The sequence below is a fragment of the Cryptomeria japonica genome, chromosome 7, assembly GCF_030272615.1.
Source record: "Cryptomeria japonica chromosome 7, Sugi_1.0, whole genome shotgun sequence".
Classification (NCBI taxonomy): Eukaryota; Viridiplantae; Streptophyta; class Pinopsida; order Cupressales; family Cupressaceae; genus Cryptomeria; species Cryptomeria japonica.
This window is the reverse complement of record NC_081411.1, coordinates 613,297,391-613,526,899: the sequence shown is the minus strand read 5'-3', so window position 1 is coordinate 613,526,899 and position 229,509 is coordinate 613,297,391. Positions and strand designations below refer to the sequence as shown.

The 229,509-nt window shown below is 38.6% G+C and overlaps 2 protein-coding genes across 6 annotated transcripts; both read right to left on the bottom strand.

The window, feature by feature from the left end:
- Positions 1-5,721: 5,721 nt before the first annotated feature.
- LOC131045037 (shewanella-like protein phosphatase 1) lies at positions 5,722-179,884 on the bottom strand. Of its 5 annotated transcripts, none has more exons than XM_057978544.2 (10): positions 179,367-179,884; positions 173,312-173,412; positions 163,861-163,986; positions 114,607-114,819; positions 74,461-74,596; positions 23,164-23,342; positions 22,934-23,022; positions 22,688-22,757; positions 6,374-6,489; positions 5,722-6,262 (listed from the first exon to the last, which is right to left on the bottom strand). In XM_057978544.2, exons 1-9 carry the CDS (start codon positions 179,779-179,781, stop codon positions 6,397-6,399), a joined length of 1,422 nt encoding a protein of 473 aa, XP_057834527.1. In that variant the 5' UTR covers positions 179,782-179,884; the 3' UTR covers positions 5,722-6,262; positions 6,374-6,396. The 5 variants fall into 5 exon arrangements, with proteins under 5 accessions (XP_057834527.1, XP_057834529.1, XP_057834528.1 ...); XM_057978546.2 differs by having other exon boundaries at positions 5,722-6,166; XM_057978545.2 differs by having other exon boundaries at positions 5,722-6,095.
- Positions 179,885-201,208: 21,324 nt separating this feature from the next.
- LOC131045046 (uncharacterized) lies at positions 201,209-201,667 on the bottom strand. The gene has a single exon (XM_057978557.2). It carries the CDS (start codon positions 201,665-201,667, stop codon positions 201,209-201,211), a length of 459 nt encoding a protein of 152 aa, XP_057834540.2.
- Between the last annotated feature and the right edge of the window lie 27,842 nt (positions 201,668-229,509).

Sequence of the window (229,509 nt, the reverse complement as noted above, 5' to 3'; positions counted from 1 at the left end):
TTAATAGCTGTTGCAATAAATTAAAACTGCCAAATCGTATTCTCACACTTAATAGTTTTCAAATTATCAACAATTTACCAATATTATCTATTCTATAACAATAATCTTATATTCAATGCAAAAATTACAACTTCAAAAAAAAATTAATTTGTTTGGCTGAAATAGTTGCAAGCTTGCCATTAATTTCCACATAATATATTAACCTCTATATTATCTGGAATTAAACTTTGTTACCGGATTGCCCAAGGAATGCCCCGGGTCCCGCTTCAATTTGAAGCCGATTCAAGGTCTGGGTCCAATCCCTTGTGGGTTTGGACAAGGTCCAACCCACAACATGTGGGTTTGACCTGGATGAACCTGAGCTGAATTTAGATTCCAGCCACGCCAATCCACCAAATTTGGCCATTTTTTTAATTTATTTTTGACTTTTTTTTTAAATTCCAAAAAGTCAGAGCACTTGGTGTTTGTGCATTAAATCTTGCAACTCCTTAGACAAAAAGAAAGTGGCTACAAAAAAGGGGAGACAAGAAAGTGAAATATCAAGTAAAGCGTATTGAGTTGGATGCTTCCACTTCCCCCACATTGTTGCACTTAATTTTGATGACTATGAGGCACCTAATGAGCATGAGAGTGCTAGTGCTAGTGCTAGTTCTAGTGCCAGTGCCAACCAATGACACTATTTGTGGTTCTTCTAATTAACCACAACATAGATCATCTTATATGATGATGATGATGATGATGATGAAGAAGAAGTAATCATTCAACTTCTATTTGCAACACCAAATAACCTCAACATGACAAGAGAGAAGCAACACCAAAAAATGTTATTCCACAAGACCAAGAATAGAATATGATACAAGATGCAAGAGAATGCTTATATAGGCAAGGAGAGGGCATAAGATTAGACAAGAACATGACATATGTCTTAACCAGAGAAACAAGAATCGTCCGGACTCGAGTCCGGGTCCAAGTCATGCCTCCTGAGTCTGCAAAGCTCGGACTCGGACTCGGAGTCTGAGTCAGAAATTGCCAGACTTGCCGAGTTAGTGAGTTTGGCCTAAAATCGCCAAACTCAGGGAGTCCCGTGCCTAAAACTCGGTCATCGGTTGGGTTAAACAAAATGACAAAAAAAAACATTTAAAAAAGTTTTTTTAACTTCTTTTTTTTTGTTATTTATCCTTAGCTCCTAAAAGTGAACTTCATTTCATTCACTTGCAAAAATAGGTGTAAAGTGAGTTGTGAAGAAAAACAAGGGTGCATTGAAGAAAAACCAACAAGAAGGAAGCTCAAGATTTCTTCCATTTATCACATTGGAGCTGCATTGTGTTTGGATTTGGTGCATCAAGAGTTGGATGGGAAGAGTTTGCAACTCATTTCAAGCTTGTTGTAAGAGGTAAGATTGTTTTTTTTTAGGTTTTTTTGTTTCTTGTATACAAAAATTCCATTTTCTATTCATTTATTTTGAAAGTTTTACATTTTCTTCCAAAATCTTTTGTATTTTACTATGTAGGGTTGTATGTAGGGTTTGTAAAAAAAAAAATTAAAAGTAGGGTTTGACAAACCCTTACAATTTTTTTTTAAAAAATTACAAACCCTACCTTAGTTTTCTTGAAAAAAATGTTCAATCAAAATGAATGTATTAATTTATTTTTGTATTTGTAATGTTTTATTGCAGCAACCTTCACTTTCTTATTTGCCTCAAATTTCACAAAACTATCATACAATGTCTTCTAGTTCTTCTAGACACCCCATTAGAAAGGACCCTGCTTGAAAATTTCATGAGGATTTTCCAAGGCAAAAAAGGGGTAGACAATGTTTTTTTTGCAAAACAATATTCCATGGAGGCATATATATATATTGAAATACTATATTGCTGGTGTGCGTAGGCATGATGCCGACTGATGCATTGAAGCAACGACTGAGGCTATACGCGAGTGCTATGTAATGGTTGAAACAATTGAGAACAAAAAGAAGCAAAAGGATGATCTTGCGGCCATTGGAAGTGGGACAGCTTTAGGTTGTGTTGGAGGGCCTTCTTCCATGCCTCCATATCGTCCCACTCACCATACTACTGCTAGTGCTAGTGCTTCTGCTTCTACAGATGCCACTACTCATGTTCCTAGCACTGCCAGTGGTAGTGGGAGTGTTAGCATTGGACCTAGAATTCGTAAATCTAGGTTGGATACCTTCTTTGTGCCTCGCACTACTCCTGGGTCCCAACAGTCACTTGAGAGCATGGGTTGGAACAAGGAGGTCCATGATGCCGCTAAAATGGCAGTTGACAAGTTTTGGGTCTACGACAGTGTTCCATTCTTTACAACCAGATGAATGTTTTATGTTTGATTATTTTAATTTTTATACTTTGATTCTTCATTTTATTTTTTCCCGTACATACTACATAGTACATATTTAACTTATCTCATTTAATTTATTTGTGACAGGTCTCCTTATTGGCAAGAAATGGTTGATGCCTTTACCATATGCGTGGCGGGGTTCAAAGCCCCTTCTGAGTCTGATTTGAGGGGACCCATTTTAACTCAATTGGTGAATTATGTGAAGAAGGAATTAGGTGAACAACGCCATATATGGAGCACTAAAGGTTGCAACATCATGACTGATGGTTGGACGGATAGGAGAATTAAAACTCTTCTTAATTTTCTTGTTTCTTCCGTAGGTGATTGATTAATTTTAGTTTCATTTAGTCATTAATTTTTTATTTTTCATTTAATGATTTATTGAATGATCATTGATCTTGCTTTATTTTTTTATTTCAGGGGGCACCGTTTTCATCAAGTCCATTGATGCCTCTACCCATTGCAAGAATGCCACCTACCTATGTGAGTAGATAGAGGAGGTGATTGATGAGGTGGGGGAGGAGAACGTGGTACAGGTGGTGACCGACAATGCAGCAAATTATGTTGTTGCAGGTAAACTTTTGATTAAAAACTAATTTTGTTTGCAAATTAATTACTATTTTGTAACTTCATTAGTTACAATGCAACAAATTATGTTGCTGCAGGTAGGCTATTGATGGAGAGGCCCCCATCTATAGTTTGGACTCCATGTGTCGCCCATTGCATTGACCTCATGTTGGAGGATATTGGAAAACTCTCATGGGTCAAGAGATGTGTAGAAAGGGCGAGATATGTGTGCAAATTTGTATATAATCATTCATGGGTGTTGGTTCTTATGAGACCATACATAGAGCAGAAGGAGTTAGCTCGTCCAGGAATCACAAGATTTGTCACAAACTTCATCACATTGCAGTCCATGCTTCACTGTAAGTCAGCCTTGAGATGTATGATTGTTGGTGAGGAGTGGTCTTTCTCATCCTATGCTGCCACCCCTGCAAGGAAAAATATGGCAGACTGCATTTTTTATGAGCAAGACTTTTGGATCCCTTGTGATGAGATAGTGAAGGTAAATTTTTTATAAATTCTACAATTTAACTTTTTGTTTTATAACTTATTCATCATATTCTCTTATTTGCTCATTTTTCTAAATTACACAATATTTTCAATTTTGCAATTTGTTAAGCCCTTGGTGGTCCTTAATGGGCTATACTCAATCATGGAGAAGATGACACCTGTTGGTTCTACTCAGACATAGCTTATTCAAGAGCTACAATTGTTCTCAAATGCACAAGGGGAGACCTTCTCTCGTCCTATCACCAAAGAAAGTAGGACAACTATGATGCCAGGTAAAAATAAATTGTAAGGCTTAATTTTAGTTTTATTGTATATTGTTAAATGAGTTTATGAGTGAGACTGATTTTATTTGTTTTTTTCATTTTAAACTCAGATAATTGGTGGAGCTTTTTTGGCCGAATGACACCAAATCTTCAAAAGTTGGCCATTCGCATCTTGAACCAACCATGTAGCGCATTTGGTTGTGAGCTCAATTGGAGTATGTTTGAGCACATACACTCCAAGAGGTGCAATAGATTATCTGTGGAGAAGATGAATGATCTCGCCTAAGAATGAGAAAGAACGCATTGGCTGACATCTCTCCTATCATTCTTTGATGAGGTTGATCCTGATGCAGAGTGGGCCACTAAGACAGATCATGTGGTTGTCTTTAGTGATGATGACACTGATTGGATCAACCGGGTAGATATAGAGGCTAAGGTTGTAGCCAAGGCAGAGGAGCAAAGAGCACGAGCAGAGACAGGAGATTCAAAGGCAGATAATGACACAAATGTTCCTGATGTTGGTGAGCATGGCATGGTGTCATAGGGAGCGGCTATGGTTGCTGAATCATCCAGGACCTACCTTAGATGCCTTCGCAGGGGGTCGGGGCCAGAGGGTGCACGCTCCTCTGAGCCATAGGCTTGTAGTTGTATTTATCTTTGGTATTTGTATGGAACATTTGATGATGATCATATGATGACATGGATTTTTTATTCCATGAGTTTTGTAATATTGTATACATTTGACAATATTTATATATCTATGTTTGTTATTTCCTTCAGCTACAATTTGTGTTTATGCTTATGTGATTGATGTATACTTGTGTATGTAATCAAATGAGCCGAGTTTGATGATGTTATTGTGTCTTTAAGGTGTATTCAATAAAGGGTGCATGAAACAAGTTTTAAATCTTTAAAAATCTCTAAATTTCTTGAGTTTTTCACTTTCCCGAGTCCAGCCGAGTTTGACTCCGAGTCCACAGTCCGAGTCCGAGTCCCGTTTCTTTGGTCTTAACCTTATGACATGAGCCAACTAACTAAACAAACATTAAATTCCTAGGTGACTAAAAGCAAATAAAGATAAGATATGATAAGACCTTACCTAAACAACTAAGAGTTCTCGAATGAGATCTAGGACCTAAGTAAACTTAAGTCATATGAATAAGTCCCCACTAGGATCTACCTAGGTACAAGACCTTTACTAGGTAGAAAACCTTATTCACACCAACAAACCATAAGAGGTTTGATCAATGATGGCTTACTGTTGACAATTGACATTATTATTTTTTAACTTTATTATATATCATGATATTCAAGTTTGACTAATATTTGACTATTAATATGATGGTGTATTTTGAACTTAATTACTAATGCAAATATGGATATATTTCTGATTTTTATATGTTTTTGTATCAATGAACCCAAGGCAAACCCAAACCCCAAAAAAACTTTAACCAAGCCTGCAAACTGAACCGTGCAACCCAAACCCAAGCCAGAACCTAAACCTGTAACTTAGGAATTAAATACTAGTTAAGTAGCCAATTCTTTTAAGATTCTTTGACTTGAATTAAAATACTTCCACTCACCATATCAAATGAGCAAACATCTTTAAAGCCAGATTGCCTCATTATTGCTAGTAAGATAAATTAGCCAACATGACTGCATGTATAATTGGAATATACAAAGTGCATTAAGTGTAACAGTTTCAAGCATTCTTACACCAGGAGCCAGCATTTAAGATATTTATGGTGCAGGGCAAGGATTCCCATATAAATGAAGAAATATTAATTGCAATACATTCAAGACTAGCCTTGAAAAAAATCGACAGCTGTGTCTTGAAAATCAGATGCTCAAAGTAAATATTTATGTGTATGGTTTTGCTCTGTTCATGAAACCCAATGATTATAGATACAATAATGGATCATAAAATAATGATGGTAGTCTCCTCTAGATCAAAACAACCCACTTCAGACTCTAGTTCTAAGAACAGTGTCCAGTTTTGTCAATTAAGCCAGAGAAGCAAAGTTCACGAGTACTCCAACAACACCTCAGCACAACTTTTAATATATCAATTCAATGAAAGTTAACATCAGCGAATTTAAAAGAATAGAAATGAGACCTGACCAGTGGCATTTGCATTCAGTCTCCCAACTATTTTCCTTTCTTTGGGTTCATATATCTTCTTTTAGTATAAGCCAGGAAAGTGACGGCATGGCAGTTACTTTATCAATGAATATGAAGTTCTTTTTCCATCAAATTGCAGCCCAAATTCCTGAATACTTTCCCTGTTGCTTATTCATTACAAATATTTCTAAAAACAAAAGGCAAGATGTATCTTTTTATGATATCATAGCCGAAATCCTTGAGTATTTTCCCTGTTATTCATTCCATTATGCATACTGCCCAACTGAAGAAGCAAGATGATGTCCTATTATGATATGTATTCCAATACAAGCATGTACTCTTGTTGATAACTACCTAAAAGTACAAAATATTATCCAGGACTCCAATGGCATGCTTATGATACTTCTTTTTGCTAAAAAAGTTATGACGTGAAGAATCTTAATTGTGAAGCTACATGAAAAAGTAAGATACTTTAGGTCTATTAAAATTACCACAAACAAATTATGTACATTCAGCTAATCTATACAATGAAAATGTTGCAAGGGTAGGTTTGTCCCATACCTTGGTGAACTAATTTGGAATGCTCAAATACTATAGTAGTCCACTGTTTCTTCTCTGAGCATTTTGTCTGTACTAGCTCTTATCACTCTTACTTGGTCATCTATAATTTCTAGCACCTGTTAAAAGAAAAATAGATTTGGAGAGCTTGTAAGTACATATTTTAATTGCAAGGGGAGCAATTTGGGAAATATAGAGTGGTCTAGGTATAGATTTAGTTAGGTAACATCAAAATATTGGAGGCTACATGGTGAGCATTTGCAGCTTCAACACACAACTTTTATATTGTATGGTCTCAAATTCCCATTCAATGCCATCAACGATAGACTCAACAGAAGCTTCATCAGTATCAAACAGTTAATAAGAAAATTAAGACCTGTTTTAATGAATTCGTTATTCTTCTCTTCCCAAACAAAAGGCTCTACCTCCATGAGCTAGATTCTTTATCCTTCTTGATTATGCCAAGAAAGCCATACTCCACATCATATTGCAAAATTAGAGAATACTAAACTTGGTATACATTAGGGGAAAAAACATCCCCAGAGATTTTGAAATGATGATGACAACCTGGGGTTTTCTTTGGTTTCGACTATTTTACCTTTTAGTCTTGTAAATCTCTTGGTTCATTCTGCTGACATAGCTGGGCCTGATATAGATTTGTTATACAAGAAATAGATAAAGATTACTAGTTTTATAAGTTGATGATCCTCTAAACTCCCTCAGAGGTACAAGTAAAATTAGACATTATCTTGTTTTGACATTAAAGATAAAGACTTTTTGTTATAAAATGGATAGTGCTAAAAAACACGTGTCTCAAATAGAAAGTCTGCTGTGAACTAACCTTGCCTGGAATCTAGTGGGGACAACATTTCAGAAAGACCAAAAAAAGATTTGATACAGGAATTATGCATTTATGATGTATGCTAAAGGGCATGCTTCTAATAACAAGATTACATAAAGATAAAAAGAGTTCATCAAAACATATAAACAATACATCACAAACTGTTAAATAAGAATTTAGCATGGAGATGTATTACAGGAAAAGAACCACATCCATTGGATTAATATTTTTTCTGATTGTTCACAGGCATAGGTAAACTGTAAAGATAAAATTTCTGACCATTATTTTAGTAGAAAAATAAGTTATTCAAGGTAAAGAAATACAAATAGTCAAGATTAGCAAGCACATAAACAATCTGGTCAGAGGAAATGAAAATTTTCTGAACCAGTCTACAGGCTTAAACTGATCTATGCTAAATAGCAATTTTTAGTATACAGAATAGTGTTTCATGAGTTTTGCTGCATATTTTAGTTGATGTTTTTGTTTCCAATCATGTTCAAGTGGTGGGTGTTGTTTGAAACTTTGATCTCTCTTACATAGAATGGATTTCATCTTTCATATTTATCTTCTTGGAGAATAGTATGTGGCCTATTAAAAGGAACAGAGAAAACCTATATTACCTTAATGTTCTGTTGCCTCCAGATCATGCAGTTGATAAAATTATAGCATAATACTAAGAAAAAGAATCAATGCATTGTAGGGAATCCAAAGTTACGGAAATTTCCCCTTGCAAAGGTCTATTACAAAAGCTTTTGCTCCTTCCTCGTTGCTGCAGTTGCCATTCAATATACCTGAGAGAATGTTTTTGGGCCCACTGTCAAGGGACTTTTGTTCTTCCAAATAATGATATGCTAATTGAGTTGCAGTTTGCTAATGGTACCTCCTTATTCCCTGTTCTAGATGATTTTATTTTTAAATATGGAAAATAGGCTATCTTTGTATTGTCTTGCATTTGGGTCTAAAATCTCTATTAAAAAATATAATATCCTACACTAGTCTACTTCTCCTAGGTGGCTAATGGATAAGGAGCCATCATGGAGTGGCCCTAATAAAGTAATTAGATATATGAGAATATCATTTGTGTTGAGCCCATTCTTCAAAGACGTGTGAAGTTGTGTTATAAGAATTTAGGTAAAATATATAATGCCAATGCGAGCTCCTATCTCTTGTAGGAAGGTTTCAAGTATGTCAGAAAATTATATCTTTTCATTAGGCATATTCCTCTTCTTGCTGGTTGGTTAGTTCTTCACATATTAACCAACTTGAAACATTGATAAGAAGCTTTCTTTGGTCTAATGGAAGAGGATCTAGGAAGAGACATGTTATCTCTTGGGATTTGTAAAACAGGCCTAGGAAGATTAGTAACACAGCAGCAAAAATCTTTTAGGGCAAAAATCAGAAAACCAAAAGTATAACAGTTTTTCAAAAAATTGAGATTAAAACAGGAAAAAAGAATCAGATTTAAGAAAAACATTAAAAAAATGTAGAAAAAAAGAATAAAAACTCATTGTTTTTGAAATTTAAAGGCATTTCAATAGCATAGAGATATAGAGAGAGAAAATAAAATTGAGTTTGGTACATGAATTGTGTAATATAACTTTTTGTTGTTTATGTTCATATCACTCACTACATTGCGTTGCACAATGCATACTTCATATTAAATGTAATTGTTTCTTTTGAGTAAGCAATAGAGATAAATGTCCTGGTCACACAGAAAGGATAGACAAATGGAATGATTATCTGAATATTTAAAAAAAATAATGTAAAGCCTTTAATTATATATATGTTGTTTTTAACAATTGTTGTGGACACCTTGTTAATGAAAATCTAGGACTACCTAATGCATTCACTGTATTTTCAAGTATATTTTTCACAGCACGCTGAAAGTAATATTAAAAGAAACCTCAAGAAGTCAAGATAGTCTTCAAATGTTATATTGTACAATCATTTCAAAACAAAATGGCATACTAGTTTGTCTCTATTTCCTACTGACTGTGTATTAACTCGTATTCAGAAGTATAATGACTATAGCATGCCAACTTTGTTTGTGGCAATCCTTGTATATAGAAAAAGCTGTCCAATGAATGAAACAAGATAATCCTTGACTGTAAAGATGCAGAGATATACAATAGGGGGTATATATTTTGTAGATCTTGCAATCACAGTTATCATTGATCTATTACTTGGTTAGACTTAAAAGTTTGTCAGGGTTTAGAGGCAGTGCTCTCAATGGGGTTGAGGGGCAGCTTCAATAGCACACAGACTTTCATGGCCCGCCCATCCCTTCTTTTTAATCAAAATTGTGTTTTTTTAAAGCACCAAAATGATGCCTGGGACATAGCGGACAACTATCTGTTCCTAGGATGGTTTAGATGTCCCAACTGTCTTGACAACGGCTAGTTGCCCCTACATCCCTCAAGCAACCCAATTTCTTTTTGGATGTCCCGTAAACATTTCGTACTTTTTTATTATATCCTGAATTCATTTAAAAGTCCCACCACATAAAAGTATTCATTGTAACATGATTCATTATAATATAATGGCAATGAGTTCAGTAATTTATGAGCAAATAATTGAAGAAAATGATATACAATTTCCAGAATGAGGTTGTTAACTAAGACTGTCCAAGAAATATTTGTATTAGTCATACGTCAACTCACAGAGTCAAAATTAATGTGAAAATCATTGGTGTAAACTGTATCGAACATGCATAGGTGAAATCCGGCATCTAAAACTCCAAAAAATTGTGATTAAAGTCAGAAAAATCCACAAAATGAGTGGAGACCAATCAAAAAAGTTGTCACTCTTTATTTTCAAGATGGTTTTTTTTATAAGGAAAAAATTTAAAACCGCATTTTCAAAACAGCACCACAAAACAAAATACATTTTCAGTTTTCAATACATCAACCAACAAAGTCAAATAACATGAAAATCGTTGGTATAATCCCTATCGACCGCTGTAGGTGAAATCCAGCATCTAAAAACCTCCAAAAAGTCATGATTACAGTCAGGAAAATCCAAAAATTGGGTGAAAACCAGTCAAAAATTCTGGTCCATGTTTTTTTTTGGGGGGAGAGGACCATGAATTTTAGTGTTCCACAAGTTTTAGAGATTTATGCTGCTTTGATTGGTAGCATGGGGCTCAGAAACCTTATTATTTTCTCCATTGGGTTTTTTTAACTTACTCTATGGTTGGTGATGAGCCACGAATAATTCTCCTAAACAATAGCGTGTTCCTTTTTCTCTTAAAAAATCTGAATAATCTTACTTGCCTATTATGTATATTTGGTATGCTCCTAAGAGGATCAAGCCTATATGTTCCCCTATCTTTGGGTATATTTGGAAGGCATGAGAGCTCGTCAAAAGTTATATCAAAGGGACTAAAGGTATTTCTTGTTCAGAAAAAGTTGCATATGAAGGTAGATCTATATGTTGGAATCTTTTGTACACGAACAAGCTTCTTGCATTGACTCATAACTCCTCTATTAAAAAGTGGTCTTCTAGGGAAATTCTTAATTTTGAGAACATTTTGAACAAGGATGGTCTCCTTTCCAAAGACCAGCTAATGGTCATGTACAATCTGTATGGGATTCATAATTATCAGTTTGAAGGTCAACGATGAGTTGGACAGGTGGAACAAAGTTCACTGGTTGGGGGAGCTGCAAGTTCCTAGCAACTTGTACCAAATATGTATTCTTTTCTATTTCATATAAGAGGGTCTGATGGACAAGCTTAAATTCCTATGGAGCTTACAGATTCTATTGGTTGTTGGGCAAGACAATTAAAAAAGAAGTGGGCTCCCTATTTGGAACCCAAGAAAACATTCTTTAGATGGTTAATGTTTTCTGAAGCTAGTTATTTTGCTACTATAAATAAATGTTTGTTTTGCATTATGGGTGAATCTATCAGTCATTTTTTATAATCTGTATGCCAAGTTTGTGGAATTGTTTCCTTCTTGTCTGGGTTAGTTTGTCCATAAAAGATAGAATTGAATGATCTGATATTCTTTGGAGTTCTGTCTTGCAAGGTTAAATTCTTCAAATTTTGATCTAGATTTTTGTTAATACTGTTTACTGAGGTCTTATGATTTCTTTAGAATGCAAGGTATACAGATTCTTTTTTTCAAAGATAAACAAGTCACCAATGAGTTCTCAAGATAAGTCACTCTCCATTTGGTGGCCTTTCAAGTTTTTGGACAGGTTAATAAGACTCCTAGAGAAGTTAAAGACTTTACTCAGATTGGCTTTGATAAAATTAATGTCACACTTGGGGATAGGTTGATAATAACAGGGTGCAATACAATATTGATGGGTGGCTGATCAAACAAGATGTAGTTTAGGTTCCTTCCAAGAATTCTGCATTGTTCAAGGCAAGTGAATGTGTTGCTGGTCTCTCTCATGCCTCTCAGCAGTGTGAGGCTGCTTCTTGATCTGGTAAACACTCTAATTGAGGTGGCTAGTTGTCCTTTCCATAGTTTGCAGACTTGGACTTCGAGAGTACTAGGCAAGCCCAAAATTTTTTGACTCGGCAAAAGCTCAGCAACTTAAAAAGCACTTTTTTGGCAAAATTCAATTACAAAATGTATCAAATGAGTCTAAAATTTAAATATACATCATCCTATTGAACTCATAACAAACGTCATTCAATTAGGGAAATCGTAAGCCTATCCTAGAACTTTTGTTTCAAAATGTGGATGTGTCCATTTGTTTCTTGGAATATAACTTAAGTTGTGGACTATTGTTCATTTGACATTGTAATATTTTAGGATATTTATATAAATGTTTAGAAATAAAGAATGACAAATGTTTAAAAATTAGAGCATTAATTATGAGTTAATTATTTCTATTTTTAAAATTTATTTTAATTTTTAACTAAAGAAAAATTCTTAATTAGAATAATTAAGAATAAAGTGTAAACTATCTATGACTATAATACTACTATATTACTAGCATTTTCTCAATTTAAAGATCTACAATTCAGAAGTTAGAAATATTTCCTTTCCAAATGGCAGCTTCTAACAAACTGCTGATCCTACAAACAATCAGTGCCCTAAATCATTTGAAATTTGCCCTTTTTCTTCAAACATTTTAAATGTAATCTACTTGCGAGGCTTTTTGTTGTGTTTGACCTGCATTTGACCTGGTTTTCACCCGCATCCTAGCTTTAATGCAATTTTTGTGAGTTTCCTGGCAATTTAGGCAAGTTTATTAAAGTAATATTGTAATATTTATCTTATAATGGTCATTTAAGTCATTTAGTTAGTTTTTAGTAACTTTCTATTTTGTAAGTCAGTCAGTTAGTATTTAGAATCTTTCTATTCTATCTTCAATTCTCAATTGTTTATGTTATGGAAAGATCTTTTGTAATTGCTTTGCTTATACAAGGAGTATTCCTCTCCTTTGTTAATATAACAATCATTATTATTTCATGGTATCAGAGCATAGGTTCTTTTTTTGGCGAATTTTTTAAATAAAAAAATTTGTGATCCATTTATCTAGAAATTTTGAGGAAATTTCAATAAGTTTTTTAATCGGTTTTTTTAAAACAAAAATCATGAGGTTTTTTCTTTGGCAGATTTTTATAGAATAAAATTCATGGTTTTTTTTGCTAGAGATAGAGGGTTTTTACCACAAAAGTTTTTGAACGATTTTTTGATCAAAATCGCGGTTTTTTGTTTCGCATTTTTTGGTTGAGGGGTTTTCAGCTGCTTTTGGGCTGTTTTTGCTGCTTTCAAGCTCACACGACCTAAGTTTCCTGCTCCCGCAAACTTATTCAATGTTTTTGCATGATTTTTTACAAAATCGTGGTTGTTTTGCTTTTGAGCACCATAGGACTTTGTGTTTCTTCTGCAAAATGTGAGTTTCAGGGCCACGTGTTCTTATTTCTGGTTTCTTAAAAAAAATCATGGTTTCACAGCTGCGATCTGTGAAGGGTTTTGGGACTGGTTCTTTTTTTTACATACTTTTTTAAGACAAAAATCATGGTTTTCTAGGCATTTTCTCAACAATCTGCTTGACTAGTGTCCTACTTGCAACTAGGTGTTTATGCCTAGGACTGAGTTTTTTTGCACAATTTTTTCATCAAAATCGTGGGTATCAATTTTTTGCAGTGTTTTTTGGGTCACGCCTAGGGTTTCTAGGGCAAACAATGTTTCTGCAAAAACACTAAGTTTTTGCATGTTTTTCTCCAAAACAATGAAGGGTTTTTGATGATTTTTTCACAAAATTGTGTTTTGTGCGCCTAGAGTTTCTAGGGCATGTAGGAGTATTTGCAAATTTTCTATTTTTTTTATTAGCCCTAGGTTTTCTTCATCAAGTGTTTTTGCACGATTTAAAAAAAAAACAAATCGTGGGTTTCAGTTTTTTTCTAATTTTTTATCAACAAAAATTGAAGGTATTTGAAAAGGTGATTTATCTCGTTTTCCATCTCGTCACCCAATGTCATGTTGGAAGGCACTCAGAGGTTCAACGAGAAGAATTACAATACCTAGAAATGGACGATGCTCACCATTTTTTAGTAACAATGCCTAGATCAGATTGTTTTGGGTAATTTTGCTCATCCCACAGTGGTAGGCAAAGACCTGGACAAGTTTGATGAGCATACTTGTGAAGCAGTTATGCTGCTCAAGTTATTAGTCACTGATGAGAAGCTTCCAGAAGTGTCATCTGGCAAGATTGTTGCACAAATTTGGACTCACTTTAAGGATCCACTCAAGATGTCAAAGAAAGGTAAAGCTTTCTTCCTTAAAAATATGTTGTTCTCCCTTATGATGGATGGCAAGATGTCTTTGCAGAATCATTTAATGAAGATCAAAGACATTTACGATCAACTGGAGACCATTGATTGCAAGATGGAAGAAGAGGATATGATGGCTATCATGCTAAAAAGCTTACCACGATCCTATGAGCACTTCATCGAAACTCTAAACATTACATCAACCAATGTTGACTTGAAGTTTGATGAACTATGCAACAAGCTCTTGCAACAAGACAAGTGGAAGAAGCAGTTTGGGAGCAACAACGAGTCAGCTAGTAATGGAGCAAACTTTTACTACCAAGGACAAAGGCAAAGGTGAGTCCATTCAACAGAAAGGGTAAGGCAAACCTGATGATTCTTCAAAGAATCCAAAATCTATCACATGTCACTATTGTAGTAAACTTGGTCATATGAAGAAGTTCTATAGAAAGTGGTTGGCTGATCAAAAATCCAACCAAGGAGGGTCTCAACAATAGGCTCATGTCGTAGAGCATTCAGAGGAGAAGGGCCTTCTATGCATTCATGGCCAAAAGACTAGTAGATCGTGACAAGTCTTCTGCATGGTACTTAGTCGAATGACCATTAAGAGAGGGTAATAAAATAATATTGTAATATTTTGCTTATAAAGGTCATTTAAGTAGTTTAGTTAGTTTTTAGTAACTTTCTATTCTGTAAGTCAGTTAATTAGTATTTAGAGTCTTTCTATTCTGTCTTTAGTTCTCAATCGTTTCCGTAATGGAAATATCTTTTGTAATTGCTTTGCTTATATAAAGAGTACTCCTCTCCTTTGTTAATTTAACAATCAATTATTATTACAAAGTTTTCCTACGATTTTGGTGAGTTAATTTTCTATTTACCAGCAAGTTTAGTTTTTGTAGGGTCGACAAGTAAACTTGCAAGTTACTCTCACATGGTTTCAAAACTCGCGATTACTTGGGTAGGCCAACAAGCACTCACCATATCTCCAATCCATGGTCCTTTCCCTAAGGAGGGTACTGTTGTGACCTTTTTCACACATCGCCCCATTGCAAATGGAGACCCTCTCTTTTCTTGCTTTCTAGGATTTTGTTAGTATCCTGTGACCTTTTGTTGCAGTTTCACCAAGCCTTGTCCAGTTCAGAACATTTCAGGCCCTGACGATTGAAAGTTAGTTTTTGCAAGTTATGTGATTCCGAAGTGTGAACACCACCAGAGTGCTTAGAGAGGTCAAAGGACAAAGATCGCAATTGATTTGGACGAATTTGGACAACTTTCTATTTTTAGAAAGTTTGCTTTTTTGCTTTTTCCTATTTTTTAGGAAGTTTCGTTTTTGGCATTTTTAGCCCGATCCTCGATATGGCTATTTTTAGAAAGTTTTCCCTATTTTTTAGGGAAGTTTGCTTTTTGCTTTTTCGGGATGCAAACCTAGGGTTTACACTTGTGCCACTGACCTGCTTCGACCGGAACTCGAAAATTCCAAGTTTTGACCTAAAAAAGCTAAATCCCTAGATTTTAGGATTTTTGCTTTTTCGGGATGCAAACCTAGGGTTTACACTTGTGCCACTGACCTGCTTCGACCGGAACTCGAAAATTCCAAGTTTTGACCTAAAAAAGCTAAACCCCTAGATTTTAGGCTTTTTGCTTTTTCGGGATGCAAACCTAGGGTTTACACTTGTGCCACTGACCTGCTTTGACCGAAACTCGAAAATTCCAAGTTTTGACCTAAAAAAGCTGAATCCCTAGATTTTAGGCTTTTTGCTTTTTCCGGGATGCAAACCTAGGGTTTACACTATTACTACTGACCAGCGTCGACCGAAACTCAAAAATTCCAAGTTTTGACCTAAAAAAGCTGAATCCCTAGATTTTAGGCTTTTTGTTGCTTCAGATGATCCACCTAAGCATGGATTTCAAATTTCAAGTTAATCCGATTAAATTAGATTAAGCTGTGAAATTTTGAAATTTCTTTGAAAATTCTTCTTAGTCTGGCTAACAAGGGTTTTGAAGTGTTTCCGCAGGTTCAAACCCCATCACGAAGGTTGAAGAGGCCATGAAGGAGCCTTGCATGAAGTCCGCCATGCCTTAGGAGGCTGTGTGGGTGCTCTCATCAAAGTCTGCCATGCCTTAGGGAGGCCATGTGGATGCCTTGCCTAAAGTCCGCCATGAGTTTGGAGGTCACATGGGTGCCCACTCTAAAGTCCGCCCCACCTAAAGAGACCATGGAGGAGTAAGGTTTAAAGTCCGCCATGAGTTTGGAGGTCACATGGGTGCCCACTCTAAAGTCCGCCCCACCTAAAGAGACCATGGAGGAGCAAGGGTTGAAGTCCGCCTAAGGTTGAAGAGGCTATGTGGGTGCCAAGCTCCAAGTCCGCCCTGCATAATGGAGGTCATGTGGGTGCCAAGCTCCAAGTCCGCCCTGCATAATGGAGGTCATGTTGGTGCTAAGGTTAAAGTCCGCCATGCCAATGGAGGTCACATGTGTGCCTACTCCAAAGTCCGCCATGGGTTGAAGGGGCCATGAAGAGGCCAAGCCAAAGTCCGCCAAAGCTTAAGAAGACATAAAGGGGCTAAGGTTGAAGTCCGCCCAAGGTTGGAGAGGTCACATGGGTGCTAAGGTTGAAGTCCGCCCAAGGAGGAAGGAGACCATGAAGATGCTAAGGCTAAAGTCCGCCCCACCTTGATGGAGGTCATGTGGGAGCAAGGGTCAAAACCCGCCCCAATGCCTTAGCCAAATTTTCACTTTAATGGAGGCCATGTGGGAGCAAAGGTTGAAGTCCGCCCAAGGAGGAAGGAGACCATGAAGGTGCTAAGGCTAAAGTCTGCCCCACCTTGATGGAGGTCATGTGGGAGCAAGGGTCAAAGTCCGCCCCAATGCCTTAGCCAAATTTTCACTTTAATGGAGGCCGTGTGGGAGCAAGGGTCAAAGTCCGCCCCAATGCCTTAGTCAAATTTTCACGTTAATAGAGGCCATGAAGGAGTTCTAGCCAAAGTCCGCCATACCCTGGAGATGTGTTGAAAGTCCACCAAAATTTGAAAAAGATGGAGATAAAATTTGAAAAAAATCAACCTACACATGGAAGGTCAAACAAAGTCAACATGATGTCACAAAATCCACAAAGATTTCAAAATTAAATCCAAAATGAAGAAATATCTAAATAAAAAAAAATACTCAAAATTAATCCAAAATGGAAAGTTTTTTTTGAGAATATTGAGAGAATATTAAAAAGTTATTGAGATATTAATTCAAAACGGAAAGTTTTTTTGAAAGGGAATATTGGAGGATTAATGAATATCTTCAAACTTAAATCAAAATGGAAAGTTTTTTTAGAATTAGAAGTATGAGTTGGATGATTTTAGGGGTTTTTGCTTAAACCTTGTCTACAAATACTTCATTATCAAATTCATTATTGCACCAAGAAATTCAAAATTACTAAGGAGAGCTTAGTAAAGTATGTCAGTTTGAAGATCATCTGGAGGAAATTCTAGATATTGCTGGAAGTGGGATAATATTTTTGGCAGAAGGCTTACAGATTTCTGGAGAAAGGCATCTTTTCTGAATTTTCTCAATATTTTGGAGAAAAGTCTAGCCTTACTCCTATCCAAGTCAGAGGTGAAATTAAAATTGTGAATTTTCTGAATATTTTCCAGAATTTAATAAATGATTTTTTCGAAAATTTTGGAGAAAGAAAATCATTTTTTTTGGCTAAGTATGAAATTTTTTTTGAAAGTTTTAACACTTGATGGTGACTTCAACCGACCTCAAGGCTGAGGGTCTGGAGGTGAAAATTTAATTTTTGTGGCTAAGTATGAGAGTAAAAAATGGAAAATTTTCCAACACTTTGCCATTTTGCTGCTCCGTAGTTTTTTTTCAAAATTTTGCAGAAATTTTCTGACTTAAAGTTTTCATCATTCATCTGCAGGTCTTAAGCACCATGAAGTTCCAGGTAGATAAAGATGCTCCTCCAGAGTCGAGGATGACTTCCAAGTGGAAGAACATCAGCAACACCAACCTCGGACACATCAATCTGAGGGAGTTTAAGAAGCGAATGTTTGGTCTGGACAACCTTGTGCCTACCACCATTGCGCAAAAAATGATGAAGAGTGGTATCGTGCACGTTGTCGGCTTCCTCCCCACCATGCAGTGCAATGAACTAGTAATTGAATGTGCCAAACACTACAACCCCATCAGTTGGATATTGTTGCACCTAATGGAAGAGTGTTGGCGAATGTCAACGATGAGGCCATCAGAGAGGCCTTCAAGATCCCTGAGTACCACAACGCAGTATATATGACCAAGGACGAAGCTGACAGTCTATACCACGATCACCTGGAAGAATATGATGCCATAGTTAATCATTCCTGGCTAGACAAGCCGAGGAAGGGCGCCTCCAAACTCCAGAGAAAGAGCCTAGTGCGAGAATACTTCAAGGAGGACATTGGGGACATGATTGTCTTGCTCAATAGAATAATAGGAAATCCTCAGGGAGCTCCATTCGAACCCTGGATGTATTATTTCATTAATGAAATAATCAATGGAGTAAAAATGATAGACTGGGCCCGTATGATCAGCGACAACCTAGACAGCCAACTAAGGAATTTGGAGGCGAATAGGACTTTCTTCATGAGTTCTTACTTGTTCTATTCTTTAGCCAGGACCTACAGGTACAGAGGTCTCACTTGTAGAGGAGAAGTTGGAAACAAGGAGAACCAATTTCCGATATATGATTGCTATCCCTAGCTCCATATGGAGGAGAAGTTCCATTTCAAAAGGGTGAATGATGTCTTCCTGATGCACATTACCCAGACCCTTCAAGGTGGCCTGCACCAGAGGCTCTCTCAAGAGTCTATGGACTTCATCGGTCCGTTCGGGTGTTGGTACATCCAATATCCAAAGTTCACTTACCTCCGAATTCAGGGATTCTCTGGTCCTCCATACAAGCTTCCAGCTTACCCTACCAACCAAGTAGTGTTGCTCGAGGTTGTGAGACAATTGGAGGAGTATATAGTGATTCAAAGGGACAAGTAGAAGAAGGTAGGGACATCCTCACTTACAATTGGTAATGGGCTGGAAACATGTCCATCATCACAGGCTGCAGCTACCGCTGAGAAAGAACTGGCCTGGTATCCCTTCTACCAATACAAGGCAAGAAAAGATTTCGATGCATTCCATAGGATAAAGAAGATCGAAGAGACAATGTTTGAGCACAAACTGGATCTGGAAGACTATTGGGCTAATGCAGCCGATAGTTTCGAGATCCGGAAGAGGTTCTGGTCAAGAATTCCTTTAAGTATGGTTAGAGCAACGGAAGTATTCAAAGTTGCCAATCAAGTAGAAGAAAGCCTAGAACTTCAATAGCCAAGTTTTGAGAAGATGAAGAATGAACCTTTAGTCTTGATAGATTGGACAAAGGGAGAAAAATCAGATCTAGCAGACCTCATGAGGTCGGTGGTTGAGTACTCAAGGTGGTGGGCGTCTGAGAAGACAAAACAATTGAAGGCCAGAGGTGTGGTTCTAACTTATGAATTAATGGGAGTAGATGATATTCTGTCTGTCCATCCTTGTACCTCCGCCGGTGATACTCGGAATCCAGAAAGTGTTGGATTTCAAAAGAGAAAGGAGTTGGGTGGAAGCTCCACTAAGGTCACAGGGAAAAGGGCTGTAGGTGAGAGAAGAGAATCCAGCGAAAGTCACTCCATCCTAAGTGTTGCTTCCATTGCGCCTGATCAAAGTACAATTGGGGAGCAAGAGATGAACATCTAAGTGATTGATGATGAAGTAAGAGTGCTTTCCCAGCCAGTTGAGGAAGTGGTGGAGAAGGTCTTCCGAACTCCAGACAGGGGGCAGATTGAAGCCCCTACAACCTTCTTGGATAGCATGCCAACGAACCCAGGAGAAGCAGACGATGAGTTTGATCGGAACACTGTAGAACAATCAACCATTCCTGATTGGCTGAGAGCAAGGATAAAGGCCAAGGTTCCCAAGGATGCCCACTCAACCGAGGAGGTTACCGCAGCATTCTTGGAGAAGGTGAATGAACCCACTATAGCTAAACCGCCCAAACCAGCCAAGAAGTTTTCCCTGATTCAGAGAGACAGTGCCGGATTCAGGACAGTCCAGATAGCAGTGCCCAAAGAAGGGAAGACTAGGGACAATGTCACCGCAGATGACTACAAGATTACCACCATAGAGATGGGTAAGCCTACCCAGGACCAGGAGATCCAATATTTTGATGACTCCTGCAACGTTCTAAAGACGAGGCTGGCTCATGAAAAAGAAAAGAGGAAGAAAGTGGAAGAAGAGAACCAGCAGTGGAAGAAGTATGTTCTCCATCTTACCAGCCCGCTCAACCATGAAGTCCCGGCTACTCCACCACAACCTCTTCAACAGGGATCAATGAAGGACTATGATGATATGAAGGGATCATACACTCAAGAAAAGGAGTGGATTTCAGACGCTGTGATACGTGCTGACACCCTGGTACAAAACTTAGTATCAGCTCATGAGGCAACTTCTTTGTTGATTGATCGTATCCAGGATCTAGCATCCAATTGGGAAGAAGTGGATGAAATTCAGAATGAAATACTCCCTCACCTGAAGGTTATCTGAGGCATGTCAAAGAAGAGCTTAGTGGATGCAGGCATCATACAGATAGGAGATAGGTATGACTTCGGCACGTGGTACTATGCTCTGGTCACTTGGATTGAGGTTATGAAGAAATCTGAGACCAAGTGTTTTGAGACAGAGGCAAGGGTTAGAGAGATCCTGGGCAAGGTATTCCGTGTGGCGTCAGAGATCTGGAAGAAGGAAAGCCTAAGGGAGAAGCATTTACAAGCAGAGAACCTGAGAGCCAGGATTCAGGCAAGCTTCTTCTGAGATTCAGGGATGATTAACAAAGGCGATCTTTCAAAGATTGCAAACTTCCTCTCCATCGATGACAACTTCCTCACCCAAGCAGTGGAGTGGGAAGGCATCCTTGCCACATGCGCCGACGATGTGGATCTCATCGACTTCCAGATTGGTGGTTTGCCAAGTGTCACCATGTAGGAGGTCAAGCTCGTGGTGTCCAGATACGTTGAATCTCTGAAAGAGGAAAGTGGCCACTCACCTCAGTAAAATTAGCAGCAGCACGCCACTTGTCACTCTTTCATTTGCTTGAACTGATAGTATTTCGGGAAACCCTAATTAGGGTTTAGGACTTTCAATCTTGGCCCTTGATCGCAGTTTGATCTCGGCCATTCATTTATTTTTGAGAAACTATATAAGGTTGCCTCCTCTCATTTGAAAAGGGTGTGAGGTTTTTGATGTATTGTTGCTTAAGGTCATTTCTAGATAATATATTGCATGTGCGCTGCTTTGTTATCTCTATTATTTGAATGATTTGCATGGTTTCAATTGCCTCAACACTTAGTTAGAATTAATTTAGATTTGCTTTCATTGTTGTTAATTTGAATGAAGGATTTGATAAGTGTCAATTGATGGTGTATCTCCGCTCACACTTTTGGTGTATGGATGATTTCCATCTCACCATGCAAAGTTAGTCTGAGCCCATCTCCTATGCATCCCAACATCTTGATCATAAGCACAACCCATTGAAGATTGCACCGGCCTTGTGTAGTTGTCCCTAGTGTGGCGAAGCAAGGTTTGGTTTCTCGAGAGCACCTAGTTGATACCATCTCCAGAATTCGTAGGATTAGATTAGCCTCCCTGAACCCTATCTCTTTTCCCCTTTCTTTTGAAAGTCTAAATCCCAGAAAATTCCCCAAAAAAAGAAGAGCCTAAAATTGCTAAATCCATCTAAGTCCAGCAGTTCAAGATACTTGTCAAAAGTAAGTCCCCCTTGAAATTTCAGCATACACTACCCAAGAAGCTATTCCACTAAAGTCGCTTGTTCGCACATATAGACCTTGGAATCAGTAGTGATTTTTCAGGAGAGGATAGAATACCTTCGGGTATCCTATCCTAATGTTTGGTAGATGATAAAACAGATACCAACAGGTACTAACCAAGAAGATCGTGTTAGTTGTTGACTTCAAAGGCCCATGGTGTTCATGGTATTGGAATCAAAGTATATTATGACTTTGCTGAGAGAAGTTTGCCAATGAGCCTTACACCTGCATATTTGGTCACTCATGCAGACCCTCCCTCCCACAATGATTCAGAATTTAACTCCCTCATGCCTACCAGACCTGATTAACTTCTATTCTATGTTCATCATCATGAATTAGGTCTTTTGGCTGTGCTAGTTGGTATTCTACTATGGTTTTATATTAAAATTCTTCAGATTTTACTTTGCCATTTGATACTAGTATTGTATAAAAACTTTATGCACATGCTCTCAACTTGTGCCTTGATTGTTAATTGGTCCCCTACCCTCCCCTCCTCTACCAACTTTTTGGTCTATTTAAGGTTTGGCATTTTGCTGCCCCAGGGGGATAGATAGTTTTTGTCTTTTGGTGACTAAACTTCTAAGGCGACTTAATATCTCTGTTGCTCAGCAGAGCTATATTTGTAACCTCTTCTCAATATTTTATGATTGCAAAATAAAAAGGGAAGAAGTTGTAACCCATGCCAGGAACAAAAAGTACCATACAGCAATATTCTAATGCTCAAATATAAAACGATATTCTAATACTAGAATAATCATCAGTTCATAATATAATAATCAAAATGCTCAGGACATATATAGAGATGGCTGTTTCCACATATAGCTTATTCTCAAAGTGAAATAGAATGGAGTTATTACCTCTGGAACTGCACCTAGAACTCCACTTGACATCCCAACATCAATGCGCCATATTCTGCTGTTACATTTACTGTATTTACATTTACAAATTTCAGTACCATGCTATAACCTGTCATTGTCCCAAAATCTAGCTCGCATAGCATATGGTATATGTTTCAATATTAGCAATGTTAACATTGTGACACCTAATCAACAAGGCATTTCCAAACACTTGATTCTTTTAATCCTTCACTAATTAAAGCATACCAGTTTGCACCAGTTGTTTGGGGAGTATGACCGACTACCATGCCTTTGGCATTAATTAAGTCTAAAGTTGCTGCTAAGATTCCACAAATCTGCAATAAAATGGAAAACTCCAACTTTTATTTAACTTTATATGTGAATAATTATTCTAAATAGTCCCACAACTAAAATTATGGTTTACATTAGTACAATTCTAATGCATTTTCACTTTTGAAAGCAAAAGGAAAACTGACCTGAAAATTTCTCCTGTCCGTGCCAAGTGTTTCTTGTGAATATAAACGACTCCAGACAACACTATCATAGCCCCGGGTTGCTATAAATGGGATTTTTTCTTGTATTCCTTTATTATTATTATTCTCCGCTCGCATCCAGTGAGCGACTTCCTTGTTCATTTTCTGAACCCCATATTTGACTGAGAATAATCAAATGCATCAATGTCACACTTAATTGGCATAATGAAAAGAAGAAGGTTAAACATAAGATGATAAACAACATAGATGAATTTCAAATAATTCTGTCTTTCAAAATCTTATAACACATTGTAATGCATATTATTCTTAACCTTCAGCATATCCATAACATTCCCTACAAATCTCCAGAGGAACAGTGGCTGCAAGGCTATTGTCATATCTCAACAATCTTAATATCCATCTCTCATCTGAAAATACTTTACATTCACTTTTTATGCCATTAATATTTACAGCTCTGGAAAGTATTCTTCAAAGAGAACACAATGGCAAGAAAAAACATAAAAATTGTATATAGGCTTATATTTAAACTAACAACCAGATAGCAGTGAACTCCAAACACTACATTGCATCAAAAAGTAAAGGTGTAATGTTTGGGGTCAAGATAACAATTCAAATTCAATTCTCAAACATCCATAAACACTATTTTATTAAAAATGCTACCAGCCCTAGCTTTCAATAGATTTTAGATAACTCAGATATAAAACTATTGTTTATGCATCAACAATGTCATTACACTTTGAACAGCAAATGACAGAAATGACTCGCAATTCTTCTTATTATGATGAACAGAAAATAACAGATGAAATCCCTATCTTTCTCTCATTACCTTAATGACTTTAAAACATTCAAATAATTCTGCAACATCAGTACTATAATAGAAAATTCATACCAACAGCAATGGTAAATCGGATCAATGCAATGCAACTAGAGTCTGAATCCAATGAAGCCCAGGTATGACCCTTGTATGAGATTGCCCTCCAAAATCACTAGGGTTTTGATCCCAGGATTCCCACACTTGAACACAAATGCTCAAAACAGATTTATAAAAGAACTGATTAAGTGTAGATGATGATCAGCCACCAAGAACACCCACAACTTCAAATTTGGACAATGATCATAGGCGAGAAAGATGCTACAAATAATGGCACCAGAAACAAACTACTACAGATAATACAACACAGGCAGAGAAGTTTTGGAGGGAAACATTGTAAGTTTGTAACAACCTCTCTGATAATCACTAGATAAAATGTGCTAATTAATGAGTACAATAACATTTTCTAGTGTCAAAGAGTCAAAGGTTTGAATTTATTTTTATTTTTTTCCTTTCTAACATATAAAGTGAATCAACAATCATTAGAACTAATCCAATTTTTTCTACCATATCTGGCATAGCCATAAAACTCAATCATTATATGCTACTGAATTAGGTATACACACCTTGATATCAGTTTCATGACATATAGAACCATGTTCTTCATAACAATTTAAAGTTATAATATTGTAAACAACAAATAAAGGCAAACAAGTAAGAGATTCCTCCACACATCTCAATCCGTGAGACATATGATAATTAGTATATCATCATTTGTATTACAAAACCTGGTCAAATCATTTTCTGTAACTTGTTGCCAAAGAGAGACAATCATCAAGGTGATATCCACCCTACCTCGAAGCATAAAGCTTCCCCATGCCACTCCATTAGAAGAGCCCGACCCATCACAAAGGGTTAAGCAATATGTGGCAATGTGCATGATGGAATCAAGTTCGCTACGTTACAATTATGCTCATGCAACACCTATCTAAAGCATTCATCCATTGAACATATTTCTATGGAGGATAATCTAAATCAATCTAAGTAATGCACTCCTTGGTGCGAGTCACTAATAATCAATATTTGCAGCACGAAAGGTCCCCATCATCTCACTATGATATCTGGACATTCAATAGGATAGGGAAAACAACACCACAAGACAAGCTTGTAACTAATTTTCAGTTCCTATGATGGTTAACTAGTAGAGAAGAATAATTAACAAGTAGTTAGTCCATAAAGGAATTTAATCCACGACTATATACACAATTCATAACTCCATTCAATAACCAAGGGTACAAAGGATCTTAGATCCTCATGACTAAATTAATTGTCAGTAAGATCATAACCTATTTATTAATCTTTTTCCCATGTATAACTGATAGCAATAACTATCATTTGAACCCATATGATTGTAGTTCCGAAAATCAACTATGATTTAAAACTTGCAGATTGGAGCAAAAGACAACATTGAAGTAGTCATAACTTTTACATCCCTCAGCCAAATTCAGAACTTCAATATGTTCTGGAAAGGGGAACGAACGAAGGGAAAAACCCATAAATTTGTTTTGCAAAAATCTCAAACACATGTGAGCAGTTTTTTTTGCAATAGAGGTCACTAGATTCTTCCTATAAAAACGATTGGTAAAAAAAAGTGAGTCTTAACTCATCACCAGCCCAATATTTTAATAAGTTTTAAGATAGAGCTACAATATATATATGGAGATGAGCTCATATGTTTTTATTTATCTCCCTAATTTAAGCCATGACAGTACAACTCATAAGTTTTTATCTCCATTAGTTTATGTGAGCAGTTAAAAAAGGGCAATCTGGAACATAAAAAAAAAACCAGTTTTTGATCAAGGGTTTCACCCAGTTTATATTCTCTATGGCAGGGATAAATTAAATAGAGATAAACACGGAGATTGGTATTCTATATTTTATTACCCTCGTGTAGCAAAACCCCACAGCTGCAAAAACTTTTAATCTTCTATACTATGCCATTATAGTTTCTGTTGAATTTTGAGTATGCTTAAAGGACACCATAACAATATATATAAGTGAGCTTATTGCTCATTTACACACTCCAATTCACTTTTTTTTTTTGGCATCAGAAACACAATAATGAGTCTCAATCTATTGCACTTTGGTGTATCAGACAGTAAAGTGTTTCCAACAGGGTAGAAAATCTTAGATTCTAGCTGTCCCAACACAAATAAAATGTATACGTTTAGAAATCATTATGCATTTTAAGAATACTTCTAATAAATATTATTTGAAACTTTTTGTCTCAAAGTGGTACACAGTACTATGTTTGATGACTACATGAAAGAGAAAAAAAGTTTTTGAATTTCACTTGAATTTATAATCTGAATAGAAAAGGCTTGCAGGTAGCTATGAGGAATTTGCATATGATGTCAAACAGGAGTGCATACAAAAGGAAACATTCAACCCCCAATACTCAATGACAGATTTCTAGTAAAACTGTAAAACAATTGAATAAGTATTGCATAATTTCAGCAATTACAATGGAAATAAACTTACAGAGATATGCACAAACCCATACAAGGGAGAAAAGTATACATCTAATTTTCCTAGTGCTGCAAACAAAGTGCAGAAGTCTATTGGATAATCTGAAAACTTAATCATTTTAACTAGTTAATTATTATTTTTCAAAGAAAACACATGAAATTATCTAGAAACCAGAAACCATACCATGAGATCTCTTTGTAGAACGAACCTTAGTGGTAGAGAATAACCATTCCCAAAGCTCTCACAGGGATGATGATAATTGTTCAAAGCAGCAAGATAGCATGATTTATATATAACATTGTCTGGTTGTGCTCTGACAGCCAAGTAGTCATATATTTCTTGTGCAAGGTCTCCCGACAATGGTATGAAAACACGAAGGATATGAAAATAAGAGAACCTCATATTATATTTATCCATTCCAGTGCCTTGTTGCAAGAGAAACTACAACATGATCTTCTGTTTTGACAGATTGGGCACTTTGATTTTCACCAAGCAAACAATGTTTATTTTGTTGAAGAGTTAGACTTACCTATCCACCAGAATACACTTGAACAATGGAAACAATTATTGCAGTTTTTTTTTTCAAGAGTAGTAGGATAGATGGAGAAATATGCTGATTTCCCCCATCCTTATGTTTTTTTTTCAAGAAACAAAGAGCTCCTCTTTCCCCCAACCGTCCTCGCCCTATTTTTCTCTCCCAAGAAGAAATAAAAATATCTGACAGGCATAAAGCCAGCTTTCACCATATTTCCCTAACTTCCTCCGCGATTTTCATGCATGCAGATTGTGAAAGCATGGACAAGGCACGTGAACTTAGTTTATTTATCAATTTTATTTTAATTGTCTTATTTTTTAAAGTATAACAAAGGTGTTATCATGCCTTTAATAAAATTATAAAATAGTAAGAATATTAATATATTTATTTTATCTCATCTTCTCAAATAATCTTTAAATAAAAAAAAATTATAATACATATTAGTATTAATTTTATTTCTTCATTGTAAAAATATCAATATTAAGATATATTGTTTTTTTCTAAACTTAGAGTGAATATATATAAGTTTGAAACAATTTGTACGATGGGATTTGAGCCTCTTTAAGCAATTTATACATACATATATGTATGTACTTATATATGATTGAAATGGTGAAATTGCATTCCAATGCTAATTCACAGTTTAATTTGGACTCATTTTGACAGAACACCAGAATACAATATAAGTCAATAAGTAGCACATTTTGTGCTAAGTTATGCACATGACCCAATGTTGACCTGAGTTCTCCAAGTTACTTAATTAGCCAAGATTTATAAAAAGATATTTCATTTTCATACAAGTATATTTATGCATCATTCATAATGATATACTTATTCACATATTGAACCTTGAATACATAGTCATATACACACACATGCAACCTAACTATTAACTACATGAGTATAGGTAAATGTACGTTGATTCTATCATGACAAGTTCCCTCCATTGGCTAAAACCTTCTCCTCGATGATGCTCTCTCTTCAATCTAAGAGAGTTTCACTAGTTCTCGTCAAACTAACATAATAAAACATAATTATCATATTAATTCATCGAGAAACTTAACATAATCAATTTAACTTGTTCATTTCTTTCTTTTAAACAACAAATACGTAATAGTTCAGTAATTAAGCTAGGCTAGTTAAACGGGATGTGACAAACATAGGTGGAAATGTTGAGGATCGAGGGTTGGCCATACACAAGACTCGACTAAAGGATTAGGTGTCAAGGTTGAGCAATGAGCATGAATGGATGGATACATCCAACAAATACAATGATGAGGCGAGCGACAAGGAAAAGGCATGACACGATGGAGAAATTTAAAACTCCAACAACAAGGGAAGAGCAAAGTTGGCAAAAAGACATATTGAAGAAGGAAACAAAACACAGCAGAAAAAAATAGAGAAGGCACATGTACAGACCTAATGATGAATACTAAGAGGGGGGGGTGAATTAGTATACCAACAAGTCTTGCACTTAAACACTTACACAGTCTAAAGATAAACCGGTAAAACAGTTTAACAAACAGACCGGTTATCACACATGCAAACCAAAATGCAAATAACGCATTCATCCACAAAAGCAATACAACCATAACACAAGATATTTGACGTGGAAACCCAAATGGGAAAAACCACGGTGAGATGGAACTCACAAGTCACTATCTGCAAAATAGAAACCAAACCGGTTAAGGTCAGACCGGTTAAGGTCTTACAATGTTCTTCACCAGAACAGATCCTGTTAGGAATCTCAATCTCTGTTAGGAGATAAGTCCGATCAAGGACTACCTTGCTAGAGGATTTTAGATTCACAGAGGTGAACCACCTTGTTAGAGGATTTTAGAAAAGGCTTTTGGGCCTTCCCGGTTAAGGGCTACAGACTTGTCAAAGATGTGAGTAATCAACAAGTGTTTGATCTATCTAATAGTACGGACTGCTTAGTTAGATCCTTGATAGCTCGTTCTTAATGCACTCCTGCATTACTTCAGTCTTCTACACATTCATATTCTTTTCAACTCCTCAACCACCTTAAACCCTAGTCACAACATAAACCCTTTCAGCAACAACCTAAAACCCTAGACATGATGTCCTTTTAAAGGAATCTAATTTCATGTCAGTCCAATAGGATTACATTTCAATTTCCTAGGTTCAATGAATCTAGACATACTCAGTAACACGACACAAGAAGCACTGCCAGTGTGTCGGCACCGTCAAACAATCGGTGGATTGATAATTTATCACAAAATGCCGGTTGGTAACTCATCACAGAGTATTACCAGTTCATGCAAAATACCGGTTGCCGGTTTGACAAAAATGAAGACTGGTCGAAATGTGTTATGCTGCTTTAATCCCTCATACTGCTTGAGGTCAACATGCCGCTTTAGATCGGTAAACACATTCTGCAAAACATCAATAGTCTAATGACTATAATACAACATACTTGCAACATACCGGTTGAAACAAATACCGGTTGTGCTCTAACTCATACATATAAAGAGGATCTTAATGCAAGTGTGTGTCCATCAATGACAATCACAACATAAACATCAAAAATGCCAACACCTAATAGGTACAAAGTACAAACTTCGATTGACTAGAAATGGGACATGATGAGTCGACCTTGCTCAAAATTTCTTGTCCTCAAGCAATTGCAGGTTTGGTTGCTCCAATATTTGTGGTCCTTCCCATGTTGCATACTACACCAAAATATCTTTCCACCGAATCAAGTACTCCTTGTTGCTTTTGTTTCTTACCTTCCTCTCCCTTACATCTGTGATTGCTTCAAGAACCATAATTAGTTTGTCGTCTTCATCAATCAAAGGCAACTCATATGAGTTTCTATTTGTTTGTCTAACACCTTTATGAGGCAAGCCACGTGAAAAACATGGTGTATATTGCTTCCCTTCGATAGCTACAACTTGTAGGCCACATAACCAATCCTCAAAATTTTGCAAGGCTCATAAAAATGCAGTTTGAGCTTTTGTACCTATAAATATCCTCACCAAGCCACAGATGAACAAACTGTAAATATCCTCACCAAGCCTCTTTCTAGGATAAAGTTTGCATACTTTCGAGGTAAGATTGTTATGGTTGAAAATGTAGCCCTAGCTAAGATTGAGTCTATAATATCCCAGTTATTTTTTTTTTGTTTTTAGGCCAATAATCATCCACAAACAGATAACCCGTTAAGGTTAGAAAGCATAAACTGAAAACTTGCTGAAAAATGCAACCCTTCCACTTTCTGATCACCAAGTGCCCAATGTGGGAAGTGTTGTGACCTAATCACACATCACCCCATCCCAGATAGGGACCCCCGTAGCTTTTAGGCCCTTTTGGTCATTTGGCCTTGGTTTTTGTGTCTGTTGGTCGCAATCTCTTCAAATCTCTCCATGTTGCGGATGTTCGGGAATCAGTTGGGGTTAATCTGCTTCTCTGTCAAGCAAATTTTATGAAGTCTAGGGCCTGTTTTCTCCTTTTTTAGGGTTTTGCCTTTTGTCCTAGATTTTAGGGGTTCCTGTTATGGTTTCGGGAAAACTAAGCATATGACTGGAATCAGGACCATTCAAAGGACCTCCCAGTGAAATTTGAGCCCAAACGGAGCAACTTTCTATTTTTAGAAAGTCCCTATTTTTTAGGGATTTTTCCGGGTCCCGGAATGTCGCCATTTTGCCAAAAATCAAACTTACTATTTTTATTAATTTCTATTTTTAATAAGTTTCTATTTATAGTAAGTCATTACTGCACCCTGTCTAGGGATCTAACGCTGACACCTGGAAAGTTTCTATTTTTGGAAAGTCAGTACTGGCAGGGTCAGTCAAACAAGGTGACAAGGATCAGGCGTTCGCAGACATTTCTAATTCCGGAAAGTCAGACAATAGACAAAGATAGCCAGAAATAGGTCAACTGCTGGAAATCCATGCCTAAAATGGAAAGCTCAGGAAAAAACTTCAAAATCACAAGAGGTCAAAATATTCTAAGTCTGGGAGATTAAATGGTGGAAAAATCCATGAATCCATGGACATGGTGAAAATGCGCCCAAGTCTAGAATGGCGCACCAAAATGGAAAAGCCATTCACAAGAGGAAAAATCCATGAATCCATGGACATAGCCAAAACGCGCCCAAGTCTGGACTGGGGCGCCAAAATCGAAAAGCCATTCACAGGAGGAAAAATCCATGAATCCATGGACAGAGCCAAAATGCGCCCAAGTCTGGACTGGGGCGCCAAAATGGAAAAGGCATTCACAGGAGGAAAAATCCATGAGTCCACGGACAGAGCCAAAATGCGCCCAAGTCTGGAGCTAGGCTCTGAATTGAAGATGCCAAGGAGAGGTGGAAAATCCATGAATCCATGGACATGGTGAAAATGCGCCCAAGACTGGACTGGGGCGCCAAATTGAGGATGCCAAGGAATGGAGGAAAATCCCATGAATCCATGGACATGATGAAAATTCCACCCAAGCTAAAAAATTGAAATTTTGCCTAAGGCATGGAATCCAAAGAGTCAAGGAGGAATAAAGATCAGAATTCCCCTCGGGCGAATTTTCGAATATGCTATTTTTAGACACCAAATCTCGACCAAGTGTGGAAAATTTTATAGATTCGAAATCGGGGTGAAATTCCCCATCCAACAAACCTGACTCCTAAATTTTAGGAAGATCCCTAAAAAATAGGGATGCGGAGAAGAGGCATGAAAGTTCCTTCGAAAGTAGGAGATGACAAGTTGGAGTGGAATCGAGCAAATCCTGAGAAAAATCCTTCGATTTCCCTCCAAAATTGGAAAGAATGAAATCAACGAGTTGGCAGAAGGAATCTTCCAAGTATTACGCATGACTTGAAGCAATTAAGCAAAATTCTAAATTTGAACTCATACGCATGGGAAGCTGCCTTTGCATGGAGTAGTAATTGAGGAAAGTATGACGCATCATGAATGCAATTACTAAATTAATGCCTCTTGAGAATTCTATATAAGTTGAGAAAGGCATTTCATTTCTCACGTGCAAGATTCAAGAAAGAAGTAGAGAAGTGAAGAATATTCATACTTAGTCTCTATTTTCATCATTTCGAAGTGCTTCCAAGATGGCGGAACCAAGCAAGGCAGCTACTATCTCCAAGCAGGCATTGATCAAAGCGGAGATGATGGGTTTTCTTCCTCATTCTCGGTTCAATTCAAGATGGGATGAAATCAGCAATACTAACCTTGGCACATTCAACTTGGCTGCATTCAAGATCCGAATGTTCGGAACAACAAGGCATAGTCCATCCCCGACAGCTGTCAGAATTGTGAGAAGTGGAATAGTTGCAGCAGCTGGTTTTCCTCTCGCTATTCAATGCCTAGAACTGGTCTTGGAATGTGCAGCACATTACAATCTGGTGCGGAAAACAATCTCAACGCCAAATGGCAAGTTACTGGCGACATTGACTCCAGAGTCAATTGGTGAAGCTTTCGGAATCCCTTCACATTATTCCAAGACATACAGGACCAGCAGCGGAGCTCGGGCAGTATATGAAGCAAGCCCTGCCAGGTGTGCTGATTTGATCAATAAGCAGTGGTTGCTGAAGCCTAGAGTGCACGCTTCCAAGATGCCCAAAACTCTCACAATCTTCGAGTTCAAGCAAGAGTATGTGGACCTGATAAAGATGCTGAGCAGAGTAATGGGATGCCCACATTCGGTGAACTTCGAGGCTTGGATGTTCTTCTACATAGGCGAGATCATGAATTCAAATACACTGATCGACTGGGCTAGATTGATCAGTCACTACTTGCATGAACAATTGAAGAACCTGAAAGAGAAAAGGTCTCAGTCCTTTTTCATGAGCTCCTACCTGTTCTATATGCTTGCACGAAGGGGAGGATTCAATGGGCTGCCAGCAAGAGGAATCATGGGCTGCGGACCAGCTTAGTTAAAAGTGCATGAGTGTTATCCTCAGCTACATCTCTCCAATGTTAGCTCTTACAAGTTGGCGAATGACACCTTCACCATGTACCTGACACAACTTATGCAAAATAAGTTTCACATGAGGTTGTCTCCACAAGCAAGTGCCTTAGTCCAGAGGTATGGCGCTGCGTTCCTGCAATTCCCCAAATTCACCTACATTAGGACGCAAGGGTTCTCCTTCCAATCTTACAAATTGCTCAGATATCCGTTAGACAAGCTTATATTGCTCGAGCTCATGAGGCAGTTAACTGCCTATGATCAGCTTTAAAAGAAGAAGAAGAAGCAATCTATTGAATTTCCAATTGTCTTGGGGGATTTCATGGAGATATGCCCAAGTTTGGAGGCCGCTGAAAGTGCAGCAGGGGAATTGGCATTCTATCGCCTACCATTTTACACATCCAGGGCCCAATATGATCCTTACAGCCAGATTAGGAAGGTTGTGTTGTGACCATTTCACACATCGCCCCATCGCAAATGGGGACCCCCTTTTTTTGCTTGTTTTTCGCTCGTTTTCGCTTTCGTTTTTAGGGTTTTGTTAGTTAGTTAGTTGTCTGGATTTAGGGCCAAGCCTTAGGGTTTTAAATTTTGCCTCTTCAAGCCAGAATCCAGTCATTTTTTGAGAGCTTTTGAGCTTCTTTTCTAGAATGCAAATTTTGAATGCAATGATTTCGCCAAAATGGTCTAATTTTCAATTGGAATGTTCATGCAGAGCTTAAATTTGTCTAAGTGTTGACCGTCAATGTGAATTTTTGTCTGATTGGATATTTTGACCAAATTTTGACTTTTTTGAATTTTGATCCTGGGCATTGGAATTAATTTGTTTTCGCCTCGTGAAGTGTTAAAATGTGAAAAATCTTGTTATTTTGGCCTGTAGGAGCAAAATCGCTCCTGTCCCTCAGTGAAGGACGGGAGCTCAATTTCAAATATCTCATCATCCTTGCAGAGTCCAGACAAATTTTACGTTTGAAGTGATGGAGAACGGCGAGATCTTTCCATTGAATATAAATTGAAGATTTTCATGAGCACAGAAATGCCTCCAGGAGGAAAATCGCTCCTGTCCCTCAGTGAAGGACCGGAGCTACAATTCAAATTTCGCCTTGTCCTTGCAAGATTTCGAGAGCTTAATGATTTGAGGACGTCCGAAGGAAGATACTTTGCCAAATGAATATAATTTGATATGCAAAAACGAAGGAAAATGACCTATATTGACTAAATCGCTCCTGTCCCTCTCCAAGGGACCAGGGCGAGGTACCTTGTAGCTCTCGTCCCTCTCCCAGGGACCAGAGCGATTCCCTTCATTTTGCAAAATCCAGACAAAGGTCAAGGCAAGTTTACGTTCAAAAACAAAGGAGAATATGAGATGAACGCATTGAATATAAATTGAAGATTTTTGGGACGTCCATACCAGTGTTAAATGCCTAGTTCACTCCTGTCCCTCAGGAAGGGACCAGAGCGATTTTTGATATAATTGCTTTTCTTGCAAAGTTACAAATGATGTCAAGGCATGGACGAATAGAGTGAAGAAGGACGAGTCCGTTGAATATAAACTTGGAACCTGGCAAAGTGAGATGAAGGCCACAGGGGGAGGATCGCTCCTGTCCCTCTCCAAGGGACCAGGGCGATACTATGATGATAATACTCCCTACGCAAGTTCAAGGGCATTCCTCCAAAGTTCAAGGTCGATCCAAGTCAAGACGAAGGGTGGCGAAGACATTTTAGGGCATTTCCATCAAGCGCAAGGTTGTAAAGGTCATCACATGGAAGGAATGTGCACTCTAAGACCCAGATCGCTCCTGTCCCTCTCCAAGGGACCAGAGCGATACTTCCATTAAGGCATCGATTTCAAAGGACAAGCAAATATTAAGTTACCAAGAGGACTTAAAGGACGTCATCTCACGCAATGAAGATAATTGCAAGTTGGTAAAAACAAGAACAAGCTCGCAATGATGAACTTCGCTCCTGTCCCTCAGGAAGGGACCAGGGCGATGTTAGATGTATTGATCATTTTGAGCAAGATTTACGTAAGGACAAGATTTCGCAAAGTCTTAGAGGGTCCACGGAAAGGTAGAAAGGTGATGCATGAAGATTTCAAACGTTAAATAATCACCAAAATGGATCTAGGAACCATATCGCTCCTGTCCCTCTCCAAGGGACCAGGGCGATTGGCTTTGGATTCCTTGTTTTGCTTCAAGATCAAGCTAAGTCAAGACGCCCTAAGATAACATATGCTCCAAGACATCGTTTGAAGATAATTTGCAAGGGTTTGAACGTATAAACATCGCCAAATAGTGTAAAAGCCCCATATCGCTCCTGTCCTTTGGACAAGGACCAAGGCGATACTATCAAAACACTCACGTTCCTTCAAAGAGCAAAGCGAAGCGAGGTTAGGAAGTGTGAGGGACGACGTTTGAAGGACATCGCAAAGGAGATCAAAGTGTAAAGTTGCCAAGGTCAAGGAGAAAACGTGGATCGCTCCTGTCCCTCTCCAAGGGACAAGGGCGATGGTCCCTTTAATACGTCCAAACACATAATGAAGACAAATGGAATAAGCGCGAAAGGAATGAGCATAGGTGTTGTTCGCCCTACAATAGAAGTTCGAAGGTCAAAGATACAAGATGAACGTGAAGACATGGAGATCGCTCCTGTCCCTCTCCAAGGGACAAGGGCGATGTTAGGCAAAACACATGATATTCTTTGAAAATCACGTTAAGACAAGGACGCACAAGGTTTTAAATGGCATCTGGAAGATGATACAAGGAAAGGATCGTACCAAAATGGAGAATTTCAAGCAAAAACCTTAGGATCGCTCCTGTCCCTCTCCAAGGGACCAGGGCGATAATGGTCATAAGATGCATTTGCTCGCACAAGAAAGAAATTCAAATTCGAAGGACCACCAGATGATCGATTTGGGACGTGGAAATGAAGGAGTTGAACGTTGAAAACACAAGAATCAAGACCAAAATCATGGATCGCTCCTGTCCCTCTCCAAGGGACCAGAGCGATGAGGTACGTCCCTTTATTTTCATATTTTTGGCGCCAAATTAAACAATTCAAATTTCCTTAAATGCTAAATCGATTTAAAAATTGAAAATCCTATTTAAATTGGCATTTAATATGGCGTTAAACATTTATTAATTATTTCGCCTTTATTAAAATCGAAATTTGCAAATTAAAAAAAAAAAAACGCAAGGCATTAATAGTTAATTAATTAATAAAAAATCGAATTGGAGCGCTCATATATGGAGGTCGGCCTTGTTATTTAATTTAAAAATCATTTAAAAATCGTTTGAAATTGTTATATTTTATCAAGTCGGCCTAAGGGGTAAAGGATGAACGCGCTATATATAAGGGGTGAGAGATTTCATTTTCTACATCATTATTTTACCTTCCTTCATGCGAATTGAGAAGAGGCGAATATAGTGCGAGTTTCATTCATCCAAGGGTGGCGCGCTAAGTTATCAAAAGGTGGTGCGATTTCAAACCAAAGGTGGCGCTAGTATCATCTTATGTGGAGTGTGAAGTATGTTTGAAGAGGTGCGAATTCCATCCAAGGTGGCGTAAGCAATCAAAAGGTGGTGCGAATTTGGAGACCACGCCAAAGTGCGAATTTGAAGATCCATTTGAGACCACGTCAAAGGCGATAATTGAAGATCACGTTCTCTCCAGAGGTGGCGAAGTCAATTTTGAGGAGATCATATTGAAGATTACTTTATATCTCAAATTTTGCCTGGGCAAATTTTGTTTTTGCATTCTAGAGTTAGCTCTCTATCGAGGTATGGCGATTTAATTGTTATTGTTTTATTCATTCATCGTCATATTTCAAATTTTGAAATTTTGAGTTGTGATATCTCTTAGCTCAATCGTTGTTTTAGGAAATGATAACTCTAGAGACTTATCATGAGGTTTCCTAAAATTTATCTCTCTTATTTACGTTATTTATTGCAAAATCTATTTCTTATAGTGAAATGTTGTGTAGGTATGGCGACCCCAAAGGCGGGAGCATCCACCAGTCGCTCGGCTCTCATGAAAGAAGATCAGAAGACCGAAGAAGTGGAGACCAAGATCGTGTCCAAGTGGAGCAACATTGGAGATACCAACTTGGGGAACTTTAGCACGAAGAAGTTCCGGGAGGTCCCTTACATCGGCAAGCCATCACCTGTCGCCCGGAGAATAATAGAGAGTGGCATCATCAAGGCGGCCGGTTTTCCTCCAGCAATTCAGTGCCACGAGTTGATGATCGAGTGTGCCCGTCATTACAATCCACAGTCCAGGACAATTGTGTCCAATGAGGGAAACACTTTGGCGTACCTTTCAGAGGAAGCCATAAGTGAAACCTTCCATCTTCCAGAGCACAGGGACATGATATACAAGAGCATTGAAGGAGCCAGATCAGTGTATGATGATGATCCAGATGCTTGCCTAAGCATAATCAACATGAACTGGCTACTTAAGAGTCGTCCCCGTCTGAGCAAAGTACCGAACACACCACACAGGATTGATTTCCAGGAGGAGTACAGAGATTTGATTACCATGCTCAACAGAGTTATAGGAGCACCTCATGCCTTCTATTTTGAGAAATGGATGTTTTACTTCATCCAGGTGATTGTTCAAGGAAAAGGTACAATACATTGGGCTAGGATAATTAGCCATTGCTTGGACGTACAGTTGAGAAGACTCAGGGCTACTAAGTCCTTCCACATGAGTTCATATGTCATCTATGCCTTAATCAGAAGCGTTGAGTATGCAGGACTACCTCACAGAGGAGTGACTGGAAGAGGACCTGGCGAGGTCAGAGTTTGTGAATCCTATACCTACTTGCATCATCCACCAGGGAAAAACTACAAGTTAGTCAATGATACTTTCACGATGAACATCACAAGGACGTTGCAAGGTGGAATTCACAACAGATTATCTCAAGATGCCCAGGAATTCATCAAGAGGTACGGTGCTTGGTTCATTCAGTTTCCCAAGTTCACTTACATTAGAGTGTATGGATGTCCTTTACCTCCATACATGTTGCCGAGATACCCGACAGATAGAATTGTGTTACTTGAAGTAACAAGGCAGTTGGCAGCATATGTGAAGGCATTCAGACACAGACATCAGAATGGAGTTCAAGTACCTATTATTTTGGGTAATTCAGTTGAGGTATGTCCTAATGTCTTAGCCATGGATGACGCAGAGAAGGAGTTAGCCTTGTATCCTTTTTCATCTTTTGCTTGGAGGAATAGTTTTGATCCACATGGACATTTAGAGGAGACGGTCGGTAGAAGATTTAGACATGAGTACCAGATTGAAGATTTTATGATGAATCTCCTAGATGATCTCGAAGTGAAACGAAAAATACATTCTAGATTGCCTTTGGATTTCATCAGGAAATGTAAGATTTACAGAGTAGCCGACCAAGCTCAGGACAACGGCAGGCACATCCAATCTTCATATGATAGAGAAAGCAAGACAATAAGTTTGAATTGGAATGAGCCCGAGGCCGTGGATTTAGATGATTTGATGGCACCAGTCTTGTCTTGTACTCGTAGATGGGTAGACGTTCAGCATCAGAAGTTGAGAGAACAGGGCATAGCCATGTCTTTTACTTTGGAAGAAAAGCCAGCCGAAGGTGGAGCCAGTGTTAGTGAAGGCAATCCTAATCCTAGGAATTCAGGTGAAGGTAACCTTCGATGTGCCAGTGAGGGCAATCTCCATTCGAGAGGTTCAAAGAGAAAGGAAAGATCAGAAAAGAAAGAGCCTTCCAAGAAAAAGCAAGGTGCCAACAAAGATCAAACACCAGGTACTTCTTCCAGGCTAGAGGATAGAACAGTTCGAGTGGAAGAGTCCATGGAATCGATGGTACAGAATGATAGACAGGAGGAAGAACAGGCACAGCATGTTTCATCCGATGGATCTCTCCAAGACTATGATTTAGATAATGATAATGAAGTAACATCTCCTCCCAGACAAGAAGAAATAGTACATAAAGAGATTCAAGTTCAAGAGACAAGATCAAATATCCCAGATTGGTTGAAGGAAAGATTGACTAAGGTGATCGTAATTGAGGACGAGGACAGTGCAATTGATTTAGAGAGCCTCGTGGGACGTTCACATATGACAACAGAGAAGAAGAAGGCTACAAAGATGTCCAAGATGATTCGAGATGAGACTGGATCTAGAAAACTGCAGATAGCTACACCGGCAGCAGACAAATATGAGGGTGAGATCCTAGCAGAGGGCTATCATATACAGACTATTGAGTTAGGACCTTCCACAGCAGAGCAGACTTTAGATGATGCCACCGACACATTTGAGGCATTGAAAGACAAGCTTAGAGAAGAAGTGGAAAAGAATAGAAAGCTTGAGAGAGAGGTCGGTGCATGGAGGACATATTTCAGTCACATCAATGAACCTTTGGGACGTCAGGACCCAGTTAGATCACCATTGCAGGCATTACCCCTTCAATCAATCAATGAAGCAGAAAGATTCAGGAACCTGGTCCAGCGTACATGTGGTTGGATGGATAGATCTCACACGGTCGCCATTGAGTTTGTTACAAGGATGTCGAAGATCACCCATCAGGCTATCCAAGTTCTTGAGATTATTCACAGATTGATGGCAACAGTAGCTGCATTTGCCCATACCAAGGACGTTGTCATCCCTGTCTTGAAAGTTATAAGACACACATCCAAAAGAATTTTAGCACAAGAGAGGATCTTAGAAGGTGATTCTCATAGTTTGTTTCAGTGGTCAACCTTACTCCATATAAAGAGTGTTCTCTTTGAGGACATCAGTGTTAGATGTGGTCAAGTTGAGGAGGTGATCAATCCGATCCAGGACAGAGTATTTGAGGTACTTCGTACCATTCTTGGCAGAAGGATCGAGGTCGAGACAGATGTGGATTTACAAGAATTTGAGGATAGAATCAAGATCATCTTTCGCAAGGACGCAGATGTTACAGATGAGCAGTATGATCAGATGTATGCCACCATGCTCCTGATTGATAGAACAAAGGAACTTGAACCTACTTGGGACACAGCTCTTCTAGATGCATTTGATCAGGTTATCCACTTAGAAGAGAGTATCAAGAATCTTCCCGAGATTCCAAGCACAGAAATCGAAGGAATCGTGACAAAATTCATTGCATATGCTAAGAAAGAGAATTGGAAAGGGAATAAGATTCTAGATGAAAGGTTGTTACAGATGACATGACACCTTATTTCTCATTGGTTGATACCTCCTAGATTTTTGTGCCAAATTTAATATTTGGCTATGTATTTAATGTTGTTCAGTAAAAAGGAGGTCATTTGTAACAAACCCTAATTAGGGTTTAGGTGTCATGATCTTGTCCATTGATTTATTTTCAATCTGGACCTTTCATTGTAATTGGGGATGCTATTTATACCCCCATTTTTCATTTCATTTGATAATAGTTAATAGTGAATAAGTGTGAGAGATAATAGTTGATGTAATAGAGAGATTAGAGTTAGAAGCAAATTTTATTTTGTAGCAAGATTGAGTCTTGAAGAGAGAAATTCAAGCAATTGTTGTATATGATGACTTGGAAATCAATAAAATATTGAAGTTATGGTGTTTTGTTGCAAATTTCTTAAGTTATCTTCATGGTTGTTGGATGTACTTGAATCACGCTCAATCAAAGTAGTTTGTTAATTTGAAAGGCTAAGTGTGAGATTTGATATTTGGTAGGATTCGCAATCCAAACCACTAGCTTCTTGCTGATTGTAGGAACGCCTTGCGTGGTCGACTGGAAAACATTTTGAGTCCTTAACCTTCAAGCATTTTCGCATCTAGGATATGTACCTTCGTAGTAGTGTCCTTGGTCTTTGATGCATTGAACACCATTATTACCTTAGAAGATCGCACTAATTTCAATTGAGTTGTTATCTTATGGCAAAATTGAAGTTGGTTGAGTCTTGCCAAATCTCATTCATGCTAAGTCGTTCATAGGGTTAGGCTAGATTAGACTTCCTTAAACCCTGTTCTTTTTCCATTTTTTTGAAAGTTCCTTTTAGTTTAGTAAAATCTTCGAGCTTTTGAATCCGTAAGACGCCTTGAAGGAAACAGCAAATCACATCATACCACTAAAAAGCTTGTCCACACGTGGAGACCCCACTAAAAGAACCTTGGAGTCCATCTAACTGATCCTTTTTGCAGATCTTCAGCAGTTAGAGACTATTTTCTCAAGAGAGGATAAGATGCCTGTCGGTATTTTATTCTGTGTATGATTGTGTACAAAATACACGTCAACAGGTTGCCGGTGTCAAATTCATACACAGATTTCACTTGGAGAATTACTAGGCAAGTGTCGAGGATGACCTTGAGGTCCAGAGAAGAATGCATTCCAGACTGGCCCTCGACACCATCAGAATAAGTGAAATTCATCAGGTACCAGATCAGGTGAAGGAAGATTCAGATTTGATGCAACCCGAATTCGAGAAAGTAAAGGATCAACCCATCCAGTTGCCAGATTGGTCAGCGCCCGAGGTCGATGATCTGAACATCTTAGCTAGACCAATGCTAAAATTCACTAAGCACTGGATTGACAAGCAGACAAGAAAGTTGATGGAAGACAATGTCCATCTGACATACCAGCTAATGAGAAATCTGGATTCCCACAGTGAGGCAACTGAAAGCTCTTCACAGGTTCAGGCAGGAAGGGAAGCCCGGATGGACAAAAGAAAAAATGCCCCAAAGAGGCCAAGGGCAACAAAGATGAAGGATATCCAGCAGGAAATCCCACACGAGGTTCAACGGGAAGCCCAGCAAGAGGAACCTCCAAAAAAGAGAGCAAGGACAGGAAGGGAGCATTCACCAATTAGCTCCTCGAGCGTACCGGAAGTGGAGATGTTTCCACATCCCACAGGCCCACTTCTAGGGAACATTCTAGCGCCTGATATACTCAGCATCAATGCTTCACAGGGCCATCATCAGCCAAGAAGTCAAAGGCAAGAAAGTTCCCCGCACCAGGAAGAAGTTCACCAGGATAGCTTCGTGGAGACTATCCTTGGTGAAATGGAAGAGGAATCTCAGGAACAGATACATGCAGACGATCATAGCCATTTCATCCGCGCCAGATTGGTTGATAGGCAGATTAAGTAATGAAGCAGAAGGAGGAACCAATCCTGCTCAGGAGTTACAAGAATTATTGAAGAGGATGGATCGACCACCGGAAAGAAAGGCCCCCTGGAAGTTTTCCAAGGTGGTCAGGGAAGAATCTGGATCCCGGACTTTGCACATTGCTGAACCTCCGGTGGATAAGGATAGGGGTGAGATTAGACAGGATAGACTATCGTCGGAGATTGTTGCTAAGAGTTTTTGAAGCAAACACTTAATACATTGTTCAATTGTTGGTGTGTTCTTGTGTTGTTTTGGAGCTCGCATGGTCTCATTCTCTTCATAGATTAGATTTGCTTTCATGCTGTTAGACGAACTGGATCTGATAGGATCGCTTGTTGCAAAATTTGTGCTCATGCTTTTGGTGTGCAGTTGATTGTTGCATACCATGCAAAGTTAGACTGAGCCTCCGTTATATGTGTATGTTTAACTTCGATTATCAGGAGAGATTGTTCAACTTGATGGCTTCTCTTGATGATTTGAAAATCTTTAACACACCCTCTGAAGATTGCACCGCCTTCATGTAGTTGTGCATTGCTGGCAAAGCGAAGCGTAGTTGGATTTTGCGCAAGATATCCCGTCTCCTTGTTCATAGGATTAGATTACTTTTAGTCTAGTTTCCTCTGCCCTATTCCTATTTACTTTCCGCATAATTTCAAAATCCAAAAGATCCAAAACTAGAGCTTTTATTGCAGATCATCCGTATAAAAAAGTCCTTGAGCTTGCATAAGTTTCCTCAACATACGTAAGGCCCCTTGGGTTATCAGCAAACCCAGCAAACAACTGAGTCACATCCACGCACTGAAGGAACCTTGGGAATTAGCCGTTTGAACTTTAAGTAATCCTAGCATACGGAATAATCTTAATCAAGAAAGGATAAGGTGACCGTTGGTGACTTTATTCTGTGTTAGACGCGGTCATAAAAAACACGTCAAGAGAATTGACGATAGAAGGAGGGCAATTTCATTTTGAAGAAGTTTTATTGCTCAAAGAAGAAGTTATGACTCAAGATGGTGCTACCCGGCACTAGAAGTTCACCTCCTGTTTTGCAGCCTGGTTTGGGATTTCACGATCATTAGGAAGATATCATTGATGACTTAGCTAATTTTGCTTAGAAGATAAGTAGAAGCGAAGAACAGTGCAACGAAATTCGGCTGGTATTGCAAGGAGAACAAGAGAAGGCTATTGAGATCGCTGTTGAGATTGAAAGAGATTTGCTCAACCAAAGGTTTCCACTTGCTCCACGTGCTCCCCGCCTCCGGTGATCCAAGAAGCTGGAGCGTATTAATTCATTCTCACCAGAAAGACATCAAAGGATTCCGCGATCTACCCCAAGAGCAAAGTAATTCCAAAAGCTTACATTCAAGCCAAGACGTGGGAAGAAGGAAACCGCATCCTCAAGTCAAGGTTCACCAAGTGTTGAAGATCTTACCCGTTTGTTCCAGACCCCACCATCACAGCGGACAATAATAAGAGTAGCTGGTGCGGGTATTCAGCAAGGATTCATTCAAGCACCAGCACCACCAGTTGTTCAGCAGAAGCTAATACCTGCAATGGCACACCAACAGCAGCAGCAGCAACAACAAGTCCCGGGACTGAATTGGCGCCCTGTGAATGCTTCACCGCTCGCTTCTTTTGCCGCATATCATGACATGCTAAAGAATCCGGAGCATTTCTGCACCAAGTTCTACATTAATGATGTCAATCGTACTGCTGAAGAACATATTAAAGTATTTGAAGATACTCTCCAGAATAGAGATATCTAGCACGAGGATGTCGCCTACCGACTATTTCCATATTCCTTGGGCGAAGAGGCGTTCTATTGGTACATCAACCTGCCGGTGGATTCTGTTGGAACTTGGCAACAAATGAAAGACACATTCTTGGCGAAGTTCAGATTGCCTGTCTCCCCAGCAGAAGTGTATCGGCAATTTATCGAAGTAAGGAGACAAGAACGGGAGTCAATTGGCGCCTTTAACAACAGATTCCAGAGAGCCTACTCCAAGCTATGCTCCCCTTACAATGCGAATGATGAAGCAGCCAGAAATATATACTATGTTGCGCTGGACTGTTTCACCTCTATGTTTGTCCAGCAAACCAACCCCGCTGATTTGAAGGCGGCCTATGATGAAGCTTTCAAGATTAGCCTACAATCACCGGCAACTGTTGCAGGAACGATGCCTTATAATCCACAAGTTGGTGTGGCAAATTATCTCCCTGCTATTAATCCAGTTCCCGCACCATCGAACCAGTTAGTGCCTCACCCAGGAGCCCCAATGTCACAGGCCCTGCCATCGCAACCAGTCTATCTGCAGAACACAACCACTCCATCCAGAACTCAAGAAGAAAGGGATGATATGAAAGAACTGATAGAGCAAGTGAAAAAGCTGTCTACTGAAGTGACTTACCTTAGGAATCAGAATAACCAGATGCAAAGCATGCAGAGAAATTATCAGCCATACCAAGGAGGCAATAGAGGGTATCATAATAACCCTCCAAACCATCATGAAAACCATCAAGGACATAATACCGGGCATCAAAACAACAATCATGGTTTTCAAAATAACAATAATAATCAAGGATTCCATAAGAAAGCATGGAACACAGCACCAAATAATGGGGGTGTGCCTTCACCGCTGGACAATCCGCCACCCTCCGACAATAGGCCGGCAGATAAAATATTCCTTGCAGAAGCTGCCCTATCAACTTGGTGTAGGCTGCACAATACCAGTCAGCATTCTGAGTTGCAGTGTCATGAATTTCAAGTAGCTTTTGATATTTTCCGGCAAGAAATGAAGAATTCTGAAGGTCCTGAAAATCCTCGAACAACGGGATATGAGATAGTCCCGACGCAAAGATATGGCCAAGCCCTCATTCTAGAGGATTTCAGATTTCCACTTGAATTTGAAGACTATACGCCACCACAGGGATCTTACAAATTCCCACCAGCATCAGCAAATGGCCCTGTGGAGACCCCAGGATATCAAGGATTATCAAAAGCCTCGCCTGACAAACCTCAGGTTAAAGATGGATACATTTTCCCTCCATTGAATAATAGTGTTTTGGTGGAAGCAGTTAGTGAGGTTCAAGCATTTCAACAAACAAATGGAAATGTCGCTCCAAGAGCATACAGAGAAATTATCGAAACCATGAGCCGCTCACGTCTTCTATCTCTCCAAATAATTTCTCAACTCCTCCCAATCCCAACGCTAGCAATGTTCCTAGTCCGCTGAGGGATTCGCCAGAGTACAGACAAGCGGTTGCTTCTCAGAGTGAACGAGTCCAGCCATCCGCTCAACCTGCAGAAAAGAGACAACAAGATAATCCTCCTAGGGAAGAATTAAAAAGACTGAGCTCTTACGTTCTGGACGAGTTCAAGAAGATTAAGATAAGCTTGCCTTTGTTCGAATTAATGAAAATCCCTAAGGTGAGAGATTCGTTGTTGGGCAGCCTGAGGGATGCTCCAGTACCTAGGAGCGTCCCGCAAGCCATGACGAATGTTCAAAGGAATACTCCCAACAATTCAAACCTGGCATCAAACACAAATGTTGTTCAGGATGTACCACAAGCTTTTCCCGATGCATTCGACGCCCCCCAGCAGCTCCCAAGCTTTATCGAAATGGTGCAAAATTCTCCTTATGATCCACAAGAGAAGAATCCTGCGACGACTCAACCAGCCCTGCAAAATACCCCTGTAACAAGGGAAGAAGAAACAACTCAGAAGGATAGTGAACCTGTAAAGCCAACCTTTACAAAGATCATCCAAGCACTAGCTACAGGACAAGACTCACAGCAAGAGGCAAGGAACCAAGAAATTATCAATGACGGTGAATAGAGAAGGAAGCCCACAATTTGTTACACTGGAAGGGATGAGCTTGCTCCTTTCCTGGTCTCTGTCAGGATTTTTGGCAAACTCTTACACAATTGCCTGATAGACTCTGGTGCTTCAAGCAACGTAATGCCATTGGCAGTGTGTCAGAAGCTGGGGTTAATGCCTTTACATACAAACAAGAAGGTGACACAGCTGAACAAGACTGAAGTACCCGTTGTTGGGGAGCTCAACAACATCCACATGCAATTGGCCGCCGACCCTAGGGTGCAGAGTTGTATTGACATTTCAGTGGTGGACATCCTGGACGGATATGGCATGTTGCTAAGTAGAGATTGGTCCAGGAAGTTAAATGGATATATCTCTACCGACTTTTCCCACATGTGGCTTCCATGGAAGGGCATTCCCAGCCAGATCAGAATTGATAGCACGCCCAAATTGCGCCTGACAATCACTGAATATGGAGAAGGCAATGAGATCCTATTTCTGGAGACCGACTTGGGTACTTACAGGCCCAAGGTTGAGGAGATTTTGATGTTGTACGGCTCAACAGAGATAGAACGGAGGGAAGAAATGCTTGATTCCACAGAGATTCTTATTGAAGATGATCCTGAAGAACAGCCAGGTGGAGGTAAGGATATGTTTGATAGTTTCAGAGAGTTTGTCATGAGAAGTGTAGAGAAAGAAACCCAGTTGGGCAAAGGCATTGGCACCCGTGATCTATTGCTACCCAATTGGTGCAGAATCCATAATGCCTTCCATTCAGAGCTTACCTGCGAAAGGTGTAAACTTGCTATTGAGTAAGTAGTAAAGGTGGTCCCCTCAGATCCAGCAATAGCAAATATTGCAGAAACTAGTAATCCTGGAGCCCGTTCCAGGGTAGTTCCGGATCACAAGGATCCTCAAAAGGAAGAAAAGAAGAAACAAGCCATCCAACCACCCCAAACTCAAAATGCTAATCAAATGTGGACCTTAAGGTTTGATGGATCCAAATCCAAGAATGGGAGTGGCGCTGGAATTGAATTAATTAGTCCAGCCGGAGAAGCTTACCTAGCGACATACAGGCTACAATTCCCCTGCACTAACAATGTAACTGAATACGAATCATTGGTCCATGGATTGCTCCTTGCAATCCAAAAGGGTGCAAAGACCTTGCACGTGCTAGGAGATTCACAAATTGTGGTGCGGCAAGTAAGGAAATTATATGATTGTCATGACAGAAGGTTGTGCCACTACCGTAACAGAGTATGGGACCTGATTGAGAGTCTTGATGCATTCAACATCAAGACGATATACAGAGATGACAATGAGGCTGCAAATGCACTGGCTCAAGCAGCCAATTCCTTGGAGCCTCTCGCCATGGAAGGTTTGAAGAAATTTACAGTTGAATTAACTTCAGTTCCCTCCGTGCCAGATGATGTTACAAATTTCCAAGTCTTCGAAGATGATAAGCACATCTTGGATTTTCTTACAAACTCAGAGGTGTTTACGGCACAGATAATTGATGAAGAGGAACTTGAAGAAGCAGAATTTGATGCCGACGGGATAATGAACTTGAAAACAAATACTGTCCCCCGTGGAATGATTGAGATGGAAAGACTCTTTGATCCTGATAGGTTAAGCAGGAATCAAACTACAGAAGGTAGTGAATGTGAAGCAGTGAACCTAGGGAAAGAGGGACAAACAAAAGGAAGGAGTTTTAAAGAACCTGAAAGAATTCTCCAATGTTATCGCATGGGGATACGAGGATTTGAAAACCTATGATACTTCCCTTTTCACCCACACAATTCCATTGAAGCCAAGAAGCAAACCCTTCCGGCAGAGACAGAGGCTTGTGAATCCATTGCTAGAACCACTGATCTATCAAGAAGTTAAGAAATTGCTCTTGGCAAGGATAATATTTCCAGTCAGGCACTCGACGTGGGTCGCCAATCTGGTTCCGGTGAGGAAGAAAAATGGAGAAATAAGGTTATGTATAGACTTCTGGAATCTCAATAGGGCTTTTGAGAAGGATAATTACCCCCTGCCATCTTTGGACGAGGTGTTGCAAATCATCAATGGATCTCAAATGATGTCGTTCCTGGATGGGTACTCTGGATATAACCAAGTTTTGGTAGAGGAAGAGGACAGACTGAAGACAACTTTTACCACCAAGTGGGGCACCTTTGCCTACAAAAGAATGCCATTTGGTTTGATCAACGCAGGAGCCACCTTCCAGAGGGCAATGGACATAGCATTCCATGATTTAGTGGGAAAGTGCATAATAATTTACATGGATGACCTCACAGTATTTTCCAAAAGAAGGGAAGATCATGTTGATGATCTGAGGAAAATCTTCCAACGCTGTAGAAGGTACGGGATATCCTTGAATCCCAAGAAATGTATGTTCGGCGTTACCGAGGGGAAACTTCTTGGACATGTCATTTCCGAGGAAGGGATTTCTATTGATTCGGAGCGCATTGAGGCCATTTCAAGGATCAGCCTGCCCGCCAATCAAAGAGAATTGAAGTCATTCTTTGGTAAGATTAACTTCGTTAGGAAGTTTATTACTGGATTTGCTAAATCATAAAGCCACTAAATGACATGCTGAAGAAAGGAGCAACGATCGAGTGGACAACTCCAACAAAGCGAGCATTCGAAGAAATAAAGCAAGCAATTGTCAATGCCCCAGTCCTGGTCAGCCCCGATTATACCAAATCTTTCTATTTGTATTCCTTTGCCTCAGAACATACCTGCGCGGCAGTCCTCACCCAGAGGAATGAAGAGAAAGATGAACATCCAATTGCTTTTATGAGTTCTCCATTAAAAGACACGGAGTTGAGGTACCCAAACGTGGAGAAACAGGCCTATGCATTGGTCAAGAGTATTAAGAAGTTTAGACATTATTTATTGAGGAGCAAGGTGTTTGCCATTGTTCCTGATGCAGCTGTAAAGACTTTATTGATGCAAAATGAATTGGGTGAGAGAAGAGGCAAGTGGGTCGCCACGATCCAAGAATATGATATTGAGATACAACCAATGAAGATAGTCTGAGGTCAAGCATTAGCACAGACAATTGCCACGACTGGGCCTGGACTTATACAACAGACTTATATTCTAGAAGAGGTATCTCCTAGAGAATGGTACGATGCAGTTGTTTTCTATCTACTGAACCACAAATGCCCTCTACAGTTGAACCCTGTCCAGAAGAGGGCATTGAGAATAAAGAGCCGGAAATACATGTTGCAAGGAGCTGTCCTATACAGGAAGAATCATGAAGGAATATACTTGAGATGTGTAGGCAGGGAAGAGGCCAAACAAATTATGGAACAATTTCATGGTAGATTTGGAACCAGTCACGGAGGTAGTTTGGCTACAGCACATCAGATTGCTCGGGCAGGCTATTATTGGCTCACACTGTTTAAGAATGCATACCAACATGTGAAGGCATGTCATACATGTCAGACGACCGCTGTTCGAGAAAAGAATCCTGCTATGCCACTTCAGTCAGTTATTGAAGTAAGGCCATTTGCTCAATGGGGATTGGACTTTATTGGAACAATAAACCCCCCTTCTTCAGCTCAGCACAAATACATCCTTGCTACCACAGACTATTGCACCAGGTGGTCCGAAGCCCAAGCCCTGAAACTATGTACCTCTGATGTAGTAATCAAATTCCTCGAAGAGAACGTTATTACAAGATTTGGATGTCCGCACGCCTTGGTGTGCGACAATGGCCCTGCATTCTCATCATTTAAGTTTTCTAACTGGGCCTACGAGTACAGAATCACATTGAAATTCTCTTTGAATTACTATCCCCAGGGAAATGGGCTGGCCGAATCAACAAATAAGAATCTGTTGAGTGCTATCAAGAAGCTATTGGACAAAAATCCCAAGGACTGGCATACGCAGCTAAGGTTTGCTCTTTGGGCAGATCGGACACGAGTGAAGATTTCCTTGGGAACATCTCCCTATCACCTAGTCTACGGACAAGATCCAATATTTCCCGTCCAGCTGAGAATCACGAATTTGCAGTTCTTGCAAGAATACTTGGATGGTGAAGATGCGGTTCAGACACATCTCACACAGTTACTACACCTTGAGAAGAAGAGGGACCAAGCATTAGACAACTTTGCAAAACATCAGGGAGTGGTCAAACGATGGTTTGATAAACAGGCCAAGGTCAAATGTTTCCGAATTTCCGACTTGGTTTTGTACTAGGATAATGCCCATGAAAGATGAGGTGATCATGACAAATTCGACAAGCTGTGGATGGGTCCTTATCAGATTTCTAAGATCCTCGAGGATAATGCATTCAGATTAAAGGCTTTGACCGGAGAGGACGTCCCATTGCCTGTCAATGGGCAGTTCCTTAAGCATTATTTCCAATCATAGGCCTTCCTATGAGGCCTTCTTTGTACCATATTAGTTTAGGGTTTTGGGTTCTTTCTTTTGGTGTGTTTTGCTCACTTTCCCTTTGGTTTTGGTTTTCAGCCTTCGGTGTCGGTTTCCCTCGAGCTTGTCCGCTCGTGTGTTTTTGCTTGGGTCTGGGGTTTTTGGGTGGCCTTAAAGTATTTGGAGTCTCTGTCTGTCAATGGGGTGGCGATGTTATTTGGCCTATCTTTTCCATGGTACCTGGACCTCTGTCCTGAGTCATTCAGATCTTTTAGGAAAAGTTATGGTTGGTGAAAACTTTACATCTTGCTTCAGCGCCACTGGAATCTCCAAACCCGTAGTAGGCTTCACCGCCTACGAGCCAAAGGAATTGACGGGAATGAAATGAAATACCAAAAGCGAAAAAGAAAAAAATAAAAAATAAAAGAAATATCAAAGTATTGGCTTTGGGAATATGCGGATAACTCCACCGGGGCTATGGACGCCCAGCCAACAATGGAGCTATGTTCGTGGAATTCCAGAGACAACCTCGTCGGGGCTATGGACGCCTAACTAGCAGCGAGGCAATGTCCAGGATGCTTTTGAAGTACAGATACCACTAGCCTGCCCTAACAAATTCTAAGAGTTTTTGATGATCTCCTGGAAAAAGGTTGATATCCACGAACTTGAAGTTTACACTAGGTTCAAACCCTGAAGCGTTTCTCAACACTCGAAGTGTTTTTCAACACTTCACCCGTGGAGTCGCCAGATGTTGTGACCTAATCACACATCACCCCATCCCAGATAGGGACCCCCCCTAGCTCAGATAGGGACCCCCCTAGCTTTTAGGCCCTTTTGGTCGTTTGGCCTTGCTTTTTGTGTGTTGGTAGCAATCTCTTCAAATCTCGCCGCGTTGCGGATGTTTGGGGATCAGTTAGGGTTAATCTGCTTCCCTGTCAAGCAAATTCTATGAGGTCTAGGGCCTGTTTTGTCCTTTTTTAAGGGTTTTGCCTTTTGTCCTAGATTTTAAGGGTTCCTGTTAGGGTTTCGGAAAAACTAAGCATACGACTAGAATCAGGACCCTTCAAGGGACCTCCCAGTGAAATTTGAGCCCAAACGGAGCAACTCTCTATTTTTAGAAAGTCCCTATTTTTCAGTATTTTTTAGGGATTTTTCCAGGTCCCGGAATGTCGCCATTTTGCCAAAAATCAAACTTACTATTTTTAGTAAGTCATTACTGCACCCTGTCTACGGATCTAACGCTGACACCTGGAAAGTTTCTATTTTTGGGAAGTCAGTACTGGCAGGGTCAGTCAGACAAGGTGACAAGGATCAGGCGTTCGCAGACATTTCTAATTCCGGATAGTCAGACAGCAAACAAAGATAGCCAGAAATGGGTCAAGTGCTGGAAATCCATGCCTAAAATGGAAAGCTCAGGAAAACACTTCAAAATCACAGGAGGTCAAAATATTCCAAGTCTGGGAGATTAAATGGTGGAAAAATCCATGAATCCATGGACATGGTGAAAATGCACCCAAGTCTGGACTGGGGCGCCAAAATGGAAAAGCCATTCACAGGAGGAAAAATCCATGAATCCATGGACAAGGCGAAAATGCGCCCAAGTCTGGACTGGGGCGCCAAAATGGAAAAGCCATTCACAGGAGGAAAAATCCATGAATCCATGGACATGGCGAAAATGCGCCCAAGTCTGGACTGGGGCGCCAAAATGGAAAAGCCATTCACATGAGGAAAAATCCATGAATCCATGGACAGAGCCAAAATGCGCCCAAGTCTGGACTGGGGAGCCAAAATGGAAAAGGCATTCATAGGAGGAAAAATCCATGAGTCCACGGACAGAGCCAAAATGCGCCCAAGTCTGGAGTCAAGTGCTGAATTGAAGATGCCAAGGAGAGGTGGAAAATCCAGGAATCCATGGACATGGTGAAAATGCGACCAAGACTGGATTGGGGCGCCAAATTGAGGATGCCAAGGAATGGAGGAAAAATCCATGAATCCATGGACATGATGAAAATTCCACCCAAGCTAAAAAATTGAAATTTTGCCTAAGGCATGGAATCCAAAGAATCAAGGAGGAATAAAGAGCAGAATTCCCCTCGAGCGAATTTTCGAATATGCTATTTTTAGACACCAAATCTCGACCAAGTGTGGAAAATTTTATAGATTCGGAATCGGGGTGAAATTCCCCATCCAACGAACCTGACTCCTAAATTTTAGGAAGATCCCTAAAAAATAGGGATGCGGAGAAGAGGCATGAAAGTTCCTACGAAAGCAGGAGATGACAAGTTGAAGTGGAATCGAGCAAATCCTGAGAAAAATCCTTCGATTTCCCTCCAAAATTGGAAAGAATGAAATCAACGAGTTGGCAGAAGGAATCTTCCAAGTATGACGCATGACTTGGAGCATTTAAGGAAAATTCTAAATTTGAACTCATACGCATGGGAAGCTGCCTTTGCATGGAGTAGTAATTGAGGAAAGTATGACACATCATGAATGCAATTACTAAATTAATGCCTCTTGAGAATTCTATATAAGTTGAGAAAGGCATTTCATTTCTCACGTGCAAGATTCAAGAAAGAAGAAGTGGAGAAGTGAAGAATATTCATACTTAGTCTCTATTTTCATCATTTTGAAGTGCTTCCAAGATGGCGGAACCAAGCAAGGCAGCTACTATCTCCAGGAAGGCATTGATCAAAGCGGAGATGAGGGGTTTTCTTCCTCATTCTCGGTTGAATTCAAGATGGGATGAAATCAGCGATACTAACCTTGGCACATTCAACTTGGCTGGATTCAAGATCCGAATGTTCGGAACAACAGGGCATAATCCATCCCCGACAGCTGTCAGAATTGTGAGAAGTGGAATAGTTGCAACAGCTGGTTTTCCTCTCGCTATTCAATGCCCAGAACAGATCTTGGAATGTGCAGCACATTACAATCTGGAGCGGAAAACAATCTCAATGCCAAATGGCAAGTTACTGGCGATATTGTGAAAGATCCCTGATGGATCTCTTTTGTTGATCTGCTGTAATTTTTATGATTTTAAATTGATTTTTCCCGTTTATTAATATTTTCTTTCAGAAATAGACAGAAGTTGCAGAAGGGTTGGATTCTTTTTGTGTTTTGATGATTTTTCAACCAATAATAAATGAAGTACAAGTACATGAACAAAGTACTGAAAATGAAGTTCATATACAGCCAAAACAAATTCGATTCAAGGCAGATTTCTGAATATAAAATCAAATATTTTAGCAGATGAAGATTTCCAATATTTTCCAAGAAGATTACAATCAAGAATGAACCCAACCGGGATGCTGAAAGAGTAATATAATCAGGAATGAAGCTGCGGCAAGATTCCAGCCCTCCAAGTGCTACACGTGGGAAGGAAAGTGGCTGCCAGGTACAGTTGTACGACTGCCAAGTACACCCAACTAGATAGAAACCCCCAAACCCCACGCTGAACTCTGTCAGAATCACTGAAACCTCTAGAAAGTGTGTTGTACAATCTCCAAGATGCTAATAACTGCAAGCAAATCCAAACCACTATATTGGGGGCTACGTTTTGTTGTGCGTTGCACACGCTCCCTGTCACCGACAAGGTCCCCCTTCCTGTTTTGAGTTTTCCATCTTTGCCCTGCTGAGTTTCGCGCAGAGTTTCTCGCATCTCTTCGAGCGAGTCCGCAACTGATTCGTAAAGTGATGATGTCGAGGAAATGAGCCGATGAATCCTCCCGACTAGTCTAGCTCTCGGGCGTGAGCGCCAAGAGTTTGTTCGAAGTTTTGAAAATCGCCTTGGGTAGGTGTAAGGTGGTAGGAATTGGCGAAGCCCGCCAAGCAAGAGCAGTGCGCCTAAAGGTCGCACGAAGACCAAAGTCGCCGTTTTTCGCACAAGAGCTATGAAGCAGACTACATAAGGTTTGTCGCCGCAATGTTTATAAGATTTGAATAAGAGATGATTTTCGCCTGCTGATGAACGATCGAATTGCCTGGCCAAAATGCCTTTAGAATTCTGAAGCCTCTGAAATCCAAATTTGTGGAATCTGGCAAAAGGCTAGTCTGAGGTCCGACGTTTCGCGCAAGTTTTCAAAATTGCCTAAGGGGCAAATTTCGAACCCAGAGGCCCAAAGGGGTTAGAATTTCACTAAGTTAAACTTGCCAAAATCGCCCAGGGGGCCGAATTTCGGACCCTGGGGCAAAAATTTCAAAGTCTGATGTTTCCCATTTGATCCGAAAATAATGTAAAAGGCCTCTAAGTGTTGCAAAAGATGGTTCTAGGTCCAAAAATCGCTAAAAAATGTCCAAATTCGGACCCTGGGACGAAGGCTGGAGGGTGTAAAATGCAAAGTATTCCCAAGCGGCCTCCAAGCCCCGAAAACGCCTTAAAACCCCTATTTTCGGACCCTAGCTCCGAAATTTGAAAAATGGCAAATGTAAAAGGTTGCACGAGTATAGCATCCAGGTCCGAAGTTCGACAAAAGTGCTTCCACCTCCAAAATTCGCCTTTAGTCTTCATTTTTGGACCCTGGGGGACAAATGGAGAGTGTAAAATTTGAAAGGGGACGCACTTGGTCTGAAGTTCGCCAAATGTGTTTCCAACTCCGAAAAGCACTTGGGCGTCCATTTTCGGACCCCAGGGCGAAAAGTGTAGGTGCAAGATGTCGCAGGGGGTAGCTCAAAGTCCGAAATCACTTAATACGCCCATTTTCGGACCTTGGAGCGAATATTAAAAATAAAGATAAAGTGCGAAGTATTCCAAAAACGCTAAAAGCCCCGAAAATCACTTAAGTTCTTATTTTCAGACCCTAACGCGAAAATGTAAAGCGATGAAATCGCAAAATACTCCAAAGTGCTTCCAGCTCCGAAAATCACTTAATACGCCCATTTTCGAACCATGGAGCGAAATTGAAAGTTTTACATAAAGCGCCGAAAGTTGCATAATGCGTCTCCAGGTCCGAAGTTCGTTTTATGCCCCCATTTTCGGACCCTTGCTCCCAAAGTTTAAAAGTGCATCGATTTTACATGAGGCGTCTTTTGGTCCGAAATCATTTTAGATGTCCATTTTCGGAACCTAGCCCCGAAATTATAAAACGCGAAAACTGCGAGAATTGCGTTGAGGTCCGAAAGTTGCGAAGGGCATTTAGGTCCGAAAAACCCTTCCTTTGGGTAGCGAAAGCATCTAATGAAAAGCTGCATATGGCGTTAAGGTGCGAAGATGGTGCGGACGGTTACATAGTGCTTGGGATCCGAAGTTTTCCATAGCGTCGAGCTCCGAAGTTGGTTTAAGTTCGCGAAATACCCTTCATAGCGCCCAAACCCCCAACAAGGTAAGATCGTAAACTCTCCAAACCGCAGAAGGTGCTGAAGCTCCGAAGTTCGAAGGGGCGAAAAGCTGCGAGTATAGCGCCCAGGTCCGAAGTTTTCCTCAAGCTCCTAGCTCCGAAATTCGCCAAAAACTTGCAAATTGCGAAATATAAAACGCGAAATTTGCGAAACTCGCAAAGAAGAAAACGTAGCTTAAAATTCGCAAACTCTCCAAGGCCCGAAAATAAGAAGGTAAAACGCTACATCCACTCCTCTCGATCATTTGAATTCAGATTGCCAAATACCCAAGGTAAAACCATTTAAAAATGATAAATTCTCTTTTGTCCGACAACCGCGAAAATTTAAACAAAAGAGATAACCGTTGGAATTCAAAACTTTGCAGGATCGTCCGTTCATTTCACACGGCAAGGTCGGGTAATCTCTCGCCATCCACTCCCATCAGGTAAGTACACTTTGTCACGTATGATCATTTGAAAAATTCTTAATCAAATAGACAAATGCGTATAATTTGATCAAAATGCTTGAATTCTTGAAATCTGCATCTCTTTTTCGTAAACGCTGTCCAAAGCACTCGAAATTTAGAATTCACTCCTAAGGCTTCTCCAGAAATTGTATCTCTTTCCAAACTTCAGAAAATTTCCATGCTTTGCCTCTATTGAAAATTAATCCAAAAATCCAGAAACGATAAGTATAAATGTGCAATCAAAAATCTTCATGAATGCTGTGGTTAAAATTGATCAAGCCCTTTTTTAGCTAGAAACGTCGCCCCATGTCCAATCTAAATTTTAAATTAATCCCGGCATGTTGGAGCATTTTGCTATCTAACCCGCATTACTCTTCTTGTATCACCTCGTAATCCACGTCCAGCTATGCAGGATAAATGCCTAAATCGGCGGTGGAATCATCAAAAACGCCCGCTACAGCCGAGACCTCACGAGCATCCAAATCAGATATCCCGCGTAAGGTTGAAAGGATGAAGTATCAAAATCAGAGGGGAGGATTGAGGGAGTCAAAGGTTCAGAGCGTCTAGGACAACATTGGTGATACTGACCTTGGCCATATCGATATTCAGGACTTCAGGAATCGAGTCTTCTCACCCAACGCATATGGCAGGCCTAGGCAGATGGTGGAAAGTGGCATCGCCCAAGTGGCGGGTTTTCCTCCAGCAATACAGAACTATGAATTAGTAGTGGAGGCTGCCTGGCATTATGAACCAAATTCCAGACTAGTGCTCCTGGAGAATATGACTATCGCCGACTTCTCCCCTAGGGCTATTGGTGATGCATTTGACATCCCCTTTCCAAACAATCCCACAGCTACAACCATAGACGAAGCACAAGGGGCATATGATATGAATCCGGCCCGATGCAAGGCACTGATCAACGAAGAATGGTTCAAAGAGAAAAGGCCTTCAAGCGCCAGAATTGTGAAAAAGACCCCCAAGAGTGATTTTCATAATGAACATGGGGATATGGTCACCTTACTCAGCCGAGTCATGGGACTTCCTAAGTCCAGCTACTTTGAAGAGTGGATGTTCTACTTTACAGAGCAGGTCTTCGCCGGAAAGTCTAAGTTTGACTGGGCCCAGATCATAAGCGATAACATCCACACTCAGCTGATTGAGCTCGAAACGAAGAAGTACTTCACCATGACCTCTTATTTGGTCTATATGTTCGCCAAGAACCAGCCACTGCCAGGATTGATAATGAAAGGTGAAATCAGGAATGGGCCCGGTCAGGTGAAAGTCTATGATTGTTACTCGCAGCTGCACTACCAAGATATAGCTCAGAGGGAAAAGAACAGCCCGGCTTATGCGGTTGGTCAGTATGAACGCGTCAATGACGCCTTCACAATGCGCCTGGTCAGGCTAATGCAGGGAGGGTTACACATAAGGCTCTCGGAGCAAGCTACTACTTTAGTACAGAGGTATGGAGCCTGGTTCATTCAGTTCCCAAGGTTTTCCTACATCCGAATAGCTGGCTTTGATGGTGCTCCCCTACGACTTCCACGGTATCCAACCGACAAAGTGATTCTAATGGAGGTTGCAAGGCAGTCACGCCCGGCCGGCATCTTACTCCGAGAAAGCAAGCAGGCTGGATTCACATTTCCTATGATCATAGGCAACCATGATGTCCACTTGAAGACCCCTACCCTAGCAGAGGAGTCCCTTGCAAAGCTGGCCTCTTATGGCCTACAGGACCATTTTCCAAGAAAATACTTCGATCATGATAATCTGGCAAAAAGAGCCTATGGTCGAAGGTACAGAGCAAAGGAGTCAATTGAAAACTATTGGAAGAATTGCTCTGATGACTATGAGGTCAGGCGACGGGAATATTCTAGGCTGAGTGTGCAGCAGATGCGACTCTTTGAATACCATCGAGTCCCAGATCAGCTCACAGACTCAGGGAATTGCCTCCAAGTCCGAGAATTTGAAACAGTAAGGCATCTCTTGCCAGGTGTTGATTGGTCCCAAGACCCAATCACAGATTTCGAGGCAGTCATGGCAGCCTGTTGTGACGTTTTCACACATCGCCCCATTGCAAATGGGGACCCTTGCTTTTTTGCTTTTTAGGGTTTGTTTTTGGGTTTTTTTTAGGGTTTTGTTAGTTAGCCTTTGCATTTTGAGTGTCGCCCAGGTGATCACATGGATAAGCAAGTCCGGCTTGAGTGATGTCCTGATCCTGAAATTTGGCTAAGTCTGGAATGTCCTGATCCTGAAATTTGACTAAGTCTGGAAACTGAAAAACCTCAAAAAACTAGATTTTGCAATATAACTCCTGGAGGTCTGAAACCACTCTCAAACATCCTGAAAGTATATATGGAATATAACTTAAAGTATAAGAAAGAAGAAACATAGAAGGAAATGTCACTTATACTTAAATGTTATATTCCATTCAAATTGTCCTGATTGAGAGTGCGAAAAGTCAAATTTCGCTCGTCTCCTTCTCCAAGGGTCCAGAGCGAAAAGCGCTCCTGTCCCTCTCCAAGGGACCAAGGCGAATCGCTCGTGTCCCTCACCAAGGGACCAGAGCGAAAATGCTTAGTTGAGCCATTCCTGACCTTGTTTGGACGAATCGAGACATCAAAGGCATGGTGAAGGACGAAATGAGCATGATAGAGCATCCAGACTTGATCAAAAACAACGAAATGATGAAGTTTTTGCCTAGAGGGTCAAATTCGCTCCTGTCCCTCACTGAAGGACCAGAGCGAAATTCTTCATAAGGTACGTCCTGAACAAAGGTCAAGCAAATTTTACGTTTGAAGGCAAGAAACAAGATGAATTGAACCCGTTGAAGACAAATTGAAGATTATCAAACGTCAACAAAGGACCAAAATGCTTAAGTTCGCTCCTGTCCCTCAGGAAGGGACCAGAGCGATTTTTGTCTTAGACAAATTTCTGGCTAAGTTACAATCAAACCCAAGGCATGGATGAATGGAATGGAATGTTACGAATCCGTTGAAGATAATTTTAGAGGTTAGCAATATGATGTGGAGCCTACAAGAGCAAGATCGCTCCTGTCCCTCTCCAAGGGACCAGGGCGATATGATGATTATATTGCCGTTCCTCCAAATTCAAGACACTCCAAGACAAAGAACAAGGTGGCAAGGACATTTCGAAGCGTCCCAATCAAGCGCAAAGCATCAAAGATCAACAACATTGAAGGATTTACATCAAGACTCCTAGTTCGCTCCTGTCCCTCAGGAAGGGACCAGAGCGAAATTCTCATAAAGGCCTAGATTTTTAAAGTTGATCATGTTTCAAGCGACCAAGGAGAATCAAGGGGACTTCATTTTACTCGTTGATAGCAATTACAAGTTGAAGAAGGCAAAGACAAGCTCAAAACGTTGAAGTTCGCTCCTGTCCCTCAGGAAGGGACCAGAGCGATATACACCATATTTGCCAATTCATGCATAAATCACGTTAAGTCAAGGTTTTGCAAAGTGGTAAAAGGTCTAAGGTGTCTTTTGAAGACGATATACAAGAGTTTTGAACGTCAAAATGCTATCAATTGAGCTAAGGAACTTATATCGCTCCTGTCCTTTGGACAAGGACCAAAGCGATTTCTATTAAAACACTCATGCTCCTTCAAAATCAAGACAATGCAAGGGTGGGCAAGATCGAGGACGCCATTTGAAAGATAATGAACGAGGAACAAAGGTTGAAAGGTGGCAAATTCTAGCTAGAACACATGGATCGCTCCTGTCCCTCTCCAAGGGACCAGGGCAATATCACATCTTAAAGACATTCCTTCGCACAAACAAGTCAATCAAACTTGAAGGACCCAGCTAAAATGCCGATTTGAACGTAAGGATCAAGATTTTGGACGTCAAAATGCAAGGATCAAGACCAAATTGATGGATCGCTCCTGTCCCTCAGTCAGGGACCAGGGCGATGAGGTACGTATTATTTCATTTTCAAAAATTTGGCGCTCAAACACATTTCTTTAAATTTATTTTAAATGCTAAAATCGATGGATTGCAAATTTAATTAAGAATGGCATTTAAAATTTGCGCTTGATATCTATTAATTATTTTTGCCTTTATAAAAATCGAAATTTATTAATTTAAATAATAAAGGCATTTAATAATTAATTATTAATTAATAAAAAATCAAATGGGGCGCTTGATTTAAAATTTGTTTCATTTTACAAGGGTCGGCCTTTTAAGTTTATTTTAAATTTGTCTTATTTACCAAAGTCGGCCTAAGATCAATATGAAGGTAAGCGCCTATAAAGGGAAGGTGGTTTATTCATTTCAAATCATCATTTAACATCCTTCATTAGCATGCGATTTGGAGAATACAAAGGAGGTGCGAAATTGTCATTCAAGAGGAGGGCGCAGACATCATCAAAGGAGTGCGAGCTTAGTCTCAAGTTGGGCGAACTTGCCAAAGACCACGTCAAAGATATCCTCAAGGGTGATGAATTGATAAAGGGATCGTTCATTTAAAGGAGATCACGTTGAAGCCATCTAATTTTGATTTTGCCTAGGCGATTTCCTTGTTTTTGCATTCTAGAGTTAGCTCTCAGGAGAGGTATGACGATACGGATTTATTGTTCTTGAACGTTGATCGTCATAGCTTAAATTTTGAATTTTGAAATTTTGAATTCATAGCTCAATAGTCGTTTTTAGGAAATGATTAATAAAGGACTAATCATGAAGTTTCCTAAAATTAATTTGATCTATGCTATTCATTGCAAAATCATGGTACTAATTTTGAAACGTTGTGTAGGCATCAAATGGAGATCTCATCAAAGAAAAAATCAAACCGGATCAAGGACGGTCTTCGCCGGGACGATCAAGCCAGGACAAGGGCGATGTTGACGTGTGTTTTGTACACAATCATACACAGAATAAAATACCTAAAGGCATCTTATCCTCTCTTGAGAAAATAGTCTCTAACTGCTGAAGATCTGCAAAAAGGATCAGTTAGATGGACTCCAAGGTTCTTTTAGTGGGGTCTCCACGTGTGGACAAGCTCCAGTGGTATGATGTGATTTGCTGGAATCACAAGGGGACTTACATTGAACTTCCGATCTGCTTTGCTGGACACAGGCTCTTACTAACTTAGATTTGAAAAAATGAAAAAGGAAGGGCGAAGAGAGGATCTAATCCTAATACTAAGAATGTAGGAGCAATGATTTGATTTTTGACAAAATTCTAACTAGATCTTGTTTTGACATCAATGGAACATCTACACAAGACTAGTGCGATCTTCTAAGGGAGCTTTATGATGTTCAAATCATCACCGCAGGCATAGATACCATCCAAGTTGATGCATATCAATGAAGAGGCGACAAATTGAAATTGAGCTTAAGCTGAATGATTCCAGTTGACTACGCAAGGCAAGTCTGCAATCAACAAACTGCTAGTAGTATGGATGTACGAATTCCACCATCAATCAATCACATTTCCTCCATTCATCTAATTATCTACCATCTAAGATTGAAGACTTCAACAAGAAACCATGCAAATTGCAAGAAAACGACATATTTCACCATTACTTCAATGAAAATGGAGTTTGTTTACAATCAATGGCAACAATTTCTTGCCTTGTCCTCCTATTCTACTCTAATTGCTATTCTATCAACTATATTCTAACTCTTCCAACTATTTACAACTCTCTCTAATCATCTAAAAATTCCCTTTTACAAAATGAAATGCCTGGGCTTATATAGTGCCCACAATACAATTTGATGGCTTAGATCAATTCAAGATCAATGGCCAAGATTTTACAATGAAAACCCTAATTAGGGTTTGTTACAACTATTACATAACATTTAATGTTTGACCAATGATAAAATTGTATTGCTTGGACACATGTCCCTTCTAGAAAAATCGACCAATGGATAGCCGGGGTAGGTACATCGAAGTTTGTGCCACCTTCCATGAGTTAAGTACATTGAATCTGGACATGCTGAGGTGGACTTCACTGACTGGAGGAGTGATGACTGGGATGCCACCTCATCTGACACTTGAAGCTTGCTAGATATTCAATTTGATGTCGTTGAGAGGCTATCTTTAATTAACTCTTGTTCTAACTCCTTTTGTCCTTGATGTGTAGGATGATGTACCTCGCCTTGGAACGCTGGATTGCCCTTGATGATGTTAGTCCAAAGAAGGTTGTCCATGTCCTGGCTTGATCGTCCTGGCGAAGACCGTCCTTGATCCGGCTTGATTTTCCTTGATGAGACCTCCATTTGATGCCTACACAACATTTCAAAATTAGTAACATGATTTTGCAATACATAACATAAATTAGAGAGCAATTTCTTAGGAAACTTAATGATAAGTCCTTTATTAATCATTTCCTAAAAAACAACTGAGCTAAGGCAAAACAAAATTTTCAAAACCCAAAATTAAGGAAATGACGATCAACGTTCGAAATTAAAACAATAAATCCATATCGTCATACCTCTTTGAGAGCTTAACTCTAAAATGCAAAATAAAGGAATTCGCCTAGGCAAAATTTGAAATTCGATAGTCTTGATGTGATCTTCAAAAGAACGTTCCTCTTATCAACTTCGCCACCCTTCAAGTCTTGGACGTGATTTCCTCTTCAAGTTAGCAATTTCGCCATCTTTGATATGTCTTTGACGTCCTAGGCAACTTCGCTCAAATGGAAACTTCAAGTTCGCCTCTCCTTTGGATAGTAGTTTCGCACCACCTTTGATTGAATTCGCTCCTCTTCTTGAATGATAATTTCGCCCTTCCTTTGTATGAAATTCGCTCCTCTTTTGCCTTCTCCAAGTTGCATATGAGAGATGATAAATGATGATGTGAAAATGAAATAAACACCTTCCTTTATAGGCGCTCACCTTCATATTGACCTTAGGCCGACTTTTTGCAAAATATAGCAATTAAAACGATTTTTAAATAAATAATAAAGGCCGACCTTGACAAAATAAACCCAAGCGCTCCCTTTTGATTTTTATTAAATTAATAATTAATTATTAAATGCCTTTATTTTTAATTAATAAATTTCGATTTTTTACAAAGGCAAAAAATAATTAATAAATACATACCATGCGCTATTTAAATGCTTTTAATTAAATATCGATTTTTTTCCAGCATTTAAATAAATTTAAAAAATGTTTGTTTAGCGCCCAAAAATGAAAAAGTGGGAAGATACGTACCTCATCGCCCTGGTCCCTGACTGAGGGACAGGAGCGATTTTGCTCTTGTGGGCCTCATTTCACTTCATCACCTTCGAAAATTATATTCAACGGATTCGCAATGCCTCCTTTCATTCATTCATGCCTTGAGATCGGTTGAAATTTGGCGAGAAAATCATCTACAACAAAAATCGCTCTGGTCCCTTCCTGAGGGACAGGAGCGAACTTAAGCATTTTGGTCCTTTGTTGACGTTTGATAATCTTCAATTTGTCTTCAACGGGTTCGATTGACCTCCTTTCTTGCCTTCGAACATAAAATTTGCTTGATCTTTGCCCAGATCGTACCTTATGAAGAACTTCGCTCTGGTCCTTCAGTGAGGGACAGGAGCGAATTTGACCCTCTAGGCAAAACTTCATCATTTCATTGTTTTTTGATCAAGTCTGGATGCTCTATCATGCTCATTTCGTCCTTCACCATGCCTTTGATGTCTCGATTCGTCCAAACAAGGTCAGGAATGGCTCAACTAAGCATTTTCGCTCTGGTCCCTTGGTGAGGGACACGAGCGATTCGCCTTGGTCCCTTGGAGAGGGACATGAGCGAAATTTGACTTTTCGCACTCTCAATCAGGACAATTTTAATGGAATATAACATTTAAGTATAAGTGACATTTCCTTCTATGTTTCTTCTTTCTTATACTTTAAGTTATATTCCATATATACTTTCAGGATGTTTGAGAGTGGTTTCAGACCTCCAGGAGTTATATTGCAAAATCTAGTTTTTGGAGGTTTTTCAGTTTCCAGACTTAGTCAAATTTCAGGATCAGGACATTCCAGACTTAGCCAAATTTCAGGATCAGGACCTCACTCAAGCCGGACTTGCTACCCTGTTGATCTCCCCGACAGCACTTCAAGTTATATTCATTTGATAAAATGTACCTCTTTGGACCTTCTCACATCGTCAAGACGTTAAAATCTTGCAAGGACAAAGCAAAATTGGATTTGTAGCTCCGGTCCTTCACTGAGGGACAGGAGCGATTTAGGCAATTAGCACTGTTATGGACGTCCCAAAAATCTTCAATTTATATTCAACGCATTTATCTCATGTTTTTCCTTGTTTTTGAACGTAAACTTGCCTTGACCTTTGTCTGGATTTTGCATAATGAAGGAAATCGCTCTGGTCCCTGGGAGGGGGACGAGAGCTACAAGGTACCTCGCCCTGGTCCCTTGGAGAGGGACAGGAGCAATTTGGTCAATATAGGTCATTCTCCTTCGTTTTTGCACCTCAAATTATATTCATTTGGCAAAGCATCTTCCTTTGGACGTCCTCAAATCATTAAGTCATCAAAATCTTGCAAGGACAAGGCGAAATTGAATTTGTAACTCCGGTCCTTCACTGAGGGACAGGAGCGATTTTGCTCCTACAGGCCCAAAATAACAAGATTTTTCACATTTTAACACTTCACAAGGCGAAAACAAATCATTTGAAATGCTTAGGATCAAAATTCAAAAAAGTCAAAATTTGGTCAAAAATATTCAATTGGACAAAAATTCACATTTCATCTTCAACACTTAGACAAATTTAAGCTCTGCATCAACATTCCAATTGAAAATTAGACCATTCTGGCGAATTCATTTCATTCAAAATTTGCATTCTAGAAAAGGAAATTCAAAAGCCCTCAAAAACCTGACTGGATTTTGGTCCGAAAAGACGGTAATTAAAACCCTATGGCTTGACCCTAAATCCAGACAATTAACAAACTAACAAAACCCTAAAAAAAAGCAAAGCGAAAACGAGCAAAACAAGCAAAAAACATGGGTCCCCATTTGCAATGGGGCGATGTGTGAAAACGTCACAACAGGCGACCTCTTTCAATCCAGCGTTCCAAGGCGAGGTACATCATCCTGCACATCAAGGACACAGGGAGTTAGAACAAGTGCTCGTTGAAGAAGTAAATAGTTCCAGATGAATTAATTGAAGCAAGCTTCTTAACAACATCAAGTTGAATATCTACCAAGTTACAAGTGTCAAATGAGGTGGCGTCCTAGTCATCATTTCTCCATTCAATGAGGTCCACCTCAGCATGTCCAGATTCAATGTACTTAACTCATGGAAGGTGGCACAAACTCCGATGTACCTACCCCGACTATCCATTGGTCGATTTTTCTAGAAGGGACATGTGTCCAAGCAATACAATTTTATCATTGGTCAAGCATTAAATGTTATGTAATGGTTGTAACAAACCCTAATTAGGGTTTTCATTGTAAAATCTTGGCCATTGATCTTGAATTGATCTAAGCCATCAAATTGTATTGTGGGCACTATATAAGCCCAGGCATTTCATTTGTAAAGGTTAATTAGCAATAAGTTAGAGATAGCATGTAAATAGTTGGAAGAGTTAGAATATAGTTGATAGAATAGCAATTAGAGTAGAATAGGAGGACAAGGCAAGAAATTGTTGCCATTGATTGTAAACAAACTCCATTTTCATTGAAGTAATGGTGAAGTGTGTCGTTTCTTGCAATTTGCATGGTTTCTTGTTGAGTCTTCAATCTTAGATGGTAGATGATTAGATGAATGGAGGAAATGTGATTGATTAATGGTGGAAATTCGTATATCCATACTACTAGCAGTTTGTTGATTGCAGACTTGCCTTGTGTAGTCAACTGGAATCGTTCAGCTTAAGCTCAATTTCAATTTGTTGCCTCTTCATTGATATGCATCAACTTGGATGGTATCTATGCCTGCGGTGATGATTTGAACATCATAAAGCTTCCCTTAGAGGATCGCACTAGTCTTGTGTAGATGTTCCATTGATGTCAAAACAAGATCTAGTTAGAGTTTCATCAAAAATCAAGTCATTGCTCCTACATTCTTAGTATTAGGATTAGATCCTCTCTTCGCCCTTATCTTTTTTTCATTTTTCAAATCCAAGTTAGTAAGAGCCTGTGTCCAGCAAAGCAGATCGGAAGTTCAATCATCACATGTAAGGCCCCTTGGAGGAAACAGCAAATCACATCATACCACGGCGAGCTTATCCACATGTAGAGACCCTACTAAAAGGAACCTTGGAGTCATCCTAACTGATCCTTTATGCGAATCTTCAGCAGTTAGAGACTATTTTCTCAAGAGAGGATAAGATGCCTTTAGGTATTTTATTCTGTGTATGATGGTGTACAAAATACACGTCAACACAGCCCCAACAAGGTACACAGATCAGTGGTTACATTAGCAGATTGAGAGGCTAATCCATGAGGGAGTCCAGTTCACTTACCATTTAATGGGCAGCCTCGATTCTCAGTCTTCAGAAGATGAAGGAACATCAAGTGCACCCCGGGAAGGAACTGAGAAACCAGAGAAAAGAAAGAAGGCTAAGGCTTGCAGAGGGACTCGGACGTCCAAAAGAACAAGAAGGGAAAAGATTCCTATAAAGAGGCCGGAGGTCACTTCATCTTCAAAAGATCCCAATTCGTCCGACGATGCTGTAGAATTGGATTGTATACCTGCTCCGCCTTCCCAGAGCGACATCGATGCATTTGAAGCCAATGATCCTCCTACGCCTGATGTGCTAGACACTGAGCTAAGAGCCCTCGAGTTGACCGAACTGGGTAACCAAATAGAAGGAGAAATTCCATCCACCCAGGGAGTCAAAGTGCATGAACCTACTCAACAGAGCCATCACGAGTTGCTACTCCACCATACAACCAAAGATGACTCCACCATCGAAGGAGAACAAAGGGTAGATGAGACTCATGAGCTCGAAAGAGCTGAAAAATGACCTTCACATGAAGATGTCAGGCAGTTGTTCAGCGAAATAGGGGAAAATTCAGCTCCAAGCAAAGAGCTTCACACCTCTTTCACTCCTCCAGTGGCAAGGCAGCTGCGAACCTGTGGTCAGTCGGTTGAGAACGTTAGAGAACAGAATGCTGACTTGACCTTATCATCAACCCAAACAGTGCCTCAAGAATGGCTGATTGTCAGAGCCCAGCGCAAGGCCGCCACCAAACCACCCATTGACCTAGAGGATATCTTCTCGCGTATAGATCAAGCAAAAGCTAAAGGGAAGAAGAAGCCCAGGGCATATTCTAGAGTGACTAAAGACGAACAAAGGAACCGCACTCTTATATTGCCACCCCGCCCGTAGACAAGCCAGTAGATCAGATAACACTGGCAGATTATAGCATCACAACTATCCCCATCGGACGAGCTACTAAAGAGCAAGAAAAGGAAGAATTTAAGGATTCAGTGCAGAATATACTCAGGCAGCTCGAAGAGATCACAGCGGAAAAGGACATGTATCGGGCCAGTGCTGAGCAAGCCGAAGGATACATCTCAACTCCTAAGGCCATTGCACAATCCCTCTGAATCCCATATTCCCCCAACAGCATTGGCGCAAAGGACCACAACTGAATTTGAAGGAGTACGGGACACCGCAAAGGCCATCAAGGAATGGATGCATGGCATCAAGAAAAAGGGAGAGCAGATCCTTAAGGAAGTAAAAGAAATGGCCCTCCATCAGGAGCTCACTCTAGTCAAGTTATTAGAGGTAAAGAAGGAATCCCTTCACATGCACGAAGTGGCAGCCACTACCCTTCCCCTCATGAGAGCTCTTTTCTGGACACACGCAAATTCCCACATTGTCCGCCGTCAAGGAATGGATGCAGGACATCAAGAAAAAGGGAGAGCAGATCCTTAAGGAAGTAAAAGAAATGGCCCTCCATCGGGAGCTCACTCTAGTCAAGTTATTAGAGGTAAAGAAGGAATCCCTTCACATGCACGAAGTGGCAGCCACTACCCTTCCCCTCATGAGAGCTCTTTTCTGGACACGCGCAAATTCCCACATTGTCCACCATCCTAGATCCTCACAGCGTTAGTGTTCTTAAGGAGTGGTACTGGACCATCACCATGAAGAACGACACCAAAGAAATTATTGACAAAGAAAGTGACGCATGTGAGGTGATTCTGGGAAACATGCAAGAACTAGGTAAGACCATCCTCCGATCAATGGTTTCAGGAAGGATAAACGACTTGTCCGATAATGCAATCCAACCAGACTGGGAAGAAAGATTGGGGACGGATAAGATTTCCTATTCCACTAAGGACTTGAGTTTTGCTGGTCAGTTCCATTCAAACATATTATGCTTTGAGCGTAATCGCTCCAGCTGGAAGGATGGTTTAAAGCACGTGGACCAGTATCTCGAGGGCATGCAATACAAAATTCGCCATCCTCCCATGCCTCCATTCAGTCTGCTCTTCCAATTGTGTATAAAGTTCCAGGAATACATTCGCGAGGAATGGGCAGCAGGTCGTGATTTATGGTGGGAATACCTGCATGGCGAGGATCAATTTCTAGAAAAGGAATGTGAGACCGAAATAGAGAAAGTAATTTCTCAAAAGTGCTTTTTTCCCTCCAAATCTTAAAAGTGCACTTTTGCACAAAAAGGTGACAGTTGACTTTTGGTCAACAAATGTAAAGCTTTATTTGATACATCTTTTTGGATTATTTCAAATTGTTGTAATTATCTTTTTTTGGGTAGTTATTGCCCATTTTAGGGTGGTTGTTGATATTTGCCTCCCATTTATGGGTATGGACAGCCATGCTTTATGGATGAATCTGGGCCACTTGTTTAGATTAAATCTAGGCCATTCATCCTTTTTGAGGCCTATTTAAGGGACTAGTTTTCCCTCTTTTTGTAAGAAGTTCTTGGATTGTTGCGAAAGCTTTGGAGAAATTTACAGGAATTAATGCAAAGAATTAAGACTGTTTTCAAGTTTCCTTGTGAGTGCATGGTCTCCTTCTTCACTTAACTTAGAAATCTTTCAATTATGTCTATTTATTTTACATAGCATTTTTAATCAAGCATCTGATAGAATCCTTGCAGTCCACACCATTAGGGAACGACTGATTGCCTTTCTCTCCGCATGGTTAATCTCGACCTTTTCATGCTTAGTTCGGTTATCAAATACATACTATGAATGTAGAAGTTCTAATATCGTACTTGATAATATGAAAATCTAGTTTCTCCTTTGAAGATTGCACTGGATTTATGCAAACATTGTGTCTAAGTAGCTGGTGATGTTTAATCTAGTTTCTTGGAGGTGTATGTCTGCTTGACTGAATTTGCTATCTTAGTTAGAATTTACAGTTCATGTCTCTCTCTCCCTCTCTATCATTCCCTCCTTTTTCTCTTTTTTTAGTTCAGAAAATCTTCAGTCCTATCAAAATAGTATCAAATTAACCGAAATCATCCGATAGAAAGATCGGAAAAGTTCCAAGGAACTTATCTATAAATTGCCAGTTAAACGTAAGTCCCCCTTGTGTTTCCAGCATAAACACATCAAGCCACTGAAAAAGCTCGCAGTCAAGACCTGACAAAAGAAACCTTGAGGTAGTCTCCTTTGATCACACTTAGAAAACAGCATTAGAGACTCCCTTATTTCAAGAGAGAGTAGGATAATCAGTTGGCTATTCTATTCTGCGTTGGCCGTATGGAGTTTGCAACAATGCGATTCCAGACACGTCAACACGTCCCAAACAAACAAGGCATTGGGGTTGGCGTCCCAGATGCTGAAAAGCTCTTCCAGAGCCAAAATCTCAAATCCAAGATGTAAAACGTGTAGAAGATGGATGATAATTAGGTTACCATCTCCTTATAACTCCTCCCCTCTAGCTCGAACCCTAAAAGTGTATGAAAAGTGCGCTTAGGCTTATAAAGTCTTATTTCTCATTTTTAGTCACCAAGTATAAAGAAAACGCCACTTTTTAAATATAAAAGAATTTCGTTCATCAAAAGGGTCCCTGACAAATGGGAAACATTTAGAAAAGTTCAAGACTTCCAACGAGCTATAACACATGGGCATATGCATCCAGATGAAGCCAAAAACCCCTTATTACTCCAAAATGGCTATAAACATAGCCTTATTTAATTAATTAAACGCTAACTTAGGAAATATTTAAATATATTAAAAATATAACCCAAATAGCTGCAGAAGGATCAAATGACTCCAAAAGCCTGAAACGGAACCTGCCACCTGTCTGTGACTGAAGTCGGAAATCATGGATCCACTGGCAATCTTATCCCTAAAATCTAGGGATGCTCCTAGAAACTAGGAAACACACCCAAATCTCCTGAAATTGAAACCAAGGAATGGTCTCATGGAACCCCAACCCTAGACGCTGTCACAACCTCCTAAAAAGTAGGAACTGCCTCCTAAAATGTAGGAACTACCTCCTAAAATCAAGGAACTGCTCCAAACTGGTCTACTACAGCCAGAAACACCAAATCCAAACACTGAATATCCTGACTGAGTCTCTATCCACCATTGCCAGCCTACAAGACTCCATAATAGGCTAACTCACATGTCTCTACTAGACAGAGCTAAAGAGGGGACATGACACATTGACTCCAGAGTCAATTGGTGAAGCTTTCGAAATCCCTTCACATTATTCCATGACGTACAGAACCAGCAGCGGAGCTCAGGCAGTATATGAAGCAAGCCCTGCCAGGTGTGCTGATTTGATCAATAAGCAATGGTTGCTGAAGCCTAGAGTGCACGCTTCCAAGATGCCCAAAACTCTCACAATCTTCGAGTTCAAGCAGGAATATGTGGACCTGATAAAGATGTTGAGCAGAGTAATGGGATGCCCACATTCGGTGAACTTCGAGGCTTGGATGTTCTTCTACATAGGTGAGATCATGAATTCAAATACACTGATCGACCGGGCTAGATTGATCAGTCACTACTTGCATGAACAATTGAAGAACCTGAAAGAGAAAAGGTCTCAGTCCTTTTTTATGAGCTCCTACCTGTTCTATATGCTTGCACGAAGGGGAGGATTCGATGGGTTGCCAGCAAGAGGAATCATGGGCTGTGGACCAGCTCAGTTAAAAGTGCATGAGTGTTATCCTTAGCTACATCTCTCCAATGTTAGCTCTTACAGGTTGGCGAATGACACCTTCACCATGTACCTGACACGACTTATGCAAAATAAGTTTCACATGAGGTTGTCTCCACAAGCAAGTGCCTTAGTCCAGAGGTATGGCGTTGCGTTCCTGCAATTCCCCAAATTCACCTACATCAGGACGCAAGGGTTCTCCTTCCAGTCTTACAAATTGCCCAGATATTCGTCAAACAAGCTTATATTGTTCGAGCTCATGAGGCAGTTAACTGCCTATGATCAGTTGCAGAAGAAGAAAAAGAAGCAATCTGTTGAATTTCCAATTGTCTTGGGGGATTTCATGGAGATATGCCCAGATTTGGAGGCCGCTGAAAGTGCAGCACGACGGAGTAAGCACAATAAAGAATACTCAAACCTCACAAATCATCCAACCGTGCCCCATCAACCTCTTATAGGAGAAGTGATGAATCTACAATTATCAGAACTAAAGATTCCATTAAGGTCCATAGTTGATCATTATCTTTGGTATTACAAAACCAAACAAAAAAAGGTTTGCACTAAAACATCAAGAGCAAAAGGGATCTTTAATACACTTCTAAAACAACAAGGAGCCACACATAACTTCTTCATAAAACATTTATAGTAGATCTCATTCTTCACATCAATGGTCAGATTTGAAAGTTGAGAACATCTCAAAGCTATGTTCTGAAACACATGATTACTAGAACAACTTATAACATTGGTGTAACAATAAACGAAAGTAATAGTTCACTCAAATCAGAAGAAAGAACATAGAAAAGACCAAAGACTGAATGCAGCCATAATATCCATTAGTTCATCTATTTGCAATTCAGTCCAGAGGAAGTAATCAGAAGTAAATCAAAACAAATGAGCATTGATAACAACAACATCATTCTGCAAAATGATATTAATAAAATACTCATTAGTTATACTCTTTGTTAACCACCAAGCACAATTTATACTTGATCAAAACCAAACAGATCTCAAGGTAGTTTATGATAGTAGAAGAATCCCATACGTCAAAAAGCACATGAAGAAGATCTATATTATATGAACTACAAGGCTATGAAATAGACAGGAGAAATAAGTTTCTTCGTCTAGCATTAACCCTTGCATACTACGAACATGATTGCAAATCATCTTTCAACTAAACTTTTCTATCAGGAACACCTATTAGTAAAATTACACACAGACCAAAATATTAAGTCAAGGTGATCTCGATTTGTTCATTAAGAGTTCATCTCCATAATTAATAGAACATAAAATTCCTACACCTCAGTCGGTATACTTATATCAATGATGCCAAGGCAAACAATCATTAGCTCCTCATGGCTGTACACATCTCCATAAGTCGTTCAAGTCAAGTAGAATTCAAGTCAACAAAAAAATGTCATTAATGAAGATCATTAAAAAAACATAACTCAACCAAGCATAGCTACTCACTTAGAATGCATACAAGTATTCATCACAAGAATACTTAGAACTTTTAGATCAAAAGTCAATAATAAAACTAGTCCATATTATTTAACATAATAACAATATCTAAATTACATATGTAGAGAACATAACAAGTATTTAGATCATAGTTATATAGATGACAACTGTGGATGATGAGTCCAAGACATTCCTGATTCCAATCAAAACATTAACGAAGAATCGATCTATAATACCTTGCAACACTCAAATAGAAATTTAGAATACCTTCTAAGTTCTAACAAAAAGAGTATGCAAATCGAAGATCATGATGATATCTAAATAATATTCTATATTAGATAAGTCTACCAACTAAGGCAATTAGAATCATAAAATCAATATGACCTAGAACTAGGTCAGCCAAACGATAATACTTCAATCTTTTAAATAAGCTGAGTATAATATATCTTGCAATCAAGAATGCAATGACTCAAAAATACTTAGCTTGAATGACGCTGAAGAGTCAGATCTTCAAGCGTACAGGACCAAGATGTGACCATGCTAAACCTTTGATCACAAAACCTTTTCAATCTCTCCTCAATCCTGGAACCTGTCATCAATTTTACAAGAGCAAGAAAGTGCAAGATCTAGGCTACAGGATGCTAGATCTGATTACGGTTAGTACACCCTGGCTTTGATACCATGTTGAATTTTATACTTCCAGATTAAAGTAAAACTTAGAAATCAAAATTTAGTTTCTAATTAAATTGTTTGTTGTAAAACTTAAAAATTTCTAGATCTAGGCATAGCATAGAAATGAACAAATAAGAACAAAACACAATTACCCTAGGAAAACCTCCTAGGAGGAAAAACCCAGACAGAAAAGATCCTCAGATCTGATTATGGATTATATTCATATAATGATTACAACACTTATCTCAAGTACTTGAAGATGTCTGAAATGTTTGCTCTTAGGGCTAATGAAATCAACAACAGGTTTGCACTTTCATGAGCATCAGGTCTCCACCTTAAACACACCAACCAGCACTCAGGCTCATACCCTAGATCTGCACTTTTAGTGCATCTTAAGTCTGCACTTTTGCTTGAGACTGGACTGCAACTTTAGCGCCTTGGACCTAGATCAATTCGCCCTCCTTATGATGGTATTTGCACTTGAAATTCGCACCTTTAAGGACAGATATAATTCGCTAATATTGCTTCTTCAAACTTCGCATTTAGCAGATGTATATTTCGCATGGAGAGATCTGTGAGAGAATAATAATGTGAGGTTGACATTTATTTATATGTGGAGCGAAGTCTTAATTAGGTCGGTTTTACTTAATAATTAGCATTTTATTTATTATTTTCCCTTTTAGCGAATTGCCTTGATTGAATAGGGTCGGCCCTATTTAGGAACACGTTGAGTGTGTGACATGAGGTTTAAGTAGTACCGTGAGGTATAGGGCCCAGCCCTACACGTTGAAGAAAGGGGCCAGCCCTTTGGGCGGATTCCAATGTTGCCCAAGGCAATTGGAATCCGCCATTCCCTAATTACAATCAACAAAATTCCTCTTCAAAGCTCTTTGGAGAGGTTTGGATTCAAACAGCCTTGACTATTTGTTTGGTTGTCCCTCTACTATAGTTTTGATGTTTGTTTCTCAAGGTCTTTTCTTGTTTTAGGCTTGTTCCTTTGTTGGTCCTTGATCCATCATGTTGTTCGTGTAAAAAAGGTTTTGGGGTCCTTTCAAAACCCATTTTTGATTCATAGCTCCAATTAAAACCATTTACCTCAATCAAAACATTTACAAAAAATATTTGAAATGCTTTTTGAAATTAATTGCATAAAATCCAAATTTTCATTAAATTATAACATTACTCACCATGATGTGGGAGGAGACCACCATGGCAGAATACCCAGTCATTCACCTTTAGCACTACTCCATGGCGTGCCAATTCACACGCCAGACGACCACCAGGTTTGAAAAGAAAGCTCCTTTCCTGAATTCCTTTCGGTATCTATTCATCCAAATTGACATAAGCACGTCAAGGCATAACCAAAAGTGTGGATTCAATATTCATAGTATTTAAAATACCCAAAACCATTAAAAATATAGATAGGGTCTTGCAATTGCAGAATATTAATTCTGTTAGAATAATGGTATATTCAATACCCTTAATTTATGTGGAATTCCAATTCAACTAAATATTTTTGCAAAAGCACTCTAGCATTGGGATCATCATTTCAATATGAAGATTTGAGTTCCAAAGTTAGTTTGAAAGAATGGAGCTTTAAGATATTGAACTGTTGAAAAAGGATTCAACAAATAAATCACTCTTCATAAGGATCATTCAATTACAAACTATTCCTTTTTAAACAAAAGATTCTGGAACTCAAACTTCAAATGCTCAAAATTATTCATAAAAAATACCTCTGGAGTCAAATATAAAAACGTGTGTTGAGAGAGGGGGGGAGGGATATTGCAAGTATTGACCCTCTTATAATGTGTCCTTAATCAATTATTTCAACACTTTCATGCTGATCAAATTTGTTTTATATTTCCTTCTTTAAAGAATTTGTTTTTAAAAAAAAATACATGATAGTGATACACCTGTTTGTCAATCAACCCCATTCCAAATATTTGCACTCACTGGAAGAAGAGACTTGGAAAGCATTAGCAAGAACCAAAGAAAGACAACATAAAGGTCTCCTGTGTAGTATGGCATGTTGAAATCTTCCTGATGCCAGACAATCCTCCAAATTCATCACCATAGAGGCATAAATTTGAAACATCGACTAGTCAATCTTATTGACTATCCTCAAATAAAGATGGTTCATTTAATATCAAAATAACTAGCATGGATTAATAACAGAGCTAGTCTCCAAGGAGAAAAGGAGCTCAATACAAATATTGGCCGTGAAGGACAAATTGAAATAAATTATAATGCTCAATACCAAAAACTTGTTCCCCAAAAGAATTAAGGCTAGATAGCCAACTAAGGAGATCGATAAGTTCAACTCATTAAGTACAGAAGAAATCACAAAAATCAACTAATTAGAATTTCAGTAGTGACACATTCTATGTCAAAGAACACATATAACAGTCAAATTTTAGACCACTAATAAAACCCAAGTCTACCTCATTGGCATCTCAACTGATGTCGCTGATGTCAGTGGTCAAGAGATAATAATTCAAAAGTCAACTTAAGTTTTTATCTTAGTTCACATCACTGTTTGCATCTCTATTACTGCACAAATTTTTCATGCCCCGCCAAACTAGAGTTGGCAGAAAGTAATCACAGCCTTTATGAGATCAGACTGTGGTCTTTATATCAGCTAATCCTAGGCAATGTAATGAAAAGGATAACAACAATTTATTTGGAGATTGACCTAGGTTAGTTTAATTATGGAGATTAAACTTAATATTATGGAGGCCGACCTACATTAAGTTTAATATAAACTCATTATGGGGGCCAACCTAGGTCAGAATTAATATAAATATATGATAATGACCCAAAAACAGGGGAGCAGCTATAAAATAAATGAAAAAGAAGCAATCAATATGTGAAGAGGTGCAATTTGGAAATAGGAAAAGGTGTGATCTGCAAGTATGCAGCAGTTGATTCTGAAAGGTTATATCCCTTGCAAGGGCAATGAACGAAAGGATGTGACTCTCCCATCATGAAGACATAAATAGGATAAAGAGCCACTTGTTGAAAGCATCAAACCAAGGAGCACAAGCACTCATCCAAAAAAATGCAGATCAGTCATAATGTATCAAGGGATCAAGCAATGGTTCCCAGCAACCTCAATCAATCAAGGAATAAAATAATATAGCAGATTGGTACTCATAAAAAAAGATCAGTTTGCAAATCAAAGGAAAGTGATCTAATAAGCATATGTGCTAATAAGAGCAGATCAACACATTATATCAGCAATCAGGATCAGATCAGAAATTGCTATTGATTGCAGGCAGTAGCATTCTTGTTCATTGTGGTATGCATGAATGTGTTTAATATGTATGCTTGATAAATGCAGCAAGATAATGTGTAAATGCACAATTCCTTGCATATTAACATAGGCAAAAATTCAAATGATATATTTGATAACTGACATCATATATATTAGATATAAGCAATAACGTGGATTTCCAATCTATTCATTAAATGGCAGAAATCAATCATGGCAAGGTGAGGGAGGAAATACAAGGAGGAAGAACTGATACAGTTTTCCTCACTAGGTACAACACCTCATGAAGGATGGATGGAAAAAGGCCACGAGGCCAAGAGGGATGGTATATCCGCTCTTAGGCCTAGGGTAGAGGATCGCTTTGGGTACCCTGTTGTAGTTTCCCCTCCAACCTCTACATGGGTTGATTGTTGAGATGGATTCAAGGAGTCTCAATCATAAGGGTGGATAAGGCAGCATGGATTGAGAGGGCAGGCACAAGTTTACCCACTAAGCATACCACCTCATATGGATGGCAGATTGCCACATGGGACCAAGAGGGATGATATATCTCCTCTTGGGCTTAGCGTGGGGACAGCTTTGAGCGCCCTATCATGTTTCTCATCCAAGCTCTATTATGGTTGAACTCCAATTATGCATTATAGATATTATGTAGTTTACCTAAATTTGAATTAGTTATGAATATATGCTATCTAACCCGAGTTAAAATGATTGCTTATGAATTATGCTTTCAATACTTGTCTAACATGATTGCAGTTTTATCTTGTTGAAGACATTTTATTGGTAAGAATACGATTCTAACTATGTTAAGTTTTATTATTTTATTAAACTTGTGATTCTAGGGCAAAATTTAGGGAAATCCCAAAAGCGGACGTTACAATTGGTAGCAGAGCTGTAATCCCACTAGCTTGTGGGACAAACCTACTTTGACCACCATCTAATTAGGGTTAACCATTCAGCCCTTTTCTTAAGTAATTAAAAATAAAATTGAGTAGGTCAACATTTGTCATGCCCCGCCTAAGGTTAGGGCTTTATAAGTACAAATCCCAGCATTAAATAAAATAAACATCTGAGGGTTAGGACAGAATCAGAAATAAGAAATAAATATTAAAACCAGAAAAAAATCTATAAGAAGCATGGCCGACCTATTTTTAGAAAACGGATTAATTAAACTACTTTTGAGAGGATCGGCCCATGTGTTCTTCATGCTGGCTGACCCTAGGGAAAATAAATGACAGAATAAATAAATAAAATATTTTCAAGGCCTCCCAAAGAAGGCCGACCTCCTAGGATGTGCGCACATCTTTGGGCAATGTATTAAATAAATAAAAACAAAGTTGTTCATTATAACCTTTATTTATACACCATAAAAGATGTCTTTTCACTCTCCATTAGAGTGAAAAGACACCTTTATGGTGTATAAATAAAGGTTGTTTGAGATCATTAAGGGATCCATCCACATCTATTGCAGAAGTAGAGCAGATCAGCTAAGAGCAGGAACAGCACAAACTCTCGTATGCAGCAGACCTGACCTGAGCAGTGACATTAATTTCTTGGTATGCAGAAATAGTTATTTAACATAAATATATTTCTATATCAATTATATGCAGATGTGAATGTATATATCCATATCAGTTGTATGCAGATATGAATGTATGAATCATTATGTGCTAATATAACATAATGTCTACGAGTTTAATAATATTATGAGCTATTGTATGCTTTTCTATTTGCAATAATCGATCATGGTAGGGTGAGGAAGGGAATGCAAGGAGGGGGAACGGCTATGGGTCCCTCGCTAGGCACACCACCTCATCTAGGTGGCAAAGAGGCCACATGAAGCCAAGGGAGACAAGGTATCCGCTCTTGGACCTAGGGAAGAGGGTCATTTTGGGCACCCTATTGCAATTTCCCCTACGACCCTATTTTGATCAATTGTTGGGATGAACTCAAGGGAATTTCAATCACAAGAGGGTGAGAAGGATGGCATGACGAAGGGGAATGGCTATAGAGGCCTCACTAAATACACCACCTCATAAGGGATGGTGAAAGGCCACATGGGGTTAAGGGGGGCAAGGTATCTACTCTTGGGCCTAGGGTGTGTTGTGACCTTTTCCCACATCGCCCCATTGCAAACGGGGATCTCCTCTTTCTTGCTTTCCACGTCTTGTTAGTTTAGGGTTTTGGCAGTTAGACGGCAATTTTGAGCTTTCAAATGCCCGAGTCTCAGTTTTGAAATGATCTTGCCCGTGTGCTAGTTAGGGTTTTGATTTTTGAGGTCAATAGGATCATATGTTTTAAACGTCCAAATGTTTTCGTGATCCTGAATTTTTCCTAAGTCTGAGGTCGAAACAGTTTTTAAATGTGAATAAATTTGTCGAAGTGTTGCAAATCGGGGTTATTTTTGTGTTAGAGCGTCTAGAGACCCTATAGGAGTGATTTTCTTGCTCCTAGGAGGCAAAAATTGGGTCAATTTGCACATAGTCCCCGATGGACCCTTAATTTCCCCCACTCAAAATGATGAAGTCTTGATGGAGAATGATAAAATTTGACAAGTTTTGACTTTTAGAATGCGAAAAACACCATTGTCCCAATGGGAAACATTTCTGCCCATGAAATTAAGGTCTTAAAATCAAGTTGTCCAGATGGGAGATATTTTTCCGCCAGGTTTTGATCACAAATTGGACTTTTTCCCAATGGAGGGCGTTTTTCCACCAAGTTGCAGGAGTTTTGGGGAAAATCTCAATGCATCCATATTCTCCCCTACAATTGTCCAGATGGACCACATTTTTCCCCTGGAGGCCGAAATGACTAAGTCAAGTGTTATGTTTTGTTCGGATGAGGTTCAATTTTCCACCAAGCTGGAAAATGAGTGTGACGGAGTTAAGTGTGGACAAATTTTCATTGTCCCAATGAGGTGCATTTTCCACTGTATTCTCCCCTACAGTTGTCCAAATGGACCACATTTTTCCCCTAGAGGCCGAAATGACTAAGTCAAGTGTTATGTTTTGTTCGGATAAGGTTCAATTTTCCACTAGGCTGGAAAATAAGTGCGACGGAGTTAAGTGTGGACAAATTTACATTGTCCCAATGAGGTGCGTTTTTCCATTGGACATATTGGTGAATGTTGATGAATTTTTATGAGTTCAGATGAAGATCAAATTTCCCCTGGAAACGTCATTGATGAGTTTTGACATGTTTTGATGAGATTTTGGAGTCTAGATGGACCACGTTTTTCCCCCAGAGGCAGATTTGTGGATGAAGTGAACAAATTAATGGACTTTTGTTGTCCAGAAGGGCATTGATTTTCCCCAAGGAGATATTTTTGGACAAGTTAAGTGAAATGATGATAATTTTTTAGTCCAGATGAGAGTCGATTTTCCCCTCAAGGCCTCAACGTGCAAGTTAAGTGGAATTTAATGAGAATTATTTGTCTAGATGGGAATCGATTTTCCCCAAGTGGCTAGAATTAAATGCAAATGAAAATTTTAAATGACAAGTGTGCCCAAATTAATTATTTTTGTCTTGTTACAATTGTTTAATTATCAAATGGATTACATTTAGTGCAAAGTGTGTTATCCCAATGAGAATCAATTTTCCACGAGGCTGATATAAGGCAAGTTTTTTATCCCACATTGCTTGTGTGGTGAGCTTTCAAGGTAAAAACAAGAATAAAAGAACACCCAGCCAGCATTATTTGCCTTGATGTGACAGTTTGCAGGCTGATTGGAGGTGTGATTGTTGGGTGATTTTTGTCTAAGTGTGATTGGGCACCACTTTTTAGAGAAGAACTCCAAGTTTATACAGATTTGTTTTGTGGCGCCATTGCCAATTGAAGCGATTTTTATGTTTGGTGCCACCATAGACAAGGGCAGCGATTTTTGTGTGTGGCTAATCACCCCACATTTGGGCGATTTTAAATGCATTTTGTGGCGCCATTGCTGGTAACGGGGGGGGCGATTTCATTCAAACCTGAGTTGGATGCCATTGTTGGGGGATTTTGACACCATTCCAGGGGGCGCCATTGCTGGTCTATACTTGAAGCATTAAATTTCCAGATCTTAAGTATCATTTCCAGCCCCTTTGGCATCACAGTGATTTGTTCTTAGCCCATTTTATTGCAGAGTTGAAGGTATTTGGTGAAGACGCCATTGCTGGCCCAGTCTGAAGCATCATTTTCAGAACTATTCTCAGACTGGTATTTCATTCCCAGCCACTTATTTGTGCCCGGGTGTGGCCATTTCAGAGTTTTCAAAGACAAACCACTTTTAAGTGTAAGGATGCGCCATGGCTGTGATCACTTCCAACCACTGATATTGATCATTTTCTGAGTGTCTTCAGACCTTTGGAAGTTATTTTCAGATTCTTGGAGGACACTTTCAGACTTTGTCCTCAGAAAATCAGACTGTGTTATCACTTTACCATAAAAAATCAGTCACTTTTTGGGTGTATTCAGACTTTAATACTAGAAAATCAGACTTCAATACACCATTTTCTGAGTGTATTCAGACCTGGGTATACTTTTTTGAGCTCCAAATTCACTATTTTCTAAGTATACCAGGGTGTCTTCAGACTTATGTTTCATGATCAGACCTTAAATGAGTCTGAAAATTAAGTTTTTTGAGGGTTTTTATACCCTATTTTGATTCAGAATCATGTTGTTTTCAGAATTTATGTTACTAATTGGTGAAATTTCTGATTTTAGACCTTTAAATCTGACAAAATCATTAAAAATCAGAACTTGGGAAATTCTGAAAACAAATTATTCAGATTATTTTTCCATGATATTAATTTTGAGCTTTGTACAGGTACCATGTCTAAGCCGGGGATATAGCAGCAAGGAAAGAACAGTTGAAGATCCTACAAGGGGGCCTCTATCCAGAGTCATTGTTGTCGTCCAGATGGAAGAGGATCACGGATATGAACATGGAGTACTTAGACAAGAAGCAGATGAGACAAAGAATGTTTGGAGTGAAGAATCATCTTCCTTCAACCCTATCGGCTAATATCATGAAGAGTGGAATCTGCCAAGCAGCTGGCTTTCCACCATCCGTACAATGCAATGAACTTGTTGTTGAGAGTGTGAACCACTATGATCCAAGAACCAAAATGATCAAGTCGCCTAAGGGGGCGGTGCTTGCATACTTAGCCGAAGAATCGATTGCGGAAGTGTTTGGAATTCCCAAATGTATAGACATGCAAGAGATGACTAAGGATGATGCCTTAGCAAAATTTGTGAAGAGAGTAGATGCATGCATGACAGTTGTGAACAACGAGTAAGTCATTGAGCCAAGGTGTCACCACTCCAGATTGCTCGAGAGACTTCTATGTTCGGATTTCAAGATGAGTACAACGACTTAGTATTTTTACTCAACCGAGTGATGGGAGCTCCTCAAGGGGCATTGTTCAAAAATTGGATGTACTATTACATTGAAGAAATATCAAAGGGAACGGTGTTCAATTGGGCGAAGATAATCAGTGGTAACCTCGACTTCCAGGTGAGAGGTTTAAAGAAAACGCAAACATTCAGCATGACCTCCTACCTTGTGTACGAACTAGCCAGATTTGTTGTGTACAAAGGATTGATATGCAAAGATGAAGCTAGGAATGGACTAGGACAATACAGAGTATATGAGTGCTATCCACAACTTCATATGCACAAGATTGAACATTACAAGAGGGTGATCAATGCTTTCACCATGCACATCACAAGAATGCTACAAGGCGGGATCCACAAACAGTTGTCCAAGGAGGCAATGAACCTTATTGAGAAGTATGGATCGTGGTATATACAATTTCCTATCTTCACATGTCTATGGATTCAGGGATTTCGATTTGAACCATACAAGCTTCCTAGGTATCCAACAGATAAGGTGATTATACTTGAGGTAGTGAGACAACTTTTGGAGTATGATTTTCTCCAAAAGGAAAAACATAGAACGGGGATAACTCTCCCAATTGCACTTGGGAAGACATTGGAGGTATGCCACACTGCAGCCGCAGCAAATTCAATTATTGAAGAACTAGAGTTCTATCGCGTTGGAACCTACAAGAGTAGGGATCAATTTGATCCATTTAAGAATATTGTGAAGATTAAGGGAGGAAGATTTACACATAGAATTGACATCGATGACTATTCGGCTAATCTCATGGATGAGCACGCAATTAGGAAGAGGATGTGGTCTCGTATGTCAATGGACTTCATAAGGAAGTGTAATCTTTTCTCCATTCCAGATTGGGTTCAGGATGATGGTGACCATGCCCACCCGCAGTACGTAAATGAAAATGACAGGCCTATCTTGTCACCTAATTTGGCACAACTTGAGTTAGTGGATTTGAATGTTTTGATGAGAGAAGTAGATGATTACTCCAGGGAATGGGTTGACAAGTACGTCAATGAATTGAGGAAGTTGAATGTCACCTTTACCTATGAGAAGATGAAAGATGAGTCGTCTCTCAATAATGATGAAAGAACAGTCAGTGATATAAGGACACGTGATGATGAGGAGAGTCAAGCTCCCAAGAGAAGGAAAGGTATGCCTCGAGAATCACAAGCAAGAGGCAAGGAGACTATTAGTCAGAACTCAAGAAAGAAAAAACATAAGTTTGACACTCCATCCACCATGAGTTCCTAATATGTGAGAGAGAATGATATGACAAAGAAGTACAATGAGTCCAGATAGGGTTCCGATATGGAAATCCTACTAGAGAATAATCGGGAATTACATGCTACAGCACAGTCAACACCACATGATGATGATGAAGAACCAAGGTCTCCTACAATCCAATTGGAGGTCAACTTGGGCAACAATGTGGTGGACTTAACCAAAGATAAGGATACAAATGATGAAGTGATTTCAGCCTTGAGAGGACTTGATCAAGACATGAGCCTCGAAGACGGGATGGAATTTCTACTATTCCCAATTGGTTGCTGCAGAGCATAGAGAAGAAGAAAAAGATAGAGGCACGACCCATAGAAGATATTGATGATTTCTTAGCTAGGACAAACAAAGGAAAAGAACAAAAGAAGGCTAAGGTGCTCTCTAGGATTGCTAGAGATGATACACGTGTGCGCATTGCACAATTGGCTGTCCCAATGGGTGATAAGACCCAAGATGCGGTTACTTCTATGGATTATCAAATCACCACGATTGACCTAGGGCCAACTACAAAGAAACAAGAGTTCCAGGAACTTAATGATACAGTCAAGACAATCATGGCATGATTGGATAGGACTATTGAGAAGAAAGATATGCTTGAAAATGAGAACAGGAGACTCAAAGAATACATTGAAGGGATGAACTCTCAAAGGCGTGAGGATCCTACTTTTGTCTCACCTATCTCCATTGATCACGGGTTTCCTTTTGACTTTGAAGCAGCAAGGAATACACATTTAGAGGTTGGAAAATGGATTGAAGATGTATTGAGACAGGCGGATGATTTCCTCGCTCAATTTGTCCAAGCATTTGACAAAACGTCAATGCTCATATTCAAGATACATTATTTGGAGGGAGTTTTGGATGATTTCCAGCCGGTGTAGGAGAAGACCATTCCTTGCCTCAAGGTGTTGAAGCGAACCCCGATGCCTATGTTGATCCAAGAGGGAGTTGTGCATGCAAGTGATGTTTATGATTTTCAGGGATGGTATTGTTCTTTGGCAATGCAGAAGTCCGCTTATGATCATCCAAGACAGGATTGCACATGGATGGAAGGATTGATCCAAGAGATTCAATCCAAGATCCTTACATCTATTGATGAATTGTTGGGAATGGATGTTCATGATTCCAACTTTACACTTAGAAGAATTGAAAGCAAAGATGAAGTTTGTTTACTTCAATCAGTTAGAATATTTCAAGAAGAGTCAGATAGATGATTTGGTTTCTCTCGTGGTTCACATCCACAATTTACAGAAGCTTATGCCGGACTAGGAAAGTGTCTTTGATGCTTTCTCAGATGCCTTGGATGTGATTGATGCACAACAGGAAGCTTTACCCAGCGTCACCATGGAAGAACTCAACTCAATCTTAGCCAAATTTGTGGAGTATGCTGCTGGAGAGAGGGATGCAGGTCGAAATCTTCTAGAAGATTCCTTGCTTGATGACTAGGCGTCATCCTATTGTACCTCATCTTTTTTGTTGCAAACTCTAATTAGGGTTATTTTAGGGCGGTGTTGGCAAGATATTGGCCTTTGATTGTAAATGAATCTTGGCTCTTCATTTCATTTGAGACTATATATAAACCCATTTGCCTCTCATTTGTAAGAGAGAGATTTTTGAGAATTGTCGTCTATATGTTGCAAGTTTGAATATAAATCATTAAATGTGTGGTGGTTTGTTTAGATTTTGTATGCATTTGTGGTTCTCATTGCCTCCAAATTTAGATTAGAATTTCTTTCAAGTATTCTAGATTGGGTGAAAATAGTGTTGAATGCATTTGAATGAGATTCGTATAATCCATACCACTAGCTTCTTGCTGATTGTAAGTTTGCCTTGTGTGGTCAACTGGAAATTGATTGAATTTAACTTCAATTATTGCACATCCATTGGTATGCATTGCTTGGATGGTATTGATGTTGATGGTGATAATTTGAACATTTATAACTTTACCTTAGATGATTGCACTGAGCATGATTGAATCATTCATTACATATTGCATTCTAGGTTTTAGATTAGAACTCCTAAACCCTTATTCCTTTTGCATTTTATTTAAAATCCTTGTTAGATTAGATCAAGAGCTACAATTGCAAAATCATTAAAAGTAATTGGCAACCTATCCTCATTCATGATAAGCTCAACAAAACCGAACAATTACGTAAACCCCAAGTGAAAACAGCAAATCACATCAACCATTGAGTTACCCACATGTCAAGAACTAGCCGTAGAAACCTTGGAATCATCTTAGTTGATCAGATACTTAGCATTTGAGGTGATTTTGTTCAAGAGAGGGTAAAATACTTTGGTATTTTATTCTGTGTTTGATTGTGCTTAAAACACACATCAACAGGTAGGGGATATTTAGGACACCTTATCATGTCTACTTATCTCATCCCCCGTTATAGTTGAGCCCCGCATGATAGTTTAGATTTGTTATATGTTTATATGTTCCCTTTAACCCTAGTAATGGATTTATCTCGTGTTATATCTTCAATGTTTATCTAACTTGATTGCAGGTTTTCAAAACGAACTTATCTTATCCTTGGGTGAGAATTATATCTCTAATTAGATTATATTATTTGTTTCATTTGAATTTGTGAATTTAGGGCAAAATATAAGGTGATCCAGAAAAGGGACATTACAACATTGCATTTCTATATGTGTGTGCCTTTAACTACTCCATGTCTAATATAAGCATGCTTACTCCATGTGTATTTTATATGCATGCTCTTCACATGTATGCCTTGTGTTTGCTTCACGACTAATGGACTTTATGAAAGAAACCACTACAGTTTCTACCGAAAATTTGCAATATCTTGTCAAAACATTCTTTACAAACAATTTACATTAAGTCTAAAATCCATTCATCCAATCTTTTGCAAACAAACTAAGTTGGAAATTAAGAAATCAAGAACAATATGAATCTGATATTAAAATAGCAGTTTCTAACCTTACACCATTTTCACCAGTCCTGAATGCTAGTATTTATACTTGGCATGGAAGTCACCAAGTTAGGAAGTAATCGTTTCTATAGAGGAAGTAACCATTTCTACCAGAGAGTAGAATTCGATAATATCCGTGTTTTTATACCAAAGCTCAATCAATGCTTCCATGCAGATAAGTCTCATAAATATATCCACCAGCTTGCTGTGCATGACCTCCCAAAATAAGGAAAATGTGAATCGTAGTCTTTGTAGGAAAATCATAGCTTCATGTATATCTCCAATATGAATGACAAGAGCTCACCCAGGCAAGAATGAAATAGAACACACCACCTCAGTCCCAGACAATATCAATGCCAATAGGAGAACCTCCAACTATTGTTGATGTCTATCGATTCTTCCCATCGAACTTAGAACATTTTCCGTTGGGAAAGATACGGGCCTCCAAAGAAACTGCCCCGATAAATAGTAGAGACGAACCAACAGGCATGAAACTCTCGCACCAAGTTAAGTATTTTCCGTCGGAAGTTATAGAAGCTTAGTTACTTAGAAACCTTCATTTAAAGCTGCAAAGGATTGACAATTTGGTGTCGTTCTATGCGTCACTTGCTCTCCATCAAAGCTAGTGCTTAGGCACCTCCGGCACAGCCTCAGCAATATCGTGTTTACAATTCAATTGAATAGGCAGACAACCAACTCACCAATATAATAAGTCCCTTAATTGAGATTCAGTATGACTAAGGCTCTAGGAACTGAAAATATGAAAGTAATATCTCTGGAAGTTATTTTTGAACATCAATATCTAGAAAAACCCTTTTTTCTACAATTTTTTCTCCAAAGGAAATTTCACAAATTTGGTTCAGATGTAGACTCCATCACAAATCCACCCCTTTGGAAGAACTAGGGTTTCGTCTAGCCCTTCTCTCAAACTCCCGAAGGTTTTCGTCTCCAGAAAGCATAAGTCGTTTATCAAATTCAAGCATGCCCTTGTTACAACCCCAGGAGCACCTTATAAAGCCCTCTAGGAAACATCTAGAAGATCAAGCCGACTAGAGAACTTTATTAAGTAAAGTGACCTTATAATAATATTTTTATTTTTTTGGGTTGGTAATGGACCAAAGTCGAATTGCTTTGACTAAAGCTATGAACTAGTGAGAACACATTTTTGAGGGGCCTCATCCTCATTTGTTCGGCATTAACACCCTTATATCTCCTTGTGTCCTCTTGTCTTCCACGCCCAGACATCACCTTATCTCTCCATCGCCTGTGTGTGGGACACATGGTGCTTGAGCAGACTCGAACCCAAGACCTCCCATGTAGGAGGCTCATAGCTAACAGCTGTGTTGTGGGGTCATCGCCGGCCTTATAATAATATTTAGTTGTTATTTAATTTAATTAATTAATATTAAGTCATCGTATAAATATTTTATTTATATTTTCATAACAATAAAAATCAATTTATTAAATGTCACCTAAAAAATTGGGGACATTACACTTTAGCATGTTTACTTGTAATGTCCCCACTACGAAATAGAATTTAATAATAAATGATAATAATAAAATTAAAATATTAAAAAATTAAATTAAAATATAAAATAATATAATTAAATATGATTAATTAAAAATTAATAAAGTTAATGAAAAGTCAAAAGACATGAAAGGAAAAGTTGTGACTCCCTCAACAACGAGATATAAAAGGGAATAGAGAACCTCGTTTGAAGGGGGGACAATTTGGAAATCAGAAGTGCAGATCTGATTTAAATAAAAAGAGCAGATCTGATTGTGAAAGGTGGTGTCCCTTTCAAAGGGCAGAAATAATGTAGAGTTGCACTATTTCAAAGGGTGCTAATTGTGAAAGGGGTGTATCTCTTGCCAAAGGGCATACATGATGAAGAGGTGTGACCTCTCCCTCACATTAAGAGATATAAAGGAAAGGAATCAAAATCATCTAGTGAGATCACCATGGATCAGATCAGATCAGAACTATTATTAAGTTACAAGTAGTAACATCCTTGTTCTTGGTGGTATGCATGGGGATGTCTTTAATAAGTATGCTTAATATATGAAGCCCAATAGTGTTCTTATGTGGAATTAATAGTAATATTAATATGGACTGCAATATATATGACAGTCATACTTAATTTCATATATATATTCATAATACATAAGAAATATTTATACTTATAGTCTAAATCATGTTACTACTGTCCGTATTTAAGAAGATGGAAATGAGATGTTCCAAAGAGGAGTAGTCTAAATCCAAGCAATAGGTTAAGTCCCAAGATAGGGTGGGGATCAGCGACCCATAAGCCTTGAGGGTATAGACCAAAGATAGGTAAGGACTTGGATCTATAAACTTTGAGGGAACCTATTGTAGTTGGTCTCTAAGCACTTTGGTAACATACGTAAACCCTTCTACCTTAAAGCTGAAGTAGTAGCAGGTTCTGATATCTATATTAAGAACTATGAATAATGAAATTAATCATCTAATCGAGAAAATAAATAAGCACTTGTTAATAACTAATTGAAGAATATCAATCAATTTTAATATATTGAAATAGATCAGGTAGGGGACATTACAAATGGTATCAGAGCCTTGATCCTGCCATCCTGCAAGGTAAACACAAATCAATAAAACATTCTATTCAATAAGAAGGAATCTAACGATACATGTATTTGTGTGTATGCTCCGTGTTTGTATATATCCATGTGTATGCTACGTGTTTGGTTCATGCCTTATATGTTTCCAGAATTTTTATTGCATGTGTGTTTCCAATACCATTTCATATTGGGAGTCATTTTGAAGACTCCATGATCATTGCTTGAGGAAAAGAAATCTTGGGTGGGGCGGACTGTAATGTCCCCACTTTGAAATAGAATTTAATAATAAATGATAATAATAAAATTTAAATATTAAAAAATTAAATTAAGGCATTTGCAATCAGTCCCTAGTAAGGAATTTTACGACTTATAACTGTTTCTAGATTCATATTCTTTCTTTCAAATTAAAAATGAGGTGCACATGCTCCATTCTTAATACACACAACATTCTAGATGTATGTCATGCGTCTAATCCTCATCTAAATATATGTTAAGTTCTTGTGTTAACCCAAAGACATATCCATAATATCGTGCATACATTGGGTCAAAGCAATCCTTTACATTTTCAAGTGATGAGAAAAGAAAGATGAGAGAAAACTTGTCTTAAAATTAAAAACCTTGCAAATTTCCAAATCATTGGTTGAGATAACTCACACTTAAAATAAAGACAGAGATATATGCCTTGAGTATTAGAGTTGTGCAGCAGGAGCTAATTATATCCCATGGAGTATCTAAAGATGAAAAATCTCCAAGGGTTAGTTTAGAGACCCTCACCTTAAAAGACTTGGATAAAATTGACATTGCTTGAGGGCAAGCAATTTTGGGAAGGGCAGACTGACATGCCCCGCCAAACAAGAGCTGGCAGAAATTAATCACAGCCTTTATGAGATCAGACTGGTCTTTATATCAGCTAACCATAGGCAATGTAATAAAAAGGATAACGACAACTTATTTGCAAGCCAACCTACATTATTTTAATTATGGAGATTAAGCTTAATATTATGGAAGTCGACCTACAATAAGTTTAATAAAAATTCATTATGGAGGCCGACCTAGGTCAGAATTAATATAAATATATGATAATGACCCAAAAACAGGGCGGTAGCAATCAAATAAATGAAAAAGAAGCGATTAATATGTCAAGAGGTGTGATCTGCAAGTATGCAGCGGTTAATTCTGAAAGATTGCCCCTTGCAAGGGCAATGAAGGAAAGGATGCAATGAACGAAAGGATGTGACTCTCCCATCATGAAGATATAAATAGGAGGGAGAGCCATTTGTTGAAAGCATCGAACCAAGGAGCACAAGAACTCATCCAAAAAAAAGCAGATCAGTCATAATATATCAAGTGATCAAGCAATGATTCCCAGCAACCTCAATCAATCAGGAATAAAAGAATATAGCAGATCAGCACTCATAAAAAGAGATCAGTTTGCAAATCAGAATCAAGGAAAGTGATCTAATAAGCATCTATGCTCATAAGAGCAGATCAACACATTATATCAGCAATCAGGATCAGATCAGAAATTGCTATTGATTGCAGGCAGCAGCATTCTTGTTCATCGTGGTATGCATGAATATGTGTTTAATATGTATGCTTGATAAATGCAGCAAGATAAAAAATTTAATGCACAAATCCTTACATATTAACATAGGCAATAATTCAAATAATATATTTGATACATAACATCACATATATTAGATATAAGCAATAATGTGGATTTCCAATCTATTCATCAAATGGCAGCAATCAATCATGGTGAGGTGAGGGAGGAAATACTAAGAGGGAGAACTGATACAGGTTTTCTCACTAGGTACACCACCTCATGAAGGATGGATGGTGGAACGCCACATGAGGCCAAGAGAGATGGTATATCCACTATTGGGCCTAGGGTTGACGATCGCTTTAGGCACCCTATTGTAGTTTCCCCTACAACCTCTACATGGGTTTATTGTTGGGATGGATTCAAGGAGTCTCAATCATAAGGGTGGATAAGGCAACATGAATAGGGAGAATAGGTACTAGTTTACCCACTAAGCACACCACCTCATATGGATGGTGGATTGCCACATGGGAGCAAGGGGGATGCTATATCCGCTCATCAGCTTAGTTTGGGGACAGCTATGGGCAACCTATCATGTTTCTGTGTACAATATTGCCGCCAACATCATCCCCCCCAAAAGAAAAGTCGTTTCTAGGCGACTTACAACAAAATGGAGAATTACAGAACCCAAAATCAGAAAAAACTAAGGGGGTGCAGAAGGCGTCCCTGATGAAGAAGGCGCCGCTGGTGGTGTAGCGGTGGACGCCAAGCTCCCACGGAGCTCATACACTTGCTCCGTCCTCCTTTTTAGATCCCGTTCCGCCACCATCTGCCGCTCCATGGCAGTCTTTGCCTTATAGGCTGCCTCCAGCACCTCCTTATCCTTCGTCCACATTCTCCAGGGCACTGACCAATCGAGTCTCCAACAGCTCTCTGGATGCCCTTTCCTCTTCCAACTGTATCAGCAAGGCAGACTTCTCTACTACTAAAGTGTCCATTGTTGTCTGGGTCTGTGCCATGGTAGCCTCCAACTCCCGAAACCTGATAGTCAGCTCCTCCCGAGCTGTCATTGCTGCTACGCGCAAGGCCTCAACTATGGTTGTCGTCTGTTGTGGCCTCTGAAGCTCAAGATAACCTTCACGGAAGGTCTGCTCCACCTCCCGCAACAACGACTGCATCTAGGTCTCACCAACCCCCTCGGTGAGGCTCCAAGCCTCCAGCATCGCCTGGTTCTCCGTCTCAGGCCACCCGACACACTAAAAACACCTCTCAAACTCCTCTTTGCATCCGGTGCGAGCAAAGGTCAACAGCCCCTCGATCTGCTCAACCATGGCGGCGTCCACCTGGAGTATGGCAGATGACACAAGCCGCTGTTCTCTCAGAGTCATCTCGCCAATGAACTGCTCCAACTCTCCTATACCCTGTTGTACTCCCACAGGCACCTCCTCCTCTTTGTACAGACTGGTGACTACAACTGCAAGGGGTGACGCAACCCTCTGAAGTGCCCTACTGCTCGGGGAACTCCCTTCCTCCAGATCAATGATATCCAAGGAATGCATGGTCTTGCCTAGAGATAGAGTGGCCTCTCCCACTGGTGCCACAGGTGTAAGCTAGTAGCGGCTCAACCAGGCACTCAGGTCATCATGAAAAGCGCCCGCTTCCGTCATTGCCTCCTGCATATAGCCTGGCAACCCTCGCACATCCTGTCCTGTCACATCCAGCACATCGTGCACCATGGATGCCTCTGCACTCGCCAAGGTCTCCACCCACGGTGGTGTCATCGCTATCGTCACCTGAGGCTGCCCAAAGCTAGGAACTGGCACCGTGGTGACTACGCTCACTGTCCCGAATGACCGCGGTACCGCCAACTGACAAGTCTCCGGTAAGCGAGCTGGTGTAAAGTGGACCTGCACCTGCGATGCTAAAACAGACCCTTCTGTACCTGCCGATTCCACTACCTCCTCTTCAGGCCACTAGTCACCTCTTCTTCCAACCAATAGGAAGCTCCCTCCGCTCACCTGGGAGGTGTCTGCGGATTCCTCCCTGCCACTATCGACATCCTCCTCTGCATCGGACTCTTTTGTGTCGGACTCCGTGTCGGACATGGCAGCCTTCTTTCTTTTTGTGCCCAGATGTGTCTCGACGCCATGTGCCAAGACGTCCAAGTGAGACCAATAGAATATGGGTGGCTGGTCTGGTGCAACCCGTCCTTGCGGCTCCAATGGCTGTGAGCTCGGGGTGATCTGCGTGCGGACTGCATCGAGGAATAACCCAATGGCGTGATGCAGCATGTAGAACTTCTTGTATTGCAGCGTCATGAACTCGTCCATCCTATCCGCCAATAATGATACCCAATCATACACCACCCTGTTATGCAACCCATTCATCAACGCTATCTATGCGATGGCTATGTCTGACGCGCGGCTGGCACCTGTGAGGCGACTCTTCACCACGAACAACAGGCATCGCCATACTCCCTTGGCGAAAAATGTTTTCTTTACCCTCCAACTCTTGCCTGCACTCTTGAGGCTATCTTGTTCTCCTTGGGTGAGGTTATCGCGCAACATCAACTGTAGCAATGTGGCACGATTTTCTGGAGATATTTTATGTTAAGTGTCTATTTTTTTCCCTTTCACCCCCGATATGCCAAACACCCTGGTGAACTCGCCTGCCGTGAATGAAACAGTTATCCGCTGGTGTTGATAATCAAATACAGACTGGTGGTGATGTGTGTCATAGCTGCCAATCATGGCACGCAAAACCACCTCAAAGTCCTTTATACAGAAAACTGGCATCTGGACGGCTAGTGTACCTGTGCCTGGCAAAGGCTTTTCTTTATCAGATCATCGTGAGGTGTCTTCGCCCACCAGTTCCTACAGTCTATTCCATTTAGACCTTCGAACACAATATTGTCTATTGTTACCTCATCCCTGTCCTTTGTCGCCAAGGGTTTTGGACGATGCTTCTTGCTTTTTGACTGCTGCTCATCCCGAGGCTACCTGCAATACGCACCCCAGATGGCAAAACTCGTTTGCCTGTGTCTGCACTCGCTTCTGAAGCTTTTTGCCCTCCCTGCAACTTGTCTTCTAATGGCTGCAACCGTTTTCGCCAATCTGCCTTGTTCTTATTTGTGTCCATTAGTCCTAGATTAATTCTTTAATTCTGCTTTTATAGCTTTAAACCCTTGCCACTTCCAACTGCCAGCGTTCCCTTTGCGTCTATTGGTTGGTAGTAAGTGTATGGCGGGTGGGTGTACTTGGCGTGCGGGTGTGCCGGTGCAATCCCCTTCCTCCGTGATATTTTCCTCCTTACGTGGTTGGCTCTGCGTTATAATTTCCTGTGCTGTAATTTTTCCTTTTTGCGTATTGGTGCGGCTGCATGTGTTTTTATGGTTGCATGCAGGGGTTTTATGTTGGAGTGCGTGGTATCCACCGCACCATGGTGGTGTCCACCGCACGGTGGTCCCACTGTACGGTGGTTTCACCGTGGCTTCCTTTTTCTTTTTTTTTCTAATTTCGGTCGTACAGTCAACTGTGTGCGACCGTACGGTTTTTGTTTTTTTTAATTTTGACCATACGGTTAATTGTGTACAACCGTACGGTTTTTTTTTTAATTTATTTATTTAATTATTTCTGCTAGGGGTTCCAGGATCGATCGCCCATTCGTGGTATTGTTTTAATTTCGACCCATTGACGGCGTCTGGTATCTCCTTCCCGTCGAGCGTCCACAACTTAATCGCCCCATTGGTATTGACCTCGCGTACCTTGAAGGGCCCTAGCCATCACACTTTAAATTTTCCTGGTTTGATTTCGTTCCTCCCATTGAATTTCAACACTAACTGCCCAGGAGTAAACTTCATTCGCCGAAGGTGCTTGTCGTGCCAGACCTTCCGTCTTTGCTGGGCTGCCTCTGTGGCCCATTGTGCCATCATTCTTTTTTCGTCCAACTTGCTTAAGGCATACAGTCTCTCCCTCAGGCTCTCCATATCCCCGAGTCTGTTCTCTACTGCAATGCGAAGGCTTGGCACCATGAATTCCGCTGGCACCACAGCTTCCTGCCCGTACATGAGTTGGAACGAAGTCTAACCCATGGTCACCTTGTAAGTCGTTCTGTAGGCCCATAGTATAGAGGGTAACTTCTCTTCCCAATCTTCCTTTTCTACTCCGCAGGACTTGTAAGTTACCGATACCAATATTTTGTTCATGGCCTCGGCCTGGCCATTGGCACGTGGGTAGTACGGGCTCGATAATGAGTGAAAAATCTTAAACTCTGAGGTCAACAGCCGTATGACATGGTTCACGAAGTGGTCCCCCCGGTCACTGGTCAACTGAATAGGTATACCATATCGCGTAATGATTTGTTTGTAGATAAATTTAGCCGTGCTTACTGCGGAGTTATCCAGGAGAGCCCTCGCCTCCACCCACTTAGTCAAGTATTTTGTCGCAACCACAATGTATCGGCACCGTCGTGTGCGGCTAGCCTTAAGAGGCCCTACAAAGTCAAGTCCCCATCGTTCGACAAGTTCCTGTGCGTGCGACGGGTTGAGGGGCATGAAGTCCCGCTTCAGAGGTTTGCCTGCCTGTTGGCAAGTGTCGCACCCCACGACCCACTCCCTGGCATCGTGATGTACGGTTGGCCACCACAGTCTTGCCAGAAGCACCTTGCGAGCTGTAGTGTCTAGGCCCATATGTCCACCTGCAGGTCCTTCGTGTGCCTCCCTTAATACACTCGGGACTTCTTCCTCCATGACACAGCGCCTTAATACATGGTCCGGCCCCATTTTGTAGAGTAAACCGTTGATGAGCAAAAAAGTCCTACTCCTTAATACGAGCTTTCTCCGTTCCCCTGGAGGCATACCCTCTGGAAATCGAGACGTCGATAGGTACTCTCCAATCTTCTTGTACCACGAAGGAAGTACGGCTATTTGGAACAAGTGCGCATCCGGAAAATCATCATTTACTCCCTCTTGAGGTTCCCCCGACTTAATCCGGGATAGTTGATTGGCTACGACATGACTTCGCCCTGGTCTTACCACAATTGAAAATGTGAACTCCTGTAGTAGAAATAGCCAACGGCTTATCCTCCCCTGGATAATAGGCTTGTTTACCAAGTACATGAGTGCCTGGTGGTCTACGTAAAATGTGAATGGTGTAGCCAATAGGTAATGACGGAATTTCTGTACGGCATAGACCATGCCGAGGGCTTCGCGTTCTGTGGTACTGTAGTTCTTTTCAGCCTTCGAGAGCAACCTGTTCGCAAAATAAACAGGGTGGTCCAACCCATGTCCTCCTACCTGGGCTAATGTAGCCCCAATGGCATAATTTGAGGCATCCACGTGAACGTGGAATTCCTTATCCCAATTCAGGTATGCCAGTATGGGTGCTCCCATCAACCTCGTCTTCAGCTCTTCAAAGGCCTTGCTCTGTGGCTCTGTCCAGATGTATGGTTCCCCTTTCCGTGTCAACCTATCCAACGGGTGGGACACCTCAACGAAGTTCTTGATGAACCTCCTGTAGTACCCCACATGACCAAGGAAGGACTTTATCCCAGTGACGTCCGTAGGAGGTTCCATTTCTACTATTACCCGAATCTTGTCCAGGTCCATTTTCAATCCTTCCTTACACACAATGTGTCCAAGCAATCTTCCCTGTGGTACCATGAATCTACATTTCTTCGGATTGAGGGCCAACCGTGCCCTTCGACATCTCTCTAGGCACTCCCTGAGGGTTTTTAGGTGGATGTCCTGTCCGCTGTAAATAGACCAATCATCCAGGAAGGCCTTGAAGTTCCCCACCGACATCTTGTCGAAGATGTGCAAGATGATGCGCTGAAAGGTGGTGGGTGCATTGCATAGACCGAAGGGCATTCGGTTGTATGCATACACACCGTCCTCCACCACGAAGGTTGTTTTCAACTTATCTTCCTCCGCAATGGATATCTGGTTGTACCGAGAGAACCCATCCATGAAGGAATAGATTTCATGTCCAGCTACTTCCTCCAAGATGATGTCGGTGAAGGGTATGGGAAATAGGTCTTTAATAGTGACGGCGTTCAAGCACCGGAAGTCTACACATATCCGGATCTGATTGGCCTCTTTCTTGAGGGAAATCACAATGGGAGACACCCATTCGCTTGTCTGCACTTTGAATATTATGCCCGCTTCCAACATCCACTCAATTTCGTCGTTCACCCGTGCAGCATAATTTTTGTTCATACGGTAAGGCCGCTTCCTTACCGGTTGGGCTCCCGATACCAGTGTTATGCAGTGTACACATAACTCTGGGGGCACGCCCTTCAGGTCTTTGTACGTCCATGCAAAGACATCGTTGTATTCAAGGAAAATTTTGAAGACTGCGGCCTTCAGCACTGGATTCCAGTCATCTCCGACAAGGATGATCTTGGGGTCACTCATCCCCCCAAGATTTGTCTCCTTTAAATTGGCTTCCTGATATTTAATGGGCTCCCCCTTCGGGAATTGGTGTGTCGGCGTCTCATTCACCGAGGCCTCCCCTTCCTTGTACTCGCCATATTCTAGGGGAAATATATCTGGTTCTTCCTCGATGCTCAATACATTGCACGAGGGTGTAAATAATTCATAATCTCCCATTTTCCAATGGAAGAAGCCATTCAAGGAGTCCCTGTCGTCCCCTGAGCATGCCTCCAGTTCTAACACCCCTTCATCGCTAGGCTCCATGCGGCATCCGTCTCCGCCCTCTCCCAACTGGTCTCCCTCAAATTCCAAGTCGAAGGAGGATGCTAACTCCTCACTCACCATCTGCGTACGGAGATCGATCACGTACTCCCTCCCCACGTTTTCCAAGGAAAGAGTATTTCGCTTCCAGTTATGGTTCGCTTTTGTTGCAATGAGCCACCCACGCACAAGAATGGTGTCATACCCTTTCTACTTCAGGGGAATTACTACAAAATCCAGCACGAATGGCTGTGTGCCAATCATCACCTACTGGCCCATGAGGGTACTGTTGACATGTATTTTGTACACTATCAAACACAGAATAAAATACCCAAGGGTACCTTATCCTCTCTTGAGTAAAGCCTCTGAATGCTGAAGATATCACGAAAAGGATCAATCAGGGTGACTTCAAGGTTCTTTGCTGTAGGATCTCTACGTGTGGATAAGCTCTTTGTGGTATGATGTGATTTTCCTGGAATCACAAGGGGACTTACACTTGATGACCTGAACATCTGATTTGCTGGAATCAAAGGATTTTACTAGCTTAGATTTGAAAAGAAAAGGAAAAAGGACGAGGGCGAGGAAAGGATCTAATTTTGATACTAAGAATGTAAGAGCAATGAATGATCTTTGATGAAATTCTAACTAAGTCTTGTTTTGACATCCCAGGACCATCTCCACAAGGTTCGTGCGATCTTCGAAGGAAAGCTTTATGATGTTCAAATCATCACTGCAAGCATAGACACCATCAGGTTGATGCATATCAATGAAGAAGCGACAATTGAAGTTAAGCTTAAGCTGAATGATTCCAGTTGACTACACAAGGCAAGTCTGCAATCAACAAACTGCTAGTAGTATGGATATACGAATTTCACCATCAATCAAGCACATTTCTTGCACTCATCTAATAACATGAAATCAAATATGAGAAGTATAGAGACCATGCAAATTGTTGAATCGACCCATGAATTTCACCATTTCTTCAATGAAGTTTTACAAGTCTTTTACAACAACACCTTGACAACAATCTTTGCCTTCTCTCTCTACTCTACTCTAATTGCTATTCTATCAACTAGCTAATTCACTATTCTAACTATTCACTCCCTACCTTCTAACTGCTTCCAACTGCCTTTACAAAATGAAGAGTCGGGGCTTATATAGTGTCCACAATACAATTCGATGGCTCAGATGAATTTGAGATCAATGGCCAAGATTCAACAATGAAAACCCTAATTAGGGTTTGTTACAACCATTACATAACATTTAATGCTTGACCAATGATAAAATTACATTTTAAGGACACATGTCTTCTCTGGAAAATTCGACCAATGGATAGTTGGGGTAGGTACATCGAAGTTTGTGCCACCTCCCATGAGTTAGGTACATTGAATCTGGACACGCTGAGGTGGACCAATCTAATTGGAGGAGTGATGACTAGGATGCCACCTCGTTTGACACTCGTTGATGCCGGTAGATATCCAATTTGGTGATGCTGAGAAGCTAGCTTTAATTAACTCTTCTGGAATTATCTGCTTCTTCAACGAACCCTTGCTCTGACTTCTCTTGTCTTTGATGTGTAGGATGATTGATGTACCTCGCCTTGGAATGCTGGATTGGAAGAAGTCATTCCTGATGATGTTAGTCCGAAGAAGGCCGTCTTTGCCAATGCTAGACTGGAGGAGGTCGCTCTTATCCTTGCTTGATCGTCCTTGATGAGAACCTGCCAACTTGTAGATCCTCCGGGCTTTGGAATCGCCATCTTGATACCTACACAACATTTCACAATTAGTAATATATCTTGAAGTGTAGAAATTAAACTTAAAAGGAAGATTAAAGATTTTAATTAGGAAACTTCATGATAAATCCTGAGTTATCATTTCCTAATTAACCATGCAATACTTAGATTTTCCAAAACAAATGTCCAAAAATCAAACCTTAAACAAGGGTGTCAAGATGATTTTGCCATACCTCCTCTTGAGTAATAAACTCTAAGAAATGATGCAAAAAATGGATTTTGCTAGGCAAAATTTAAATCAAAATTCTCCCTTGGATGAATTGCGCCTCCTCTAACTTCAAAAGAATAGACTCCACCCTCTTTGATCTTCAACACTTAGTAGAAATTCGCTCCACTCTAACTAGATTTCGCTCCTCCAATTCGCACTTCAACCTCTGGATTTCGCTCCTCAAATAGCTCTCCAATTTCGCACTTAGGAAAGGATGAATGAATGATTAAACTTGAACAAAGCATCACCCATTTATAGAGCGCTCACCTTGATTCCCTCCAAGGCCGACTTGCCAAAAGGGAAATGAAAATGAAATAAAATCCCCCTCAAAAGAAGGCCGACTTGCTTGTAAAAGCAAATAAATGTATTTGAGCGCTCACCTTCATTTAAAATTTGAAAATTAATTTTAATGCCTCCAAAGTGGATTTTTGATTATTTCAAGGCCTAAAAATTAATTTATTAAATTAAAATGCCTTTAATTTAATGCGAATTTGACTTAGCCTTTCCAAAGGCCTCAAAGTTAGCAACTTGGTGAATTTTAAGGAATATCAACGCTCAATAATGTAAAAATGAAGGATATCACCAATTTCGCCCTGGACCTTCAGTGAAGGTCAGGAGCGATTTTTCAATCTTGCTCTTAATCCTTCATCTTTTGGATTCCAAATTGCTTCCAAGACATAAAATATCATCTCTTCTTCCTATCCACACAAGATCTGGTCTCAATTCCTCAAACAAAGGAGAGGATCCTGAAAAATCGCTATGGGCCCTCTTTGAGGGTCAGCAGCAACTTTTTGATTTTAGGCTTGATTCTTCATCATTTTTCATTGAAACTTCATTCGTCATTAAACAACATCCTTCCTTTATCCATCTCATCCAAACTCGCTTTGTTGTTGCAAGGTAAAATGAGGATTTTCAATAATTTCGCTCTGGGCCCTCTCTGAGGGTCAGCAGCGATTTTTCATTTTCTGACCAAAATCATCAAGTTTCAAAGGCAAAACAATATTCATCATGTTTTTGGAGGTCTCTTCTCCTTATCCTAACCTTGCCTTAGCACCATTTTGAAGAAAACATGCATTTTTTGAAAATCTCAGTGTGGACCTTCAGTGAGGGTCAGGAGCGACTTTTTGGTTTTAGGCAAATTCCTTTATCTTTTAATCTTCAAATCACCTCCAAGGCATAACACATCACGTTCTCCTCCTGTCCAAGCAAGATTTTGTCTCAATTCTTCAAACAAAGGAGAGAAAACTGGAAAATCGCTATGGGCCCTCTCTAAGGGTCCGGAGCAATTTTTGTAATTGCCTTCAAAATATTGATTCTCAACGATTTCTTTTCACTTCAAGGATTTTCAAACATCGTTTCAAACCCATGCCTAACCTTAGCTTTCCTCAAACTTGGATGAAAAGTTCCCATATTAGGTTTCTCACTGTGGGCCCTCTCTGAGGGTCAGGAGCGATTTTTGAATTTTAGGTTGATTTCATCTTGTGTTGATCCTCCAAATTATATTCAACAGATAGAACATGCTTTCCTTCATCCCTTCCAATCATAAAATCACTTTGATCTTGCAAAATAATGCATATTTGAAAATCTCGCTGTGGACCCTCTCTGAGGGTCAAGAGCGATTTTTGCTACCTGGACCAAAATGTTTCACTTTTCATCTTAAAATCACTTTGCCAAGGGAGATGTCATCTTTTTCTTTGTTATGAATAAAAATTCATGTCCAAGAAAGGTCCAAAAATGTGCACACAAAGAAAATCGCTCTGGACCCTCTCTGAGGGTCAGGAGCGATTTTACCTTTCCTGGGCAAAACTCCTTCAATTTATCATCTTTGATCAAGTCTGGATACCTCATTATGCTCATTCTATCCTTCATCATGCTTTTGACATCTTAAGTCGACCAAATAAGGCTAGCAATGACCCTTATAAGATTTCTCGCTGTGGGCCCTCTCTGAGGTTCAGGAGCGATTTTTCTGTTTTCAACAAGGTCTTTCATCATTTCTAGCCAAAACTTCTTCAGGTGGGTGGAGAAAGTCATTCATTTCCCTTTCATGCTCAAAACTTAGTCCTTTTCCATTGCAAAATGAAGGAAATCAAAATCTCGCCCTGGACCCTCTCTGAGGGTCAGGAGCGATTTTTCGCTGTGGGCCTTCTTTGAGGGTCAGGAGCGAAATTTGACTTTTTGAACTCTCTGTCAGGATAATTTTATGGAATATAACATTTAAGTATAAGAAACTTATACTTTAAGTTATATTCCATATATACTTTCAGGATGTTTGAGAGTGGTTTCAGACCTCCAGGAGTTATATTGCAAAATCTAGTTTTTGGAGGTTTTTCAGTTTCCAGACTTTCAAATTTCAGGATCAGGATATTCCAGACTTAGCCAAATTTCAGGATCAGGACTTTCCAGACTTAGCCAAATTTCAGGATAAGGACATCACTCCAGCAGGGCCTGCTATCCAGGTGATCCCCTTGGCGACACTCAAAATGCAAAGGCTAACAGACAAAACCCTAAAAGACCTAGAAAACAAACCCTAGAAAGCAAAAAGCAAGGGTCCCCATTTGCAATGGGGCGATGTGTGAAAACGTCACAACAAGTACCAAGGGGTTTAATCCCGTGTTGATCTGCCCCTAGTAGGTTGAACGTGGGGGGCCACAACGTAGGCTTTCCCAGTTTTTTCCATGTCGCTTCTGGGAGCACATTTACTCCTGACCCTCCGTCCACAATAGTGTCTGTCAAGGTAGTCCCCAGTATGCCCATTTCTACCACCGCCGGTTGGCGTCCGCTATTGACTACCAACAACATGGGGTCGACCATGGGGCTTACGACCTCCCTTAACACGGGGTCGGCTGTGGGGCTCACGACCTCCCTCATTTTCACTTGTGAGGGTACGAAGGGTGGGGCTCTCAAGGTCTTGAATCCTCACGGGTACCTCCATCTGCAGTATTTGCCGTAAGATTTTCTCTTCTCCCCTCGTCCGTGGCGGACTTGCGGTCTAGTGGTTGTTCTGTCCTTGTGCAGCCATTTCCTTTGTGATCTCGTCTCTTGCTTCCCGTACTCTCTCGGTCTCCGTGTGGGGATCTGGGTATGCATCCTTTTTGGCCTGTGCCCTTGTGGTTGCCAACACTTTTGCCTTCGTGGGTTCTATGTTTAGAAGGTTTACACCAGGCTTCAGGCAATTTGCGTCCTCATGGTCGCCTGGCCTACACCATTGGCAGAGGTGCTGAGGGGTGGCTTCCTTTGTGCAATCGCGAGTGAAGTGTCCCCACTGATTGCAGGCCCTACACTGGATCATTGGCCAGCCCTTGGCATCATACTGGATCCGGTTTCTGTTATTGTTATTGTTGTTATTTCTTCCGCCGCCGCGTCTGTTATCCCGGTATCCTCCAGATGATGCCGTTGTGTTAGTTTGTTGGCTCGTACCCGCTGGTGCAAATGTTGTGGTCTGCTCCGTGAACAACACCTGGTTCATTTGCGTACTTCGGGTTTTCATGTTGTATGGGCACTCCTTGGTGGAGTGTCCCATCACTTGGCAAATCTCGCAGAATGCCTTCTTCGGGCAAGTACCCTTTGTATGCCCCTCCTCTTTGCACTCAGTGCACCATATGTCCCCTTCGCTCCGACCAGTGCTTCTCATTGTTTTGAATTCCCTCCTCATTCGCTCCATGTCTTTCCGAGCGCTTGCACCCGTTTGCTAGCCTCGCCATCGCTGTTGCTTTCCTGTGAAGAGTCCTCCTCCTCGGACGAGCTATCCTTCTTTTTTTTCTTCGATGTCTTGGTCTCGCTCTCGAGATCCATCGCTCCATTGTATGCGTCTTCGTACGATGTTGGTGGAACAATTTTCATCTTCTTTCGGAGGGAGTGTTTCAGTCCCTCCACGAACCATCTCTTTTTCAACCCATCCGCTGATTGACTCTCCATTTTCGCCAACAGTTCCTTCAGCCGCCGACTATAGGCTCAAACAGTCTCGTTCTTGTTCTTCTTTGTGCAATAGATTTCGGCGACTATTTCGTTGTCGTCTCTCAGGAGGCGGAACTCTATCCCAAACGCCTCCTTCAGGTCAGGCCATGTGCCGACTTTGGCCTTATCCATATCTGAGTACCAGTCTATGGCCACTCCCCTTAAAGTTGCTGGGAATTGTGTTACCCATTCATCTTGGTTGGTAACACTGTTCGCTGACCATATGGTTTCGCACGTTCGACAATGGCGGACGGGATCTTCCTTCCCGTCGCCGTTGAACTTCGGCAGTTTCTGTTTACTCGCCATTGATGGGGATCGTCTCCCCTGAGATGGTTGTGGCTGTGTCCAAGCCCCTGCGCCACTCCCTCTGGCGCCGGTGGTGTGTCCTGCGTGGGTGACTGGGGGTACGATGTTTTGCCTGCCGTGTGTCGCACCTACAGTCGTACGGTTGTCCTCCCCTTCGTTCTCACCCACGCTCACTCCTGGCTCCCTTTGGTGATCCTCACTTCGTGGCATAAGGGATAAGTTTCTAAACTGATCTCGAGTCTCTTCGACTAGATTCCTTCGTAACCTTGTTTCCTCCAGAAACTCTTCGTGGCTTCTCACCCTACGGTGTTCTGGCGACGAATAGGAATTTCCCTCGGCTTCTGCACCCTCCGTGACACCTCCTTGGTTCCCTTCGGGCCACCCTTCGGCAGGTCGTCCTTGGGCAAGTTGCCTCAACCTCTGTCTACGCTCTACTTGTTCCAGAATCAAGGACCTCTGCGCGGCCTCCCACTCGTTCGTTTCTGCTTTCCTATTTCTATCTTTGTTTAATCGGTTGGGCATTAATTGCCGTACATTTCCATAAATAACAACACATAAAACGAGAACACTCCTTTATTAATTCATTTCATCAAATACAACTTGTGTCAATATTATGACATCTTATTCAATTATAGAATCTTCTTTTATCCCTTTGGGATTCAAGGTTCAATTTTCTCTTGGCATCGTGCCATCACGCTCCGCTTCCCGACGGCTGTTTTCTTCGTACTGTTGGAGGATTCGTTGGCGTCGCTCTTCCCGGGCAATCTCCTCCAGGCGAGCTTGTTGTGCCAGCGATGCCTATGCAAGCAACCGAGGGAGGTGGTTCATCAACCGATTTACTGCCGGGCTAACTTCCAATGCTATCCACACGGCACTTGGTGGGATTTCAGCCTCTGTGGCCTTTCGTCGAACGTAGGTCTCGATGGCTACCTGGAGCAGGATTGAAAATTCCCTCGTCACGGTGTCTTCTCCGCTGTAGAGCTCTATTTGCGTGTCGTTGGCCTCTAGGTTTATCTCACCAATGGGTAGGCCCATCGTGTCCGTGCGCCATCCGCTTCTTCCATTCCTGAGTATGTCTAGGCAACGGCGCCAAATGTTTGCCCTCTCGGGTGAATAACTTAAAACATACAGAAAAAACACATAATGCAGAGTAATAGTGCCATAAATATCAGATGTAATATAAGAGATGTTATTCCATCCATAATAATTGTTCTTCCCAAGTTACATTCGAAAGTATATAAAGATACCGAGGGGGTGCGAGCACCAACCATCACACCGCAACTGCCACCCCTCGGTTGCCAACTAACCAACACAATTACAACTTAATTAACTAGTTTTATTTCCGTGTACAATATTGCCGCCAACACTATCTAACCCTAGTTGAAATGATTGCTTATGAATTATGCTTTCAATACTCGTCTAACATGATTGCAAGTTTTATCTTGTTGTAGACATTTTATTGGTAAGAATATGATTCTAATTATGTTAAGTTTTATTATTTTATTAAACTTGTGCTCCTAGGGCAAAATTTAGCGAAATCGGAAAGGGGACATTACAAAATTTCAATTTCAATCCATTGCCTATCCTTTGAATCCCTTTGTTGGTTATAATAGAATTGATAAAATAATATGAAGTCTGATTTCTATATTATATTTTTCCAGATACATTCATAACAGCTTTCATAACAACAGGTCAGCTGAGTGGATATGTAATTAACATATAGTAACAAGATCAAGAGGTTGAGAAGAGCACTTGACCAACTTAGAAGGCCAAAGATCTTCAAGAACTTGGAAGATGGCCTCAAGGTATTCAACTGATAGGTTGAAAATATTACGCCATCACATCAGCTGAGTGCTTGAAGGACCTCTAGCCAATTGAAAGCATAAATGACCTTAAGGCCCTATCAGTAATACAGTGCCTAAATGCCTACTATCTTTCATCAGCCACGTGCTCTCCTATTGGTCAAGAGCCTCAACTTTCCCCTTACCCCCCACCCCCACCCTTTGTCAAGAGAAAAAAGGTTGTAGAAAGCAACCATTACCATAGATAGCAAACTCTTCCAAAACTCGCCAAAACTCGAGAGACTCACGAGTCCCATAGCCAAGGACTCGCAGGCCATGTCCTGGCGAGTCTAGGCACGAACTCGCCAAGTCCTAGGAAATCACAAGTCCCAACTCAAGACTCTTGCCTGTGAATATACACACCCAACAAACATAAAAAAAAATTATTATTTTTAACTTTTTAAATAAAACTTCACTTCTTTTTGCACTTTCGTGTCCATTTTTTCATAGTTTGGCTCAAACTCATCCATTTTTCTTATATCTAACATTTTGTGCAGCTAATCATTGTTGTCCCTCAAACCTGTTAGGATCTCCACTCCCAAACCCCCAACAAAATTGGATGCAATGGAGGAGAACGAAGAATATTTTGAAGATCAAGAAACAATTCATCATCATTTAGCTACCGTATGTAATGTCTCTTTTCTGGATTGCCTTGTAATCTGCCCTAAAATCACAAAATCCAAATGAAACAAGGTACACAATATAGTTAGAGATATAATTCTCACCTAAGAATAAGATGAGGTAAGCCTGTTTTACAACCCTACAACCAAATTAGATAATAATATAGACATAATACATGTAATACATCCATTTCTAGGGTTAAGGGAGAAATACACTTATAGCACATAATTATCATATGCTCAACCATAACAAGGGTTGAGATAGGAAGGACATGATGAGGTGCCCTAATTATCCCCGACCCTAGGCCCAAGAGCGGAAACTTTGTCTCCCTTGGCCTCATGTGGTCTTAAGCATGCTCATGAGGTGGTGTACCCAGCAAAGCCTGTACACCGTTCCCCTTCATCACACTATCCTTCTCTCCTCTTATGATTGAGGATCCCCTTCTAGTTTACCTCAATAACTAACCCATATAGGGCTCAGAAGGAAAACTGCAATAGGGTGCCCTTAACTCAACCATAGGCCCAAGAGTGGAATCTTTGTCCCCCTTGACATCTTGCGGTCCTTAACCGTTCTCATGAGGTGGTGTACCTAGTGAGACCTCACCGTTCCCCCTCCTTGCACTTCCTTTCCTTCCCTAATATGGTTGATTATTGTAGGTATATTATATTATCAAATGTATAGGTATAAATACACATTCACTCACATATAATCATTATAAGCATATACATATACATATATATATATATATTGATAAATAAAGCATGCAACAGTTTTGCAATAAACATATATACATTCATATCCATATGCATGAGTAAACTAACTATGCCTTCATACCACAATGGTGAAGATGTTATTGCACAGTCGCCTTGCTACTTATATGACATAACCCTCAAAATCCAATCTATCAACATCTCTATTGTTTGGCTTATGCCATTAAGATGTTCCTCTAATATCCCACTCACTTTCTTCTCTCAAAGATCATCAAAAAATTGTTGTCTCCAGTGGATTGGTGTCTACAAATCATTTAAGAGGGGATTAATGTCTCACAAAGCTAGTCAAGAGAATTTAATATAAGCAATATTTTGCTATGGTTTTCTCCTAAAAGGGTTTCCACGTATCTTGTGTTCTTCTTGTGTTGCATAATTGTTAGATATTGTGTGACTGATATTGTAATGATTGTAAGTTTTGAAAAAGAAAAAGTTTTTCTTATACGGATTCACCCCCCCCCCCCCAAAAAAAAAAAAAGCTTGTGCTCATCAATTGAATTGCAAACTTATAAATTTCTTAATGATGATCAATCATTTGCCTATCCAAGAGTATTAAACTATTTATTGCATCCAAATGCTTCCAACACAGCACTTTTGGAGTGCGATGCTTCAAGTTTATTTTTCAAAGATTGATCTTCATTCAAGTATAACCTAATCAAAGTTAGGGAACTAAACATACACAAAACAGCATTCAGGTAACATTATGGGCACTATGAATTTGTAATGTCCCCTTATGGGTTTAGGGATGCTTTAGCCATAATTAATCAATTTCAAGATACTTATGACTCAGACTGAATATATTAGGAGACAACTCCACCTTAACATGCATCAAATCAATAATATTTCGCAAATCAATCAATTAAATATTCATAAATAAATTATTCGTGCATCAAACATCCCTAGTTCTTAATGTAAGTATCAAACCAATTGTAATGTCCCCTATTAGGAACATCTCCTTCCCCACTTCTTAAATACTGATAGTAATAACATGTTTTAGACTATACGTATACTAATTTCTTATGTATTATGAATATATATATGAAATTAAGTATGACTGTCATACATATTGCAGTCCATATTAATATTACTATTTATTCTGCATAAGAACATTATCGGGCTTCATATATTAAGCATACTTATTAAACACATCCCCATGCATACCACCAAGAACAAGGATGTTACTGCCTGTAACTTAATAACAGTTCTGATCTGATTTGATCCATGGTGATCTTACTAGATGCTTTTGATTCCTTTCCTTTATATCTCTCAATGTGAGGGAGAGGTCACACCTCTTCATCATGTATACCCTTTGGCAAGAGATACACCCTTTCATCATTAGCACCCTTTGAAAGAGTGCAACTCTTCATTGTTTCTGCCCTTTGAAAGGGACACAACCTCTCATAATCAGATCTGCACTTATCATTTAAATCAGATCTGCACTTCTCATTTCCAAATTATTCCCCCCTCTCAAATGAGGTTCTCTTCTCCCTTTTATATCTCATTGTTGAGGGAGTCACAACCTTTCCTTTCATTTCTTTTGACTTTTCATTAACTTAATTAATTTTTAATTAATCATATTTAATTATATTTAATTATTTTACTTTATATTTTAATTTAATTTTAAATATTTTAATTTTATTATTATCATTTATTATTGAATTTTATTTCAAAGTGGGGACATTACAGAATTTCTGGTCATGCCCTTTGGTTTGACCAATGCTCCCACTACCTTCCAGTCCTACATGAATCATATCTTCAACAAACAATCACGGAAGTTTTTACTTGTATTCTTCGATGATATTCTCATTTATAGCAGGACTTGGGGGGATTATCTTACGCACCTTGATGAGGTGTTGGGCATCATGGAGGCATAGTAATTGTTTGACAAAGCTTCCAAGTTTGAGTTTGTGTTGACAGAGATGCTTTACTTGGGGCAAGTGATCAATGCAAATGGCACCAAGTTTCATCAAGAGAAGATACAGGCTATTTTGGATTAGCCACCACTGAAGTCATTGACAAAACTGAGGGGATTCTTGAGCATATACAGTTACTATAGGAGGTCTGTACAGGGGTTCTCTCAAATTGGTGCACCTCTTACAAATCTCACTAAGAAGGGAGCTTTCAAATACATAGAGGAGGATCAGCAAACATTCAATAAACTCAAGGATGTAATGAGCACTTGTCTTGTTTTGACATTACCTGATTTCTCTTAGCCTTTTGTTTTGGAGTGTGATGCTTCAAGTGAGATATTTGGAGCATTACTTATACAGAATAGGCACCCATTGCCTATGAAGGAACAAAGCTCCATGATACAAAGAGATTGTATTCTATCTATGATAAAGAAATGCTTGCCATCATGCATGCATTGGCGAAATTCAAGCGGTACTTGGTAAGTGGAAATTCGTTGTCATAATAGATCACAAGAATTTGAAATACTTCTTGGAGAAAAAGATTTGAATGAGCATCAACAAAAGTGGGTCAATAAAATTCAGACTTATAATTTTAACATAGAGTGTGTGAAGGGAAAGGGGAATATTGTAGCAGATGCTCTTTCTAAGAAATCCACTATTTGCTCTTTGACTGAGATTTCAGCTGATTGGAAGGCTTGGCTTTTGCTTGAGTATTTCAAAAATGCTTTTCCATGTGAGTTAATGGATGGCAAGATTCAAGATGACGAGTACAAGGTGGTAGATGATGTCATCTACTACAAAGAAAAAATTTACTTGGCACTTAAGTCAAAATTGAAGGAGAAAATTTTGTGGGGCATTCATGATACACCCATTGCAAGACATCCAGTTTATTTCAAAACCTACTAGCAAGTGAGAGAGAGATTCTCTTGGAAGAGTCTCAAAGATAATTGCTTGCAGCATGTTCATGAGTGTATGACTTGTTAGCAAAACAAGATAGAGGATACCTTCCTTGTATATTTATTGTAGCCATTATCCATCCCTAAGAAGAAATGGGAAAGTATATGCATGGATTTTATTACCGGTCTTCCTAAAGTGCACGACAGAGATTGCATCAATGTGGTAATTCATAGATTGACCAAATATGCGCATTTCTTTGCCATATCATCTGAGTACAAAGCACCTTAGGTTGCAAAGTTATTCTTGAGAGAGGTGTTTCGACTCCATGGGCTACCAAAGCACATTGATAGTAATCGAGATAGCAGGTTTGTCAATATCTTTTGGCATGAGCTATTCAGGTTGGCTAGCACAAAGTTGACCACGAGCACCAGTTACCACCCCCAAAGAGATGTTCAGACGAAGATTGTTAAAAAATTGGTGAAAGCGTATTTACACAATTTTGTTGCAGGGTAGAAAAAGGCTTGGATCAAGCGATTGCATTTGGATGAGCACTACCACAATAACACCTATCATATGTCAATTAGGATGACTCCTTTCCAAGCATTGTATGGATATGATGCTACATCTTTCATAGATTTGGCATTTGGGCATAGCATATTTCCTAAGGCAAAGGATAGGATTCAAAAGAGTCAAGACATCCTTAAGTTACTTAAGGATAATCTTCAAAGTGCACAAAATCAACAGAAGATTTATGCAGATAGGAACATAGTTGAGAGAAGTTTTGAGGTGGGTGATTTAGTCATCTTGTGCCTACAACCTTATAGACAGACTTCTTAGAAGAAGTGTGGTGTTGAAACACTAAAGACTTGCTTCTATGGCCCTTACAAGATTGCACAAAGCATAGTTTTAAAACTCGTGGACTCACCACGGACTCGCGAGTCCATGGGAGCCACAAGTCGACTCGCCAAGGACTCGCGAGGCGAGTCCTGGCGAGTCCATCTGAAAGACTCGCGAGTCTTTTGCAAGGACTCGCGCGAGTCTTTTGCATGGACTCGCGAGTCTTTCAGATGGACTCGCGCGACCCAGAAAAAATGTCATGCAAGCTTTAAAATTGAGTTTAACATGTGAAAAAAATTGGTCTCTCCGTCAGAATTCATATATGGAATATAACATTTAAGTATAAGAAAGATTTCTTATACTTTAAGTTATATTCCATATATACTGTCAGGATGTTTGAGAGTGGTTTCGGACCTCCAGGAGTTATAATGCAAAATCTAGTTTTTGGAGGATTCTTCAATTTTCCAGACTTAGTCAGATTTCAGGATCAGGAAGACATTCCAGACTTAGCCAAATTTCAGGGCATTTGAAGATCAGGATGACATTCCAGACTTTAAGTTATATTCCATATATACTGTCAGGATGTTTGAGAGTGGTTTCGGACCTCCAGGAGTTATAATGCAAAATCTAGTTTTTGGAAGGTTCTTCAATTTTCCAGACTTAGTCAAATTTCAGGATCCTTCGGCGATGCCCCTTGACCCCAACTTGGGGGCGTTGCCCCCAAACCCCCGTCGAAAAATATAAGGGGAAATTGCGCCAATGGAAGTAGGGAAAATTTAACCTCCGAGTCTGATTAGGCTCCATATAAAAGCATAATTAGCATTGAAGAAATCTTGGTATTATACATTTTAGAGTTGAAAGTTTGAAACTATGAGTATGTGACATGTGTAATGTTTCAATTATGGCTCTTATGTTCTCTAAATGCATTAATTTCTTTATGTTTTTTTGTAAAACTACGGTTTTTTTTTTTGCCGAGTCCTTGCCGAGTCTTTCACGAGTCTTTCACGAGTCCGAGTCCGAGTCCAAATTTTTGGTTTGCCAAGTCCGTGGCGAGTCCGAGTTTTTCAACTATGGCACAAAGAGTTGGTGAAGTAGCTTACAAGTTGGAGTTGTCTGAATATAGCAAAATTCACAAAGTGTTCCACATTTCTTGCCTCAAAAGGGCACTTGGGCAACATTTCACTTTATCACCATAGCTTCCACCATTGGATGAGGAGGGCAGATTGGTTTTGGTTCCTGATGTTATTCTAGATGTCAAAGAGAGGAGATTGAGGAACAGAGTGATTAAGGAGTATCTCATCAGATGGAAAGACTTGCCCTTAGAGGATGCCACTTGGGAAGGTGAACAAATCTTTCAACATCCAAATCTATGATTGCTTGAGGACAAGCAACTTCGAGAAGGGAGGACTATAATGTCCCATTTCGTAGAGTAGTCGGAGATGACCCGTTTAGCCTATTTAATTCCCCTAGACTAATTTTAGGATATCAGGGAATTAATTTTTATTTTTATTTAAATTTGTCAACTAAAGTAAATTTAATAGATAGCTTTAGTTTAATTAATTTAATAGTGACTTCAATGAAAATAAAAGGAAATATTAAAAGTCAATTTATTAATGTGCTTTAATGAATTATTTTAACCAGTAAGTTGAAACCCACTTCAGGAGTATTCTAAGAAAAATATAAAAAGAAGAATTGGGAGCTCATTTGCCATGCTTGTTTATTTTCTCTATTGTGAAGTTTTGGAGCTTGTTGTGGAGCAAAACCATAGGACAAAAATCCTAAGGAAAATTAGTTTCAATGGTGAAATATCCTCCCTAGCTGATTGCAGGTGGAATCGTACAATTTTCATGATTGGATTGAATGATTGGGCAATTTGTAAAGTCTTGCAGGCAAGACAAATTGCCAAGATGATTGCAGAGATATTCAAGAAAGACAGTGTTAGCTGGTTGTATGTGAAACTTCAGATTTGCAAAGAGATTTTTGTTTCATTCCTAGCCATCTATCATTTCTTCGGCTAACCTTTAAAAGCATGATTTGATGTTGGGCGATGAAGATGACCACCTATCTATTCAGTTTGGATGTGGGCCTGTGGAAGCAGAATTGAGGGTCATTGCATAGCCATTTAGAGGTACTTGGGAGGTAACTACCTAGCTGTCCATCCCTAGTTGGGACATTGGAGTTGCAACACCTCACATTTGGAGCTGGGTGTTAATGGAACCTTGGTGGAGCAATTAAATATCCTTGCTGGGCGTTTTATGTTATTTCTGAGGCAGATATACAGCAGACATGACTGTTTGGAGGCAGATTGGGGGAGGTTAAACATTCTTGTGGCTGGCACAAACTTTGGTAGAAGAGCTGCAGCATTTCAGCAGCATATTTCAGGTCGAACTAGTCCAATAGGAAGGAACGTGAAGATTATCACAATCACAACATAGTGTGAAGAAGGATATTGGTATTGAGGAGTCTTCTAGGGTGTTAGCGTTAGTTTAAAGTGTCTGCAAAATGTGTGAAAGGAGGGTCAAATTGAAGAAACAAGTGTATCACTTCATATGCCACTATCATCATGTAATGTCCCCTCCTTAGCCAGTTCTGCTTACAAGGTTAGTCTATTAATGATCCTCGTGGATTAACAAGTTGGATAGAGGACCCAAGCAGGTTGGTCTTCATAAAAATGTGTCGGGAGGTTTCTTTATTGATTTGCAAGAGCACTAAGATAATTACTCCAGTTAAGCTACATTGAACATCAAAATCTCTCCTTGGGCCACTCAAAAGTCAAAACACATTAATAATATTAAGTTTTCACCTTTCCTAAGTTCTTATTCCTAGAGAGAGAGTGAAAGGGGAAGAGAGAGATAAAAAGTTGGTTTGAGTGAAAAAGCATATAACCCAAAGTGAGTGCTCTTAAGTAGAATATTACTATGTGGAAAAAGTAACCATTATTTAAATCATAAAATCTGATTGGAGTGTTTGGGTTCAGCCCTACTTAGGGCGTAGCTTTGGAGACTCATAAAATGGCAAAACTTGGAGGCAAAATGTTATGTTAGATATTACTCTCTCTTTCTCACCTCCCTTGAGGGGCTTGCGAACCTTAGGATTTTTGAAGACTTTGGGGACGGAAACCTCCATAGTTTCTGCACATCTACAGGTGTGAGAGACCAAGGGTGTGGGGAGGAACTCCATTCATCAGGGGTTTCCATTGAGCATAAAGGAGAATCAGTTTGGTATGCAAATCTGACGCCACCTCCTTGCTTGTGTGTGTGGCTGTACTTCTTGGCTTGGAGGACTTGGTAATACGTTTTTTGGTTCACCTTTGCACAGGGGTTATATTGGCACATGAGAGCAATTTGTGTGAAGACTTAGCAGCAGTTTTGAAGATTCTTTTGGACCAGTTAAGGAGTTTACATTAGCGGCTGTAGTGAGGTGGCTGCTTGGCAGCCTAACCCCCTCTACAACACTTTGGGTGATCATATTTATCACAAACTGCATTCTAATCAGCCCATCACTGCCATACTATCATCCTCAACACAGCAAATAAGTTTAGATAGGTTGCAGCTGTTAAAAAGGGCATCAAAATCTATGAAATCAGATCTTCATCAGGCCATATTTACTGAGGATTGTGGAGTTCACAACAACCCCAACTCAAGGGAAAACCATAGTCTATACACTCTATCACTGTCGCCTTCTGCAGACTTCCCTGTGACAGCAGTTTGGGGAGAAAAGGGACAGATTTCTGATCACAATGAACTATTTTTTGAGTGTGCACCTTGGTTGTGTGCTACCTCCTGAGTTCAACCTTTTTACCACTCAGCTACTGGTATGTTGGTAGTGATTTCAAGGACTTCACTTGCTCTGTAATAGAACTCTTATCAGGAGATTTGTGTACTCTTCTTCAATAGAAATCTGATAAAAATATTGATGCTTGAATGTAATTTCAAATCAGTGTTCAATTTACTTCTTTGTTATTAGTAAGCAGCATTTATCTATTCAAAACTTCAAACACAAAAAAAAACACACCTTATACAACTTTTGTCTAGCTCTGAAAGATCACATTCAATAGACAGATAGTATTATTAATTTAATTAAAGAACAAGCAGGTGTTCTACTTCTACTGTTCAAATATTCAGTGTCCCAGAGAGGTGGGACATTACACATCAGCCTTCATAAGAGGTCAGGAAATTAATTGTAGAAGAATTCCTATGCGCACTGTTTGTAATCAGTTCATTGTGTCTTGAGTTGTTTCTAAAATCAATAAGAGAGTCGGTTGGGTTAATGCCTTGACTCATTAATAGTTATATGTGCAATCTGGTTTCAAAATATTTCAAAAATATCAATCTATCAAACTCAAACTAATATCAGATCAAACCAGCAATATATAACTCTTTACCTATCCAGTAAATGTTGAAAAAGAAGTGCAAAAAATTGGCATATACTTGGCACGGAACTTTACATTCCCAATGCATAAACAAGGAAAAGAGATAGAATTTTATCATTACTTTCAGCAAATTCCAATTAGTCCAACCATTAGAAGTCACTTTTCTTCTAGCCTTCCACTCCTCACATACTTTAATCCATTCAATAAAAGCAGCTTCCCAATCATCACCATGCATATTGCAATATTCCATAAAGTCTTCAGCCTCATCAAATGCACCATGATCAACATAACGAAAATCTCCATCTACATTCATAGTTTCATGATTTCCATTCACCTGTAATGAAAATATTAAATAAAAACAAATTTCAGTGCATGTCTTATGAAATAAAAATGTCAATAATGACATCTCTAAAACTATACCTGCTTGTTCTGAAATATTTTAGAATCTTCATAGAAAGGAAAGATAAAGAAAAGTATCATATTCATAGAATTTTATTGCAAGGAAAGATGAAGCAACATCACTTTTTCTTATATGATTACACCATGTACACAGTCCTTAACATTGTAAAAGTAGTGTCACCAGAGTATCATCAATTAGATTATAGTCACAGCCTCATTTATTCTTACAATGGAGCTAACCCAAAGAAACAGATGAGCAGTAGTTGACTATGCCAGAATGAGCTGAAATGGAGGCAACAAACTTTTCAGACAGGAACATAAAATGATGCTAGAACCATTATACTGCCATTAACATTGGCACATGTAAAAAATGGCAATATTATTTGAACGAACTTATAGCAATAAAACGTTTCAAACATGAATTTAACCCTTAAAAAAATTCTTGCCCCTCATTCATTTTGCTTCAACTAAAGACAAAATGTTTGCTTAATGCCACTACACTACAGGTAACATTCCCACTTTTTTATTTGTTACTTTTAGAGCTCAAACACTCAAAATCCACAACTAATTGAAAATATCATAAACAAATGTTGTAAGTAAAAAGTGAAATAGGTTATTCCTGCACATTCTCTTCAAAAATTTGAAGCTCTTTGGGTCATTAAAAAACGCTTGAGTGCTCAGAAAAAATTAAATCTTGAGTTGTAAATCCAAAGGATTCCTAAGTTTGAGGACAAACTTCACATTTCCAGGTACATTTATCTTTAAAGATTACTTTAAGTTTGCAGAAGTGCCTCAGAGATTTAGACTAGAGGTCGATTGATCCTTTTCCTGCCATGTTAAGGCTGCTGCAATCTTTTAAGTAGGTTCCCAGTTTACAATTGTCTCTGAGACTATTTCGTTTTAAAGTTGGTGAAACATATTAAGGTTTCAAAATTCCTTAAATTCATCAACCAAGTCCTCAAGAATTGGTTGGAAATCTTCATTTTATAGTCTCTTTTTCGACATTAACAGGTATAAGATAACTCCCCTAAAACCTCGCATATCATGTATTTTGAACTCATCAATCAAGTCGATAAAGACTAATAACTCGCACTAAGGCCAAAGTCATGAACGGGCTTCAAAAAGACAAAACAACAAATGTAAAGAGGTCAAAATAAGAGAGTACCCACCTCAGCCTACTAAAGACAAAAGACAAGTTGCCCCAGGTAGAGAATCCCATGAGGTTGATAAAGCACTTGAAGAGATAAATTGAAGTTGTTCATATACCCCTTTAACCAAAAGATACAAGGATTATTAGAGTCATCTTGTGTGCTAGAAAGACCTATTCAGAGTTTCATTTGCAATATGTACCAAGTACATTGAAAAACGTGATATTCATTAAGGACAGATTACTACCAAAAAGTATGCCCAGGGTATCAAAGGTCATAAGGATGGTGTGCATGTATACAGCCACTATAGTTCCAGCATAACAGTCCTGATATCTTGCTGAATAAGTGTAGGCAAGAATTCAGAATGCATATAGTCTGAATATCATATGAAAATCAAGCTTGCATAAGTGATGTTTTGCATTTTCATCTGCATGAATAGTTTGACCAGTGATATGAAAATACATGAATATGAATGCTTATATGTATATATCAAAATGTATGTCTCTGTACTAAAAATAAAGAGAGAGAGAGAGAGAGAGAGAGAGAGAGAGGGAGAGAGAGAGAGATTTACAAATATATTTGTGTTGCAGACATGAATATGTTTGAGATAAAGAATTTGGACTTGATGTACTTATGTATAGGCGTTGTTATAATGATATGGTTGATTTGTAAAAGTGATTTTTAAGTTTTAACCGAAATGTTTTCTACAACTTGGTCTAAGCATTTTGATCCAAGGCCCAAGGTAAAACCCAGTGAAGAACTCTTTAGATGAGGATCTAAATGAGTTATATATGTATGTGTGTGGAAGCTTAGAGAGAGAGAGAGAGAGAGAGAGAGATCCTATATATGGCATACTCTCGAGAAAGATGTAAGACTACTGTCTTCTAATCTAACTGTTATCTCCTACTAAAGGTACAAATATGTATATATAAAAATTATGCCAATAAAGCTGAGTCGTTATGGAAGTTAGAACCATTTCCTTGTGTGTTCACTCATCTCCCAACAATTAGGTGATGTGTCTAGAAAGTGTGCAATGTGCCACCTAGATTACCGCAGTGCCTACATTGTTCAATGTCTAAAGTGTAACACTTGGAACAACACTGATGTGTTTGTGAGATAAGCTTTGCCGTTTGGCTAAGAGGTATGTAAGTTTGGTAGAAATATGGTTACCATAAAGTCCAATCTTGTGCAATGTGCTTGTTACTCCTAATTTCAAACTTTCATTTTGCCCTTATCAATTGGCTGACTCTCGATTTCCCCCTTTGTCAGCTTTCGCATTTATCGGCTAAGTCGCATGTTTTCGAGCCCAGCCATCATGTTTCTAGAGTTCTGAAAACCACCGACTTCCCGAGCATCTAAGATAAACCGGCATCGTCAGTGGTTAAATAGTGTTGAAATTTATAAAGTCAAATAGTCGGAGTTTTTCCGAACCATGGCACTAGTTCTAAGTTACTAAAAGTCCCTGATTGGCCGACTATCTTGTTTCTTTGCACAATTTTGAAATTTGCCATCATCCGACCACATTAAATGGTTTTTTCCACCTAAGTTGACATCATCTAGCTTGGTGATTCTTTGATTCTTGTGCAAAATGATCAAGAGCTTTTGCAGCCACCCAACTACATAAAATTTTCCGTTTTCCGAGAAGTAATATGCTCGAGGATATGGGAGGTATATCTTCTTAATGACAGATTAGGTGGCTAAAGCATGCAAAGCTGTTGACGTGATTTTTGAAGGAGGGTGATATTATTTTTCACAGCCAAAATTTAATGAGCTGATGGTCCTGTACATAAGTGAAAGGTGGCAAATTTCTGAATTCATTCTTTCTTTAGGGATTAGCCAGAAAAATAGTAAGTTGGCAGGCTGGCGTATTTATTGGGGAAGGGGAGATTCTATAATTTCAATTATTTCCATTTCAGAATCTCTCAAGCCAACATTCGATATGGGTTATTCCCTTGCCTTAAAACAGTATGGTACTCCCTCATGAAGATCAACTCCCCAAAGCCCAACTTGATTTGAATTGGATCCAAAGAGAACAGGAAGACATCGTTGCTCAATTGAACAGGGTTGGGTGGAAGGAAAAAGCTAATTACGCTGAATACAAAAGAATAACTTCCTTTTTGGAGTGAGAAGAAAGATGAGCCAAAGTTCACAATCAGCTTCTATAGAGGGAAATTGTTGCAGCTAAAGTTTCGACACCTGAAGCAAATTAAACCAGTGCTTAGCCAATTCGACGTGGTACCGAATGGTTCTTCTAGGAGAAGGCATTGCTCCCGTACTTCAACCCAACCTGATATTGGTCAAAAACCCACAAGAAGACATCCTTTCTAGATTGACTTCCCTAGCTTGGAAATGCAAAAAGAGCTATGTAGAATACATGAGGATTATCTTTGTGTTAGAGGGAGAGGAGGCAAAGGCAAAAATGCATGACGCCTAGCTCCAGTTGGCAATCTTAGCAGGAAGGAACCTTGCACCTCCCATTAACTAATAAGTCTCATCCTTTAGGCTTATAATTAGGTGACATAGGTCGGGCTTTAGGAGTCATTTTTGTTTTTATTTTGGGTAACTTTTTAGTTCTTTTCTTGGAATGATCGTTTTCAAAGATCGTTATTTTAAAGAGACGGTTATGAACTGTGTTCTATTTATGTCAGATAGTATGCAGAGAGGGGGGCGGTGATTTCTTTTGGTTTTTCTTAAAAAGACTCCTTAACAGTTTTGATGGGTTACTTAACCAAAAAGCTGAACACAATTTCATGAATTATAAACTTTGAGTTATGGTTGGTGAACTATATTATTCTTCTTATGTTGAGACATTTTGCGTCTGGATTTCCATTCTTGTAATCTACTCGATAAAAGCTGGAATTTGCATGTGCACATTACAGTGAAATTTAGCTTTGAATGAATGGAATGGTAATGTTTTGGTTCTATAAATTTTAAATAGGGTGGAATCTTTGTATTCTATTCGATTATGTATTTGCTAAAAACCTTTCCCCTTTTCCTTTTAAGATTTCTGGTTAAAAAGCTCTGCCTTTCTTGCTTTCCGGTAAAAAGCAAATCCAATATAAGAAAAATCAAATTACATTTTACAAGGGAGTTGTACCTTCAAAATTTAGAGGAAAATTGCTAATTTAAATAGCAATTTCTCCAGCTATTAGTTTTCGGTTTGTCTTTCTTTTGGGCATAGTGAGTCATTTTCAGAATTGTTTTTCAAAGGATAAATCCATTAACCAACAATGCTCTACACCACTATTCAAGTGTGCAGCATTGGCAAAAGATGACGGATGATCCTAGTATTACCATGAGCATCTAGAAGGTGTTCTAATGTACCACAAACCATGGAAATGTTGCAGAACAACAAGCTATGAGAATGCTCTTGGTGTTACCAGAGGAACCAGTGTTGGTAGATCATCCTAGACTAATCACCCCTCCTTGTAAATCAAGGTCTTGATTGCATCAATTCTAGGAAAGTGGGTGCAAAACCATGACTTCTAATTGTTGCTCAATGACCATTTGGCTTATTGTGGAGCTAACCCACTTGAATGACTCTTTACATGAGCATAGAACAGTTCTATAAAAACATGATTTCTAGACTGATCTACCTTTGTTGCTACAAGTCATGTGCTAGTTGGCAATAAAATGTGAAAAATTTGCATATGCATAACTATATGGCACAATACTCTGAGACTAGCTCACTCCTTTTTGTTGGCAACTTTATTGACAAACTAACTCATTTCATGTATTCCTTGGACACTCCTCTGCTCCTTTCCTTTGAAGGAAACCATCACTTGAGCTGCTAGAGGAGACATCTACAAGCAATACATCCAAGTCACTTGGACCTCCCCTCTTGCGCCACTTAAGCCAAAGAAGGATTTTTACATAGAGCATTCCTTATAGGTCAGAGATGGTTCACATGCCTGAAGGTTTCCACTTTGCCAAATGAGAGTGTGTTCCCATCAAGTACAACTCAAGACAGGTCATCATATTCCTCACCCTAATCAGATCTATCATCTTTGCTCCCTCCAAGAGGTTGAGACTAAAGGGCATTACATCTTCAAAAGCCCCATTTATTATGAGATCCAAGGGAGAAACTATTGCCTCTGTAAGGAATCAAGCTACAATCTCTCTACTTTATTTAGATATTCAAAACATCTATGTTTGGTTCTTTATCTTCAAAAGACCATCACCCTTCAACACAAATCCTTACATTTGTTTTCTCAAGATTCTAGAGCCCCCAACTTGATCATCTCCTTTTAGCACTCCAAAAGACAACATTCTTAAATGGACTTTGGATACTAGTACTTCTCTTATAGACGTGCACAAACCTATTAAATGACATCTCCTGCAGCTTCTACCTCAACATGTTTCCCCCTTAGCATCATGGTCATGTTTCTTCTTGACAACACAAGTTCTTCTCAGTAAAGTAGATCTACTCCTCTTTGACCACCTCCCCAATCACAAAAGCAGATACATATTATGAGCTTTTTTACTACCACAAGGGTTACTTCGGCCTTGGAAGTTAAATGTGATCCTATGCGAGTACCCCTCTTGATCCACGGGATTCCCAATGAGCATTATCAAATCTTCTATTGGTCCCTTCACAATGATCAACAAGGGCACTACCAAATTCACCATTTCTAGCCCAAACAATGATACTTGATGATCTTCAATTTTTATTTTGGGTTACTCTTTGCTCTTTGGGTTCTTGCCCCCTTTCTTAGCTATTTGTACCTATTTCCGAACAATTTGTTTTGCCGGTCCCCTACTGTTTTGTATTTTTTACTTTTGTTCTTCCCCTTGGTGGGACCTTTCTAGGTTTCTCTTCCTAGAAATTTCTATTGCATACTATTGTTCTCTTTAGCCCCATTGACTTGGTTTTGGTCATCAATGGACATTAATATATTTTATTTAGTTCTTTCTTTTTTGGAGTTGGTGCAGCATGTGTTGAGCATGGGATCACTTCAGGAATCCAATATCTCTAACTACCCATTGATGCACCTAAGCTACGAGAATTGATGTCGTACATACACTTGTGACTATGCATGTATAGATGTCAAAGGAGTACACTACAAACCTGCATTTGCACCACATCACAAAATCACTCCTTAAAAGGATGAAGAGCATATGAAAAGTAACATTTGAGAGTAATGCATATACCTTGGGTGTCGCAAAAGCTAAGCCATCCCAATTTGCAAGGCTACAAATGTGGCATGGTTGGAAGATTCAATTGCTTAATGGTTGCTACAAAAATGAGGTTCTCCATTATATTGCCATCAATCAAAACATTTGAGAATAGAATAACTTGCAGTCACTTTGTTTTAACATCTAGCACCACGGGGGTTGCTCATGCATTGTTGACAAGAATGTTCAGGTCCTTGTCAATAACTCAATTTGAGGTCTTGATTCCATCATCCTTTGTTTCTGTCTATGTAAGCAAAGTCTTTTGTGTATGGTACTCATGTTGGAGTGATTGTTGGATTTATGTTTCTCACACAATTAACCTATCTTGGTCAATTTTGTCCAAAGGTGGCATTTTCTCTGGCAGGGAGGTTATTTCCCACTTATCCTTTGACTTCAACTCATCTTCAATGGTTGCAACATAGCAATAGGCTTCTCCCATCATCTTGACTTTAGCCAATTTCAGTCTAGACTATGTAGATGGTTGTAGGCTACTGCAATAGTTGAGGACTCAAAACTACTCTCACTTAAATGGGCTGAATCCTACATAGAATACATGGAAAGCATCAATTAAGGCTTGGACTATCAAGTCATGTCCTTGCTACAGTTGTGACTACTACATGTAGAGATCATCTTCAAGATAGTATGCATCCTTGAAGACTTCCAAGAAATTTTCCAGGTTCGTATTTTCCTCCTACCTAATCTTCTCCCAAAGCACGTGGGGCATTGCATCTGCATTAATCTTGCCTTCAAACACAACAAAGCCTAGATTTACTCAAAATATGGGGGGACTCAAGCACCAAAAGCCCTCCTAATGATTAAGTCAATGTAACCACCTATTTAAGAACTCATATAAACTGACTAAACAAAAATTTCTTCTAGTTTGGCCATTGTGAAACAACTCGATAGATAGTCTGAGGATCATAAGGTTTGATGCTAAGGCTTAGCTACTCCAATCATGTCCTTGTTGTAGTTGTGACTACTACATGTAGCAATCGTCATAGACATCTTCAAGATAGTATTCATGCTTGAAGACTTCCAAGAAATGTTCCCAAGTAGGCTCATATTTTCCTCCAACCTGGTCTTCTTCCCAAAGCAAGTGGACTTGCCACAAGTTCTTGACAAGTGAAGAGACTTTCAGAAGTGCAATCTTGATCTTCTCTTGTCAGAAAAGCCATTCATGGAGAACTACTATTCTAATTGATCTAACAAGTTATTTATTTTATCTGCATTAATCTTACCCTCAAACACAAGATTGCCTAGATTTCTAAATAAGTTACTAAAATCTCATGAGTTCTTGAATGCCATGTGTTTCATTTTTATGCGACCACATTTGTGGCATGTTCTTGAGGATTTTTCTCTTTGATGACTTGCTTGGTTGAATCTATCCATGAGCGGAGGACACTAACTTTTATATGGTTAGCATGGGGAATGGTACAATAGCCTTTGGCTGGGAAATAAAGCACTAGCGTAATTCCCTATTTCCCCACACCTTGTAGTAGCAGAGATCCTAAATGCAAAAGGCAGCAACCAGTGATAGTGGTCTTCTGATTAGACCTATAGCATCGTTATGTTGAATGCTAAAGGGGATGATGAACATGTAATATGAGATGCATGTACCATCTACCCTGAGAATTACTCTTGACCTTCTAATGTGTCCATGAATGCTTGTTTGTACATTATAATTGATGATTTCAAATCAGTGAGCAACTAGGTTGCCAAGAGACTGGTACTGGTACTAGTACGGGAGACTAGTACTGGTACTAGTACACCTATTTATGAAAACAGGAGACGGGTACGTGGAGACTCCATTTTTTTAATATAATTTAATGATTTCAAGAAAATATCATGACATTAACTTCAAAACAAGAACAATGGCTAAAATGTTGCTGTAACTTTTGTAAAGAGATTTAATAATATTCTCACTAACATGCTTGCCATGCTAACCACCTTCATTATTAGCTATACATACTTGAAATTTTAGGTCATCTAAAATTGTAGTTTTCATTATTAGTGTGCAACATTCATCAATGATTATTTTATATCTATATGAATTAATCTTCATGAGATAAAGCAATTGAACCTTAGACGTATTATACAGTGTGATTTATCTATTTGTATAATTTAATTCACTTAAACTGCAACTTCTATTATTACATTTGTATGTAGATTACATGTTGTGACCTAATCACACATTACCCCATTCCAAATGGGGACCCCCTACTTTTTAGTTCCTCTTGGTCTTTTGGTTTTGGTTCATTGGGTCTTTTCACAGCGGTCTCTTTGGTCCCCTCAGTTTGCAAGTGTTTTGGAGTGAATTTGATCAAGTCTGCAAGTCGTTTGAGTGAATTTGGCTTAAGTCTGGAACTCGTTTGGTCTATTTTAGGGTTTTTCCCTTCAGACTTAGGTTTGGGGTCTTTTCCTTAGGGTTTTGGAAAAACTGAACATTGCATGGGAATCAAGACCCTTCAAGGAAGCTACCAGTGAAATTTGAGCAAATTTTAAACAAATTTCTATTTTTAGAAAGTTCCTATTTTTTAGGGAATTTCATTGCCTCTTGGATTGTCTACATTTTGCAAAAAAATCAAACTTACTATTTTTAGCAGTTTCTATTTTTAGTGTCATCTTGCCCCGGTTTGCCCTAATTTTGACGCTTTGAAGTACTTACTATTTTTAGTAAGTCTATTTTTGGTAGGTTCTTCACTGGCAGGGGTCTTGACACTGAAGGCTGAACATTCCTAAATAATTGTCTAAATCTGGAAAGTCGAAAAAGCAGGCAGTTGATCGAAAATGGCTATCTGAATTCATTCCAGAAGTGGAAAGGCATTGAAAATCCTCCTAAGGCACGAAAAACACTTCAATTCCAAATGTGGCATCCCAAGTCTGAAAAAGGGCAAAATTGGCTAAGTCTGGCAAATTCAAAGAGAATCCTTACCTTGGCAATGAATGCCTTTCAAAAGTAGGTGGGCGCTAGATTGGGGTCATGGAGGAATTTTCCTCCATGTCCTTTTAGCGCCCAAGCATCAAGGGGAGCACTAGAACTAGGTGGTGGAGGACTTTTCCTCCACATCACTTTTTCCCACACTATATGGATTCAGCTCCCAGGTCAGGCAGTTGGACGCCAAATTGAGGGTCAAAAGAAATTTTCCTCCTTGACCAATTTTTCCTTCATCATATGGTTTCAATGCCCAAATCAGAGGGAAAGCGCTAGAAAGGGGGTATCAAGGAATTTCCATCCCTAAGCAAGAATCCTTCACAAGGCAAGATTGGCGCTCTAGCATGGTGAGTAGGCGCAAAATATGGGTTGTGGAGGAAAATTCCTCCATGAAGTCAAAATTCCGCTCAAGGATGGATTGAAAGTTGAATTCCAAGGCAAGGTAGAATTAGCGACCAAGGAGAAGAAAGGAAATCCCCTTAGGGAAAAAGATCAAAACATCCTTTTCAAAAAGAAAATTCACCCAAAAGTTGAAGAAATTTCAAGGCAATGGCAATATTGGTCAAGGAAAAGAGTTTTCTCTCTCTTGGACTTAGGAACTCAAATTTGAAAAAATTCCTAAAAATAGCAAATGTGACAAATTGATGAAAAAGCTTCCTTGGAACAAAATGAACTCAAAAAGCACAAAAACTTCTTCCCAAATAAAATTCTCTCCAGAAGTTTTCTCTCTCCAAAAACCCGGATGGTCACGACTTCTTTCCAAGTGGATAAATCAACAAAATTCGTTAAGGAAAGAAAAAATCCTTCAAAATCTCTTTTGAAAATTCAAAATGGAAAGATTCTCATAGTTGTCGAGTTGGCAACATGGAAAGAGGAATATTCCATGCTTATGACGCATAACTTAAGAAATCATGAAAATTTCCATTTTTGAACTAGATGATAACTATGGGACCTGTTTGCATGGCAAGTTATTAAGGAAAGTATTATGCATTCTTAATGCAACTGCTAAGATTAAATTCTTGCCAACTTGGCAGTTTGATGAGAAATTCTATTTAAACGAAGGATTCAATTCATCTCTCACGTGCAATTTTGGAGAAAGTTGAAGTTGGAGAGAAGTGGCAAAAATCAAATTCGAAGAATTTTATTTCTTTTCAAGAAGTTCTTGATCGTGGAGGTTTTATTTTATTCCTAGTTAGGAATTTACCAACTGGAATTTCTTCTCCACCATCTTATTTAATTCCTTACACAGATTTTTTTAATGTTAATTTGCTTTGTTTTGTAGGAATGGCGGAATCAACCAAGGGTGCGGTTACTTCCAAGCAGGCACAAATCAAGAACGAGATGAAGGGATTCCTTCCGGAGTCCAAGATAATTTCCAAGTGGAAGGAAATCAGCGACACCAATTTGGGAACTTTCCAGTTAGGATCTTTCAGGCGCAGGATTTTTGGAACAGCTAGACGCAATCCATCACCTACTGTGGTTAAATTTGTCAATAGCGGAATTGTCTCAACTACAAGTTTCCCTCCAGCCATTCAATGTCCAGAATTGATTTTGGAATGCGCGAAGCACTATGATGATGAAAGAAGAGTGTTGCAAGCTGCTGGCTAGCCTGACAGCCAAAGCTATTGGAGAAACTTTTGGGATTCCAACTTATCATTCCATGACTTACAGGCTTAAGGAAACAGTAGCAACTGTGTATGAAGATGGTGTGGAAAGATGTGCTGAGATGATCAACAAAACTTGGATGCAAAAGTCAAGACCGCATATATCCAAGATGCCTAAATGGATCACCAGTTTTGACTTCAAGCAAAACTATGCAGACCTCGTAATGATGCTAAGCAGGATAATGGGATGTATGCATGCTTTCACATTTGAAACCTGGATGTTCTTCATTGGCGAAGTTATGAATGCCAATGGGATACTGGATTGGGCAAGAATGATAAGCCATTATGTGCATTAACAGTTGAAGAATCTGAAGGAGAAGCGTACCCAATCCTTTTACATGAGCTCATATGTGATTTATTCGCTGGCAAGGATGGGCAGCTTTGACGACTTACCAAGAAAAGGGCCCATGGGATGTGGGCCAAGACAGCTGAAGGTCCATGAATGCTATCCCCAGTTGCATTTGTACAACACTAATTCTTTCAAGTTGGTGAATGATACTTTCACCATGTACTTAACCAGATTATTGCAGAACGAAGTTCACACGAGGGTGTTGCCAAAGGCCAAAGCGTTGATACAAAAATTTGGAGCCTTGTACATTCAATTTCTGAAATTTACTTATATCCAGGCCCAAGGATTTTCCATTCAGCCGCACAAACTTCCAAGGTATCCTACGGACAAAATGGTGTTACTAGAGCTCACTAGGCAATTGACTGCTTATGACATGATTCAGAAAAAGAAAAGGAAATTGTCCATTGAATTCCCTATTGTCCTAGGTGAATATGTTGAATTGTGTCCTTCATTGGCAGTGGCTGAAAAGTCCTTGGAGGAATTGGCATTCTACCACTTGACATTCCATACATCTAGGTCCTTCTTTGATCCATATAACAAAATCTTGATGGTTGCCAAAATGAAGTTCGGGCATAAATTTCACTTGGAAGATTTTTGGGCAAATGCCAAGGATGATCTTGAGATTGGGAAAAGAATGTTTTCCAGATTGCCCCTTGACATGATCCGAACTGGTGAAATTATTCAAGTACCAGATCAGGTAAAGTAAGATCAGGAAGTGAAGCAAGTGAAGCAACCAGAATTTGAAAAGTTGAAGAATAACCTATCCAACTTCCAGATTGGTCAGAACCTGAAGTTGATGATTTAGAAGTTTTGGCTCTGCCAGTTCTACAATTTACCAAGCATTGGGTGGATCGGCGTGTCAAGGCGCTGAGGGAAGGAAATGTGCACCTTAGTTACCAATTGATGGGGAATATGGATTCCCGTAGTGATGCCACAGAAGAATCATCTCAAGCCCAGGCTGAAGAAGGAGAAATCCAACAGGAAGGGGTTGGACATAGCAAAGAAATGGATGTTCCTAAGAAGTCCAGAACAAGGAAGACAAAACATGCCCAGCCAAAAGTGCAGCCAAAAGTTCAACCGAAAGAGCCTTAACAGAAAAGGCCGAGGGTGGAAGAGGCACAGTCTCTGGCCAGTTGCTTTATTGTGCAGGAGGTAGAAATGTTTACATAGGAGATTCCACAAAGTCAACCTCGAGATAATGTTCTTGGCAGTGTTCCAACACAAGATTTGCTTAGCGCCAGCAGTTCTCACAGACCTGTTCCGTCGGAAATTCGAAGGCAAGAAATTCCTCCTAGCACAAAACAGCAAGACCAAGATATTTTCATTGAGACAACTCTTGGAGACATGGAGGAAGTTTCGCAGGAGCAAGGGCACACAGAAATTCATGATCAACCAGCCATTGCTCCTGAATGGCTCAGAGAAAGGATGAGAAGGGATTCGGAAGAAGATATCGATCCAGCACAAGAGTTAGAAAGACTTTTGAGAAAAATGGATAAACCAGCTGAGAAAAAGACAACCAAGAAATTTTCAAAGATCACAAGGGATGAATCTGGATCCAGAACGTTGCACTTGGTTGAGCCTATGGTAGATAGAGACAGAAATGAGATCATGCCAGATGAATGCGTGATTAGAGAAGTTAATTTGGGGCATGCATCCACAACACAGGTAGTGGAAAATTTTGAAGAATCTCCCCTGGCCATGAAAGAGAAAATGAAGACGAAAGAGAAGTGCAAAAGGCTTGTTGTGCGCTGCACGACACACCCCGTCTAAGACAGGGGACCCCCGTTTTATCTGCTTGTGTACGAGAGGAATCCAAAAATAGGCCCACTGAAACCGATTGTGATCCCAGTGCTTAGCATTCAGGGTCAAAACCTAAAGCCAGTTGAGACCTTGCAAACCCGAGAAGAGGCCAAGGAAAGGTCAAGTGAATTCAAGGGGCCAAGTATGTATGAAATTCGGGCCTCTAAGGGAAAACGTGAAGAACTCGCGTGTCTTGTATGTGCTGAAAGAGCCCCTTCTTTGCAAAAAACACGTCCAAACACCAAATTTTGCAAAGGTCATAATCGCCAAGTTTGAAGAAAGGTCATAAATCACGAGTTTGAAAAACACTTAAGAATGCCAAATTCGCAAAAGGCAGCAGAGGCCTCGACTTTGCAAATGTCGAGGGTTTATAGGATAAAATTGACTCTACATTCACCAAGAAAATCCCCTTCGTAAACACAAAAGAGGAGAAAGCTCGACGTTTCTGTAAGTTTCGCAAGTTTAGAATCACGCATTTCTGTCCAAAAGCTCGAATGTTTCCTAGCAAAAGGGGCGTATGGAAGAAACTTTGCGTTTCTTTTAGTTTTGCAAGTCATTCAAAATTCACAGGTCCGTGTTTAAAGTCGCGCGATTCATTGTGACTTAGAAGCCCGAAATTTCACCTAGCCAAGGGGCGTTCAAAGCAAACTTGGCCCTCTATCCAATTCTGCAAGAAGAAAACAAAGATTCGGTGCTTTCACCCACTTAACAAGACTTAAAATAACCAAAAATCGCACATTTTAGGAAAATGGCCGAATTTCTCAAGGGGCGTCTAAAACCAAGTCAAAATGAAAATCGCAGATTTCATCCTAAAGGTCTGAATCAAACCCTAGGTCATGCAATTTGTCTAAGCATCCCGAATGTCCTTTTAAGCGAAGGCGTCTAAGGAAAATCGACATTTTTCTTAACTTTGCAACAAAGTAAATTTGCTCATCCCATTCCAGATAAACGAGTTTTAAAACCAAGTAAAAAACGCTCATTTTAAATGAAAATACCGAGTTGCACTCGAGCTATTTGGCTTTTAAAATAAGAATTCGGCACTTTGGTAGGCTTTGAAAGGAGAAGAAATTGAAATCAAAGTTCGCGCATTTCAGGCGAATTAGCCGAATTTGCACTTAGCAATAGTGAGTCTAATAAAAAAACTCGCACTTTTTGGACAAATGCCCGAGTTTTTGAAGGGGGCATTTAAACTTAAAAGTTAAAACAAATCACACCAAGCATATAAAAGGCCCGAATTTAAAAAGAATAGAGGTGTATAAACAAAGTTCAGCAGATTTATTTATTTTTGTGAGAAATAAAGGTGAAGGGTTCACGTTTGGTCCCAAAAGGCCGAGTCACTCAAATGTTTGCGTTTTCTCTCTAAAGCCAGATTTCAATTGAAAATCGCACATTTTTACCAACATCGCCAAGTTTGCTCCGACGAAGGACATTTAAAAGTTGCTAAAAGTTTTTCGGCATTTATTTAAATTTATTTAATTCTTCAAAGTGATTAATCCAAGAGTAAATTGATTGTTTGCAGATCAACGACGTCGAGAAGATAGGATCGCGATTGAGGCCGGGGAGAGAAAAATGCAGAGCACATTACAAAGCTAGAAACGAAGCACAGAGAAACACACCACCGAACGACAAGTTGAAACCCCAGCAAGATTGAAGACAGTTGCAACACTCAAAGTGCTACAAAATGTGCAACCTCAAAAATACACAGCTGGAAATAATTCCAGAAAATTAGTTTGTAAATTGAACTGCTTTATTGTTAAAGGACTGCCTGTGGGCCCCATTCAAAACATTTTAAAACAAAGGGACACATGACAATTATTCCCAACTACCATATTGACCGAATTGATACCAAACAGTGGTCGGTAGCTAGAATGTGGTTGGGAGGATAACTGAGGATTAAATAGGCATGGGTTAAAGCTGCCAAGTTCGAGAAGGCAGATCGGGATTGTTGGATGCAATCAATCTTGGCCTTTGGTTCAATTTGTAAAATCTATAAAAAGAAGGATGCCTCTCATTGTAAATGGTTAGAATAAGTTAGATTTTAGACTCTTAGAGGTTAGAAGATAGTTAGATTTCCAGGACTTAGCAGGTAGATGTAGTTTTCAGATTAGAAATAGAATAGAGCTGCTGAAGAAGTTGTTGTAATGGCAGCTGAAGCAAATATATGAACATTGAATATGGTGTTTGTTGTCTTTGTTTTCTTTTGTTTGCATGGTTTCCCTTCAATTGGTTAGTTAGAGTTCAATGATTTTAATAGCGAAGTGTGAGGGTATTTGATGCATTTCAGGTTCATACCGTTGGGGATCTGTTGATTGTAGGTCACCATGCATGGTTAGTCTAAACCCAAAACAGTGCTTAGTTCGACTGTAGGTGTTTGTTTTAGGTTGCACTAGAATTGGGTGCCTAGATGAGTATCTTCAGTCTGAAAATCCTTCATCCCCTTGGAGATTGCACTGTTCTTGTCGAGTTGTGAGGGTGTCTCTGGCGTAACAAGAATCGGTTTATGGAAATTTGTCTACCCGCAACACTAGTCATTCCTATCATTGCACTTAGGATCCCTAAACCCTATCTCTTTTGTTATTTATTTCCCAATTTGAGAATCACAACATCGTCAGATGCAGACCAACTTGTTGTAAACGTAAGGCCCCTTGTGTTTCCAGCAAAACACATCAAACCGTTGAGCTATCCCATAGTCATGACCTGACATTTGGAGCCTTGAGGTTGTCCCCTTTGATCAACTAAAACAGCATTAGGGATTCCTTACGCAAGAGAGGATAGGATACTCAGCAACATTCTATTCTGCGTTGGCCGGATGGAGTTGGTAATCCAACTTTAGCCACGTCAACAAGGCTAAAGAGTGAAAATCAGGTATTGTGAGAATATGTGCGGAGTTTTGAACATCCACTGAGAGAGGAAGACCTATTCTTCATCCTTCCCTCCTCTCTTCCTAAGGAAACTATTAATGGTGTTGAAGAAGTCAAGAAGATAGCTCAATGCTCTAAGGAGTGGGTGGAAAGTGTTTTCACTTCAGCAGGGTGATTCATTGAGAACTTGGCTTGCCTTTACTCCAGAGTTCATGCAATCCTGGACAGGCTAGAGATTGTGGATAGTTCATGGGAGGACGTGCACATTACCAAGACTTAACTATTCCGCGACTCAAAGCACTAATGAAAATTCTCACGCAGACACTAATTGGTGGGAAAGTTGTCCAAGAAAATGATGTTTATGATTTCCCACGATGGTTTTATGGCGTTTGCGCCGGAAAATAATATTTTGAAAGGTTCAGCAGGGAGTCTACTTTGAAGGACTCAGTCAAGAAAGTTCAAGGAGAAATCCTTAAGGTAGTTGAGGCACTATTTTCTAGAAGGGTGACTGCACAAGAGTTGACAGTGGACTTCCTTAGGGACAGATTGCATGAATTTTTCTTTGTGGATTCATTTTCCATGGCACACTTAGAAAATGTTTCTTTGTTCTCCAGCACCATGCAAAAGACACAAGAGTTGGCGGCGGATTGGGAGAAGCTTTTCTCCAAGAGCGAGGAAGAAATTGCCTTGATGGAATTCAGGATGGAAAACGTGCTAAGTGTCTCAATAGGAGAATTGGAGGCCGTCGTCGCCAGGTTCATTGCATATGCCATTAATGAGTGGGATAATGGTCGTCCTTTTTGGATGAGAATCTTTTGGTTGTATGACATGGTGGCGCATTCATGACAAGTATAGTTGACCAAGTGGTGGCAGAATGCATGGCGGTCGTCGTAATTAATAAGATAATGGAACATCTTTTTGCATGTAGCCATTGCATTTAGGAGATGATAGGGCATTTATGGCATCATGGGCGATTTTGCATGGAGGAATATTCATTTATGATTTATTGGGCAGATATGATGGAAAGTGGTGCATTTAATGCACAAGTTGACGCCATTTTGGGCATGCAAGAAATAATTCTTAGTAGGTATAATGGGCATTTAATGAATATTCCCACCTTGTTGCATCATGTGTGTGGAATCTTTTAGGGAAAAACCCTAATTAGTTTTTTGCATGTAATCATGGCTTGAGGCCTATATAAAGGGGTGATCCCCTCATTTGTAAGGGAGGAGAGATTGTCTAAGATTGTTGTGATAAGCTATTGAAGCAGTAAACTGTGATACAATGTTCTTTTGATGGTGTATACTTGTCTTGTTTTGTAGCTTGCATGGTCTTGCTTTCCTCACTTAGAGTAGAATTTGTTTAAAGTATTTAGATGAATGGGACTGATGATATTGTTTGTAGTGAAATATTTTCTCATAACTTTTGTTAATAGCTGATTGTTATTAACAGTGCAAGGTTAGTTTGAGCCTTTTTTATGGGGTAACTTAACTTCAATCATCGGATGTACATTGCTCTTTGATGGTGTTCATTGGTGTTCTGAAAATCTCCTGCACAGCCTTTGAAGATTGCACCCCCTTTGCGTAGTTGCACAAAGTTGGTGAAACAAAGTGTGGTTGATTTCACTCAAGCAATCATTGTCTCCTTTGTTCTTAGATTTTAGTATAGCTTTCCTAAACCCTTCCTTTTTACTTTCAGCATTTTCAAGTCAAAAATCCTATAAAAGAGCTTCTCATTGACAAATCATTCGTAATCAAATTCCTTGAAAGTTACAAATTGCAAAATTTTCTTTAAGTATGTGCAAGTCCCCTTGGATTACCGGCATATCACATCAAGCCAACTGAGTCACGTCCATTGCAAATCAGAACCTTGGAGTCAATTGTCTAAACTTATCGCAATCTTAGAATACAATTAAACTTTGATCAAGAGAGAGTAAAGTGACCGTTGGGCAACTTTATTGTGTTAGGCATAGTCATAAAACGCACGTCAACAAAATTGGCACTAGGAGGGCCACATTGAAGAACTTTGACTAAAGAAGAAACCAGTTTTTCATGGAAAAGTATACAAATGAACCAAGATGGTGTTGCCAGCTAGAGGTTCACCTCCTATCTTGCAACCTGGTTTGGGATTCAACGATCATCAAGAAGACATTATCTCATGACTAGCTGATCTTGCCTGGAAATTAAGCACAAGTGTACCTCAGTATACGGAGCTTGCAACGTGTTGCGGGAAGAACAAGAGAAATCCATAGAGATTGGAGTAGCAATTGAAAGAGAGCTCCTTAATCAGAGATTTCCACTTGCTCCACTTTCTCCTCGTCCTCAGTAAGTTTAAGAAGTTGAGTTTGAAGATACACACTGGATCGTATTAACTCTTTCTCACCAAAGAGACATCAAAGGATTATGATCCGGGAGCAAAGGAATTGCAAGAGTTAAAGTTTGTTCCCAAGTCAAGATGTGGGAAGAAAGAAGCTTCAACAAGTCAAGATTCACCAAGTGTGGAAGATCTTACTCGTTTGTTTCAAACTCCGCCACCTCAGCGACCTGTGCAAGGAATAGCTCGTGCAAGTAATCAGCAAGGACCTGTTCAAATACCAACACCAGCAATTGTCCAGCAACAACAAGTTCAAGCAATGGCTTAGCATCCAGCAAGTGCTTCTCCTCTCGGAGCCTTCACTGCTTACCATGATATGCCTAAGAACCCAGAACGTTTATGTTCCAAATTCTATGTTAATGATATTAATCGCACCGCAAAGAAGCATATCAAAGTATTTGAGGATTCTCTCCAAAATAGAGATATCCAACATCAGGATGTCACCTGCAGATTATTTCCATATTCATTAGGCAAAGAGGCATTCTACTGGTACATCAATTTGTCGATTCAATTACAACATGGCAACAGATGAAAGATACATTCTTAGCAAAGTTCAGGTTGCCTATTTCGCCAGCAGAGATATATCGGCAGTTCATTGAAGTAAAGAGGCAAGAACGTGAGTCAATTGGTGCCTTTAACAATAGATTTCAAAGGGCTTACTCTAGGTTGCGTACGTCGTATAATATAAATGATGAAGCGGGTAGACAAATCTATTATGCAAATTTGGATTGTTTTACCTCCATGTTCGTTCAGTAGGGCCAATCCAAATGATTTAAGGCAGCCTACAATGAAGCCGTTAAGATCGGTCTCCGATCACCAGCAACTATCGCAGGGACACTACCTTATTATGCACAAGCTAGCGCCACAAATTATGCCCCTGCTATCAATCTAGTTCCTGGTCCTACAAATCAGTTAGTGCCTCATCTAGGAGCTCCGATGTCACAAGTTCTGCAGTCACAACCAGTTTATCTGTGGAACACAGCATCCTCATCCAGAACTCAGGAAGAAAAAGATGAGATGAAGGAGCTGATTAAGCAAGTGAAAAAGCTGTCTACTAAGGTGACTTCCCTCAAAAATTAGAACAGTCAAATAGGGAATATGCAAAGGAATTATCAGGCGCATCAAGGTGCCAATAGGGGATATCTGAATAATCCTCCTAATCACCAGGAAAACCATCAAGGATATAATTTTGGACATCAAAATAACAGCCATGGTTTTCAAAATAATAATAATAATCAAGATTTCCACAAGAGAACGTGGAACATAGCACCAAACAATGGGGGTGTGCCTTCACTGCTGGATAATCCGCCACCCTCCGAGAACAAGTCTGCAGACAAAGTTTTCCTTGCGGAAGCCGCCTTGTCAAGTTGGTGCAGACTTCACAATACAAATCAGCACTCTGAGCTACAATGCCATGAATTCCAAGTAGCTGTTGATATCTTCAGGTAAGAAATGAAGAATTGTAAAATTCTTGAGAATCCTCCGACATCGAGATATGAGATAGTCCCGACACAAAGATATGATCAAGCTTTAATCATAGAGGATTTTAGGTTTCCACCTGAATTTCAAGATTACATGCCACCACAAGGAAATCAGAGATTCCCACCTGCATCAACAAATGGCCCTGTGGAGGCACCATAACATCAGTGTATTTCACCTAATGAGCCTCTAGTAAAGGATGGATATGTTTTTCCTCTGCTCTACAACAATGTTATGGTGGAAGGGAAAGCCCCCTTGTCAATTTGGTGCAGACTTCACAATACAAATCAGCACTCTGAGCTACGATGCCATGAATTCCAAGTAGTTATTGAAATATTCATAAAAGAAATGAAGAATTCTAGAATTCTTGAGAATCCTCCGACATCGGGATATGAGATAGTCCCGACACAAAGATATAATCAAGCTTTAATCATAGAGGATTTCAGATTTCCCCCTGAATTTCAAGATTGCATGCCACCACAGTGAAATCGAAGATTCCCGCCTGCATCAGCAAATGGCCCTGTGGAGGCACCAGAACATCAATCTATTTCACCTAATGAGCCTCTAGTAAAGGATGGATATGTTTTTCCTTTGCTCTACAATAGTGTTCTAGTGAAACACGAGTGAGGTTCAGGCATTTCAACAATCATCTGGAAATGCTAATCAAAAGGCATACTAGAGAAATTATCGGAATCATGATCCATTGACTACATTCATTCCTCTGAATAATTTCTAAACTCCTCTGAATCCCAACATGAGTAATGCTCCAATTTTTCCAAGGGGTTCACCGGAGTACCAACAATAGACTACCTCGTAGGGCGAAAGAGGACAATCATCTGCTCAGCAAGCAGAGTAGAGACAGCAAGATAATCCTCCTAGGGAGGAACTAAAAAGATTAAGCTCTTATGTGTTAGAAGAGTTCAAGAAGATAAAGGTGACCTTACCTTTGTTTGAGTTGATGAGGATTCCTGAGATCAGGGATACCTTGTTAGGGAGCTTAAATGATGCTCCAATGATGAGGAGTATTCCGCAAAGTACATTGAACATTCAGAGGAATGTGCCTCAACCCTATCTGGTGCAAAAGACAAATGTGGTTTAAGACGTGCCGCAAATGCCCTTCAACGCATTTGATGCTCCGTAATAGCCACTGAGCTTCATAGTGTTGATGTGAGTTTTAGGCACATGCAAACACAAAATAAAATACCCAAAAGTATCTTATCCTCTCTTGAATAAAATCTCTCAAATGCTGAAGATTAGCTTAAGGATCACTTGAGAAGATTCCAAGGTTCATGAATGTAGGGTCACTATGTGTGGATAAGCTTTGTTGGTTGTTGTGATTGTTGTTTCATCAAGGGGCATTTTTGGTTACAAAAGATTTCATGAAGTACTTCGGAGATGATATGCAATGAGGCTCTTTCCTAATACTACTAAATGATTGTCCAAAAAATGGCAAAGATAAGGGTTTAGAGAGGTTCTAAATTATCCAAAGAATGAATGGATGAAGAATGACACAAGTGAAACTCTACTAGTTATAGCATCACCATACACAAACAACTTCACTAGAACTGGTGCAATCTTCTAAGGATATTTGGAGGTTTTCAAATCATTGCCAAGCATAAATACCATTACTTGAATGCATATCAATGATTGAGCAACAATTTAACTTAAGCAATTTCAAAGGTTCCAGTTGACCAAACAAGGGCTCACTTACAATCAGCAAGAAGCTAGTGGTATGGGTAATGAGTTTCACAATACATCAAGTGAAACATTCCATCATTTAATATAGATGCTTAAACTAATATCAAAGATTGACTCGAGAAGATAAAGAACCATGCAATAGACTTCGAAGATTGAATAGAAACACCATAACTTCAATGTTTTATTAATCCCATAGCCAAACAACAACAATTCTTCAAGTCCTTCTCTTATCACTCTTGACTTCTACTCTATCCACTATTCTAGCACTATTATTACTCTCTCTTCTATTCTCTCTTCTTATTCTATTATTATTCTATTAACCTTTACAAATGAAATGAGTGGAGTTTATATAGGACTCCCAAATACAATGAAGGGCCAAGATCAAATGGAGATCAAGGGCCAAGATTTAGCCACCTAAACCCTAATTAGGGTTTGATACAAATGAAACCCTATCTAGATAAACATCATCACAAAATCAACCGATGAGAGAAAAGCATGTGTCGACACAAAAACCGAGGAAGCATCCTCCAATAGGAAAATGAGATGCCAAGTGGGATCATAACAAACTGTCTTCTAGAATCTGGTTCCCTTTCTCACGTTCCTTTCTAGCATATTCGATGAATATGGTCACCAAATCATCTATCTTTGTCATCGGGATCTCAGGTAGAGACTTCAGTTGCTCTTCCATGTGCATGACCTCGTCGAAAGCTTTGATGATGGCATCCTCCCATTTAGGTTCAAGTTCTTGAGTTTTGCTGGCTAAAACCACGAACTCAAGCATATCATTCAATCGTTCCTTGGTCATCATTCCATCAGCCCCATGGAAGATAGCTCTTATTCTTTCGTCCAACTCCTTAGCTTCTACAATTGTTCCAGGATCAATCTTTTCTTCCAAAACAATTTGTGCTACTTCCACTATCTTATCATGGATTCGGTGCATATCATCTTGAACTTGACTACATCCATTTCCAATCTCCTAAAAAATGATCTTTATGCGAAGCAGGCTACTCCATCGTAGAAGGCTAGGTGTAGTTCCTTCTCTTCTTATCTTCTCTCTTGATAGGACTTCCCTCAGTGTTTTCCTTATTACTTGAAGTATTCGAATGATGACATCTCTAGCATGAGCAAATGCTTCAGAGGCTTCTATGAGGACATGAGTTCTCCCAAGGACTTTTATGACTGTATCGAGTGTCTGCATTATGTCCTTCATGAATTTGCTAACTCTAGTATATGAATCCTCTATCCATGTATCCATCAACTGTGCGGAGTTCCTCATCTTCTCCATATGATCAACTGATTCTGGAGGGACCAAACGAGGCGGTGTAGCTGTTGTACTCTGATGTCTCAAAGGCTGCTGAAATTGTTGGACATAGTTCCTCCAAGCACTTATCTCCTTTTCTAATCTTCTATTCTTCTCTATTTCAACTCTCAACATGTCATTGACTGCCTTCAATGAATCGGTTGCATCACCTATAGCTTTCTCGGAGGTGAGTGGACCTAAATCAATAGTCTCCATATCATACTCATCAGCTGTGATCTCACCTTCATACTTCTCAACGCTTGGAGCAGCTATTTGCAACTTCCTTGATCCCGAATCATCTCTAATCACCTTCGACATCTTCGTTGCTTTCCTTTTCTCGGTGACTTCTTGAGTTTGGCTTAGAAGACTCGCTATATCATATGTTTGCTCTTCCTCGACTACTATCACTTCTTGAGCCAGACTTTCTTTCAGCCATTTCGGAATAGAAGATCTTCCTTCTTGAATTTGTGCTTCTTCATGCATTTGTTCATCTCTAGGTGGTGAGGTAGTTTCATCATTCTCTTCTTCTTCGCCTCCTTCGATCTCTTGAATGAGATGGGTGGGATCTTCATGCTCTTGAGATGTTTTATCTTTGCCTTTATCATTGTGGACTGTAGATTCCGTTGATTCATTAGCTCCTTGACTCAACTCTTTTTCTTTCCTTTGTTCTTCTTGTCTAGAGGAAGGATGACTCATACTTGATTTATGCTTCTTCCTTGAGGGTTCCTTTTCTCCACGATCCTCTTTTCTCTTCGATCCTCTTGAATGAGATGGTTGAGATGCGCTCCCACTTGCGCTTGCTTCATCTTCATCTTCTGCTCTTTCTCCTAAGTAGAATGTTGGTGTTATATTCTGCTCTTTCAACTTCTGGTGTTGTATATCTATCCATATGCAAGTGTATTCCAAAACTGGTTTCATTAACTCCTTCAAGTCATCAACTTCCATATCTGCCCATTTGAATTTAATCTCTTTATCTTCTTTGGCGTAGACTGCTTGGAGATATTTGCCACTATCTTGAACTTGATCGGCAACATGAAACAACTTGCATTTCCGGATGAAATCAAGAGGTAACCTGGAATACATCTTCTTCACTTCCACATCATTTTGAACGTTCATCCAATAATCTTCAAGATGCCACTGGTGTCCATGCTTTCTTCCCAAAACTTCTTTCACATTACCATATGGATCGAAGCAATCTCTAGTTGTGAATGGCTTGAGTGAATGTAATGCTAACTCCTTCTCGGCATCTTCTACTACATGAGTTGATGGGCATACTTCAATGGAATCTCCAAGTATGATAGGAAAAGAGACACCGGCTCCATGTTTATGCCTATATGCCTTGATATACGCCAATAACTGTCTCACCACCTCAAGTAGCACCACTCTATTCATTGGGTAGCGCGGCAACATGTAGGGAGGAATAGGAGATCCTTGAACTCTGATATATGTGAACTTCAGGAACTGGATGAACCACGCACCATGTTGCTCTACCAATGCTTGTGCTTTTGGAGTCTTTGTTGCAATCCACCACGAAATGTTCTCGTGATATGCATAGTGAAAGCATCATTCACTCTCCTGTAGTGTTGTTTAGGTGGATGCTTAAGTTGTGGGTAACAATCATACACCTTAATCTGTCCAGGTCTCCTTCCAACTACACCCGTGTACATGAGTCCTGGATCCTCATAATTTCTTGCAATGGAGTATATGGCATAGGAGCTCATATAGAACGTTTTAGTGCGCATTAGCCTCCTTAATTGTTGATCAATGTTGTTGCTAATGAGCCTCACCCAGTTGACTGTGTTCTTGCCATGAGTAACAATCTCAATGAAGTAGAACATCCAATCTTCAAAATACGAAGCCTCAGGTGCACCAACCAATCGATGGCATAAGGTGATGAAGTCTTTGAATTCATCATTGAAGTCTATCCTATGTAGCTTATCGGGCCATCTGCTCCTTCCGCCTCTACTCTTCTTCAACCAAAACTTGTCAATAATCTTCGCACAAGCATCTAGTTCATCATCATATGCGGATTTAGCTCATTCTATGCTTATGTAGATCATGTCTTTAGGCTCTAGGAAACGAAATGTTTCGCTGATTGCTGTCTCCGAGAGATATGCGAGCACTATCCCATCCTTCGCCACAATTCTCCTAGAGGCAGAGTCAGTGTTGAGCGCATTCTACAATGAGCTCATAGCATTGCACCGTGGGAGGAAAGCCAGCTGCATTTATGATCCCACTTTCAATCATCTTCTTGGCTGTAGCAGTAGGTTCATTTATGTATGATGGGTGGCGGAACTTCTTGGTGTCAAACTTCCCGAGATTAGTGTCTCCTACTTTGTTCCAATGCGACGTGATCTTGCTTTCGAATGCACTTCCCTTCAAATCTTCCTTGATGAGCGCTTGGCGGGAGAGAGTCTTGTTTGGTTTAGGAGCCGCCATCTTTCACCTATGAGAGATATGGAAGTTAGAGTAGTGGTGAAATATCGATGTACTAAAGCCTATTTACTCAAGCATGAACTGACTCTTGCATCTAAAATATGAAATCAATTGCTAAATAAGACTGATTTACTCATTATATGCATTAGGAAGGTCTAATTTGCTTTAACAAAATCACAATCAGACCTGCTCCTGACTTTATATCAGTCCTAATGATGCACTTACTTCTGATTTCTGCACTTTAACTTCAAAATCTAATCAATGATAAGACTGCTAGTGCTCAAGGGTTCGCTGTCTCTTTATTTCTTTGCTGCTGAAGGATGAAATTCGCCCTCCAATCTAATCTGTTAAAATTCACCCTTGAAAGGGTGAAATTGCCGCTTCTTTGGGTAAATTCGCCTTGCTAATGATTGAATTCGACCTTCCTAATGCACTTCGCTAATCTGCACTTGAAATTTGCTAACTGCTGATGGTGAAATTCGCTATGCTGCCTGCTGATAAAATTTGCTCAAGAAAGAAGGAATAATTTGATTGATTTGATGGTAAAATGAAATGATTTTAACTCCTTATAGCGATCAAGGTGAAAATTATGTCTTTTCCTATGAAGGCCAACTTGGCTAAATTAAAACAAAATAACAAATTGCCTTAGCTGACTTACCTCTTGATTAATTTCAAATTTATCTTGAGCGCTAAAGTCATGATTGGTTAGTTTTAATGCATTGCAAATGAAGTTCGCTCTTTCCCCTTTAATCATGAATTTCGCTCCAAATTCACAACTCATGAAGCTCGCTCTTAATTCCTTAAACATGAAGTTCGCCTCAAATTCTCAACTCATGAAGTTTGTTTGTGTGAAATTCGCTCCTAATTATCAACCCATGAAATTCACTCTAGATCTCTAACTCATGAAGTCACTCCACATTCCTCAAACATGAAGTTTGCTCCAATTTTCAAACTCATGAAGTTCACCTTGTATGAAAGTCGCTCCATTTTCTTGCTCCAATTTTCAAATTCATGAAGTGATGTTGAAAATCATTGATGCAAGCTTAAATATGAAAGTCACTTTAAGGGTGTATGCTCGTTTGCTTTTCTCACCTAGCTTATTCGCTTGTCTTTCTTAACTCGTGAAGTTTGTTTGTGTGAAATTCGCTACATTTTTCTCAAACATGAAGTTCGCCTCAAATTCTCAATACATGAAGTTCCCCCCAAACTCATCAACTCATGAAGTCGCTCTTGATCATCAACTCATGAAGTCGCTCTTGATCATCAATTCATGAAGTTTGCTTGAAATCATCAACTCATGAAGTTCATTTCAAATTGAATCCATTCAAGGCAAGTGCTATCAAACATCCTTCGCTTCTCTTGCAATTTCGCTTATGTAGGCTCGCTCATGTGTGCTCATTGATGAAGTTCGCTCCAGATTGTGAAGTTATGAAGTTCGCTCCAAAAGTCTCAAACATGAAGTTCGCTCCAAAATGCTAAGTCATGAAGTTCGCTCCAAAAGTGCAACTCATGAAGTTCACTCCAAAATGCTAAGTCATGAAGTTCATTCCAAAATGTGAAGTCATGAAGTTCGCTCCAAAATGTGAAGTCATGAAGTTCAAACCTCTGGAAGACTTGGAGATGAAGTAGATTGCAAATGAGCTTGTCAATCATTTCGTTGCATATGACCTCAATTCCTAAACTATCTCGCTCAAACGTTCAAACTTGTACTTACACATACTCTCAAACAGTTTAAGGCACTCAAGGGAAATTCGCTCATCTACCTCTCAACATGAAGTGTGCTCACTTAGGCTCGAACATGAAGCTAAGGTTTTGGAGCTTGGAGAATTAAGTGAATCGAAATCTAAAATTGCCTATTTGCACATCGCCTTGATTCATTTTCTCCCTTCAATCTTGCGAGATGAGGCCCCTTGGAAACAACTTCAACCAAGGATATCTAAAGTGATTGGAGTTTACCTTTCAACCCTGAACTCTTGGAGTGTCGCTAACTAGCAACTTCCTTAGACTCTTCATCTAGACTCCTGATTAATTGACATGACATCTAAACCCTATAAAATTACTCATTTCACCTATGAAAAGGAGAGAGACTAGACTAAGAGGCGAGGGCTTGAAAAAAGAGGGGGGTCCCCATCTTGATGGAGTGATGTGTGAAATGGTCACCACACATAGGAATGGTGCAGAATTCGCAGGATGCTCCAAAAGAACAAAGTGCTGCAACGATGGAACGTGCTCCGCAAAATGCTCCTGTGACAAAGGAGGAAGAAACAATTCAAAGAGTTAGTGAGCCTGTAAAGCAAGCTTCTACCAATGTCATTCAAGCGCAAGCTCGAAACAAGGAAGCTCAACAAGAAACAAGGAGTCGGGAAGTCAATAATACTAGTGATCAAAGAAGAAATCATGCGATCTTTTACCAAGGTAAAGATGAATCTACTCCTTTCTTGGTTTCTATCAGAATTTTTGGCAAACTCCTACACAACTGCCTGATAGATTCTGGTGCCTCAAGTAATGTGATGCCATTTGTTGTACGTAGAAACTTGGGATTGATGCCTATTCAGACTAACAAGAAGGTTACCCAACTGGACAAGACAGAAGTACCAGTTGTTGGAGAGTTGAATAACATCCACATGCAGTTGGTTGTCGACCCTAGAGTTCAGAGTTGCATTAATATCTTGGTTGTTGATACTCCCGATGGGTAAGGCATGCTCCTAAGTAGAGACTGGTCTAGGAAATTGAATGGATACATATCTACGAACTTCTCCCACATGTGGTTGCCATGGAAAGGAGTTCCAAACCAAATAAAGATTGAGAGCACACCAAGACTACGACCACTGATCATTGAGTATGGCGAAGGGAATGAAATCTTGTTTCTAGAAATGGATTTGGGTACATATAGGCCCAAGATAGAAGAAGTCATGATGTTGCACGATTCAACAAAAGAACAAAAGGAAGAGAGACCTGACTCCACCGAAATACTCATTGAAGACGATCCAAAGGAGCAACTAGGTAAAAGTGAGGATATGTTTGAAAATTTTAAGGATTTTGTCCTAAAAAGTGTAAGGCAAGAAACTGAGTTAGGCAAAGGCACTTGTGTTCAAGACATACCGTTACCCAACTGGTGCAGAATTCACAACGCCTTTCACTCTGAATTCACCTGTGGAATGTGCAAGATTGCTATCGAGCAAGTATCTAAAATGGTTCCACGAACCCCAACAATGGAGAACATCGCAGAAACCAATAATGCTAGAAATCCTCCTAGGGAGATGATACCAAAACCTGAACCTAGAAGAGTGGAGATTTCTCAAGAAGGAAAGAAGAAAGAAGTCGTTCCGCCGACTGAAGCTCAAGCAACCGATCAAGTGTGAACCTTAAGGTTTGATGGATTGAAATCTAAGAGCAGAAATGGAGCTAGAATTGACTTAATCAGTCCAATTGGAGAGACCTACCTGGCTGCTCACAAACTACAGTTTCCATGCACGAACAATGTTCCAGAATATGAATCATTAGTCCATGGATTGCTTCTTGCTATTCAGAAAGGTGCAAAGATCCTACACATGTTTGGAGATTTAGAAATTGTAATTCGGCAAATAAGGAAGGTATATGCTTGCCATGATAAAAGGTTATGTCGCTACAACAACAAAGTGTGGGACCTCCTTGAAAGCTTTGATGCATTCAACATTAAGCCAGTGTACAGAACAAGTAATCTGACAGCAATTGCATTGGCACAAGTAGCTAGTTCACTAGAAACACTTGCCATGGAAGGTTTAGAGAAATTCACTGTGGAAATGACTTCAATTCCCTTCGTGCTCAACAATATTACCAATTTCCAAGTGTTTGAGGATGACAAGCACATTCTGGACTTCCTCTTGAATTTGAATGTGTTTGCCACTCAAATCATTGATGAAGAGGAACTAGAAGAAGCTGAGTTTGATACTGAAAGGATCATGAACCTGAAAACGAATACCATTCCCCAAGGAATGATTGAGTTAGAAAGAATCTTTCATCCGAATAAACTAAGTAGAAATCAAACTACAGAACGAAGCAAGTGTGAAGCAATGAATTTGGGAACAGATGGGCAAGTAAAGAATGTCTTCATTGGGGTTTTGCTTTTGGTTTTTGGTTTTCGACCTTTGGTGCCGGTTTCCCTTGAGCCTGTCCACTCAAGTGGTTTTGCTTAGGTTTAGGGTTTTGAGTGGCCCAAATTGTTTGGAGTCCCTGTTTGTGAGTGGAGTGATGGTGTTCTCCTTTGCACAAGTCTAGTTATATTCCACTTATTTTATATCTTGACAAAGGAATCTCAAGAATGTCATACTTCACATGCCTAATCAATTGCTCTAAGTCATTTAGATTTCTTGGGAGAAGTTATGGCTGGTGAAAACCTTACATCTTACTTCAGCACCGCTGAAATTTCCAAACCCATAGTAGGCTTCACTACTTACAAGCCAAAGGAATTGACGGAAAGAGAATTAATATCAAAAGAAAAGATGAAAAAATGAAAAGAAATATCAAATTATTGGCTTTGGGAATATGCGGATAATTCCATCAGGGCTATGGACACCCAACTAGCAGTGGAGCAATATTCATGGAATTTCAAAGACAACCTCATTGGAGCTATGGACGCTTGACTGGCAGTGAGGCAATGTCTCGGATGCTTTTGAAGTATAGATACCTTTAGCTTGCCATGACTAATCTTAGGAGTTTTGGATGGACTTATGAGATGGAATTAATGCATATGCACACACTTAACGATCTTGGATGAAAGTGTTTTATATCTGGGTTCTAGCCCTGAAGTATTTTTCAACACTTAAACTGTGGAGTTGCCAGATTTTGTGACCTAATCACACATCACCCCATTCCAAATAGGGACCCCCTACTTTTTAGGTCATATTCGTCTTTTGGTTTTGGTTCGTTGGGTCTTTTCACTTCAGTCTCCTCGGTTTGCAAGTATTTTGGGGTGAATTTGATCAAGTCTGCAAGTCGTTTGAGTGAATTTGGCTAAGTCTAGAACTCGTTTGATCTATTTTAAGGTTTTGCCCTTCAGACTTAGGTTTGGGGTCTTTTCCTTAGGGTTTTGGAAAAACTGAAAATTGCATTGGAATCAGAACCCTTCAAGAAAGCTACCAATGAAATTTGAACAAATTCTGAGCAACTTTCTATTTTTAGAAAGTTCCTATTTTTTAGGGGATTTCACTACCTCCTGGATTGTCTTTATTTTGCCAAAAAATCAAGCTTACTATTTTTAGCAATTTCTATTTTTTGTAAGTTTCTATTTTTAGTTAGTGTCATCCTGCCCTGATTTGCCCTAATTTTGACATTTTGAAATACTTACTATTTTTAGTAAATCTATTTTTGGCAAGTTCTTCACTGGCAAGGGTCTTGTCACTGAAGGCTGCACATTCCTGAATATTTGTCTAAATCTCGAAAGTCAAAAAAGCAGGCAGTTGATCGAAAATGGCTATGTCTGAATTCATTCCAAAAGTGGAAAGGCATTGAAAATCCTCCTAAGGCACAAAAATCACTTATAGAGTATGATTATCTATTTGTATGATTTAATTCACTTAAACTACAACTTCTATTATTACATTTGTATGTAGATTACCCCTTTTAATTTTATTTTATTTAATTATCCCCATTTTGTAAATATTATTTAAACTCATACTAAATTCTAATACAACTAATCCCATTGAATAAGTTTTATAAGCATATACAAAAAACCCGTGACTATATGAAACCCTAAAAGCGAATAACAAAAATAAATCCTTTGGCTTTTATGCTTTAGTGATAACATAGGTGAGAACGTGAGGCAATGACTAGGATCATTTGGTCAGGTCTGCAAGGACATCAGAGCATGCTCAAGTCACAAGTCAACTTGCAAGATTTTAACCACCTACGTCCACTCCTCTAGCATTGGCCCTTGATCCTATGTTGGCTATTGCGACGTGTTTTGAATTTTCATTTCTTTTTTTGTGTTTTGAGTTTAGGTTTTCGATTTTTTAGTCGAGAGATGGCATGAGATGGTCGAGAAATGGCGGGAGACGTCGAGAGTCTATGGCAGAGCGCCCCCTATAAGCAGAGATGTTTCCAGCCACATCTTTGGTATTGGAGACACATCCCGGTCCCCAAGACGCATCTCAAGGGGTCGAAGACAAGTCTCAAGGGGTCGGAGACGCGTCTCCCAGCTACCATGGTGAGCAATGATGTCCCTAACTGTATTATAAGCAATCATGTTGTATAGATGCATACCTAACATACATGTCTTAGTGAATTGTACTTCTTTGACGATCTTAAGAGATTAGTTGTTTAAATTATTGTAACCTAATTTGGTGAAATGAAGCTTGTGCTCATTTATGATTAGTGGCAATGAAATTCAACTTGCATTTAGGTTGTATTCTATCTTTAATGGTCATTATATTTTGTGGGTTTTAAAATTTTAATGAACAGCTTAAAGTTCAAATAATTTGATAAATTGAAATGAACTTAATTGGTTATGACTCAATTAATGGCATATGCATTATGAAATTTACTATGTCAAAAAGAAATTAGTCATAAATGTTAGATAAATGGCAAATGCTAGACGACCCTGCCGATACATTACCACAATTGTGCTAATTGCACAAAGAAATACCCCCTAACTATTAGCTGGCCCTAGCATGTGTTTGAGACCAAAATTCCTTGAACATTTGCTTGATATGTGATGCACTATTGGCCCTACTTGCACACAGAATTGGATTTGAATAAGTACCCATGTAGTAAAGAACAGGTTTTGCAGAAATGGTGCAATATTATTCAGGGTTACTTGTCTAAGATCAGCCATTGCTAACACTTGTTAAGCACTAGAAGTTATCCAAAATAGTTGAGCTGAAGAGTACAAACACCAAAAGCCATATATTATAGCAAAATATCTTTAGCAGCATGTCACACAGTGGAAGCATCTCTGAATTCCAAAGAAATCAAAATATCAATGGTTGCAATCTCAATTACAAGAAGCGAAGAAGCAAGCTCTTTTGTGAATTCACAGACTTCGACTTCCCAAGAAACAGATCCTACAGTTTGCACTCTAAGATTCTCCTAAACATTAACACAAAAACAGGTTAAGTTGCACTATTTGTTGAGACAGGAGGGATGGCATACTTAGTATACATATTTTTCTCATGATCATAGTTTCATTGTGAAGTAAAAGCCTAGCCTAGGCTGTAAAAGATGCCTATCAACTAATGAGGTGTCCAATGATTGATTGTCTCCTAGAAAACCGCCATGTAGTACCTCCACCAAGAAAACACACTTTATGTCTTTGCAATCCTTCACCACTGAAAAAAATCCAGCATGCTTGAAGAATGAAAAATGGGAAGTTGGAAGGATAATCAATGTTTTTGTGTATTTTGTTTATGAAACAAAGGCTTTTGAGTCACTTTAGATCAAATTAAGGTTTTGAATTTCAATTTTTGGTTGCTTCTGCATTAAAAATATTAGAATAATATTGGCATATCTTACTATTTAATGGTCAATAATGTATTCTTAGGTAGATTAGATTCTTTCTAAATTTGCTTTCAGTTCTCAATGGTTTCTTTAGGAAACATCATCAATGTAATCGCATATATGTACATTTCATTCTTTCAATAATAAACAAGCAATTACCATTGTAACATGGTATTAGAGCGGGAATTAAAAAATTGAAAAATTTTATAATCCTAAATCTCTTTAGTGAAAGTATTTTCTAAAAAAAATTTGAGGGTTTGAAAAAATCCTCCGAGAGGTTTTTTCTATGTATGTGGCAAAGAAATGGGACTCGGACTCGACTCAAACTCGGCAAGGCCGACTCGAACTCGGACTCGGGACTCGGAGTTAGAATCGGATTCAGACTCGGCTGGACTCGAGAAAGTAAAAAACTCAAGAAATTCAGAGATTTTAAAAGATTTTCGACCCCAGTCTATGTCTGGCCGAGTCTGGCTGAGTCTGGTTGAGTCCAGGCGAGTTTGGACCCCAGACTCGGCCGAGTCCGAGTCCGAGTCCAAGTTTGCTGGACTCGTGGGGGGTGACTCAGACTTGGACTCGCCGAGTTTGGGCGATTTCTTGCGATTTTTGTTTCTCTGTGATGCTCACACAGTGTGTGGGCATCAAGCATCATCAAAAGGAAAAAAAAAGGGGTCGAGTTTCTGTTTCTGCACAAATTTCTTGTGTTTCGTCTACTCCCGCCACGTCTGCTCATGACGTGGCTACTCCTACTGCGACTGATTCACGTCGGGCCACATTTGTTATTTGGAAGTGACGTTTTTTATTCTATTTCACGTCGTTTTTCAAATGATTCTACAACTTGTGCAACCTCCGTTTGTGCGTGCGAAAAAGGGTTTTGTAAATCACATGACCTCTGTGTTGCGTCTACAAAGATTATCAACATCTCTTCACGCTTCTCTTTGTGACGGCTTCTCTATGTTTTCCTCCACCCGAGTTCTTCTTTGGTAGTCGTTTTAAGTTATTTTCCTACACACGAATTTTATGATCGTGGCTCTATTCTGGGTTCTCATCAACATCTCTATGCAACCTGTGGATTTCGAAGCTCGTGTTTTTTTGTTACTTCTCAAACCCGACCTACGGTTTCTTCACTGTCTCAGTATTTGTTGTCTCGGGTTCCCTGTTGCTCCTCGAGTTGTGTCTCAATCTTCGTGTCCAAGTTTGTTTTCGAATCTATTTTTCTACCTTGGGATTTGTACTTGCATTCTAAATGTCTTCTATGCATTGGGATCCATGCCTCAAATTTTGTGCAATCACTGTTTGACTATTTTTTTCACCAGTTTTTAGCCTCTTCTACTTACCTTGTTTTCCGTGCCTCAAAAAGCATGAAAGATGGCTTCTTTGACCAACATTATGTTGGAAGGCAGTCAAAAGTTCAACGGCCGCAACTACAACACCTCGAAGCAGCACATGATGAAGATTTTTGAGTATCGGTGCCTTGACTCGATTGTTCTGGACAAGTCTTTATGTCCTACAACAGTGGGTTCAAATCATGACAAGTTTGATGAGCGGAATTGTGTAATGGACACCCCCTGTTCGGTACTAAATTTATGTCCTTTCTACTTAGTGTAATTTTGTCAAACAGTTGGCGTGCAAGCTGACTACTGGATTTTTTTTGGTTCTTGATTTGCTAGAGGATAAATTTGGTAAACTGGTATTTATTGTAAAGCTTTCAAGTTTATTCAATATAAAAATAACCAGACATATCAAATGCCAAAAGCAAGAGGATTAATGCTGATGATATTTATTTAATTCCAACTCCAAGCATACAAATCAGATTTGAAGAATATTACAGACCATATGATAATAAACAAATTCAAACCTGGACTCCACAAGTATAGAACCTGCTGAAAACACTGTTCACGCACTGTAGCTGCACTATTCACGGCACTGTAGCATTTTTACTATTCACGCGGTACTGTAGCAAAAACACTATTTTCAAATCTGCACTTTCAAACCCCTGTAAAAACATCATGCGAGAGCACCAAATGAAGCCCAATGTGTTTCCTGAATGAAAACACCATTAATCCTCCTGACTGTGTCTTTCAACAGCGAAGAGAATGCTAGCAAAGAGGGATTCCGTCCTCCAAGCCCAATAATCAGATTTCTACGAAATCCAACAGCATCACATTAATTCATCCCAGCATATCCCAAAAGAGAGCTCTCAACCTCCATTTATATCTTCTTCCTGGATGCAAACACTTCATTTTCTCAATGTGGGATAATACATTTTAGAATAAAATATTATTTCCCACAATATACACATTAAAGGGAACTTTTAATATTTTAAACATTACTTTATATTCCCAACCTTATAATATAACGATAAAGTTAAATATTTAATTTAACTTTACACTTTATCGTTAAATATTAAAACCTTGTTGATAATCCCTTTAAATCATTGTCGCCTTCAAATATTTTCTACTGATAATTATGCCAACCAGGGAAACACTAAAAATTCCAAGTCACTGCTTGGAGACTAACTTACTATAAATAGTAAGTGTCTAGAAACCTTGTCAAAGCAGCACCGATTGGCCTGAAACTGAAAACACCTAGGCCAAAATACCTCAGGATCCCACCAATGTCCTTGTTAGCCTTCGGGATCGTGTCAGAATAGGCTAACGACACCCCATATCATGTTGCGCTAAAAAGGGGACATTACAAATTGGGAAGCTATGATGCTCATTAAATTGTCAATCACCGATGATTAACTACCTCAGGTACCCTTAGGCAAGAGAGCTGCCAAAATCTAGGATGATTTGAAGAACCTACATGAAACGTTCGACAAGAGTTGTGCATTCTTTCTCAAGAATATGCTTTTCTCGATCATGATGGTTGAAAAGATGTCTCTTCAGGAACATCTCACAAAAATCAAGGACATCCGTGAGAAGTTGGAGGTGATCGGTCAGAAGATGGAGGAAGAAGACATGGTAGTCATCACTTTGAAAAGTCTACCAAAGTCTTATGAGCACTTTATTGAGACACTCAACTAATGTTGACTTGAAGTTTCTAGATCTTTGCAACAAAATTTTGCAGCAGGATCGTTGGAGACCGCAGTTCGATAGCGATGCTAGTTCATCCTCCATAGAACAGACCTTCTCAACCAAATCCTTTGCTAAGGACAAAGGGAAAAGTCAGTCCTCTCAGTAGAAAAGCCTAGGTCAATCCTAAGACAGCTCCAAGAAAAAGAACATTCAATGTAGTTATTGCCACAAGTATGGTCACATGAAGAAAGACTGTAGGCAACACTTGGCTTCTAAACAGAAGAAGCAAGGAGGGTCTCAATTGAAGGCTAATGTTGCAGAGCACACTAAGTAGAAGGAATCTGACTTTTATGCCTTTATGGCTAAACCTACAGATCATGTTAAGTCCTTTGCCTGGTACATTGATTCAGGTGCTTCTTGACACTTCACTCATCAGAGGGATTGGTTCACAGAATACATGCCTTTCACCGATTCAATGAATTTTGGAGGAGGGGAAGAGTATATTGTCGGCAAGGGCAACGTGCAAATTCAATCTAGTGGGAGGAATTTAATTTTCGTCAATGTATACTACGTTCCAAGCATGGAACTCAACCTTCTCTGTCAATTAGATTATAAGACACTCTCCTCAGCTATATGTTTTCAATTCACACAAATGCAGTATTGTTGATTGGGAGACTCGCACTACAATTGTTGTGGGTATTGAGGATCATGGTCTTTATCGATTTGTTGATAGTGGTGATTCTTAGGAGCATGTTGTGGCTGCCAAAATTTCTTCTATCAACAATCTCTAGCATCAGCAGTATGGGCATAGTTCGGGAGGGTCTAGTCGTTGGCTTACCTGAAATTCAAACTCAAAATAATAGAGTATGAGGATCTTGACAAGGTGGAAAGCAACATCGGATTCCATTTTCAGATGTTGATACATGGCAAGCTTCCAAGGTATTACAAATGGTTCATCTGATATTTGTGGACCAATGATCAGTCCTTCAATTACTGGGTCCAGATATTTTCTTCTTAAACAGAAAATAGAGGTGTTTAACATGTTTTAGAAGTTTAAGGCCTTAGTAGAAAAAGAGTCTAGTCAACAAATAATAACTCTTAGGTCAGTCAATGGGGGGGAATTTTGTTCTTCTAATTACTCCAACTTCCGTGCACATTATGGCATCAAGTGTTACCTTACCACACCTTACACCCCTCAATAGAATGGTGTTCTTGAGTGGAAAAATCGCACAATCACCAAAATGGCTTGGTCTATGTTGGAACATAGAAGTGTTCCAAAGAAATTTTGGGCAAAAGCAATTTACGCTGTTGTCTATCTTCTAAACCAGTCTCCCACACAAGCCATGAAGAAGCAGACTCCAGAGGAAGCCTGGTCTGGCAGGAAGCCCAAAATCAGTCACTTGAAAGTCTTTGGCTCTACATCTTATGTTTGGATTCCAAATGCTAAGCGTACTAAACTTGATTCCAAGAGCCAAAAACTCATGTTCACAAGATACAGTGAAAACCACAAAGCATATCGACTGATTGATGTAGACACTGATCGTCTCATATTCAATCGGGATGTTGTCTTTGATGAAGAATGAGGGCCTTTTCAACTCTCTTCTCATGTTTTGTGCCCTGAGGATCAGCCTTCGAAGGTTAAGGATTTGGGTGTTCATCTTCCCTTTGGTACACCTGATGGGAGGGATTCAGCAGACTCCAACTCTGAAGTTGTAATGTCCCCAACTTGTGATTACCTGAATTTTTCCCTAAATTAGCAATAACGCAATATAGTTTATCATTTTTTTACAATATATAAGAGTAACTTCATCTAGTCATTCAATAAACTTAGGAATAGACAAATAAACACATGGATTAATAGCAAATATATTACATAGAATGATAAAAATGTCTTTCTACCCATATTCAATCATAGTTTAGTTTGGTAGGAAAGCCTTGCGAGAGCACCTGTAAACTGCTCAACCCAACTAAGCCCAAGAGCTCACAGCGTCCCACACTATGGCAACTCACCTCTTGGCCCACAAGAGGCAGGAACGTCCCACTATGACAATTCCATCCCTTGGGATAGCCTACTTAGCTTCAGAGAACCATTAAACTACAATTCCCTAACATACTTCCTCCATTCATTCCTTTGATTGATTACGAGATAAGACACACATATATAAATAATCTAAGTATATATATATCAAGAATATATATGTCAAGCCAATATAAATCTTACTAACATCATTATCATGTATAAATCTATTATCCTTATTCTAATTTGAATATATATATATATTTGGTAATTACATACTATATAACTCATTAACACCACTGCTGCCTATTGTGGCTGTAGAGGCAGACAAATCTGAAATGCATCAGATCTGGTCTGCCATAGTAATGAAATTAAATATGACTGTCATATGTATTGCAGTCTATATTAATATTATTATTAAATTCTGCATAATAACATTATCAGTCTTCATATATTAAGGACATCCCCATGCATACCACCAAGAACAAGGATGTTACTGCCTGTAACTTAATAAAGTTCTGATTTTATCTAATCGACGGTGATCAATCCTTAACAATGAGAATCGGTGACTTCCTTTCCAGTCCCAGTTTGACCGAACTGCTTTTCTTCCTTAAGCCTTCGATGCTTTCCCCTTTGTCATTGTTTTTCCCTTAAGTAGAACCTAACGGCTGTCTTAAAAGCCGCGTCCCATGCCTATGGTGGGGTCTCTTCCCAAAGTTCATGCCTAAGCCAGCGATTCATTATTTAATTTAGTTAGTAGTTATTAGTTATTGCAATTGGCAGTTTTCATTATTAGTAATAATTCTGATTTGATTTATTGTTAATTATAAATTGTTTATCTATTGTTTATCAATACATACAATTAATATATATGTAATGTAATTAAGAAAAATAAATAGATAATGATAGGCTCTGAAATATGTTTATATATTGATTAGTTGTTTTAAAGATTCATATCTGTTTTTAATTTGAATAAATTGATACGTCAATATATTCAAATACAATTTATTGTTTACAATATAGGGGATATGACAAAAGTTGTGGAGTCTCCTAGGCATGTTATTGCACCACCCAAATTTCCTTAGGAAAATGTTGATCTTCATCATGATGAACCTATTCCAGCCATCCTAGGTCCAGCTGCTCCTCTTGAATCAGATGTTGGTACTTCTACTCTTTGACCTAAATGGTGGGCCAAGACCATAGGTGATCTTCTTGATGATGAGCTCATTGAGGGTAGATCAGCTAGAAATAAGAGTAAACAGCAGCATACAGTTAATTTTTCTCTCATGGACAACATTCACAGTGTTTATGATCCGCAAACATATGCAAAGGCTAAAGGTATACCTGAGACCATAATCTTTTGAAGAACAACACTTGGGTCCTATCTAATCTTCCACCCAGGAAGAAGCCTATTGACTGCAAATGGGTGTATAAAGTTAATTATAAGGCTAATGGAACCCTTGATAAGTACAAAGCTTGACTAGTTGCTAGAGGGTTCTCACAGAAAGAGGGCATTGACCATGAGGAGAATTTTGCTCCTACAACCAAAATGAGTACAATTCAGCTCATCCTTGCCATGTCAGCCCGGTTTGGTTGGAAAGTCCATCAAATGGACATCAAGAGTGTATTCCTCAATGATGAGTTGCAAGAAGTCTATATGACGCAGCCTCCAAGATTCAAGGTTGCCAGTAAAGAACACCAGATATGCAGACTGGTGAAAGCACTCTATGGCCTCAAACAGGCTCCTCGGGCTTGGTACATAAAAATTGATAAATACCTCAGTGATCAAGGCTTTCAGAGAAGTCCTCCCAATTCCAATTTGTATGTCAAAACTACTGGTGGTGATATTCTTCTACTTGTCATCTATGTTGATGATCTAATTATCACTAGTAGTTCAGCACTTTTGATCGAGCAAATCAAACAGAGTTTGTGCTAGTCGATTGACATGACAGACTTGGGACTTCTGCATTATTCCTTAGGTGTTAAGGTTTGGCAGACTGGTGGCAGTATCTTTATCTCTCGGTCGAAGTATGCCAGGAGTCTACTTGATAAGCTTCAGATGCAGGATTGCAAACCTACCTCTACACCTATGGAAAAAGGCTGAAGTTGTTAGCCAATTCAAATTCATATATGGTGGATGAATCCTCGTTCAGGCAACTAGTGGGCAGTCTCATCTATCTCACTGCCACTAGACCTGACCTCAATTATGCAGTGAGCTACATCTCTCGCTTCCTGACAGCCCCTAAAGTTGAACACTAGGTTGCAACGAAGCGTGTGCTGAGATATGTGAAGGGCACTTTTGACTTTGGCATGTTGTATGGCAGAAGCAATGATCCTAGACTCATTGGTTCCACAGACTTAGATTGGGCAGGTTCTGTTGATGATAGGAAGTCTACATCTCGGTATGTCTTCAGTCTGGGAACAGGTGCAATCACATGGACTAGCAAGAAGCAATAGGCAATAGCTCTTTTCTCAACCCAAGCAAAAGATCAAGGAACTGTTGAAGCATCATGTGAGGCAGTTTGGCTTTGAAGGATGCTTTTTGACATGCAAATGTCTCAAGCGAGGCCTTCACCCCTCTTTTGTGACAATCAAGGGGTGCTCAAACTTGCCAAAAATCCAATCTTCCAAGAACGAACCAAACATGTGGAGATTCATTGTCATTTTATCCGCCAGCTTGTAGAAGACAGACTGGTACAATTGCAGTATGTTCCAACTGAGGATCAAACTACAGACATCCTCACCAAGTCTCCGAGCTTGGACAAGTTTGTAAAATTTAGGGGGCAACTTGGTGTAGTTGATAGATTGACCATTAAGGGACGGTATTAGAATAGTATTGGCATATCTTACTATATAATAGTCAATAATGTATTTTTAGGTAGATTAGATTCTTTCTAATTTTTCATTCAATTCTCAATGGTTTCTTTAGAAAACATCATCAATCTAATTGCCTATATGTACATTTCATTCTTTCAATAATAAACAAGCAATTACCATTGTAACAAAAAAATGTCATATTTTTAGGATTCTTTTTTGGTTTCTTATGCCCAGCGGACCATGAGTCCCTCTAGTGTTGCCCAAGTTCACCTAGGCCATGTTGCCCAGTGGAGCAGGGAGTACATGGCCCTGGACTTGACCTCGGAGATGTTCAGGCTAGGATGAGGCCCATACTGAGGGGAAACCAGGTACATAGATCATGACCGAGTAACCTTATCAATTTACAAAATTTTACTAAAACCATCATAATGCAGATACCTTATCAAATGAAATTATTCCTCAAATCAGTGCAGCCTATAGAACTGCAGTATGCAAAACACCAACTTCAAGACCAATTGCACTAAAGCATGGGACATTATTGATGAGTGTATTAAAAATGGAATGATCATTGAAAAGGTGGTAAGGTGTTTTGGATAGGCTTGAATTTTGATTGCATCTCTATAAGTAAAGCCTAGACCAAACAATGGCATTTTGAGAAATCAGTTTTCATCGGTATAAAGCATCTCAAACTGTGAAGCAGCTATTCATGTGATGTTGTTCTTGCTTGAAGGTGTACTCATTTGAGGGAATTTACAAGTTTCTATTATTCTCTTTTTCAATGTTTAAGCATGTAGTTTTCTGATTTCTGTGGAGAAGTGTTCTGTTATTGAGTAATATAATCAGTTTGTTGTTTAATTCAAGCTCCCGTGGCTATAGCAGTGTTCTTGAGTGGATGTCAATCCAAAGCCTGAAGCTTGGGATTATGGTTTGTAGCATATAAGATGGATTCAATGCCAAAGATTCAAGTAGCTCTAGTTTCAACTTTCTTTAAATTTACTCCCTAGTCATAAATCTCTATCCAGTTCTTCTAAATGGATATCATGATATGAGTTGTGGGTCATCTGTAAAAGAACAGCTAAAAAGTCATAAACAATAGTTAAAAATTGCTAAATATATGCAATGTTCATGACTTTTCTGAGCCAGATAAATATTGGATTATAATCACAATGCAGTCTAAATGGAAGAGGCCATATTCAGAACAGCAGTACAAAGTAGATAAATGAAGAATGCTGAAGATTTAGGAACATACTTTTTAGTAACAGTGGCAGCCAATTTCTATCCACAAATTTCACACCTGAGTTTATACAAGCATGTCGAACAATTCATGACTTCCCCCCAACTCCACATTGTAGATTTGCATTTCCCAGTGATGATTTATTTGTGAAGGTAGATTTCATAAATTGATCTGGATTTATAAGATGGTTGGAAGAAATGAAGATAAATTCTATTTTAGGCACACACATGAAACAAAGGTATCAAACTCTACAAGAACAGTTTTAAGAAAAGTAATACTTAAGGAGAAGATATGCTAGTTCACAGAATCAATTAAAGAGAGAAATTATGATGAAATTATGATGAGTCCTGCACCTTTTAGAGTTATTGCTTGAAAATTTTATAAAAATTACAAGTAGTTGGCTATTTGAAATGGAATGATGGTGGTCACATGACAAAGGGGGTCATGCCATATTATATACTGACATATTATACTAACAACAACAAAAATAATACTCTTCAAAATGCAAAACTCAAAGTTGTAATTAGGACAACAAGAGGAAAAGTGTTTGTACCTGCAAGGTGTTCAATTGTAGTGAATAACTGAGAATGCTAACATTAGTGATGAAAAAGGTGGTACTAGAAAAGTCGTGATTTGAGTAATTGCTTGAAGAACCTCTACACAAGCTGACCTAAAAGGTTTCTTCAACGTGGAAAGTTGCCCAAGGTCATTTTGTATAAGGCAATATTTTAAAATTCCAAGGCATCACTAGAATTTTATGTTTTCCAAGCTTTTCCTTTATGAGGGTTATGGCAGTCTAATAGAGCACACATAAATTATTAAAAAGTTCCAAATCTTTTGATGGAGATAATCAATGAAAACGTTTTCACTTTGAGGACACCATGAATATGTAGGCCGCTTACCTAGAAACTAGTGAGCACTGGGGTTAGTTACCTGTAACTCGGTGTTGTCCTCATTTTTGAATTTTCAAAAATGTGAAAACCCTTACAAATTTTTGGTATAAATGTGTTGTTTTTGTCTCCAAGGCACGTTTTACGAGGTACAAAACTCACACTTGTTAGTGTCAAATCATTGGGGGGTGTCTTTTCCATCATTGTCCAAGTTTTGGTGAGTTTTGGTCTTCTTTTTCCTAGCCTTTTGTGCAATTTCGGGTTTCAGAGCAGTCACTGCAAGTTGAAGATTTTACTCTTAGGGCACGCTTCTCGAGTCAAAAAAATTGCTTTTTGTTGAACTAAATTGATCTTCAGTCCATCCTCGACCCACGATTCAAATTTCATCGCATTTCGAGTTTGTTTGCTATGTTTTTTCTTCAATTTCGGGTTTTTTCTTCCTGAGTGCAGGTGGGAAATTTTCCTTTGATTGCAAGTTTTAGTTTTCTCTTGTTTTAGTGTTGTAGGGAAATTTTAAAACAATTTACAAGTGCACTTTATTTAAAACTTGTCACATGTAACTTACTTTTTATTTCCCCCTTGCTTTTATGTCTTTTAAGTCATTATAAGAACTTTTTGGACAAATTACAAGTGAATTTAAAATTATAAGTTTAAAAAGAACTTGTAATTTCTTTTAAAAGTTCCTACTTAAGTGATTTTTAAATGTAATAGGGATGTTATTTCCCTATTACATATTTTATGTCCTTTAAGTTGTTTTAATTTTTAAACTTGTAAAAGGGATTTTATTTTCTATTACAAGTCTTTTTGTTGAAGTCATTTTAAACTTGTAAAGGGGATTTTATTTCCCTATTACAAGTTATTTTGACATGTCTTTTTATTCTTTCCTCTCACAAACCCGAATTTGCCCAAGTGATGAAAAGTGAAAGATTTAAAACTTGTAGAAGGGTTTTTAAAACCCGATTACATGCATTTTGCAAAGCATTTTCACTTGTAGTTTCTTGCCAAGAACCCGACTTGCCTTTCCCTCCAAGGAGTTCAATTTTGGAAGAGTTTGAATCCGATTTTTGTGGGAGAATCCATGAAATGAGGGAGGCATGTCATCTTTGAAGCATTTTTGCTTCATCTTGGGCCAGGTTTTTTGCCAAATGGAAGGTGTTTTGCTGTTCATTTGCCACATTTTTGCCTCCTTTCAATCCGTTTTTGCAGCATGTATGGAGGCGTTTTTGGTCTCCTAACCTAAGCAATTCATCTCTTTGCTTCCATACGTGGGTTTGCTAGTCGTATTGACCCGTTCTTTCTCCTCCTTGGATGTCGTTTTTGAAGGAGGATGTAATGTCCCTACTAATTAAAGATCATTGTCCTACAAAACAGACTGTTAGAATGCAACAAATACATATATATAACTAATCTAATTTGCAATTAAACTTCAATTACTTAATTAAAACTAATCTCAATTCTTATTTAATAAAAAAGGATACGAGTGCAGTACTAGGACCTGTCCTTAGGCGGTTGTAATGCTCGCCTTATTGGAACCCTCCAAGCCATACCATCGATGGATAATTCGATTCCTATCTTGGATGTAACGTCTTACATCCAAGCCTACCAAGGAAGACCATCATATATGATCAATTCCTTGCCTTGGATGATGCATCTCATCATCCAACTCTACCAGAAAGGACCGGTCAGATCCATCTCTTCTTGGGTGAGCCTTTGACACCCAAGCCATAACATATATGCATATAGATACTCAATATATACTCCCTACCAGGGATTATCATAATCCCTGAATTAGGCTAAGGGAATTTCCTCCCAATAGCCTCCATCATATAGCCACATTATTCATATAACATTCTACAATTCATTATCATTTTTCAATCCATAATTTATGCCTACATTTACATATTCCTTAATTCCCATTATTGATCCTATATATAAATATTCTGCATACATACCTATATCCATACATACACATGAGATAATATCATTATCCTACTATAACTCTGTTAAAGGAATTGGTATAATATTATGTATGACAGCATATTCATTAATATATGTGTGTGTGTGGCACACACGTCCACAAACATATATACCTTTGTGGCTAGTAAGTACCGCTTACCTGTTCGCAGTCCGCATTCCGCAGCTTCTCTTCCTTCACGTTTTGTAATGTCCCCCACTTGGTTTAGGCTTGATTTAACCATGATTAAGCTATTTCAATAGACTTATGACTTAAACTAAGTTGATTAGGAGACAAACCATCTTAACATGAAACCAATCAGTGATTACATAATCTTCTTCCTGATATTATTATTTTAATTTGATTTATAATCTCAGATTTATTGTTCATTCAAATTATAATTAATTTATGTTCAGATAATATTATACTATATATTTTATACCCTGTCTTGGGCTCATCCTATTAATTGGATTTAGGCCGCCCCTCTTTGGAACATCTTAATTCCCAACTTCTTGGATATTGATAGTAGTAGCGAGGATTATATCCAAACATATTCTTCGTATTGTTTATTATCTTGTGAGATCTTTCTGATTTATAATCTAATATTTTTATTTGTCTGATTAAGGCATTATATATATATAGTCTTTATTCCGATATGAACATAAAAACACATAAATACATTATATTATATTATATTATAAATCATTTATATATTTATTAATTACGTATTTACAAATTACCAATTATTGATACATTAGTTAATTACCTTTGGTATAATTCACTAATACCACCACTACCTAAAAACATAAGTTGTTAGTACTTAGTATATTGGTGGTTGTAAAGGCAAACAGATCTGACCTGGTCTGCCACTATATATTAAATATGATTGTCGCACTTATTGCAAGCTAAATTAATATTACTATTTAATTCTTCATTAACATTATTCAAGCTTCATAAAGTAAGCATTCATATTAAAGACATTCCTATGCATACCACCAAGAACAAGAATGTTACTGCGTGTAACTTAATATTAATTATGTCCTGACCTGATTCGTGGTAGTCTCAAATAGAATAATTACTTCGAACCAAAGATTAAATGGCTATGAAGTTAGTATGGTGAAATAGATATTACCCGTAATGTGTTGTGATGTCGGGTCCTTGTTTAATGCTCACAAGAACGTGTCCAATGTCTGACTGGTATAGATCGATTCAATGGGAATTGCTGATGAAATAATTCGATGCTTATGAGTTTTCTTCCTTCTATTCAACTCGTACTTCTTTTCCTTTCTTTTCTATCCCCTGGACCTTATATAACTTCCATATGCCTCCTGTTAAGAGTTGTGACTCTTCAGTCAATTAAGAGTGCGCCATCATCATAATCGTGACTTTCGGGAATAGTGAGAGATTTGCTTAATCATAACAACCCTCAGACCTTAAAAGAGATAATAAAGCATTATAGTAATCGCACCCCCTTTTTACATAATTCACTTGATGAGCGGTAGTAGTCAAGGCATTCACCAATACAATTTCTATCTTATGATCAATCGATATCTCTATCATTGCTAATTCCTTATTTGCCAGCTTGTTCGATGTTATTTATATATGTATGTTATATCTTTATTATTTTAAATAGATAAATTGTGTTTGAGAATATGTAATATATATTTTATTTTATTTGGTTATTTCAAAAAATATTATTAGTAATAAAAATAAATTAAATAGTAATATTTAATAAGTGAATAAATTTCAAATAATCATTTGTTGGTAATTATTATACTAATTAATAATAATAATTTCTTTATTCGAGATATATATAATGATCAAGGAGGGGACATGATAGAGGAGGTTGAATCAAAATCCATTTTTTGGCTGCCAAGGGTTTTCAGCATGTCTATTTATGGAGCATTTCAGTTCTTCCCAAGCTCATTTGTTTTGGTCTAGGGCCTTTGACCAAGCAAGGATTCGAGTTTCTAAGTGATCTTCCCAAATGGATAAGTTCTTTGAATGCAATTTGTAAATTTGCATGATTTTCCCCTTTCAAATTTTTCCCATTCATTTGATTTCGGGTTTTTACAAATCTGATTGCAAACAAGAGTTTTTCCCATTTTCCAAGTTTGCCATTACCGGTTGGTATCATTCTTTCCATTTTCCCCTCATGTCAAAACCCCATTTCATCCATTCATTTCACCTTCATTCATTTTTCCCACTTAAAGTCTACTTGCAGTCATAATTTTAAAACCCGATTGTAGTTGTGTCTTCACTTGCAGTCAACCTTCCAAAACCCGAAATTGGTCCAAAATGCACTCAAAAAACACTTGAAAACAAGTCTTAAAGGTCCAATTACAAGTGCAAACTTGTGGTTACCCATTACACATATGAAGTTGCATGTTTGTTCTCCACAATTACAAGTTAATGCTCTTGTTTTTCCGCACATGTAATGCAGTTCCTAGAACCCAAAATTCACTTGTGAGTCCATTTTTGCATCAATTTATCCCTTCCCATGTCAGTCTTGTTTGCACACATGACCTACCAAATCAGTAAATTAAGGCATGGGCCTTATTTTGCAAGTAGATTCCAAGATTGGAACATGATACAAAGAAGAGATACAACAACAATTCATGGATGCAAATTATAAAATGTTTTCAAGACAGAGATGGTCATGACATGAAAAGAGGAAGGCAGCCCTTTCCCTCTTGAAGAAATGGTACTACCCCAAGCATGTGAAAGGTTGGAGTTCGCTGGTTAAAGACACAAAGACTATCAAAAATGCAAATTCTTGTTCCAATTCAAGATGTCTTCGTCAATCCTTAATACTTCAAGTTCTAGCATCCTGAAGCAGCATTAAGATTTTCAAAACAAAGGATGATGTAATTCGAGTCGTGTCTTCAGACACATAGAATAGTTTCAATTATGCATTTGTAATTTTGTTTTGACAAATTACGTGTAATGTTAAATTTGTAATTGCAAGTGTCACTTTACTTGCATTTTTACAATTACATGTAAAGAAACTACAAGTTGAGTTAGATTAGGTCTGTAGTTGGAATAAGTCATGGTGGTTGAGAGAATTTCTCAAGTTAGTTAGGATCCTCCCACCTTTTCTCAAGGTGCCTCTCCTATAAATACTTGAGGGGGTTTATTGTAATTTTTATCTTTTGGCAATGCAACAAAACTCTGTCAGTTTGTATGTACACTCTAAGACTTTGAGCTTAGTTGTAAATCAGATTGCAGTCAATTAAAAGAGGCAAATTGCTTTCAAACTTTGTGTTGATTCAAGGTGTTATGTGACGACATTTTCTAGATATTGATTGTGAGTTTTGACGTGTTATACAAGAGGGATTCAAGCTCAATCTTGCAGACTTTGAGCTGCTTATTGTGTTTGGAGTTTAGATTGGTTTTAAGATTTGATACTGCAAACTTTGAGCTGCTTGTCACGTTTGAAACTCTTGTAGGACGCTCAAACAAAGGGATAACTTGCAGACTTTGTGCTGCTTTTATTTTCTCTGTTTGTGCATAACAGGTGCATCATGTAGTGAGACTTTGAGCTGCTACATACTGTGCTTGGTTACCAGAAAATCATCTAATAAGGTTGATAGGAGAATAGATAGTTGAAGACTTTGAGCTTTCTTTTTGTTTTCCCATCCCGGGGAAGTGACGGAGGTCTTTGTGCTTTCAAGGAAACTTTGCTTCCCTTTATGTTCCAAAAATCCTACAAATAAGTCTCATTTCTTTATTTGTTGTTATTTATTTTCAATTGCTATTACTTTTTTGTGAAGAGAAAAGAGTATAGTTTTTTCTTAAAAGAAGAAGAAAGACTGTTGTCCCGCCTATATAAGATTAGTTTAGTTTGTAGATAGGGGGAGCCTTCCCTAAATTAGGAAAGTATCATACTCACACACTGTGGCTGAAACCACAATTTTGCACATCCCCCAGGTGTACAAAATTTTCAACCAACACTCGGGTATATCAGCAGATAGAAGTGTACCTATATGGAGTCTCTATCAAGTTTTGACTATTGAGTTATTAAATTTGGTATGATACTTTGTATTAAGGGAAAACAATAATCTAAAGTTTTATTTTGGTGTCATGGTGGGTGTCAATATATAACCCTCCAAATATGCTAACTTGCTAAGTGACCATTATGAAGTGAGATTTATTTTAATGTTAATATATATGTCACATCATGTAAGTCATAAATGGTAATATTTAACCATGTCTAGTTAGGAGGCCAAGGTTATTAACTATTTAGTATGTTGCGGACCCAAAAAGAACATATGTTGTTAACTATTTAGTATTCACTAATTTCACACTAATACTAGAACAAATACTTGGCTTGCTTTTCACGGTTATGGAAACAGAGACCGAAAATGAAACCTGAAAGACAGCCCCACCATAGATTTCAGCTTGCATGGTTAATGATCTTATTAGTGACATAATAGCTATTTCATCTTCTCCTCGATCCAATATATCACCTAGTTGAACCAGGACCTGCAATCAGCAATAGAAAGAAATTGAATTTACTCAATTTTAAGGAAAAGAAAAAGTAAAGCATTTGATACAGGTCCATAACAAACAGTATGGAAAACATGTATTTTCTACAAAATTTGATTGTTTCAAGTGGTAAAAAATAGTTTCATAATAAGAACAGAGAAAAAAACTCATGTGGCACACTATAATAAAATAAGTAAATCATGTATTCTCCAAAAATGACTTAAGTGATCATATATGCTTCTGGTTCTTAAATATTAAGTTTTAACATAATTGCTCAAGCATAACAAATCTAATCTAAGTATCCTGCTTTCCTAAACTGTTGTGTGGTCTCTTTTTGTACAAGGGTCTGGGGCCTGGGCCCTTTCAAAATCCCTGCTTACATTAATCAAAAACAAATCTAATCAAAGTATTCCCCCAGCAATTTTTACGAAAATGGTAGATCCATTTCAGAAAAACAAATCCCCATAATGAAATTGTAAAGTTGAGAAAATGAAAACTGCATATATATCCATCAAAGATATGTCAAAATCCCATCAACTAGAAGAATGATATTATGTTTTATGAATGATGAACAAAATCATTCCTCTTAATGTAAGCAGAAATTATCTTGGTCAGATAAACCATGATTAAGTCTCAAATGGTAATCAATATAAATATCTAAGTTACCGGTTCGGGTTCGGGAGCAGGTTCGACAAAGCGAACCCGGTTTGTGGGTTCGGGTGGGTTGGGTTCATCCGTGTGTGTGTGTGTGTGTGTGTGTGTGTATTATATGCAAAAATTTAAAGAAATAAACAAAATTATAAATCTAAATACATTTAATAGTATGCTACTTCATCATTGATGAGCAAATAAAGTTGTTTTGTGTCTCAAATGTAAATTAAAAATCTAAATACATTTAATAGTATGCTACTTCATCATTGATGAGAAAATAAAGTTGTTTTGGGTCTCAAATGTATTTAGCAAGGGGCGGATTAGGGTTTTTTGGTCAAAAAAGGCAAAAAAAATTATTTTTTTAATGTTTTAAGTCACTTTATGGTGACCTGACCCAGCCCCGCTCCTGGGTTTGCCCAAGTCCGACCAGGGTTCACCCTAGGGACCCTAGGTTCGCCAAGACCCATAGCAAACCCAGGGTCCCTAGGGTGAACCCTAGTCGGACCTAGGGCAAACCCCGCACGGACCCGGTCCGTGTCAGGAGGCCAATATGGACGAACCTAGCAACTTAGATAAATTTAATTTCTCATGTCACATAGGCTTCACCCTCCAACAAAAATACTTGCTTCCAACAAATCAATATTCATATTCTTAACATGATACCATGCTTCCCTGGTACCAACGAATTTACTTGATTTGGACTACATATCTTTGAACCCTTTCCCTTAATAAGGATTTTCATGTCTCACTAGCTTGCCTCGTTGATCATGTCTTTTTGACTTACCATTATTATCTCCTTATATGCCTCTTCCTCCACCTCCCTAAAAACACTCTAGAGTCCAATCCACAAAATGATCCATCTTGATGAATAGTACGACAGTAATTATGCCACCTACAATTCCTAGCTCATTACTAACTATTATTCCCTCCCTATCGTCATGATCAAACATGAATTTTTATCTCAATTCTCTTGGAAGGAATTCATTGACTCCTTAAACCACAAGTTTCATCACTCTATTTTGTTTGGCATCATTGGTTCTTCTCCCCATGAATCATTGCCATGTCAAAGAATGCAAATCTCAGCATTGAGGGACATGATCCTTCTTCCATAATTTCTACATATAATAGTTGTTGGTGTATTGCTACCTCCTTAATAAAAGAAGCATGAGTTTCATGCATTTAAGCAACAAGAACTCCTCGATGCCCACCATACATATACCAACAAGTTTTTGGCACACCCACCTCCCAAAAAATATAAATGACTATATATTAACCCTTGAGCCAAGCTCACTCATACCAGTTCTCTTTATGCTGTTCCACATCAGCTTGTTATCTGAGAATTATCTCCTTGGGTCTCACTGGGCATCAATAAGGATGTTGTGAAACTCTCTTTCTCCTTAGCCTATCTGGATCTCTACTGATCACATTTCCAATTCAAACAATCCATGGATGCCCCTTCTCACCTTCTCTACCCAAAGGATTTGATCGCTGGACTTGTCAAGGAATAGATTTACCAATTATATAGATTGATCATTAGACCTCACCTTCATAACCTCTCAGCCTCTAAGTCAAACATTTCTTGGAAACTTATGACTACAATTGAATCCCATCACCTCAAATGTCTTCAAGGTCACTCTATATCTTCACCTACACAAAATTTTCAGTAATTTAGATCTAAGCTGTGAGAAGTTTGCCACTTTGTTCTTTTGAGAGCATTGCCTCCTTAGAACTCAATAGGGATTAATGATGTTTGGAATTCCCAAACCAGTTTGTTGTTTCAGTCTGTAGACATTTATATGAACTGGATATCTCCATCCATATACTCATTGGTTGCCCTTACACCTTCTCGCTGCTAAGGATCTAATAACTTTAGCTGTGAGGAAGAAAAACCAACTGTACATTTGGATCAGTTGGATCTTTCCCACACAACATCTAAACCCAAGATTGTCAATAGTACCATCATCCACCCAATTACCTCCAACTCTGTAGCACTATAGACATATGACTTGACAATTCCTCTTGGTCAACTAGTGGTTTGTTTCCACCAGTTATGAGCTGAGTCAGACCATTATATTCCTCATGGTATATAATTTGCCATATTTGTTCTTAACAAAATTTTAAGATATTCCCCTAAAAGAGATTCAGTAGTGATATTATTATTTATGCAGAAATATACAAAGTTCCCTGTCCACTTCTTTTTGTTATTTTAATCAGGAATGTTTGACCCTTTTCCTTCAAGCTAAGTTGCTGATTCGGGTACAGGTGCAGGTACGGGAACTGGACCCCGGTACAGCAGTGCGGCAATTTTTTTCGCTTGGGTACAGGTATATATATATATACACAATGATACTCATTATTGCCAAAAATAGAATATTTAAATACCTCATATTCATAATTTGCAAAACTGAAAAAACTCAAATCTAAAAATGTCATTACGCAATGAAAATTCAAATAAAAATTGACATTTAATATTCATATTCTTCTTCATCAAAAGCATCATACATAGGGTTCACCTAGTCAATACTGTCTCTTGAATTCTTAGGAGTAGATTAGAACTTCTAAACCCTTATCTCCTTTTTAGTTTTCTTGAAGTCCATGATCCAAAACCCAATCGATAGAGCTTCATTGTCTAGACCTTCACTGTGAATTGAATGAGCCAAGCGTAAGTCCCCCTTGTATTTCAGCATACATAACCAAGGTAGCTATCCAACATAAAGTCGCCTATTCGCACATATAGACCTTGGAGTCGCCTTGTGGTCTTTCTCACAATCTTGGCACAAGTAGTGATTTTGTTCAAGAGAGGATAGAGTAGCCTTGGATATTTGGTGAATGATAAAATGTACACCAAGAGTATGCTAGATACTGTTTGACATTATGAATTGGCTGAGCTATTAATTGATCTATCAATTGATATGAGTTATACTATGCAATTAATACACCTTGTTACTATTTCTACATTGTTATTCTTGCTACTATGAAGTGTATACATATTAGAATAAATATAACGGTACATTTGAACTTTCATCCAAACTACCGTTCTGTTATGGAGGGGAGGTAGGATATATGAGGAGAGTAAGAGGTTTAAGGGTTTATTCGAGCTGGGTAACCCTGGGTGGGGCTGGAAGGCTGAATGGCAAGTGTCATTCCATGCTCTTGGGCTTGGTGGGCAACCTCAAGGTGAATCATAGGACCTCCCAGAGTGCTTCATAATGGATTGGTTATTGGGAGAAAGCTTAAGGGAATTCCGCATGTACATTATGAATATTATAGTGATGAATAGAATTCTATTTATAACATGAATGAATTATATGTTTATTTATCTTGTGATAACTAACCTAGTTGTAGGCTCTAAGTCAAGAAACTAAGTGAAAATTTATATTTCCAAGCATAATCCAGACCCTATTTGGGAATTCTAGGACAAATCAAGTAAAGTCCCAATAGGGGACATTACACCGAGAAATGAAGATTCATATATAATACTTCATATTTCGGCGATTGGAAAGTTTGTGTTTTTTGACACCCCCTACTAGGCCGTATGAAAATCCATACCATCATATCGTCGTACCAATGCATCTGTGTCGTTTTGCGTGCAGCCATTTTTTCACATGCAAGTCAAAAGAAATTTACAAAAGAATAGTCACTTTTTTTGGTTTTCAAAATAAAATATTTTTTGTAAATCTTAAGGCACCCACACACTGCGCAATGCTTGCACAATATCTGTGCAAAAAAATAGGTTTAAAAAAATTGTTTTTCATATTTTTTTTTTAACTTTTTGTCATGTAGGGAATATTCTGCTCAAATATTCTTTTTTGACCAATCAACCTGCTAACGAATATGCTTCTGGAATATTCTTTTTTGTCCAATCAGCAGCATCCAGCCAGCATCATTATGCCTAGTTACACCCAATCAACATGATGTCATCATTTTAGCCTCTTTATGCACCCCCTCTCTATTTGCCTGTTTAGTTTTTACCCTCAACTTCGAGAGGCCATATCTCGATCATACAAAGGGCTTTTTGAGTTGATTTTTTTTCGCTATGCTTATTTTTTCATGCTCTATCCAGTGGTCTAACTTATTTTGCAGAATGATGTATGGATTTTTCACAAATTTCTGTTTCTCAGAGGACACCCTACTTAATCCTAGTTTCTGGAACTTTGAGATGCTCATTTGTGCTCATACAGGCACATTTTTGGATATTGTTTTTCCTGAACCTGCAAGATTTTTCAAGCTCACGCAGTGGTGATGATTATTTTCAATGACAAGATTCTAGAATATCAAATTCTGATTATGCCTCTTTTGAGTCCTTGTCCCCTTGTACATCTTTTCTATTTTATCAGTGCACTAAAATAAAGTGCCATATCACTGTATACTTTCAAGGGGGTCTATGTTTTTGCACCATAGGGGTTTCATTTGTTGTTTTTGTCAACTTGTTGAGGTTTGAAAGACAACTTGATATTTGTCTTTTTGTCCACCTCTTGACAACATTGTAAGAACTCGTTCTCAAGGATATTAATCTGTAAATGCACTCATATAAAGTGCTACAAAACTAAATGTGTGTTCCTTATGGAGGGAATAGTAGATCTAATGTTGGAACTCATCACTGTGCCCAATTTCAGTTGGTTTGCCACCATTGCACTTCCTCGTTAGCATTAAGGGCGGAATCATGACATATGTATTGCTAATGCTTTATGTTTTCAGAGGAGCAATGGAGGAACCTCATGGAGTCTTATGGACTTCACACATTTGCAGGGGGGTCTCATAGACCTACTTTTTTGTATCTCTTTGGGGGATTCTTTCAATGGATCATTATTGTGAGATTCATGAACACCAAGCACTTCTAAGTAGTGTACTGCGTGACACTCATGCTTTGTTAATTGTGTTATTTGATCATCCTTGTTGAACACCAGGCACTTCTAAGTAGTGTACTACGTGACACTCATGCTTTGTTATTTGTGTTCTTTGATCATAGTTGTATCTCTTGATCTACATCTTTGGAGGTTCGTTGATTCCAGCATACACTTGTTCATCTTTTGGCAAAGTTTACAATTCGTGACATGCTTCAAGAGTTCTTCATCATCACATTTATCTTCACATGGACATCTTTGTAGGAGGATCCATCCTTCTCTTTCTCTCTTTTAGAGGGGAGTTTTGTTCCCAAAGGGTTTTCTCCCTTTCTCTATTTATGAGAGATTCTTATTTGTACATGAGTAACTTATAAGGCCATGTTTTCGGGACTCATCTTTTATGTGATTAGCTTACTCCCTATGTTTCGCTTAAGGGAGGGTGTTAGTGTGAAAAAGTGTTTTACATGACTAGTTTTCTTTTAGCCTACTTAGTTGAGTCCTATTCACACTATGGTCAAACTCACTTAGAGGGTTGAGATATTCTCTCCTCATCTCATGGGAGGTTCGAAAGCTTTTTGTCTCACCTCATGTAGACTCACCAAGTTTCCCAACACTTGTCCATAGAGTCCTACACGTGTTGCATACTTGGAGAGGTAGTCAAAGTTTGACTCCTACCTTCTCACTTTTTCTTGGTTGCCTTTATATGCAAGGAACATTTTTGTACATTTGGTTACAAATGACAATGTAAAATTTCTCATTTTGCATCTTGCTAATTTGTAGAGAGTATTTGTTTTGCAAGATCGTGGTTGTTTCCAACAAAGTTAACACGCATAATGTATCTAGGCTTCTACTTATCCACCCCTAGCAAGCTACAAGACAAGATTATCATAATTCATGTAGATAAAAATGAAAGGAAAGTCATTTGAATCTTCTTTTTAACTATAATATCTTTTGTTGAAGTTATAGCTGCGATAGAGATCCAAGATGCAACATCTCTTATTTATCTTGTGGATTCAGTTACCTTTATTTATCCTGCTTCGGTTCATTGGCTTCCGTTTTCTTTTCATGTTCTGTCGATGTCTTTGTGGCTGTCAATGACTTTTCATGTCTATGTGGCTGTCGGTGAAGTTGTGGCTATCGGTGACTTTTCATGTCTATGTGGCTGTCGGTGTCTTTTCCTCTTCCTTCGTGGAGTCTCTTCACTTGCAATTCTGAATCTTTTTATTCATCGCCCTTCCATTTTCGTGGCTCTTCTTCTTCTTCGGCAGATGGATAGTTATATATTACTGGCTTCTCTCGTTTGTCTTGTAGAGAGTTGAGAACATTGTGTATGTAGTCTGTCAGATCAGTAATATTATATGTTTTCTGTGTTCAGAGTTTTCAGTCTTATGAAGGTTTATAGAATGTATATGAGATGTATCATTTGACTTCATTGTCATGATTGATTTGTAGAGAATCAAACTTATCTTATTGTGATTGATAGTAATCTGAAACTATCAACAGTTGTATTCATTTTCAGAGATATAATAAAGTTCATTTTTGAGTGGGCTGGGTTTTTCACCCTCAAGTAGAGGGTTTTCTCAGGATAAATTCTGTGTATCTTGTTTCAGATTTCTGTATTGCTAAAACATTAACATCTTTGACCTAACAATCAACTTTAACATCCTAATTAGAATCTTCCCCTTCAAAGTCTTACAATGAGCATATGTTTTCTACAAGTGTTATTATCAACTCTACCCAGACAACTCATTCACCTACCATATGTCACACACGACACCATAATGAGCTTTAAAATTCCTCTAACACAATCTCTTACAACCACCTCCTCAAAGACTCTTCAAAATCCTAATAAACTCATTGGTAATGTAATGGTTTAAGTTGCTTCTCTTCTAGCATCATCAGAAATTTCTGACTACACACATTTTTAACCTGCCACGCATACATTCCCATGCCTATTGAGACTTCTACCAAGTAGTCATTTTCATCTCTAGCACCACCTCCTCATTTGCTTCCATCTTTCAAGAAAGAATTTGCATGAGTACTTTCATCAAAGCCCTTGGCATTTTATGGACCTCCTCGGATTATCAATTAGTTCCATAAAAGAATAAGTGCAATTAGTACCTCTAGGGAGACAATGAAATCTAAATCCAGTTAAGTGAGTATCTAATTTGTCCACTTCCTTTTCAGCAATGGTAATAAACAAGTAGACACTCAACAGCCACACACATCTATTAATTGGGATCAAATGGGCTAATCCCAAAATCCTAGGGCAATGAGCCCAATTTCCCATGGTTATAAGCATGAATGAATAGATGTCTTACAATATTGGTGAGTTACTCTAAACATCAAAATAATCAATTTGCAAAAGAAGTAAAGCAAACATAATAGAATTGATACAGAGTGTGGGAGGCACATAGTTTTCACAATTCTAAAGGAGTATTAATGGGACAACAAAGGTTGTTTGGTAAACTTGCATTATTTCCAATGTCTTAAAGTCTCAAGATAGAGTGTTAAATTATTTTCTCCAGTTCTATTGATCAATACTGTATTTGTAATGAATCCAAAAAGGTTAAACTATCATGCACAAGTGAATCAAGTGTTGTTTGCTTGTGAATGCCAACATTCTCTTCAGTAATTCAAAGTTAGAATCAGATGTTAAACCCCAAGACATTTGATGGATCCTATTTTGAGTACTTTTATGTGCTTTTCAACGCATATTTCACAAGCCAAGTAGATATGAATAATTCTTTGAACCTGTGACTATGATGTATGTAGTAGCTTTCTGATCTTTGTGCATGCAACCCACTACAAACACTTCCTGAACTTAAGAAAAAACAAAATAGTTGTTCTTGTGAATATGCATTGGCTCTCATTGTCACTTGTACTAAATTATCACACAATTGACGATCGTCTGCAGTAGTTGCAAAAAACAAGGAAAGAAAGTAGTCAGGGAGCTCAAACTAAGATACCCAATTGGTAATGAAGGAAATTTACCAACACTTCTGACTTCGCACAGTAAATCAATTTCCTACTCCGACCATGGTGAGAAGATTGAAAGAAGCCACCATGGTTAAAGATCATATTAAATAACCCAGAATCACAAGCATAGTCATGCTCTTTCTATCCTCTCCAATAAAAGAGAATAGATCGAGACAGAAGATGATAAATGAGGCTAATTCAATGGGCAGATTGCTTGCAATGATAATAAATGTGAAGAAAATTGCGAAAAGGCACCAAAAGGTAATAGACATGCATAAAAATGTCTTGATTTGTGGTAGCTAATGCACAACTAGCTGTGCACTCATTATTTTGTCCTTTTGGTCCTTTAACTCTTGTCATTTTTAATTTGGCCAATCAATTTGGACTCAAGCATTAACAAGTAAGCTTGGATTGTCCCATCCTGTGACCAATTTTTTTGTCAAACATATTAGCATTTTCTTACTCTATCAAATCATTCAATAGAAGGAAAATCAAGATTTCCTCTGCGTCCGAGCTTCTCAACTTGCTATGCTAGCTAGACAATGTGTGGTCAAAAGGTTGTTCAGGCATGCAATACGTCTGGATAGCCAGAATCCAGCTCTAAGAAATAGCAGTTCTCAAAATTTAAGGAATTAAATTTTTTACAATTACCCAACTTCCAATAACTTAAATAAACTTCACACTAAGAGTTATATTATCAACTTCCTTTCCATTGAAACCTTGTGAAGATCTAAGGTAAGCAGCATTAATTTTCACCAGTAATTTCATCCATATGCCTTACTATCTAAATCTCCAGAAAAGTAAAGTTTGTTAAAATACTCTATTGTTGTTATACATGCTAAACTTACTGTACTCCCGCCTGTCCAGCAATCATGACCATCAGCACTCAACACGCCAGCAATCCTCAAAGCTTGCCTTGCTTTAACAAGATCACCATGCAAGTCTCCAACTAAAACAGATATGTCATAAATAAATAGAGTTAATTTACTATTAATAATCTTAGTTGTTGGAGATATACAGTTTAAAGAAATGTACAAATACAGAAGAGATAGAACATAACCAAGGCCTCGAAATTTTTAAGTTGCTTGCAAGAATAATTGTTTCCACTTTGAAGAACTGCATACACGTGCCATTGTAAAACTCTAGGATTGATGCAATAACTAATAGTGAAAAGCTTCATTCACTCTGGATGCGGAGTGACTGGACTAATTGATTCAAGGAAGCATACCTAAAGTATGATGCACCCACCATTCTATATTATGCTCTTTAAAAGAAATCTTAAATTGACCTGCATATGCTATTTTGGAATAGAAATGATCAAAATGAGGATAGATTATTGATTATTCAAATCACAAGGCAATACCCAAGATCTGGTGGTCAAATCATTTCCACTCCTTCAAAAAAACATATGTGGACTTTCAAAGGCCGATCAAGCGGTTATTCCTAATCAGTTCCCTTATTTTAGAATTAAAAAGACTCTCTCTATCTGAAGTTTGCTTGGAAATGTTTTACAGTAAATTCGAATTTTAAAATATTGAAGAAAAAAGAGCGTTACGGTGAGAGCCAGACCACATGGATGCAGACTTCTGGACTGATAATAAGATTGAAAGACTACATGCGAGCATTTCAAAAGCAAGATGAATCTTTTTGGTGCATAATCTCAACTGTATAGATGGTCAGTTATTTATATTAAGAAACTTGAAAAATTCTGCCATAGGAACTCCTACCCAGCCAGCATAGAAGGCCACTGAACTAAAGGAATGTTCTTTGGCATCCTTCTATAATTTTGGTGCACAAAGTTGTAGGTTCCCAAATCCCTAAAGCCATGTCATTCTCTAAGTGCCAGGGATGTCAAACTCAGAGCAACTAGCCTCTAAATTATGTTTCAGGCAGGGCAACACTGCACCAATTGTTTGAGAGTAGATAATCTCTCCTTCACTTTGGTCTCAACTAGACCCAAGGAGGGCTTTCTAGACTAAAGATACTCAGTAGTACCCATTGTATGCTTAGTCCCAAAGTTGTCACTAGACTAAAGACTAACCTACTGCTCATAAGACCTCTTATTAAGCTGATATGCACATCACTGCACAACCACAAAATGTGGATATGTCAAACCTGATTCTCCAAAATGATAACAATTATGAATTGCTGAAGATACTTACCTGGTTATAACAATAGAATCATGAAGTACATACAAACTACCTCCTATTCCTCATATAATGGTGAATGATGTTTTCATTTTGGCCGCATGATGGATTATTAGCTTCTAGGACCAGTGCCTATTCATTGGGTTACAAATTCACAACACACCATGAGAGACAACACGAAGAAATTAAAGGGCTATGAGTTGTACAAATATATACACCACAAATAATAATATCAAGTGATTGAACATTCTTAGTTTTCCATTCCGAACTACAAAAATACATATGTAATGAAGAAATGACCATTACAAAGCTTGCAATGAATTTGAATGTGGTCTTATTCATTGAATAATTACATTCATACCAATCAAGTGGCAAGAGGAAGCCCTAGCTAGAATTTCCCAAAAGATTAACAAATGAAACTGTGGAGAATTCAGCTACAAGATTTACAATATTAAACTCCCTAAGATTTACAAAAAATATTGCTCTAACGCTGACTAGATTTGCATGAGTTGAAACCCTAGAAGCTCCCTTGACTTGCAATTGCGTGGAAGAGGGAAAATGACCAACCTTTTTTCTAGAAAACAAACTAGCATACATAGCACTTTGTTGGTTGCCCTATTGCTTCAAGAATCAAAGAAGAATTGCAGGTCGCAAATGATGCATGTTAAACAAGATTAGATCCTGCAAAATCCACTGAAACAAGCAGCCTGTAGCTTGCATGGAAACCATCCATGTCAAAATTATAACCATCACATTAATTATGACATGACATTCTTATCCTCCACCATTGAATTTGTGTGTAAATTCGTACCTTTGAGATGAACAACAAATTTTGGGTGAAAAAACACCCTTGGAGTAGATGTAGTGTCAAATATGATCATTAATGGTGACCTAGGTTGTGCAAGGAAGTAGGTGGAAGCAAACATTGCTAAATGTGCGAGTTGCAAAGTTTAGGGTTTTGGGAATCAAGGATCAAGGATACCTTATAACCCATGCCAAAGACATTCAAATCAAATTACCCTCACAGCACCAACTCTAAAATGATGTATGAAGGAAACAATAGGGAGTCTGACATTGGGGATAGCTTATAACCCATACTACTTAAGGATTGAGGACCAAGAGTACACCATACCTTATGACCAAAGCAAACAAATAAGAGTGTCTCCATATAATTGACTCCAAAATGATACAAGGATTGAAATATCAAGAGTTGGGGATTGAGGATATCAAGGAATTCATCCCACGGGGCATGCAAGTAAAGATAGGTCCGAACTCGCAAATCTAATAAGATAACATAGTGCAAAATGTCAAGGATCAAGAGTTGGGGATACTTCATAACCAATGCCCTATAGTATCTTGTTAGAGATATTCAGATATTCCTAAATCTCATTCTGCTAAGGGCAAGGAGAATTGTCAAGGCCCAGTTCAGTTTGCCAGAGCTTTAGAGGAAGATTTTCTGAAGTCTTTTGCAAAATGCAATCAATGCCCTTACGTCAAGAAATGGCTCTGTTAGAACATAATGTTATTAGGGGTCATACCCTTATAACATTTATTATTTATATAATGTTCTAAAATAAGGTTAATATATTATATGCTTTATAAGCATATCCCATTTGAAATAATTATAATCTAATATCTATTAGATTATTAATTATTTGTGAATAGGGGTTATTGAAAAGGTGTGACTAGTGAAGCCACCCTTCCTCCTATATTTAAGGAGGTTCTCTCTCATTTGAGAAGCACGTGAATTTGGAGCTTTATAGTGAGTTGTATCACTATGTACAAGAGGTATTACAAGTCATGTGAAAGTATGTGGACGGGTATCCCCTGGTTCAAGTCTATTTTATGATAGACTACATTTGTAAGTGTTTTAATAAAATGATGCTTGATAAGATTTTTAACCAGAAAGGGTTTTCCCCATGTATATCTTCTGTAATGTGTACATTTATGCATGTATGATTCTCATTTCATTTAATTTATATTTTGTTTATAATGATTAGTATCCTAAGATCCTAATTTCTAATAGGCTCACTAAGATTGTCAAGATGAGAAGGAAAATCGATGCAGATGAATAAACATACGTGGCAGCTATACTTGAGAAAATTCCTATACTAGAGCCCTTACACTAGACACAATGTTCACTCTTGGTAAAGTTTTGAGTGTTTTTGCATGTGGTTGCTCTTAGCTTCTCCATTTTACTATCAAGGATATTAAACATTTAGTCACTAATCCATATACAATTGTGTTTGCATCTCAATACCTGGAAAGTATTTTCAATATTTTGGATGGACATGTTGGGTGCTGATAAAGAATATAGGGATTGACATCCACAATGACCTGAAGCTTCTCATTTTTCCATCTAGTAATGATGATGACATCCAGGTTTGTTCAGCTCAGTCAAGATCAGTGGCTTAAAGATGCAGCTTTTCAAGGATATCAGCTGAATTCCTATGTTTGTAGCAACAGCTGCAAGTCTGTTGGCCATTTGGTGGAATTGATTATGTGTTGCATTGATGTTTTGTCATTGATGTCAACACTAGCTGCTTGGATGCTTTACCGTCACCCTTCTGGTCCCGGTAGGTTGAGTGGTTTTTGGTTAACTTGGATCCGGTAGGCTCTGGTATGATCTAGTGATGGAATTGGCTTGTTCATGATACTCATACTCATATTTGGTCAATTGGTTTCGGTCTGGTGATTGGATGCTATCCTGCTTACTTAGAAGATTGGTTTCTGGTTCCGGCGAGGGTTTCACCGGCAAAGCTTTTGGTGGAGATCTTTGATGCATTGCATAATTGGTGTTGGTGCAGCTTCTGATGGAGTTTCAGGATGCTGTTGGTGATCATGTTTGAGACTTGGCGTTTGGAGATCATTACTGAAACGTGTGGACCTATACTTGGTCCCGGTTGATCTAAGTTATGGACCGGCATTAATGTAACGTGTGGATAGGACCTATTGTTGTATTTCCGAGATGTCTTATGTGTGGATATTATTTGTTTTGATCTAAGGCCGACATGGTTTATAATTATGTAATTGGTTTATTGTCTAGTGGCCGACCTAATTGTTTATGGTCGAGGGTTTGTATAAATAAAATGTAAGATCTTATTGTAGATCATCATGGTTATTGTAAGAGGTCATGGGCAAGGAATGTAATGTGCGAGTAATGTAATATCATTCAGGCAGAAGAGTTGGTCGATCATTGGAGATCGAATTGGGTTTGAGTAAGAGGATTTAGTCCTCCGGTATTGAGCTTAACCGGAACTGTACTCAGGTATAGGAGATGCTATCTTTTGCAGTTCAACACTTCTCTGGATTGTAGTCTGGATTTGTATGTAGTCAGTGAGACTCCTTTTGTGATGAGCAGTGTGCTCTAGGCTGTTGGCCTTTCTGCAAGTGCAGGCCCCTTCATTGTAAATTCACATACTTACTGCAGAAGTATTATCTGACTGTGGGTAGGCTTCCCATCGTGGTTTTTCCTTTTACCGGGTTTTCCACGTACAAATCTTGGTGTTGTGTGGATGGCTTTTATTCTATGATTATTGTTTATGCTTAATTGGATTAACTGCTATTCTGATATTATTGTTTTGGGTTCCGGTATTAAAATTTAAATTGCTAATGCTTCCGGTAATCTGTGACAACCGATTCACTCCCCCTCTCAGTTCTCTTCCGGTTATCTGAACTGTCTAACAAAGTCCCCGTACATGTTCCTGCTACAATGTTGTGAATATGTATGCATATTTTATTTAGTGGCAATATGGAAGATTATTTGCAATCTTTAATCCTGACAAAATGATAAGCGACAGAAATCAGTACTTGTTAATGTAGTTGTAATTAGTACATCTTTCTTTCAATGTAATGTTTATGGAAGTAAAATTATAACCTAAATCTGCTTTCTTTTAGTTACTGGATAGACCATTCGATGTGAAACCCAGTTTGAATAATCCAAGAAAAATAACTAGAACATAGGCTTAATAATAGTGCATGCAATCTTGGAGAACTACTACATACTAGATAAAATAGGATAGGATGAGTATAACTTCTTGTCAAAGTGTGTTTATTTGATTAGAAGTTTTTTCCATGAGTGTTTCATTTAAAATAGAACCCTCGATCTTTGTTTGATTGTCTTGATTCAAGATTTCATGTACCTCATTTTGAATGCAAATACCTGTGTAATCGTATGAATAATTAATATAATTATATAGTGAACAGACTTTAAAAAATATGTGTTTCATCTACTTCATTTTAATTACAGAACTTTCAGATTCCTTGTTTCCTCGGATATTTTTGGGAAGGTCCATCTATCAGTTCCATTGAATTGCTAGGATGAGTTATTTCTTTGTTCTGTTGTCATGAATGAGGTAGGCAGGATGTTCTAATTTGGCGTTGCCGACATGTTTCTGGCACCAAAGTAGTTTCTTGTCTTCGATTTTTCAGATATTTCAGAGGTTGTCACTGATTTTAATAATCAATGCATCATTATTTTTGGATGGGAAGTTTTTCAAGTGTTTGCATTTTTACATTAGCGGCGCAGATAAACCATAGAAAAGTTTTTCAAGGGCTTAAAACATTCTCAAACTAGTCCATGCAAAATTTGGCGACTTGACGGCTAAATTTACAGAGTACTAAAATTAAAATTTCTCACAAAATCTAGGGTGTCACAACTGCATTCAAGATTCCAAACTACAGAATTGTTCTCTTTTAAATCTGATAATATCAAAAAAGAAAACAAAAAGTAGCTAAAATGAAGAAATGGGATCACCTGCTACAATCCGACGACCGGGTGCCGAAACAAAGGTGGGAGGTTCTCCATCCCTTTGAATTTGTTCCAAGTTTGACTGTCTCGCATTATTATTTTGAGCCCCTTTTTCTTCTTCTGCTTCGGATCCTCCTACTACAATTCTCGCCACTGTGAGTAATCCAGCGTCCTTCCTTCTACGATTCTTCAATATTAATCTACTTCTATTTAAACTTAATTTTGCATAAGTAGATTCAATGCAAACGGGAAGAAATGGAAACGATCTGGGCAAGAAGCAGAATTTGGAGGCCATTCCTCTGCACACCACCCCAGGCCCAAAATTATCTGATACATTCCTCGGCTGTTTAAATTCACTCGTTACGAGCAAAAAAGAAAATGAAAAATGAAAAAGTATATTCTGGCTATTAACAATTGTCATAGGATATCATACGTTGTAGACAATTTTTAAGTAAGCGATCGTATTTAGGGGCCTGTGTGTAAATATCGAGCGGAAGGTTCTATGAGATTATTCCGGCGTCTATGTAAACAATTTACAATTTTTAAGTAAGCGATCCTATGGAGGCAGAAGTAATGGCTATTTACCATATCTCATCAAAAACGTAAGTTTGCTTAACTACAATTATATTTCAGCTGTTTTTTTTTGCATTTTTACAGCATTAAGAAGGCAGATTAGGAGGATCGAATGAATAGACATCCCCTAAAAACTCTTTGTGATTTGCAGATTTTGTGTTTTTGATGAGGTGTTTTGCATGGAGTAAGCTTGTAAAACTGCGCGAGTTCACGGAAAACTTCGAGCACTCGTGAGTCGTAGTGGAGCGTGCACTCGCACATATACTCGATGACGGCTTTTTTTTAAAATCACAGTGAGTTAAACGCGCTAAACCCGTTGAAAATCCCCAAACGACGACCAAAAAACTTGCAGTAAAAAGTTAAAAATGATATTGGGTTTTAAGACAAAAAAAGTAAACGCTATGTTATTTCATTTCACTACAAGCTACGACGGGAGCAAAAATAAACAACATGACTAGGGCATCTGACACGAATCACAAGCAAAAAGCAGCTCGACCAAGGCACAAATTGTAGGATTGCATGTGAAAATCCAAGCGAGAAGATCAAGATTGCAGGTTTTTACAAATTTTATTCTGATTGAAACAAGCATTTTAAAAAAAAAATTCCTATGATTCTGTGATTTTTAAATTTTTATGTTTTAACTTTTAACAATTTTTTTTTTTTTTTTATAGGTAATAGGCTGTAGCCGAATAATTTTATTAATTTAAAAATGATTTTACACCCTGATTCAGTGTGGGCACCGGTAGGAAAGATCTGGGTAAAGAAAACCTCTGGTCTTGCCCAAGGAAATGCTTCCTAGTAAAACTATTTACAGATAATACATGAATTACTCTAGGCTTTATTGTCTGACACCAGCATAGATAATACATGGCTTTACCAAGGAGTTTCTCCCCTAGTACAGCATTAGAAATACATATATTACATTGTATTCTGCCTTAAATACATCTCTTTTTACAGAAGCAGATACTTCTCTGTCAGCCTCTAATTTCCATTCCTCTGGCTTCTCCTATCCATGTTCCCTCGACCATCCCCGAGTAAACATCCATGCGACTCATTCTCTAGCATGCAATGCTGCCCTGAAATGCTGAAACCACTATGTTGCTCCAAAACTTGTTAGACGTATTAGAATGCAATAAATAGTAACTAGTGCCCTATTTTCCATTACATAACTTAAGGACTATCTACAAGTAAACTCATAATTCAGAAGAATGCTACTTACAAGAATTCAACTTCAAAAAGAACTGATCAACTGCCCTTTACTGGTGCATTTGAAAGTTGGAAAGAAGACAGATCTAATTATGTTGGTAGTGCGAGACTATGTTTCAACCCAAGATTGAAATCTATTGTCTTAAAATGCTCAAAAGAGAGAGAAGCTAAATTAAAAGAGCTACTTATCCTCATCCTAAGGTCGAATTTCATGAGAGCACTAATTAATCATTTAAGCAGAACTTAAATTCTTCATCATCATCAATCAAGAGAAAGAATAATCATCACATCGGCACTTCATAAACAATGCAGCAAAATATTAATAAATAAAATGTAAGAGAATTTTCTGAAGAAAAAAAATCCTTCTCTGTCCCTATAATAAAATAATCAAAACATAAGGAAATCTACCAAACTATCCACGCCTAACTGCCTTTGCATATAAAATCAGACCAAATGAAGAGTTTTTGTGACCAAATATATTCCATAAAGAGAATGTGTGTGTGTGTGTGTGTGTGTGTGGATACTCATAAACTTTCTTAGAGATTTGTCTGTAGTCCTATTTTTAGAAAGACTGATAGATACTATATGAGAAGTCTTTAAACAACACATAGGTCCAAAATAAATGAGGAGTTCATACCCTAATCACCATTATTGTCAGATTCTAGGAGTAGTACCAAACTTAACAAAATGTATACTCCTACAAAAGCAAAGGATTACTATATTCTAAAGAGGAAACCTCAATTAGGTTCCAAACCATGGAACTGGGGAGCTGTCATACTTCCACTTTCGTCTTCACTAGCCTTCCTTTTCTGCATCGCCCTTGCACTCCTCCTAGCATCCTGAAGGTGAGAAGCCCTGATAATTACAGGGGGTAAAACTTGAAAGTTACTCAACTCTGCCTCTGGAAATTCTAGTAGGGGCTCAAATCCTTCGGCTCTCATGTATTCAACCCACCATTGGGTGCCCTTTGTTGGCTTCAGATGTAGCCACTTCAGGAGGAAATCAATATTGCGCTTCATAATTGATTTCCTCTATATGAATTGTTTCCTATCCTTTATTACCAGAATAGGGTGACGAACAATGCCTTCCTTTTAGAGTTTGGCCTTCTTGCCCCTTTCCAACTCGTAGTCTTCAGGAAAGGGGATCCTTAAATGTTCATCCACATTATCTACCACAATTTCTAGGCCCCTGAGGAGTTTTGTCCTGAAAATTGCTTTGCAGAGGTATATTACATCTACCTTTGACAATTTTAACACCAAAAGGATTGCCGCAAATGTTGATGGAATGTCTGGATTTACCCTGAATCCATGGTCATAGTTGATAATATCCTCCCCCATAATTTCATGAATTACCCTAACCAATAAATCATCTAAGTCGTTTAAGACCCTACGCCACCTTTCTAGTTTAACCTTACCCCTAAACGCTATCATCCTATGTTTTGCCTTAGGAAAAAGCACAATGTGTGACTCCATTGAAATCAAACACTACAGTTCAAGGAAATTCCACATTAAACAAAGACAGCCCATCCTGTTTAAAAGTTGAAGACGATGCAAATTATTACTGGTGATAAATTCTCACGTTAAGTGAGTTGTCCTTCAAGAAGTACGGTGATGATGAAGATCTACTTAATATGGCTGCCTTGCAAAGATATCATAAGTTGCCAGCTACCCATGTTAATACTATTATTGAGGGCTCTCATTATCAAGACCATTACTTGTAAGGGTGGGTTTAATATGTGACTTACTTTATTTAATTAAAGGGGCCAATACATATTATGGTTAGAGCATTCCTATAGGTGTCTAGAAGGGAAAAGGTTATCTCTCTTCGACTCCTTCCAATATTTCTACCCAATTCTAATCAGCCCCTAAGTTTGCAAGTTTATCGGCCTTATCGTTGTCTTTGCTTTATATAAGATTTAGAGTCTAATATTTTAAGCCTTTGAGAGGGACAATAGCCCCTCCTATGTGGACATTTATATACCTATTAGGTGTGAATTCATTCCTTTAAACCATAAATAATGATTGCCAAATCTCCTTCAATTTCCTATTTTCTGATTATAAGTTTTTTCCCCAGAGGAGACCTACATTGAGTGCTTGAATTTCTGCCATTTATTAGTTTCTAGTCCATTAGGTTTACTTTAAGCTGGCAATTATCGATCCATCCCATATATATATACACCCACCATAAGAAAAGAGCCAGAGATAATAAAAACAACCTATAATCCTACCAGGATCAGCTAAGTTGCTAATTATTAGTTAGAATGACTAGTTATGTTAGGAGGTTGTGTCATCCCTTGTTAATACAAACGACTAGCCTCCTATACCCTTGTTTGAATATTTGTCCATATTGCTCTCAGTTTTACTAGTTTTTCTAGTTTTTCTATGACTACCTTGCTCTCCCAAATCTTGATCTTGCCAAGGATTTGAAATTCTCACCAGACTCCCTCATTACATTATGGTATTCCCATATGCTCCCATATTTGCTAGTTCATCTGCATGGGAGTTGCCCTCTCTATATATGTGGTTGAATATTGTCTTCTTGAATGATTGGACTAAGTATAGGGCTCTTGTGAGTATTGCATTAAGCCTCTAGTTTGGCATAAATCCTTTTCTTAAAGGATTAACCACAATTGCAGAATCGACTTCAATGGCTAATTTCTCCACCTTCATATCTTTACATATTAGAAGCTCTTCCACAAGGGCCATCAACACGGCCATGTTATTAGTCTCAATACCAATGGGTTTTGCATACCTTGCCACCTATTCTATTTGAATTATGAAGACAACATCCTATGCCTGCTTGACCTGGGTTACCACGTGATGCACCATAAAAGTTGAGCTTGAACCACCCTCTCTTAGGAGGCTGCCAAACACATTCTTCTCTTTTTCATTTATTTTCCTCAGCTCCATGCCCTAAATAGGGGGAATCTTAAGACCAATACATCTTCCCCTCATCTTCTCATCCCAGTAAGTCATCTTGGTCATCATTTTTTGTTGATTCATAATCATGTTGCTTACAATTTCAGTGATGGCAACCTCAATTTTATTTTTTAGTTGTTCCCAACCCATCTTCTTATCCTTGAAAACGCATCTATTTCATTCCTTCCATAACTCCCATATAACAATAGAGGGTTCTACTATCCATAGACTTCCATACAAACAACTCTTCTTTATGATAGGTCAGGCTTGGAACATACTCAAGATGGAATTGGGCAAAGTTGAGCTCCATCCCAACTTTTTGCATAGCCACATCCAACATTGGTTAGAGAACTTACAAGTCAGTAATATGTGATTTGTATCCTCCACTTCCTCTTCACATAGCAGGCATCTTCTCGGTCCCTCATATCCCATTTTTCTGAACTTGTCAGCTGTCAGGATCCTGTTCTGTAAAGCCAGCCATGAAAACATGCCAGCCTTAGGTGAACAATTCTTATCCCAACATAATTCCAATCGGATATTAGTCTTGGGCCTTAATTGTCTCCTAACAAGGTAGTTATACCCATCCTTAGTGTTGTAGTCTCCATATTTCAAGCCATCCCAAACCAGTCTATCAACACCAAAGCGAAAGGTAATATTCCTATTTCCAAGGATCCTAGTGATCTCCTCTTTTTCCATATCTGGGATGTTAATGTTAGACAAGGATTTCCTCCTCCATCCCTTAGCTATTTCCCCATCCACTTCTTCAATGTAATCTTTAACATGTTTGCCCCATCGAGATTCCAAGAGGGTTTTAGAGTTTTCAAAGTTGGAAAGTCTTTCTATAGATGTATAACCACCCCAAGAGTCTGACCATAACAGGGCATGTTCTCCATTGCCAAGGTTCCAAGTTAATTTCTTAGTAATAGTGCTTTTGCATTCTAACATAAAGTTCCATATATGCGATCCTCTTGGGGGGGTTGTAGTCGTGAAAATACTAGTTGAATCATTGTTATTCAGGTATTTGTGACTTAGGATTTTAACTCATTTAAATGAGAGTTTTTGTACATTCTCCAAATTAATTTAGCACCTAAAGCCTTACTTTGTTCCTTAATACTTTTAATTCCAGCACCCCCTTCCTCCTTGGGCCTACAAACCTTATCCCATGCTAATAATGAGATTTTATTTCCCCCCCCCCCCCCCCCCCCCCGCTCCTTGCCAGAAGAAAGTTCTTAGGTGTTCGTTCAGTTTCTCCTTCTTTGCTATAGGGATATTCATGCAAGAAAAATGATAGATTGGAATTGCTGATAGTACTGATTTTAACATAGTTGCTCTTCATGCAGAGGAGAGCCATCTACCTTTCCAAGCTTTTGTTCTATTCTTTATTCAAGACACCATCTGATCCCATAATTTTGTGGCCCTACAACCTTTATCTAGGGGCAGCCCTAGGTATTTACATGGCAGTTTTCCTTTTTTAAAGTTCAGAATATTGCATATTACATTTTCCATGTTCAAAATCGTATTAAAGAAAAAAAAAACTTTCTTGCTAATTTCCTGTCTTGAGGCCTTAGTATAGGAGTCGAGAATATTTTAAAATGCTTGTGCTTCTTGTCTACCTCCTTGGCCATATAGCATGGTGTCAATCAACAAATTGTTGGTGCGTGGTAGGGTTTGACTCACTAGTTATTTTGATACCCTTAACAATATTCATTTCTCTACCTTTTGTTATGGTTCTGCCTAAAGATTCCGTCATAATATTGAATAAGAAGGGAGATATGGGATCCTCCTATCTCAATCCTCTGGATATGCTGAAAAAACCTTTTGGGGTACCATTTACAAGGATTGACATTTTTGGAGTGGAAATACATTCAAAGATTAGGTTGATCTACTGTTTAGCGAAGCCAAAGGCTTCCAAACATTTGCAAAGGAAGTGTCATTCTACCTTATCATAGGCCTTTTTGATGTCTAACTTAATTAGCATGCTCGAATCACCATTCTACTGAATAGAATGAATAGCTTCTTGGGCTATGATAATCCCATAATATATAGACCTCCCAGGGACCAAGCCCATTTGCTCTTCACTAATTAAGAAAGGGAGAAACTTTTGTATTATATTTGCCATGGTCTTAGTGAGTAATTTATAAATAGTATTGCATAGTGCTATTAGCCTAAAATCATAAAAAAAAATTGCTTTATCTTTCTTGGGTATAAGGACTAAGAAAGTATTGTTAATTTCCTTTAGTAAGCTTCCTGAGTTCCTCGCCCCTTCCAAGGCCTTTGTCATCTCATCACCTATGAAATGCCAGCATTTATGGAAGGTGGCTAGGAACCCATCCAGTCCTGGAGCCTTATCTGGGCTCATTTGCATTAGTGCTACTTCGACCTTAGCTTTAGAAAATATAGCCAACAAACTCTTGTTCTAATCTTTCGATATAATCTTCGGGATACTTGCTAGAATGTTGTTCTGATTACCCAAATTAGAGCCCTCCCAGTTATTTAGAATATTCTCATAATACCTAATAGCCTCAGCTACAATCTGAATAGGGTCCTCTATACTAACACCATAACCATTTTTTATCTTAATTATTATGTTAATAGTCCTCCTCTGTTTAGAGCTATTATGGAAAAAAATTGTGTTCTTATCCCCTGCATTTAGCCATGTTTCTCCAGATTTCTGACATAAAAAAATTTCTTCCTTAGCTAAGATATCTTCATATCTAGCTAATAACCCCTTTTCTCTAAGATAGAGTGTCTCATCCATTCCATTTTCAATTACCGCATCATTAACCCTTTCTAATTTTTCTTCTAATTTTATCTTTGACTCAAAGATGTTGTCAAAGTAATTTTTATTCCATGACAACAACTTGTTTTTTACTATCTTTAGTTTGCTAACTACCCCAAATAACTTAGATCCTTAAATATCTGCCTCCTTCCACCATTTCTCTATTAACTCTAATACTTTATCATCTTTCAACCACATTTGTTCAAACTTGAAAGGGCATCTTTTGAGCCTAGTGTCTTCTTTGATGGTTAGCTAGACTGGATAATGATCTGATCTAGATATGGGGAGATTTTCGCTGATAGGGTATAAGGGAAGTCAATCAGACTTTCTTCAAGAAAGAATCTATCTAATTTCTCTGATATGTTACTAAATCCTCTCCTCCTGTTATTCCATGTGAATGAATCCCTAGCAATTTTAATTTCCATAAAAAAAAAAAATTATTAACCTAGTCCTTAAAATCAGTGTCCAATTGAAATACTTTTCGGCTCCCACCCCATTTATTTGTATAAGTAGTCATGGCATTAAAGTCCCCTCCTAAAATACAGTTCTGGTTTGGGATTGTTACCAGATATTGATCTATTTCGCTCCAAACCCGTCTTTTGTCCCTATTCTGTGTTGGCCCATAAACATTTATCAAGAGGAACTGCATATTATTCTTAATGCTTTTAACACATCCACTCATCCAATTTTCTTGACACCTATCTTTAGTGAAAGAGACAAATCTAGGGTCCCATATCACTGCTAGTCCCCCAGAGGTTCCAATTGTCAGGGAGCCTACCAATTCCATGACACCTAATCTTTGCCTAAATGAATCAATGTTCTATGTATTAAGTTTAGTTTCTTGTATCATTATGATATCTGATTTAGTTGTTGTGATGCAACACTTTATGATATGTTGCTTGTTAGGGGCATTCACACCCCTAAGATTACAGGTTATGAGTTTCATGGCTCTTTGGGAAGGACCTTCCCCTTCTCGGCATAAAACATAGAAGTCAGTTTAGTCTGGCCCTCTATTGACCCATCTATAATTCTCAGTTCAGATAGGGATTTTATCCCTTTTTTCTTTTGTTGCTTGGCACAGTCAAGGGTTGCTTTCCCCGATTCAATTTATGCAATTCCTAGGGTTTCAGTAACTCCTTCATTCTCCTTATTATTTAGTTATAACATCATCTCTGCTTCATCTATCTTGTCTTGTTCATCATCCCCTAGTTCCATAAATTTTGCAATTAGCAACTGTTTTTGCAGAGCCATTTCATCCTTATCAGCAATGTCCTCCACAAACCTATCCATAAGTTTACTAACTACCTCATTGCATGTTTGGTTCATTGCCAAATTAATGATATTCTCATCCTTCTCACCTTCCTTAGGCATGGATTCCTTAACTATCTTATCCAGTGAATCCTTCTCTTTAGCCTTATCCCCTTCTTCTGCAGGAATCTGGTTATTAAACGTGATGGGTACCTCTTTAATAGTTGTGTCCCCATCCAATACATTCTCTGACTTCTCAAGAGCTTGTAGCATTCTTGGGTCATTTTGTTCTACAGTTCTTGCTACATCTTCTATTGGCAATAGAATTTTGTTTTCCAAAGCAAGGGTCGTCTCCATATTCTCTTCACTTGCTTCAATCACTTGCAAGATCTCATTGTTAATGATTGTCGCATTTCCTTCTACAGGGGTCAATATTACAAAAGGTTTGTTTTGCAAACTTTCACCCACAATCTCCCCTTCTTCAATCTCAATTGGTCTGCAAGGAGGATTGCTAGCAACTTCCTACTCAAATTGATGATCGTTTACATTGGAGCTCCCCATCGCCATGTTAGAGCTATTGTTGACACCACTTTCCTTTATTGGTGGCACATAGGTTGGGCTCTTACTTTTATTGACAGAGGGGTTGCTTAGTCTATATGCAATGTTATCAAACACGAGACCAATATTAAATTTAGGGTCAATGCGGTATCTAACATTTGCTATAACAAACTCTATGATTTTTAATTGAGTTAAATTAATGTCTATGTTAACTAACATTTTTAGATCTGAAGTGCGTGTCCAATCCTTTTCCAGGCCTACAAAACCTCCTAGTTTATCTCCAATTTTAAATAATATTTGAGAATGTATAAGCTCAATAGGTAGGTTTCTTAATCTTATCCATTTTTACATCTTCTGAAATTTATGTGAGCTAGGGTTAAAATTTGACTACCAATCAAAGAATATGAAGTTATAGCTCTGATAAAAAATATAATCCCCAACTAGCAGTTCATGTTTTAAGGCTTCCTTTCTGCAATCAATAAAAAGAAAATCATTAGGGAGAATACTAATACTTAACTGGTCTGTGTATGTTTGTTCCAACCAGCTTGCAATTGTTTCAACAGGTTGTCCATTCCCACACCACTTGACAAAAAGACCAAATTTCCTGCAATGGTCTCTCAAACCCTTGGCATATTTTTCTTCTCTGATTACCATACTGGAGTTGTTTCCATTGCCCAAAGGCCTAGGGTTTGCTTCTTTTGTTCTATTCTGCCAAATGTGTGCTTCAGGCATAGATTTCTTATTGAATTGCCTCTCCTGGTGATTAAACATACGCCAGAGCTCGTGATTCCTGAATTTTTCATGTGATATGGGAATTGCATTTCCCCTAATTTGATCTGCTCGCCTTTCATGGTGCCCTGATATATGATTGCTATCGGGATTCGGTTGACCTAACCCTCTCCTTATTTCATTCCCGGGTCGGGTATATGGAAAGGGTAGGTTTGAGGAAGAAGCAACATCGGGGCTTTGCTTCTCTCCTAGGGGAATCAAATTGGCTCCAGAAGCACATCTAGGGATCACTAAAGTGATGGGAGCAACCCACACTGGATCACCCAGATTTTCCCTCATAAAATTTTCGTCTCTGCCATTTTGATCAGCCCTATCTTGAGTGAGCATTTCCCTTCGTGCTTTTTTGCTCTTAACAACTTTCCACCCTTAGATATTTTGCCCTCTATGGCTAAATCAAGAATGCAGATTTTGAGGTCGTCGTTCCTTCCCAGAGTTATTCAACGCAAAATGGAGGTGCCCATGATTTTTCTTCTTAAAATTTACCCTTGGGGCAGAGGGAGGATGACGACCCAGAACCTCAAATCTATTTGCAGAGTGTCCTATACTAGTTCGAGTAAGATCTCTCGATTGAACTTGATTGAAAGCCCTTCTCTTATTATCTACAATTTTTCGCAAGTTACAAGCCATCTTGTTTTATTTTTCCTCCTCTAATTGTTAACAATATTATTAATAGTTTTTTTTTAAAAGGTTTATTATATTAAGTGTATTAACATTGTTATTTTTAAATAATAGTGTTAATAATTTAATATATTAAATTTTAATTATTATTAACATTGTTATTAATAACAGTGGTACTGTGATATAGATAGGATTCATAGGAATGAAATAACTGAATAATAGTGTTATTGTTCTCTAAATGTCATCTCTCTCTTTTGCTAGGTTCTCTTCCTATTTTTTTGAAGGAAAATGGCTTTTGCAAGTAGAGGTGGTGGCAGAAAGAGAGTTCCTTGTTGGAAACATGCGACACCAGGTCCAACAGATGGAGAAGTCATTTGTATCCATTGCACTAAGCTCGTGAAAGGTGGCATTAATCAGCTCAAATATCACCTTGAAAAGATTGAATGTCGAGATATCATACCATGTACTAAATGTCCTAAAGAGGCTATGGGGGATACAATAGCAATGCTTGAAGCATATGATCAAAGGAAGGCAACAAAAAAAAGAACAACAATAGCAATGGCAGCCCCAAGGGCAGATTTGAGTTCTATAGGGTCACATACAGATGTGGGTGCATCTAGTTCTTCCCTTGGGCCACATATACAAGGAACAGGAAGTGTGGGAAGCCATATGGAAAACTACTTTGTTCCACATAACACTCATGGTGCACAACCTAGATTGCAAGGTACTACATGGAATAAAGAGGCTCACCAACAGGAAAAGGTGGCGTGTGCTCGATTTTGCATCTACAACAATATTTTGTTCAATGTTGTTTCTAGTCCATATTGGGACCATTTGGTCACTGCAATGATTGTGGTAGGTAAGGGGTTCAAGTCCCCAAGTCATTATGAGATGAGTTGATCATTATTGTTGGATGAGGTCCAAAAGACTCATGCATTAGTGGAAGAGAAAAGGAGTATTTGGGAAAATAATGGCTACACCATTCTTTCTGATGGGTGGACGGATGGTAGGAATAGGACACTCATCAACTTTCTAGTTGCTTTAGGGGGACAGTTAATATTTTCAAAATCAATTGATGACTCCAATGAAGTGAAGAATGCAGAAACCTTGTGCAACATGTTGGATGAGGTGGTGATGGACATGGGAGTGCAAAATGTCATCCAGGTTGTGACTGATAATGCAGTTGCATATGTGGCATCCGACAAACTTCTAATGGCTAGGAATCTGACATTATTTTGGAGCCCTTGTGTTGCCCATTGTCTTGACTTGCTCCTTGAGGACATGGGGAAACTAAGTTGGGTGAAGAAAGTGGTTGAAGATGGAAGGAATATCACCAAATGCATCTACAATCACACATGGGTCTTGAATATTATGAGAGAGCACACTAATGGTAAGGATCTTATGCAATTGAGTGTCACACACTTTGCTACCAATTTCCTCACCTTGCAGTGCATACTAGATGCATTGCCCAACCTGAAGCAAATGTTTGTGAGTGAAATATGGTTGGGGAGTCCTTATGCTACGAAGCCTGAAGCAGAGAAGGTTCTGGTTGCCATTTTTTATTCTAATTTTGCCAAGATGGTGGAGGAGATCATCAATGTAATTTTTGAAACTTTCATTGATAATATTTTAATTTGATTTTCTAATATTAAAATATGTTGATTTTTGTTAAAAAAAATTATATCTAGGTGTTAGAACCGTTGGTGAAGGTCTTACGAATGGTGGATAGGGATCATAACTCCATGGGGTATCTATATGAGGCCATGGATAAGGCCAAAGAGGTGATTCAACACTTGTATGGGTCAAACAAGACCAAGTATGAACCCATATGACACATAATTGATCGGAGGTGGAACCATCAACTCCACCAACATATTCATGTTGTTGCCTACTGCTTGAATCCCAAGTTTTTCTACTCCCAGAGTTTCAGAGCAGATGCAGAGGTTAAAGTTGGCCTCAAGACATGCATTTAGAGATTGGTTGATGATGAGAACCTTCGAGACCTAATACTTGATGAGTTGCAGAGCTATAAGAAGGCCACAGGTCCATTGTTTTCTTCACCTGATTGTAAACGTAGGAGAGACACCGTACAACCAAGTAAAAAAAAAAAAATGTTTAATTTTATTTTCCCATTTATTTCTCTCTTTAAGGTTTTTGATAATAAAAGCAGCCAAAAACGAGGGGGCTGACCCATAGGTACAATTAAGAGAATAGTGGCAGGACCATTGTTCGCATAAAATCAACAAAGTAGCAGCCTTTTGCCTCTATCAAAAATAAAAACCATACTACGAGAGTTTATCAGCAATAAAAAACTACTAGTCAAAGTATATTTCATATGCCACGCAGGGCTATAAGCATCAAAATATAAACATAAGCCTAAACAGGGCTTAACCAGCCCGCAACTACACAGCCTAGACAAAAAAGTCCTCCACATGCAGATAGTTAATTCTTTTTCCCTTGGCTCTTCTTAGGGAGAAGCTTTCTAGCCCATTCCTTCATGAGGAACTTGAACAGGCCTTTGTGGTTGTCGTCCTCCTTGCCTTTCCCTTTGGTCATGGTATCCTGCAACAGGCACAACGTAGTAGCCGAGCATCTCATGACATTCAGAGCGAACTTGGACACATCGTGCATCTTGGACTCCGTCGTCTCCAGTCTGCTGGTAATCACCTGCACATTGTCAGAGAGGGCCTCTATCTTTTTCTCAAGCTCAGCTAGGTTGGGATCTTCTTCCTTCACGTTGCTAGCCTCTTCAACAACCAGCATTTTTTCAATCCTGAAGGTTGGGGATGGGAAATTGGCTAGCTCCGGATTCATAGAGGAGACAGGGCTTTCAGAAATCCGGGTGGAGCTCATAGAATGGGGGGTCTATTTGTGCTGGGTTAGGGGCATTTTGACATTTGGAATGGAGTTACCCGTGTCGTGTGAGGAGGAGGGCTCTCTCAGGGATTTCTCCAAGGGTTTAGAGGCCAATCTGCTAGAGCGGCGACGGGTGTTGGCTTCTTCAATAATGTCCAAATCAGAGTCAATCTCTTGGATTTTGACTCTTTTAGGGGTTCTGACCTCCTCTGGGGAGTGATTCTTGGTTTTCTTGCTGGAGGATCCGAATTTCGGGCACTAAGGGCTTGAATCATTTATGGCCGAAAGTTGGGTCGAGGGGCTAACATTCTGCACAGAAATGGAACAGGGCGAGCAGAGGGCGAGGTGAAAGTTATACAGGCAGAGCATAAAGCCCTGATGAAAGATGGGAAAATCTTTCCCCTTCTTCTTAGCTTTGGCTATATCTTTGATGTTAGCATCCATTGAATGCAGTAAAAAGAACGGAATGGAAATGAGGTCTTTGTTCCTCAGATGGTTCAAGAACGGGAGATGGTAGTAGTAGAAAATGCCATACCTGCCCTCCAACATAAAATACTTCATCACGATGTAGCAGACTTCATCCCACGGGTGAGGAAGCTCCTCCCTATTGAAACCTCCAGCCCTCTTGATAGGGTTCTCGCCTTGGTGGAAAAATTGGTTGAGGCTAGTAGAATCCGCAATGTGGCTCTGCTTTTTCCATTTTCTGCCTTCCATTGAAAGGCCTATCACTTGAGCAATGACCTCTTCATTGATTTCGAAAGAGATTCCCCCCATGGTCACCCTCCTGTCCTCCCAGGAAGTCACAAATTGTTTGGAGAGTCTCTCATCATTGCCCTTCATATTTTCCATGAATTTGTCAATCCCGCTTGCAGTGCACACAAACCAGGCCGCCGATTTGGCTTTGAACTTGTCCACTTTGTTGGGTTCCAGTCTGAGCCTGTCCCCCCCCATTCTTGAATCCTCCAGTTTCACAGTTTGAGAATGACAAAAAACCAGAACACAGAGCCAAAGCAAACTCAAGACGGAATGGTTGAGAAGAGTGTGCCAGAATTGAAATAAACGATCATAATAATTAGAGTGATTATTATCCCTTAAGATCTTGTAGATATTGATGGCCGAAAATCTACTCAGAACATGAGAGCCTTTACTCGGGCCAATGTGAGTTGATAGATCCCCAACGTCGCCTTTACCATCACCAGTTGGCTCCATCTGGGTAATAATTAGAGGGTAATCATTCCCGATGTCAGTACTTTCAACATAAATTCATCCCAAGTGGTAGTGGTGACTCATCCTGCCCTTGATACGTGGTCGTCTAGGGTAGAAATTGGCGGGATCTCCGTGCCAATTTAAAAATTGCAAAAAGGTTTCCTTCATCATTGAGCGAAAGGGATAGTCCTTTCCTGGATAAAGGATTTTTCCTTTTCCAAGATTTCCTTAATGCTGATTGGCAGTAGATTGGGGTCCCTCCAGCATCGTAAGCCATTCTGTAGCCTTCCTTCAGTCGCCATGGAATCAGCGGCTCTGTTTCCTTCTCTGAAGATGTGGCATATAGTGAAGTCCTCCATTTTGACTAGAAAGCACTTGATGTCCCTTAGAATAGGTTCCACTCTCCATCCCGCTGAAGTGTTTCCTTTGGTAGAATCAATAATGATTTGAGAATCTCCTTCGATTTCTAAGTGTTTTATTCCTATGGAGTTAGCCATTTTCAGACCCCAAAGGAGGGCCATTCCTTCAGCTTGAGTGACTATATTATCCCTTAGGTTGCCAGCATAGGTTGCAACCATGTTCCCTAGATGATCCTTGATGACTCCACCACCTGCCTGACAGTTGCATTGAGCAGAGCCATCAAAATTCAGTTAAAACCAGTGAAGCCTGGGGGTTGACCATCTAGTCATCCGTCTCTTATTCTTGGTGTCGTTGTTGAAGCAATCAAAGCCAAGGGGGAGCTTCTAGCAAACAACGATCTTCTTGTCCGCCTCATCGGGAGGATAGGGGGGGATTTTCCATTTTGTAACTTCTAAATTTTCAGTAATCATCTTAAAGCAAATGTGAGCCACAGAGTCCGGGGGGGTCTTAGTGTCTCTGAAAATTCTGTTATTTATTTCTTTCCACAAGGCACAATAGATGTGCGATGGAATTTGTTTCCAAAGTTGAATGATGAGGGGATGATGGGAGGGGGGAGTCCAATCAAAAGCAAAAAATTTAATATTCTTCTGGAAGACCCAATAAAGACCGCATTTCTGAAGAGTAATAGACCAAATATGAGCCGCAAAGGGATAGAGAACCAAAAGGTGGTCAATAGATCCCTCATCAGTTTTACACAAACTGCATCTATTGGGGGAGATGGAATCCCCTCTTTTTTATGTTATCAAGCGTGAGGGTTTTACCATGCATGAGGGCCCACCAGAAGAAATTAATTTTAGGGATTAGCTGAGGGTTCCAAACTTTCTTCCAGCATTCTGCGTCCATAGGGTACTTGAGGAGCTGATTGTAAGTAGATTTGACCGAGAAGTAGCCCAATTGTGTCTCTTTTCAGATGAAGCTATCTTCATTCGGAGCCAGGGGGATTATGGTTTTCGACATAATGAGTTGCAGATCCTAAGCCAGGGGGACCAGATTAGGACTATTGTTGCAAATGAGAACAATGTCCTTCCAGCCCCTCCCTGGGACCAAATAATCCGCCGCATAATCCCCCAGGATACCTTTAAGGTGATTCATGATTTGATGGAAGCGAGTGTTGACCAATGGCCTGTCCTCCATCCAAAAATCCTCCCAGAATCTCACCTTTTTACCATCTCCTAGCTGCCACTTCAGGCCTTCTCTAACCATCACTCTATTCTTCAGGATGTTGTTCCACAACTTGGAACCTTGGGGAAGGTCAGTTGTATTCAAATTATAACAAAAATGCTCCCGGTCCAAGTACTTAGCTTTGATGATGTTGCACTAGTTTGCCTCACCTTTAGCCAGGGTCCATCCAATCTTGGCAATTAGCACCTTATTGAGGGCATTAATCTTTCTTATGCCCAAACCTCCCAGAGATTTGGGTAGACACACAGTATCCCAATTGACCAGAGCAAGGCATTTTTTTTCCTCTAAGCCAGTCCATAAAAAGTTTCTATGGATTTTTTCAAGTTTTTCTCCCATGGCCCCTGATATTTTAAACATGAAGAGGAAGTACACCGGAATTCCCTATAGGGAGGTTGCGAGAAGTTGGAGCTTCCTCGCACTACTGAGGAATTTCCCTTTCCATCCCGCCAGTTTTTTTTGCATTTGTTCCAAGATAGAGTTCCAGAAGGTGGGGGTGACTTCCTTGACCATGAGGGGGAGACCCAGGTAGGTCCCCGAGAGAGTTGCCACTTTGCATCTGAGGATGGGGAGAATTTTGAGTTGGAGGTCATTTGGAGTGTTGAAGAAGTAGAGATTACTCTTCTCATAGTTGATTTTACAACTTATAAATGACATTTTTTATCCTTGCAGATTTGTGGTGGGAAGATTATGGTGTCACAATGCCTAATATTCAAAAGCTTGCCATCCGCATATTATCACAACCTTGTAGTGCTTTTGATTGTGAGTGCAATTGGAGTGTTTTTTAGGTCATCCATACAAAAAAGTGTAATAGGTTGACTCAACAATGCTTGAATGATCTTGTCTATGTGTGGTACAAGCTTCAATTGCATGAGAAGAAGTTGCAAGGGAAAGATTCACATGAAGCACTTGACTTGGATGACATTGATCCATATTCAACATAATGGGTTGCTACTCTTGATGATATTGATAATGATTTGGATCCATTCCTTACCGATGAGCAACTGAGTGAGTTGGAAAGGGCGGGAGAGGAATGGGATGCAGAAGTGGCAGCGCGTGAGGAGGAGCACGAAGTGGCAGTGCGTGAGGAGGAGCATGAGGTTGATCATGTAGCAAAGGCACCTATTGAGGAATCTATCACTATGGTTGAGCCACCTATTCAGGATGTTGCCACTACTTTAGCACCCCCCCCCCCAAACGACAACAATGTGTTTTGAGCTTTAGTTATAGGCGCAATTTATGATTTCTTATTTTCATTGATACCCAAACTTGAACTTGATATGTAATCATAATTTCAGAGGTTGTAGTTGTTTTGTGGTCTATGTCCATATTATACATTGATATGTATTGAACTCTTATTCACATTCACACTTGTTTTTGGGTTTATGTTATGTATTTAACTCAAACTTTGATTTATAAATCACGGAAATCGGTATATGTTCTACAAATTTGGTGTAAATGTGTGTTTTTGAATAATATTTTTTAAAAAATGTATTTTCAAATGTTTGATAAATTTGTCGAGTTATTGCTGAGATTTCCCCCGATTTTTTGCGAGTCCTGAGTTTTTAAAAAAAATTGGGCTTAACGAGTCATTGCCAAGTCCAAGTTTTTCAACTATGGTATGGAGGATAGATGGCTCCTCGTATGGAGGGGTTCCTTATGGGAAAAATTGTTTAAGAAAAAATGGAATTCTTTTTATGGAGTGTTGTTTATATTAAACTTATAGAATTGTTTAGTTATTTGATATGGGAGCACGAGATTTACTGTATCTATTTCATGAAGTCATATTGAACACAATTCAGACCTCATTTTTTATGTACGTCTCATTTGTAGTATAGATGCCTCCTGCATGGAGTACAGGGTAGTCCCATATTACTATAAGACATCTATAGACCCTTATGTGGACTACAAAAGAATTAATTTTCATTTTCATATGATGTCGGGGTCTTTCATTCATTAAGACCTCATCCTTGATGAATTTATTTAGAACCTTCCAACTTCATCACTACATTAAGGCCATTAATGATTGGAAAATAGTAATTCTATTTTTTTAGTTTTTAAATTATAGTAATTTTTAGTATAAGGCTAGAAATTTAGTCATCGATTTTAAAAATTATTTTCTTTGAGGTAAACAATTTTACCTACTAAAAAATGTTAGAACTAGTCGCCATCTCTCAAACTATAGCCTAAATATTACATATAACTTGTGTACTTTCTTATAGCTTAATTTAGTGGTCTCATACAATTTTTTAATTGGCATGATCTTCTCTATAATAGTGGTAATAATTTATGATTTGAATTTGGAGTTGTGGGTCAGGAAGGGGAATTAAAGTTATACACTTTATTCACAAAACCATTAGGTGGCTACATATTTTATCTTTCTTTTTTTTTCATTTATTAAAGATTTTATCTTAAAGTTTTAATAACTACAAAAATATTGTTAATTATTTGAAATAAATAGGAAAAAGAAATTCATAAATCATTAATTACTGAAAAATCTCATAATTTTTTTATGTTTAATTATAACTTTCAACTTCCATCAACCCCTAAAAGGATTTAGCTGGCCAACTTTTTTTTGACTTCCACAAAGAAATAAGGCTTCATTGATAATGAATTCCTCATGAAGTTCAAAGAAGGCGAGTTCTTTTGGGGGTGGCTTCTTTTATCTAAGGAGGATATCAAATAATGAAGCTTAACAAGAGGCTTTCTAGAAATTAAATTAAAAAGAAAAAAAAAGTTGACATAAGAAAAGGTACAAATGTTTGATGGTAGAAGTTGATTCACACATCCTCACATAAGATTATTTCCTCTTTGTTGAGCTCTCCTAATAATTAAATATTTAGTTGATTTAAAAAAATCTTTATTTGAAAATACATTTGTATTTTATCAAAGATGCATTCTTTATGGTGAGAATATGTTTTTGATTAGGAAAACCAACTTTGCAAGGGAGCTAACCCTTAAAATCCACAACCCCAAGGCGTCATAACAACATTACATATTACCAAAAAAAACAAAAAACTAGTAGTAGCAAGTTTAGAATAAAATAGTGGACCCCTGAGACAAAGCCAGTCAAAACAAAACGAACCCCCAACCCTACGCCTAGGAAAACTACTAGGGCTTCCAAATGTCCACTTGTCTAATGACACCCTCCGAGTCCTTAGTGAGGAATTCGAAAAGGCCTCTGATCTTTTCCTTATTAGCATCGCCATCCTCAAGCATCCTATCCTGAACGGCACACAAGGTATTTGTCGAGGTGTGCATGATTCTCAGGCTCACCCTGGCAATGCCCAAAATTTTCCTGTCCAACACCTAGTGTTTCTGGTTAATGGTCCTAACCTCCTCCACGATTCTCTTCATTTCCTCAATCACTTATCTAAGCATGTCCCGTGTGCTTTGCAGCTCCCTGGACAGAGTGTTAACATCTTCTCCAAATGGACGGGTAGTGGGGTTGATAGGGTGGGGCACATCCACCTATTGCACATGGTCCTCCTTTTCTCTGTTAGGGTGGGGCATATCCACCTTTTGCACATGGTCCTCCTTTTCCTTGCTACACTTTCCTTCCTCCTCATCATCCACAGATTCAAAAACTAATTCTTCCCCGAGAGCATCCCCCATCACATAATTGGGGTTCAACTCAAGGGTATTAGGTGGGGTCAGAAAGGTATCCAATTCACCTTTGGAATCCTCCTTGTCCTCTTCATTTGTCCCAGGATCGAACTCAATTTTCTTAGGGCTCTCCTCCTCCTCTTCATAGTCTATTCTTCTCTTTCTATTTTTTTCAGTAGTCTTAGATGCAAGCCTATGGGACCTCCTCCTTCCCTCAGATTTCACAGAACTCTTAGCAGGAATTTCCTCACTACCCGAGTCATCAAAACTGTAATCAACAATGATGTGTTTCCATTTCCCAGTTGATTTGCCTTTTCCTTTCAAAGGGGCCTTTTTATCCTTCGAGATTGAGAGTGTAGAATGAACCACCGGGATTCCAATCTCCATGATAGAAATAGGATTGGAGAAGGGTTACTAAGGTTCATATCAGCAGCAGGACAGTAGAGTTGGAAGAATTGCATCCTATCAGGAGGGGGGAAGAAATGATGTAGGGCCAGAGCATAATGGTCAAGGGGTAAAACATTGCAAGGTGGACAAATGAAAAGATGCATAGAATAAAGCCTAAAACTTAACCCCTGATGCAGGGGAAGGAGACTTTTGCTCTAATTTTTTGGGTCCCTTGTCTCCCGGACCAAATTCTCCAAGGAATGAAAAAGGAAATGTGGGAGACAAATTCTATCACTATATCTAAAGTGATTTAATAGAGGCATGTGATAAAGAAAAAAAACTTCATACTTTCCCTCCAACGTGAAATATTTCATGATCATGAGTCAGATTTTGTCCCATGGTTTCGAAAGGTCTTCTCTCACAGTGCCACTTTGATGCTTAATAGGAACCTCCTTATACTTGAAGAATTTATTCAGGGGATCAGTTATGGAGACATGACTATTTCTCTTCCACCTACGCCCCATCATAGACAAGCCCATGGCCTAAGCTATAACTTCTTTTGTCACCTTAAAAGTAATGCTTCCCATTTGAACCCTCCTGTTGTTCCAAGAATCCGCAAATTGCACTGAGAGCTTCTCATAGTGGCCTCTGAGGCATTCTAAATAAGTATCAATGCTCCCTTCCTTGCACTAATGCCACACTAACGGGTCATTCTTGAAATCATCTGGTTTGTCTAGCTCATAACAAACTCCATCTCCACCCATGACACCTTTGTTCAAACACCTCAAACACTTGGTTTTAGCAGAGGTATTACGAATTCTACTAGCACTATCAGAAGGAATGTTCGATTTCACAAAATATTTAACTTTCCAAGAAATCCAACAATTTAACAAATTATTGTCCTTAAGGGGATAATTAATGCAAAGTCTTTTCCATCTATCTCGGGTGTGAGAAATGGCAAGAAATATTCAATGTGGCTCTCGTGAATCCCTACACACCGCCAACAGTACCCAATGGATGAAGTTTTTATGATTAAAAAAATCTCCTCCATAACTAAGGAGTCATTCCTCGTAATTATTTTAAGCCCATAACTTGGCACGTAAAACCATCGAAGGAAGGGACAAGGAAAATTGAAAACAAACCAACCATGGTTGCAAATTGATCCCTTCACATACGATGGCCAATTTCCAGAGTTCCAGCTCACCTCCACCACCACATCAAGACCATGAAAGCAGCACTTTGTACCTATCCCCATATGGCAAGTCGGGTCCACCAGGACAGGCAAGCCAAACACATAAGCAGCGATGTACCAGGTCAACCTATGACTAAAAATGTAATTGTGAATAAAAAGCCCCATCAGACCAAAAGCAAGGTAGTTGTTGGCGTTCAAATTCAAAAAATCCGGCCATCTTCCCTTTGAACGGGGAGCAGGTAAATCCTTAAGCAAACAATAGGGCTACCAGGCATGGTTATTATTCATATTCTTGTCTCTCCTTAGAAGATCATTAACTTGATCCAGTAAAGAGTTGACCTCCCTCCAACACCTCCAACCCACCAATTGGGCACCCATAGCAGCCATAACATCCACAAACAGAATTGTCTTCCTTGTAGACATGATCAATGTGATAGGCATCCAAACCCAAAAGTAACAATTGGATGTATTTTATGACCCCATCAATGGACCAGTTGATCATGCTTCTTCCTGTAACAACATTGATGATGAGCTTGGAGTCGCCTTCAATAATAACTCGGCTCAAACCAATAGTCAGGGCAAGCTTAAGACCCCACCGAAGAGTCATTCCCTTGGCCTGGTTGGAACTGCAACCATTCAAGTTCCAGGTAAAGGCAACAATCAGGTCCCTAGTTCTCAAGCGAATTACTCCCCTAGTAGCAACAATACCTAAAGCAGGACTGGCAGAACCATCAAAATTAAGTTTATGCCATCCCTGTAAAGGGGGGCCCATTTAGTATTCCTTCTTCTGAGGATTTTAGTGTTGTCAAAATTAGAAAAGGTTTTAGGGAGATTCCAAGTTCTTTCTATTTCATAATCAAATGGAGAGGGATGATAGGGGGGCTTTTGACCTTGGTGACAGAAAGGTTATCAGAGAGGAGACGAAGGAAACTACCAAAGATTTTAGTGGCTTAGCCTTCCTTTTCATGGAAAATTTTGTTGTTTCTCTCTTTCCAGATGCACCAACCCAAATGAGGGGGGATTTACTCACAAAGTTGAGAGATAAAGGGATGAGGGGAGGGGCATTTCCAGGAAATCACAAATTGGCCTACATCCTTATCCATGGCCCAGTAAACCCCACATCGTTGAAAGACAAGATCCCAGAGAAACCTAGTAAAACTGCAATGGAGAAACAAATGGGGGATAATTTCTTCACCCTGTTTGCAAAGGATGTAGCGGTTGAGAAAATGAAACCCTCGCTTCACCAAATTATCCTGCGTGAGGGCTTTATTGCATAAAGAAATACACCAGAAAAATTAACTTTGGGAACAAGTTGTTGATTCCAAACTTTTTTCCATAAATTGGGATGATCTGTGGGGTGCAACGGGGACAGGTAGGCAGACTTCACAGTATAATCACCTCCATGATCTAGTCTCCAGATGAACCTATCCTTCCTACTGAAAAGGGAAAGCCTAGCACCAATATCAGCAGATGCATTTGAACCAGAGCTAGTTGATCCAGTCAAATAACCTCTAGCAGCAACTTCCCTTCGCTCTATTCTAGAACCAATAGACCGAGGATTAGTTCAGGATGAGCTAGTTTGAGTTTGGGATCCAACTCCAGATGCAATAAAAGCAACAATTTAAAACCAAGGTTGAAATCTAATAGTATTAAAATCCTTTAAAGTTCATTAGCATCATTTTGTAGATGGGGTCAACAATACATCAACTTTTGATATCTTTCCATACATAATTAGGCTCCTAATAGTCTTTAGCCAATTGTCCAAAGAAGTTCTTAGAACAATTATTCAGATCCTTGAAGGGGTGCAATCCCTGAAGCGGCTTGTCCAAAAGCCAAGAATCCTCCCAAAAGCATATTTTGTTTCCATTACCCACCGACTATCTTAAGCCATTATGAACAATTTGTCTGATTTTTAGAATGTTTGACCAAATTCTAGATCCAACAAGAACCTCTTGGTGGAACAAAAGTTTATTGATTTCCTGATTCTGCAGATATTTTGCCTCCATTATTGTGCACCAGTCAACTTTTATGTGGTCAAGTCTCCAACCAATATTTGCCAAGAGAGTCGTGTTGAAAAGTGATATCCTCCTTATGCCAAGACCTCCCCAAGATTTAGGAGTACAGACCTTGTCCCAACCAACTAGGGATAACCTCTTCTTCTCTTCCATTCCTATCTAGAGGAAAGTTCTCTAGATTCTCTCTAGCCTGTCTGTCATGCATCCTAAGATTTTAAAGAGAGATAGAAAGTAAAAAGGGGTCCCCTATAGGCAAGTAGCCAACAACTGAAATTTTCCAGCGTTTCTAAGAAGCTTCCCTTTCCATCCAACCAATTTCTTCTGGATTCTTTCCAAGATTGAATTCCAAAACATGTTAGAGACTTCTTTCACTGTTAGGGGAAGGCCAAGGTAGGTACCAGGAAGGGAAGCAGGTTGGCCCCCAAGAACCCTTTGAATCCTATCTTGAATGTTGGGGGGAGTATCAAAAATATATATAGCACTTTTCTGAAAATTGACATGTTGACCTGATGCTTAAATGTAGTTATTCAAAACAAAATTCCAAACCTTGGCCTCCATTAGTGAAGCCTACCCAAAGAGGATGGTGTCATCAACAAACCGCTACAAGGGAACTGGGGGGACGGTGGAGGCAAGTCTGATTCCTTTTAACAATCCCTCCTCAATCATTTTAGTAAAGTTTCTCCCTAACACCTCAACAACTATAATAAAGAGATATGAGGAAAGGGCTTCCCCCTGTCTAATGCCTCTAGAAGCAGCGAAAAAATCACCCGGGTTGCCATTAACAAGAACATAATACTTAGTAGTAGTGATGCATTGCTTTATTAGATTGATAAGTTTGTCACAACACCCCATCTTTCTCAAAATTTTAAACAAGAATTCTCATTTCACCATGTCATAGGCTTTAGAAATATCATGTTTGAAAGCCATGGAGGGTTGTTTTCTTTTGTCCATGGTGTGCAACAATTCATGCATAGTGATGACAACATCCAAGACTTGCCTACCTAGAACAAAACCTTTCTGTGAGGAGCTTAAGAGGTTGTCTAGGAAGGGTTTAATTCTATTAACAAGGATCTTCGACATGATTTTGTATATTGTTGTAGTGTCATAAAATTGTGACCCATGCAATTTTAACCACATTTTGGGTCCTCACCTTGGCGATGACATCTCCTTCCCTAACTAAGACCTATTTATGCATTTCCACCCCTTCACTCTTTTTCGTTCATGTCTTGTGTCTTCTCTAGACCCTGTTTGGGCCCCAAAATAGGGCAGGATGGGGGCGTGGCGCCCTTGTCCCCACCCCTTAGGGTGGCCCTATGTCAAGTCTGCCCGATTTCCTATGTACAATTTATTTTTCGGGTTTGTAACTCCTCCTTGTTGACCTTCGGTGGTTGAAAATTAATCCTTGAGGCATGTATAAAAAGGATTTCAATTCCCTCATTCAAGGACGGATAAAAATGGATGATAAGGGATAAGAAACATAAAGAGAAGATACAAGATTTCAAGGTCATCATCAAGCATTCAAGCATTCAAGGCTTCTTCATTCATCCATTGGAGCAACATTACAACATTAATTTGCAAGCATGTGTGTGTGTTAGGGTTTTGTCATGTTACATGCCATTTCATACAACATTTGTGGTTACATTCAAGAAGCAAAGCAATCATCATCAACATGTTGCAGATCTACAAGGTATACATTTCCATTGTTTACATTCAAGAATTTGCAATTACTATCTTTCAAGGTCGATTCCTCAACCGGGGTTTGACTGAGGCAAACCCCTATCCACAACCATTCTCCCTCTCTTTTCTCTATGTAGGTTATAGGTGTGCAACTGTAATTGCAGGTTTGGGCTTCATTTGCAGAGACGAAAGAACCCTTTTTGTTTTGCGGATTTTGTGGCGGACCATGTACATTCCCGCCACGGTCCCGATGACTTTTCTCCAAATTTGCAGGGCAGATCTGTATGTCTAATTAGCTCAGATCCAAAGTTACAACGCGATCCCAAACTGGTAGCCCTACATTTCAGTCATTTCCTCTCTTTTCCACATAGTCAACAAGTCAACTTTCTCATTTACAAAAGAGGGTAAATCACACTTCAACCGCTTATAATCCACTTAGAATTCACATCCTTCTTTCCCTCAAATTTAGATCTAGTGGATTCAACCCCTCTTTTGAATGTAAAGTTCCTCCCAAGTGAAAATCATCGTAGCGGATTCCTTTCTCTCTCCTAGGTGGGGAGTCACTAGGATCCAATTTTCCGCTTTACATTTTGGTGAACCCGACGTCTTACACATTAATTCTAATTTCTAATTCTTAGATATGATTAATTTCAATTTGAATTTCAAATTTTTATTTTCAAGTTTGATCTATTTGCAAATTTTAGAGCTTAATTGCCTAAAAACCCTAATTTTTCATTTTGAGAACATTAAGCTTGTGAGGTGTAAAATTTTAATTGATTGTTTTAGATCTAATTTCTATTTTAAAATTGCAATTCAAATCTATTTCTTTATTCTGAAAATTCAGTGGTTAAATCATAAAACCCTAATTTTTAAGATTCTTATATTTTTTACCTTTGACTACAAGTTTGACTGATCTAGACATCTCTAAATCGGTTGTTTTTTTGGATTCCGCATTAAAATCATAATCTCTATCATCCCTAAAAATTTCAAAAAAAGTTGGTTGGACCATGTGCGTTCCCGCCACAGTCCAAAACTTTTTTCCCAAAATTTTGGGAGACGGAATCGACTGTATTTTTCTGCTCAAATCCATAAAATCAGCATACTTTATCAGTTTTAACACTCTCTAAGGTCAAACACAAATTCAAAATTCATCAAATTCAAATCTTAAATTTAATTTTCATAAAAAGGTCCTAATTTTAGATCTGCTTTTCCTCCAAATTCAAATTTCACTTAAGAGACTTTTAATGGCAATTAATAAATTGGATTTACTTGCTCTTTCACATGTGATTATATTAATTTTTGCATATATTTATCATGTGTCGGATAAGAGTTTCTTTCATTTCCTGTTGCTTCTCTTTCTTCATAGCACTTGGTCATATTGTGTTGTTAGGATTTCCAAATTATTTTCTTTTCAATTAGATCTCAAAGTTTTCATGTATCATTTATGTTGCATTTTGGTGATGTTGTTAACAAAATGCATTTCCTACGTTAATTACCTTAAAGATTTTGTAGATCCTAAACCAAAAGATCCTAACCTTTGTACCTCTCCTAGGGTATCTTGTGTGGATGGAATGAGATATAATGCTTTACCCAATGATCTTTCTACAAGATAGCAAGCAGTGGAAAGTAATATGGATCCATTTTCTTCTTCTACACATACCCTTGAGCAAGGGGGGCAATATGAAAACATCAACATTCTTACATCTTTAGATCCTCCTTATTCTCCTAGGACCTATCTTCAATATCAAAGTCTATCTAGAGAGGATGATGTCATGCATTTTATTCATGACCTTTCTCCTCGCATAGAAATCACTAAAAATGAGCTTTTAGATGATGAATATGTTCCTCCCCAATCTTCCAAAAAGGATAAGCTTGATAAAGGCAAAGAGATTCTCATTTCACATGATACTCCTCCTTCATCTGCAAATCCTTTTCTGCCTCCTTACAAATCAGATTTCAAAGAAATTCATGATCTTGTTCCTCCATCTAGTCAATTGCAACATTCTTATAGTCATGGCTTTCATATAATTACAAAACAAGGTTTTAAAGGACAAGGAATTGGGAAATTTGAGCATGGAATTTGTGTCCCTATAAACCCTCCTACACAAACTACTACAAGAGGCCTAGGAAGTGGTACCCCTCTTTTTATGGACGAATTCCTTAGGCTTCAAAACTTTCAAGATTACCTTCAAAAACAACAAATCAAGGGAGCCCGCAAGAATGCTTCTTCTTCAAAGTGTCCTTTTTGTTCATTTCGTCAAACCCATGACCATAATGTTGATGATTGCCTTGATTTTCAAAAATCTATTCAAGATGGCATAAATAGTAGCAAAATTAAAATTGTGGATAATGAAACTTCTTCTTCTAATAAACCCTCTCCTTCATGGCAAGATGATATTTACCATCCTGATAGATTAGCTACAAGAATCTATTGGAGATTGAAAAATGACAAGAACATTTCCTTTCCTCCTCAAAATAAAAACAAAAATCTTAACCAAGTGAAAGTTATTGAATATTGCATTTTTCATGATTCATATTCACATTCTCTTGGAAAATGTTATGCATTTAAGAAATTTGTTCAACTACAATATGATCTTGCACACATTTGTCTCAGAGAAGATCTAGCTATATTTCTTGGTAAAAACTTCATGCCTTAGCACTTCTTTTCCCTTCATGTTGCTCTTCACCCTATGGCATAATTAGCCTATTTAACGAGAGCTCTTTATCATTAGTGGTGGTATTGTCTCACTTTAACATACTTTGGGGCAACAACATGAAGTCCATTTTTCTTCTTCTTTCTATACATTTATCTCTATCTTTGTGCATTATTCATTATTAGATCTAATTTATTGCATAGGGTTATTCTTATGTGAGCATGTAATTGTTCTTGGGTTTTTCTCTTTGCTTGGAGAGGGGCATCTTTAATGAGTACGACACTTCTTCTCTTTCCTTCATCATCCTAGAAATATTACCTCTTCTATGGTTTCAATTATTCACGAGTATGATATGTCCCTTAATAGGGAATGATCTCTTGAGAAGTACGTATCCCTTCCTTGAAAGGATTTGTTCCACTAGGATGGCATATCACTTGAAACTAATCACCATCAGAAAATGTGTAATGTTTCTCTTTGTTCTCCTCACTTGGTGGGCAAGGATTTTCACTCCTTTCCTTTCTTTCTTTCTCATTTATCATTAGTTCCTTTAGGGGCTGCATTGTTCATATGTGATTATCATTTCTTACAATGGTATGCTTTTATGATTAATCCCCCTTGGGGAATATATGATGATTTTTCTCTCTTCCTTTCAAAGATTACCACTTCTTGAGACGTGTATTTTACATTTACTAATGTCTTTTCTTGCATGTGTTCATGTAAGTTAATTGCACATTTGCTTATGTTTAATCTCTCTCTAGTAGATTGTGTAAGCTCTTCTCATTGTCCCATTAGGTTGGGGGCAATGATCCCTCTCTCTCTTTCTCTAGGGATCCAATTTTCCCTACTAAGTGGGTGGTGTGAGTTATATTACTTGATGTCATTCCTTGTGAGGAATTTTTGTTGTTCACTCAAGGATTCTCTCTTATGCAAGAGGTGTTGGTCCTTTACTATGACCTCTTTTACACTTGGTAATGTACATCTATGATAAATCAAACCATCCCTCTGGGGACTAAATGTGAGTCATTACTCATCAAGAATCCCTTTCACCTAGAAGTAGGAGGAAGGATTGCATTCTTGTTCTTTCCTTTTCTTGTTCTAGAAGATGTTATATTTGTCTAAGACAACTCCTCTTGGGGGTAGATGTCTTTTGAACAAAGATCTCTTCTCCTCCAAGGATCACCTTTACACTTACAACAATACATCTCTTGTCAACTATCTTATCCTTGCTTGAAGAGTATTCCCTCTCTTGCTTGGATTTATGACATTGTTGCATAGCGGATATCTTCTTTGTCGTGGAGGTAGGTATCCTTGTTCTTCTTTCCTTAAGATATCAACATTAACCTATATTGACATCTTAAGGGGGTGGCACCCACACTACTCCTTTGTACTATACTTCTCTCATGCATTGAACAATGGGACATTCTTGGAACCAAAGGGAAACCTCTTAGAGCAAGATGTCGTCACTTTTTGTAAAGTGGTCATTCTCGGAACTAGAGCATGGTCTCTTAGAGAGAGATGTATTCACTTCTTCTTGTCTTGTATAGTGAGACATTCTTGGAACCAAAGGGAAACCTCTTAGAGAAAGATGTCGTCACTTTTCTCTTGTACAGTGGGTCATTCTCAAAACCAGAGTATGGTCTCTTAGAGAAAGATGATGCCACTTTTCTTTTATGCGGGGTGATTATTCTCAGAACCAGAGCATGGTCTCTTAGAGCGAGATATCACACCTTTCTTGACACTTGTACTATACATTCTATACAGGTTGTAGCCTACTCAGGCATAGACTCCTATAAGGCGCTTTGAACCTCACTTGCACACACGCGCATGAGGTTGAGTGGAACTAATGGTGTTCTCACTCTCTCTCTTTACATGGATCACCTAGATAGGCTCTAGGGGTGAGATTTTCCATGTCCTTCTCTCCATGAATCACCTAGTTTTAAGGGCGAGACGTCCATGGTTTCTTTCTTCTTCTCTTCTCTTCTCATGGATAACCAAAGTGTGTATTCTTGTTCTCTCTCTTCTTCCTCTCATGAACTCATAATTTTACTATTGATAGTTCATGGATGATGTCAGCTTTGCTCTTTTATGTGATCGCTCATGTTTATGTGATGGCTTTGGTCTTTGTGTCCTGATTAGTTGTTGAGACATCTAAGCTCAAGATCTCTTCGACTAGTTAATTATTCGTTTTGTGTCTTGTTATTGTCGTGTGTCTTTTTGCGCTTTGTCTTTGTTTTGTGTGTCTTGTGACTTTTTTGTGTGCTCTTGCATATGTTGGCATGAGTTGAGACCCTAATATTGGGGGCTTTTTGCTCCTCAATATTAGTGGTGTCTTATACTCCTTGTGGTATTTCTCTGCATCTCTCATCTTCATCTCTCTCTTTCTTCTACTTTACCGCTAGTAATGGCGTAAGCCATACTCCCACTAAAGTGGGGGCTAAATGCAGTGTCATAAAATTGCGACCCATGCAATTTTAGCCACATTTTGGGTCCTCACCTTGGTGATGACATCTCCTTCCCTAATCGAGACCTATTTCTACATTTCCATCCCTTTACTCTTTCTCCTTCATGTCCTGTGTTTGCTCTAGACCCTGTCCAGGCCCCAAAATAGGGCAGGACAGGGGCGTGGCACCCCCTATCACCCTAGAACAAGGGCGTGGCACCCTTGTCCCCACCCCTTAGGGTGGCCCTATGTCAGGTTTGCCCAATCTCCTATGCACAATTTGTCTTCGGGGTTTGCAATTCTTCCTTGTCAGCCTTTGGTGGTTAAAAATTAATCCTTGAGGCATGTATAAAAATGAATTCAATTCCCTCATTCAAGGATGGATAAAAACGGATGATAAGGGATAAGAAGCATAAGGAGAAGTTACAAGATTTCAAGGTCATCATTAAGCATTCAAGCATTCAAGTCTTCTTCATTCATCCATTGGAGCAAAATTACAACATTCATTTGCAAGAATGTGTGTGTGTGTGTTAGGGTCTTGTCATGTTACATGCCATTTCATACAACATTTGTGGTTACATTCAAGAAGCAAAGCAATCATCATCAACAAGTTGCAGATCTAAACGGTATACATTTTCATTGTTTACATTCAAGCATTTTCAATTACTTTCTTTCAAGTTGATTCCTCAACCGAGGTTTGACTGAGGCAAACCCCTATCCACAACCATTCTCCCTCTCTTTTTTGTGTGTAGGTTGCATGTGCACAACTATAATTGCAGGTTTGGGCTTCATTTGCAAAGATGAAAGAACCCTTTTTGTTTCACGGATTTTGTGGCAGACCATGTACATTCCCACCACGGTCCCGACGAATTTTCTCCAAATTTGCAGGGCAGATCCGTATCAGTCTAATTATCTCAGATCCGAAGTCATAGCGCAATCCTGCACTGGTAGCCCCACATTTCACTCATTTCCTCTCTCTTTTCCACATAGTCAACAAGTGAACTTTCTCATTTACAAAAGAGGGTAAATCACACTTCAACCGCTTGCAATCCACTCAAAATTCACATCCTCATTTCCCTCAGATTTGGATCTAGCGGATTTAACCCCTCTTTTGAATGTAAAGTTCCTCCCAAGTGAAAATCATCCTAGTGGCTTCCTTTCTCTCTCCTAGGTGGTGACTCACTAGGATCCAATTTTCCACTTTATAATTATATTACAAAGGCTAATGGGTCTGAAATGGGTGAGCTGGGAGAGATCAAAGGTTTTGGGAATGAGAGCTATAAGGATGACATTTATTTTCTTGAGGATTTTACCTGTATAAAGAAGTCCTTTGCAGCCAAGATGACATCAGAACAAACAATGTCCTAGAATTCTTGAAAGAAGGCTGCACTGGGGAAGCCGTTAGGTCTAGGGGATTTATAAGCATTCATAGATAAGATTGCAACCTTAACCTCATCATTAATGATTGGGGCCAATATGGTAGAATTGGCACAATCATGCAGGCTGCAAGGAATACATCGAAGCAAGAGGTTCTCACTATTATCATCCTACAATGAGTGGTCAGCCGAGAGGAGTGTGGCAAAATAATTGGTGGCAAGGGCACCCATATGGTCCTCATCTTCAAAGAACTGACTTTGATTGTCTCGAAGTCCAGATATTAGGTTCTTTCTTTTGCAAAAGGAAGTCGACTTGTGGAAGAAAGACAAATTTCGGTCCCCCTCTTTAAGCCATTGGATTCTCGATCTTTGCTTCCAGTAAACTTCTTCCTGACTAGAGATGTCTCTCCACTTTCTTCTAACCAGGTCCTCCTCCTTATGTGTGGACTCCTGGAGATCCCCTTGTGCCATTCTAAGTTGGAGGTCATTTATCTTATTAGCGATCTCCTTCTTTTTATTGAAAATATTTCCAAAGGTTGACCTGTTCCATCCTCTGACCTTTCTTATGATAATATCAAGTTTCTGGGCCACCCTGAACATAGTCGTTCCCTAAATAGGAGTACTCCACTTCTTCTGATAATTTCATATCTAAATGGGATTCTCCCTTTCTTAGGATGAGAAGAGTAGTTAAAGAGAATGGGATTGTGATCATAAACTATTCTTGGCAGGGCGTGCAAAGTAGCATTAAACCCTGCTTCCCAATTAGCTGAGATTAGAAAACGGTCAAGATTGACTTGGATAAGATGAGTTCCTTTCATATTATTTGACCAAGTAAAGTCCCGTCCTCTCAACTCAATATCCATCAAAGCATTGGAGGTAATGAAATTAGCAAAGTCATCCATACTGTCAGAGTAATCATCCAGGCCCCCTAGATTTTCTGAAGGAAAGAGGGGGGTTTTTAAGTCCCTTGCCACTATCTATAAATCCTCCTTCATACCATCCATGAGAGCAGACAATTCCTTCTAAAGAACACCCCGACCCGACTTCGAATTGGGGGTATAAACATTAACTATCAATCAGGACTCCTGGGAGGATTAAATCCTAGCAACAAGAAGATTGTCAGAAGAGTGAACAACCCTGCCCTTGTATCTGAGAGGATCCCACATCGTAATCAAACCTCCAGATGACCCAGTGGCATTACTAATCAAAAAATCCACTATTGTCCATAATATACTAGTAATAAATTTAAAGGAACTATCCATCATTTTAACTTCTTGTATTTATATAATATCAATCTTATTATCTACAATATTGTTTCTAATTGCAAATTGCTTTTGAGGGATATTTATCCCCCTGATGTTCCAAGAAAGGATCTTCATTTATTATGGCTTATTTGCAGAGTCTAGGGTCCTCTGCCTCCCACAAACAATTTCTCTCACCACTTCTTTATGCCTGGTGAGTCTCTGCGATGATCAGCCCTTCGGGTCTTAACCCACATCCAATTTGAGGCTCCTAGCCAACTTGTTCAGATTATCTTCATCAAATTTCATATTCATGGTTTTTCTCCTTTGTGTGATCCAACCATCATCAAGAGGAGCTGCAGTACATCTGAATGAAGCCCCAAGAGAGAAGGGACCCAAACTCTCACCAAGCCATTTGTGACCTTATAAATACTACTAATAGGAACAGAGGGGAGAGAAGCCACATTCTTTCTCATAGGAGTCTCCATTCTATTGGAAATCTCCCCCTCCTCAAGGATGGGTGCCTCAGGAGGAACAGGGTGATTAGGATCAACCGATTCCTGAGGACTAGAGTTTTGTAGATTTTTCGTAGGAGTTTCCATCAACTTAATGAGAGCATTAGTAAAAGGGTATTCCCCATCAGAGAGAAGATCATAAAAAGATGGAGGCTTAGTAGCCTTAGCAGTCTCAAGGGTGGGGGTACTCTTTGGGTGAGTTTGAGAGGAGGACGAAATTTCTTATTGCTTTTGGGGCTACTGCTTTTGGGGTTGTTCAGGCACCATTTAGTAGTTGAAGACAACATGGCCTGATTTAGAGCATATCTAACAAAAGGTTGTAGCATTCTCATAGACAATATCTTGAGTCCACCTTCCCAACTTAGATTCGAGGGTAATAAAATTTGGTAAGTTCTTATATTAACTGTAACCATAACACAAAAACAGGCAAAGACTAACTTGGATTTGGTTTTGGTCACTTCATCCACCACCACAAAATGGCCAAAGGTGTCGCAAATCTAGCAAAAAATCATCTCATCTTAGAATTCCAAGGGCAACCCCGACAAGCAGACCCAGACTGAAGCTTTTTTGTTGAGATCCGCAATAGGGTCAAATCCTGGCTTCCATTTGCAAAGGGAGAGATGATGTTTGCCATAGACCCAATACCTAGAAAGGACCAGAAAAATATCTTCCTCTGAAGTAAATTTGAAGAGGAATAATGCTCTTGGCATAAAACTGATAGTGACACTCCCTTTGAGATTCCATTTAGTAGCAGCCCATTTTCTCACCATATCAACCGAAGGTCGAAAGGAGAAGAACTTGCCCACCAATGTGAACATCATTGAAGACATTATCTTGTCAACTACCTTGTCTGGTATTATGATAGCAGTCCCTTCCTCAGTTTGAACACATTCTGGGATCGGGAGTGGTTCCCCATTTGCTTGGGTATTTCCTATCACAACATTCTTCCAACCCTTGGAAGAGGCATCACCTTTGGGTAGTTCACTAGCCACCTCACTAGGAGGTGAAGCTTCTTTTTCCACACCTGAAACATAGGCGGTTTGAACATCCTCCAAGCGGGAATGAGCATCTGCAACATCCGCATGCATGTCGACCAAAGCAGTGGACATCCCAACACCTTCTGCATGACTGACGACCAGATCTGTGGCCTTCACAACATCATTGTTTAGTACCACAATTGTTCCCAAAGGATTGGGAATAATAGTTGACTTTTGCGGGTTCAAAGCATTGTTATCCCCCATAAGGGAATCCTTTACTGAAACCTATTGTATATATGTGACTTTAGCCATATCTACCAAATCAACCAGCAGGGGATCAGCACGTGGAAGCCCTTAGCCCCCACCACCCTCAAGGGGGCATGGAAATTCAAAAAGGACGAAGCGGAAAAGTTGCAAAGCAAATTGGGAAAAGTTTTTAGCACACATTTTTTTATGGTGAGAATATGTTATTCATTTATTAACTAGAATATTGCTATATATAATTTTTATATGCTTTATTTATTATGAGAAAATTTTATTCTAGGAAACAAACAAATAGTACTTATACATTTTAAAAATCTTTCTCTCAATATGATACAAAAATATCATTGGTAAGATTTATACATTTTTTTATCATTGGTAATAATTATACATTTTTAAAAAATTATTATATCTAATACAAGAGAAAATTGTAAGATATTAATGATTTTGAGAGTTTGTGTAGTAAAATAATTAAAAGTGATTTAATCACTCATATCAAAGGTGATGAAAAAATAATTCAACATCAAATGCATGTAAACAATAATAAGTATAATTCAATCTTGTTATGAATATAATTTACAAATCCAATAAATTTTATTTTATTTTAACACATAGAGAAGCAATAATTTATACTAAAATATATATAAATGATGGTTTATATTTAACATCTAATATTTTTTTTTAAATTGTGCAACATTATGTTATTATGTTTGCTTAGAAGTAATTGATTTATTTGCAAGAGTGCTTTTGGAACTAATTGTGTATCTTTTTTGCATCAAACTTTTGGATTGCACTCAATATTTCATCATTAGGAAGAGGAAGAGTATATTTGATTACGATGAATAGATATTATGCTATCTATATGATTTATCCTTTTAAATAATTATAATCGTAAATAAGCATAATATATGATTACAATGCAATGAATATCCAATTATAATGAACTGGTTCAAATATCTTTTTGTAACGGTTAATACAAATGAATGTCAACATAAATCTAGAAAGAACATGTCTTGAAGATGCTTTTGTAACTTTTTAGAGCCTTGACCATATACACCAACATGTAGCACAAAATTATTTGTGGTGTGTTGTCATTCACTATGGATGCAAAAAGAAAAGCCTAAAATGTCTCAAAATCTATGTCTACATGTATAAATTAAATATTGTGAGATTATTGTGTACAAGGAATATTTAAATGAGAGACATAAAAGGGAAATGTACTATAAAACTCAAAACACGGTAATGAATAAAAATACTGAAAAAAATAGATATCACCAAGGTTTTTCCCTTTTTCAATCTTGAACAACCTACACATAAGAAAAGAAGAAGAAAATATTTAGTTGAGATATTTAGGGGATTGTTTCAATCAAACTCCTATTTTGGTATATTCTACCTCATGAATAGCCAAGATTTTGATAATATTGATAGAGATATTGGAAATGATTGATTTACAACAAGATTTAATTTGAAAGATATGAGAAAAAAATAATTAAATTCACTATGTTAACACCAAATATATCTAATTGATAGCATAAAGAGATACATACAATGGAAAGGTGTCAACAAGATAGACAATAAAGAGAGCAAAATCTAAGATGCCACACTACAATCAAGATAAAGGGGATTCCAAAGCTGCAACAATGTTGTCTTATTTGATCTTTCCATAAAAAGGTAATATGCAATGTGCCAAAAGATTGTCATTGCTTCAAAACCTAAAAACTTCTTCAAGAAAGTTGTAAATTGTCAATATGAGATCTTATGTGTGAATGTGAATTAATGTGAGAAAATGAAAGCTTCTTTTTTTTCAAAATAGCAAGTTGTGGCTTTTCGTTCAACATGGCTACCACATAGATGTTGCATCTTGAATATTCGTAGGAAGTAATGCTCCAACAAATTGAATATATAATTATAAGTCATAGAATCAACTATATTTTGTCTTGAATTGACACCTTTTGCTTATGTGAATGATTCATAGTACCATAGATGGTGGGTTCAATTTGATATAAATGATTTTATGGCTAATAAATTTAAAATTAGAATTGATACATGAACATTATATTATCAATTATTTGACAATAATGATCAAATGAAATTAAAAAAAATAATCCTACTTATCTAGCCTCATTTCTAACCATACAATGTGTTGTGTTGTATATATAGTTCAAATAATTATGGCATAACATTCATTGATGTCATAAATGAACATTTGATTAAATATGTCACACAAACAATATATACAATATTACAAATTTTGAAGTAATCATTCAATTTTTGTTGGCTTGATGAAATATTCTTCTAACAAATTTGTTTGGTATGCACATTTATTAATTTTAGAAAGAAAATCAAATCTTCAAAGTTTTGTTTTATATTTCTAGTGTAATATATTAAAATATAATATGGTTTTATCTCGCAACATGATGGTTAAGTTGTGGCATTGTTGATATTGCCACCAAGGTTCAAACTCTCGCTAGTCCATTATGATTGTAGGCTTGTGCCTTCAGTGATCCAATATGCTCACGAATTGTGAGCCATTATGACGTTCATGTTTGTGGTTTCATAGGCGTTCATGTGCCTGTACCAGACCCTCATTGGGTTAGTGCGGTCATGGGCTCTATGCTCCTACTAGGCTATTAATGTTCTCGTAGATCTAGGCTATTGTTGTGTTAATGTTATGGATGAGGTCCCCTGTTTGTGGCTTCACCTGATTATGCACCAAGCTAAAAATTCTTTGTAATTGATAAAAATTATATATTGAAATATAATAATAACACATTCATCAATATTAATCATCTTATTCTTTACCATTTTTAAGTTTTAAGATTTTGATTTTATTTTTTATTTAAAAAATATTTTTGAAGTAACCACTCAATGATTACATTCCAAAAAGTTTTTTTTTAATCACAATTCTTTCTGCATTAGCATAATTCTTGTCCAACATAACTAGATTGACAAATAATAAAGCATCGTGATAGTTAGATATACCTCTTCATTTATGTTGCACAATCGAACTTGGATAAATGAGACTTTCTAAATCTCTTGTTAGATGATATACATGTTTTACACTTCTCCCACCATTTTCTTCTAAATAATTCTTCAACAAACTTGTACCCTAGTAGAGAATGGTGGTAGCAATTACCTTTCTAAGACTATCATGTCCAGATATGAATTTTCTCTTTTAGTTTATCATAATATGGCTATTTTCTCAAGGGAATCTTTGTCATATTATTGTCAAGCAAACTTTCAATCTCCACAATGTTAACCATAGCTTCTTTAATCATGCCTACATATAATTTAAAAGTAAGAGTGGATTTCCTTGTATATGAAAAAGGTTCTTATTCTGTTTTTATATTTAGGTTTATTGTATATTTTATAGTAAAAATAAATCTATTTCATATTTGAATTCTCAATTAATATTCAAGTTTAATAAAAAAAAAAAAAAATGAACATTTTTATATCTCAATAAAAACATCATCACAATAAGCATGTTTTTAGTCAAAAGATCTTTGCAATTTATGCCATGATTCAAATTAATAACAGAGTCTACAATCTCAAATTGAATATCATAACCCACTTTCATATTTATAGTTGATAGTGTAATGAAAATGATGAGTGGGTGTGTAAAAAATGCTTAAATTCTGGAAATCCTATATTCATAATATAGATAGTAATAATTATTTTGGGTGTGTTTTTTAATAACAATTGAAAAATAAATGTATTTATTTGTGCAAACTAGTTTCCTATCTTGTTCACATCTATGTTTATAGTTTGTGAGCATCTACAATCAAATTCTAGCTCAATAATAATAATATAATGCAAAACATATTATCGAATTCATATGAAACAATTTAAAAGTCATCATTCCCCTCAATCAAACCTTTTAGTAGTCATTATATTTTCCATCTTAAGTCTGAACCCACTTTGAAATAATGATCAACCAAGTAAGTTAGTTTAAATGTTGTATGGATTGTTTGCCTAGTTAAATTTACTTCCATACAAAATTTAGTCCTTTTTTAACACGTCTCTATTAGCATGTATAATTATTATAATTTTAGTTCAAAATTGTCATGATTTATACACAAGTTTAGTGTTTTATCATTTACACTCTTAAACCGAGAATAACATATATTACAAGCAAACTCCTATTGATAGTCTACAAAGATTTCCTTTTAATTTCCACAAGAACTCCAGTGGTAATTTTGGAATTCTAATAAGATTTACCATCAAAGTTAAAAATTATCTTATTTTCTCTTGTTGCATAGTTTGTGCAAGCCACCTATGTACCATAGTGATTATTTCTTATATTTATTCTTCATATGCATTCTTCGGTTATTGCTTCATTATTATTTTATGAAAAATTGATTTCATATCACATTCACATCCAAGAGACAACAAATTCTATTCATAGTCTATATTGGTCCAATTAAGTTATATCATCCATTTTCATTAAGATAGGTCGATAACTCCTCAATGCTCTAAATCTTTGTTCTTCATGTGTAGCAAATGCTTGATCTAAGTGTTGATATTACCCAATCACAATCCTTCAATTAAAAAATTCTTAAAGAAATGCTTAAAATATTAACTTTGAATCCAATTTGAATCCCATAAAGCAATTAGGTATGAGCAATACGTGAAGAAAATCAAATTTATCATGGATTAAATTCTCGCACAAATTAGTCCTAAAAACATTTCTCCTATGTCTACAAAATTTTAGTTTTTCTCCATGATCCTTATTAGTCTCCATAGTAAAAATTGTAATCAAAAGATTATTTACTTCTATCATTCTAGTCTCACAATCATAATCTAGGTCATGATTATTGTTGTATTGATAATTGGCATTCAATAGTGCATCCCCTATCAAATAAATTTCTCATTTTTTATTGTATCTAGTTCCATATGTACATTTGATAGAGGGTACCCTTGAAAAAGTGTGAGTAGCTCATGATCTTAGTATAAAAGCTTGCACAAATGGAGATTGAGGGCTTGTAGGAAGAAAATGATATAAGAGCCATGTTTGTTTATATTATTGCTAAACTTTCCACACTTCACAATTTTTAACTTTCATCAAAATTTTGGGAAGATTTACTCAACGATATTAGATCCATTATATTTTAAAGGTAATGTTTCCTCATTTTTGAGGATCTTGAATGCATTATCTATTATTTTTTTCTTCACAAAGTTGAGCCTTGCAGACTACAAGTACATCAACGAAGAAGCATTTCTTTTGGTAGCATGTAACAAATCAAATAACATTTCTAATAAGGTGAGTTTAATTTCCATTTCACATTATTCTTTTAGTAATTGTACATTTTTATGCCTTGTAGCAAAATTTGCATGTAAACAAGTGTAAAAAGAAACAATGAATGTCTAGTGAATTTTGTGCAAATGATTTTATGCTAAATAACACCTCTAAATTATAAATTTTATGCACATAACACCTCTATACTATAGATTTATGCAAATAAATGTTCAAAGGTAATTTAAATACATAACAATTATGTCACCGGACATCTTTTATATTGTGTAATTGTCAATTTTACTATTGTAACAATCAAACTATTTCATTACATAGTCCCATAAAAAATTCGAAACTCAACAATATATGCGAGATTAGATGGATAGGTTGAAACCACACAAGATAAATTACATGTGATTTAATAATCGTGTTTAGCATTGATATGTGTAGCTTAATGCATTGATTAAAAACTTGACTTGATGCTTTGTTTCACTACCTAAAACCTTATATTATTCCACAACTATGAGTAATTAATATCACAAAGTGATTTAACAACAAGGGATAAAGTACATGAAACAAAGTGTTGAGAGTCTATCAATGTTGTTTTATCTTAGTGTTGATGCATTCCCATCAAATAATGTCTTCCTCAATTAACACTTAACTAAAACCTACTAAAGTTGACATTTGATTTCTATCTGCTAGTGTCTCATTGATCTAATATACTATAATGTTTAATTCCATTTATGTTAGAAATATGAAATTTCCACAGTCCATAATGTTTTATTATTTTTTTTGAATTTACTTATGTAGATATTTTTGTGTCTTAATATTTTTAATCAAACTCTATGTATTTGTCTTCTTATACCTTACCCAATAAAATTAAAACACCATATATTCTTTTTATTTTAACAAAGACCTATACATAGCTTTGGATTCCCTAATAACAAAAAGTTATTTCTTAAATAAATCTAGAACCATCTAACACTATGGAAGATCCAATGAACCATGACCCAAGAGACAATGTTGGACCTTTATTATGAGTAGGTATTTCACCTTGCTATTGATATTGATGGGTGCCATAGTTTTTATTATTTAATAGTTTTGCTTTGCTTAAATCAATGCAAGTTTCATCTCAAATGTCTATTTTGCCAACTGTAAATGACAACAACTCTATTGAAGAATCATCATTTGCTATCTTTATCTTCTTTTGCTTTATTTCAACAATAAAATATTCGTTGGCCGTATTAGATATTTGAGGCAAGATAGGATAAGATGGAAATTAATGAGGGTAAATTGACACTGAGTAAACGGTAAGTAAACGAATAATATATTTTTACTCGGCCCACAAGTTTTTCATTCACCTAAACTTTTGTAGTAAAAGCTATTTAAATATATTAATAGTAAAAGATGCTCCAAGTCAAATGGTCAAAATGGTGCATAATCATTCCTCAAGATATTATATGAAAAAATATTTTTTTTAAGTATCCAACTTGCTTCTTATCTATTTGTCGTTTTTTTTTTTAAAAAAAAAATAGAAGTAATAAGATAATAATATAGATATTTAGCATCTCATTTTTTCGTCACATCTCCACAACCATTTAAAATTTGAAAAAAAATAATAATAAAACAAAATATTGAAGAATCAAGTGAGATGGATTCTAATTGTAATTTTTAAATAAATAAAATATTTAAATAAACAATTGATTTAGAAATAAGTTGAGATTGAAATATAATTAACTATTAAATAAATTCAAAATATTTATTAACTTAAAGTTTGATGATATGCATTATTGAAGATGTTAGGAATATATTTGTCAATGTATTGAAATTTAGAGTCTTATTTAGATAAGTGTCTCAAAATCTATAAATATTGTGTTTCATTATGGCTTAGATTTTATACTATAGATGTCATCTTCATACCTACAAAAGTGAAATAACACATGCAAAATTGACCTTATATTAGTAAGAATAAATTAACACATTTTGATGACATAAAATGATTTATCTTGATCTTCTGATGTTTGAATCTCAACTTAGAGTAGTGGTGTTTAGAAACACATTTGGAGAATTTGTTGAATTATGACTAGGGTCATGTCCTCCTTAGTCAAACCCCTAGTATGAGTGATTCAATAGCCTTAAGACAATGATTGAGGATAAAAAGTAAGCATGCAATGAACCTAGGATGATGTATGTTAATGTAATGCTTTGATTTAATATTTGTATTATGAGATCTAAATGTTCTTTGATTATTCCTTTATTACTACATATTTCTAGGATGTCCTAGATGATTTCATATATTATTTCAAATTAATGAATGAGTGTATTTAGATACATCATAGCATACAAATTAACACAACCATGCACTAGGTTAGCTCATAACAAGTTTTATTAAAATGGTTGGCAGGGTATGAATTTAAATTTAAAATTTAAAATTACTAGGTTCAAACATGACCATAGAAATGCCCTAGGTCAAGTGTGTATAGTTAGAGATCTAATCTTGGGCAAGAAATGGGAAATTTAGTGGTTGAAACCAATCTCCAAGGATGAACTTTGTAATGATGGGAGCTAGATGCATTGATATCATGAGTTGACTTCAGACACAAATATGCCATTTGTTGACCATTTGTTGACTCATTATTGCATAAAAGACACTCTAATAAAATAATGCCCAAAACATAAGGGAAAAGATCATGTGTATGAAATTTTTACCATTACATCCCCCCCACCCACCACTTTAATGTGCATGTGAACTACTAGGTCGGTGCATGTTAAAGTGAAATAGTCAATTAGCATGGAAATGCTAGATTTTCAAAGAATAAAAAAGGATAAAATATCTACTTAAAATATATATAGATCATTCTTGAATTTTTATTACAATGAGCACTCCATTAGAAAACATGCCATGAGAGATTCATAAACCAAGGGAAACTATGTTGCACTCTAGTATATAGTTGTAGTGTCATAAAATTGCGACCCTAGCAATTTTCGACCGCATTAGGGTCATCACGCAAGTGAGATCGAATCCCCTAGCCTGATTGGAGATCGAAGACTGCTCAACCCTCAAAATCTGCTTCTTCCTTGGCCTCTGCACCATCCAGTCTGCACTCTGCCCTGGAGAAGGGGCAAGACAGGGGCGTGGCGCCCCTGTCCTTGCCCTATTTTGGGGAAGGACATTTCCTAAGCATGCATTGTAGGTTGCACAGTGAGTAGGAAAACGCCCCCGATGTCGGCCTGTGACGAAAATCAGTTTCATTAACCCTAGTTGACATGTATTTAAGTTGCATTTTCCCTCTCATTTTGGTAAGTTGGATAAGTTGAATGAGTGGGAAGTTTACATGAGATCAAGAATTCAAGAGCATTCAAGCATTCCTTTCCAACATTGACCATTCTCAAGTCTCCCTTCAAGGCTAGGTGTTGCATTCAAGTCAAGGATCCAACCATTGAAGAGGATATTGATTCCAACATTCAATTCCACACAAGAATTTCCATCAACATTGCTATCACAACCTCCCTTGAGGTGATTTACATTTCAGTCTTTCATTTACATCTACTTGCAAGTACTTTCTTTCATTACTTGGTTAATTCCAAAACTGGGGTTTGACATGAAGGCAAACCCCCAATCCCAACCCATTTTCCTCTCTTTTCTATGTGTAGGTTGCAGGTGCACAACTATACTTTCAGATTCAGGCTCCATTTGTAGAGCGGAAAAACCCTTTTCGTTTCGCGGATTTTTCAAAGGACCGTGTACATTCCCGCCACGGTCCGGGCAAATTTTCCTCAAGTTCGCAGGGCGACTTTGTCTCAACATATTACTGCCAGATCCAGGTGCACAACTTCATCCCATACTCTGATCTCAAGTTATAATCAGTTCTTTGTCACTTTTGCAATACATAATTCAATCAATTCCTTTCCATTTCAAATAGGAAGAGGGGATTAGCTTATCATTCCCATTTCACTCATAATTCTATCTTTTTCTTTGGAGATTGAATCTAGTGAATTTTCCTCTCCTCTTCCAATGTAATAGGTGAAGAGTGTTTGAAGGGAAATTCGTAGTGAAACTCTCATCTCTCCTTGAAGGGAAAGGGTAGTTTTCCTCTTGATCTCTCATTCACACATTTTTCACCCACCATTATATTTTGGTGACATTACATTTTGGTGAACCCGACGTCTTGCATGTTTTCCTTTGAACAAAATTGCATATTTTTCATTTGCAAGTTTAAATTTTTTGCAAACTTAGTGGTTAAATCATTAAAAACCCTAGTTTTTAAAATTAAAATTGAACTTGTGATTTGTAAAAATTGAGTGTGGTTATCTTAGATCTGAAAATTGTTTTGTTTTTCAAATTCAATTTCCTTATTGTCTTGTTCAAATTGCAATTCAAATTTACAAAATTAAGAGGTTACTTGTTAAAACCCTAATTTTCAAAAATCATTTTGAACTTGTGCAAAAATTGGATTTTCAATTAATTTTCAGATTTCTGATTATTCTCAAACTTGTTTTCATTTCTACAATTCAAAATTTCAATTTCCCTCCTTTTTCCCAAAATTCAAATTTCAAAATTAAGTGGTTAGGTCATAAAAACCTAATTTTTAAATTTAATTGGATTTTGTGCGAATTTCAATCATTTTCATTCCAATTCAGATTTCTAAACATTTTTCAAGGTGTCCCTATCCATTAGGTTTGACATTTTTCAAATTTGTAATTCAGCTCCTCTTTTTCTTCAAAACCCTACTAGGGTCCTATTTTTACATTTGAACCTTAATTTCGCCAATCTAGAAATCGTAAAATTCGTCAATTTTTTGGGGTTAGCTTTGAAATCATCGTAATATTCATCCCTAAAAAATTTTGAAAAAAGTTGGCCGGCCCATGTGTGTTCCCGCCACGGTCCTCAACTTTTTTCTTGAAATTTCGGGAGACTGTTATGACTGTATTTAATAGCCTAAATTCAGAAGATTGGCTGATTTTGTTGATTTTTGATCCCTCTAGAATCAGAAATACATCCAAAATTCAATATTTCAAATTTCAAGAAAATTTTTAAAATTAAGAGGTTAATTATAATCTGTCATGATTTTAAAAATTTTGATTTTAAAATTAAGTGGTATTCCCTTGGCCCTAATTTTAAAATTCCAATTTCCTTTTATTTTTGGAAATTGTGTCATCCTCTTCCTCCAACAAAGTTCAAATTGTTTAACCAATATTTTCTTAAATTTTGCACTAATCAATTTTGTAAGCTTTGTTCCACAATTCAAAATTCAAATTTTCCCTCTAGTGCTTGAGTTTCACCACTATTAGTCCTACCTACGCTATCCCCGTTAGACGAAGCATTAGAATTAAGGCCTCCAAAGGTTTAATTATTGAGGATATGGAGCCTAATTTGGGTGACTTCTTTAATGAGGATCGTGCTAATTCTTCCCATCCTAATCATGTCCCTATTCACCCCATTGATGAAACCCATGATGAAGAAGAAGCTTTAACTAGAGTCTCTATAGATCAACTTTCCACATTGGACAATCTATTTGATAACTTCCAACAATGGATGTCCCAAGAATACCCTAATAGTGAAGATCTTCCATTAATTGAAGGCCTTAAACGCATGATTCAAAGTGATAAGAATGAAATTGATATATTGTGTGGCATTGCACATATTGTTGATTCTAATGTGATGCCTATCAAAAATTGTGCCGAAACCCTAGGTTATTCAAAACCTTCAACACAAGTCAATCCTTCAATTCCTCTGACTACTCTTATGACTAGTATTCCTACTTTTACCTCCAACATCATGGCTACATCAACTCAAAATGTCATTCCTACAACCATTGGTCATGGGGGAAATCCCTCTTCTTCATTTAATCTTCCATCTTTACCTATCTCTTCCATAAGTATTCCTATTATTCCTCAACCAATCAATGTGACACAAGGGGGCAATTCCTTCAACAACTTTGTTCCTCCTTTAAGTGTCCCTTTTCCTACCCAATCATCACCTATGCCTACTTATCATAATGTCCCACCACCTTCTTCGCAATCCATGCCTTCTTTCAATAACATCACACCACCTTCTCAATCGAATATGTCTAATATCAATTCTTCTACCAAAGTGATAATTAACAATCTTTCTCAAACCGTGTCTTCCTTACATCAACAAATTGCTTCTATGAGTCAATCCAAGTTTAGTGTGCCCACATTTTATGTTGCGAGCCCACTTTCACTTGATATTGTTAAAGCCATACCACCTAAACATGTTGAGATCCCTCAATCAGAACTCTATAATGGAAAAGGTGATCCTCTTACGCATGTCAAAACATTTCAAACCTTGTGTACCAATTTTGCTTCTGATCAAAGATTGCTTGCAAAATTGTTTACAGGAACACTAAGAGATAAGGCTTTACAATAGTATTTCTCTTTTCCTTCTTATTCTATCACTTCCTTTCAAAAACTAGCAAATGCTTTCATCCAACAATTTCAAAACAACATTGAGCCTAAAATCACTTTGACTGATTTTATGCATTGTAAACAAGGTGTTAAAGAAAAAGTGACTGATTTCATTGGTAGATATAAGCATTTGTGTGCTCAATTTTTTTTTCATGTACCTGATAATGATATTCAAAGAATTTTTATTTCTAATTTACAAAAAGATATCAAGGAAAATCTTATTTTGTCTGAGTTTACTTCCTTTCCATAGTTGTGCTCAACACTCCACAATTATCAACTGGCTATGAGTCAAATGGAGAAATCTACTCCTATGGCTCCGAGTGATAAGGGGGAGAGTGTTCAACAACCATTTGCGAAGTTCAAACCAACAAAAACCTTCATCAAGTTCAATGATACAATCAACAACAACAATGCGAATGCTACAACAGGTGTGCCTTCTATTTCTAAATTTTTCCAAAGAGAAAGACAATTTACAAATTTGAATGAATCTTTACATAGTATTATGTTTCAGTTGTTGCAAATAAATGTTATCAAACTTCCTCCTATAAAACCAGTTGATCCTTCTAAACTCGCATCCCCTTATTTTGATAACAATTCATTTTATCAATTTCATCGTCAGCCTGGTCATGATACTGAGAAATGTTTCGCATTGAAAAATAAGATTCAAGATTTGATTGATAATAATACTATATCCGTGGCAGGTGTGAATGATAAAGGGAATAGATCAGTAGCTCCTCCTAATCAAAATCTTAAGATTTTCACTAATCCCTTGCCTTCTCATACCTCTAACATTATTGAGATGGTGCCTAATTCTCTCTCTTCTGAGGAATTCGCCTCTATGGCTTCGAACTTGGTAAATATGGTAGAACAACAAGATATGCCTAAGGATGCTTGTATTACATTTGACCCTAGTGAGATCATTAGAGCACCCGATGGCCCTTTATACATAGTTGCAAAGGTTAAGGATATACCTTGCCGTGGTGCCCTTATTGATCCCTCTTGCATGGTTAATGTCATAACTAAAGAGTATCTTTTTACTTTACGATTGCATAAACCAATATATGATGCTTCTGATGTGGTTGTGAACTTATTTGATGGATTCTCTTGTCCTACCATTGGCGCTATCACCCTTCCTATTGAAGTTCATACTAAATCCATGGATGTTGACTTTGTTATCATACCCACTTTTGAGCAATTCCGTGTGAAGTTGGGCTATCCTTGGCTATTTTCCATGAAGGCTATTGCTTCTCCAATCCACAAGTGTCTGAATTTTCCTCACAATGGAGAAATCATAACTGTGAACCATAGCTTATTTCGTCCATCCGAAAGAAGCCCCGGTGTTCTTATTCATTTCTTTTGGCCTAAACAATTTCAATATCTTCCATCAAGGAGCGATGCTCTTTTTCAATCTTATAAAAAATGGAAGAAAGATATGATCTTATCCTTAAGTCAACCTAGATCCCCAACACTTGACATTCCTATTATTCTTCAAGATGAGGTTCTTCCCCTCATGGATAGAACTAATCTCACTCCTAAGGAAGATTGTCAACCTATTCCTATGGATGTCACTGTACCTTCTCCTAAGAACATCAATATTCTTCCTAAGGTTAGACCTATACCTCCTCCTCATGATGGACCTAGTCTCCTTCCTACACCTAATATTTCTCCTTTATATGGCACAGTTCCACCTTCTTCCTCTTATCGAGAGAAGAGGCTTGCTTCTCCTCTTGTTTAACCAAAAAGACCTCAACCTAAACCTTCAACTATCAAGGAGAGAAAAATTTATACTTTTTCAAGTGTTCCTCCTCCTTCTCAGCCTTCTACTAAGACTCGACGAAATCGTTGTGCGAGATAACATCGATGAACACACTGTGTTTGAGCTCGTGAAGCTATCCCTCAAAATACTCAATCTCCTTAGACTCCGATAGTTGACATGATTCCCTTTTCTCTCAAGAAAGATGTTCACCCTACATCTCCAAATCATAAGTTGCACAAAACATGTGATGTTTTTACTCCTATTCGTGTTGTTCCTCCTCTTTCTCTAAACTTTGATGGAGAAATGGGTGAAAATTTTATTCATGATGACAATACAACTCCTAATGCTTCTGATAGTGAGTATGAATATGTTGCCGTGGACAAGCATTTATCAACTGAATTTTCACAAACCCTAATCCTAGCTCCTAGAATCAAACAAAGTGACTTGGAACATGAGCATAGTCCTTGTTTGGATCTTGTGATAGCTCCATCTGTTGTGCTCGATGTCGCTCCTCTAGCGTGTTGCTTGCCTTCCCGAAATAGTGATCAGCAATATCGGGAGGTGGATGTCGTGCTAGATTAGCAAGATTAGCACTATAGATATTCTCTTTCTCTCCTTTCTTGCTCTTTTGTGACCATTCTTCTATGTGTATCCCTATTCTTCTTTTGTTACCTAAATGTCTACTTGGGGACGATGCAAAGCATTGAGATATTTTCTTGGTCTCTTTCATGTTGACTCGAAAGACATCGTCTTTTCCCTTTCTTCCAAGGTAGTGTCCTTCTTTAGGGAATGAGGATTATTATATGCATATACATACATGATATACATGAGTTATCATATAGCATACTGAACCCGAGGAAAGTGAAAGTACCTCGTACCTCATGTTTTGTGTTCATTATCCTTGGGTTTATTCCTTGATTGGGGGCTAAATCCTTGCGATAACATGCTCCCTCTCTTCTCTCTCTTGGGTGTATCCTACCTTAAAGAAATCGCTCTCGATAAGGCGCGTGTGAATTCTTTAACATGGGGACATACACTCCGCTCATATTTTCATTCTTGATACTTACAATTACTTAGTGAACTTTGTTTTTCTTTGTAATCTTTGGTATCATTGCTTTCATGACTCATAGTGAGGGGAACTTTGCTACTTGCAGTCATGGTTCTCCCCTTCTCGATCTTCCCTTTTACTTTTTCAATCAAAGTTGTAAGATCATAAGTCCACTGGGGGCTTGGTGCATCTCGCCTCCTTGACATGGTAAAAGTCTTTCAATCTTGTTTCCTTTTACTTTACCGACAGTATTAGCATACGCTCATACTCCCGCTAAAGTGGGGGCTAAATGTAGTGTCATAAAATTGCGACCCTAGCAATTTTCGACCGCATTCGGGTCCTCACGCACACGAGATCAAATCCCCTAGCCTGATTGGAGATCGAAGATTGCTCAACCCTTAGAATCTGCTTCTTCCTTGGCCTCCGCACCACCCTGTTTGCACTCTGCCCTGGAGAAAGGGGCAAGATAGGGGTGTGGGCCCCTATCCCTACACTATTTTGGGGTAGAACCTTTCCTAAGCATGCATTGTAGGTTGTGTAGTGAGCGGGAAAACTTCCACGATGTCGGCCTGTGACAAAAATTAGTTTCATTAACCCTAATTGACATGTATTTAAGTTGCATTTTCCCTCTCATTTTGGTAAGTTTACATGAGATCAAGCGTTCAAGAGCATTCAAGAGAATTCAAGCATTCCTTTCTAGCATTGAGCATTCTCAAGTCTCCCTTCAAGGCTAGGTGTTGCATTCAAGTCAAGGATTCAACCATTGAAGAGGAGATTGATTCCAACATTCAATTCCACATAAGAATTTCTATCAACATTGCTATCAAAACCTCCCTTGAGGTGATTTACATTTCAGTCTTTCATTTACATCTACTTGCAAGTACTTTCTTTCATTACTTGGTTAATTCCAAAAGTGGGGTTTGACCTGAAGGCAAACTCTTAATCCCAACCCATTTTCCTTTCTTTTTGTGTGTGTAGGTTGGAGGTGCGCA

Coding starts and splice junctions, on each gene's coding strand:
- LOC131045046 (XM_057978557.2), bottom strand. CDS start 201,667: ATGGGCCCCCCTTTACAGGGATGGCATAAACTTAATTTTGATGGTTCT.
- LOC131045037 (XM_057978544.2), bottom strand. CDS start 179,781: ATGACAATTGTTAATAGCCAGAATATACTTTTTCATTTTTCATTTTCT. Junction 114,820..163,860: donor TCTTTCAGGTTTCATTTTCG/GTCTCTGTTTCC, acceptor TTTTCATTACAG/GTGAATGGAAATCATGAAAC. Junction 23,023..23,163: donor CGGACAGGAGAAATTTTCAG/GTCAGTTTTCCT, acceptor ATTTTATTGCAG/ATTTGTGGAATCTTAGCAGC.